This window comes from Netta rufina (assembly GCF_964035555.1).
Source record: "Netta rufina genome assembly, chromosome: 3".
NCBI classification, from domain to species: domain Eukaryota; kingdom Metazoa; phylum Chordata; class Aves; order Anseriformes; family Anatidae; genus Netta; species Netta rufina.
In genome coordinates, this window is record NC_140125.1 from 77,683,977 (window position 1) to 77,972,334 (window position 288,358).

A 288,358-nucleotide genomic window follows, 5' to 3' on the forward strand; every position below is an offset into this window, starting at 1 on the left:
TTTCCAACCTAGATGAATCTATGATTATGATTTACTGTGAAGGTTTGACAAAAAATTTTCCTTCCTAAAAGAGCCATGCGTATTTACTGCATAAGCTCGTCTTTAACTTGCAGAATCTTAAAGGTTGGAAAACAAGATAGTGCAAGTTCGATCTAGAGACAACAGAGTGAATCATCCTCAAGAAGCTGTAGTCTCACAGTACCATCCAGTGAGTACAGTCATTTGTCTTTCTCTATAGTTCAGCCAGTTAGTACAACTCTACATATGCAAACCATTTTTTCCCCAATGAGGTCTGAAGATGTACAGATTAGGTTGTGCCTGGAATATACCATGACAAACACTTGTGACTGAAGGCAAGGTTGCCTGCAAAGATGCCAGTGAGACTTTGGAGCTTCTTGTATCTCATTACCTAATCACTCAAAGTCCTATTTACAACAGTCTTTTTAATCCAGTTCTAGAGTAAACTCTTATTTTCCTTCCATGAGCTTGTAAGGAAGGAACATTGCTAGCTTTTTGTGATCAAACATGAATGGCATTCCCGCTTTTTTCTTGTCAGGTCTCTTTGAGAGGTGGTTGTTCTGGGAGCCGAGGCTAGCTGCAGTGCGGGCCATGCCCTCACTGACAGGCCCCATCCCACAGGGTCTGACCATGGTGGGCAGAGCTGGGGGCTGCAACAGGCTGATGCCCACACAGTCCCTGAACAATATGCCCTCCCTCCCTGGCCAATGCCCCCTATTTTATTGTTCTGCATGATGACACACAATGTGGGACATCCCTTTGGGCAGCCTGGGCCAGCTGTCCTGGCCGTGTCCCCTCCCAGCTCCTGGGGCACCCCCAGCCTCCTCTCTGGCCAGGCAGCACCAGGAGCAGGAGAGGCCTTGGCTCTGTGTGAGCACTGCTCTACACCAACTAAACATCCCTCTGATATCAGCATTGTTCTCATCCTAAATCCAAAACACAGCACATACCAGCCACCATGAAGAAAATTAACTCTGTCCCAGCTGAAACCAGGACATAGTCTAGGCTGAGCAGAAAGTGGGCTCCGAAGCCCATGGGCTGGGATGGGGCAGGCCCCAGGCGAGGCTGATGAAAGCCATTAAGGGCTATGGGTGCCCTCAGAGTCCTGACAATTCTGAGAGAAACATTTTTGAATCACTCTTCCTACCACTCCTAGTCTAGGACTGAGCACTGGCTATGAACAGAGCAGTCAGCGCTCCTACTGCCTGATCAAAAGAAGGTGAGAGGATAATAAAAACAAAACAAAACAAAACAAAACAAAACAAAACAAAACAAAACAAAAATTAATTCCCTTCCCATGGGTTAAGATATGGGACCTGGTCAGATCACTGACTACAAATACATCATCTATCTGCCCCTTGTTTCAATTACAAATTGAATGTTGTACCTTTACTACAGTTGTTTCAGAAAAGCACATAAATAAAGAGCCAGATGTTTTACTGATGAGACAAGTTTGTCTCCTGAGCCCACAGCCACTAAACAATTTCAGGTTTCCTGGAAATGCAGTCTAGAAAAGCACCCTTTAGGCTGTATCTTGGGGCAAATCTTTTCTATGTTCTTCAAGATCACCTTTTTACTAATGTACCCACTAAGCTACTAGGTTCAGATCCATTCAGAAAATCCTCCTCCCCCTCCATTTCCAGGGTTCTGCCTGTGTTAGTCGAATCACAATCCTGATTCAGAAACTACGTTATGAGCCCATCCCTTGGTAGGGTTCATGCACTCTGCCACACCATCTGTCTCCTCTGCGAAGGCAGAAGTGGATTACCTTTCATAGTTTTTTCTCTTTTGCTTTCTCCCTTTCACTGAGCCACCCCTTACATTTGCCATATGTCAGCGTGCAGGTGTTCAGGCTGGACTCGTGGCTGGAACATTTCCTAGCTCCATATTGACTGTCGGCTGTGGCAATAACAGTCCTCAGTGGGTGCCCCTTTTTTATTTTGAATGAAATTATGAGACAAGGACATGCAAGTGTCTCTGTTACCAGACTTCCCCCCTCCCGCTGCTAACTGCAGAACTGCAGGGACTGCTAGAGGGCCTGACAGCGGGCAGGGACAATCTACATCCCATGCTCACTGTCATTTTTTTCTGGGACTCTTGATGCAAGTGATTGGCACCTTCACTTGGAGAGCTGTCATCTCTCATCATCCACTGCCATTTGGATGTTTCTAAAATATCTATCCTGCTTTTTTTTTTTTTTTTTTTTTTTTTTTTTTTTTTTTTTCTGTGAGCTATCCCACCCTCTAATTTATCAGATGTGTTGTCATATTTTTAATACATCTCTCTTTATTTCGAATATGGTGAAACATGCTCTCTTGTCTTTGTATATGGATCAGATTACCTGTGTGAGATCGCAGATATATTTGGGAGTTTGCTGCCATCTGCAGTTGAAACCTAACATTAATCACAGTTTACACGAGTGATCCCTCCTTCCCAGTACCTTCAAAGACTTTCAGATCTCAGACGAGTGACAAGGCGTGCTTCAACGAGACTCACTGCCTCCTGAACTAGGTGCCTGTTCTAGCAGAACGGAGAAGTGGTTACATAACATTATTTAACTTCTTCTGTCTGTGCAGGTCAGATAGCAAACCTTCTCAGTTCTCTCTTCAGCTCTTTTTGGACCGATTATTCTGCTTCCAGTGCTTCATGACTCAACCCCCCTGTTCAAACTTTGAGCCAGAAATGTTTCAGAAACTTCCCAGCTGTAACACAGAGCTTGTGTGGTCTGGGGATGAGAAAAAAGCATCTGCATTTTATGAGCTGGACTATCTCTTTGTTTCATCCCTAAAACAAATTAAAGGGACAGACAGTGATGGCAGTACTCTACAGCCAGCTCTTTCAGTACTACTGTGCTGGGGTTTCTCATTGAGGTACATGGCTTATGGGGCATATATCCCAGTACACAAAAGAAAGGCATTAAATCCTGCAGGTGTCATGCTGGTGTAGAACAGAATAAGAAAAACTTTCTCTAAGTGATTTTAATAAGATTTACCTCTACAGTACTGTAACCATTCTAGGTGCTGAAATACCCAGAAAAATCCTTTTCATCAAAAGATGTTTGGGATAATTTGCAAAAAAATACAGTTAATATTTGTATCTATTTTTATGATTAAGTAGATAAAGCATACAAAAACATAGAAGAGAAATTCATGGTGTAGTTCATCTTATATTCTGCAAATAAATACAGAAATAAGTAAATAAATAAAAGAATGAGACAAGTACAAGGGAGGTGCATACAGATAGTCAAATTGTTGTGACATACATATTCTAAGCATGGCATACTTTGTTATTTCTTTTGAAACAAATCTAGTTAAACAACGTACAGGTGTTACGATAAGAAATTATTTTTGACTGTCTGCATAAGATAGCAAGATATTAGCTTCTATAATGTTTGAAACATTACTCTTGTACTCTCGTAAAGGAAATACATTCCATTACACCTGTATTAGCTCTAGCTCCTCTAATAGAGCACATTTACAAGCTAAAAATCTCTATACTTGATAAGATCTGCCATAAAAATCTCCTTTAATTTTCAGACCTCTGTAAGTCTGATCCTCGAGGACAGTTAGTCATTCTTTCTCCATTGAAGACAAAGGAGCAACACTGATTTGAAGAAACAGAGGGTCTAGACTGAGATTTTAAATGTTTTGTAAACACTTTGCTCAAACTGAGAAACATACAAGATGATTGAAATAATAGTTTGCTTTCTACATATTATAGTTTATGCTCTTTAGCCCAATTTAGAGTACTTAAAGAATCAACAAGTATAATAAAAGTACAATATAACAGTGATCAGATGAAGTGTATCAAATTACTATAGAGTAATCATTCAGTGAGCTGCCAGCTTGTTTTTGCAGTCACACAAAAAGCAATGTCTTAATTTCTTCTGACAAATGGAGATTGTTACTTATGCAGATGGTGCATAGTTGAGTGGTTAAATTTTGAAAGCTTTTTTTTCCCCAAAAAATGCCTAACACAGCAATCCTAAAGTTCACATAATAAGAAACTGTTTCTGTGCTGAGTTCAAGGTCAGAAATTGCAGCCACTATCAATCCAGTTTCAATGATTTGTCTATATTTTGTCATAAGTTGGTGTAGAATTCATTGGTCAAGAATTTGTTGTAAGGCACATCAGGGAATCCAGGAGTGCTTCTGTTCATTAGGGAGCTGTAGGTAATCTTGTTAGCATTTGTTCTCTCCCTTTCCTGTTCAGGAGAAGGGGGAACTTTATAATCCTCAGATACACAACTGTGCACACACTTCTTTTCAGCATCAGGAAGTCATGGAGCTCTATTTTTGGCTATGCTATTATCTACTGTGGGACCTTGAACAAGGCGCTTAACTTCTTTTTAGGATTTAATATTAGGTGTTCAGGCTAGAAGGTCAGTAATACCTGGGTGACAAGTATGTTATGAGGTTTAGTTAATTAAAATGGTCTGAGACTTTTGACTTCATGTCTTTTAAAAGCTCTTATTATGCATTGTGTGATTTGACTAATGATGAACAGATTCAGAATTCATACAAAGATATAGCTATAAAAATGGTCTTCTATAAAACTCCGCTAGTAAGTTAATTTTTATTATTATAGTGCATTTAAATTTTATCTGGAGAAAGGATAGTGCAAACCATTCCCCCCAGGTTGTATTAGTAAAGAATATAACCAAAACAAATACTGAAATAAACTTTACTTTGCTTGTTTCTTAAATTACTGGTACACTTCAGAGTGCACTGTGACAATCTATCAATAGAAGAAAAATATGAGGAAATACCTTATGTACTGTATTACACTTCTTAGTGACTAAAGCTGACCTTTTGAGTTACCTATTTTCTGAGATCAGAAAGTTTTAATTTGTGATTTGGGTCAGTTTCCTACATCTGCCATAAGCCTAACATATGTGTTTTGGAAATTCAGCTTCACTTAGATCAAAGGTTCAGGTTTTGTCTGTGTTCTCTTTTTCCTGAAGGAAAGTTCAGTGAATTTTCTTTCATATAGGAAAAAATACTTAGAGAAGAGTCTATCTGTCAAACACAGGAACATTAATTAACAAGTGTCGTGGTTTAACCCGACCGGCAGCTAAACACCACGCAGCCGTTCGCTCACCCTCCCCCCTCCCTCTCTGGGACGGGGGAGAGAAATGGAAAGTGAAGCCCGTGAGTTGAGATAAGGACAGTTTAATAAGACAGGAAAAAAAAATAACAAAAATAATAATAACAATAATAATAATGATGATACAATGGGGATAATACGAAAGTAATAATAATATGTACAAACAAGTGATGCACAATGCAATTGGTCACCACCCGCTGACCGATGCCCAGCCTAACCCCGAGCAGTCCGGCCCCCTCCCCCCGGCTAGCCACCCCTATATATTGTTTAGCATGACGTCAGATGGTATGGAATACCCCTTTGGCTAGTTTGGGTCACCTGTCCTGGGTCTGTCCCCTCCCAGCTCTTACTGCACCCCCCAGCCTGCCCGTTGGCAGGACAGAGCAAAGGCTGAGATGTCCTTGGCTTAGTATAAGCACTGCTCTGCAACAATTAAAGCATCGGGGTGTTATCAGCACTCTTCTCATTCTAAGCCAAAACACAGCATTCCACCAGCTACTAGGAAGAAAATTAATTCTGTGCTAACTGAAACCAGGACAACAAGTCATCAGCTAAAATAGCATTAGAGTGTGCTGTAGGCCTGAGTGTTAGAGGTGGAAGGTATAAAGGCATCTTAAAGCTGAAGCCTATCAGAATATGTCTGCCACCACTTGCAGCTTAGGATAGAAAGTCTCTAGAAAATATCAGGCTTTGCAGACTTCTGTACTTTCAATTGAAATATTTTCTCTTTGCAAGCAATAGGTGGCAGGACTTTCCCAAAACTGGCACTAGTCTTATTCTGGAGCTGGAAGCTCTTCCTCCGGGGAATCTTAGGCTGGACTAAGGTGCATGGTCTCTCTGGGCTTCTGTTTCACCCCACTTGTTTTTCTTCAGGGAAGCTGTCATTAAAAATTGCCATGGAAATCAAGTAAAATTTTCCTTTATTTCCTTTATGATCAGGTGCCATTTGTTCATGAGAAGTGAGAGACATAGGGAATAAAAGACTATCAGCTCATTTGTGAAAGGTGAGTCTCATGGAAGAGTTAGCTCTTTCCTTTAACATGATAGTACTTGGCAAGGGAAAAGGAGAAAAGGAAGGAGGAAAAAGCCTGAAATGTCATCTGACTTGCAAGTTTAGGAAGGAGAAGTAGTGACAATTATGGTAATACTGGTAACGACAACAGCCTATGTGGCTGTTGGCTTTACAAAATCATACTCCACAAAATGTCTTCATTACTCCTCTCCCAATTCCCTGTGAAGTGCATCTGTTCCTCACACATCTCCCACATAGCTCCCTGTAGTGTCCCATCATGTTGTGTGCAGCCATGTCTTATTCCACTAGAGCCACCTCCAGCCCTGTCCCACCAGCAGCTCCCTGCAACCTCCTTGGGTGGTCTCCTGGCAGCCCTGCTGGCTCTGTGGGCCTCCGAGTGGACTGGGCTTGCATGGCTGATCGTTGCCTCCTTCTGCTTCCTGGCTGGGCCAGTGTGTGCAGCAGACAAGCTGCAAGTGAGCCTGGGAGTCTGAGGCTTGTCCCCGATGAGGAAAGAGCCATCTTGGTTTCTCTGGGTGAAGAGAATTTGCTCATTTGTTGCATGATGGTGGGTTTCATTGCAATTTAGTTCCCGTCTGGGAGCTGTGTTATGAATAAACTAATAACCTTGCAGCTGACATTATAAGACTTCCTACTTTTGATTATAGCTCAGAGCTAACTGCAGAGGGTAAATGGGGCAGAGCCAGCTGAGGGAAAAGCTTTAAAAGCTGAACAGCTGGTGGTTACTGAGGTGACAAAGGAATAGAAAGCAGTAAATAAGGATGTTTAGATGATACTAGTTTCTGCTGAAGAGGTAATTATGTTTTCTAGAGGGTAAACTCATTTATCTATGTGGATTTTGCTTGATTTGGTAATAATTTGCACACTATTTGAGAGTTGTGTTGATGTGAAGATGTAGGCTTTGCAGCTGAGGGTATTTGGAAGTATTTTGTTTGAAAATAGTTGCAGGACATTCTGGGTAAAAAGAAGGGGGCAGAGACGAACTAGGTAAAAGTGATTAAACCTAAACTGTAAACAGCTAATGTTGACAGCTGGTCAACAGTTGCTGTAGCTGACTTGCTTTGAAGAATAAAGAGAATGAGGGGTCATAGAATCACAGAATGGTTTGGGTTGGAAAGGAGCCCACGCAGGAGCAGGGTCTCTGGGGGAGCTGCTGCCCACCTGTGGGGGACACGTGCTGGAGCAGTTTGCTCCTGGGGGATGGATGGACCCCGTGGGATGGAGTCCTGTGGGAGCAGTGCTTGAGGAGCTGCTGCCTGTGGGCAGCCCCCGCAGGCTCAGCTGGGGAAGGACAGCATCCCGTGGGAGGGACCCCACGGGGAGCAGGGGCAGAGAGTGACCGTGAAGGAGCAGTGGAGATGAAGCGTCAGGGACTGACCGCAGCCCCCATTCCCCGTTCCCCTGCTCTGCTAGAGGGGGAGGAGGTGGAAGAAGGTGGATGGGGAGAGGAAGGTGTTTTTAGTTTGCTTCTAGTTTCTCACTGTTCTAATCTGCTAGTGATAGGCAATGCACTTCATTAGTCTCCCTCCACTGAGTCTGTTTTTCCCATGATGATAATTGTTGAATTATCTCCCTGTCCTTATCTCAGCTCTTGAGCCCTTTTCATAGTATTTTCTTCCCCCTTCCCTTTGAGAAGGGGGAGAGAGACAGCAGTTGTGGCAGCCTGGCAGAGTAAAACCATCACACGCCTTTATAACCATTCAGGAGTGGAGAGAATGGAGAGCTGGTTTGCTTGAAAGAACTTGACTTGTTTAGTTTAAGAAGTTGAAGATTGACAAGAAAAATGTTTAGCCATTTTAAGTACATCAAGTCAGTAAACATCAAGACTCTAAGGTACAGGATATGATGCTAGTTCCAAAACAACTTAGTATGAGGTTAGTAAACACTGAAGAAAGTTACAAGCCACCACAGCATTAAAGTTCTGGGATAGCTCGCCAGCAGGAGTAATGGAGCTTAGAAGTCATCTAGGCCTTGGTTGGCTTGATCAGCTGTTAAAATGAGTTATGGCTATGGGGACAGCAGAAGGCAATAGCAGAAAACTTTGGAACATAAGACTGGAAATGGCATTGTATTTCTAGGAATAAGAACAAAGCGCTTTGCTGAAAAACTACAGTAAATCACTCCCATTTTTTTAAAATGCCATTAATATTAAAAGGTTATTATTTCTCCAAAGGTTCTAGGACATCTTGAGACACCGAAAGAGGTGAAAGGTATTTATTATCAGGAAGACGTAGACTCGAGAACTGTTTGCACCAGTCTACATGGCTGTCATGGCCTTCTGCTGCGAGGAGCTGCATAGTAAATGGTTATATTCTGCTTTGGGCTAAGGGAAAGGTTACCTTCAGTTGAAAAATTGCTCTGGTTGCTGGTTTTGACACAAGACAGACTGTCTGCAGGAATCCCTTTATCTGAAGGACAGACTGCATCTGAAATAGAAAAATGGTTTAAATAGTTGAGTCATCCTTGCCCACTTCATGCTAATACAAGAGTCCCGTCCTGCTATTGAGGCAGTGAGATCTGTTGTGTGTTTCTGCATCTAAGGAAAGCAAAGGCATAACTTTGGTTTATTCTGCTGCACCCTGTCAGAGCTTCAGTGCTCTCATCTGAGTACTTTTCCACGTGTCTTTTAAGTCTTAGGATATGAGGCTTCTGAGTAAAACAATGACAGAAGTATTTGGCTTGTTTGCATTTAGTATAAACTCTGGACATCTATAGAAATTATTCTAAATGTTACTTCATTGAAAGTTTTCCTAAGTTTTACCAAACTGCTCTGCAGTACTCATGATGTTATATATATTTCCTAATTGTGAGGATGACCATCACATTTCCTGAAGGAAAATCTCAGTTCTTTTTCTGAACACACAAAGAACTTGTATCTTTATAGAAAAAAAACTAAACCTACATCATGACTGACAATTAAGTAACTGTGCCGGTTCTGAAGCTGCAGTATCAAGGTCAGAAATTAAAAACAATTTTTTATGGAAAATACTACAATAATAGTCCTAAAATAATAATTTACAAAAGCACTGCCTACAAGTTTGCAGCTCCTGCTGTGAAATGCTGTATTTTTTTTTTTCAATATATATGTTATTTTTATCTGAGCCATCTTTAAAAGGAGCAAGCACAGAATACAAATATGTACAAAGTGTTAATCTTACACTAACATCTGAAGTGTCATCTGAATAAAACAGTGTATTACCAAATTTTGGTAAGGGATGTGGTGATTGTATTTAACAGGATTAAATTATATTTATTTTCCTTTCAGAATAAATTATAAATGTCACCGTTCTGCACAGCTGAAAAGACTGAATTAATTAGCCTGTCACCTGAGAGCTTTCGCCCTTTCTGCAAGGGAATGAAGTGCTTTGAAAGAGCACTGGAAAGGGCCCTCATCCCTCTTGACCTTTCCAGAGATGTGGCAGACAGATCAATAAGGAAGTGACTGCAACAAGCCGACACCTTGCAGAGAGGGTGTGCTTCAGGAGTCAAGAGTCCCTAAGTAGGTTATAAAAACAAGGATGTCTACTGCTTTGTTTTATGAAGAGGTCTTCTGTTGTCTTGGTGAAGGCTGAAGTAACTTCCAACCACTTCGCTGGCTTTTTTTTTTTTTTTTTTAATTGACTGTATCTTCATCAAAATCAAATTATTATTATTATTATTTTTTTATTATTTTTTTTCCTCTGAAACATTGGTGGTGTAAATGTATAGTAGCTAATCTTGGGGCAGGGGGACCTGAGGCAACTGGAAATGGTTCTCTGAGGTAGAAATTATGACATGCTGGACTTTCTGTGGTTGTTTCTCTAGAGCATTTGGCTCTTAATTAAAACTGAACACCATTATCTCAGAAACCCCAAAGGTACTGGTGATGGTAAGAATTACAGAATCACAGAATCACAGAATTTTTCTAGGTTGGAAGAGACCTCAAGGTCATCGAGTCCAACCTCTGACCTAACGCTAACAGCCCTCCACTAAACCATATCCCTAAGCTCTACATCTAAACGTCTTTTGAAGACTTCCAGGGATGGTGACTCCACCACTTCCCTGGGCAGCCTGTTCCAGTGCCTCACAGCCCTTTCAGTGAAGAAGTTCTTCCTAACATCTAACCTAAAACTCCCCTGGCTCAACTTAAGCCCATTCCCCCTTGTCCTGTCACCAGGCACGTGGGAGAACAGGCCAACCCCCACCTCGCTACAGCCTCCCTTGAGGTACCTATAGAGAGCAATAAGGTCGCCCCTGAGCCTCCTCTTCTCCAGGCTGAACAAGCCCAGCTCCCTCAGCCGCTCCTCGTAGGACTTGTTCTCCAGGCCCCTCACCAGCTTCGTCGCCCTTCTCTGCACCCGCTCAAGCACCTCGATGTCCTTCTTGTAGCGAGGGGCCCAAAACTGAACACAGGACTCGAGGTGCGGCCTCACCAGAGCTGAGTACAGGGATGTACTCAATTGGTGATGGCTGCTAGCCCTTGTAATCAGAGTGGTTTATATACTGCTGCAAAGCCTGTGCTCTGTATGATAATTCAGATATATATCTGTTGTGATAATAACAAAGTAGTTTGTTCCTGTGATCTTTGGTCAGCTGTTTCCTTGCAGGTAGAGGAGTACGGAAGAGTACAGAGAGAGGAAATAGTTTCAGCTGAAAGTTCGTTTGCTGGATCCCTGCTTTGAGGGTGAATTCCACCAACTAAATCCTCTTTGTGTGACCCATTATGTACCATTTGCCTTTCAATTTTGAAGCCTGATTGTGAAGAATGATACAAAATAGAAAAGAGTGTGTGGGTTGAGTGCTCCTGAATCCCCTCTGACAAGCTTTCACACAGTGTGTGCTTTTCAGTGTTTGGCATGGGCGAGAGGGAATCCCATTTTCAGACCCTGCTCTGTCTTCTTTACACATTTGCCAGCAACCAAATTTAATATAATGTTTGCCTGTAATCTTTTGCTTATATCCAGTAGGCTCTGGATAGCTAACTAACAAAGGGAAAACAAACAAACAAACAAAAAACCATTAAGAGCTGCATGGACAAGCTAAGTAATTATGTTGATGTCTATAGCTGCCAAACCAGGTATATTTCTACTAATCACTCCAAAAAGAGACATAAATACCACAAATGACTCAGTAAGGATCCTTTACAATGTTTTTTTGGGTTGTTGCTCAGCAGTGGAAATAAGTAAAAAAAAATAAGAACTTAGTCTTCCAACAGCTCAGAAGCATGTGTTTGCATGCCTCACTGCAGGTGGTGCTGAATAGCTCAGTGCTGCTTTGTAGCTGAATGGCAGACGATTAAGTGAACAGGATTCATAAATTGTGTCTGTATCAGCAAACTGAATGATGCTTGCAACTTGAATAACTGTGACATTAAATTTTTAATGTGGTTCCTGGCTCCTTGGGTGGGTCCAAATGTGCTCTTCCAGCACAGGCCAGCTGTTCCCAATATGGAGTCTGAACGTGGCACAGCTATTCTGGAGGTAAAGAGGTTTAATGCAAAGGATGAGCTGGCCCATAGCAGTTGGTATCAGGGCCAGAGAAAAGGCTCTGGCACTATTTAGGGGTTTGTGCAGGTTTTGTGCAGGAGTAGGCATCATCCCTGGTCAGAGCACTCTTTTAGAAGACCAGAGACAAGCTGGAGCTGACTGCAGTAATAAACTAGCTGTTGCCTAGTGTGTATAGCCATGACGTGATGCACCTGCAGCGTGGTGCTCTACCCTCTGGCTCTTGCTATGAGGACATTTCTGTCTTGAAACTAAATGATTACTGGAGAAGTTAAAGAGAATGAATTCTTCCCCCAAACAGACTATAAATGTAGCTTATAGTTAATGTAGAATCATATGCTTTCGTACTCTTCTGGCTCAATTAATCTTGCTTTCCCTTTATTATACATTAACGTAGCTTGAACAGGAATAATGGACCATGTCTTTACACGCATCCTCCTACAATGGTGATTAGGTACTTCTGTGGAAAGTGAGAAACAAGGATTTATAATTTTTTCACATTTGTGGATCTAACCCTGACAAATTGCCTTGAGGGGTAAGATGAAGGATGGGACTGAAATTACTGGGTGCTGACTAAGATTGTATTCATCAGTTTAAAAGTTCAGTATTCTGTGACGTGATTTAGGACAGCACACTGGATACAGGCAGCCTACAGACAGATCCATGAGTTATTCGTATAAGCAAGTGCATTGTGGATGCCATTTGTTATGGCAAATCCCCCTTCTAGTGTGATGCTGCCAGGAGTTTGAAGTCTTGTCTGTTGAGAAATGATTGTTTATGGCTGCTGCCTTTTCAGACATCAAGTACTCCAAGGTAAACAGTGCTCATACCCAGAATAATATTGGTACCAAAGGAAAAACTGTACTTGCCTTGCTCCCTCTGTATACCCTCCTTTAGCAACTCACATACAAAACTGCAGCGATGTGTTGCTGTGGTGTTTTTTGTTGTTGTTTGTTTGTTTGTTGTTCTCTTAAATCACAGAAAAGTTTGGGTTGGAAGGGACCTTAAAGACCACCCAGTTCCAACCCCCTGCCATCAGGGATGTCAGGGACACCTCCCACCAGACCAGGTTGCCCAAAACCCCATCCAGGCTGGCCTTGAACACCTCCAGGGATAGGGCATCCACAGCTTCTCTGGGTAACCTGTGCCAGGGCCTCACCACCCTCTGAATGAAGGATTTCTTCCTTATATTTAATCTAAATCTCTCATCTTTTAGTTTAAAGCTACTACTCCTTGTCCTATCCCTACACTCCCTGAGAAAGTGTTCCTCCCCAGCTTTCCTGTAGACCCCTTTAGGTCCTGTAAGGCCTCTCTAAGGTCTCCCCAGAGCCTTCTCTTCTACAGGCTGAACGACCCCAACTTTCTGCCTTCACAGGAGAAGTGCTCCAGCCCCTTGATCATGTCTGTGGCCCTCCTCTGTCCTTCTTGTGCTGGGGACCCCAGAGCTGAATAATCGCTCTAACTTTGAAAGTACCTGGAGGATGTTTTGTGGGTGCTGCTGTCCAGAAAATGTCAAGCTAGATCATTGCTGTGCTTTGTGCTTTACTCTTGCCTTCTTTGAAGTATTGTTCTGCAGATGAGGAGTGAAGTGCTGAATGACTTTTTAATCTTTTGATTCTTGTATCTCTTTAAAAAAAATATGCTGAAAAGAGTTTGCATAATGTGTGCCTTCCTTATCAGCCAATCTTTCTATTTAGAGATCTCTTTGGCTATGTTTTTCTGAGTTCTTATCCACCATTTATTATCTCTTTTGCACTGAAGCTGAATCTTTATGGAGGAATTAACTTTACTCCAGCTCTTATGCCATTGTCTTCTCTTTAAAGATTTGTGGAAATTCCTCTGTGGAAACCAGAGGGGTCCCTGAAGTCCAGGTTATTTCCTGAAAGGAGTCTTGGCAAAGAAGAACATTTGGTCTTCACTAAAGACCATGAAGCTACTGCACAGAAGTACCTGAAAATTTTGCTCTAGAGGTTCTTACCTTGACCAAGCACAGTGCAAAATAATCTGCACGGTTACTTTACATGCAGCACAGCTTGCAGTTCTGTTTAAAATGCAAAGTAAACATGCTAGCAAGGAAAGCATTTTATTTTAATCTTTCTGTTAAAAATTGACACAGTGAAAAACATGGCCCAATACAATATTAATTAGTCCTCCTGGTGAAATCTAATCAGGCTAAACATCCAGAAATATCGAATGGGTACTGTGCAGGTCAGTCACCTGTACTCCAAACTAGGTGCATTTTTAACAGCATCTTCTCTATAGGGTGCTCCAACTTAATTTCCAGGGATAAAACTGAAGTATTGGTAAACAACCAGATTGCAGTTGCTGTGCTAATAGGACTGGTGGGATGTTGCTCAGATAATCCAAGCTGTTCAAGAGCTGCTCTTGCCTCAGTGACACAAAGGAATGGTCAACCTGGAGCTGGATTTCTGAGCTTTCCAGGTAATGCACGGTGGTTAGGTAATTAAGAAAGGGATTGTTGGATACTACTGGAGTCAGAGTCAGATAGGCAGAGCATCAGAAAATGCCAAAGATAAATGGATACCAATTCCCCATATAAATCCCAGCTACAAAATCTTGGAGAGAAGGCTGGCTTGTCTCTCTCAAAGCACAGGAAGAGCGAACGAGGATTCACTGCAGCAAATATGGCAATGGCCAAAGCGTTATCTGATGGTATAGGAGACCTACCAAAGGATTTTCCTAGATCCTGTGAACTCATTCAGCAGATGATAGCTGCCTTCTGCATTTATGGATTTATATGAATGAAGTAAGCAAACTGTATGGCTCAGTACGTATTGCTGAGCTTTATAAAGGAAGAGAATGAGAGAGGGATAAACAGGAGCAACAGGGTGACATTCCCTGTGATGTGAGAGGCTGAGGTCCATATCCCTGCTGCAGAGAAAAGGTATGAACTCAGACTTTTAAGTATTGTAAGTGAATAAGCACAGGCTAGGCTGGCCTGGAGGACAAATACTGGAATGCTAGATCAGAGCTGACTCATGATCTCTCATGCACAGGTCTGAATCGCTATCCCACACAATCTTGCCTTCTCCCCCCCCCCCCCCTTTCTGTTTGTGGCTATTTTAAGTGCTACTGATTATTCCCAGCTTGAGTCTGCCACATGTATTTTCTCACTCAAGTCCCTGCACTAGCACTTCTCATGGTGCAGACAGTGGCTGTGAGACAATGGAGGTCTTGGGAGACTCAGGAAACAACCTTTGTGGGAACATAAATGCTTCTATTAATTTGTGAAAGCCTTTTACCATAAAGAGCCTGCAGTATAAGTGCTCTTTTTATTTTCAGTCTCTTTGTTGGGAGCCAGCTACAGGTGTGATTCCTGTCTCTGAAAACATAGAAGTGCTGTGGACTACATGGCATTGGCCAGAGCTAATGACTCGGTATGGAAAGTATTTCAACCCTGGTGAAAACTCCAAAATAACATCCTTGAATATCTCCAAATTCTATTACAGCTAAAGCTCTGTGACAAACTTAACTTGTCCCTTTAAAAAATTAAAATTGGGAAATACTGGCCAGCACCATGTTAAGATATTTAATGTAACTGCCTGGTAGCATTGTCCAACAAAGCTGGAAGTCAAAGCCATAGACATGTATTTAGGCCTGGGGCTTAGAAAAAATGGATGGCCCACATGCTTCTGTACAAATGATTAAAAAAAAAAACAACAACAAAATGTTGAAATTGGATGCACAGCTCATCTTCAGGTTTATGTACCTGAAGTGAATAACCAATACTAATATAGCTCCATCAATCCCAATCTATCGATATTTTTAAAGAGGTCAAATATTATTACTTTTTCTCTTAGAAGAGAGACCTAAATTTAAAAGCTGTTCTACAAATCAATGTACTAACAAAACAAGAAAAATCTCCAAACTATTTTTCTTGATCTTGTGTGTTCATGAACTGGACTTTAACAGCCTGCAGTGTCAATTCTACTAAGCATTTGATAACAAAGTAGGCAGGGCTCCATATGCGTAAGCTGTTTTCCCAGACAGATAAATTACCAGGCTAAAGTGCAAGTACACTTATTCTGACAGTGAATTTAAATTATTGCCTCTAAAAATGGTGCATCTGTCCGAAGCTGTGAAACATCTGGTTTCTTTCCTGCAAATGTTCATGGGCAAATTTAGTTGTGTATAACTGTAGCATTACCTACATCTATCGTGGTTTGCTGATTTTTACACTGTTCTATAAGAAATTGCCAATAATTCTTCAACTTCATTTCAGTGGCATAAAAGAAAAATATTTAAGCATCCTTTAGATATTTAGCCTCCTTTCGGGGCTAAAAGGAAGCCTAGGCTTGTGGCTAAGACACTGGTCAGAGAGCTGTTCACTTGGCCTAACCTTCCTGTGTCACTACAGACAAATTAAACAGGTTAAACAATTTTTTTTATTATTATTATTATTTTATTTTTTTTCCCCAGTTAGGACTTGTAACATTGCTCCCGTTCTGTCTTTTCCATGTAGGCTCTAACTTGTGTGAGACAGAGACCATCTCTTACAGGTTCCATACAAGATACAATGATGCCAGCTTCCAGGCTGGCTAGAAATTAGCTTTTTTTTTTTTTTTTTTTTTTTTTTTTGCTTCTATTCTTTTTCTTGTGCTTTTATAACTGCTTGGCATTTAAAAATCCTTATGTAAAACATCTCAAGCATAATCCTAGTGTAGCTTGTTGTCACATTGTCATTTCTTTTTCTCCTACCAGTCTCTGCTCTGCATTGCTCCTTTTTCAATGATGACTTGTGTTGCCCAAGCCCAGAGGATAAACCTGTACAAACAGTGAAAAATTACATGTTTTTTTGGTTGATCGGTTGGTTTCCTTGTTTTCCCTGTAGTGGCACGGTCTTTGCCTCTGGGAGAAGTTATTCTCACTAGAGGAACTATTTTCCACTACTTGTACTTTCTCTAGAAATACATGTAATTTCATGTATTATCCCTTCTTCAGAAAGACACTTATTTTTCTATCCTACCTATGTAATTCAGAATAAAGGAAACTATTTTTTTGACTGTAAACTTAAAAACATAAATGATTAATGAATTAAAAATAACGATACGAGTGAGGACCTCTCCATCTCTAGAATTGCAATGTATAGAGCCTTTCTTCTGATTTTATGTGAAATTGCAACGTTTTGATCCGCCAAGCTTTGAGGCCTTGCAAATGGTCTTTTACAAGTTTCATTTTAAGGTCACAGTTTTGGGTACCCAGACTTTTTTTCTTTTCTTGTTATAGTTCTCCTATTTTTCCTGCCTCCTCAATCAAATATACATCAAAAATCAGAACAAAAATCCAGCTGGAACCTTGTTACAAACTGTTCCCATGAGACTGAAATGACAAGGACAGAGTCACCTCTAAGGAGTTGTGTGTTGTTTTTTTTTTTTTTTTCTTTTTTTCTTTTTTCTTTTTTTTTTTTTAAATGAAGAGCGGCAGTGATCTCTGTGAACTGGAGGCGTTGCCCAGTTTGCATCAGTTCTACCTTTTCCTTCAGTCCTCCTTTAGGAAGGGTGTAATCTCAGCTATGGCTTTCCACAGCACACTGCTTTTTCTGAAGCTTGCCTACACCAATTTCCCTGCTGGTTTCTTCAGAAGTAAGAGGAATCTTTAAGAGTATCAGCAGCCATAATTTGCTTCTCTCCATTTAAATTCAGATGTCCTTCTGGGCTTTCCATAGGCTTGAGGGAAAATACCATTACTCTGCTCTGATTCAGATTTGCAGCGTGAAGCCATCACTCCACTTACACACTCCACGCATTGCATTTTACAGCCATTGTCTTGATTACTAAGCTGCAATTGATTCACTAGACAGCAAATTGAAAAATTATCTCTGGGCTTCTCCGTAAAATTACCTCTGATAGCAGGTGCATTAGATGGTGCTTTAGTACTAGCAGAAGGCTGTCAGGCTCTTACCTTCCCTGCCAGCTAGCACTGACTGCTAGGAGAAAATTGAAGTCCTGAAACAGTCTTAGGAGCTACAGCCACTGACAGATACCCTCCAAGCAACAACAAAGTATGGGATGGCAGGTCAAGAGAGAGGGAAACATCACATTTCCAGATTGAAGCCATATGGGTGCTTAATGCCTTGTGAGTACTGGTGATTAAGGGGCTCCCTTAGCCCTTAGTTGGTTAGATAGAGCAATGCCCTTCTTATTACAGCATCTGTGGGCTGTATGTGTATCTCCTGTAGTGAACTGCTCCTCACGCCAATGTGTCTCTGTCACCTTCGTCAGCAGTAAGAGGCACTCCGTAAGACTCAGGCAGTAGCTTTAGGGCAGAGCAGACAGGGATCTTTCACACAGTGCACAGTGCAGATGGAGTGCTTAGTGCTACAGATGTTGCAGATGCTAAAAGTACAAGGTTTGTAAATGTGTGTATTTTTTATATGCTCACAGAAAATACAAGGGCATCATGAACAGATTTTTGAACCACGGGGAGCAATTTATTCAATTGCCTTGACCAGACGTGAAGATTTGTGAATTATGAGATAATTGAATCAAATAATTGAGACAGGACAAAATAAGGTAAAGTACAACAATAGAAGCTTTGCTAAGGATGATGCCATCTGAAATTCAGGAGGGATTTTGGGGCTGAAAAGGCTGAAAGCCCATCTGGAGAAAATTAGATAGCAAATGTGATAGAAAAATGGAGTTAAGATACTGGTTGCATATAGGAGGTAAGCAGGGTGAAATTTCCTTCAGTTTAGTCTCCAGTAAGACATATTCGAGAACAGTAGAGGCTCAGGCAGGCTTGTGTTGAGAGGTGGAGGGGAAGGAGTGTAAGGTCAAGAGGCTGTCTTTATGCTGGTGGTATACTTTTTGGTTTAATTTGGAAAATGAATATATTTGCAAGAAGAAGAAATGAAGGAGCAGCTCTGAGTCAGAGGGTTAGGAAAGTTCTTGTCTTCTGAGAGCTATTTTGAAGCTGCTATTGAGCAACAGGAGAAGAAAAGCAATGCTTGCCTTCTTTCTTAGGGTCAATGAATAGAGGCTATTTTTGCACAAGGGTGCTTTTTTCCTCTAGGAAGAAGGCTGTCATTGATGTAAGTGAAATTGCTGATTCTCTTCTGCAGTAAATTATATGTACCAGTGGGGATTCATGTGAATACACGCATTACTCACATCTCATGGGGGGTTTCTAGGGACAGTGATTCTAAGGTCTCCGAATGGATTCACACCTATTACAGTTTCTGTGGTGTCTCTTCAGCCTCACAAGTCCCCTCACAGCTAGCACACCTTTATTTAGGAGGTCTTACATTTGCCCGCTTACGCAGGTACATGCATGTGTGCACACAACTTCTGCTGCTCTGCCGTGGCTCTTAGAGCTTGTGATAAAGCCACAAGCATCAGCAGAAGTGACCTTCCGAAATTGAAGATGACAGTGTTTTTATCCCTCTGCTTGGCATGTCTGCGAGCTGTAACAGTAAAAAAAGAGGAATGTCTGCTATTCTATCCTTCCCTTCCACTGCTCGCCCAGACAGAGCTGAGCAGCCCGCCGAGGGGTGTTTGGCATTAGCAGTTGTGTAGTGACCCCTGGCATATTTACGAACTCTCCCCTGCCCTGAGAAGGAGGGGCTGACACATGCCCTTGTGTTTTCCTTGTGCTCTTTCTGTGCTTTGTGCTTGCTTTTCTTGCCAGACACTTTGACATCCTGACTTGTTTTACACTTACAGCAACTTTTACTGAGAGCTTAATGAGTGCAAAAGGGCACTTCTGACTTCCAAACAGTGTAAGGCAAAACAGTGCTGTGGGGGAAATGATCTACAAATGAACAGAAACAGCAGAAAGCTGAAGGGTGAGCAAGATGGTGCAAAGCCATCTAGAAATATCCACCTGCCCTGGAATGACTTTGCCTCACCCTGAAGACCCAGCTGTATTTCAAGTGTGCCTAATGGCTTAAAAAAATGTTGTTGTACTGCTAGCACTGTGTGAAATCCTTTCAATGTAAGCTCGCTGCTGTACGGTAGAATATTGTTAATGCTTGGCAACCTCTTGAGAAATAGCCTGCTTTCTCTGAACTCCAGCTCATTTTAGCAGATTAAAGTCTACATTTTCCCCTTCCTGTTGAAAAAGCAAAGAAAGGAAAAGGTGTTACTGCCATTTATCCACATTTTCAGCTTCACATTCTGCTTTGTCTTCCTTTCAGAGTGGACAGAAGTCCTCAAGAACAAAATTGGCAGTTCTTATGGACAGCTGAGAATAACAGACCGAGGACACTTCTGGGCTGTCCATGTTCTGTGCAGGTCTCCCGTGTCATCAGCCCCATGTCTCTTTGCTTCACTGTTGTATAGCTAGGCTAGAAAAATGCGAACTAATTACTGTTCAGTTCATTAAGAGTCCTTCTGTCATAACTCTTGATCTCTTGATGGGACCTGTCTGAATGTGGGCCTGGACCTGTCATTTGCACTGAGGTGAGGGACTATAGCCAGGTTCACTTTGGCCTGTGAGGCTGAAGTTGTTTAGGCAGATGCTGTATTCTACTTGACTGGCCAGGTATCGCTCCTCTGAGGGTCTCTGTCATTCATTATTCTGTGCTCTGGTTACAGTAAGTGCTCTTCCATCTTCGATAAAGTGACAAATGTTCAACTGAAATGTGTAAAGAAGTCCAGCCTTAGAAAAAGATTGTGTGGACAAAATAATTCCAGTTCCTGACTTCAGAGAAAATATCCTGGGCCAGTGAGTGCCTATCAGTAGAAGACTTTGGGCCTCTTTACATAAGCAAGACTTGAAAGGCCCTTTGGGTCTTTTTGGGATGTGCATAGGAAAGCACATTCCTCCAGTTGTTTCAGACATGGGTAATACCGAATTAACGTGCCCTGAAAAGCAGGAAACCTACATATGTAACAATCACAGAATCATACTTTATGTGTTTCTAAAGAGTAAATGCAGACTGATAAATCAGACCTGGTGACCTTTGGGAACAGACCTTTGGGTTTTGCTCCTTTCTCGAGGTGCCATGTGCAGCTGCAGGTACATACAAGCTGCTTCACCGAGACCTTTCCTCCTAGCCAAGACACTTGCCAAGGGCTTCCCTTCCCAAACGGTGCTGTGAGTAACCACCATGCTATGGCTAGCACAGGGTGCTCACAAGGCCTACTCTGCTTGGGAAGCAAGCCAGGATCTCTCTTATGCTCTTATAACTCATTGGCTGCTTGTGTGATGTAGATTTTAACCTTCAGAGATCCCCAGACTGAAGGGAAGTTAATATAGTCCCAGTATTAATTGCTGATGTTTAGGAGAGCTCAGGACAGCGGGTGGCAGTACAGCGCTGCTGGAGCTCACCCGCACAAATTGCAGTGGCTACGGCAGTGCTGAGGGGGTGTAAAACATTTCACACACAATTGCTTCTAATTAAATGTACATATTTTTTGGTTTGTTTCACAACAGGGCAAAATAACTTCTGTTTGCCTGGTGTGATTTGGTATTTTTTTTAACTTTGTCCTATTGTTTGACTTAGGTGGCAAAGTTTGAAATCATGAATCATGGATGCAGTGTACGTGTGCAGAGACAAAACTTGCCTCTAAGACGTCACTCATGGATCTTTGATGTATTAAATGCTATAAAATTGCTGCCTGTTCTGACGAAAAGGCCATTTATTAACATAAGGAAAAGTAAACAAGTGCAGATGGGAGTGAGGCTATACCAGTTCGAACTTGGGGAAGAAGTGATGAATCTCTGGTGCAACACATTGCAGAGAGGAAGTGAGCAGGACTCTGGAAGGAGACGTGTTTCCAGGAGGCCTGTAATGCTTCAGATTTTATTTCCCTCCCATGGAGAAACTGCGATAGCAAATTGCTTGGTGTGCTACTGGAACTGGCCAGAATTTTATGGTGCTGAGGGCAGGACTAAGATTTGTAAAAACAAACAGAAGCTACCAACCTCCGAAACCCTAAAAACAAAGCCAGATCTACTTCTACAGCCAGATTTGGAAAAATGGTAGAATCTTTATATCTCCCTCACCTTCCCAGCTAAGTGAAATGAAGGTACTAGGCTACTGGTAGTGTGCTATAAGGATATGCACGTGTAAAACATTATTCATGAACCCTGTTCTTTCTTCTTGGAGAGAAAAATGGTAAGTAGAATTATTGAAGGACCATCTAGAGTTCTAATTATTAACAAAAGGTTTCCTGAATGAGTGTCAAAAATTGGCTTTTTAAAAGAAGTTAGCTTAGCTATGAAAAGAAGCCTTGCCCATTTCCGACATTAATACAAATAGTCTCCCATGTCTCCTGTGATTGCCTCCTGTGTTTTGAATGAGTTTGGTTTTCAGATGGCACACCGAAGTTTCTGGAGCACATTGATTAAAACCCAAACAAAAAAGTTTTGTGTTTATTAGTTTTATGTTGTTGTAAGTTGGTGACATGATATGGACCTGTGTTATGTATTAGTGGTGTAGCTTGGAAGTTGCTTTAAATCTGAGGTAACAGATATACAAAATGGTGTTTGGTGGAACTGTGTGGAAATATTATTTATTTATGGCTTGTGTTACAACAAAAGCTTAGTTAAAAAGAAAAGAACATACAAACAATGGGCCAGTTTTAAAAATGACTTTTTCCTCATTAATTTTGTTTAGTACTTCTACGCTTCACTTAGATGAGATGTTAGATTTTGCTTCTATGTCAGCTTAATCTTGTCTTGCTGTGCTCTCTTGGCTAATCAGGAAATGAATCACAATCTTTTTATTTGCACAGACGAAATTATTTTATGCCTGATAATCGCAGGAAATATTATTTCAGTTCTGAATTGTCTCCAGAAGGCTAAGTAGCTGATTTGGAAACAGGACCAATGTGTACTCCTATTTCATATCAGTCATGGTTTTAGATAAGAACAATGCAGAAGAACACTCCTGAGCCAAAGATGTAATATTCTGGAAACTTTTAAAGCTTATTAGGTGTGGAAGAATTATTGCCACGCTTAAACAGTAGAAGAGCTTGGTCATCTAACCCCACTGAAGTCCAATACGACCCAGAAGAATGGAGGAAGAAGATTGCCTTTTCTCCTTTTCTACTTGACTCGCACTTCAATTTGATTCCAGTCACCCTTTAGAAGCTGTTTCTAGCATCATCACTTTTTTTTTTTTTTTTTTTTTCCTCAGTGCCTTTTTTCAGCTGACAGTGCTTTTGAGTGTAAAAGAGGAGAGCATCTTCCACCTCAACTCCTTTTGGGTGTCAGCTCTCTTATCTTTTCATAAAGGCATTAAAAATCCTTGAGATGACAAAGGTCAGCTCTGAACAGACTAATTTATGCTATTAAAAAGGAAAGTGGTATTAGACAGGTCAAGACACGACTGACAGAAATCACAGCACACATTTTCATTGGAATGTTACTTTATACTTGTAAAAAGAACCTGAAATATTACTGAGAGAATCTTCTTAGCTACCTCTCTTAACAGCAGTTTGGTAATTGCCGGCAGTTGTGTTAACATTGTTGCTGGAACTTTATATTGTTTATTTCCCTTATATCACATTTCTTAATTACACTCTGATCTTCACAAATTAGACAAGATGTTGAAAGAGAGATGTCTGATGGACCATTTGCTGCAAATGAGGTGTTCTGCCCTGTATGAATAATTGTTTTAGAAAAGTTTCCTTTGCCAGAGGTTGGGCGCAGTGTGTGGGGTGTTTCTCCAAAACATACGGAAAACTGTAAATTGCATTTAATGACACCCACTTCCACCTCTGGGGGAAAGGGCTATAGAAACTAGGAAAATACTTGGCCTTTAGCAGGTTTGCTTTGTAACAATTTGGTAGTGGTAACCTTGCCCTGACTTGAAAGGTGGCATTCCCCCACCTTGTGATGGAAAGGGACGTACGGGACACAGCTGTGGGCTGTGGTGTGATGGCATTGGCTGGGGCTGGGCATGGATATGAATGCAGCAGCAGCCATTTCTTTGCTGCAGATAAGATTAATTCTTAGGTGGGCTCAGTCTGTGCCAGGAGCCAGAGCAGCTCCTCCAGGATTTAGGGAAGTGATTTCCTGAGCCAAGCTCAGGAAGACTCCAAAATTGTGCCCTCAGGTTCTGAAGAGAAAGAAACATTTTGAAATAATTATTCCCAGTGGAGACTGTAATGAGGTTAGGTTAGACACACTGAATAATTCAATTTCCTTATTGTCTAATGACACAATTTAAAATAGCATTTGAGACTTGGACCTCCCAGGTAACTGGGTTAGATCAGCAATCCCCTTCTTGACAGAAAGTCTTCTATTCATCCCGGAGAGCCATCTTTTTGTAACTGACCAAATGTAGGTTTTCTGGGCTTCAGTATAGTAATCTAAAGCTTTCCTTTGTTGCTTTATGTATAGACAAGATTTTTATCTGAGGACAATTTAGAACACAGTTTTCAATATAAAACATTTGGTTGAGAGAGAAAAACCAAATCTTTGGAAATGATTCAAAAAAGGAGGATCTTTATGAGCTGCTGTATCAAAACTAGACAGAATAATTGCAGCATCCTAGCATATTGTCAGTAACGGCCTGGTGGCTGAATCTTTTTTTATTCTTTTCTTACCAGCCATTTGAAATCTTCTTCTTTCAATTAGTCTCTGAAAGGAGATCAATAAAATAGTTTTCCAAGAGTAAAGATGTGTCTAGACTGTACAATGGATAAAGTAATAGTTTCTCTGCAGGAATGATGAAATTTCCACTCTTAACTACCATAATATATCCAATGTGTCTGGATTATCCTCGTGCAAGGTGTTTATATCTACACACACACACACACAAAAAATCTTTTCTCTTAAAACAAAACTAAGGAATTGGGGGAAATGCTATAATACTTTACAATGTCCAATCTCAAGATAAGGGTAAATTTATATATTTGGAAGAGGGCAATGTTTAAAATATTATTTTTTTCCATTTATGTGTATTGTTTTACTTTCACTCAGACCTAAAGTTATGTGAAATTAGACATGAGAGTTAATAAAAACTTGAGTTTTCCAAAGCATTGTTCTGCTGTTTTTTGCAATGAACAGAGAGCCCATTCTCATGTGAGACATCACATTTCAGCTTCCTTCCTGTACTTGCTTAGGCAACAGGTAGGCCTTGATCCTCATTGCTCAGCCAGGAATGGCTTATACACCAGAATAGGAAGACTAAAACTAGAAAGAAAAGCTCAGGTGAAAATCGCACATTCACTGTGGCACTAAGGGTCATGGTTTAGTGATGGGACTTGGTAGGTCAGGTTGATGGTTGGAATTGATGATCTTGAAAGTCTTTTTCTGACCTAGATGATTCTGTGACCTCTCTTCAAAAGAGAGTAACTAAGATATAGTGAAGGCACCTGGAGCACAGACACAGCTGTCTCAGTAGTGAATGCATGGTCATGATGCCCTGACCTGTGCTTGTTAAGTACTTAGGAGGTGAATGATGGCCCTCAAAGCTGAACCTAGCTTTAAGGTAAGCAGGTCTCAATGTAATCCACACTGAAGGAAATTGTGGATCTGCCTCCCTGGAACTTGAAGATAAAGCAGCAGTTGTAAAGAAAAAGAACTCTTTGCATGGACAATGAAAATGACTTTCATGTTGACTGCTGATCCAAATATTCAGGTAAGCATTTGTTGAACTCCTTCATTTCCACTTTCAATTAAAAAAACAAAACAAAAAACCTTGTCAAATAGAAATTACAGGTAAAATTCAGCCAGGTCCTGCATGCCATAGCTCTGTAATAACAGGCAAACCTGGTTTGCAGAGGCTAGTGGTCTGGAGCAGGCTACCAATGAGACCATGACTCTGCTACCTTGGAGGCAAAAGCAGGGTCCTTGATATCTAGTTATCTGCCCAAGGTCAGGCGCCAGTTGCATGGCACAGCAGAGAAGGGCACCTCTTCCACTTGGAAAAGCAATATATTCCCTGGCACGCTCCTCAGAGGGTTGATCCAGATTTGTATCCGTTTGTCATAGCTGCGGTAATCACCTTGTGGTTAAAGCAGATGACTGACTTAGCCTACTTAATGGGGTCAGAGCTGGAAAAATATTTCAGATCTCCTTATTCCTCTCTGTTTGCCTTGGTTTCCTCAGCTTCACAGGGGAGATAACAGCAACACCGAGATAACCAAATATTTGCTCATATGAGCAAATCTCTTAATTAGCAAAGTTCTTTGAAAAAACTGTCTGTGGTAAGTGCTCCAACTGCTAGAGGAAGCCAGAAATTGTTTCCTCCAGCATTTAGTCACCTCTTAGGATGAAGCCACTAATTTCTCCTCCTCCCCATTTAGTACACACATTATGTAAATAATCCTAACAATAAGCTGTCTGGAGTATTTTATTGCTTAATTAATATGGTTTCAATATTATGAATAAATAAGATTGCATTCAGATTCTGGGTATAGTAAAGTTAAGGGGATATGATCCAAGACGGAGTTTCAACTCCCTTCGCATCTGTTCCTCTATTTTGTTGGATTAATTTTATGTTCTAAATTAAATTATTCTTATGAATCTGTTTCCTCTGATGTCTGCCCTCCTCCCCCATCTTCTCATCATCTGTCTGCTCAACACCTTTTGCATGGGGAAATAAAAGCCACTTGACAGCCCAGCTGGCTGAGTAGGTCTGTGCTGCTCCCCTCTGTCCCTTGTGGGGCTACTGAGTGTGAGGGTTTTGGAAAACTCTGGGCTGGTTGCTGTCTGCAGATAAAATGCAGGCTTACTGATTGGCATTCTTTGTTACTTTGATCCATGTTTTAATTAAAAACTTGGGAATTCAAAATCGGTTGAACTGTAGTAGATGTTTTTTATTTATTTATTTGTTTTACTAACAGACCCCTCTCTTCCTCTTATCCCTGCCCTAAAATAAAGCTCAAACCCAAGGCCTTGCTTATTTCTGCTTAGTGAAGGAGAAAATTATTAAATATTTATCTCCTTTACATGGTTCTCAAAAAGATATATGTATATACCTTTAAATATATATACATATAAAGATATATATCTTAATTCTTGGCTACAGAAATGCTGATGTGGCTACAGTTTCCAGCTTACCAGGAAAAAAAAAAAAGCTTACTCTCAGAAAAAGGTCACAATACAGGAAGACAAAACTCTTAAAGACATGCAAAGTGCTTATTTAGTAGTTGAGATTTCATTTTTATTTCCTTAAATTATAAGCCCTTAATGGAAGGAATTGCCCCTCCCTCTGGCTTGGAAAAGGAGCTGGCACACTGTGGGCACTCCCACCAGGTGAAAATATCTAGGTTGCGTGTACAGATGCTAAATAGCTCCTCGTCCCTTCTGTAGCATAAAGAGGAGCATCTCTGCTCAAAGGTGCTGCTTCCCCTCCAGACACAACCTTGCAGAGCACAGCCCTGACCCTCTTCTTGCCACCCCCAAAGAACCAAGCTCCCATGGGGTGCAGCTGCCTCCCCTCTCTGCCCATGTCTATCTTGCTGAGTTCCCAACTGACTTACTTGTTTTTAAATTATTCTTCATTTTTTCTGCTAACTGGAGCATCCTGTCAGCTGGTTTTGGACTCAAGGTTACATTTTTAACCGTGTTGGGTAAATATTTTGCTCAGGGATGTAGTAATTAATGACACCTATTTTATGAATCTTCTACATCCATTTCTTTTTGTCATCACGGTTTTCCTCACATAAAGTACTGGGCAGTGATAGCCTACCTGTTGCATTTGACTATAAAATATTTTTCTGGCAGGATCAATGATTTATAGTTATCTATACATAGCCTCCCCTTTTTGTACCTATGTATTTCTAAGAACTTGGTCATATAATTGTCAGTGGGACTTGAGTGTTCCATCTTTGGGGAAAAAATTGTTGAAATCAGTCTCAGGGTTTAGAAGGCCCTTGGAGAGGGACAAACTAACACAGGCTGACTAAATGGCAGTTTAAAAATGAATTTTAGGTAGAATTTCACACTCCTTCTTCCAGGTGCATTGCCAGGCCATGCTCTTTTTCATGTAGACACGTCTCATGGTGTATGGTAGAGGCAGGTCTGAAATGTTGCAGTGCAGTTGGATGCATTAAAAAAGAAAAGAAAAAAAAAAAGTATTTACAACAAGTGAAGGATGAATAGAAGTATTTCCTGGTATCTCTTTGGGTATTTGTTTGCACCTTTTAAATTATTTAATGTTATTCTTGCATTCTTGTGGTGTAGAATCGATAGCTCCATGGGCAGTTGTGTGCAATCTGTATGGCTTTAGAATTTTCCTGCTTCTCTCAAAATGGGGAGAAAAAGTGAGGATGCAGGAGGCATCCTGAGCCTTCTCTTGAATGCTGAGAAGTGTGCTGTGGCTGTTACCTCATGACAGCATCTCTTTGAGTCTGCCTGCTGAAACTGAAAATATGTTGTGTTTTTTTTTCCCGTTTAAGGAATATTAGCCATAATATCTAAACTTTTAAGATTAATTCCTTTCTTTCTTCTACTACTACTTATGCTTATCTCTTTGCCTGCAGTAAAAGAAACAGCAACTTAACGCAAAGGAAATCACACCTGATTTATTCATGCTTGTATAAACAGCATGTATTTCTTCACGTACAGGTAAATGGAATTATAAAGACAAGATTTGGTGAATAAAATTTTGAGAAATGAGAGTTCACTAGTAACTCATTTACCGTGACAGGAGATGAATAGAGGTAATTTAGTCTCATAAAAGTAAAATTGGCTCATGTCTTACATGGGGGTGGGAGAAAGAATATTGTTTAGTGGCTGGAAAGCCGCAAGAGTTAAGAATTGGCAGCTGTGCTGAGGGGGATTGCCTGCCTGCATAACCCCGGGTGAGTCATTTTGTGTGCCTGGTGTAAATGCTCCCTTTTGTAAATACAGATCTAATTCTCGGCGAGTTCCTCGAGGGTTTTGTTCTTCCCAGTGTGAAGAACCAGAAAATAGGACTCCAGTGTGGTGCTAGTCTATTGCCATGTTTTAATAAGAATTTTCCCTTCCTCTCTTTTCTGCTCCCATGGCTGATACATTTGCTCCGTAAGTGCTTTTCAGCCTTCAGATCTGTCCTGGGCACTGTAAGAGTGGAAAACAGGCTTGAAAGTAATCCTGAAGGAAAAGCAAATATCCCTTGGTTTTAAAGATACATAACAGATAAAACGATTAGGGCAAATAGGACTCGGCATTCTGAGACTCAGATGAAGTACAAGAACCTCTAAGGTACCTCCTTTGGCAAATAAGCTGGACTGAAGGCACAAATGAAGCATGCCTGGGAGGTTCTTTCCCTAAAAACAACAACCCACCATCAACAACAAAGAGGAGACTGAGTAAAACTGCAAGAAGAATTTCCCCTTGTTACTAACAAGTGTTGGCAAAGCCCCTGAGTTAAAGGACGGACCAGGCCGCTCTGTGGTGTGGGCTGGCTAGAGGCTCCATGTCGAGGCCTACACATGGCCTGAAATGGGAGAGACCTGGCGTGCAGGAGATGGATGTGAAAAATGTGTGAAATGAGCTAAGGGTTTTGCATAAATTGGCTTTGGAGCAATTTGTTTCCCACTGTGAAGGATAAAGGCAAGCGTTTTTGTTGTGGTTTTGTGTTTGGTTTTGTTCTGAAGGTGGGGCAGAGCAAGAAAAGAGGAGGTCTGAGGATGGGCTCTGACCCAGCCTCCTCTTTTAGAAGAGTCAAGAGCATGTGCTTTATAAAAGTCAGTGGGATCTAAAATTCAGTGTTTCCACAGTGCAGATGATGCTTGTTCAATGGTGTGAACTGATTAAAAAATAAAAATGTCCACTTTCTGTGTAATTATGTAGCTTTCAGCACTTTTACCCTCTTAAGAATGCTAAACGTTGAGACTGACCTATTTCTATTTTGGTTCATGAGAAGTTGTTACTCTTGGTCTGTTTGGAGCTGGGATATTACAGTCTAATATGGAGTTGCTAAACCTTACATTATCAGTAATTAATCTAATGATGGTTCTATTTTCATTTTTTGTGGGGTTTCTTGTTCCTCTGATTGGTGATTATGTGAAAACTGCACTTTAAAGAAGAATGATTCACACATTATTGCTGGTAGCTGGAGACAGCAAGATGACTTGTGCCTCTTTAAAATGTTCCCCTAAGTTACTCAGAAGATGCTGATGTGGCCATAGTACCCTTCTGCTTCTCTGCTTTTAATCTGCTCATCATGCTGTAAATCTGTAAATAATGTTTACAACAGTTTTTGGCTCGTCACTAAGCACTACAGACAGCTCTGGCCTGGGACTTGCTGAAATCTGCAGTGATCACTCCGGACCAGCACTAATCCTATCACTTTGTGGGCTGGGCTATGCAATACCACTGGGACTGGAAAAGCCTATTCAAACTCAGCTAGCTGTACAAATGCTCAGAGGCTGGTCTGGGAAGGCAGGAAAGAGCCATACGAGCTTAGGGAAATCTCTATCCATCCTAACCTTTAAAAGGTCTGTGTGCATCTCTCTAGGAGATTCACTTGAAGGAAGTCTGTAGCTACCTACCTAACAGCAAAAGGGCAAATCCAGCGAGGGGTTCAAGCAGACTGTGAAGTGTCTGAGGCTCTGCAGAGAGCCAGGGAGATCAGTAAAACCTGCTGAGTGATGTTTGCATTGAAGAGCAATCAACAACCCGTGACTGCCATTGCTGGAGCAGGGAGGGGGGGTGGGGGGGGAATTATTAACTCGTGGGTTTTGCTTGTTTCTTTTGTTTTAACACAGAGTAAGACAGAAAGTGAACACAACATGTGCTGCATTTTAATAAGGCAGGGAAAGAAAGCTATGCAAGAATATTCTTAGCATTCCCAGGCTGCTGGGTCCCTTCATGCTAGCAGCACCCACATGTGCCATGGAGGAGCACACTACAGAGACAGATGTGAATTTTGGCATTGTGAGAGGACAGGAGGCAGCCTGCAATGCCAACTCATATTAGAGTAATGATCTTTCCTTTCCCCCCCCCCTCACGTTTGTTTCTGGCTGTAGTTAGCAAGTCATGTTTTCAACGGTTGACTTCTTGTGGTGGTTTTACCGTGCTGGGCAGCTAAACCCCACAACCGCTCTCTCACCAGTATACTCAGACCCAGTACACTTCTATGTTGCGGGGGGCTCTAGCTTCCTGCTTAGTTTGCCCATCCTCAGGCCCTGAGACAGAGACACCTCTGAGATGGCAGCACCATTCCCACCATAATTCACCTGGTCTGTCTAAGGATGATTTTTAAGTGCACCTTGCCCTGCTTTGTGGCTTCTGCTTGTGGAAGCTACATTGTTGTCTCCTCGCCAACCCAATGCTTTCAGCAACTCATTTTACCTTATTCTTTTCACCATTAATCTCCCTATGCCCTTTTCTTGTTTGAATAATTGCCCAGTGACTTACATTTATCCTATCTTCTATTGTGAAAATTTTCAGGAGGAGAATGTCTGTATAACTTGCTCTCCATTTATGGCATTATAGAGTATAAATGGTTGTTATTAATAATGCATCTCAAAAGGGTCTCTTATTTGACAAGTGTAGTTTTATTTTAATATATAATATTTATGGTGTGCTTATAAGCGTTCTGCAGCATATTTTATAAAATTAATGGAGTCTCACAAAATGGGAACTCGGTGTTGTGCCTGGCTGTTAAATCTTTGCTGAGAAATATAAAGAGGCTGCAGGATTTTGCATGCAAATTGTGGAAGGTGGAGACTCTGCTTTATAGATGTTGGCAGCCAGTGTTGGGAAAGGGTGAAGAAAAGAGATGGAGATGTGGTGATGGATGAAAACATGTGAGAGTGATAGAGAAAAAGTTTCATATTTTTTTGAAGCCCTTCATGTGAAGACATGCACACTTTAATTAAAGAAGCCAAGCATCTGTTGAACTGAAGGCACAGATACGTTTCAACTGGTACAATGTAGCTCTGAATGATGGAAAATGGACAGTTCTCAGAGAGAATAAATTCACACATAGCTATTTTCTGAAATAACCACATTTGAAAAATAGATCATCCATAGGTTATTAAAAAAAAAAAAAAAAGGAGAAAAAAAAAAAAAGACAGGGCACCTACACTTTCATTTCAAGTAGTTTTCTTAGGCTGTATCTGCTTCATAAATCTCCATACAAAATTCTAAGAAATTGTTTAATCTGGGTGAAAAACTGACTTCACTAAAATAAATGGGAGGTTGGCTGTTGATTTAAAAGGGCCTGCATTTCTTGTTGTGTAAGTTAGTTTAAGAAAGAAAAACGCTCACTGGTGCAAGAAAATTTCCACAGCTAGCATACTCTGATAGTAGGTATAAAGAGAGAAGTGCCCCCAAACAAGCTGTGACCATGAGCAAATAACTAACTCCCCAGTCAGAAAATGTCCATCCAGTGTGAGGCTGTTCCTTCCTCCTCCTTTTTGCCTTGGAACAGAAGGAAATGAGAATTATATATTGAGATCTATGTTAAAGTTTATCAAATCTTACTTTGAAAGTGGATAGTTACAAGATTGCTTAGATCTGTAAATATGTCTTGCTATAAAACAATAACAGAGCCTACATGTACTCTCACTTTTTTTTTTTTTAATATTGAGAAATGTTCAGTCTTTGAATTAAAGTAAGATGTGGACAATATAAATTGAATACATTTGTCCAGTAAAACGCTGATATAAGGAAAAACTGAGGAGTGCTTCATTGGTTATTCAGTCAGTGAAGTGTGAGACAAGAATGCCAAGTTGAAAAACAGGATTGTTTTTCCTCTGTACCCTCAATTTCCTGTAACTTAGTGTAGTTTTTCATGTCTTTAGGTGGGGGTACAACGTCAAGTGATTTCATTGGAGAACTTACTATCCCAGTGGAAACTTTACCACAGTAGTCAAGGGCCCTTACAGAAACAGCAAGATGCACTTCTGCATTGCTTGACTTCTTTCTGACTCAGAGACCCTGGGGAGGCCTCCCAGATAATTGCTCATCGTGTAGGTCCTGCCTTATCTTCTCTCCTGTGTTTGCATCTGTGGGTGTCAGAAGAGAGGTGATCAATAAGATGATAAACTCACTTTTTCCTGTATCTGTCCCATTGGACCAAGATGGTGTATTTTAATTGGTTTTCTGTCTATCTGTGTTCTTGCAGTGACACTTAGTGCATAAAGGTGCTTTGTGAGAAAAGGAGGAAATAAGAAATTTCCTTTTCTTTAGAGGCTCCCAGTTTTTTCTAGCATCTTTCGTTGAAGGTCCTGTGCTCTCAGCCTGCTAGTTCTTAACCTCCTTTGCTTTCTTCTCCTGGCATTGGTTACATAGGAACCAAGTCATGTAGACCAGGTATCTGAGTTGTACAAGCAGTGCCTGGGCTGTCTGCCCTCCTGGGAGGGTTGCTCTTGTGCACGCTTTGCTTTGTTTGTATTTGTCATAAGCCCAAACTGTTCTTTGTGTGAATGCACCTTGGCAGTGCTGCTGCGCCCACCTCCTGCCCCCAGTCCAAAAGATGCTCCTGGAAGCAGTCAGTGGGAGCACCACTGACTCACCCTGATGAGCAGCACACCTAGATGCTGGGGCTGAGGGGCTCCTTTACTCTTAGACCTTTCCTTGAATTCCTGACTGCCTTTGTGCCCTGTACTCCTCTGAGCATGTGGCTGTGATGGGTTGATGGTTCCTTCTGTGGGTCTGGGATCAGCCAGGAGGTATACAGGGTGTCTCATCTGCTATTGCCTCTGTGCTCCTTTGTGCTGGTGAACTTTTTAAAATCACATACCCTAATCATAAAATTATATCATAAATTTATAATCATAATATTTTATATCATAAAAATCATAAAATATCCTGAGTTGGAAGCACCCACAAGGATCATCAAGTCCAACTCCTGGCTCAACACACGGAAACACAAAAATCAGACCACATGTCTGAGAGCCTTGTCCAAATGCTTCTTGAACTCTGGCAGGCCTGGGGCCATGACCACAATTCCCGGCGGAGCCTGTCCCAGTACCCGACCACCCTCTGGGTGCAGACCCTTTCCCTAACCCCCAGCCTGACCCTCCCCTGTCCCAGCTCCATGCCGTCCCCTCGGGTCCTGTCGCTGTCCCCAGAGAGCAGAGCTCAGCGCCTGCCCCTCTGCTCCCCTCGTGAGGGAGCTGCAGGCCGCCATGAGGCCTCCCCTCAGCCTGCTCTGCTCAGGGCTCAACAAACCAAGGCACCTCAGATCTCAGGTGCTCCTCATATGTCTTGCCCTTCAGACCTTTCATAATCTTCATAGCCCTTTGGGCACTCTAATAGTTTTAAGTCTCTAATAGTTTTATGCTGCTCTCCAGCCTTTCGCCCACGCCCCCTCCCTGCCCACCCACTCCCAAGTCTGTATGTATAGCCAGGGTTGCTCTGTCCCAGGTGCAGAATCTGGCACTTGTTCTTGTTGAACTTCATTTTGTTGGCAGTTTCCCAGCCCTCTGATTTGACAAGATCTCTTTGCAAAGCCTCTCTATCCTCAAGGGACTCGACTGCTCCTCCCAATTTAATAGTGTCTGCATCTGCAGACTTGGTATATCTTTGAGTTCTGCATCTAGATCATTCAAGAAAGCATTAAGGTGAACTGGCCCTAAAATGGAGTCCTGCAAAATCCCATTGACTGACTGCCAGACTGGTGTAACCCATTACTATAATCCTTTGAGCCCAACCTGTCAGCCAATTGTTCATCCATTTTATTATGTATTTGGCTGACGTACTGCAGGACTACTGTCTGTAGCACCAGAATCCTTTAACTATCCCTGTGGCTGAAATAATAAATAACTTGACTTTTCAGTCATGTGTGCCTCTCTGAGCTTCTGTAGTACCATCAAACACCTGCGCCATAGTGTGAAGCTCCTGGGTAGGCAATTTAATGGCTAGAATATGATAGATACAAAATAAACAATAACTATTAAAATAAAACATCGGTATGAATTATTATTATTATTATTATTATTTTTTTTGGTAAAAGACTAACAGTAGCTCTGTGCTACGTTTAGTGATGGTGTGAAGGCAATGCACAACTGAAATGTGGGGACAAAAGGTCAGTAACAAGGGAACATCCTGCAAATGTCAATGCGGGAACTGTGAACGGCAAAGAACTTTTCATGAATAGGCCACAGAGTGTGCACAGAAAGTTTGGCGAGCATGTGAGTATTTTAGAGAGGGGCTTCCAACGGGAAGGTTGATTACAGTGACTTTAATTAGAATGTAAGTGAGAGCTGGTACAGACAGGGGAGCTGATACCTGAGAAAGAAGGGGAAAAGCACTGGCTTTTAAAGTATGATTGAATGCTGGCAGCGTGTTGGTCACTAACTGGATCTGTTCTGCAGCTGTGTCACTCATGGCAGCCACTGCTGTGTGCACGTTTAACTGCATGAACCCAAGGGGGAGTGAAAAACCTGTGTTTTTATTTCTTCTCTCAGTAGTCAGGCATGAACTCAGTCTGGGGGACTGTTTCCTGGGTTTGGCAGCCTGTTCTTTGATGAATAATTTTTCCTCCTGCATTTGAGATCAACCAGGACAAACTAATCCCAAGATTAAGGCAGATCAACTGAAGGGCTGTTTCCATAGCAGATGGTGTCCTATGGTGCCGGGTTACTCTCATACTAGAGCAAGGCCATAGGGCAACACAGTGGTGCAAATCCTGTTTATCTTGACTAATTGTCTGCTTTCCCCTGGCAGAAAAGAAACCACTCTAACCACCCAATTACTGCTCAAGCAAAAGACTAAATCTGTACATAAGGGTCTAAACTCAAACCCAGACATGTATTTACATCTCTAGTGCTGCGCTAAGCTTTGCATTAGTTCATGTTTAAATTGTTGAGCATTTTGTGTGGCCCTCAAGCCAGCTTCAGGCAGGGACTGCACTCTGACCAGCACAAGGATTGCACTCTACAGCTGCACACCTGCAACTATTCTGGAAAATGAAACACCAGATCTAATAGCTACCCTCAAAAATTACTTAAGCAGGTCTAATGAGTGAGTCCTTTGACAGAAATTGATGCTTCTGAGACTGTTCTGTGAAATCAGCGGTTTATTTTACTATCATCTTTGGGTAATGCTTTCTACTAAACGGAGAAAACAAATAAGCTTATCTGTGAGGCGTGGCTGGTATTCCAAGGTTTAGATCAGAGATCTTAATGACACAGCCTTCTGACACAAAATGTAGTTACAGTTCCTATGACAACTATTCCTCTCTCCTCTGGAGCATGGGCTAACGATAGTATTTCATTACATGATCTTGTAGCACTGGGCCCTGCGACAACCTTGTCATCTCAGCTCCGGTGTTTGTTCCTAAAGGGCATTTAGCTGAAGCCAGCTTGTGCTGTGCAGAACGTGAATTTGAGTGACTTCATCTTCAATTTGCTTACTGCCTGTCACCTCTGACTTCCAAGCTTCCTGATTTTCCTTAGAAAGCTTCCATTCTGCTAAAATACATTTGGGAGAATAAGTTTCTACTAACAACAATTTCTAGGAATTGATTTTTTTGTGATAGCAATTCTGTGCACTAACATTGATTGAGTATTAACAAAAGTATCTTAACAACTACAAAGTACTACTGTGCATCAAACCAATCTCCTGACAAAAAATCATGAGTATAGCAGCCAAAGCAGCAGATTACTGTAGTTACTTCTGTGGCGCACTTAAGAAAAATTATAACAAGTTGAACAGATATATTAAAAGACTTTATTCACAATAGAGAAATTTTTACAAATATAAGTTCTTAAAAATTAAGCATCTTGATCTATTATGTATTCCATAATTTCAGTATTTATATAAAGATGAAAAGACTAAATGGAGTATGTACAAATCAAAAACTATTTAAATGCCTCATAGAAATGGAGAATATGTATGATGAAGTCACCATAGAAACCGTGAGCCATTGGGCATTGCAAAAATCTGTGTACAACCAACACATATGCAATACGTATTTCACGAACTATCAAAACAATTTTTTTTCCATGAAACAGCATGGGTGCCTTTTAAAATGATTTATTTCTTATGACTTAACATATGCAGATTTAAATGCGTTATTTTGCTACAAAGAAATGGAAAAAGTGTAGGCAAGTGTGTTTAGGCAAAGATAATACCCCCCCCATAAAGCAATTTCTTTTGCTCTTATGAATGACTGGGAACATGAAGTGACCATCGGTAGCCACTCCATACAGCTGGCTAAGTGAATGGGAAATAAAATGAATGTTATCTTAGTAATCTAACAACCGCTGGTAAGTACTGGCTGTTTCAAAATGATTGCTCTAGCTTTGGTGTTTTGGGGTTATTTAAAAAAAAAAAAATCAATATATTCTCAGTTTATTAAAAGTTTTTTCTTACATTTGGCAGATCTACACATTGTACAATCTTCTCGTCTACTTACATTTGTTTACAATAAGTACAGTATAGTGCAGTTTGTACATACAACCTGAATACCAATACCAGTCACATCAAATTTGTGCTCTTTCAAATCATCCTAACTCCCAAACAACGAAAAAAATAAAATTCATACTGAATGTCTGTATTACAAGTGAACAGTCATGATGCACATATTTAAGTACATAGGACCCAGTGCATACAAGAGGTTTGTATGCCTGCTTTTTGAAACAAGGAGAAGAGCTATTTGGTTCTCCATTGTTTCCCTTAAGCTCGTTAAATAAACACAAGATCACTAGACACATCTGGGGGAAGCATACTGTGGTTAAGAAAAACATGTAAAAAGAGGCTTACAAAACACATTTCTCGAAGACTTTTGTCTGAGCTATTGCAGTTATTTTACTGATATGAGGCCTATAGTAGCACATGCATAACCATGTGGTGGGCAGCAGCAGGTGACCTAATAAAGATAACTAAGACAAAAATAATTACTATTAGTTGTTAAAGAGGGAAGGGCATTTTTTTTTTTTTTTTGGTAGCTATAATTTTCCTGTGGTAACTGGAGGAAGAAAAAAAAAGTCCATTATAAATATAGCTTCTGAAGAAATACAATGAAATACTGTAGTACTTCAAAGATACAAATTCTGGATTATCACAGTAAATGGGAATTCTGCTTTTCAGCATAGGAGAGCCACGGATTCATCCTCACTTGTTCTGAAGCTGTTACTGTGATGTGAGAGAATCCATACTTTAAAAAAAAAAAAAAAAAAATGCACTAAAACAAAAAGTCTCAAGCCAAGTTGCTGATTCCATCTAAGCAGGCTTCATATTAGGCAGATGTTATTTGTGTCCATTCTCCCTGCTCTGGGATGCACAGGCTTAGCAAGGTCCTTCTGTTAACTTTCATGTATGACTGCAGAGCTCTGCCAGACCTTTGATGGAAGGCTGAGCATCACTGGATCCTTGCCCCCCACAGAAAGGTTTTTGGCAGCTCACGTGGCAGACGCTGTCTTCTGTCTGTGGTGGAACCAGATAGGCAGCCCTGCCTTTACACACTCCAGAGGGTAAAGTTTATGGGTCAGCCTCCAGCTGCTATACATATAAAAAGGTCATCAGGTATCTTTGCTCTTGGCTTCCACGTAAGTAAAGCCGACACTGCAGACCTCTATCAGTGTACAAAAAGGTAGTGAAATGTACTCTGTAATGCCTCAGCAAATGTGCTTCCTCAGCTCCGATCAGCTATGCTGGACATGTGAGATAGCTTACTACGTTTAAAGATGATGACTGTTCAGAACCATATTTGTTTTGCTGCAGTCGATAATGTGCTTTCTCAGAATGGGAAGCCAGGTGTTATACCCTACTCAAAACGTACAAAAGTCATCCTGTCACCGAATGAGAACACTTGTGGACTTAAAAATGATGTAAACCACTCCAAGCTACATTTAAGTAGAAAAAGGAATTAATTGTGCCTGATTTTTTTTCCCTTTGGTGATACCACAAAGTAAAATATTTTTGGCAAAGCTGTTACTTTTCTTAGTAAACTAGGTTTCTAATCTAAGGAATATTTTTCAATACATTGCATTTCTGCCACTTAGGGAAGAGAAAGTAGGTGCTTTCAGAAAGTTTTAGTTCTATGCTGGATAATTTCCTCACTGAAGGAGACAAGTTTTCTTCAAGGCATCTGAACGTCTGACTTTATTCATGCAGGTATGTTAAATTGCTTTGTGACAATAAACTACCAAGGCTGGTGTCAGGTCTGAACCAATCTGAGTGTTTGAGAAAGTCAAAGAAAACCAAACAAATTGCCTCTGGTATAATTCTCAGCTCAGCTTCAAGGAGAAATTCACTGAGCAGCTTTATTTTGTCTCTTTACTACCCAACCAAACGAAAGCTACTGGACTAAATATATAAAGATGGTAGGACTCCCTTTCTTAATAAGTAATTATCTTATTTTGCTCCAAATTAGCCTGACTAAAGACATGAGAATAATACTACTTTGAAAAGGGAAGGAACAATTTATTCTTTCACAATATTCTAAATCAGAAGCTGAAAAACTAAGGTCTGATAACTAATGTGCTAAACCCATAAAAACTAGTTTAGACTAACTTCAACATATATTGCAGTTTCAGAGTTGTGTCTGCATGAGATGAAAATATTCCTATGTAGACTTCATTGACAATGAAATACATCAGATACTTTACCAACTAATGATAGACCCGCATAAGAAGAGGCTGTCACAGTCACAAGATTTGTCTTGGATGACACACAAAACAAATTAACATAGAACAAAATAATAGGGAAAAAAAAAAAGCTCTTCATACTTAATTCAATATGGCTTTTTGCAACATGGCAAAATATTACAGCTTAAAGCAGACATCTCCTCATAGAGGAGAAAAGAATTTTGCAGTCAAATTAAAAGCATAACAGGAAACAAGTAACATGCAGACCCTCTGCTCTTTTTGGCCAAGATGACACGGCAGCTTAACAAAGTCTGGAGAGATGTCGTATTTCTCTTCTAAGAAGTGGTTCAGCTGGGTAAGAGGACTGACGTTTTAAGAGTTTGGATCCATTCATAAATATTTACTGTTAAAGAAAACAGACTGCAAAACACTTGATTTAAAAATCTAACTCAAGAACTTTAAATCAAATCACGTGGCCAAGTCCTGGGAAAAAACATTAAGGAATGAAACAAAGTAAAACTTTATCTTGATCTACTTCTGTTTTTCTTCTTTACTTCCATCCTCTTTATGAAGAATAGGGAGGGGATGAGCCTCTGTGTTGAAGACCCAGTGTTCGAATGGAAGAATATCGTCGTCAGAAAATAACAAATATAAGTACCTGGCAAGATTAAAAAAAGCAGGAAATGTGACTACATTGAAAATGATTGTAGTTTCATTTCCCCAGTCAAACAAATACCTGATTTCTGTAGGTGAATCTATCAACGGAAACAGCTGACCAAAACCAAAAACATTAAGTCCTAACATAATAACGGTTAGCACAAAGCAACAGGGCTACTTTTCAGGTTGGACTCATAGGCAATACCAACTGGAGACCAGTGGAACAACAACTCTATCCTGATAGGAGACAAATAAGTTTAGGTTACCAAGGTTAAGTATGAGTTTGTCTTCTACTTCATCCTTGGTAATTTTATTACATACTGTTTTGATCATATACAACAAAATATTTTTCCTCCTGAATGTCCACATATATCAAGGTGTAGGAATGAAAATACTTTAGTCCAATCCTGTTTTACTTCTGAAAGCAATATCTGGCTGTCAGTATTTTTAAAAAATAAAACGATTGCGTCTATTAAACCCAACAGTAAAAAATTAAAAAAAATAAAAATTCATCATTTTATTTAGTGTCACTGTACATGGTATTAGCTACTGTAGCATGATTACTGAAGACAGCTTAGGGAGGAAAGTCTACTTAGCAAATGAAAGTTTATTCTCAATCACCGTCCTTCCCAACTTCCCTTCACAACTTACTCTTGTACAGAAAAAAAAGTGAAGAGACCAGGACAGCACTTCCTTTATTTAATTAAAACCTTAGGAGATGGTGATAGAGAATGAAGGCTTTTATTTTTTCCTCTTAACATGCTGTGTGAGCTTACCATTCACTTCTTTTTTCTTGGTCTGTAGTTTTAAAATTAAAAGCATGCAATACAAGCCTGGGAAATCTGCTGCCTACATTTTATTTGTTTCCCTAGTGTTGGCATATATAATTAGATCCTATCAAAACTAGGAGATGTAATATCTCACCAAAGACTATCAAGTAGCTTTAACAGAAGTAAAGATAATTTCCAAAAGTTGAAGAATTCACTTTATTGATATAGGAAAAAAAAAAAAGCACCTTAGCTTCCTGTCACCTAAGAAAAGCTGTACTATTTCAGTCAGATTTTTGTTACGTGAATGTCAAGGGTACTACTGATAAATACTTATCTGTAAAGATGATACATAGTACTACTTCATATTAATGAAAATTAACTTTCTTTACTTACTTGAGTGTCTCTGAAAGGAAGAAACTTTGCTGCACGTCATCATGGCTTTCATGATTATTGTAAACATCTCTAATGCCAGAATAGCCACCATCTACTCTGCAGTGTTTTTCCAGTGCCTAAAGAGGGGTGAGGAAGAAAAAAAAAAAAAAAAAAAAGGACTGAGATTAACAAAAGTAATCCTGTCAGGTTTTTCTTTGTTTGACAATAACACTGTAGCTACAACAGATTTCTTACTTTTTTTTTTTTTTTTTTTTCAGATAGTTGAAACTGAGATAGAGATAAACTGAGAAAGAAGTCTCTTTAAAAACATAAGCACACAAAATCTAGTTTCACATTTAGTAAGGCAATGAAAATGACAAATTAATAAAAGAGGTGAACACAAACCAGTTTTCAGAAGGAAAGATAAAGGGATGTAAGGATGTAAAGATAAACAGACTTTAACTTATTTTCTTTTTCCTGTTTTTGATAGGGTACCCTCTCTATCACAGGCTTATACAGGCTTCAGAGATCCTGTCACATACACCTTCCTTGGCCATATCTCTGTGCTTAAAAGTTATTGTGATTGAATTGGAAGCTATGATTAAGATCAGTCTTTTCCTTCTGTCTGGAGTTTCAAAAAAGGGAAGCCATTTTCTGTGTAAGTGACTGAGTTTTCCTTTGCAATCATTTAAATTTTAGTTGGAAAATCTCTGGTACTGGGCTGTGACTGGATTTCTTTTCTGCAGTAGGTCTTTTTTTTGATACCTTTCTGAAAAATCTTTGCTACACATACATAGACAGAAAGCTAGTACCTGGCTCGATTTAATGCTGTGTTTTTGAAGAATGTGTTTTCCTTTAACTGGTTTCCAAACTGTGTATTCAGCTAAAAGGTGTAAAACAATGACCGATTCCTATTTTACAATAACAAAGAGCACACAGATCATTTAAACGTCTCTCTCTTTTTTTTTTTTTCCTACCCACATAAATGTTCTATATGACCAGCTAATTTTGAAAGAGGAAAAAGATCCGTGGGAGAGTGTGTACAGAAGGGCAAAGCCACATATACTTGGTGATGGAAGTGTAGAAAGGTATACTGTTTAACAAACTTTGCTGCTTTTCTTTATTTTCAGCAGGTGTTTGCATTAGAAAGGTCACAGCTATACCTATATAGGAGCTGTAAATTTTTAAGTAGACAGCTATATAATACTTTATTTGAATATTAGTTTTCTTATCACTGCTCTTTTTTAAAAAAATAGTAATTTCTTTTTATTTCTAACTGACGTGTATAATGAGGTCAAAATATTTTTAGCCTCTTCATTTTTCTTACACTGTGCATCTCTGGTATGATGCAGTAAAATAAGGGAGTGAAGAAAATCTTGAAGAGAACCTATGATGATTTTATTTAAAACACAACTCATTATTCAAAAACAAATCCAGAAAATTGTCTGTAGCCCTAAATAGCATCTCACAAGGCAAATGACAGTAAACACAATGGATTACTATGCGTTCTCACACTTCTATAACATGGTGCTCACTCTGGAAATAGGTATTGGAGCAACAACCTTCAGGCAGAAATACCTGAAGCTTTATCAAACCCCTGATGGGGAGATGAAAGGTTCTAACTCCATCTGACAGCTAGTTCCTCTATTTCTGAAGTTATTACAAATATCACTGAAGTGACTACCAGACATAAAGATTTTCTGTAGAGAAAGATGCTGCATTTCAAATGGCGTGTGGCAGAAACCTATGAAAAGGCAGAAGATATGTCCAAAAACAAGCAAACAGGCAGAATAAGTGTTTTCTGATGAAAGATGGGACTAAAAGTCACTAATGATTACAGAGGTATCTATCACCTCCACCTGCTCTAAACGCTGTTAAAGATCTGTGTCTTGCTGTGAGTAGATATCCTCTATTTCCTTGTTTTTGCTGGAGTCCTGGTTAGCTATCTGCATATATTTAGCTTGCATGTCAGGTTCTCCATAGCTTTCACTGGAGAGTAAGCTGCCTATTGTATATTTAAAACAAATTTTTCTCCAGAAGAGATCCTTTAAAAATATAACAGGCCTATTTGTCTTTTCTTGTGTGTGTTTAGGTTCTTTAATTTTCCTGGACAGTTTTACTAAGTGACAAATATACTTAAGTTTAAACAAGTAATTTCCCCTGGCTGGTAGTCCTTTTCTCTCATCTATCTGAATCTGCAATGAATTCAAAATGCTGAATCTGTGTCTGGATTTTCAATGTCAAACACAAGATTATGTTTTCCGAGGCACAACAGAAGGAGAACTTGAATTTGAAGGATAAAGCTATTATTCAAGGAAACATCTGCATTCTAACCAGGACGAGGTAAAATAAAGCAAATTATTTTTTTTTTCTTTCTCTAATGTAGTTTAGAGCTTTCTTCATGAAGATCAACAAAGTTAGTTGTAAGGAGATACCATATGGTATCTCCTTACATATGGGCACTGTTGTGATGTAAGCTAAGAGGTTAACTTGCACCATGTTAGCTCTCTGGTGGTATCTACTTGGGGAAGTATCTTGCCCCTCAAAACTAAAGGAACAGAACATTCACATCTCTCATTAGCACTATAAAAAGTCTATTGGTTGTAACCACCCATTATCTGGCAGTCTTGTCCTTTTGTGCACACACCTTCAGCTTCAGAAAACAGCAACATTCACACTTACTGTGGAGTAGCAATGGGTGGGGAGATACAATGAAACACATTTTAAATTAGTAGTCCTTGGAAAATGAGGGTGGCTAAGATCATTTACGCTAGTAATGGAAAACATCAAGTGAAGTGAACACTGGCTGTCAGTCTCCGAGTATCATAAAGGAAAAAAACAAAGGAAGTGCTGTGAATTCAAAATATGTGCCATATTTATAATGCAGAAGGGGAGACTTTCATGAGCTAAGCTGATAAAATCTTTCTGAGTCAGTAACGGTGGATGTTGCTGTTTGTCATAATTGCATTTTCTCCAGACACTGAAGTATGTACAGAATGATATTGGACTCAAACTGAGGCAGTAAAGCAAACTCCAGAGCAAAAATGGACAGAATAGAGATACAAAAAATATAGTATCAGGTGGAGCTGTAGGGGCTATAAATATCAAGAAAGAAGAGAGAAAAAAACAAGAAAATATTTGAAACCTGCAACCAACTGTATGACTTCTGTGAAGTTGCAAGATTTGTTTTTGTGAAACACTCAGCTGCACATTAGGACAGTGGAGGGATGGGTCTGTACCGTATGGGGCCAGCTGCATCTGCCACAGATGGGCTCTAACCCATTACATTAGAGCCAAACAAGAGCAACCACAAGAATGTTAAACAAGGAACACATGGAGAGCACTGAGAAGGTAAATGAGCGTACAAACTTGAAATAAACACAAGCAAACAGTACCAACAGGGCAAAGAGCAATAACAAGGAAAGCATTTCAATTGTTTATAACAATGTTATCAGTGTAGGCAGCAACAGTGAGTCAGGAAAATCATCTCCTAGAGAAGGAACATCCTACACTTGACACTGCGGAAGCCTGGTGGGATGACTTCCATAAAGAGTCATTTTAAACATTCCTACTGTAATCTTCCTGGGAAGAGTCCAGTAGCAAAATGTGTGCCTATGGGTGGTGTTAGCAAAGAAGGAAGTAAGGGAGCAGCACTCTAAATTAGAGGTTTTTATAAAGAAATTTCATTTGAATCAGTAACTCAAACATATTATTTGAAGACATATACAGCCAATACCTGAGGAAGGCAAATAAATTCTCCTAAATAATCACAGTCTACCAAGCTGAATGCGGTGTTAATGCAGATATGGAATTGCACAGAAAATGCAAACAACGAGGAGTTGGAAAGCAGAAGTACAGTTAGTGCTACTGCATATTCTTTTATGGAAAGCAGATTTTATCATAAATTTCTTTCTTCAAGAATATCTAATTACCAAACCATTTGCACAATATTTGAGATACATTCAGTATCTCAGAGGGTGAATACGGAGTACAATTATAGATTTTTGTTTCTGTAGAGGGATCCAGGTAGCTGGATATAGAGCAACAAAAATAATGTTCTTCAGCCTCCTCTATTTTTCTTGTAAGGGCTCAGTCTGCTTAGAAATCCCCAAGGAAGGCTGAAAGGCAGATAATTTAACAAGTGCAGCATCACTGTGAGGAGAAAATAAGTGAACTCTAGAAGCATAATATGAACCCATGCCTGGAGGACAAAACAAGGTAAATCCAACGGCATTCATATCTAACAGTAAGAGTGATTAAACACTGCAAGAAGGGAAATGATGGATTTGGCAAGACAATTCTTGCAGTATAGACTAGTTGCCCAATTGCAAGGTTCATGTTAGACAAATACAAATAGATTCAGCATAACTGGTTGAAGCTCAAAGGTTGTGGGACACAGAAATTTAAACCTCGATGAAATTGTTATCATTAATGGAGCTCAATCCAGATTACCTATGCTTTTTGGAAATGAAGCAATTTAAAAATGTTTGGTACTATCTAGACACTTATACTTGACCTTAATCACCCTAATTAAAGTCACCTAAGTACATTTACTATAGAAAATAGATTTCATAGAAATTATTTTCATGTCCTACGCTAAAATCTGACACATTTGCACTTTCTATTTAGGTGGAGCAATACTCAGCATCTTGAACAGTACATCCAAATGTGATGCTGATCTGAGAAGTTATTTAGAACAGAGAAATCCCAAGGTATTTTTCTGATATACAATACCAACAGGATTTGGTTTAGTCAAAACTGTCTTATTTGATTTATTCAGTAAATGAAGCTCTGGAAATTTGGGTTGGTATTACTAATTTAAAGTGCATATTTACCCTCCAACTCCTAAACAAAATCCAGATATTGTGCAATAGCTCACTTAACAAGGTACTAGGATTTAATAAGAAAAAACTACTGTAGAACATTACCTCTACAGCTTCCCATGCCCACTGCCTGTACTTTGGGTCGTGGGTGAGCCGCCACATGTACATGTAGGTCTCTATGACTTCAGGTCGCAGGATGTAGTATTTTTCATTTTGTCTTGTAGCAATGGCCTCAACACCACCATCAAATCTGAACGCTTCTGGTCCCAGTTTCATGCCTAGCCAGTATAAAAGTAGATACATTAAAAAAGGTTTCAAATCACATAACCTGCCAAATCAACTATCCTTTCATATGACACAAGGCATACCCAAAAGGTATATGACTTCTGAAAGATACTAAATATTAACAGGAGGTGCTGCAATAAATAATTCATAATACTGAAGAACTATTCTTCATCAATACCTTAAACAGCAGTTCCAGTCTGAAGAGTGATGCTAACATTTGCATTCGGGAAGGCTTCATGGAACTAACAACATAATAGATTTTGCTTAAAAGATGAGGGTACTTACTTTTCTATGTCAAACTTGAAATTAGACTCTGTGACCTGAAATCCTGCCAGTGTTATTTTTGTAAGAAGATGAAAGAACCCAAAGAAATTTCCTGCACAAAAATCCACTTTCTTTGTGCAATTCTTTGTTTGCAGCATTGTACCAACAACTTTGAAAATAAAATATTTTTTGGAGCATAAAGCATAATTAATAGCTATATTGATGCACAGATGATCAGATTCCCTCCTTATTGTTTTTAACTACACAGAAATTGACAAAGTGGAAAAGAAAAAAAAAAAAGCTGTCATTTTAATCACTACAGCGAGCACAGTGAGTAGGCTATGATTCAGATGCACAGCAATTATTTATAAAACAGAGCAGCCATTCTTGGAGTTACTCATGGAGTAAACCAGCATTTAATCAGAAAAGATTAAGAATTTTCACCACAACTCAACTTTCATTCACCATTATGCATATAATACCGATGTCTGTCTTCACAAAGACAAACTGTGAAAATGAACTCTGTGATACTGTACTTACTTGTACGATCATAGGATTCGTGGCAAGTCCTAGCAATTTCAGCACCAAGCTCTATGTGATGGCCTGTCTTGTCACTAGGTGCTCCATCTGCTCCTAGAGCAAACATGCCTCCAGCAAAACAAGTGAGATGTCCCATCTTGTGTTCCAGCAGTCCACCCTTCCACTCAGCGATGTATGTCAGTCCTCCGCTTGATTTTCGTATGAGGTGGGTCTCTATGGCCTGCAGGAAGACATGATTTTATTTTGTTTTTTTACCAAAAGTTACCAAATGGCATACTGTGATGGGCAAAGACAAAAACAGAGCCTCCTGAAAAGTGTCTTGTATGTCAGTTAGCTTTTCTCAGTGTTGCCTTTGCTTATAGAGTAAAATCGATAATACGAGCTAGTATAACCTAAAAGTATAGCCAACCAACACGGATCAGCATACATCAGTAATGATGATTAATTCTGCTACAACTTTCATCAATTTACACAGCACAATTTACAAAAATATTGGGAAAAAAAGAAATTCCATTTTAAAAATCTTTTATTTCTTTCCTCTCCTACATTGAATGATTTCAGATAATTTCAATTTAATGGTGATTAGCCATCACTTCAGTTCCATACTTCCCATTTGAACTCTGACAAATAATTTAGTTATTTGTATAAACTCATGTTTACATCAATATAAACAGTTGCAGGCAGAATTCATGTTCAGAACATCTGACTCAGTGTACTGAATGATGCTAGGCTTTTAGGTCTGTATAGCACACCCAAGACTGACGAGTTTATCCCCAGGGATGAATTCCTCTGTAGTCATCAATCAAGAATGGAGTCTCTTAGAGACTTCTGGAAAAAAATGAGCAGAATAAAAATAGACAAATCTGCTAGAGAGAATTAGAAGTGTGTGCCGTTAGCAATGTATGGTCACTGATTACAGAATCCAGTAAAACAGCCATCCATTATCGGAGGAAGAGAATTAAAACAATGGACCTGATGCACATTAATTAGAAACACATACAGAAAGTAAATTATTACTCTTTAAAGGGTTGTGGAGACTGAATGCTATCATATATTGAATTAACCACCAGTGTTCAGGTTTATTCTATTGAAATCATACAATCCAGAAACACTACTGACCTTGCCTTATACAAGAGAAAAAAAAATAATGTAGTATCAACACAAAGAAATATTAACAAAAAAGCCAGGATTAAAAAAAATATATATTGTTTTATAAGAGAAAGTACTGATGGTAGTTATTTGTTTCCATTTAGACATCTTTAAAGGCTGTTTTTATAAGCAAGAAAAACTCTTCTGTAAACTAGGAACATCAGCAGAACAATTCTATAAGGTTTACTTACCAAGTAGGTTTTTGTGCCAAGAATGTCACATTGAAAAATACATTTTATTTTCCACTAATACTAGTGCAAAGCACTTAGTGAGGATGTTTTCTGCCCACCTCCAGGCCCATTATTGGCTCAGAAAGCTCTTCAATCCTTTTGTTTCGTCCTCAATTATATATTTTTAGCAGCAGGTACCAACTGAAAAACTTACCTAAATCTTAAAGCAGCAGTAAAAAATGAAGGCTTCTTTATTTTAAACAAATACTGCATAATTTAACCTATAAAAAGGGAATTACATATGAAGGGCAAAAGGGTGGGAAAAAAAAAGGTTCCTTAAGCAGCCAAACCACAGACCCTGCTGTGGAAGAAGAAAGCATTACAGAAGCTGAGTTGGTGTTGAGCTCATTTGGTCACGTATTCCAAGCCCATTATCAAAAAGCTTGTCTGTCAGGTTGGGAAGCTGATAGTGGAATACCTAGGTACTGCTTTTGAAAATAATGTTCTTTAAGATATATATTTTTTCAGCTAGCTAATTTGGGTATAAAATATTTTAATTTATAATTAATGAGTTCACAGAACAGGGTTCACAGAACCTGCTACAAAATGTATTGCTGCATGGACAGGTGAAATTTATGACAAAACAGAAATAATTGGAAAACTTCCAGACTCTTTCATCATTGTTTGCATTTTTATTAAGCAATTCATATACTGTAATGGGATACCTTATTATTAAAAACACACAGTAATTTTATGGAAAATACCTTTCAGACTACTTAGGCATTCTTCTCAGAAATGAACTACCTAAAACCAAGTTCAGAAATTAAAAACTTTGGTACTGGAGTACCAAAGGCCTCTATTATCCACCTATTGGATATTGACAAAACTTCAACTCAAATTTTTAATATTTTTGCTGGTTATCGTATAATAGTATGCACTTAGTAGCAGCACAAGAAAATACTTTTCAGTGAGAATTTCACAAAGGTTTTAAATGCCATCAGACTGGACTGAACTTTCTTTTTTAATAAGCTTGTGGTCCAGAACAAGATAAAATTCACTAGCTGGAATATATAGACAACTATTTTAAGTGTAAAAATACTTCAACACAAAGTTAAGAAAGTTGTAGGATGAGGAAGAAATACTATCATTTTAAACAAAAATACAGTAACTGTCTGAACTTGAGGAGTAGGATGAAAAGTTAGTTTCACAATCCCACAGTGAAATGCTAATTGCTATCTGCAGTGCTGTGGGGGAAGCTTTGGCAGTGAAATCAAGTTACTAAAATGAATTATTATAAAAGAAGATTGGGTAGCATGGTGATAAAGATCCACCAAGTGAAAAGTTCTGTTTGGCAGAATTAATTCTGAATTTAATACTTAGAATCAATTTACTTTTATTTTGACATAATAATTATCTACACACTTTAAAAAGGCACACATTTACTTTAATTGCTACTCTAGTATAACCTGTTCCCTACCTACAAATAATTCCTTCTGAGTCCTTGCAGATCAGGTGGTGTCATATTTATCACTATAGGGAATATTATTTAATTTTACTGTAATGAATATGCTCGCTGTAAACCAACATACAACATCTGCAAGGAATCCAAAATGCTAGAAGAATGTGGCCTTTGATTAACTGAAAATACATTATTGATGGATAATTGTTTGGAGCTGGTACAGTTTTCCTTTTAAGTAAACGGAAAATTCATTTTTACCATTTTACAGAATGCATTTCTGCAATTCAATTAGTGACTTTTTTTCTATCAAGGTAATGCAGAGAGAATGTGCAACATAAAAGATTGCAAAGAAGTGGCTGCAAATGGATCCCAAAGGGAGCAATAGCAGATGCTTCTACCTGTCAGTACTAAAAAAAAAAGTTTAGACAACCAGACTTTCGTTGACAAAAAAGGAGAGGAAGGAAGGGAAACTGAAGACAAATAAACAACATTTGCCAGATATTCAAGCAAATAAATTTACTGCATGTAAAAGCAGAACAATACATGGTTTGGAGCGTACCTGTAAGCTTGTTTAGCCAGCCTAACTTTTATGGCTGATACACTGCCTGGAAATAGTTTTTGTGTGTGTACATGCTATTATGTAAGGCTCTGCTTACAGTCCTCACTTCAATAAAGCTTTTAGCTACATTACTTTTTTAAAAAAAAAAAAATCTTGTGGGAAATTATCCTTTCTATACCACTGTAAAAATGCCTGAGAACTCAATTAGAAACATTAACAGTCCCTTTTACTTTTTGAATTGTGACGCAAGTGTACCTTGCATTACTTGCAGCATCTTTCTCAAGAGTTCACGTTAATATTATGCCCTTGCCCATCTGTAACATTGGAAGAGTTGTTGTGAATGAAAAACTAGAATTGTTTTTTTAGGTTATAGGATTCCAAATTGCTCCCTATTAACTCACAGCACAGAAGAGAAACTAACCGTTTTTTCCCAAGCTGATTTCTTTCCCCTCCTGCACTTTTTAATGGGATATGTTTTGTGTTCTCCACTTATCATGTTTCTTGGGCTTGACATTATATTGTAAAATTAAACAGAACTGGTTCCTCCTAACGAACATCCATTTTTCTCCATTCAGTTGTTCACTCAGTTTGTATCAGCCCAGGGATCTGCAGCAGAATGTGTTTCAGGGAGATAGGACCCTCTTAAGCTAGTCAGCTTTTCCTAACCTCCAGGGACCGCAGAGGACAAAGTGAAGCTTAAATACACCTCTCTCTTTCCTCAGCCCCTGACTTGATCCTGTGATTGCAACTTATCCTTTGAGTTATCTGGGACACCAAGTTGAGGAAACAGAACTCAAATCATCTCAGTGTTGAAATGAATTCAGACAAACAAATAAGCAAACAATCAACAAGCTTATTTTTAGTAGAGGGCATTCTCTTGGTGGATTATGCCACAAAAGAATAAAATTATTAACAAAGGTGCTTACAGAGAACAGATGTGGGCTTCTCAGTAAAAGTTGTTCTGCACCTCAGAAAGTTGCTCGATTCAAAATAAATGTATGCCATGAAAAAGTTAATTCTGCTAAAGGACTGGGGATAACCAACTACAAACCTCAAAATACAATGAAAACTGCAGCTCTACATCCTCTGGCATGTATGCATTTTAACTCTCCTTTTACAATAACTGTTTAATTACAATTGATTAATTTCAATGACTACTCCTGTTTTAAGAATAAAAAGCACGCATTTCCTTTCCTACCTCAAGGTGTCACTGTAGCTGGAGATAAAACTTTCTTGCAAACCAGTTACACGTTTCCCTACTGTAATAAATTTAGAACTTCAAAAATATGATCTTAGTTCTAAATTTTCAGGGTTTGTAATGGTTGTTTTGGGGATAATTACAACTCTGCATGCTTCTTTACAATAAAGTACAATAAATGATCTCAGTCCACACCACACTTAATGTGTGTTGCTTCCCCTATGGATCGTCTTCATAAACAGTATTTTGACAATTTGAAGCAACGAACGTGAAAGAATTCTACTGTGTGATATTTCCAATAATTCAAAAATGTCAGTTGCTTACTTTTTTATTTTAATATTTATGGCTTTCACCAATTCAGTTTATTGCTTTGAATCATCACAAAGCAGGCAGATCAGGATTACTGTGGTTTGCATACTTTGAGTTTGTAAACCAACTGCCTGTTCTGTTGACTTTGAATTCCTTTCCTCATCTTTCTCTATTAAGTTGATCTAATGTAGTAGGTACTTTTCTTCAGCACTCTTCACAATTCATCAAATTTATCCTTTGTCCAAAATTCCAGTGTGTTTATTATGGAAAGTTTAAAATTTGCATTTTTCCATTGTTGCAGCTATTTCAGAGATTGCAGAAAAAGCATTGCACAAGTTTTTCCCTAATCTTATATGAATTTATACTTGTAAGTTAATTCTGTTTTTTAAACATCCTTAGATGTTTAAACCATAGAGGTTTTAAATACATATTACAAGACATGAAATCCTGTGAAAGCATAGTATCTGAGAAGCTAGGATGAAACAGGAAGTTCAAGCCTTTGCCACAATTTATTCAAATACTTCTGCTGAGGAGAGGTGGTATCATCTCCCCTTGAAACTGTAACTCCTTATTGAACTCCGCTTTTCAAAGATCAAAACTGGAACACAAACTTTCATTTCTTTAAACACAATATATAAGAAACATTTTGATATAATAAACATTGTAAGGCACTTACTGCTTCTGGACTTAACAGCTTGTTATAAAGACAAGCTTACGTGTGTAACGAAACATGAACGCTTGTAATGGAGATGGCTAAGATTTTAAAATGGAAATATTGGCAAGCATTTAACTACTATGATACCTATCCATCTGATCACTAAAAGATGATTAAGTTCCAAAGGAAAGCTGATAATTTACTTTTGCCTGAAAATCTACTTATGTATTTTTGTCTGTATAGACCTATTAGTGTCTCTAAGAGCACCAATGCTCTTACACTAAATGTAGTTAAGGCTGTCTGCTACCAGAAGGTTAGATTTATTCATATTCTTAAAAGAGTATTAATGGAATAGTACGAATCAAAGCAAGCCTATCAGAAAGTTACATTATGTATTTTCTGAATGTTCTAGAATAAATATAGACCTTTTCTGGCAAGCTGTTTGCTGTATTAGTAGGGATATGGCTGCTCAGACAAGATATTTCTGATGACAAGAGCAAAGCCCCACACTGAATGGTGACAATTTCTCTTACAAGATTTTTCTTGTTTAAATCCTTCTTAAAGCATTCAAACAACTTCACAGCTTGCTGGTTCTCATGACAGTCCATAAACAAGCAAACATTTTATTGAGTCCTTTGTATAGTCCGAAACATTGAGATTGCATACTTGTAAGTAAACCATTAACTTAAGAATCTGCAAAAGCCTTTCTTTAGTCTTGATGCTTTCTCTTGGAGAGAGCCTCAAAACTCCTCTCTTACTTCTGACAACAGAGGAAATCTAGCCAGAAGAAAAAAGAGCAGCAAGTCCTCTGGGTGTTCTTGTCTCTTAAGCATAATGAATCTTGTGTTTCTACATAATACAGCTATACTATCAGGATGTGCAGAACACTAGTGCAGCAGTGTGATAAATATTTTAAACACAACAGCTGACAAACTATGTAAATAAACCACATGTTTATTCATTATTATACGTTTAAGTCATAGACAATACCCAAAATGTATTCAGTGCGAATGCTGAGTCCGCTGCACCAACTGCTTCACTGGGAAGGCCAGCTCCTATCACACCACACTGCCTGCCATGCAGGCTCACCCATTTCCTTGAATGTCAAGAAGTAAAGTTAAAGTAGTGAGTGTCCAATTCATTAACATACTTTTGGCTTTACACAGCATGACAGACTATTCTAATTGAGTTGTTGCCGTTCTGTCATTATTCACATCAGTTACATAGTTTCTAGGATCACTATAATCACAAAGCAAATCACTTTAAGCAACTTAGTGGAAACTGCAGGCAATCCAGACCCACCACCAGCCTGTCACCACAGTTAAATATACCCTCACGAAACCTTGAAGATGGCCAATAACCTGTTTTCATTTTCCTAACACTTTGCTCTCCGCCTCATTTCAATGAGAAAGGAGTCTGCGTGGATCTGTTTTATTTATCTGAAAGGCTGAAACCTTGACAGCTCTGAAGAATGTTCACTACTTAATGCTGACACTTTAATATACCAAAAAATGCCCCAAAACAAAGAATGTCCCACATAGCTTCCCTCAGCCAAGTACAAAGCAAGCATATCAAGGCTACTCCCAACTGTTAGCAATGCGACAAAACAAAGCACCAGCACCACCAAAGAGATCCAATGTATTTTGTCTGAATACTCAGAATTCTGAGGCAAAAAGTGACATTTTTGCCATTTAATACCCAGAAAGGTTTACCACATTCCTTAATGATGCAACCCAGCCTAGCAGTAGGCTGAGTTTCAGCAGTGCTGTTGAAATCTGACAGAGAATGGCTGTGATGTTGCACACCACCTAGTTTTTTTTGCTATTTCCATCATTTCTACTTCCACATACTAGGTTGTCTGGAGATTACTAGCCCCTATGTTACAATCTTCCAAGCAGTTGTTTCCCAGAGAGAAAAATTAGCAAATCTAAATGTCTAAAAGTAAACTACCACTTCTGCAGAATACAGCAGCTTTACCACTCTGATACCACTGTTGGATGAAATGAACCAAACCACTTGGGAACTGCTGGTGAGGGATTCCCCCTTTTTCTGTGAAGTTCTGCTGGGATGAGGTACTTCCCTCTTTAGATACCTCAGATACTCCATTTCTCTAGAAATACACTCGGGGGGGTGAGGGGGGAGAAGGGGAGGGAGGATGGAAGCAGTGTCAGAGAGAAGGGATATTTAAGATGTAGAAAGTTGGCAGCAATGGCCATGAATGAATGTAATGTGAAAATTAGGAAAAGATATAGGAACGACCTATTAACAGAAGGAGTGGGAAAACTGCCTTTCAACTTTTAAGATGAGGGCTGACACATTCAAGAGGGGAGGATTCAGTGCAATTGCTTGTGACACTGCTGTTGCCAGACTGAAGTAAACACATAAGGTCCACTTTTGCTCTGAATTACCATATTCTTTTACTAAACCTGTTCAGTTGTCCCTCAGAGATTAACTGAAAAGAGCACAATGCTTCCTGTACTGGAAGCTGGCAAAGACCGATGGTTTATTCTATAGCCAGTTAAATCCTCCAGATCGGTAACATGACTGAAAGCTCAATACGCATTTGTTCTGTAACTAAATGTTTCATGATATCCATTTAAACTAGTTTAGAAGATTTTTTTACTTCCTGAATTATGCGAAGCAGGACATGATATAAAATACTGCATTGCTTTTCAGAAGAAAAAAATAACTTACATTAAAAATACATTCACTTGTCTTTGCGCAAATTCTAGAATTTATGGATCCCTCTGATGGCCTTATTAAGATTATGCTCTGGTATTCAAAACAAGAATGTCTCTGTCCCTTTTCCCATTAGAAATAAACTCTTCTCTAAAATAGCATCAGCCAAATATACATCTCATTCATGGTAAACAAAAAGTTTTTAAATATAGTTTGGCATCTTAGTTATTGCTTTTCACTTGAGCCATAAAGCAAACTATAGATGCTACAAAAATTCTAATACAAAGAACTTTTTGTTTTTAATATAAGTTACTGAGCAGTGTAAGAAATGACCCTGAAGCTTTACCTAAATAAATTTTAGCTTTACAGAGTGAAGTATAACTCACCATATATTTTCATTTGTGGTTTCTGGATAGTGAAAGACATTGAATTAGGCATCAAACCTTCATGTTGTACTTTCAGAATTTGGTGGTCATATGCAGGACTGAACGGCTAGGAATAATCACACCGTTCCCTTTGGAGTAGTCTTAAAGAGAGTCTGAAAGCATTGAGGGAAATTTATCTAAGAAAATACGAAGCAGTGCCCAAAACGTGTAGGCTTAGTCATAAAGAAAGACTGCAGCTTGTGCAGACACTTAAATTAGCTTTAATTTAGATAAGTAAGGGATCAATAGCAATAAAGTCAATAACAGGATGGATTTCAAAACAGGCTTGTCACTTGGGTGAAGAACCTAGCATGTCAGTGGGCCCCAAACAATCTGCAATTTCTGTGATACTGCAACTTCCCTGCTGCTGTTATCTGAACAAGCTACATTACAACATCAAGCTATGCTGTGTGTATGCTTTCAGTTTGATACAGATGAACCTCAGGACAGAAAATGGAGAATAGGAACATTGCTCAGAAAATAGTAGAAAACATTCAACCATCAGCATAGCTAAACCTAGCACATATTTTGGGATCATTTGACCCTCTCATACACTGATATTTTGGACTAATTTGATGGTTGGACTGCCTAAGAGCTGTTATTACTGCAAAATATTAAGATAATGAGTACTTTAAATCTAGCCATACAGCAGAGCCCAAACCCTGTCAGTGATACTGTTGTGTTCAGTGACTGCTGCCGATACTAAATCCTGGCCGGGAAGTTTGCTTCTGCTGAATGATGCCAATGATGGCTTCTGCTCCCTGCTGAGACCTCGGGACACCTGCAGACATGGTGGCTACAACTTTTGTACACGAGGAGTTTGTTATCGCAGTGTGGGTTTCAGCTGCATGTACACTCCTGTCCCTTTCCCTCGTTGGCCAGGTAAGAGCACACAGCCCCTGCCCCAGCCACACTGCCTTGCTCAGGAGTGACCCAGGCACACATCCACGGTGCAGCTGAGTCCTTACCACCTGCCCAAAAGCTGTGCTGGAGTCAGGAAAAGGCAGACCTTCAGCCTTTGGACAACCATCCAAGACCATCGAGGTGCTTGGCTAACTCTGGTGGTCCCTGGCAGGATGAGGCGTGACACCCTCACGATCCTGCCAAGGGCCACGACTGCACCACGTTAGGGATGATCAGCCTGCAGCAGTTTCCAGAAGAGATGTACGAGCAAACCACATTTTTTACTGCATGTCTACACACTAGCACTTTCCCTGTGTGAGAATGTATTTAATAGAAAGAAATGGCATTATTAAACCAGTGAAAGACTAGAAGCAGCTTTGAGGTGGTTCAAAATGCCTTCCATGATAAGATGAATTGATATCATATTACCAGATGCTTTGTTCTGTCTTTTTGGCTGCCAACCTAGCAGCTGAACTATTACAATATCACTGTTCTTATGTTATATCCTCAAATTTACTCAAACCTAATTTAAAATCCACCTTTTGCTCTGAAGCTGAAACCATGTTATCAGTGCAAATGGGGCTGACCACATCCAAATCTGCACTTACAAAATTAAAGGCAGGATTTTCTTAGCAGAGGATGCTTGGTTGTCAAATGTACAACCAGCAGAGATCACACCCTCCCTCAAATCCTCACATATGACTTTTCTCTCTAATGCAAAAAAATTTCCAGTGAGTCAGGGTTGCATTTTCTAATGCCACCACTTTTGGCTGTGTGGGAAGTAAAAAGATACTTATATTTCTTCTCTAAGGACCATGCATTTCCAAATGTATGAAAGAATAAGGAGATATTGCTTAGCATCTCGAAGCCTTGTCTACAGAGGCACTGTACATACATACAGTTAATAAGAGATAAAAGTCCCAGCCCTAGAGAGCTTACAGTCAAAATAGATGAAAGGATGGAAAAAAGTAGCAGCATTATCCTCTTTTATATATATATATGAAAGCAAAGAACAGAGGAAATAGGTCATTTGCCCAGACTGCAAGGAAAGCATGTAAATATGAATTTAAACTTAATACTTCACAAGTCTCAATCCAGTGTCACAAAGCCATTAGTTCTCCCAAAACTGTACATTATGGAAACACCACCAATAACAAAGAAAATTGCGAACCAGAAGGATCATAAATAAAACAAAACATAAAAATATAAATTGGAACAATTCTGATTTTTGAAAACTTACTCTTGTGTCTAATTTGAATAATTGGCTGTTTCAGAGTCTGACAAATGTATGCCTCTTGTAACAAAGAGTCCCTGTGTAACAAATAATTTTTTTGGGGGTAAATTATCTGCCATAATGTATTGATTCCTGTTTTGACCACAGTCAAAACACTGCAATGGATGAAATACTAGGTTGAAATACAAGAGAGTAACTGCCTTCTGATTATAAGAAAGAAGGCAAAAAGAGTTGATGTAGAGAAAACTGAGGGCAAAATTGAGCTTTCATATGAGAGCTACTTGTAAATGCATTTTTGTGCATATTTTATGCTCTTTCCCTCCAGTATTAGAGAGGATTGACTGTATTTCAGTTGAAAAAAATTAACTGTAATTCAAGACTCTCCCCCTTCTCACAGTATCTGTATTCATTTAGCATTTATATTTGATGAAGGCTTTTTAAAATACAACTAATTCTTTAAAAACAAAAAAGCACTCTGTGGTGGCAAACACATAAATCCCTCATATTGTTAGAATTATTAGAGATTAGATTATTATGGCAAGGAAGATTTAAATATCTCATTTACCTGAACAGCATCATAATACATTTTCTTGCCTTCTTCATCTGTCTTGTCCGACATCAGCCATGCCTTGAGCAAATATTCATAAAAGCTATCCCCAAGCCCTCCAATGGAGACGTGATCTAAAAAAGGAATAAAGAAGTTCAACAGCAATTTCATCTCCAGCATGGACAATAAAATACAATTACAGTATGACACAGTGGTAGATTTAATTTATTTAAACATCTCTCCCTGTAGCAGTCTTGTAATAAATGTAAGCCTGCAACCTCAAAAACATTTCAGCTGGTATATAAAGAAAATTATTTCTTTAATTGCTGGCTTTTTCATCAGGCTAATACACCATACTTATTTAACATCCACACAGTGTCTCAGAAGTTCATAGAAAAGAAACAAGAACTTGTATGTTTAACATCTAATTCATGTTTATAGTCAATGTCATACAAAAACACATTAACCTAAGTTATTTTTTATCTTAAAAACAAGAAAAAAAGTAGAAAGTGCTCTGTAATTAGATAAATGCTTTCCCCTCTTAATATGCAGGTATCGTTTTTATTTGTTCTTTATTCACTAGTGCTCCATTTAAGTGAACTCATAGAAAAATCAAAATGTTTTAAGCTCACTACTACAAAGATGAATTTACTTTATTGTTAATTTTATAGTATTTTTTGAACATCCAGCTGGTCTCAGAAGTCAGCAATAGTTCTAGAGGCAAAGAAAAAAAAAGACTTTGATAGATCTACAGAAGATTATTGCTATTGCATTGATTTATTCTGTCCCGTGCTTACTATATGAAAAAATGTGGTACTACAAATGTTGTGATTATTCAGTTGCACACATCTAGGACTTGGCACTGCAATCAAGTCAATGTCATTGCACCATTCAATGTCATTTAATGTCATTGCACCAGCCACGTAGGAATTACCGATGCTCTTAGCTACTTGCACAAGGTGGCATCAACTTGCTGTCCAGGACCCGAGAAGATACTTGGCCAAATTATAATGGGTTATCGTATGATTTCAGCATTTTATCTCCTAAATGTGTAAAACACTACAACCTCTAAGCTCCGTTAAACTAAGAACTCCAGGTTTTCTTCTTGAAGTTGATCCTGCCTGGTAACATTAAGGGACTTGGCATATATTGAGTCTTCAGTGAAAGGATTTCAAAATGCTTTACCAGGCCTATTCATTTATATCTGTCAATTTTACAGCATGGAAGGGGTTTGACAATACCATCCAAGACATCCAGGACGGAGATGTGGGTACATATATTGCACAGCAAGATGTTGAGTCATACCACAAAGTTCTGGGCGTGAGAAAAGCAGAACTCATTTGGGGTAATCCAGGCTTACAAAGCAAGCAGCAGGAAGGTTAGTGGTGCCAACCTCAAGTTTCTCAGCAACTCACTGATCTTAACTTCAGTTATGCCTCTGTTGGTGGAATTCAGAACACAGAGAATCTATTTATTTTTAAACTCCTTAGTATCTTCTCTTCATGGAATACTTCCTTTTGCCTACTGAATTGGAAAGCCATGTATCTGCAGAAGATAGACTTTTTTCCAATTCAAACTTTATTAACAGTGTTTTTTCCTCCTTGAGCTGGTGACATACAAAAAATAATTTTGTTTTCCAAATGTATCCCATCCTTTTGCCTAACAGATACATTGTGCCATCAAACCTGGATTATCAACAGGTTTTTTTCCCCTTATTCTTTTGAATGAGATATATTAAATTTCTGCAAAGAATATACCATTTATTTAATTAAATGTTCATGATCCAAAACGAAAAGAGGCTTCTTAAAAAAATGAGAACATTTTCTATGATGGAGGGCTGATCTTTGAACAGCAGCATTTAAATGACCTTTACGGTTTCCTAAATAAATTACCATAGAAACCTCTGACATTTGCAAACTAAATAGCAGAAGCACAGTTTCATCAATAATAAGCCCTGTTATTATATACATTATTGCAGTAGACAAATCCAATTGACGCATGCTGCAGCAAATCACTGTCAGTTTACTGTCAAAATAACAAGGGCTAAATGAATTTACAGGAACAGTGGCAGTGATCCAGCAGTGTCCTTCATAGTTACAGCACTGTTAAAGAATAAATGTTCAGAAACTACTTCCCCTTCCCCACTTGACGCTTGAATGGGAATACTTCTGTCTTGAACTAGTTATGGGGCTAGGTGTAATCAACTGAAAACAGACTAGAAAAGCAATCTTGAATAAAACACTATTCAACTTTTATGTTCTGATCTCCTACTATGGAAAAAAAAAATCAATGTCTTCAAACAGAGACAATTGAATTGGAAGACATGCAACAAGTAAAGATTAAATTTGCTTTTACTGTTCAGCATGCTAGGGACTGACCCACATCAACAATTGTGTTCATGATTTGCACATGCAGAAAGCTAATTTCTACATCAATACTACACGGAAAACAAAGGCAGTATACACTGTAATCTTTACTGTTCAAACCAACAGAAACTGGCATTTAGTGTGAAAGATAAGTACATAAGACACAATTACTTTAAAAATATGGAAATGTCAAAGGCCACATGGCAGCATCAGTATTTGACTGCCTTAAAATAAACACGGCAGAGCCACTAATGCTGTCAGCTACTAGCAACATCTACTGTCATTCAGCCCACCACAAGAGTAACTGTGTGACTGTGTAACTAAGCTGAATGCCAGGTGCAGGATATCCCAGTTCAGCCTCGCTCATTTGAGCTTTCAATACTATTGCACTAAAAAAGGGAATTGGATACAAGTTAGGAAAGTTGTTGTCTAGGCTACCACCAAAAAGCTGCGTTTCTGAGGCTGACTGAAGCCAAGGAAGGAAGCCAAGGTAGCTAAAGCTGGCTGAACGCAGGCTCACAAACACTGAGGTGGCCTTCTAAACAAACCTGGTACCTACTGCTTTAGGATCAATGGGAAGCTTTAGTGTTCTACAAAGCCATGCTAAACCAGCATGTGCAACAAGTGGGCACAGACGCCAGAGAGTTTGTACAAACGTGCCAGCTGGAGTCAGGCACTTACACACACTGAGCTCCCACAGGCCAGTGGCAGAATGACCTCAAACAAGCCTCACAGAGTAGCAAACTATGGGGCTTTCCAAAACAAAGGGAATACTTCTAATGCACAAAGGGAAATGGCCTTTGTCTTGATGGAATAATACAAATGAGCATCATAACCTTTCTGTACATCTTTTTAGTTCACAGAGTGACACAAAAACATTCAAAAATATATTTTGTTCAATTAAAAAGCTTGTTCTTTGCCTATGCAAAAATTATCTTTATACAGACAGCAGACAGTCCTATGAAGAATTCAGAACCTCACTTCATCTTAGCTGCATACCAGACAAATTGTTATATTAAAGAATTTCTCCAGTCCTTTCCCTGTCTTCTGTGGTCCAACCACCTCTAACACTGATAATCAAAGAAACCATCTCATCTACCTCTTTCTTGTAAGATTAAGCCAGCTTATCTTGCTTGTTTTCTTAAGAGAACATTGAAACATTGAAAGTGGAAACATGAATGGGATGGTTGTGGACTGCAAGTAAATGGGAAGAGTGGAGAAAGAAGTATGGTCTCCAGACATGTTTTTGCACACTGCTTAGGCTTTGAACCCGGAATAAAAATCAGAGAAGGCATTGTATAACAAGAACAGGCTCGGTCTTGAGCTTGAGCCTGAGTTTCTGAGCTGAGAAGTTCAAATACTTAAAGCATTTTTTTTTTATATACTTTGCCTTCTAATTTTGGTGTCTCCAATAGTGGTTCCAAGAGTATTAATACCATGACAGTTCTGTCTGGTTTGCTTCCTTAATTGTTAGTATTAAACTTCAACAGAAATCACAGCTGGTATTAACTGGAAAAAGTTTTTTAATCTTCAGTGGAGCTGTACCAGGCTAAAAACATGGAATTTGATTCAGATGAGCTAATAATGTTTCCTTAAGCACCTACTTTTGAGGGCATTTTAGACTTTTCAATAAAAGGCTTTTATAATCTACAAATTCCATTCCAAAGCTACATAGTTTGATGTTTCCCCACTTGCATAAGCCATATTGAAAGACCTTAAAAGAGAACATTTCAAAATAATAACTCTACTTACTGCATTTTAATGTGCATTATTTTTTTTGCATTGTATAAGAACTTGGATATAATATGAGGAATGAATAAAACATGTAACAATGACTGAAAGAAGCTAACAACTGCAAACGGCATACTGATAAGACAGTTCATAGTACTGAAGAAGTGATCTACTTACGTTGGCCCCATTGGCCACTGCTGGGATTCAAATAGTTGGGGTAAAGGCCTTCCGGTTTATCCAGTCGATTTAGAACTTTTCGAATATTCATTACCTATTGGAAGGATACAAAACACTGAGCACTCATGCATTTTTCCCCCAAAATAAAACAGCATCAGTAGAAGAGTTTCGAAGTGCAAGTGTCCTGATAAAATAAAAAATAGTATTTTTCAGCACATGTACTATGTATCTGAATGCATCTGTGCAATTATGTTGTTATTAAAAAGATCCTCTAGGCTGACATCATCATGTAAATAAGCTACAAAAAGACTGGAGTTTCTGTGACAAGTGTTGGTAATGAAACAACACAATAGAAGCAAGCTCTAAAGTTAAGGTCTTGCCATACAGAATATTTTGTCCCTCCACAGTATTCTGAAATTTGCAGACGCTAATTGCCTTAACTAAGCTCACCTACTTCAACACTTTATTTCTCGTATACCCAAATCAGTAACGTTATTACCATACTAAACCCATCACCCAGTTGAGAAGCATAAGTGAATTGTAAGGTTGTTTTGCCTAGAAAGGAGAACATTGCTGGAACCGAGCTTCATACAACCAACTTGCCCAGCAGGAACCAATTCAGCCCCGAGCTTTCCACCAGTGTGATTAAGGAGCTTGCCACAAATGAGAGGCCCAGGGAAACGATTACAGTACAGATGCTCTGCAGATGGGGTCATTCAGTAGCACAATTCACTGCAGAGCACATGAAATAATTTAAACTGAAATTTAATTTTCACAAAAAAAGCAAAGGTAGCAACTTGGGAGAATGAAGATCATGACAAACACAGACCAGAAGCAGTAAAAAAATAAAAAAAGGTACTGACAGCTTTATTTTAAACATCTTGTATGCTTAGAGATCAACTGAACTAGCTGCTGGGACACAAGAGAAATAAGCTTACATCAAGCAGTAAAAGAATTTCTGTTGTGGGACACAAACTGCCTTCTGCATCTTGGTGCTACATTACTAGCAGTTACTCTCTAAATACAGACTGAGAAGAGTCCTACACCTAACTTAATTAATAGTTCTGAGTACCTCCATGCAAAGCTTATTCCAGTTTCTTCTTCTTTAACAAGTGTACCAGACCTTGAACAGCTTGTCTTGGGAGGCTGTGGAATCAATGTCTCTAAAGGCTTTTAGGAGCAGCTTACATAAACATATTTCCAGCTCCTTGCAGCTACAGCTTGATTCCACTTTGAAAGAGAAGCATAGGATTTTTAACATGCACACTTTCATCTCGCTTTAGTTGTCTCTCAATAGAAGAAATTTTAATCATCAAATTTTCATAAATTTCAAAAGATAATTAATTTGCTCAGTAAGTTTGTTTCTGGCCCATGCCTCCTCCAAAAATCCAATTGGAAAAATACAATTTTGAAAATCCAAATCTCTCTGTAGAGATATTAGTCTCCTAAAATGTGATTTATCTTTTAGAACATGATTTTAACTGAACAATCTAACCTTTTCAGCAAATACAGGGTTTCCAGACAGGTGGCTCAAGTGTACGAACTCCAGATGCAAAGTTCCAAATTCTGCCAAAATGCTGCTGCCACCAGATGCCCATGGCCAATTTCGACCGATTCCACTAGGCAGGGGAAGGGGAGAGAAAAACAGAAAACATAAGTATCTTATGCAATGCTAATAAAATACAATGTTTAATAGATATACTATTATTAAAAGAAGATAATGATTTTAAAATATATTGAGTATCTGTGTGAGAAACCATGCTTTCAGCAATCTTCTGACTTTACAACGGGATCTCAAAATACTTCAACCCAGGCTCTGCCTAGGCTTGTCAGGTCACTTCTGGGAGCATGCCACTCTTTTAGCTCAAGTATAGCTACATTACACGTCACTGCATCATTATTTCACAGTATGATATCACATTTAAATAAATCATAATGAAAACAATCTCAGACTTCACCTGCTTTCTCCGTATTTAGCACAAGTTCCTGTCCTAACTGCTCTCATCCTTCTACAGTGCAAGTGTTTACTGCCTTAAAATACTGCATGTATGAAAGACAAGTTTTAAATTAAAAGTATATGCAGTATATCTTTCTTAATACCCAAAAAATTAACTGGAGAAGGATATTTAGGCATTGTCTGTCAGGGCAGTCTGAGCAGGATGAGTAACTTCATTTTTAATTAGACCTAAAGACACTTCACAGTAAAATTAATCTTAGGTTTTGTGCTGAGAGTAGATAAAAGCGCATTTGTTGCTAAATCCCCACTAGAACTAATGCTGGTTGAAATTCAGGAGAAAAAGTTTGTTGAAGTTTCATTATAAAAAGTTTTTTTTTTTTTTTTTTTTTTCCTCTTGAAATTTCCAGCAGCAATATTCAGAATGTTAAGAACCCCTCCTGATATTAAAAAAAAAAAAAAAAAAAAAAAAAAAGACTAAAGAAGCAGCTTTCCTGAGCATGTGGACGAATAATGACATATAAGAGAAGCACATTTTTAGCACAAATGTTAGGTACAAATACACTTAGTAGGTGCTGAGTGTCTTCCTTATTTTCAAGGCTGTAAACAGCATTACAGACACTGACATACACACACATATAATTTAATTTTACTTTTGCACATAAGCAGTCACAAGAATCATGTTAGCTCTTACAGAACAATGAAAACTGGGTATTCCTCCAGAGTTAAATTGTTACTTATATTGCCCTTCCCCAACGAACAAAACCAAGAAATCCTACCCTTAGTTCATTACGATGGAAACCCTCAGCGATATTCAAATATCTTTTTCAGAAAGTCAAATACCTCTAATTAAAGTTTTACCAATATAAAGAAATGACAACTCCAGTCATTTCCCACTAGCTATATTAACACACTGTTTTGAAATTTCTGTCGCACACGCACACACAAATGAAAACAAGTCATGAAACTAAAAACAGAATAAAGATGCCAAAAAAAGCACGTTTGTGTTCTACTTAAATGCCGTGGCTGTAGACAGTCCAACACTTTTTGCTGCCTGGCCTTGAGCTGAAGGCACCTTTGAAACTCACTGAGGTCCCACTAAAATGAATCTCAGAATATTACCTCCTGCATTGTCCCATTTCTGAACTACCATAGTGTCTGCCAAATATTCCCCTGCAGGTATGCTGCCGATTTTGTTTTTCCCAGAGCACAAAGAGCATCAAAGTGATTAAGTTTACTTGAGCGCTGCACTGAGGGAGAACTTGGCTGAGCAAAAGGAAAGCAGTCAGGTGGGGCTTCCCTCACTGACCCTAAAGGTACAAGAGGCTGGGACACACGGAAGTCCCCTGACGCAAATGGCTGCCCAAAACTCCAAAGGAGAACAATGCTCCTAATCTGCAGACAAAAGCAATGAGATAATGAAATCAGGGTTCTGCAGACACACACAATCCAACTTTTACATGACAGAAACAGAATACAAGTTTCGTGGGACCTGAATGTCTTGTTTTAGGAGCAATCTTACAATGAATAGAGTGTGTTTTACATTTGATGAAAATGGAAGCAAAGAAAACATAACCCACTGGCTTAGAAGTTGTCTGTGCTTCAATCTGCTGTGGGTCAAAAGTTTTCCAGATGGTGGCATGAAAATATCAAAATATTACAGAAAATAAGATCAAGGGGAGTACTACAGACAAACGGTACGGAAACCTTATCTACAGACCGAAGAACTTACGTCTGCAGGCGTATTCACCCAAGAAGCAGGCACCATTTCTGGGCCATGCTGGCCCAAATTCTGCCTAACTGATGAGTTCTGGAAGACAATATTTTAGCTTGTTTCCAAATTACTCAGATTAAAAGATATGGCATAACACACTACTGGTACACAAAGTTGACCAGAAAAAAAGGCAAACTGTTTCAAGGTTTTGAAAAGTTACCATGTCCTGGTGCAACTTGCAAAAACCCTTTCTTTTTTTCTATTAAATTCCTCAATAAATCTCAAAGTGGAACTGTTGAGTTGCTCCTGCAGCAATGCATCACCTAAACGTGGCAGAAAATGTATTAAGTTCCTACCTGTGCTCCACAAGAACTTCTGCTGATATCAACACCTTCAGTCAGAACATTTTGATGGACTGTGTTTTGTTAATTAGAAAAAGTTCCAAACACAGCTATTGAGACGTTTTATGCATGCAACACTCTGTTCTTAAGCATCACTGCAAGCTTTACTGCGTGTGGAAGATTCTTCTTGCTTAAGATGGTTTGAGAAAGTAAGCTTACATTCTTTATGTTTAATACAATAGAAGTAGAAAGCTCGATGTTGCACTCATGTCAATTTTAATGTAGCTTTTATTGGTTTCATTTGGGAGAGCTAGTTAGAAAAAAAAGCATTAATATATTTCTGGGAAATCTGTAAAATAATGATATCTGCTTGATTTGTCTCAGACGGGCATTCTAAGTCAAAACTGACAAGTTTTCTTCAAGAATGGTAGAACCAAGGATTCAAATGCAGTGTTTTCAGCTAATTTTCATGTACCCCTCAGCTGTGGATATCAAATATTCTTTCATATATTTAATCTTTGCAAGGAACAAAGCAGATAAGCGAATAGGTGAACACAGCAGCCACAGTATTGCTTCTGGCTCCATTTAACTTTATCATCACTTTAAAGCGAGATTCCAGCACGCACGGCTCTGCAGATAATGAGCTCCTGAAAAGACATTACTAGAACCTGGGAGATGCTCAACTAAGCTCTCAGCATACAGACTGAGGGACATTTCGTACTCTTTGATCCGAGAAAGTAGATTGTTTTTTGTTTAAGACTCTTGGCTTTAAAAAAAAGGAAACAGAAGACGGTGCTTGTTTCTGTTATTTTTATTTTATTTTATTTTTTTAAATTGCTCAGGGATTTTCCTAAATTTTGTATATTTTTAAAACAAAACAGACCTTGAGCAATAGAGAAGCTGTTGAGGAAGGCATATGCTGAAATGGAAAAAGACTTCTGTGTCAAAAATTATACAGAATGAGTACATTTATAAAGGACAGGCAAATGACACAAGGTATCCTGGAGAATAAAATGCAGAAAATATGTGGAATAGCTCAGTAAATCTTTATAACTGGGCATATTAAAATACTGACTTCTGCCCATGCATGAGACAACAAATCCTGTGCTTCTGCTAAGACATTTTTCAAGGTCTTCACCAATATTGGGGTGACCAAAAAATTCTCCAAAAGTCGAAAAAGTCAATTGGGGTGACCAAAAAATTCTCCAAAGTCGAAAAAGTCAATACTAGGTATCTATTTACTCTTCAGCCATAAAGTTCATGCTGGTTATTTATTTACTCTTCAGTTATGAATGTACAGTCTTCCTGAAGTCTTAAGATGTAAGCTTGGAGCTATGGTGAAAGATTTTACTTCCGCTCCAAATTTTAGCAAAAACATGTATAACATCACAAGTACCTACAGTTTTTCTTCCAATGTCACCCATTACTCATGTCAGGAAACTACAGTAGGAAGGAGCCTGAATGATCAGGCCATTTGGGGGATTTTCAGATAGCTGCTTAAGGATCTGGGTATAAGTTACACAAATTTACGTGGAGATCACTGGCCTCAACCAAAGCAGTATCTGTTAAAAAATTAATTTTTTCAGCTTCTTTTCACTCCAGAATGGTTGAATGTCCCAGTATTTTTCATTTTTCCTCTGCTGATCTTCACTACAACCTTTACTAAGTATCAGTCACATACTGACATCAGAGACAGAAACAAAATTCCTTCTACACCTCAGGAAGGAAGAAGGAGAAGTCACATTGATGAACCTTGTGGTTTAAAGTTTTAGACCAGTGCTAAAATAGAATCAGTTTGCAGGACACTATTTTAACGTACTTCAATCCATTGTGTCTAGAACCAAATTGTTTATAATACTTAAAACTCAAAAAATGCAAATTTGTCTTTTTCTTTAAAACATTAAAGACATATTTAAGGATTTATTTCTATATTATTATAACTAGTATTATGCAGTTAAGTGAAATGTAAAGTGAGAATCTGGACCAGAACAGCATATTAAAGTAGGACCATCACTATTTTATGGTATTTCCCATTTAGTTTATGAACTTTGTTACTGAAAACCGAGTGCCATAGAATCCAAAACACAGTGTTTGTAATTCTATTGTGATTCCCTCTGTGGAAACACAAGCCTGATTGACCTGGGCTGCTGGTAACTCAACTTGGTATTTTTTCAGTAGACTACTGTTGTTCCTTTTGTATGCAGGAACAGAAAGTATGAGAACAGCAGCTCTTCTAAACATTCAAATCGTCCAAGGAGAGGGAATCACAGAGGAAATAAAAATATCATGAACTTTTTTAATTTAGCAAAAGTCAGAGGCACGAGAATATTTACAAGATTTCTTTTAATGTTACATTATATCCCCAATATATAAAAAGCAGCAGCTAATTCTCACCTGAAAAGAACAGCAAATCCTCAGGGAAACCACACAAAAAATTCAACAGGTCAAAACACATAAAATTCTGGTCATTAGTGAGCACCCCTCTGCAGAAAATTTTTCATCCTCCATCCTTTCCTGAAGGGTGTCAGGACTAGTCCACAAGTTGGAGACACAATAAGACTTCACAATTTCAATATTTAATGCAGGATTCAAAACCACAATCTAAGAGTCAACATCCTTTTGCAGAACCGGCCAATAGAAAAGGTGAAAGGCCAGAATAAGAGAGACCCAGCAATGACAATTTGAAATGTTGAGAATTGATGTTGTTATAAGTTCTAAGATTAAATACGAAAATAACTCCCTATAGTTCCTTCAGGCTCCTTACTAATGCTGATCTTTTCTTTGCATAAAAGCTATTCAAATTATGATAGTGGGTGAAAGTGCAAAACTCTAGAACAGAGAAATTGGAACACAGCACTAAGAAGACTCGATTTAAATTCCCTAGAGTCATGGGACTTGGAGAAAATGTGTTGTGCCTGGTACCTCCAGAAGTGTAAGAGAATCCACCTGGAGAATACAACTGGAATTGGTTGGACCTAATCTTCTCCTAGAGCTTTTGCATCTCTTTTTTCCTTTTTCCCCTCAGAGTTCCCTTAGGAACTCTGCTTTCATGCTTCTCCTGGAGATTCAACCTGAAGAATACACACCTTAAAAATACTAATGAAGTAAAATTATTAGCTGTTTTGGGAACGAAAAAAAATTCCCCTGCTTTTCCTCTGTGAAGGAAGCTGGAATTGCCATTTGGTCATATAGCCATTAAGTAGAAATTTCTCTGACAATTTTGCATGCATAATATGATTGCTTTTCTATGTTTTAGCCTTAAAATTATAATAACATGAGATTCTGCTGTATGGGTCATATCCAAGATGGTGTAATTTAGCTTACTGACACTGTATGTTGACCAAAGAACTGACCATAACTGAGGACCTGAAAATGGGAGACCAGTACAAGCTCAAGGAGGGTATTCGCAGAAATAAATCTCTTCAGGGCTCCCCTGATAATCAGTACAGGGAGATAACAGAATTAAATCACTTCACAGAGGAGATTACTCTAAGGATGGAGTCTCTCCGTTTACAGAGTAAGCTCAGAGAAACCAACCTCACCTACAGTTAGCCCTTGCCAGATGCCCACATCTCCCCAGGATTTCAAATACTTTCTCAGGTATCAGAAGAATTTTATAACTCTCTCCACCTTTATATATACAGCAAGAAGTAGGGCTGGAGGTTAAGACTTGGTAATGTTATATTTTTAATTCTTTAATTCTAAAATAAGATTTTCCTAGCTCACGACTTATTTTTAACGGTCCTTTTTTTGGACAGACCACATTTGCAATGACATTTTAATAAAATATAGCAAGATAATTACTGAGCAGATTAAAAAGAAAAAAAAAAAAAAAAAAAAGAAAAAGAAAACCCTTCTGCAGTACTGTGACACGAAAAGGAGATCCCTCAAAGTCCATGAATCTTCTATCCCCAGCTAAAGCCATAGAGATGATGCCACATGTTGTGAATTAGTAAAAATAAGCAAGTTTACACAATGCATTATGAATATGTCTGACATTTCTACCTTAGATATAATGTATGTCAATTTTATTATATTCTCTCCAATGAGAAAAATCTTCAAGGGCACATCCTATTTTGCCAAATTATTATTATTTTGAGGTAAGGCTCTTTTTTTTTTTTTTCCCCCGTGCAAATAAATGCCTTCCTTATATAAAAAGTCATTATGTAGCTATACTGTCTCATCATGGTATTGCTAATAAATTGTTTATATATTGTAAAAGCCTTCAGTCAATTTCTTATCTGCCACTAGCAGTCCTTCAGAATAATATTTTGATTTAATTAAGTCAACTAAGCCTCCTTCGAACAAATGAAAAGGGGTCAGTAAAGAGTCAGGTTTTCATTTACATGCTCAATATTTATTTCTCATTTTAAACAAAATATATTTAAGAGATTAACTTGAAACAGAGCCAAAGACGGCACAAAATATGTCAAAATGCTAAATAAAACTTAATTGCTTTCAGCATTTACTAGGCAGAGGGATGGCCTCATAACCAAACAATTAATATGTTCTAAATATACTTTGTGACACATGCACCTCAACATAAAAATAAGTTAATATTTTAATTAAAAAAAAATAATCCTCACAATTTCCTTCACCCCTCTCCCCAAAGGTATAAAGTATGGCACCTTGGTGTAAGGGCTTGCCTTTACCAGCAGTGAAATTGATTATTTATTTTCTAACACCCTGAAGATATTAAATATATTTCTGTTTTCCCCATACCATGAATCAGCTGCACCTCTATTTTACAGAAGGAAGACAGGAACAACAAAATCCCGGGTTTGCCTAAGCCACTGGTACTTAACTTGCCCACCCCAGCCCAGTGGCCAAAGCTGCCAGGACAGCACCCTGGCTGCAAAGGTGAAGGGAGAGCCCTGTGACAGAGAGAGCTCTCTAGCTGTGCACTGCAATCCCAGAAGCAAGCAGGAAATAACTTCCAGTCCAACTTCCAAAAAATTGCAATTAACTTTTTGCACTCCTCTGTGGTCCCTATCTCCCCCCTAAGCAGCATAACCCAGGCAGGCAGAATGGCTGGAGCCCTGACTCTTCCACAACAAGAAAGGAAAATTACAATCATCTGGTTAAGCATCTCTCACACAATGTCTCAACAGCTGGAGGCAGCACAAAAAGGATCTTAAATCAGCTAGCTGGGCTATGCAGTAGTTTTTGATGTCTGTTTTATTCCTCGGTGTCAGGAGAATCTTCTAGGCAAGTGCTAACAGCTGGTGAGTTTTTCAGCTGTGACAATGAATGCGTAACCACCGCCCTTGCCTAATCATTGCCCAGCTGGTTGCTTTCTGCTCAGCTGAGCTGCCCTCTCCAAAGACTGACCGATACCAGCAATTACCTGGCGAGGTGATTTCTAGGGATGCTGACTTAGCAGGAGGTGGCAGACAGTGAATTCATACCATCAGCAACTGCAGCGCATAAACTAACAACAAAAGTGGTTACTCAATTTTACAGTACTACAGGGAATATAAAAATTTCGATGCTGTAATGTCAGACAGAACACAAATGGTTTGTATACTGTAACAAGAGAGATAATGAAGAGTTATAGACCCGAGAGCTATTAGTCTGAGAACATTAATTTTGTCTATTTGCCTAGTCATACGCGGTGTCAGCATTAACGTACGCTGATCTCCTGGCTACTTCACTGCTGCCAGTACAGGAGATGCATCCATTTATATGGGAGGCACATGCACATCATCTGGCTGAAGACTGTTCAATACCACCATAAAATCTAATGTCATGACAACAGGATCAGCCCCCTGGTGAAAGCTCATCATTAGGTCAGAGTTGTGATGGCTTCTGGAGAAATGGTGAAGTGAGAGGACACTGAGATGAATAGAAACAATGGCAGCAAGAGAAGCCAAAAGGTAGGTGGAGACCAAAATGCAGAGAGAACCAAGATGAAGAGGAGACAGCCTCATCTGGCTCTGGAGAGCAGCAGAGAATAAGCAGAGGCCAGTGAAATCGCCCACGGGAAGACCATGCTTTACAGTATGCACTGATGTCTGACAGCTGCTATGAATGAAAAACAGGGCACACCTTCAGACACTTCATTCATGATCTGATACACAGTTTTTAAACATCTGGACCTAGTGATACTGGGCCTACTGATGTTTAAAATAATTAAAATGAATGGACTGGTGAGACTAAGATACTCTGATTCTTTGTCTGCTCTGTTTATATCAGATTCCTGTAACATTGCTCCATGGAAATACATTGAATTTCTTCAGGACTTCACTGGCAGGGTTTTTACAACCCTTCCCTCACGGCTGTCTGCCCTGTGGCACTTACATTAATGGTACTCCAAAGGGGAATCAAAGCTTGTGGAACTGGCACTGTGAAGCAGAGCAATTGGGTTTATAAACAGTAAGCTTACGTGTATGCACCCACAACAAGAGGGGTCTGCAAGAGGGAGAGGCAATTATTAGAATGGCCATGCACAGTTTCGAATATTGATATTAGACATGGCAAGTGTTCAAAGGTAATTTCCAGTGTCACTGTTTAAGACTGTACTTGCTAATGTGATCATTTCTGATAAAAGTTATCTATCTGAACACAGCGCAGACCTACATGTCTCTGACGATACAGCAATGAATAAACTAAACAAATCACGTTTCCTATTACTTTATGCACTAAAGGTTTAATTAATCAATTTCCAGGGGCTACAAAAGCAAGAGGGAACACAGCACAACAGACCAGGGCAAGTGATAAGTACCAGCACAGACTAGTTTTAATCAAGGCCCTGAAGAAAAGTGAAAATAACAGGAAATGAAAAGTTATGAATAGAAGCCTACAGTTCTGCCATCCGTGCAAAAATAAGGTGTTAGAATAAAATTTCCTACTACGACTTGTATAATTCAGTATTAGTGGCAGTCAACCTGCTCCAAACCCAAACAAACAAAAATCCCCCACCCCTCAAGAAAAACTCCAAAAGCTGTCTCTGAGAAGCCAGCTGAAAACACCTTTTCTGGCATCTTCACTGGGGGAGAGGATTTTGGAAGAGTTTAGCACAAACACTTTACTTTTAACAGTAAAAGACAAACTACCCTTGTTCAGATTTAAAGCTTATTTCAGAACTTCACATTTCATATTAAAAATGAGTGCTTCCTGCCTTAAACTGCCATGGCAATCAGCATTCTTGATCTACTTTGCTCAGTACATCTCTTTATAAGGGCTCTGCTCCCAGTTTTATATCAGTTTTCCAGCATTCAACATTTAGGCTATTTTTCTTTTCTGCTGCAGATTTGCTATAAATTTCTGTTCCTCCCCTCCCAACTAATTCATTAATTTTTCACTTCTCTTCATTCAGCTTCTAACCCACATCAGAATTCCTTTCCTGAAAGCTGACACTCTAGCTTTGCTGAATTGTTCATGTCTCATCAATTGCATTGTTCAAGTACAAATAAACGTTAATCACTTCTTTTGTCCATAAAATAATTTGTTATGAGGATGACTATTGAGTGTTTTGCATTTGGAAGTGACTAGATAACATAGAAATACTATGGAAAATTGCTGTTAGAAACCCGTCTTCTCTTGCTCTCCCAATTGATTCACATCTTGCTATGATGGAGAACCCACAACAGTGGTCACCTCTAGCTCAGCTTGAAAACACTCACAATCCAATCAAGAATAACAATGGCTTTTCTATCAGAAGAACACAAGCCATTTCTTCACTGAAAGCCATTAATGATCTTCTGGACAGGACAAAATCTGCATATTCATATTCTTCAGTTTGATGGGGACTTTTCAGAGAAGGTAAAGAGCATCAGAGCAATGGATGGCAACTGACAGACTACATGAAAATTCCCAGCCATGAATTCCTAACTTCCCATTCCTAACTAAGTTTAATACTCTAGATCATCCTAATCTCAATCTTGATCATTTTAAATATAGATGTCACATATATATATCATATATATATATAAACAACTTTGTTTATCCAGATTACATTCACTGCTCAATGCCAGATGGTAGCCTTAGAAAGTGTTTTTAATCTTCTAATTTTCTGAACCTAATTAGCTTTCATTAGCTTCATCTTCCAGAAAATATTTTAAGTGTACTCAGAGCCCTTTCAGTTCCAGTCAGACTTCTGTCTTTCGAGGCATTTATTCACATTTATTATTCTTGATATTGTATGTGGCACCATTAAATGTTTCAATGGAGAATCACAATCACTACGCTAACTGCATGGCCTCATTATTACAAATAATTGGCTGACAAGTTGCAAAGGTCTGTTTTAAGTAGTTTTGTAGCTACTGTTCATGTGAAGGATTCTTTGCCAAAGACATTCTGTCTGACAAGCCAATATTACTCCTTTTAATACAGCTATTGTAGCTACAGCAGTTTCAGATGCCAGACAGCAAAACTTGCAGCTGTGATATTCATATGATAAAACATTAACTTACAAATGCCATAGATCACACTTGCACATGCACTTACACATATATATTGGTCTCAGCATGCATAACACAGAGACACCACTGCTGTCGGGGGATACCTCTCTCTTCAGTGTCTGCTTTCACAGATTCTGTGACAGGGGTATGAAACACTACAGAAATGGCATTCTGGTTCACTGAGAGGGACAGCTTTTCCGGATAAAAAACCTGAAGTAGTCTTTTTCAGACTCCGGTTGCTAAGATGTAATCTGTTTTGACAAATGCTTTAAGAAAAGGATAAATGTCCCTTTCTTCCAGTCCGCTTCAATCTTCTCCTTCCTTCTTACCCACACATTGCCGTGTCACATAAATCTATTTGTTCTGGGATCAGATAAACATTTGTTTCTCCTGGTGTCAGTCACTAGGGGCTTGATCCTTACTCACAGCCAACAGAAAAACTCTTGGTGGTTGCAACAGACAACGGTCAAACATTAAAATCCTATAACTGCCGTTAAAATAGGCAGAGAAAACAGGTAACACAAATATACAGGGAATGGAAAGCAGGGGTTGAGAGGGATACAAGAGGATGACAAAATGGATTTCAATAGGAACATTAAACATGGAAATTATTTATCCTATTAGAGAGGTAACCAAGCTAAATACACAGTCCAGACTAAACAGTCTTTAAAAGTAACAAGATGTTTCAGATTGACTGGGCAAAAAAAAGCAGTAAATTTTATAGTTAAGTAGGAATAGCAAACAAGAGCAAACGTTACAGTCCTGCACTGTGAATTCATGCAGTCTGAAACACTGCTATCACCATATAAATCATTTTCATTAAGACCATTCAGATTCTAGAAACCAGAATACAAAGCAAAAAACCTGACTGTCCTGGATCCCCTTTCCAGCACATAGAATCGCAGAATAACAGAATTGTCTAGGTTGGAAGAGACCTCAAGGCCATTGAGTCCCACCTCTGACCTAATACTAACAAGTCCTCCACTAAACCATATCGCTAAGTTCAACATCTAAACGTCTTTTAAAGACCTCCAGGGATGGTGACTCCACCACTTCCCTGGGCAGCCCATTCCAATGCCTCACAACCCTCTCAGTAAAGAAGTTCTTCCTAATATCCAAACTAAAACACCCCTGGCACAACTTTAGCCTGTGAAAGCAGAAAAATGAGAAGTACCAACCGTTTCTTCTGAAAGTACTGCTTTAAAATATAATCACAATCCATGCATTAATACTCGTGACCACACTTAAAATATTTCCTAGAGGATTTTGTAAATGAGATTATCTGATAATAAAGGGGTTGGCATCAAGTAGTGAAATAAGCTTTGCTTAAGAGTAATGGGATTTTAATCAGTACAATGAAAATAAGATAATAAAGGATGAAGTGAAATCAGCATGAAAAGATTACTATTTAAAAGGACAGAACAATCAAAAGCTTAGAAAACAGATTTCTGGAATCCTGCTAGAGATAGTATGTGTATTTTTTTGTTCTTATACACAATGTCATTACCCATGTTGAAAATGTTGCTATAGCTTTATAAACCATTTAAGAAAATCAGGTTTCAGTCCCATTTCCAGCAAAACATTTGGTAAAAGGTTTTAAATGTTGTTTGTCATCTCTCACTGCTTTTAATAGCTTCAGTACAAATATCTTTATTTTTAAGGATTTTTGTTTTGTTTTTTTTTGCTTTCCATCTTTGAAAGGAAATAGTATAGCATGTAGCATCTTGCAACAATTGTCTTGCAAAGAGGTACTACACTTATTCCTCAAACTGAAATGAAGACCTTAGCAGGAACGGAATATATTTTGCTCAGATATGTCATACTGATGAGTCTTTGTGACGCTGTTGAAAGATAATTTCAGACAAAATAAATATTTCGGAAAAGTGCAATATTGTCTTTTTGGGTAACAGAGAACATTTGAGCTTATAAGCCATCAAAAGCAACTATTTTTAATTTTCCTATGAGTACCTTAAAATACAGCCTTTCTCATCCATCAAAGCAATTTATTTATTGACTTTTATTGTATGACAAATTTGGAAGTATGAGAGCAACATCCTGCCCAAATGATCGAAGTAAACTCAGAAAGAGGAGATGGCTCCCCTTTCTCATCTTTGTCTCTTTCCAAAGGGCATCTTTAAGGGCCAGCAACCAGAGTCTGAATTGTCTTTGATGTGTGGATGAATGCAAGGATGGAATATAAAAGGCCAACCTCTTGTCCCTTCTGGAACAAGTGAGCTCAAAGAAATGACCTCTGCTACAGCTGCTGTCTCTGAGGACAGCAATAGATCTTTGTAATCCTCTGAAGTAGGTAAGGCATGTTTACTCAATATATGACTGATTAATGACAAACCAATTTGCCTTCCCCCACCAAAAAAAAAAAAAAAAAAGTTATACAATTACAAAGGATAGTTAAAGGAGAAGAGGAAAAAGCAAAGTGGTTGTTTACTTCAAAGAGGCTCAAAAGATACTGAAATACAAAGACTCCCATATCAGAAGATCAGATATTGACATGGTGCAGAATAGCACCAACTTTATATAGAAAAGATAGTGACACTTTCTGCTTGTCTTGAGTGAGGGAAACAAACCTCAGTGATGCTGAGCCTATACCAGTGGGCTGAATCATCAGTTGCTCTGCGAAGACAAGAGCAACTTGTTTGCTTACTCAAAAAAATGTGTATGAAAAAGAGGTCTGAACAATTCATGAAGCTACTGAGGACTTTGCTGCAGAAGCATCCCCAGAAGCTTGGAGTGGCAGGTGTGGAGAAGGAGGTTTTAGAGAAGTCTGTTAAGTAGAAATGCAAACAAGACATGTTGTGGGGCAAATGAAGTAGCTTAAATATGAACTGAGGAAAGAGGGTTCTGAAGGGCCTGTTTTACTCACCCCAGGAAAGGTCTTTCTTGAACTACATCCAATAGTGGACACCATCCACATTTCAAGAAAGACAGGGACAGATTTTATAAGACAGAGAAGACATAGAAGCACTGGAATAAGCATCCTTGGAAAAGCATGGAATTTCCATGATGGAGATCTTGAAGAAACAGTTAGATAAATATCCAAATGGAAAAACTTGGGTGTAGCTTATGTGTTTGACATCAGAACATACAAAGTAATTACATGATTCTGCCTTACTTTCTGTGATTATTTCATTCCTGAAACCCCTCAAAAAACATGTAATAAAGAACTAGAAATCTAAACTACAAATTCTCAATGAATTAAATTTGTTTAAAAATGGTAGTAAAAAATGCTTAGAGCACCCCATCCCTGTGCATTGGAAGAGGGAAAGAAGTAAAGCCCATACAGTGTCCTTTTCTAAATTTTAAGGTATGTGTTATCAAAGCAGGTGGTGTGTCATTCAGAAGAACTGTTTAGTCTTCATTAAGTGGAGAAAAAGAAGCAATATTGAAGCACTGTCCAAAGTTTAGTTCACTCAAAAGCAAGCTTGTAAACTTTTACCACTCATGAAAACCTTGAAGGCTAGCAAACCAGATTTAATCCTTCAAAAGCATGTCAAAAGCTTTCAAAACAAGCCTGACTAAAATGTAGTTATACAAATTCAACTAATCTACAAAATAATTTCTATATAGAAAACAGAGAAAATGGTTTATATACAACCTCAGTAGAATATCATGAAGTGATGTGAAACAACATTGCTGAACAACAACGCATTCTACTCTCTCTTAGAAAATATTAATTTGAAAATAATTAAAACCCAAATGAAACACTTAAAATCTTCTTTGCCCCAACAGATTTCATTATCTATAAAGCATGCAGTATGACATGAAATGGACAATCTGAAAGGTCAACCAGAAAGACTGTTGTCAGATTTGCAGCAGCAACTGCAACTTGCTGGGATATATTTAAAACACACAAGCCTCACCGAGGCTAAGTATTGAATCAAGACATTTACATTAATGGGCCTTTGACAGACATACTCATTTTTTTTTATACTACACAGAAACCACACAACACGAGCACCATTACAAGATATATAGCATATGGCTACCATTAAAGCTCGATTATAATGAATACTTGCTCATTTATTTCTCTAAGCACTACTGCAAGGAATGTAGCAGCAGTTTCACAGATGTCAGCTGGAAATAGTAGCCTTTCATTTAATTTGCTGAAAGATTGTTCCCTCCTATTAACTTCCTCGTAAAGATGTGTCAGTGTTGTAACAATAAAAATGTAATTTTAACGTGAAATTTAAACCAATGAAAGCAAATTTCTGGAACAAACTGCTTAGCTGGCTCACTAGCCTCTCTTAATTTCCTTCTCAATAGCTCTCAAACTAATCCACAGTTGTACAAGTCTTATTTTGTCTTTACCCTCTGCTATCTTGATTCTTATGATAGCATTCATGTGTCTTTCACATTTACTGCTAGGATTTTATTACAGTTTGTCGGTGGGCAGTGGATTGTTTAATATAGAGCAAACCAACTATTCTGGTATGTCTTTAAAAATGACATTCAATTACACCATTTCTCCAAGTCAGGTCAACTCAGGTCATGGTCTACAAAAGTGAGGAAGGTCTGGTCATCAAAAAGCAGTAAACACAAAGCTGCTCTATTTTTAATGTGAGATTACAGTGAGAACACAGGAGATACCACATATTTTGGATGTCAGCTAGGTTCATCTACCTAAACCAATGCCTTGATGGTACTCCTCATCAGCCCACTGAAATAAAGAGTAGTCTGGTACTCCTGGGCTGGAGTAAAAAGTAAGACTGTTAGTTATCCACAACACAAAGAAACAGTTGTGAGTTCCACAAGTCAGCCCATGCTGAGTTACAGGTCAGAGAAGAACATGAGATGGGAAGTCTTGCTTGTTGGACCACTCATTCTTATGGTTGACTAATGCCAGGCATTAGCTCCCTACTACAGTGATTCCAAATTATATGGCAACATTAGAGACATAAATAGCACAGATTCAGCCTACACAGAACTTGATGATCATCCTAACAGAGGAAGGCTCCTTGCAGCAAGAGGCATGCTCACAAGAGTCTGTCTCACCTACCCACAACACTGATGTGATAATGCCATACGATTAGTATGAATGTGCATGAGATATTTCTAGTAACAACTCAATGTAAAATAGAAGAGAATATCCAGAACAATCTCAGCAGATACAGGTTCTTTAATAATCCTTATTTCTCCGTGCAGAAGAATTCAGCATGTCTTACAGTATCTTTCTCAATATGAGTATCATGATGGTCATCATGTCAGAAACTCAGACATAGAAGAGTATCAACTTTCCAAGTTATTTGTAGGTGAAACTGATCAATAATCAGGAGAAAAAGGAAAAAAAAAGGAGAAAGACAATAAAGGCCAATCTACTGAAATAGAACAGAAAGATTCATGTATCAGGGTTAACACTGCATACCTTTATTATGAGGAAAAAAAAACCACATAGTTACAAAAAACCTGGAGGCATTTATATAGGACTGAATTTGCTTCTGGAGGATCTCCTGGACTTCACTACTAAAGATAAACATTATTGGCAAGATTACAATATTTTGCTCTGCAGCGTATTTTAGGAGATCAAATCTGATAATACCAAAACCAGTCAGACTGCTCTTAAGCATTTGCTCTTAACATTTTCTCTTATCAGTTCCACTGCTCGGGTCCTAGTTCTAGTTTTTGTTCAGTAGCATTTGATTTCCTAATAGAGAAGAGGCACTGAGCATGGGGTGATTCACAATAACCTTCATACCTCATAAGGAAGGCAAGAAGGGCACAAACACTCCCCCACTCAAGTCACCTTGTCATGCTACAATACAGCGAGGTAATTTCTGTTTTCCTTTTGTGTTTTTGAAAAACATGTATGGATAGGTTATGAAAAATGCAAACTAATATAACCATTACAGTAATTGCATCGGTTAGGTTTATTAATTTGTCACAATTAAGTCAATAAGAGTTTCAGCAACATCATTATATTACTTGATTAGTTTTGAAAGTGATTATTCTAAGAACTCTATTTAATTGGAAGCTTCTCAATTTACAAGGTACATTAAATTCTCGGTAGCTTTTTAAGATTATTCAACATATGCAGGTCAATTACCAGTAATCGCTGTCTCATACAACGACTTCACAAGAAACTTCAGTGCAACACTGGAAATGAATAAAAAAGTGTTCTAAAAAATACTGCTCAACTTCACTTCACATTATTATAGTGAAAAGCCATATCTAACATCTAAATTGTGAAAACCAAATTGTGAAAAAAAAAATTGAGCAAAGATTAAAAAACAGTTGTCTACCTTAAAACAGATTATGATAATTTGTCAGGACTGCCAAATCACTGAATTCCACTAACTGCACTCATGCCCAGCTGCACATTAATTACCAGATTAGAAAGTTATAATTAATTTTCTTAATATCACTGTACTGCTTTTCTTCCTTGAGTTAATAAAAACAGATTGCAATCAATCTTTGTTAAATCACGCTGCAGAACAGAACTGCTATAGCTATTTCCATATGTGAAAAGCTCCGCTTGCACAGCTTTTGGTGTAGTACCCCAGCTAGAAGCTGTATCTTCTGACATTTTAATGAAGTGTTGTAATAGGGCAAATAAATTATAAATTATAATTTGACTTAATATAGTAAAGTAAAAAAAACCCTACAGAGCCTTAAAAAATCTTGTAAAGAATTTTCTAATGACAAAATTCAGATGTATTTTCAATTATAAAAGAGGTTTTGTTTGTAGCTGCATTGCTTGAAATAACTCACTGCTGAGACTTTTAATGATTAAAATATAGTTGTAATTAAGGCATTTCTTTATCAGTTAACTTTGTCATTAGAAACCATTAAAAGTGCTCCATACCTTTCTGGCCTTCACAGAGCACAAGCTGCAAGATTTATAAGAACTATGTAGGGAAAGTGACTTTATAGAGATATAGACTATAGTTTTGATCAAGAGTGTTCAGTTAAAAATAACACAAAGCTAATTAATGCAGAGTTCAAACAGCAGACATTTTCCTGTGCCTGTATCCATATTAGTATCAAAAGCTGTTTTTATAAAACATAAGGAGAATTCAAGTGTTCTCTTCTGAAAAAAGGAAGAGTAAAATGGATGTGACTTTTTTCATGTTCCATTTATACCTTAAAGTTTTTTATTTCTCCAACCTCATTGCTGCTTAAAAATTATTTCTTTTCACTTCCTTTCTCCTCAACTTTCTAAAAGACAAGAATAGATGCAGCATTACTGGAATTATAACATCATGGCTGCCCAGGAACATTTGAGGGAATGTGGAGATAAGAAAAGACATTTTTAAGCCTACACAAACTTCAGCAGCAAAGCCAAGTACAAACCTTTTTTTTTTTTTTTCTTTAAAAAATCTTCTTTCTCCCAGATTTTCATAATATATATACAAATACATGACTATATTATATATATATTATATAGGATTGGACAACTGCAGAATCACAGTTCAGTAGAAGAAACCGTTGGAGCAGAAAATCACCACTGGTGTGCTTCTCCTCCAAAATAACAAGGGCTCGGATTAGAAGAAAGCAGCAAGCATGGAAGAGGAACAGCAGGGTTAGAAAATACATAAATTAGAACAGGATTAACAATGGATTGAATTAGTTATTGATTTACTGAAAACATACAACTAAAAGGCATTGGATGATCTCAGAAACTTATAAAAAACTCATGCTACAAACAGCCACTTGCAACTCAGATTCAGGATTCAAAGAAGTTCAGGATGCTAAAGAAGCATTGTAAATAGCAAACAAGAATGGCACCATTACACTGACGAACACTGAGACAACTGAAAGAAGCGCATAATTGCAGTTATCTGTATTTCACAGAATCACAGAATGGCTGAGGTTGGAAGGGACCTCCAGAGATGGACCTCTAGTCAAGCAGAGTCACCTAGAGCATGTTACACAGGATGGCATCCAGGTGGGTTTTGAGTATCTCCAAAGAAGGGGACTCCACGGTCTGTCTAGGCAACCTGTTCCAGTCACCTGAACAGTAAAAAAGTTCTTCCTCATACACTGATGAAACCTCCTGTGGTTCAATTTATACCCATTACCCCTTGTCCTATCACTGGCCATTACTGAGAAGAGTTTGGCCCCATCCTCTAATTTAAAACTCATATTATTATTTAAGAGTAAGGACATGTTCTGTACTCAGCTGGATGTATGAAGCTGGTTATAAAACCTGAGGAAATCCAACTAACAAGCACATAGCTGGAATCACTGGAATAAGAAGCAAAGAAGCCAATAATCCTTCAATCATTGTCATATTCCTGAAAAGAAAGGAAACTCCCTAAACCTCCCCAAATGCTACACCTAACTGAAAAAATAACGAATAATAAACTTTAGTTTCTGTAAATAAAATAAAATTCTAAAGCTCTAAAAATTCTAAAATCTGTCTGCATGAACGTTCTCATTACTGATGCAATTGATTGATTTCTAGAAGAAAAGATATCCTACAGTATGCTGATTTGTTATTGTAAGTTCACTTTAAAGTATTAAATGGAAAACTGAGCTGAAAGAACATCTGATGTATCCATGAAAACAGATATGCCATGAATTTCAGAAGAACAAAAGATATCATAAGCAGTTATGACTAGTCAGCTTAGAAGTAAACATGTTTATAAAAGCGGCATACAAAACACCACATGGGTATAATAAAACTGAAATGATAAAGTCAGCATTGGTATAATAAAACTGAAAAACACAAAATTCAAGTTTTGGAGTGTTAATAGGATTACAAAGTACTAGAAAGAGAAGTTTGAATTTAAGATAAAGATAAGTGAAATAGTTCTGAACTACATCATTTACATAGACCTGCATCAGTAAAAGGTAGGTTTCAGCCATCCACCTGGGAGGTAATAGCTTGGGAGGAGGTCAAGGAGAGATCCTCTTGTATCAGCAGGACTGAGGAACCATATAATCATGAATAAAGATTTAGCTTTATGTATATATGTGCATGTATGTACATATGTATGCATTAAAGATATTTTAAAGGATAATATAAGAAGTATTGAAGTGACTAGTATCTTTGTAATGAGGAAAATGATGTAGCCTTCTGTAAAGAGGGTAGCAGAATCTCTTCTCAGTAATGTTTTCTGAAAAAATGTAGTTAGCAACTCGTCTTCACACTCAACGTTTTAGGACAATTAGAATATTGTAGAGTAACTATAAACATTAGTCACCTATTTAAATTAGTGCTTATTTTAGCATCTAAAACAGTCCTTACATTTGATGCTAGGAAAAAATCTTGTTCCTCCAGTCTTGTAGTGCTGAATAGGTATTATACTCTTATGCATAGTATTGCCAACAATTTAGTCAGACTGTCAAAGTATAAGGCTTGGTAACTCTCAGCTCTCATTATCCACCACATCACAAAGATGCTTAAACCAGAGGAGGAAAAAAAAAGAACATGCAAAACACACAAAAAGAACACACACAAAAAAATATATGAACAACAAAAAAACACAAAACCTTTTCCATTTTGAAACTAATATTTTTAAGAATGACCTGCTCAATTTGAGAATTTGTCCAGGTAGTCGTATTAAAGCAATTCCAGCTAAAAATACAAAACGTACTTCAGCTGGGTCTTGTACTCTGCATTTTCATGTTCAGCTGCAACTTTCAAATACATCTGGCAACTCAGAACTACCACAGAGACTCAAGGACTCCCTTGTTTCTCCTAGACAGCGCAGAAGTACCTCATGCAGGTGACTTCCAATTATCTCGACAGTATCAAGGAGACAGCAGCAGTTATTCAGCTAAAGCAAAAACACAACCAACACCAACATCTTTGTACTGATTTATAAAAAACTGTTTTCAATAAATGCCATTTCAAAGACTTACAAGCAGATTTCTTTGGGGAGCAAAAGCGGTTTTAACTATCAGGAAACAAACTGAGGATCTGATAAATCTTTATCATGCTCTGCACCAATACATCCTTACGCCCCCACGTTTCAACTAGGGCCTGGTTAATTTACAGCTAGACGAGTAGAAAACTTAATGTACCTGGCTGATACATGACATGACACCCCTGGTACACGTCCTAAGTGTTTAGGGTGAACTTCTGACTTCTAATTTCTTCTAAAGCAAAACACAAACCAGTGCAACCTGCTTGTCCTGACTCACATCCCTCTCCCTTTCCAGCACAGAAAACTTCCCTACCCTTTCCACAAATAATAAACAAATAAACAGTTTCCCACTCCTAAAGCACCATGAAGGTAAAAAATTGTGATAGCTGTGGAAGGTTTCGATACCATGAAGGGAGTGTCTGCTGTGGAGGGGGCAAAAACCACCAAGTAAAGACCAATATCCTCCTGTAATGAGCTGGCTTCTGTGGGACTGTCACAAGCTTAGTTCTGCTTTATAAAAATCAACATTATCTCTTATTATTGCCACAGAGATCTCTGAAGTGTTTGCAATCACACATTCAGTGCTGAGGAATCACATTACTAGTACTTGCATAGGGTTTTACACAGATCAGTAGTATGATAATTACAAACCTGTTACTATCCATACTTATTTCACAGTGCCCTAGTAAACTGTAGGGAAAGAGTTAGTGTTTAAACCTAGATTCTGGACAAGACTCTCTTTCCTTTGGCTATAAGAAAGCACTGGAACTGAAAAAGATACTTGCAGTAGCAACAATAGGTCCCAAATCCTTCCTGTGCTATTGCCAGAGGGCAGCCTCCCACACAAATTCAGCGTTACAATATTGAATTGGAACTGCTGTTTGAATAATACAGCTTAACCTTACAGGATATCACCAAAAAGTGTTTTTCTTGGTTCTTTTTTTCCCCTCACAGCTAAGTTGCTTGAAGTCTCATGAATATTTTTATAACTTGATTCTTGTGCTGCTCAGTGGCAAATCAGACACCATCACAGGTCCAAAATATCTACCCCCAAAACTGTACTGATATTCATAAATAATGCAAATTTTAATAACACTCTCAGACCAACTTACTTATTTTCATGTATGATTATGAAAGAATTATCATGGAAACTCAAAGGAAAAGGGGAATTTTTTTATTTTATTTTTTTTCCCCAGTTAATTATGATTTTAGAATAGTTCATTTGATTTTTGCTGAATATAAGGCACAAGCGATTTAATGCAGAACTGGCTACTCATTTCAAATAAGACAAAGACAAGGCAAGCAATTTGCTTACCATGGTATTCAAAGATGTTCTAAAACAATGAAATTGCTAATGAGATGGCTTATAACATGGTGATACCAGAACAGCCCAAATGCAAAACTATTTTTCAGGTTTATAATGCATCCAGAACTGACTCAAGAACTCTGAAGTTGTTTATGAATCAGTACGTTAACCAGCACTTAAAACAGTAGTGCTGAAAAGATGTAGAGTTTGCTGAAGTCATCTTTTCAGTGGTTACTTATGAAATAGAACGGATTTTTTTCCCTTAACTCAAAAAATTATTTTTTAATTATTTGTCTGAGGTCTTCTGTAGCCAATGGAGATTTTAGAGATCAGTATCTCTAGGTAAATCATTCAATCCCCAAACATATTTTTAATGCCACACAAATATTTTTACATAGGTGAAGTTCAGCTAGGATTTATCTTTTTACATTCAGTGCTAATACAAATCCACACTGTGATCCAAATGCCTGAAGGAAAAAGCCTGTTTTCAATCGGTGGGTGTTAACACAGTGGAAATCTCAGTGTTTAACCCAATATCCAAATCATATTTATTACTGTTACCACTTTAATTTATGACATCAATGGAACATTTGCCAAAACCACACACACAAAGTCTTTGTTAAGCATGCAGACTACTACAAGACTACTTTTAGCTTTCTTTTCTAAGACAGCATAGATTCCTTCCTCTAAAATTATGCCCAGGGTAGAAAGAAGAGATAAAATTAAAGATTCTACCTAAATAGTCCCTCTACATAGCCCTGCAATGACAAACTGTGCAGATAATATAAACCTTTCCTAATTACAAACCCTTTAAAACACAGATTTATTTTTTGCCAATGATAGTCAAATTTGAAGAATAACCTTCATTTAGCTCTGTAGCCCCCCTTTTTTTTTAATAATTTAGACACTAGACTTAATAGTGCATGGCAGAAAATTTAAATCAGCCATTCTGACTGAATCTCCTCTCCTCTCCTCTCCTCTCTCCCATCAACAAGCTTGTTGAGTCACTATGACAAGTGAAAGCATGAGTCACTAACTCTGTTAAAGAATATAGTATCATACGGACAACTTGATGTTTAGGAAAATTTTTGCAATATCATGCAACAGTCACATTTTAGGCATTTCTGATAAAGTAAGTGGGGGAATTAGGCTTTCCAAAAAATTTACTGAATTTACATGTTTGGATCCTTTCTTCATATTTCAAGCTTTCTCAATGCATTAAGATTCCTTTATAAACTACAAGGAATCTAACGCTAAGTGCATTGATTATGACATTTTGGAGGAAGTCCCAGAACTCTAAGAGAACCATTCTGTTACACACTAAAATCTGCATCTTCTCTTAAGAAAATTTAAGAGTTTTCCTAATGGGACAGGACACTAAAGAGATTTTGAAGGGCAATTTCTATTCCTGAACTGATTTAGTGTATTGGGTTTACAAGTGGCAAGGTTTTGGTAGCAGGGGGCTGCAAGGGTGGCCTCTAAAACAAGAATCCAGCAGCTGCCCTGTGGACCCAAAGGGACCCACCACTGCCCACCCAGAGCCAAGCCAATAAGTGATGTTGTTTGCACCCTGTGAGAGCAAATTTAAGCATGGGGAAAAAAAACAACAACAACAAAAACTGCTGTGCAACAGCAGCTGGGAATGGGGAGTGAGAAAGTGTGGGAGAACCAGCCCTGCAGATTCCGAGGTCAGTGCAGAAGGAGTTGCTTTAGAAACATAAACTGATACAAAAAACAAAGAGGGTATTTTCTTTTTCTTTAAACAAGGTGGAAGGAAAAAGGAGGATCGTTTGTGAAGCTGTGCCATGGGTACATCTTGCTCAGAACCCTGGAGGAGGCTCCCAGGGGTGTCTGTATCTTCGTGAAACTTTCATTCAGCCATGGAGGCTTGGCCAGGTCTGTGGCTTAATTTAATGTTCTGTACAAAATGTGGTTAAACAAACAAACAAACCTAAAAAAAATCTAGAGCAGCTTGTTTTAAAAACATGAAACATATTGGCCACATCCCAATAGCATAAATACTGTAGTTTTCTCTCTTCCATCCTTGATTACCTGCAACTGAGTTAACTAAATACTTCGTTCGAACAATTTAGCAAGTCCTCTGCTACCTCACTTTGCAAAATATGTAATATTGAATGCAGCTCAGGTCCACTGTTGATGTATAATCAGTGCTAAAGTGTAAAAGGCAAAGAATCCTTGGCTGACATCAGACACAGTAAGCATTTTATGTTTATGTCAAGTACATCTTATCACTTCCTGAGGTTTGACTTCAATACACATTAATGAAATCTATTTCAAACTCCTCCCTTTTGATTTCCATTAAGCATCCCTGCTCTGTACTACTCTATCCATACCTCATGACTACTCTATCCATACCTCATGGTGTTTCCTTCTGGACAGGACTTCTGACAGTCCCTGTACCCATTAGTGCTGAAATCAATCACTGAGTGAGAAGCACAGTATTCCCGCAGCCACAACAACACTTGCAAGCAAGCTGGAGGTCCAAAGATGCAATTCCAGAAGTAATAAATAAATAAGAAATAAAAAAAATAGCCCAGTCAAAAACTTTTTTTCACAAAGGGAAAGCATATCTATTTTTCAAAGTTTCAGATGCACTGGAAGGTTATATAACAGATTAATTCTACATAAAAAGCAAGTCAAGCCAGTGACTAACAGTACTGCTGCATAGTGGCTCACAAGGGATGGACAATTGATAACCTTAAAACAATGATTCAGGCGGTATGCATGGAGAACAAACACTATATGGAAACAATGTTCTTTCATATAAGAATGCTCCTTGGTTGTTTATTATAAAGCAGTAATAGGATCTTATTGGAATTAACAGGGACTGAAAAAAAGATACAGGTTTACTTTCAAAAGGAAAAAAAAAAAGTGATACAGAGAGACAATTTCCATCCAAAAGAGACAAAATATTGTACGGGATCTTATTCTGATAAGTTTTTTCTTGACTGATCCAATAGTCTAACAATAAGCCCAAGTCCCAGTTTCCTTTTTGATAATTTTAGGGGTAAAAATAGGTAGACCTATTAAAAAGGTTACCTAACACTGAGAACATAATGCAAGCTGGGTATTTCTTAAGATTACTTAACTCACTATCTAAGGGAGTTTTAATTCAAGACTTTTATTTCTATAAATCTGAGAGGCATGTGAGAGAAATACCTAAGCAATCTGATTGCTCAGTCATAAATTACTTGAAGCTTAAGAAAAAGAGAAATGAAAATTTTAGCATGAAGAAGCCAGTTTGTCATGGCTCACTGAGAACAAAAATAAAGGACCAAGAAGTAATTGTATTTTAAAAAGCTGTTACAGCTGCTGTTTTAGAAGCTCTGAAGACAAAATAGCTAAATAAAATATTCAGGTGAAGGGAATAAATAAATAAATAAATTTTAAAAACTGGCTTTGCTAGCTTGTCCTCCCTATCCCAAGAAGCACCTATCTATATATTAAGAAAATATAAGAATCCACGTAATAAGAACTGAAATCCCTCTATCAAGCCACCACAGATTTGTATTCATTCTCACTCTGCAGCCTCTGTTTGTACCAGTGCTCTCAGCTCAGAATCATCAAGTATGATGTAACACTAGTTACTGAAAGTAGCATGTGAGCCAAAAAGGGAACTTTAAATTTAGCAGTATTAGCAGAAGTGAAAAACAGATGCTGAAGATACAGAGCAATATCAAGAACATTAAAAACATGGAAATGCAGCTGAAATATATAGAAAGAAAGAAAAGGAAATCCCATTACAAACTACCAATCTCATTACTTAAAAAGTACTTCATAGACAAAAGGAAGTTTTATATAGAAACACACTCAAGAAATTGACTAATAATTTTAGCTGTAGAATAAGTACAATAAACATTTAATATGTTTGAAAATTCAGGTTCCACAAATAAAAAGCATGGCTTTTTTCCCATGGCTTTTAAGTCATGAGGAAAGGAGAAGGATGAAGAAAAACAATGGAAAAGAGAAAGATGGTAAGACTTTGGGTAGATGCCTTTAGTATATGCTAGGACACACATGACAAAAACACATATATATGTTTACACAGAGGCAGTCAAGGAGAGAGCAGGTCTGTCTCTGATACTACAGGATGAGTGGAGAAAATAAACTATTTTGTGAAGAACATTTGCATAGTGAAAGAAATAGCCAGCTCATCTGCTAATCCAAAAATAGTCATTTAAAAATAACCACTGACACCCACAATCTATTGTCAGTGTTCTCCAATTTGAAGCATAAATCAAAATAAAATCAAATAAAATACTAATCAGAAATGAGGCATATTAGGTCCATAATATATTCATGCTTCAATGGCTTAGCACTTCCTAAGCTTGGATGCCAGCATATTTGTTTACGCGTGGTATTATGGAAGAGTCATCTATTGAAGGTCAAATCGAGACAGATGCGCAAGGATTCAGAATGAATAACCAAGAACACAGTACTGAATGTAACACTTGCTGCCATATCACAGGGAAGTTATCTTGGCACACATCCCCTTCCACTTTGGTTACAGATAAGCGAAGAATCCCCCATTATTTTTTTATTTTATTTTTATCACCACCTCACATTGCTTGTGATCAGCTTTTACAATGTGCCACAGCTTTTGTTGTGAGAAGCTAGGAACAAACCCATAAAGACCCTACAAAATCGGAACTGTTTGAGAAAAAAAAAAAAAAAAAAAAAAGATAGATATTTAGTAGGTAAGGGCTACATTTAAGACAAATTTCTAGCCTGAAAACTTTACTATTTAAATACACCATGTAGTGTACGGTACTGTTGTGCTGCAATTAGAAATGTATGCAGGATTTTGTACTCAGAATCTTTTGTAACAGCTTAACAAATAAACAAAAAACCTCAAGCCATTGTACAATTAACTTCTACAGAACTCATTAAAAGCTTTTGAGAATAAATCATTAACATGCATGTAAGTAACTACTCGAAGCACAAGGACCATCACCAGGCACCAGTCAATCAGTCCCTTCAGCGATTTGAAAGTCTGCGAGGAACTAACTCCCTCCTGCACCCCGCACACACACATGATGTTTGTCCACCGCCTCTCGCCTCATTTCTGTTTGAAGGGAGGGTGCAAGATAAGCCTGTCCAAACTCAGATGCCAGGGACTTATGTAGGACTGTCTCTCAGCAGCTTAATGGGAATCCTCAAACATGCACAGCCAACCCAGCAAGCATGCCAACACACGTCCCAGACTGGGAAAAAGGCATATCCATGAATACATATTGAGCAGAGAACGGGGGAAGATGCTGACTGTCAAGGTGAGAATAGCACAGCCAACCACCACCAACAAAAAAGATGACTCCCACACATGCAGAGTGAAATTATCCTTGATTCTCCCCGACAAGCAGTACTTCTCATTCTTGTGATGGGTGATACTGGGGTTTATTTGCAGTATTATGAAAGCTGATGTGTCCTTATGAATATGCAAAAACATGAATATGCACTCTATGCACTCCTTAGGAGAGAAAGCGGACCAATATGTCACTTGTAGCAGATATTACTCTTGCTTCTTGATATACTGCCGAAGGACACACTGACGCTGCATTTGGGTTTAGAGTGGAAGTAGCTGGACACCGTACCCTTTCAGAGTAGCGCGTGTCCTTTTGCAACTACTGTACATATAGCAGCACTAAAACAAATGGAGGACTTTGAGGAAAGCCATGAGTAACATACATGTACTAACTGACAAGTAAGCAGTTAGTTCTGAGGTGAATAAATGTTATTTCTACATGCATTCTTGTGTGCGCAATATATACCTACTTATATTTCTTCATTTAAGCTATAGAAGAAAGGATCTTACATCAGCTTTTACCTAGTTGGAAAGACTAAAACTGTGAGGAAATTGTAATAGTTCTGTGGAAAGGACTTTTCACCACAACTATTTTATATGTTGTAGTCACCAAAAATAAGTTGTTTTACCTCTTAATATTAAGCAATGCCCACGGTATCCCAGTGGGAGTGTTGAAAGCAGGTAGCAATTTCTCTCCAAGCTCCACTGCCTTCTTTCGGAAAATCTGGAAGTTAAGAAGAAACAAAGTGTTGGAAAACGCATTGCAATTCCCACTAAATGACATTTCAGCACAACGAAGCATCTCTGGTGTTTCTTTAGTGCTGTAAAAAGAAACAAATCAGCACAAGCAGTTTTCCATTGCACAAAGTTACAGTGGGTAGGGGGTGCCACGGACTACTGAAGGAAGATGACACGGTGAAGACAGCCAGAGAACCTGCGCCTGGCATGACCAGGAGACGTAAGTCAGAGACACCAGTGAGGTTGGACCTGCTCTGGTTTGCACAGGAATGCTGTGCGCTGGAGAAGGGCTTCAACAGCCAGGTGTGGTGCTGGGTCCATGCTGGGTGACACTTGTTAAGACACTTGCCTGCCCAGGGACACATGTCCTCCCCAAGCTGGATGGCCACATACCTGCCATATGGTGGATGTGCGCTGCACAGACAATCTGACACAATGCAACACTCCCCCAGAACAAGAGAAATGTCAGCATAGTGATATTTTTGCAGCACCACAGCATTTATGGACTCAGCCGGCTTATACCCCAATGGGGATCAATTAACTCAGAAATCAAAATTTACTCCTACAGATAAACGAGAGTTAACTGATCTTTAGCACCTGAAGAGTCTAAACTTCCATCTTTTAAACAAGAAGGAGAAAGACCTTGAATGCTTAACATATGCCCACAAGAACTACAAACAATTTAACATCAGGAACTTTTATGTTCAGAGTGACTGTTATAACACTACAACAAAGAAGATTTTGCTCTCCTTGGACTGCCAGCTCAGCTCAGGTTACATTAGCCTGACTTCTGGAGCACTGAGTGCTTTAGTAAAAGAGTTTCTAATTAGAAGCAAAAGTGTTCCAACTTAAATATAGCAACCTATTTAGTGATCTCAGTATTTGGATGTGCAAGGCCTACTTGCTTGGAATTATGCTGAAATCCCATGCAAAACTGAAAGGCGTTATCCCAGGTGTAATAGCCAGAATAGCAAAGTCACCTTCATCATCCTGACTTTCTAATAATGTCTTCCTTTGGTTCATTTTTCCTCCCTGAAATATATTGATGATGAATTTGTATTTATTTTTAGAAATCAATTTGTACACTTGATGCATCTCACAGTGTAGCCAAGTACAGTACAGAATATTTTCAGAGAAGGAAAACAACGCACAGGAACCCTCTCTATATGTTTAAGTGAATGCATAAATAAAGACATTTACTGGTCAAGACAAGGTAACAGAAGAAATTTATTTCTACAAAAATGAAATACAACTTATAAAATCCCACTTTCTAAAAGCCACTTTGAGTAAAGCTCTTTATTGTTTAAAAATATGTGATCAGGAGAGAATTTAAAGCTCTGTGACAATCATGTTACCAGAAAGAACCTCCAGAATACCCCACTGTCTCTATATGACAGAGGTTTCTGTGAAAGTGGTCTCAGGTTTGGAATTACAATGTAGGAAATTTTGAGGGAAGTTACAGAATTTGAAGCTAAACTCAGGCTGTAGTCAGAAAACATTTTTGAGTAAAGTGCATGTGAGTGCTGGAATAAACCTGAAGCGAGGCAACAGGGAAAATAATTTGCTGGGAAATCCCTTCATAATCCATGTTATTTCTGACTTCCCACATCACTGACTGTAGATTCTGCCAAGAATTAATTATGCATTTGGGATCATCAGGCAGCATATAATTCAGTCTCCCCAAGGGTTAAAACTTTGAGGGACATTCAGAAAGAACAGCTGGTGCAGAAGAAATCTACTAATTCCTTAGTGGATTTACTGGAGAGGAGCAAGTGACCCCACAAGGAGCACACAAGTTTTCCCTTCATTACACTACACAGTTGCATTTGTTCACTTGCTCTATTAAAACCTATGTTTTGCTCTTTCACCACGAGAGGCTTCCTGGCATTTTCACAGTATATGAATCAGAGAATCACAGAATGGCTGAGGTTGGAAGGGACCTCTGGAGATCATCTGGTCCAACCCCCCCCCTTCTCCCCCCGCCAATCAGGCCCACCTAGAGCATGCTGCACAGGACGGCATCCAGGTGGGTTTTGAATACGTCCAGAGAAGGAGACTCCACAACCCCTCCAGGCAACTGTGCCAGGGCTCTGTCACCCTCACAGTAAAGAAGTGCCCCCTCACATTCAGCCAAACTTCCTGTGTTTCGGTTTGTGACCCTTGCCTCTTGTACTATTGTCAGGCACCACTGAAAAGAGTCCAGCCCCATCCTCTTGACACCCTCCCTTCAGATATTTATCTTAGCATCTCTACTCTGAAACACTGAAGCACTCACAGGAGAGCAGTCATGACAAACTTGAGCAATGGGCACACAGCATGCCTGAATCCTTGTAGAAGCATCTGTGTGCTGTGCAACATAAAGCCAGCCCTACATGTAAAGCAGGTAAATATTTTATTTTATGGTATGTGATTGAAGGTGAAGATTGTCAATGTGCCATACACGTTCTTTTTGGACTCATATTTAAGAACAAGAGAAGCTCTCTCTTTCAAAGGCACATACGTGTTTAGCCCTAGCAGTGGCCGCAAGGACAGTAGCTGACCAGGGCTCCGTAACTGCTCCGTCACAGGTTGCATTAATCCTTCACCATTAAAAAAATCACACGCAAACCAGAAGTTTGTTATAACAACTTCTTCTGGACAAAAATGTAACATTCTAGTTTCTCAATTAAATATTTGATATATAGCAATAGTGCTTTAATTTCAAATAGTTCTACCAACTTTCACACATATTTTTTCTATTCTATGTTATAAATTAACAACCTGATTTCGTTCAAAAGAAAATTGCCTCCTCCAGATAAATGTCAAAAATAACAGTTATCCAAAAATAAACACATCCGATGTGAAGCAGTAAGGAAATACTGTTCCACATACAGATAAGCAAGGAAAGTCAAAGCCACTCGTGATAAGGACAGAGCACTGAACAAACTGTTAGTGCTTTGAACAGACAGTGAGGTTGGGCATTCCAACTTCTTTCTTTTCCTAAATGTCTGTCTTCCAGTGTAGTAAGCAACCTGAGAAACAGAAACCAAAAAAGAAAAGCAGCTAGAGAAACAGACTAAAAAAAATGATTTTTAGACCTGCTTACAATTTTGGAACAAGTCCTGAAGTGAAAATGCACTTCTTGTTTGTAAGACAATTTCCACAAGTTATTACTGTTGCAGGGTAGTGATTTTCCTTCTGTTTCCAAAGTTAAAATAAGTCAGCTGCAGACACTATCCAATTTTATCTCTAGGGCTAATTTAACATGGCTGAACAACTGACTGCCAAATCACTATCTATCAAGTACAACAGTATAGGCAAGAACGACAAGAACACAACACTTTGTGAATGACTGAATGCACTATATGGCAACTTCACACAGCAAAATTACACTCTTTCAGTAAGGGTAAGAGGGTGAAGACTAATAAAGGAACCATGTTGTTTTTCAATTTGACGCTCTAACAGCTGAAAAATAATAATAGGGAAAACTAGTGTTCATTTTAATTAATCCAGACCAAAAACTTCTAATATTAGACAAGAAATAGATGTTGTACAGGTCAAGATTATTTTTTTTTTCAGTTTATAAAAATGAATAAACAACAGAAACCTCTTAACATCTCTGTTGCTGACACGAATTTTAAATTTTTGCCAAGCCCTAAACTCTTCCTACTCATACTGAGTAAAGTAATTTTTTAGTAAGCAAAAAGTATGATACCCATTACAGGGATGTACAGAAAGGCAGAAATGACAGAGCACAGAAAAAGATAGGACAATTTATATAATAAAGGAAAAGTCTACTGCAAAATTTCCCATCATAGTGGTTATCTTGAGAGGCTCAGGGACTTTTTCTGGCCTCTCTTCATGGATGCTCAGCCAGCAGAAATGAAGGCTTACTTAGACAAAATAGGCTGTCTGGATCAGACCTGGTGGATGTTGTCACAATCCTATGCCTGCACCAACCCTTCATCCATACCCTCTTATAAAAAACAAACCAAAACAAAACAAGAGTAGTTCTTCTAAAAGTCTACAAATCAATTCCAAGACCAACTTGACTTACTCCACTGCTCTATCATATCTGGAGTGCACACTTTTTGATTAAATGAGACTGTGGTGTTATTTACCTGATGTACCTCTGTCATATCATCAAGTAATAAGAAGAGCAACCTGCACTGACAAATCCCTTCTTTTAAGTGGAGGAGTGAGAGGAAAGTGCTGTGGCTAATGTTAAAAAGGAACCAAACCACTAAAAATTGTACTTATATTGAAGTTGACTACATTCTATACCCTCGTAAAGAAAATCATTCTTCAAATCAGTGAAGCACTGTGATTTAGGGAAAAATAATAACTGAAAAGGGTCAGAAATAGATGACCAGTATGTAACACCGTTAGGATATTAAATGCTTTCTCAAACATTTCTCTCTAACCTCATTTTTTTTTTTTTTGTCAGAAGACAGCTATGGGACACAAGATGGTCCCTCTTTTTAAACTCAATGTCTTAGTAATATATTTTAAAAGTTCGTGTAAGATCTCTGGCATGCTTGTATAACACTGATACTCACTGTATGAAGGTCCTGTGTGAGAATATCTCCTCTGTAGAGTGCACAGACTCCTTCACACTCAGCAATCCTACTCAAAATCAGCACTAAAACAAATTAGATACTTACTGCAGTCATATGATAGATTATACAGAAAATCAAGTTGCTACATTTTCCTGTGAGACCTGTTTATATTATGAAATATTGGTTAAAACAAGCTCAGTGCCCTATAAAATAGCATCTCTGTCTTTGAATTACCAATCTCAAGCGCCTTACACAACCCAAACCCACTCCAAACCCTGCCACCATTTCTCCTAGCCAGCATTTATTTTAACAACATTTTAGCATTCGGTAATACACAAAGAAGAAATCCATGTCACTGCTCTGCACACTCTGCTTTCCTGTTCTTGTCTGCTCATTCTACAGCTAACACACACATCAAGTCATTGAGCTCACTTATCCAGTAAACAAAAGATTTTTTCACTCCATGAATCATTCTTAATTGTTTTTAAGTATATATAAATATTTTTGGCCCTCATTAGAGACAAGAAACTAACATGTTTGGAGCTGAAGCCCTTGTCTGAGCACACTACCACTACACAAGCTGCCAGGAGGTATGCTTTTGCACTGCATACTTATGTGTGTCATGATTCCCAGTGCCACGTCATGCACTTCCTCAGTAGCTCTCATCCACACCTTTCATTCTAGTAGGACTGCTAGCATGAAAAATGTAAGGAAAGTGACCACATTTGCATATACAGTACTTACACCAGCAGTTTTCCTACAGCAATTCTTTTTCTAATAACAATTTCCTTATTTCTCTCAAATATGACCTTAATTATGTGAGGCACTCTTGCTTAGAAAAGCAGTTTGGGCATGGGATTGTTTTGTTCTGCTTTCTTTTTGTCACTGATGCAAATACTAAGGTTTTGGGTGTAAATCAGGACACAAACTTTAGATGAAACAAAGTTATGAATTTAATGAACTACATTTTCCAAGTAACCAGTTAATTTAAATCAGTTATTTGCATTCTTTACACAATCTTGTGGCATGCAGATATCAAAAGTATGTTTTCTGAATTTTTTTAAATGGCTTTAGAGAAAAATGCCTTCTCTTTTAAAAGAAGTCAAATATTCACAACTGCACTGCTTATGTTAGAAGACCCAATCCCACAATCAATGAGATTTTGCAGATTGTTGTGTCCATTACAAAATCTTATTAGGGAAAACTGTTCCCACAGAGAAATAAGGATCTGCCTGCAAAGGTGCAACTGTAGGACTAAGACCAGAGCTGTCATTCGGTGCAATATTGACTTTCATTATAGTGCAGGAAGGTTATCTTCCCTGGATAAACAAAAACATTTCCTCCAGCTAGAATGACAAACTCCTTTGAAAATGTTAGATTACCTCATCATAGATTTAATTGCAGTTGCTAATCAGGAAGAAAAGAAAACACAGGAAACAAAGCAATATCTCAGAATTGTATGATGCACATGAAATTTAAAAAGAGCATTATAAGTTCCATACCAGTGAAGCCAGAAGTTAATTTTTAACTGCAATCAGAGGAAATGATCCTAATTATTATTTTTCTAATTGACAAAGACATTTTCTCTTCATCTCTAATTCTGTCACGTTAAGCATTTTTCATTTTTGTTTTATATTTACAGATAAAAACTGACAAGCCACTAAGTAAGATTTATTGCTTTCTTTCTTGTACCTGACTGCCTCTCCCAGTGGGGTAAGGAATGAATATTTCAGTGCAAAAGCAGCAAACAAGAGCAGAAAAATGAACACAGACAGGCTGCTTTGCTTCTCATCAGAACACTGAATAGAAATCCTTTCAGTCTAACAAATGTTGATTTAGGTTTAAAGTGATCCGCTAACAAAGGAGAGCTCTTTTAGAAGAACTTGCTCTAATACATTGTTCACCGAAAGACAATCCAGGAATTTTGCTATGTTTGTATTTTATTTTTACAATGAAAGATTGGAAATGCTACAAAATTGTTCTGCTCCACCTGAAATACCCCAATAGTATAGATTAATAATATAAGATGTATTATTCTACTATCTTCAAGTGATATGACACTTGTCATATTATGTGAAACAATTTCCTATAAAATATTTTCAGCGTTTATGACACCTTGATAAGATACCTGGTTGCTTACATTAACTCTGCAGCAATTATCTGTTTTACAGCTGCTGACATCTTGACAGTAACAGGTGGTTTGGGGCTTAATTTCAGTCAGCCCTCACTTACTCCTGAGCCAAGTCAGTTATGAATGATCTGTGCTGCAAGTTAACAACATTTCTGGACCCAAGCGCTGTAATGAGTCACATCAGCGTGGAAACCAGTATTGACAGAAGGAGACCAATAGACCATCATCTAGGACCTACGCAGTTGCAATTGTATTTATTATGCACCCAGATCTGGAAGTGCTGGAGAGCCTGTCTTGAGCGTTTCCCCTGTAGCAGCCTGGTTTTGGAAGGCTGCTTGGATGCTGCAGTCTGCTGGCAAATGCACAGGGCCTGGACACGACACCCTCCAGCACTCATGGTACCTGCATCTCCTGCATCACATCTAATGCAGGGGTGCCCATGGCCTACTGAGCCTGGGCAGGGAAGAGCTGACTTTGTGCTGGAAACCTAAATCACCACCGTTTCCTTAAAAGCACAAAGAAAGAAGGAAACAAAGCGTGCCTCAACTTCCTTACAAATTGTGGCTTGCCACATGCACAAATAAGAATATTGACTGGAGAGAGCAGGGTTTTACTTCAGCAAGAATTTCCACAAGCAAGCTGCCCCCTCCCTGGCCACGAGGCAGGTTTCTCATCCCGCAGGGATGCCGGCAGAGGGAGCACACGTGAAGCATAAGCACAGCACAGCTGAGGGGCTTCTTGGGGTCTGGGGACATCAGAAAAAAGCCCAGGAAAAGGGCTATCCTGAAAAGCCTCAGATTGGTAAATAATCTCAGCCGCTCCCTTCTCATTAAAATTCTCACACTAGCAGTGCTAGTTTTCATCCAAATCTCTCTCACACATATAAGAACAATATCAGCTGTATAAAGTAGGAGGAATATTATGTTTAAAAATAATTACACTCTGCAGCCATTCCCAGAATCTTGTTAAGCATCTGCTGTCACACAGTGCTGGGCTGTCACATCACAACAGATAATGTGTATACTGGTTTCCAGATAAGAGAACCTGAAAAATGCAGACCCTGCAATAAAAGGAGAATTCCTATCTCAATTGAGGGCTGAATCAGCCTCAGGGTAGTGTTTTTAACAAGATCTTCCATACGGAAGTCCAAAGTGTATATTTAACACATATATGAGAGCAACAGCTATTAGAGCACTCAAACCTCAGGTGCTTTTGGCACCTGAGGTGACGTGTCAGCTCAGGAAGGGGCACAGCAGCTTCCAGCTTTCAAAAATCTCAAAGTATTTAAAGAATTTTCCTGGACCCTGCAGTCGTGGGAGATTCAGACAGCTTGTGGTTTCAGTGAGCCACAAATCCTTCTCACTTGCAAGTATCAGAGCAGCACGTGTCTTTTTCACAACTTGTGGAAGTAACGGACACAGCTGTGCTTTTACACTCGTACAGCGTACCCCAGTATGCTGGTCCCCAGCTTGTAGAGACCATACCATACAATAAACAGTACACTGTAATATCCAGGAATATTATTTGACAATGAAGAGCACGAAAAGCATCTGTTATCCTACAAAGAAAGCTAAAACATACACCAAGCTAATATATATATATATTTTTTTTTTCTGAAGGAAATCTATTTAAAAGATGCTTATTACAAAAATTTGATTACAGTTTTGAAAAACAAACAAATCTATCTTTTATTCAATTATTATTTTTTGTTATGGCTTAACTGATGGCAAGAAAATTAATTTCCTCTTCTAGCTGATTACTGTACCAAAGAAATCATGTAGCACCATGAAGAATCCCCCCCCGCAGAAAAGACTGTAGAGAACTTAATCAAATGGAAGTAACTGGATTAGGGAGAGATTTCCAGATTTAATCCAAATGTACATAGCAACAAGCACAACACAAAACCCTCAAGTTATCAGCAATAGCTACCACACGTAATTACTTCAGGTTTTTTAACTAAAGAATTTCTAAGTAGATACTTTGTGTTCAAAAATCATATTTTAGGAAAGTCAGTAATAAATGGTAAAAAGTAGCAGAAAGAAGGCAAAACACAAAACAAAGAAATATTACTGTACAGTAATGTATATGTCTGACTGGTACTTTAAAATTTGAATGAAAGAATTGCTAAATAAGCAAAGAATTAAAAAATTATAAAGGAAGAGATTGTTCCAGTTATATTTAGTTATTTCCTTTTGTGCTATTTATGTGTATTTAAGATTGCTTATGCAGCTATAAAGAACAATTTAACAGGAAGAACTCTTAGGCCACAAGTAACTGCTAGTTTATCTGCTAATGTCAAGAAACCATTAACTTTTTTAAAGCTTATGCATACTTGCACAATTAAAAGTTAAACTACATCCTATTAGTACTTGTAAAACTCACAAGCTTTCATTAATATTATTTATCTAGTGATAATTCAAGACAAGGTGGCGATGAATAAATTAAAGAAACTTTAACAATTGTCTGCAATAAAATAAATTATTTCTATATGAGAGCCTTTTAGAATTCCTCCCCCCAAATTCAGGGCGGCTTTAACTTTCCGAAAGGTGTGGTATGCAGCATGACAATGAGTAATGAACAGGATTTGCTGCATATGTGCAGATCAACCGCATGCTGGCAGCTGGCTCTGGAGACTCAAACCACAGGTAGCAAGATTCATGCCTAAAAAAGCTGCTCTGAAAGTTTAAGATTCTAAACTCCCACACAATCCCCAATAAATACATTATAACATAGCTCAGCGTAGGTAAATCTATGTCAAAGATTTGGGATGCCATCCTTATATCCTGCCAGAAATAGAAATGAATTACTGAAAAGGCTGGAATCCCAGATTCCCCATCAAATGATGAATGAGCTTCTAGCAAGCGCAGACGGCAAGCTAGCAGACATTAAAACTATTAGCAGCCCACGAGTGAGGACTAAGCCCAAACATAAGAGCTAGCTTGAGTTTTTAGCTGATACCCGGATAACTGGAATGGGGTTGATACCTAGAGACCCACCTCCCCTCAATCCCAACAAAAGAAAACTGCCAGCAACCTGAGAAATCTGATGTTCAAATGCTTGGATGCTGGTGAGAGACACAAACACCATCAGCCCTAGGAGCAACCAATGGACTAACACAAGGCATGTGTGTTGAGAGGACAAAGTATTGTGTGTTTAGTGCTCAGGTCTTCTCCAGTTAAGGAAGATGATGTATGTATTTGAAAATACATCGGACATAAGTAAACATGAATGGAACTAGAAATAAGGCACATACAATGGAAACTCATTATATTACGAAGCAATACAGAAAACATCTGGATACCATCTTTGAGGTTTGTGTTTTTCCTGATTAAGGAAACAGCTGCCTTAGTAAAATTACTCATATCCACCAGTAATGAGGAGTATCTTTTAGCACAATACGTCTGTTAAGCCACAAGCATCTGCTTCCTAATTTTCTTTTTATTTAATCTTGTGTACCCAGCCCAAGTGCTGTAACAACAAATTTAAATAGCTGCCTCATTTTACATCTTGCAAGCCATGGTATCTAAACAAAGAACAGCACTTTGCATACGCAACACTCCTCCTTTCAAGCAGGTGACCGCTGGGAGGTGATTTGCAGCACCATCTGCGTGAAGGGGGGAGCGGGTGGAGAAGCCTAGTAAACATTGCATGGTGAATCAATAATTACATCCTTAACGTAGCATAAAGTGCTACCAGAAGATTCATTCCTGGCTTTGTTAATTTGACTGTATCTTTTAATTCCAATACTGATGAGTGATTCAGAGCAATGCCTTTACTGTGCACCTAGACCATGGTGGCAGGTACGTAAGAGGCTAACATCGGTCCGGCTAGGTAAAGGAAGTCTGTTTGCTTTTTAATGTTAACTTAATAGCAAATGGAGAACTGCTTGTTTCAGCCAGTGTTCTGTGATACTTGCAGGCTTGTTGCAGTTGCTAATGGAAAAAGTTTTAAATGATGTTTATTAAATATACTAGCGTGACAACATGAACAGGATATCAAGTATTCCAAATTTTATTGTTATTCCACTCATTTTATTTTTTTTTCCTAACTTCGTTTAGTTCATTTCAATGTTTTACTCCAGCATCAGCATAATAGCTTAATGAACTGATTCTCGAGTAGCAGACCTGAGCAGTGAGAAAGCAGCAAGAGTGCAATTTCCTTGCGTGCTTCACTAGATCTGATAGTGGGTTACCTACAAAAGAGTCCAAAGCTCAAGGTCCCCTGTATTCTGCCATCCTCCTTGAGCTGGTTTATAGCAAATGGGTACTTGCACAGAGAAAATCCATCCAGCCTGCTGAGCCAATGGAAAAAAGAAACTACGCCTCTTTGCTCTCCTGCCTCAGCAAGGGAGAATCTTTCTGAATCACCCCATAGTCTGACACCATTACATGTATTTTGAGTAAGTAAGTAAGGTATTGGTGTCACTCAAATGCCAGTCCTCAAATGGTTAAAACTTACTCTGACTATCTTTGTATTGTCTTCTTTATCTATTTTCTCATCCCACTAATCAGGTAGCACAGACTAGATCTTCACCTATCTCAGGGCTTGTTCCCTTGAGAGAGTTATGCTTATTGCTGCAGAGCAATTGTTCTGTTTCTCTGGCTGTAGTTCCATGGTCTCATGGTCTCAAGAAATAAAACTTTTCCTTTTTCTCTCCCCCTTCCCCTCCCTTTTTTTCCCACTCAAAGTGCTCCAGATAGCCAAAGGACTTCCAGGACAAAGGATTTCCAGGAAGTTGTGGGTAAAAGTTATATATAGCTTGCAGCACGGCATAACAGCATGTACAGGACAATGCCACAGGACAGTCCTAAGTGACTTTTGTTCAAGCTACAGCTTTGCTAGACACGGGAATGAGCTATTTACCAACTGTGTCCAGAGCCTCCTCTCATGTATGGTAAATATCGGTAAATATAGTAGCTAGCTCTAGAAAGAAACAAGCTGGAAACTAACACACACGCAAAGCTGCTGATAAAAGGATTGGGGCCCAGGAACCAAGCAGGATGAGAGTCTGAACTAACAAGCTTGAATACTGAAGTTTAAAAACAAGTCATGATGTTGGACACAGAATTATAGGGTTGCAGACTTTTCACAGTCTTCATTAAACAGAACAAAGCTTAAGTACCTTCATTTGCACCAAAGTTTTCTCTAATATCACTTAGACATCCTCTGTTTCTGTTCATGAATTGGCAATTCCACTATTAACTGGATGTGTTTGTGGATACAAGAATAAATTAAGTGACTCTTTTAGAGTATTTCTTCTCCTGTTTAAACATACATCAAGTATAATGAGTATTTAACTTTGTATATTAAGGCTATGCCAAGCTGAAACAATACAGAGGTTCTTTTAATCCTTATACTAAGGCTAAAGCTGATCCAGAAATGTCCAGATTTTTTGATCTCAGATACTGGCAACATCATAAAAAAGTGAAATGATTGCAAGTACAAAGTGCCTACTGTTAGTCTGTTAGATTTACATCACAGATGACATAGGAGCAAGCCATTTGACATAAAACTCTCCAATTGACCCTCCTCTGTGACAAACAGCTACAGCCTGTTTGTCTTTCAGTTTTATATGTATGGAAAAGGAATAAAAAGTTTTTATTTGCTCCAGCCGTAATGTTTCAGTAGCTGAGTAAATTCAACCTGTATTTGCAGCTCTGTGCCAACAGTTTTGCTTTATTCTGTGACAAGTGAGCTCTGTAACACTAGCAGTTGCATCGATTATGCATTTCTGAGAATCTGTTTTTCAGGAGAGAGGAACATGTTACAATTTAGCATCCTTAACATCCTTCTTAGATCCTTTCTCCACAAGACCTCTGACACACCATCTTGCAGGCTTTTTATATAAGTAATAAAACTTGAAAAAATTCTCTTTTATAGTAAGAAAGGAGGATGGTGCTTTCTTAACTCAGTGCTTTCTTATTGTTGAGATTTCTCTGAAAGATAATAGTCTTTGAAATATCTGATGAATAATGTGCAAATCCAAAACAAGCCCAAATAGAGCGCTTGTGTATTTTCCTTAAATATAAGAAATGTGAATTTTCTTGTAGTTCTTTTAATGTAAACCAAAGAAAAGGTTTCAGGAGGGAGAACTGTAATTTAAGAAGCTGCTTTTATGTTGTAAGTTAAATCATCAAGCAGACTAATTCAATTCCTTTGTGTTTACTGTAAGACTATTTCTCTTACTGGACAAGCTATAAAACTAAACAACTAAAATATAAGAAGGCAAGCAGACATTTCCAATTCGTAATGGTCAGAAACAAATGAAACAAATGCTTTTCTGACTGAAAAGCAGTGCTGCCAGCAAGTAGTAAATTTATGAGCAAATCAATCGTTTCTCTGAATTCCCTGCAATTTTTAGTTTTTTTTATTTTTTAACAGTTAAACCTTGAGGTTATTCCTATAATTAAATAGTCAGATGTTCCCTCCAAAGGTAAACATTACGTTGTTTTGAATGCAGCGTATATTTAGAGGAAGTGATGCTTAGAAGTATTCATAAAGATTTGAAGTACACATATTGGTATCATTATGTTGCTTCCCTTCCTTGACTCAATGGAAGGTCAAAAAGAACAAATAAACAAAAGGCATAGCAATCCTGTAAGTTCTTTCTGTTTTTACCAAAACTCATCACATGCCTCTATTGTTTTATTTTACTGTATGACTGAAGACTTCACATGGTAGTTCCTAGACAGAATACTCAGCAGGTTTCACTTATTTTTCTTCCTGATAGTATGCAATTAAAACATTACAGTAACTTAACTGCATTTCAAGTTGGAATTACATATATATATATATATATAAACACATCTTGAAAATATGATCTGAAAAGAGGCATCTTAGAACCACCTACACTCATTTCTTCTATCACCAACTGTCATAGACCATTAAGGAAGAGCTGGTTGAGCAAGGAGTTCTTCTCACTCTCATCTTTTAGCTTTTACTTCTGGCGTTGGGCCAGTTAATAAGCATATTAACACACAACTTTCGAGCAAATCAGAATGTCTGTTGGCATTTAACAACAGAGTGAGTCCGCCCAGATGTACTGACTACCATCCCCTTCGTCTCCTGTAGCAGTCTGGCAATGTTTGCCTACAGCATCTCAGCAGTTATTGATCTTGCCTGGAATCAAGAAGATTATTTGTTCTTCCCTCTTGAATATAAATGGAAATAAAAGCAACTATGGAGAGAAAAGACTGAGCACAGTCTGACTGATGTTTGTAAGAGATACCCTACAAGCAGCACAAGCTGATGAGAAGGTTTGAGTTATTCACTAGTTTTGCATGATAAAAGGAAAAAGATTGAAATTGTCTGTATACTATGAATAGTGTTTTTAAGAACAAGTTGGGGAAAATAACATTCTTTAAGAAATGTCATTGTGAGCTGCTGACTTTGTTCTGCAGCTGTTGGTTTGAAGAAAACAAAAAGTTTTTGTTTTTTTTTTTTTTTAAAAGAAAAATGGAAGAGAATGAACTTCACAGCATATCCTTTTTACAAGGAGATCCTGAGGATCTACTGGACTGTAAAATTATCTAGCAATGCTTGCAAAAAAATTAAGGACAACATGCCCCCCAAGGATACAACACAGCTTTAAATCACTAACAGGATTGAACTAGCTTCCAAAAACAACCAGTGTGATTATTTCGCTTAGCCTGCAAAAGCAGATGACAGCCTAAAGGCTGAAGAAAACAAAGAAACCAGACACATCCAGTTCTTCAGATTAACAGTTAGAGAGCCTTTTTGGTGATTTGATGCATCTGAATTTTAAGAAAAAATGGAACTGGCCCATAGTGCCAGAAGGAAGATTGGTTTTTGTTAATTGAAGGTTGACTTTACTCCAGCAACACTACTGCTGAAATGATCTTCCTTGTTTACTTTAGAGTTTTGTCAGTTTACATAGGGTTGTTTTTTTTTTGGTTGTTAAAACAAGCTTTTGAGCCTTCTTGTAAACTGAATGAGAGAATCCCCACATTGTACGGTACCAAGCACTATCGAAAGAGTTATCAAACTCAGGTGGTTTAACAAGCAATCAAAGGTGTTTGGAGAGTATCACAGATGTACACAAACATAAAAGGCAAGTCCTTCAGAATATCTACCACCCCTTAACCTCTCTTATATCTTATGCATTACTAGAAAATTAAATGGCAAGATAACTGACCAGATAACACCTGTGGAAATACAGAAGTAAAATACTTACTGACAAAAGACTTGCAAGATAAACAGTGAGCTAAGAAATTGAATCTGCTGTATAAATATATCCTATGCTATATTTCTTTGAGGAAAGCAAGTTAGATTTACATGAAACTCTGGTACTACATATTACTCCTCTTTTTCATCCTTTAAGTCTTTACAGAAGTGATTTTGTTCACCCTCCTCTCAGTCTTTGGCTTGAGAAAGGTTTCCCCTTTTCTGTACATTTTGTCCTATACAAATTGAGCGCTTATTTATTTATTGACTTGAGGAAAAAGAGAGATTTGTCTTTCAAATGCTTCATGACAGCTCTGCTTAGGGGCAATCATCTGCCAAATAACCAAATTCCCCTCTGGCATCAGTTGCGCTGGAAGTAGCTCAGGATGTTTCATGTGAACATCTTTTCTAAATTCCTCCTCAATCATTTACACATAGGGCGCAAATACAGTCTGTGTATGGCAGAGACAAGCTTTTGGCACAGAAGAGACAGGAACTGTACTCACTTATCAACCACAGCATTTATCAACTTTATTCAACTGTTGCATTTTTACCAGCAAATGGCACACAAATAGCACGCGGATTCCTGCAATTTCCTGAAAGTCTTTGGTAAAAATTGCCCTTCTTATTTTTTTTCAGGTTTCTGTTTGAAAAGTATGGTCCTAATAATAATAATAATAATAACAACAACAACAACAATAACACAGGCCACTTAGCACTGTCCATGCTAAATTAAAGCCAGTGAGCCTTGTTTGTGTCTGTTTCAGATTTGATCTACTGGACAAGATGTATTGCTAAATCCAAAGGAGGCTAAAAGAATATCTGTCTCTTGTGTAGCAAAGATACTATTATCTGTACTTATTGCTGGAGGCATGAAAGGCATGCAAAACCAGCAATGATGTCTACTTTTGATTTGATACATTCAATTTTCTCAATGATCTTCAGTTAGCTTGTAGCAGCAGGACTTGTATGTGGCACAGAATGTGGTATTTTGTAATGAATCTCTAATCTTTTCCTTCAAACAGCAAATTCGATGAGGTTTAACCTCTTCCTCGAGTTACAGAAAATGAATGTCTGTTGCACACCAGCACCTTTTCCTGACATCTCTCAATGATCGCCATAACATCCCAGGGAAAGGATAAGTCTCCTGGTGCAAAAAACTATCTATTTTCTTAAAGCCCAGCAACAATAGGCTGGGCAATAGTATGACAGGAGTTTCTCCCCAAGACACTCTGAAGGATACTGGTATTTTTTGCTAACACTCCTCATGTGCAATACTGTCAGACAAAAGAAGGAACCATATTCTCTCAGAACACCTCTCCAATGTATATCTATATCCCATGGTCCAAATCCCATGCCCTCATGTAAAAAGAGTGAGGCTGTAACTGAAACATTATTCCATTTAAAAAAACAACTCCTTAATCTTCATGCAGATTGTCTTCCTGTTTTACATTCACATTAAATTGTTTATTATATTATTATTATTGATTGCTTTTATTGGGGAGCATTCCCAATTTTATTGTATACTTCTATTCACTTCCACGAAGTGAATTCTATTCCATGAAGTGAATAGAAGTATATTTAAGATACTTAGAATTAATTAATGCTTACATATTCTTTAACAGAAATAATTTAACTTTTCACAAAAAGATACAGAAGTAGAAGGATTTATTGAGAAAGTTAGATTTGGAAATCTGATGGAACACCTAAGTATTTTCCTACAGAATGAAAACCACAGAAATCTTCTTGTGTTTTTATCTTCTCTAAGCTAATAAGGAAAGGAGCCTATCATCTACTTATCTTCCAACTTAATGAAAAATAACCTCTGAATCAGACTCAATCTATGGAGACAAAGCACGGAATGTGATCCTACAAAAATAGTTAAACATTTTAAAAGATTTAGATAAAGAAATTAAGAGTTAATCCATGTCCAGAGTCAACTGCAGGTACAAAGTATTTTTACCTGTACTTTTTAAAGGGAAAAAAAAAACAGTACAATTATTCAATACAATTTATTACTTTTGAGCCACCTAAGTAAACTTTGTAATACTTCCACAGAGAGAAGAAAATTTTCCAAATATTTCTTATAGCTTAGATTAAAGGAGGGTAAACTAATGTCCCTCTATTCCCCCCATCAGCACCAGTTGATATATTTTGATGTTGCTTTCATTTTCAGAAATAAGTCAGGTGTTTGGTTGTAAAATTATATACAGGCATAATTCCTTAGACATTCAAGAGTATATTTGCAGCTATCTCAATGCTGCTTTCAAATGGCTTCACAGAGCCAGAAATAGTGTATGTATGTTGTACATTTTCTTATAAATTTGCAGCACAGGACAATCTCACTAACTCTTCATGTAATCTGGTTTTACTTTTCTTTTACTCAGCTTTTGAAAATGTATTTGATGCTGCAAAATGAAAGAACTGAATACTGAGATAAATGAAAGAGACAAATGCCTTGGAGATTTAATTTCTATGCAGATGCATGGTATGTCTGGACAGACTGCTAATAGCGTACCATGCAATGAGGTCTTCTTTTGGGACTAGCTAGAACTGCTGCTCAAAAGAAAAGCACCCACACTATTACTACTTGCAGATATGCCCCCTCCAACTGTTCTGTAGAACCACAAACAAGTGAAACTGCAGGAGCTGGTTGAGAGCCAAATCCTCAGAACAAACAAACCAGCTCCCTCTCAGCTGCTTGAATTCTACTTAATAATATAGCTCAGGAGTTCATGTCAAACACACCAGCTGTTACAATCACCATCAGATATTACTTAGCTCTCATTATTTAGCTCATCCATTCTCCCTTCTAACAGTTTACCAGCTATAGCATCAAACTATATTAAGTCTAGAGGTGATCAGGAATTTTTGCTTACATCAATGTATTGAGTAATAAAGCATTTGTTTAGTTATTTCTAAAGTCAATGCATGAATGCAAAGACATGTCAAATAAACGTGCCATGGGACTAACCAAGTGCTTTTTTGTTTTGTTTTTGAAAGAATTCCCTAAGAACACCACTTCCTTTTAGTTATGTAAAAGCAAAACCATTAAAAGCGTAGAATGTGGTTATGTACAGGTCAGTTCTAAACTCATGTTTTTCAGACCAAGATCAGGGCTGTGGCTCCTGGTTTCTTAGTAGGGTAGTAGATACTCAAAATTAATGAAAGCTCAAAGAAAAAATACTCACTGTTGAGCTTCAACAGCTTCCAATTCACTGAATTAATGTGCGTGGCCACTATTTTCACCTTACATTAGCACAGTAGCCTGAGGGTCTTTAATATGAGGTACAAAAACAGTCAGTGATGGCAGTAGATGTTGTTTGCTGGGTATGTAGGTGGCAAAGCCTCCACAATGTCTTAGGTAATTAGAGCTGGGTAGAAGTTTCCAGTCACGGAATGTGTACATGGTATCAGTAACTCCAAAGCAGGGAGGGAAGAGAAGAAAGACTGAGTAGCAAAATTTGAATTAAGTATGAGACTGAAAAATGAACACTTCTGTTACCATTCTTTGAAATGTCCTCAGCATTTTGTGTGCAGCCTGCTTGAGAGGCAGCATTTCACAAAGCAGCTGAGCAAGTGGCATTGTGAGAAATGGGGCAGAATTAGTAGGAATGAGGAAGCTTTTAGAGTGTAGGGAACCTATTCAACAGAAATGGGTTTAATCAGTGGTGACGGTTGTTGACTGCACTGCAGGAACTTGAGACAGAAACAGAAAAGTGAGGGGCAGTCTGCTTGCAACAGCAGAAGAGTAGTTTGAGAGGAGAAAAAACTGTAGGAGTCAAGGTTGTCTGCAGAATGTGAATCCATAGGGATTCTGTAGTAGGTTTTGATGCAGCTAGCACAGAAAGGGAACAGCATTAGGTCTATTACTGTAGTGGTGGTGAAGAGATGGAAATGCTAATAGAGATTATAGACTGGCTGTGGGAAACAGTGGAGTTTAGTATAAATCCTAAAACAAAGTCACTGCAGAAAAGCTTAGTTTGCACCAGTGTTCAGCCTTGAAGAGCCAATGCAAAGCTTCCTGTGCAAAGAGATTTTTAAAAGAAAAACCATAATGCACTGTTGACATTGAACTAGATGACATCTTGAGGTCCCTTCCAAGCTGGATGACTCCAGAATTATATGAAGTATGAAAATTAAAAATTAAAACAAAACAAAACCATAACTCAATAAAAACAAAACAAATCATCAAGATCATTTCAGAGCTTTAAAGGAATTAAAACATGACACCCTGAAGTACTGATGCATCACTTACACTGGTGGCAGATGGATGGGAGGTGGCAAACATGACCTAAATCTTCAAACAGAGCTGTAGAAAATTACAGACAATAGCTGTCTTCTAGTTGCTACTAAGCAGGGAATCCTACTGCCAGTCTGTGTAGATGCTTAAGGAGTAGTGGCATTCATACAGAAGTGATCTAGCTGATAAAGTATGCTTAAAGTTTCAAACAGCATCAGAAATTTCGCTTCGGAGACATAAAAGGAAAAGTCCTCTTGTTAATTAGTGTCAAGTTAAGTGAAAGGAAGCAGAAGATAAACTGTGGTCAATTCTCACACTAGTGAGACAAGATCCCCAAAGGATCTATACTGAAACTTACATTCGCTGATTGGCAGAAACAGGCCAATACCTTTGTTCAGGTGGACATTCTCCTACTATCACGATTGCTAAATAATTAATTACATGCTTTTGTATTTATGGAATTTAAACTTTTGTCATGAAGTTATACATCTACATGAGAAGGAGAGCCACATATAAATAGTTACGGTTAATTGTGGAGAGTGACTAAGTACTGTACCAAGTCAGCAATGTCTTGTGGCCAGCCTGGCAAAAGCAGCTCTAAATCGTTAGAATCTGTATCACTATTTTCATGTCTACCCCTCATTAATAAGAAAGCACTACAATCACTGATGGATGGTTGTTTTAAGTGGGCAATGATTAGGTCTGAAGTCAGACAGGAGGCCAACATCATCAAGTGAGGTTGAATAGTGGCACTGTAACTCCTATTCTATGTATAAATGTTCCTCAGTTCCATCTACTGCTATACCTATTTAGGAAGTCCAACACTCATCATCACGAAGTATTTTTTTCCCTTCATCCTGATCAGGATAAAATTGTGTTCCTTCAAACAGAATATACTGCCAGAGTAAAAAAAAAAAAAAAAAAAAAAAATCTGTCACATTTCTACTTCATTCCATGAAAAGAAACGACAATATGAACATCAAGTTGATTGTTATCAGCTTTATCTTCCTCCTGTGACAATTGTCTTTTAATCCTAGAAAAGTAAAGGTCATATTATGCAGGAAGAACAGCTGCTGGATCCAAAATATTTTAATTAAAAAAACAAACAAACAATTAGTCGTCCCTTTCAGAAAACACAAAAGCTTTGAAGGAATCTGGGATCTTACCAATGGGATCTAAAACTCACAGGCTTCTTATTCACTTCAATGTATGGTGGATTTAAGTTTTGTACTGCTCATATAACCTGGAATTATCATTAAAAGTTCCTTTTATTTCTGCCTATGCAGTGTATTCCCTGACTGTAGAACCAACCTTCAAGTAAAATAGTCTCTTTCTTACATAACAAAAGCAATTTTAACAGCATCCATAAGAACCAGCTACCAATCAAGCTAAAGAGCCAGTCAGATCATAGCCAACATAGCTTCACCAAGGGCAAATTGTGCAAAATGACATTAGTGGCCTTCTACAATGGAGCGACTGCATCAGCAGACAAGGGACGAGCAACTGATGTTATCTCCCTGGACTTCTGTAAAGCCTTTGGTATGTTTCTCCACAGCACTCTTGTCTCTAAATTGGAGAGAGATGGATTTAGTAGATGGACTGTTGGATATAGAATCAGCTGGGTGGCTGCATACAGAGTTACAGTCAATGGCTCAATGTCTGTCTCAGTGTCAAAATTTCCATTTCCAAATGTAAACCAATAACAAGTGGTATCCCTCAAAGGTCCATACTGGGACCAATACTATTTAATATCTTCATTAAGGACATGGACAGTGGGATTGAGTGCACCCTCAGCAAGTTAGCAGATGACACCAAACACGAGTGGTGCAGTTGACATGTTAGTGGAAAGGGATGCCATCCAGAAGGAGACTAGACAGGCTTGAGGAGTGGGCCCATGTGAACCTCATGAAGTTCAACGAGGCCTAGTGCAAGGCCCTGTACCTGGGCAATCACCAGTATCAGTACAGAGTATGCAATGAATTGATACTTGTAGATACTGGTGGATGAAAAATTGGACATGAGCCAGCAATGTGCAGTTGCAGCCCAGAAAGCCAATTGTATCCTGGGCTGCAACTGGGGCCAACAAGTCAAGGAAAGTGATTCTCCCCCTCTACTCTGCTCTCATGAAACCTCACCTGGAGTACCACATTCATCTCTGGGGTCTCCACTACAAGAAGGATATGGACCTGTTGGAGCAAGTCCTAAGGACAGCCACAAAAATTATCAGAGGGCTGGAGTATCTCTCCCATGAAGAAAGGCTGAGAGAGCTGAAGTTGTTTACCCTGGATAAGGCTCCAGGAAGACCTTATTACAGAATTCTATACTTAAAGGGGCTTATAAGAAAGATGGAGAGACTTTTACAAGGGTATGTAGTGAGAGGACAAGAGGTAATGGTTTTAACCTGAAACAGTGTAGATTTAGATTAGATATTAGGATGAAATTCTTCACTATTTGGGTGGTGAGGCACTGGAACAGGTTTCCCAGAGAAGCTGCGTATGCCCCATCCCTCGAGGTGTTCAAGGCCAGGCTGAATGGGGCTTTGGGCAACCTGGTCTGGTGGGAGGTGTTCCTGTCCAAGGCAGGGAAGGGTTGGAACTGGATGGTCTTTAAAGCCCCTTCCAACCCAACCCCAATTTTTCTGGTATTTGTAGCTGTTCACAAATGAAGTTTGGTAATTGACTGGAATTCTTTCTAGCTTAACAATCACAAAATACAAAAGCTGTGACTTAAAGTGTATGACAGTTCTAGCACTTTTAGACATGTCAGATTAATTCTAGCAAGGCAGAAATTCTAGAAAGTTTAATATAATGCATCTTACAGCTCTATTCGCAAGTGAGCACCACACAGTTATCAAGAGGCAAAGTATTCCATTTGTTCATTTTTAAAATTATCCACATTGGTGCTTTTATCTAAATGAACAATTATGTGAGCAGGATGTTTTTAGGAACTACTCAGTATGATAGAATATTCTTTAATCATGATTAGTTAGGCTTACAAATGATTATGAAACATACAATATGTTTCAGCTTTGGATCATTACCCGTGGGAATGTAATTCAGAAGTACAAACAATAACTATTTGTGACTCCTTTTACTGAAACATAGACTTCTTTAATTTGGATATTGATAAGTGAGTTTTAAATAGTTAATCTGACAAAGAACAAAATGAGCTTTTAACTGAGAGTGTTTCATCCTCCAAGCAACCTGTATACAGGTTGTTCCACCTCCTTTGGAATGTCCACTTATATAATACACCAAAGGATGATGTGGGAGCAGCCAGGGTCTGGAAACATCAGTCCTTGCCATACCTGTCAGCAGCACCAGTGGAGGATACACCCACACAACATGGGAAACATCACACTGCTGGACAGCTGCTCTGTCATAGGAATGGATGCATCCAGCTCTTCCCATATGCAGCAGCTAGTTATTGCTTCAGTATCTTAGACTCAGGAGGCAAATCAAGATATTTCCCCACAACTGATGAAGGCAGAGCATTTTTAAGAGATCCACGAGGAAGCATGCTGAGTAACTCTCTAAGACACTATGACAACTCTTAGTTTAGGAACATCATCCTACCTCAGACAGGAGATATCTATCAGAGTAATGAAAACCACTGACTAGTTTGGGCAGCGTCTTTCCCAGCCTGCAGGAATTCAGGACTCTCCTTAAATATTCACGTCACCCTTGTGTTTAGGAGCCCATTCTACTTTTGTTAATGAGTCCAATCATTTTTAGAATAGACATCATCATCCAGAATCACTTTTCCATCACGAAACATTCCACTTAATAATGCATTATGTGAAATACCTTCATTTTTAAAAAATGTTTTCTCATTTCATTTGCACAATAGAGTTTTATTTGAATATCAGCACTACTGTAAATCCAGTCCAAGAGGTGGTGATAAAACTGCCTCTCTAAAGGTGAAGGAATGGTTGAGAAGCAATGACTAGGTGCTATTTGGGAGAAACAGTATGCATTGATTGAAGTGAGACTGTGTATTAACAGACACATGATATAAACCATCAACATATAAATGAAATCAACAGCACTGATGATAAATGGCTCAGGCATTCCTTGGCAGACAATTGCTATTTTATTTGACGGTTCACACACAGTCCTCCACCATCTCTTGTTTGCCAAGAAGTATCTTCTGTTTCTGTCACAACCAGTTAATTAAAATATAGGAATAGGTTATGCTGGAAAATCTCAATATATTTTATGAGAGGGAGATCTACAGGGAAAGATACAACTATTTAATCACACAGGGAAGAGTTTTCAATTCTAAAGACACCCTTAGTTATGCTTATTTCTGGCTCCTGAGTTACTGGATGAGGACGTGATTTCCTTCAAGAGTCAGAGATGAAACATTAGGTAAAGCAATATTTAGTACAGGTGAAGAAGCCAGCTACTAAACACCCCTCAATTTTTTCATTTATATTGAGTGAATACAAAATGTGTCTAAGTATGTTTTTTTTGTTGTTGTTGTTTGTTTGTTTGTTTTTTGTTTGTGTTGTTGTTTGTTTTGCTTGTTTGTTGTTGTTGTTAGTTGTTTTTTTTTCCCCAGAAAATTATAAGAGCTAAAACATGAAAAACTGTATATTTTAGAACATCAGTGTCTTTTCAATGCCATCTACACTCAGAACAGGATTGTGAGGAACAAGCAAGTCTAACAGATAAAACTGTCAGCAAAACACTTTCTCCTCATAACTGCTTTGTCTTAACTACATAATGCAATAGAACCTGCTTGGACAACTTTACCATATTAAGTTTTAGCAAAAAACAAGATATGCATGATAAAATTTAAGATAATTTAAAGGAAAAATTTCAAAATAGAGCTATAGTTTTAGCTTTCTAATAGTTTAGAAATCTACAGATGAAAGAAAGATTTAAAGAAATCCAAAGATAAATTCAACTGATGGTTAAAGAGTTTTAACTTGTGTTGATCCCACAGTAAAACATGACTATAATCCACAGACAGGAACAAGAATCTAAACTAGTATGATTAAAGCCTTTTTATGTGCCAAACAAAAAATTTAAAATGTCATAGTACCTGTGACTTAGCATAGTCTTCTCTAAATGTATTACAGAAATAATTGCATTTGATAAAGTTCTTACACAAAATCATTTCTTTATCCTTTCCAGAAACCATGACAGGTGTTGTCATAGTACCTTTAAAAGTCATTAAGAAGGCAATAGAGATTAATGAGATATTAATGCTTTAACATGTAAACATACATGTACATAAACATACAGTTTTTCTTTCTTTTTTAACTTTTTTTTTCCCCATACGAGCTTAAGGTTTAGAAAGGCCAACAGCTTTGTCAGAGGTGTGGTTCATATAAGTTAAAGGATATACTCCTAAATTATTTGTGAAGCAGATACCAAATGTCCCAAATCTACAAATTCCACAGCCCAGTGGCATAGAGGCTCTGCAACTACACACTCCAACATGAAGCCCTGTAAGAATATCCTGGGTATGGTTTCAACTGAGGAAAAAAGTTCACTGAACACTTACATGAAGTAATAGCTTAAAAACTTTCATACAAATTAACGCTAATAGAAGCAATAAGAGCCATTAGACATCTATGCTGTTCAGGCCATGTTTTCAAAGCCCTATATAAGTTAAATTCTGATAAATAAAATGGGTTGCTAACCTAAATTAACTACTTCTGTAGATGATATTTCAAATAAACCATGTGAAAACATCTTACCTCTTCTCCTGAAAGATAGTAAGCTGAAAGTAGTCCACCAACAAAACGGATGTTCACTTCAAATACTGAAATTTCTGCATTCTGTTGAAATAAAAAACCACAGCATTATTCTCTGACACTTTTCTGTAGGAAGAATACTCTCTACTGCAATTACAGGTTCTGATTATATTTACATAGAGTGATAATTCCAGCTAATGTAGGAAAACATTGGTTTTATTTTTTAAATACACATGCATGCATTAAACTACAACAGCTATATATGGCAAAGCACAAAAGATGTAGGGAAAGCCAACATTAAGTGATCTTAGAAACGTTTTACATTGCTGTTTCTCATTTTAACAAAACATCCCCTTCATTATTCTCATACTGTTTAACTATTCACCTCTTTCGCTTGGACAGGAAGCACTCTATAAATCCATGTACCTGAGCACTTCCCTGCAGGTGATTCAGAGCTCAAATGCACAGGTCATATGCCTCACGCTATCTCACCTCACACCATCTTGACTCAGACACCTTATGAGAAGTTCTAGGTCAGAATGTCATATCAAGAACATTTCTACATCAGTCTAAATGTAGGTTATTCTAAAGTTGGACTTGTAGGTAACATGAGTCAACTAAATGTTAATGATAAAATTGTAATCATGGCATGTATTCACTAGTAAGGAGATGATCTTTCATTATTACAATGACAGACCTTCCCAAGCTGGCCTGGTCTTTACCAACGATGTAGACTGGCTTTGTTGCACTTATCAGTAGAGAGACAGCCACTACCTAACTCAAAGCACATGCTTCACTGTCTTTTTAAGTTCAGATCTAAATGAAGAAGCTCATCTTATGATCACTACTTTCCTCTGTTCTGGAGGATCATTTCTGGTTTTATCCCCAAACACAATCCACTGAAAAGGTAGTTAGTTGAAAAGCTGGTCTAGTGATGTTTCTTAATTTCAGCTTTTGAATGTAGCACCACTTTTTACATTTTTGCATCTCTGTAGAAAACTGGCACTGAGCAGTCAATCTTCTAAACTTTCGTGTACATAAATAAGGTGTTTGACTTTCATGTGTTCTAAGTTGCTTTTGCTTCTATTGAGTTGTTTTTCCTGCTTTCTATTTCCTGACATACACCACAGCTATATTCAATATAAATCAACACATAGTGGGGCTGCAGGATTTGCTTCCAAAGGGCTTGCAGGCTTTTTCTCATTCAGCTAGTTAATGTACTTTTCTCCAGTTTAAAGGTTCAGACATCAATTCACAGAGGAGGGAAGAAGTTGCTCCCTGCTTTATATGGATTTGAAATTCTAGTAAACTACCTGTGCAGACGAGAATAGCACTTGGTTACTTGTTAGAAATGTTACTTCATGGTTTTCAGGTTTGCAAGGCACTCTGATTAAGGAAGGGTGTCTCAACACATTGCAGAGGGTTGTTCAGTATTTCATCAGTTGTAAAAGGCAGACACTTCAAAAAACACTCACAGATTTGCCACAATGATTGTTCATTTACCCATAAGTGTTTAACTTTTCTCCTTTAAAATCAACTGTGCAGCTCCACCTCTAAAAATTGAGGATATAGTTTAATTCACAGAATTGCTCTGATTAATCTGTAATTCATATACTATATATATGTATGCCAATGTAGGTGTTTTTTTGTTGTTGTTTATTTGCTTGGTTGGTTGGTTGGTTTGTTTTTTTTTTTTTTGAATACACAGGCAAAACCTGATGGATCAAAGTCACATGCTTATGCCTATAGAAAGCTCATACCTGGTATCAAATGTTAAGAATGTCAAATTAAAAAGCTTTGCTAGTGTGCAGCACTGCTCAGAGCATGTTTTTTTCCTAGTTCATTTGAAGAGTGCTAAAACTCCACTGTATCTCCTTATTTACTCCTTTCCCAATACTTGTCTAGTCTCATTCTTCCTGAAAGAAACTACAGAGGAAATGAAATAAGACTTAATTTCTGGTTCCAAAATTAATATTTCTGTTTCCAAGCTTCCAGTCCTTATGTCAGTGAATCCAGCAAGATGTAGAATGAAATAACTGGAAACAAATATTCAGTTCAGCTTTAACTAGTGCAATTTCCATGCATTTATTTTATTTTATCAAGGTACATGGTTAACCTGAGGACATGGATACAAAAATAGTTCAGATTTCTAGAGGATTTAAATATCTAGCCAGCATAGCTGTTCACCTACTAAGCAAGCTACCTATGTAAAAACACTGAATTAACTAAAGAAGTCTACATTAACTAAATCCAGAGGAGAAAACAGCTTGCAGAGAACTGATCTGACTTAAAAGCTGATCTGAAGAAAGAATGATTAAAGGCATGATTAGGGATGGCTTCTCTTCCCTGGAAGTTGAGCTAGCCAATATATACCCCTTTAAGGAACTCCTATAATTTGGACTTTACCTGAGAACCGTCTTCAGAAGTTAAGATTCTTTCCACTACAATCCTGAGCCTCATCACAGGCTAAGTAACTTTTCTTTGATGTAGGAAAGTTGAAGTTGTGAAGAGGTAGGGATTGACAAGGGAATTAGTTCATCAGATATCTCAGACACTCGTGTTTCCTATATGGATTGAATGAAATTACTTTTCGATTTGAATTGTTCAAAGTAAATCGAGTGATATATGAGCTGAATATTTTGTTTTCAGAACCTTACATTCTACCTTTCTGGATTCGATATGGCCATTTAAATCACAACCCTTGCTATCTTTCAAGGAATGTAAAAACCCGTTAAGAAAAGCTCAGTATATATGCACTGACATCTATTTATAGAATTCATATATAGACAGAAAGAACACTTTGAAGTAATCACAGAATATCCTGACTACCCAAAAATCAGACCATATGTCTGATGGCATTGTCCAAATGCTTCTTGAACTCTGGCAGGCCTGGTGCCAGTGCCTGACCACCCTCTTGGTGAAGAATTTCTTCCTAATATCCAACATGAACATCCATTGACACAGCATTGTGCATAAAGATTTTACTATTGAACCACAAAGATTAATTGCACTGTAATTTCAAATGTTTTCTGAAGTGGTGATCTTTCAGGACATTTCTTGAAGCTAACCATTGTTTTGATGTTATCAGCTTTCCAATACTTCACTTGCACATGTCTCTGTGCAAACTGGCTGTTTGTCTCTGTGCAAACTGGCTGGATAGCTGGGCCCGAAGAGTTGTGGTGAATGGAGTCAAATCCAGCTGGAGGCCTGTCACTAGTGGTGTCCACCAGGGCTCGGTGCTGGGGCCAGTTCTCTTTAATATCTTTATTGATGATCTGAATGAGGGCATCGACTGCACCCTCAGTAAGTTTGCAGATGACACCAAGTTATGTGCGTGTGTTGATCTGCTCGAGGGCAGGAAGGCTCTGGAGGAGGATCTGGAAAGGCTGGACCGAGGGGCTGAGGTCAACTGCATGAAGTTCAACAAGGCCAAGTGCCGGGTCCTGCACCTGGGGCGCAATAACCCCAAGCAGAGCTACAGACTGGGAGAGGAATGGTTGGAGAGCTGCCAGGCAGAGAAGGACCTGGGAGTGATGGTGGATAGTCGGCTGAATATGAGCCAGCAGTGTGCTCAGGTAGCCAAGAAGGCCAACGGCATCCTGGCTTGTATCAGGAACAGCGTGACCAGCAGGGCTAGGGAGGTGATCGTCCCCCTGTACTCAGCTCTGGTGAGGCCGCACCTCGAGTACTGTGTTCAGTTTTGGGCCCCTCGCTACAAGAAGGACATGGAGGTGCTTGAGCGGGTGCAGAGAAGGGCGACGAAGCTGGTGAGGGGCCTGGAGAACGAGTCCTACGAGGAGCGGCTGAGGGAGCTGGGCTTGTTCAGCCTGGAGAAGAGGAGGCTCAGGGGTGACCTTATCGCTCTTTTTAGGTACCTCAAGGGAGGCTGTAGCGAGGTGGGGATTGGCCTGTTCTCCCACGTGCCTGGTGACAGGACGAGGGGGAATGGGCTTAAGTTGAGCCAGGGGAGTTTTAGGTTAGATGTTAGGAAGAACTTCTTCACTGAAAGGGTTGTTAGACATTGGAACAGGCTGCCCAGGGAAGTGGTGGAGTCACCATCCCTGGAAGTCTTCAAAAGACGTTTAGATGTAGAGCTTAGGGATATGGTTTAGTGGAGGGCTGTTAGCGTTAGGTTGGAGGTTGGACTCGATGACCTTGAGGTCTCTTCCAACCTAGAAATTCTGTGATTCTGTGATTCTGTGAAATATAAAACCAAAAGCAATATATGTATCCATATGTATCCATTAAGTGGTACAAGAGCAAAAAGATGACAACTTTATGGAATTTCATCTGTTTTTCTTCATTAGCTTCTATAAACAACATTTTTTCTTGACAAAGATGCAACATCTTTTACATTGCTGACTAAAATGAAAGCAAACATATTTATATATGGTGGAGTCTGCTCTCTCAAACTCAGGCTAAGCAAGTAACAAGTCTCCATAGTCAAAGAATGAAAAAGCCAAGCATACCATATTTTGTCTTGACAAGGAGAAATGCTGAAGTTTTTTAAGCAAGAGAATAACTGCAGTTCAACGTTCAGAAACACTACAAAAAGCTGCAGAAGCCAACAGTTTTAAGTAATAAGCCTATTAGACTATTAAACTAACTCATTTTAAAGAAAGGGAAACTGGCTGTACCCAGGAAGCTTCAGAAAACAACAAAAATTACCAAACGGGGAAAAAAATGCTACGTGCTACATTAGCTAGTTTGTGTTACTTTGCCTTTGCACTTTATCTGCAAAGCTATGACAGGCCAATCTGATCTCCACTGTACCTCACTACTTCACTTCTATCACTTATGTAAACTGGAAGTTAAGTCCACAACTGCGGAACTGCTGAAGTTTCAGCCAGCTGTGTTTCAGTTTAATGTTGAAAGCACTGTGCATATAAAAAAGCTACTATCAGCTGTGCTCTCCTGAAGCTGTTCTTCTGTCAAACTTGTCCAGCTTCCTAAAAATTAGTATTTTCATCCTCTGGACCATTCCCTTAGCACAGCTCTTTCCTCAAAATCTTTCTCTCCACAAATTCGTAAATGAAGACCAAAACAATTTCTGTCTGTTTTCTCATGGGAAATCACCCTTACTTATAAACACAACATTTGAAGCAAGACATAATTTTATTTATCTAATAACTTCCACCCAGCACTCAGCAGCACTGGTAGTTGCTCTGTCACTCATAATTCCATTGGAGAAACTACCATGTGCTTGTTACGTGGATGAATAAGTATTCACAATAAGCAGGTCGGCTGAATTTATACTTGATAGACTTTACTCTTGGTTTTTGTAAAGATCCAAATGAGGCTTCAGTCCTACCATATAATTTAGTCTTTGTTATTGGGCAGATTCATTTCCAACCTTTTTTCCTTCAGTTCTCCCATTTCCTGTCTCATCAAGAGTATAATAAAGTCCCAGTCACCTCACCCCCATTTCCATCCTACGTACATGGAATGCAGCTACATGTGCACACACACATACCTCACTGATCCATCACAAACAGCCCGTGTCCTGCAGGCTGTACCCAGCTGTGTGAGGTAACTCCAGGGATCCTACACTGAACAATACTGAATAATGTACATAATTCTAGACTAACAAATGGGCACAAAGAGCCACATTTCAAGTGAAATGAGTTGTACTTGTAATTAACAATAATAACATTCTTGTCTTTAAACACAAAGGTTGGGAACAACAACAAACCTTAACATTTTCAAGTAGTCCAGAAAGTACGAAAGAGACATGAAGAGTATTACAATAGCTTACTCTAATCTCCTGTAATTAAATAACGTTTCAACTACTTGCAACTGTAGAAAAAAGTTTCATTCACAGTCCACAAATTAAATTTAATGGCAGTTTGTTAAAACACTTAGTTCCCATTGACAAGGGAAACAATTTTAGCAACCTTTGTTGCAAGTATCAAAGCCTGGTTACTGCACAGCATGCTGTTTAAGCTTACTGATGTCCCCATTTAGCAAACTGTAAGACCTTAAACAGGAACAAAAATAATGTCACTAAAGGCATTAACTAATCCCCAGCAGAAAAAATTGCATTTAATAATAAATTTGCCAAGACTTCCTTTTAGTCCATCAAAATAATGTCTTATTCATAATTGAAACAAAATAAAGTCACTCTGAAGTCTGGTATTTAGAGTGTACGAATAAGTTATTTGGCAAACTTGTAAATGAGAAGTCCCACAAATTGAACCATTTTCAAATGCTGGCTTTCTTAAGCTTCCTCACAGACCCATTATACTTGAAGTCCATTGACTCTCATTTTTTTATTATTATTATTTTAAATAGGAAAGCTATCTTGTTGCAAATTGTTATATCAGGGAACTTTCCAGTTTTCTCACTTAAACCCTCCCCCAACCCCATGAACAGTTTGGTTTCAGAGTGCTGGAGGACACAAGCCTCAACTTATCCTTGCTGTCTTATGCATCCCTTCTCTTTTTGCAGTCCCCAACTCATTTTGTACCTATCTTCAGCAGCAAACAATGGAAAGCCTTTCATCCGTTCCCCAAAGCACAGCATCCACTCTTTTCTGAGTAGATGCATCCTGTGCAGCTAACATGGAAAGATATCTGTGATGAGACATAATGCACAATGAGTCAGTGCTCACACGAAATGTTAATTAAAGTCAATTAAATTATATCCACACAGCTAGAACTACCGCACAGGCTGCTACCACTTTCATCTGACTTCGTAATCATAACTTCCTGCCATCCTCCATTTTAGGCCAAAATGGGGAGCGGCGAGGCAAACAAAGCAAAATCTGCTAAAAAAAAAAAAAATCAGCAGGAAAGTTATTTTAGTCTGAATTCAAATTCAGCTTTGAGAAATCTTCTACTAGATGAAACCGTTTCCCCAGCAAGCTTATTGCTTTCTGCTCCATACCTTGCCTCCCTTCTGGTCCTGCCTGATGACACCCGCATCAGAAGGCTAAGCAGGTCACAGCGTGAATCCAAGCACTGTCCCACATATCCTTTAATTGGCAGCACTTTCTGCTCTGGTTTTGGACCCTGCTGTTCCAGCCAATGCCCAGGCACACTTTAGGACATAGGTCAAGGACTATGTGCTAAGGGCAAGTCTGTCTTTCTTCAGGGGAAGTTCAGCAGGGCTAGAAAAGAGGCCTTTAAGCATTTAATTTAGGAGTGTAGACTCCCTTCCTCAACTTCCTAGACTAATTCCACCTTCTGCTGCAGCTCTGTTCTTTCTACCCCAAAACAGAAAACAAAAGCAAGCCTCCAGCTAGCCCCAAGCCTTCCCTACATCACCCCCTGCCCTTTCCTCTGTCTTGCCATAGCCTGCAATTCCTGCTCTGCTCAGGGCAGGGGGACAGATCACCTAGCCTCTCATCCTAAAGAAGTTGGGGTGTCCAGGTATAGAAGCGAAGCACCATCAGTTCAAGTACTTAACAACTCCGAGTCCTTCACTGTTGTGCCAAATGGCCCAGCTCCTCCACCACTACTTGCCGACTCCTAACACCTCCATGTGTTTCCTTGAGATCCCTCTTCCAATCTGTCTTCCTGAGGATGAACTCATTTTGGTTCACCCCCTTGCACTGCAGTCTGATAGCTTTCCCTCCCTGGCATGAAGCAGAATTTGGGTGGTGGTACAGAAACTCTTTCAGAAAGCTATGAATGCTGTGTGTGTGTGTACATGCCCTAAAGCAAATAAGGAAAAAAATAAAAATAGAGAAGCACACGGTGGTGTGTGGTTATAGCTAGGAAACAGCCAAGTTCCCTAGTGATCCCATAAAATACAGCCTTCTTTTTCCTCAGTTGTAATGCATGCTGAGGTCAGAGCTAATCCTCAGTTACATTAATTGAAGATCAAAGATACACCTCCACACACATGAAGCTATTTAATGAAAAACAGAGCAGACACCCATGATGCAAAGACCATGGACTCTGCCACTACTAAGCATCAACCCTTTCCAGAGCTTGAAGTACATTTAAATTTCTCCAAACATCAGCAGAACAAGAAAATGCAACTTACTTCCTGAAGAATCACTTACTTTCCCTGAAATTTCATCAGTTAGAAGAGAACAGATACTGAACACCACAATGTTGGTATCTCAGCTTCAAAACCAAAGGGCTACCAGCCTCAGTTATAATAAAAGTAGCCAAAGCAAGTTATTCTCCAAAAGAGGAAGCTTTCAAACATGTCCACTCACAAGTTTACCAAGAAGGGTGGCACTAACTTATCTAGAATTTTCTTCCTAAATCAAAACTTGTTTGCCTTTCTGAAGAAAGCAAACTGAAGAACCACACAATTAATTTGCTGAATGGCAGGACTGAAATTTATCAAGTGAAGCAATGATTGCATTTCCCACTACAGCATCTTTATTCTGTAAATCCTTTTATGTTGATATACTTGTGGCTACTTTACAAAGTGAAATTTGGTAACTTTTATGATCACATGATGAGAATAATCTGCTGCTAGCATAGAGTATGTTTCACACACTCTATGTGAAACATTATGAGTTTTTAGAGATGATAACTTGCTTTGTCCAGCTGCATTACAGTAGAATATAAACAGAAAAGACTGTCACAGATCGCACTGTTATTTTTGTAAAGAACATCTTAAAGAAACTTCCAGATTTAGAAGGCATAGTTCTAAGATTAAATGTATACAAAAAATAATCCTATTTATACAAACGAAGGCCAACTGTGCTTCCCCAAAAGCTGATTAAGCAGTCACTGCTCAGGAAATGACCCAAAACATCAACAAGAAATATGCTTTATACTACTTGCAAGAAGGAGCATTTAAGGATATGGTTTTGCATCACTTATTAAAACCTAAATCACTTCCATGGGAAAAGTGTTTCTGAAACATGAGAAGGTAACAACTTACAAAATATTAATTCAGAAAATGTTCCATAATGCTTGATACATGGCTACATTTTGTGTTTAAGCATTTAAAGACGAAAGACTCAGTTGTACTTTCTGTTAAATAATTTCCAGCTTTAAACTATAAGATAGCAGCATTTAAACTTCATTTTTAAAGTGGAAAACTAAACAAGTTTATTATTTTCAAACAATTCATTCATTAAATAGACTCTTTATTTAACCAATATAAAGTTAATAATCATAACAAATTACTAAAGTTGGTGTTGTAGTTACTTGTTTTAATTCCCTCATTCTAGTTTGGGAAAATAAATTTAGTCATTACTGATGCCAATGTAAAGTTCAGTTCTATATTACTATAAAGTATTATAAAAATAGTCATGTGAGGTGTTGAACTCAGGACAGCTATTTCAGATATTGTTTTTATCATACATTATCTATAAAGTAGTTTTGGTAAATCTGTTGGATTACTGCACTGAGCGACTAATGTGAAACAAAATTTAAGATATTTTGACAGAGGTTTAATGTTTAGATCAACAGGTGGAGCTGAAACTGTAGTCAACACCATCTATTAACAGAAGTACAGCAAGACTTATGTAACAATAAAGATTGTAACTTTAGCAACGTAAATCACTTTACAGGCTTTGTAAGATTCCTCCAAGTAGAGCTCTGTTCTTTCTTTAAAGAAGTTTGCTATTTTCTATGGTATTTTGTTCTTACCTTAAGCTTCCTAATACTAAGCTAGCAAGACAGGACTTTCATATTACAAACACTTCTCCATAAAAAAATTCTTATGCTCAAGATAAAGTTAGCATGTTGTTCAGACATCCGACACTACTCAGAAGCACAGTTTAATATTCTGTATTTACATTATTAATATAAACATAAATGCACTTTAAATTGCTGCTTATATAAACTATATAATATCCACTCATTAACTCCTCCTTCTTAAAATGATAATTAATTCTCAAGTATGCAAGAGAAGCTAATTAATGCTGACTTTTTGCATAACATATTAGAAAGAGTACTTTGTTTGCAGAAAGTGTTTCTACCACGACGCACCTAAACTACAAGAGGTTTAAAGTGTTTGGTGTACTGTGCCTACAATGCTTTACTACATTATTGGGACTTCTCTGCTCAACAGAGGTACTACATTAGCTCTCTGTACCCAGCAATTACACTATATATGCTTGACCATTAAAATAAAAAATAAAGACCAAAACCAGGATTTCTTGATTTAACCTAAATTTTACAGATGTTCAAGCTGTTCAGGGCTGGAACAGTTCTAGAATAAAAGTTTCATAAATTAACTTTGTTCTCAACTGCATATTTATCAGTTAATAGTATGATTTGTACATGCAGGTGTGATGCCTCCTATGACTAAAGCAGATCAGTCTGTGCTGAGCTGAGTTCAGTCTAACTCATGGGATTCAACTTCACTGGAATACACAAAGGATCTTAAATGATTACATATGGCATGTGCCTTCTGTAAATGCAAGTCTGACTTATGGAAGATTTAGAAAGCAAAATTGTGAAGCATTTGCAAAACAAAAAATGAATGCTTGCACTGAAGTCCTGATTCTTCCATCCAAAAAGGCTGTAAAGTTTGTTGCTTATTTTATAATGACAAATGCCCTGTTCCTTTCTCTTTGCTTCAGTTCAGGTGGTTGCCTCCTATCTACCTAAAGCTCTCAGACTGAAAAACTGCTCATAAGCAGCACAGTAAGTTCACTACATTTCTGCTTGCTGCCTTGTTTTATCCATCAATAATCTTAGTGCTGTAGTCTTGTACCATGCTTGCAATATTAGAATCCAGTCCTCAGTTGAACCCTGGATGCTAACCAGACCATTAAGTGTTAATCATTAACACTACTTACCACATTGAAATCTAAGTTTTTTTCAACCCAGTCCTTGGCTTCCTTGAATTCTTCTTTCATTTCCATGATGTACAGCGTATCAAGGGCATCCACTATTGTTGCTCCTTGAATGTTACCTGAAATAAATGAAGAACCAGTGATTTACTTTCCAACAGAAGGCTTTTCAGTTAAATCTAATTAATTTAAATTAACTCTATTTTCAAAATTCAGTTTTAATTAATCCAATTAAAAATACAACATATAAGCATTCAAGTGGGCAAACAGTATTTCACAGCCTTAATTTTGATTCCCATGCCACAACACAACATCATAATATTTAAGTATTTCTTCCATTAATGCTGTTTTGAAGAGCAGGTCTAATGCACTGCATTTTCAGCCATGGTATTGTATTTTTTAACACTGATGAAACAATTCACTGTAAAATACAATTCACAAAAGACAATAAATCTCATTGGGAAATTACTAATTCTTCCAGTTCGGAGTGAAAAAAAATAATCAGTTGCATTTTTGTTTTTACATTCTATATTTAGTAACATATGCAAAGCTTTAAGAAGCTAATAAGCAGGGATCACATTTCAGTTAAAACAGCCCTTTAATGAGTAACCTCTGATAAATATTTTTTCCGATAGTGCACATCACACCATGTAGCCTGCATAAGATACCATTATGGGGAACAAAGGCAAACTTGCACGCATCGGAATTTCTCAGCCAGAGAAATTCACCAGACACTGGTTTTCAGAGCAAGTTCCAGTTGTTTGGAAAAGTGGTGTCCTTCTACATCTTTTAAGGGGATGGATAGGAGTCAGCTTACCAGCATTCAACTGAAGTTACAAGATGAAGCATCGTCCATATGTTCACTTTGACATGGATCATGATCCTGCACCAAAAGGCTAATGTGGAGGGTGGGGGAGAAAATACAGCCACCCAAGTGATGATCCCATGTTTCCCTGAATTCTACGATGACTTCTCAAAAGAGCATTTTAGTCCAGGAAGAGTTTCTATTTTGTTAAGAGTTTCTGTTTCTGTTCTACTTACTGAGGAGTGTCAAAAATTCAGTTTTAGCCAATTTATTTGATTTTGTATTTATGAATTTGGCTCCAGCAATCTTCATTATTAATGCAAACTACTGTTGAAATATTCTTTAGAGACAACTCTAGATACAGAAGTAACTGTGTAGAATTGCGAAATAATTTAGGTTGCAAGGAACAGAGGAAGTCATTAGATGCAATCCTTCTCTCCCCAGCAGGGCTAATGACTTGGGTAGATAACTGACTACGCATTCAGGAATGGATTTCACTGGGTAAATAGCAAGACAACAGCTACAAACAACTTTACAGAACTTAACTATAATCCTGAGATGCTTCAGAAAAAAGTACGCCTTTTAGACTTTTATGACATATCATAATTAAATTACTCATATTTAATTACGAAATCCATTGCTTCAGTGAACTCCTTAGTGTTCACTGTCATCATGACATTATTCTGCTTCTTTATGAAATGGAGGAGTGATTAGAGACCTCCACATAGCAGGACTGACATCACTTTCTCAAACTTGAGCTTCCAGATAGAAAATACTTTCCCATTTTTATCATCCTAAAAAAACTAACAACTTGAGATTATCATCACCATTACTACATATATTTGAATCAGACACTTTCTCCTTTTTAGCAACTGCTAATTGCTTATACCATCCTTTTTGGAATGTCTGTTTCCTACTGTAAAGGAGGTCATCTACGTTTTCTCCCAGATATTCCAGTAACAAAACTACAGCATACTTTGGTAACAAGTACATATTGTCTTCCCAGAGCTTACTTAGAGCTTGGCTGCCCTTATGGCATAGTAAAGGAAGAGTATCTCTCTAAACCTGGCCAGGTAACTTGTATTTTTCCTGAGCTCACAAGAGAGTGACAATGACTGTAGAAAACTGATAGAGGGACACACGCTCAAGAACCTTACCACAATGGCTCTACAAATATTTAGTAACTCTGTACAGAAAAAGCAGCTTGTAGTGAACTTTTCAACTGAGCTCTACTTAAAGAAAAATTATCTATAACCTGATTTGCTTCAGTGGATTTTGATAGGCTCAGTGCAATGACAGTCTTTGCGATAATCCTCTTGTAATACAGCTAACACCACCTCTAAACAGTCGAGCTTTCAATTTTAAGGATTAGTACTTGAGTTGCAACTCACTACTGAGTCAGAAGTAAAAGAGAAGCACCCAGCCTTATTCAGAAACCACGCTTGGGCCCTCACACATCCTGTGAACCTTTTTTTCCCTGAATCTGTCCCACACAGAACAGAACATGGCCTGCTTTGAGCATAAACTTCACCCTGCAAGGCAGAGAGAAGAAAATGGGAAAAACTCCAGGGCTTGAGACAATGTTAGCCATTAACTCTGAAGGCTCCAGAAGACAGTTGATGTGAGAATTAAATAGTCAAGCTCGTCTCAAACAATTAGACTTCAAAATTCTTGACAAAAGATAAAAGAAAACAGAGCGTGTTGTTAAAGTGTCAGTCTAGAGGCCAGAGTTATGGCTTGTGACCAACCATAGTTTACAGTAAGTTAGCCAACAGGATAATCCAAAGTTAAGAGCATTAAGGAAATCATGCAGCTGAGCAGTTCATCTGCAACCAGTCACACAAACAAGGGGAAGTGGAGGAAAAAAAAAAAGGAATGTAATGAAGTTAAATGAACATTTCTCATTATGGAATAACAGCAAATATTTCACAAGCATATGCTATGCTTCTCAGAGTACACCAGATAAAGTATGAAATACAGCTATCACTCTTGTTAGCTTCTGTGCAACGTTCTCACGAAGTTACACAGAAATCAAGGTCTGCAACAATTATTGCTAGGCATTTAAAATACATGCTCATTTTCATATGACAGAACACTTGGGCAGGAGAATTGTTCTGTTATATGCCTAAAAAGCGGCTATACATCTGATTAACATCTCGTTTTACAAAAAAGTGCCAGCAAAGCTGTAATCTCCAAGTTAGAGTTTCACAGTTCTCCTAGGCAGGAGGAAGCTATCACAAGTAATAGCCTGAGCAAATTCATACCCCTGCAGTAGTTATGGATTTATTCCATAACTATATAAATATAAATTATTCCATAAACTATATAAATTTATATAATTATGGAATAAATTCCATAAATTCCATATAATTATAGAATAAATTCCACATTTATGGAATATATTATGGAATAAATTCCATAATTATATAAAATTATAAATTGTATACTCAAAGTGCAGAAAATGGACTGAAATTCATCAAATTTGAAGTGAATAATTGATAAGTGATAATCAGCTGTGCAAGCCTACCAAATAGAAACATATTAGTTTCTACCAAAACCTCCAAACCAAGTACTCCTATGTGCTCCATATTACTTCCTATGGTAAATCTGCTTCTGTTTTTATCTCTCCTCTTTACTAACAGCATCACTTGCTCCATGTAAGTGACTAAGAGAGAACATGTAAAATAGCCTACAGGCTGGTTAACTGAAGAGAAAGCAAAGGAAATCAGTCAACATGAATCGACACCGACTATCTAGCAGCAGCTAAAGAACATCCCCTCTCAAGTTTAACAATATGATATCTTTAACAGTGATCTGGAAGAAAAATAAAAGATTCTACTGCTGACAAGATCTGCAGATGATGAACAAAGACGACTGATTATCCAGTGTTTCAGAATAGCTGTATATGTATCACAGAGCAGTTTTAGCAGTTTTGTGTAACAGGTTGACTTAACAACATCCTTTTTATTATCTAACAATGCAAAACTATCCACGCAGAAATAGGAAAATTAGATTACATTAGAAAATGTAATGAAAGCCCCTCAGGGTTAGGTGGGCGAAAAGCAATAATAAAAAAACGTGGTCAGAGGATGAGTAACTTTATATGAGTTTCCAGGGTGACAATGCGGGGAGAACTGCTGTCCTTGGATGACAAGCTTATTAGCAAAGCTCTGTGACTGAGCTTATGTGGCCATATGGTTTAAGAACCACAAATGGATCATAGCCAAACTGCTTGCAGGGTGGGCCAAGAAGCATTTTTTTTTAATTTGTCTGTCCCAGGCTTTTAAACATGGCTTATACTTTTGCCAAGAGAGTCTGAAATAGAATACAGTCAGGATGCCAGAATCAATGCATGTTGGTGCATTTAATAGTTTGTTTACAACTTCCCTCCCATCCCTTGTATACCAAGTTTGTGTTTTCGTTTTCCAGAATATCCATGCTCCTTGCCATCACATATATTTGGATATACACACACACGCACATGTGTACATATATATGAATCAGATAAAGATTTGTGATCTGCAGGCAAATCAAACAGAACACTACTGGGAGAAGTTTCAGAAATCTGTATTAGTGCATTGCCTATAACAGGATGGAGGCCAGGCCGTATTGCTTTCCCCTTATCCTTGAAATCAACTGCTTTTCTTTTTCTGACTCAGTATCATACTCTGAATGGAAGAAAACTGTGGCAAAGTATGCAACAAAATTAGGAAGTGTGGAATGAATTATGAAGTGGCCCCAGGTCATGCTATACATCAGCTCTCCCACCTGTAATAAATCACCAACCAGCAAGCATCATACACCAGGATTTCTTGTTCTTGAATGAACATAAAAGAGGAGTAGAATGTTGCTAGTTATTTTAGAAAAACTTATATTTTTGTGTTTCTGAGATGAAGTAAGAAAATTAGTATGTGACATTTATATTAGCATTTTTTTAATATGATGGAAATTCAGCATATACTAATAAAGTATATCCCCTAAAAATGTGCAAGTGTTCAAAATATTTTTTCTCAATTACTGTCAGAAGTACTGCTTTAATGGCTACTTTGTACTTCCACTATTGTGGGAAAAAAAAAAATAAATATGCATAGTTGTATTGAAATTGCACTCAGCCCCACCCTGATCTTCCAGACCTTTCATTATCCTCACAGCCACCACGGCAAACTTCTGTTTTGTTACCTTCTAGTTATTGTAAGTTGAAGAAACTCAGACAAAGCAGATATTTTCAGTGAAAGCTTCCTTCAATTTGTCATAACAGACTCAAAATTCCAGTCAAAAATGCAGAAATATAATGTCACGTTTGTTTCTTAATCTACCCATTAAGAGCTGTTCAGATTTTCTTAACATGAGAAATAACATATATACTTTGTTATATATAGATACTTTTGATATAGATACTGTTACATAGATACTTGGTAATATTAAATGAGGGGAAAAGATAATCAATAAAACATGTTTTTTTCAGCTGTATACACATACACATTGTACGACAATAACTTTAAACTACATTTCTCTCAGTATATTCAAAAATACATATAGGTTTGCAAAAATTAACTTTTTGACTAGAGCTGTAGGTTTCTTAGAGCACTGTTTCAAAAGCTGACTCAAATTTTTAAACAGTACTTTCTTTTATTTAAAGTTGACTGTAAAGGCTCCTATCCAATATCATTAGCAATTTAAAGTGTCAAGAGTGATTAATTATTAAAATGTACCACGCCAAAACACAAAACTTGCTCAAATACTGGCAATCCCCCAGCAACACTTTCAATTTCAGTCACTGTTACCAGCTGGTAAGAGTGGGGGAAAAAAAACCAAAACAAAACTATATTCTTTTTTTTTTAAACAGATCTAGCTTCTCATTTGTGTAACACAAAACACTGCAGTGGTATTTCTAGAATACTCTTCTAATTTTCAGTATTTTGGAGATCTGTGCATTCTAGTGCCAGCTCTGGTGCCTTTGTATTTAATAGTCCTTGATGAATTTTTCCTCCATTACCTTGTCTACTTGCTTTCCATGGAAATCATTAGCATCCACCATGACTTTGGCACTTGTACAGCTCAGCTACACATTTTGTAATGAACCACCTTCTTTTGCTTGTTCTGAACATGCTTCTTCTGTAGATCTGATATTTCAACCCTATCCAGAGGGTGTTGTCCCCAACAAGGGACCATAAATCCTTATTCACACCATCTATGCCACTATTTATGGACATCCATATATTACAACAAGAAGTTTTCAATCTTTACTACCTATTTTGCGTTTCACTAGATTCATATCTCCCATGCCACTATGTGCCAGTTTAAATTTAGGTATATTAGAACCCATTTGCTATTTTAAAGTGCAATTATCATCTATCAGGGAAATCCCTCTGGGTTCACAGAATTGCTTGCAGTTTCCTATTGCTTTAACTGCCTTGGGTAACTTGTTATCCTTGCCAAGCTGTCACTCTGTTCATTTGATTTTCCAGCGCTGTGATAAGTAACTTGAGAGCATGGACTCAGCATTACTGGAATAGTACTGGAAGAGGCCATTATTAATAACCCTGAAAAACTCTTTTGGAAATCTTAAAAGGCAATAAACTTCCTTGCCTTCATATTGACCTGCTTAGTTGAAAAAACAGTAGTTTTGAAGCAGAGCCTCCTTCCACAAATACTGTGCTGAGCCATTCATCCACATATCTGCTGATGCTATTCTTCCGACAAGTTTCTATTAATTTATTGGGGAAAGAATTCAGGCTCACTTCCAAAATTAAGACTGCATACTGAAATCTGTAATTCCAGGGACTTAAGCAGCAACAGCGAAAATAAACAAGGGTGGGGATGGAAAATATTGAAACTTTTTAATTTTAATTCATATGTTATTTAAATACATGTAAAATTAATTTTTGTGAACTATATTAATAAACTACCAGTTTAAAAATCACACATTGGTGATCAATGGAAGACAGTTTTGAGTATGAATATTAGCAGCCTTTAAAACTCTTCACACACCTCAATACTCTATTCAATAAACTTCAAAAATCAGTTCCAAGTGGGAAGAGCAGGATCTTGCTAAACCATAACACTTCAGCCTTGCAGCTTGTGAGTATTAAAAGCCTCCCCTTATCCCTCTGGAAAAGGTCCCTTTTCACTGGCAGAGACTAATTATACTATACCCACAAGTTACATTATTATTAAACTTGCAACGCTGTACATGAAATACAGTTACAGAAAATTACACAAGCCCTTTAGTAACACTTGCTTAAGCGCAGAAATCACTTCTAGAGAAAGGTATCCACCAGCAGTGCTCATTAGTTTTAAGATCAGTACAGAAGGCTTAGAGAAGAATAGCTCCAGGGCCGGGATGAGGGTGGGGGAGATGAATGGGAGATTAAAAAATAATAATAATAAATTAGAGTTACAAAATTGTGATTTTACCATTCTACCTTTCTTTCTACCATTCTACTTTTTTTTTTTTTTTTTTTTAATAAACTTAACACTTACACAGGGGCTATATTCTACCAGGCAGGAACAATTAGGACTTATAAAGAAGAATGAGTACACAGCAAAAGTCATACCATTATAGACGACACACACAGGTAGGATAAAAAAAAAAAAAAAAAAAAGTTTAGCAATTCCGAATTACTAGATTAGTCTAGGAGCAGTTGTACACTTAACCTCGTGGAACTAAAATATTAAGAATACTACCAAGACAACAACTGATGTATTTTAAGTTCTGCCTTTTCAAATAGTTGTTACTGTAACTGAATTATTTGCATTTGGTGTAAACAATTACAAAAAAAAAAAAAAAATGTTAGTTACCTGCTAAGGTAACATGGTAAAATCTGAAGTGACAAAAGAAAAATCTAAACATTACATGGATAAGCTGACAAGACTTAGCAATGGTCACAGCCAAGTATTAGGCTTTGGCTTCATCCTGACACAAAAATATTTCAGCTCACTGTATGCTTAAGCCTTTCCCTAAAAGATCACAGAGTGTGCACACATGAGAGGAAGTAAGTTCTGCAAAAAACAGAGCAGGATGTCTAGTCATATACATCTACAGTCCACCTTTCTAAAGATTTCCTCAAGCTTATCAATACACCTCCCATTGCTCACATATGCTGCTCACAGAATATCTGCAAGACCAAGGTAGGTCCTTGTCTTCAAAAGTCTGCTTCACAGGCTTAAGAAAAATAAAATGGCACTTCAAAGCTCCTCAAGAAGTCCTCGTCTCCAGAAGAGCTCTACTACTCTTAATTTGTGTGAGTTGCTAGATCAGGATGCTTTTCCTCCCCAAAGATCAGAACCATCTGGGCTTCTAAGCAGCTTTCTCCTGTCATCATCCTGCTGGCAATATTCCTCTTCCCCCTAGCCTAACAACAGCATCACGTTGCATTAAATGCGTTGTCAAATCCACAATGGTATTGCCGAAGTCACATCAATGTGTAATTGAGCTTGTTAAATGCCTGCGTTATTTTTGTGTCTCAGAGCCTTCAAGACAACAATCATGATAATCTACCTACAAAATGCCTCACCATTCTAGTAAGGAGTGAAGCATTTATACTTCCAAAATTAAGCTTAGAAGCAATATAATTTGAAAATTCTCCTCCTGTGCCCGAAGTACTATACTGTCTATAACCCATACAACATTAAGCACCAGTGAGCCACAGTATTGGAACCTGCTAATCCCCACATGATACTTTGAGATACTGTGAGATACTCAGAGTCTCCAACCAAGCCTTAACAGACATTCCCAATATATTTCAAGTACTGCAGAGGCACCAATTAATTAACAGGAGGGGACGAGTTCAAAATTAACCACCTAGCTAATGAAGTATGCTATATATTACTGCTGTTAAAACCAGAAACGTTTGAAAAAAAATTTTTTTGAAGTTTTTGAAAAATGAGACCTAAAAGCAAGAAGAAAAGACAACCATGGCAAATTAGAGATTGTTATAATGGCTGTCGGCAAACTGAAGGTCTTACTTGACTTCTGAGGGTTGCGAGGAAATTCAAGGCATTGAGAGCTGGAGGTAACCTATTGTCAATAATTTAATTCAGAAAAGAAACCTTGTTTGGCATTCCATGAGTTAAAAGAAGTTCAACTGTTTTTTTTTCCTTTTGGTCAAAAAAGTCAAAACCAGTTCATCCTTTCATTCCTTTACGAAAAAGAAAAAAGCGTTTGAGGAATTTAAACATGAAGGTACTGACCAGATCTGGTGATCTGAGGACGCTATTACAGAAACAATGATTTGTTTCTAAAAAACAAGAGGAGATTAAAGATTCAGGAAAGGGTAGTTCATGAGACAGCATGGCTGGTAGATATGCTGCTCTTCAGTATTTTGTAAAGAATTACAGTGGAAGAGAAACAATATTTATTTTGATTTGCCACCAAGATCAGCAAGAGTGGAGATGTTTCTAATCTCCTCAGCAATAAGATCTTATGCTAGATACCACAATGATGAAATGGTCTGCATTTAAACTGACTCTTGGCTCTTATTCTTTGAAATGCAGTTTTATTTTCAAATTCAAGACTTTTCCTGTTGCACACTAAACAGTACCTTCAGTAACTTATTCTTATGCTGTATCTGCAGTGTTTCTACTTAAGAATTTCACAAGTCAATACACCTACTTCTTTTTCTGCAAATCCATGCAGTACCATTAGGAACTCAAATCACTTAAATTTTTATACCACTTCTGATGCCAATGAAACTAGATTAAGCATTTTAATTTTCAAGACATCATGCAACATTTTGTTGTCCTCTAAGAAAACAAAACAGGCTTGCATTAAACAGTTACTTATATCTGATATTAAACTGCAAAACTATCAATAATCTGAAAGATGATAATCAAACAATTTTAGTTTTACACATGAAAACAGAAGCCCAAGTTAACCCTGAAGTTCACCCAAACTGCTTTGGTTTCAAACACCCAATTCATATTTTAAAGTCCAATATCTAACTCTATAATTACCTAGTAAAACCTTTTTTTATGTCACCTTAGCAGTGCAGCAACATCAATGTAGATGTTGTATTTTCACAATTATTTTTGTAATCACAACTGCTGTCTCTTAGCAACTTCCAAATATAGTTGAGAATTTGATAAGTGCTCTATTTAAGCTGTTTTAGGAACTGTTCCCACTTGAAAATGTCTTTTCCACACAGTCAACAAAATAATTTCCTGTTAAAACCAAAATAATATATTGACTTTTTCCCCAGCTTTAGAAATTAGTTAATTTTTTCAGCTTTCTGTTTGGAAAACAGAATTTATTTGAATACAAAGATTGCTGTTAAACTGCTTAATTGATCATTTCTCTGCAAAACTGAAGATGACGACTCATAGGACTGCTTTCTCACACTTTGGAATTCTGGTGCCCTTCAGCTGCTGTTTATCTAAGCTCTGTCCCACTAGCACATTAAAAAGCCTTGCCTCATTACACTGGATTTCTGCAGTGTGCCTCTCCTACTGGAGCTTTTCAGCTCCATATTTGTCCTAAACTGATAACAACTTGGGTGTTATTTAAACATCTCCTGTGTAACATTTAGAGGTGCAAATAATGTTTATATTCATGAAAGAAAAAGCCTGTTAAGGGAGCCTGAGTGATAGGGATTAACAAATTTCTTCAAGGAATGGGCATAAATTGCAGACAGCTTCAGCTGCCTTCATGGCAGTAGAGATTACCAAGTAACGATGCTTGTTTCTTGTACCAGACTTTTCTGGAGCCCCTTCCACCTCCCCCCTTACAGATTTTGTTTCATGCTTACTGAATCTGGTGTCGAAAAGTTCCACTTTATATGAAAAATTTTAAGGTAGGGCAGTGTTTAATGCAACAAAACTATTTCTTTATCATGCAGCAAAACATTTCATTTATTCTCATTCAGAAAGGAATCTATAAGAGTTGTAGACAGCATGACCTTCATTAATTGTTATTTTCAATACATAAGTAAGAAATACCACACTGCATCACAAAGGCTAGAAAGAACACGTGTTTATCACCTATAATCTTTTCAGCTGATTTACTGTTTTATGCTAACGTCACTAAGCACAAAAATACACTCTACTCACCAAATAAATTGCTTGAATGTCCTTGCTTAGATATGGGTTTCAGTTCATTTAATCCCCATGCGTAACGCTTATAATTATCCCAGGCATGTTTCATCATCTGCGGGGAAACAAGAGCAGGATTAAAATGTTTATTTTGCAAGAAGCCACAGCAAATACTGTCTTAAGAATACTCTCAATATTAAATATATTTAATACAATGCTTAATTATATTTGTGTTCTGTGCATCAGAACTATGAAATATTTTACACAAGAATAGCAGTAGCACTGTTTTCCGGATGGTAGCAGCATGGTTACCCTAAGAGCTCTACATCTGTCAGATCTGCCTCTACTGCTATCTGTACACTTATGATCAACATAGAAACAAAAATGAAATTTATTAAATGACTTTATCGCGTTATACATTAATTCAAATATTGTTTTCTTTCCCTTAAGAATACACCTCTTAAACTGATGAAAGCAAACTTTTTTTTTTTTTTTTTTTTAAGTTTTTGTTTATCCTAGAGCAGGAAGTTTTGTAGTCACAATTAAGAGCAGCCTACAGGAATTTTCGGTCTGGCAGAGATTTTCTTGCATAAAACTAAGGTGGTTCAAACTCAGTACAGCTAATAGAAAAATGAAGTTAGAATAGACAGGGAAGGCATCTAGGAAAGGTTTTGAGTTTGTTATGATATAATCTTGTGCGACTATAAGTGCTACTGTATGCCTCTGTAGCTATTCTGCATATAATTTTGCACAAACAGCCAAGAACTTTTTCAGCTAACTAAGCTTGATTATGAAGATGCTTCTTCCATACAGAGATGCACCACAAATAAATACTGCTCTGGAAAACACCCTTGGGGAACCCAGCACAGCAGCTCTGCGATACGAGCAGAGGGCATTCTCGTCAGAAGCGGGCAGCAGACTCACCAAGGACACTTCACACCCTCTCCCTACCACAATCAGCCAAGAGCACCAAAGGGTGCCTTTTGGCAGTGTTTTGGGTGAACCTGTCCCTCTGTCCTGGTTTCAGTTAGAACAGAGCTAATTTTCTTCCTAGTAGCTGGTAGAATGCTACGTTTTGGCTTAGGATGAGAAGAGTGCTGATAACACCCCGATGTTTTAATTGTTGCAGAGCAGTGCTTATACCCAGGAATGCAGCTAGGACAACGGCACAGCTCTCTGGGCCTGGTGGAGAACCACTGCCACTCCAGCAGGACCAACATCTCCCTTTTCCAGCAGCATCTTTAACGGGAAGAGCCTTCTCCAAGGACCACTACCAGCAGCCTGGCGTTACGTAAGAGGAGGAGAGGCTTTGGCTCCTGTTGTTTCCCCTCCCTCCTTCCACAAAGCAGAGCAGAGCTAGGAATGCCAGAGGTCATCTGCCAGACAAGAAGTGATGGTTTCAGACCTTTTCAAAGACACTGCTTCAGGCTGTCAGCTGACACCACTGCACTGCCCTTGCTTTCAGACCTCTTCTTCAGGCCACGTATGTCAAGGATAATTCTGTTAAACAGCGGTTATAATCTTATGTTTAAAAGCAACGGCCCTAGGACATGTTGATAACAGTAATCCTAAACTTTCTTCCTTCCTCTCCTTTGCTCAAATTACATAGAGAAATTATGTCAATTAAAAATCTGCATTAAACCAGACAATAATAAACGACAACAGATTTTCTAGAGTACTGCTGTGCCCCCGAGAAAAAATGTTTCTTCTTCATTTATAGAAGCATAAATGTGCATCAATCCTGCAGGAAAATTCAGGAATGTTAATTTATTCTACAGTCCTTAGAGGGCCAACTTCACAAGTTTAAAAAAAAAAAAAAAAAGTATCTGCATTTAAAATATGAGCACTTTCAACCAGGAAGTTAGCATGGTGTTAGATCTCAGCTGAAAGGCAGTAAGAGGCTGTGTGGAAACATCCTCCAGCCACGGGTGGCACTGATACATTGCCTGGCAGGAGCCAAATCCCTAGCTCAGCTTCACTCAGGGATGGCTTAGGAGCTCTCCAGGGATAGGGTCATCTTGTCCCAGCGCAGACCTGGCAGCAGGCAGCCAAGCAGCAGCCTTTATCTCTATGTGACATTCCCAACCCCTGGCAAGAGGATCAGGATCATATGAAACTGATCATTTAGCCACAGCATAAGGCTATTTTCTAATTTACCAATTAAGTTCTCCAGTAATTTTGCATATTATACAAGAAAGATTTATTTTGCCCGGCAGTCATGTGCCAGATCTGCAAGCTCAGCTTTAGGTATTAGAATGCAAATTCTCTGAGATTTCAGCAGGCTAAATCCTGACCTGCACTGAACCTGACATTTTCTCTGCTTTATCAAAGCACAGGAAAACATGCTTATTTTCTTATAAAATCACATCAGAATTCTTTTAATTTGTTTAATCTTAATCTAGGAACACCACAAGGAAGGGGTTATTTATTTATTTAAATCAAGGCTGTAATTAAGTGATCTGAATCAAAGTGTCTGAAGATGCCATATTATAACAAAATTAACTGTTCAAGCCAGTACTGACATGATTGCAACTGGAACTTTGGTTTTTAGGATCATTTCTGTCCTGTTTCATTCTCCAAAATCAGTTTGCCAGGATTATCAGAGTTACCAAGCAGAAAAGACAGGAACAGCTCCAAAACCAGTTCAGTTCAGCCAAAACAGTCCCAATGTACATGACACTACAAGACATCTCCTGAGTTGCTTTTGTTTTTTTCCAGCTGATGTACATTTTGATTGTATTGCATTGTAAATGCAGATGTGTGCTCCTAACAGGAGCCACCCGGATTACCTTCTAATCAGCCAACTCACAGAGAGTAAGGCAGGAAGGTAACCCACACAAAAGACCCTAAAAGACTTCTAACAATAATTATTATTAGATATTAATGAACATCAACTTTTATTTCTCAAAATGTCCTCCCATTTTGCTGGGTATTAACTACTCAGCAAACTAGACAAGTGTAACTACTAGCACTACTAGCAACCAAATACAAATGTCAAATGTGTCTATGCAGCAAAGAGTGACTAGGACTCAGTGTTACTCTACTTACTGTGCAAATAACCCATAGATAAATATCCTTAAAAACACACCAACTTTACATTGCCAGACAACAGATTCATGGTTTGTGCTTCTAACTTACTAGGAAATCTCAATTTCTAGAGTGCAGTGCATCAGCAGTGTTCTATATGCTTTTCCCCCTGCAGGGATTTAAGTTTCCCACTAAAAGAATTTCCTACCTGTTAACGGCTTTATTTTTTTACACATGAATGAAAAAGTTCTAAAATAGCGAGTAGCAACCTGAATAGACTCAAGACAAAGATAATTACGCCTTTGCTTAAGCCAAACTCCTAGCACTGGAAGTTCAGCAATGAAATTTAAGAATTGCTTACAGAAATCCATCTATCCTTACAGTTTTCACCTGTTTGCATGAGACATCTCCAGACATTTTTTTTTTAATTCATCAAGCCTTTTGATCACCTCTCTGACCCCTTGCACAAGTATCATTGATCACTTGAAATTTCTAAATAAATCTCACTTTCACTGAGAACATCCAGGTAACAACAAGTTCCTAATGATGAAGAATCTGACAGCTTTTGGTCAGATGATTCCAGATACTCTCAAACTTCTCTACAGTGTAACTAATGAAATGATTTCACCTGAGTGCTTTCAAATAATTTCTTATTATTCCTCCAGGATGTCAGTAGGCAGAAGTATATTTGCAAAGATGCATTCCTCAGTTCTTCTACTTTTGCTAAGATATGTTCATTGAACCTGAAAATCCAGAAGAGCCTGACAGCTCACTGAGAGGCCCTGCACCTTCATCAGCCAAGTCCATTTCTGATCAAGCTCTACCACAGGGCATTCAGAATTAAAAGCCACAGCCAAATGCTTGACTATCTAGCACTTTTTCACTAGTAAGCTGGCTGCTTTTACACCTTCAGAAAAGAAACAAAGCAATGATTTTGACTTATAAATTCAGAAAATATCAAAATGCCACCCCACCTTTGTTGGGGAATAACTAAGTGTGCTGTTAAAATCGGCATCAGCAAAGACTGAAGAAAAAATTGAGGGTCTGATGCTATTCATGGAAGAACCTCTGATTACTTTTTTTTTTGCTTCCTTTATAGCAAGAGAAAGATAATTTTATCAAACACATCAATATAATAATAAATAAAAATAATTAAACCCAAAAAGGTTTGTTCTCCAGAAGCAGAAATAAAGACCTTTACTAGAGCTACAATGCTGACCAACCAAAGGATGATGACCACACATTCCCATTTGTTGGTATTACAGCTACTGCCGTCTTCTAAGCACTCTAACACAATGTCTGCAAAGGACACATAAACCACTTGAAATGTGCAAAATACAGTTTTATTCAAACAGGAGTACCCAAGAGTTCAGGCATGAAACGTTGCCAGAAAACGAGTGATGCTGAATCAGCTCAGTAATGGTATTTAGATGCAAACTACTGCAGTACCAGGTGAAGTGAAAATAAGAACTTAATAAGATCTATTTTCAGCTGTTAAGATGTAAGCTGGGGAGATGTCAGAAAGGATGTCAGGAAAAAAATTCAAGCACCTTTTAGAACTGTGATATTAAAGAAAAAAAAATCTCACAGCATGAAATAGTACCATCTTGACCTTCAACAGAGTCTTTTAAACCATGTCAAGATGAGAGGGAAGCAGAAGACTAAAATGGTACTGGACACCCAAGGGAGGAAGACCCTTGAGAAACTCTAACAGGAAAAAAAATAAGAAAACATAACACTTTGCTTGTCTGTTCTATTAAACTCTAATTGCTAGATTAAAGAGATTTTCTCAGTCTATGCTGAGCCTTTTACATGTTTTTCTCACCTTTTAAATTGTTCCTTAACAGAGAGAGCTATGTGTTCACTCAGCCTAGCCTGCCTGAATCTTTTCTCCTTCCTATTGCTGTAACTAAAGCTTCTCCATTCGTTTAGAGTATCAGTTAAGGGAAATGAAGGAAATCCCTCCTAACATTACTAAGAAATTTCTAAACATGTTCCACTTAAGCTTTCTTCTTGTTCAAATGGACTCGCATGGTTGATACCTCCATTGGGTCAGAATCACAGAATCATCTAGGTTGGAAGAGACCTCCAAGATCACCTAGTCCAACTTTTGACCTAACGCTAACAGGTCCTCCACTAAACCATATCACTAAGATCCACATCTGTCTGGTGTTAGCATTCTTCATAGCAGGCTGTGTGGTGCTGTGTTTTGAATTTGTGGCTATAATAGATTGAGAGCACACCAATGTTTCGGCTATTGATGATCAGTGCTTATGTAACATCAAGGCTTTCTCATTTTCTCCCACTCTCGTCCTTCTTCCCTCCCCACCAGACATAGGCTGGGGTGGGTGAGGGATTGGGAGGGGACACAGCTGACCCAGGCTAGCCAAAGGCATGTTCCACACCAGGTAAGGTCACACTCATGTCCGCATGCAGGTAGTGGCCTTTGTATCTCTCATCCCTGCCCCACCTCCCTTCCTTCACCTAATAAACCTTGATCTTGACCCATCAGTTTTCTCACTGGGTGAGTAAGCAACTCCGTGGTGCTTGGCTGGTAACAGTAAACCCACCACCAGGCCTCCAGTGAATGATGTTTGTGACCACAACACAACCTGCAGAGCAAAGCTGATTGCTTTGCTCTGCAGGCAGTATTATATTAACCACTAGCAAAAACTCAAGCTTCAGGAAGCCTTACTTTCTTATTTTCCATTCCCATTACTGTTAGGCAACTGCATCTAAATAAGGCAGATGTATTCTCAGCTGTTTTCACTGTCCTTGCAATACAGCTGAAAAACTTCAGTCATTCTGGAAATTTTATTATTAGTAAGCATAACGGTACCTTTGAAGGTATTACAAGGTCACTAATCAGGATTTCTCTGTGAAAAAAATGGCATGTTCTTAAGCTGATTCACCATCAGCTTTCATAAAATGATGCAGCATATATGAGCTCCTTTTCATATGCTTTTACAGAATTTGCTGTTTATCATAGTGAGTAATTTTTGGCAACACATAGCCTGTGTTTTTGGAAGTTACTGGAAGCACTACATCTGTGTTTCACCATCTTCATAACGGTCTTTAGTGTACTATTAAGACTTCTAAAGAAACACAAGTTATTTGCTGAGTTTATTGACCTTGTCTTGAATGATCTACATCTTGGAAACATGAAGTAATAGGATTTTTCTGAAGATCTCAGTACAGAATGCTTTTTTTTTTTTTTTCCCTAGGATTAGGAAGCACAACTACATTGTGAAATCACTTGGCAGTTACTTTTGTTTCAGAGCATGATCTTTGTTACTTTTGTCATTATTCACTATTATTACTTAGAAATAAAAGGTTTAGAATTACTACCAATCTTTTCTTGCAGTTCTGCAGGTAATCGTAACACATTGTCTTTTCCATCTGGAAGTGTTTCAGTTACTAATAACTGTCTTGAATTTCCTCAGAAAAAAAAAAAAATGGATTTTGAAGTATTTTATATCTGTATTTTCAGCTTTTTACCCTGCTCATACTTGCTCCAGAGTGGATACTCTAGAATGTAGGGTGCTCAGCTGTAGTTAATTCTTTGCTAAGTGGTTCATAACCTAATCTCAGAAGACATGTAGGTATGACTAAGGAGTGATATGTCTTTTTTTTTTTTTTTTTTTAAGTTACACTATGTCTACCTTTATGCTAAACTGCTAAGAATGTTACTTTATAAGCAGCTGTTCACAAAACATAATCTCAGAGTTAGCTTCCTGACTGAAGGCCAAGATTCATTAGAAAACTAGACAGAGAAATCAACTAATCAGTTAGTATTCAGATCTTGTTTTCTGTAGGTAGAATCATTTCCAGTTTGATTTGAAATTAAAAAATAGCACTCACAGTCAACAGAATTTTATTCTAAGTTCTTCATTTTCAGTTGCTATTTCTTATTCCAGAAACTAAGCTGCAAAAAAAAATCTCACATATCCAAAGAAAGGTAATCTCACTGGATATTGTTTACATTTTTCTTTGAATCTGACAAAACAAGACACAAATGACAATATACTCCCTTTCTCCACTAGCAACAGAAATTTGTTTTTCTCCTTCAAGACATGTAAAGTAAATCCTGTCGCTATGAAACTTTACATATATATATTTATATATATATCACCACTTCTTATCTGTCAGCAGGAAGATTATTGCAAATCAGGAGCTTGACAGGTTCCTGGTGTTTATAACCTCATTACCTAATGGCATCATCCCAAGTTAAAAGCAAGCTACACACTGTCATCGTGCGTTTAACAGTCCCTGCAAAGTGTGCCTACTCCTCATTTAGCAGGTGGATGACAAGCATGCTCTGAAGTGCATTCAGGCTGGAGCTCCTACTAGTACTTCGTGACAGGACTCTCACTCCAGCCAAGTAAACCCCAAAGGAGATTTCTCTGTTAGCTAATGGGCCAGTAACAACAATTCCAGGCTCCTGTTTTCCAAAAAGAAGCAGCTAGAGATTTTGGGAACATTTAGGTGAAGGCTGTTTAACTCACGTCTTCATTTGCCTTGTCACAGGAGCGAGGGACTGAGAACTCTGAAGTACTTCTGAAACCACTCAAAGTCTCCAAAGTACTTCTGAAACCACTACCCACAGCACAGGGCATGCAGCACAGTCCCCGGGTGGAAATACCTAGAGCTCTCACAGCACCAACAGGATAAGGCTAGCCAAACTGATTTACAGGATTCTCTGTTAATATTAAATATGCACATCATATCATGAAATATTTTATAGGCTTCTGTACTTACTGCTCTGCATTAAAAGGATATGTGAGCAAACTGCTGCTATGCCTCAGCATTTCAGGATCTTAAAAATAATTCATTCCTTGCCCACACACAAAAAATTTGAAACAAAAATCTAGGTTCTGCATATAAAAGAGAACTAAGAGGGAAAATAAAAACATTAAGGACTATTCTGAGGATTAATTCATCATTTGTATTGCAAAGCACTTCAAAATCCTCAAATGGAAAGTTTGACAGAAATGCTAAGTATTATTCCCACATGGGTTATGTTAAGTTACAGATAAGCTTCTATCCTTCTACTTTCTACACCTCACACTAGCTTGTAAGCCTCTTTAGTAGCATATTAAACTACTCAACTAATATTCATCATATGCTGCTGTGGGCATCATTTGTTAACCAGGGACAGACACTGCACAGTGCTTCATTATGTTACACATTTTAAAAGGAATAAATTATTCTATTAATTCCGTAACAAGAATTCTAATTAAAAGCTAACTAAAGAGAACAGGAAATCTGCAGGTAAGGTTATTTTCTACACTTATTTTTATTATTGCATATTTTATTTAATGCACAAGCATGCAGAAAAACTAGACTATTTTGTACAAGAAATAATTAATAAGAACAGCAGCCCTGATGCTTTGGTGTCTTAATTAAAAAAAGAAAAAAAGAGTTCATTTGAAAATTATTGTATGACTTACCACATTACTCAGTGGTAATCATTTTACTCATTTGCTAGCATATCTTTCCTTACTGAACAGTAAAGCACATCTAAAAGTATGAATTTCCTGAAGAAATGGATGCAATAACAAACCACAGTGCTTTACAGTTAGGTTACAAGTCAGAGCTGGGCTATGTTGCTTTAACTATTGCACAGTTCATTTCAGCAAAAGTCACAGGGTGAGGGTGATAAGGCAGAAAAAGTTGAAGGAAGATGAAAGTTTGCCTCCATACTCCAAATACTAGTATCATTCAGAACAAGCTGATATCTATGGTCTGCTTCTTCCCTAGCCATCCCAAAACCAGAGATAAGAAAAAACAAACTATTTGGTCCAGCACAGAACATAGCTGAGACCCTGTGTTTGACTAAACAAAAACTAGGAAGCCATGAACAACACACAACCCTCCCCATGAAGAACTGTCCTTGCATTTTCTGAAGCCTAACATCTGGCTAATTTCAGCCAAATGAAGCTATAAATTTCAGAGAAAGAAAAGAAGTGTGGTTCATATAGTTAACCAAGTCTTTTATGACAGCATTCATCCTACATTGAATGATCCAAAGCTGGTCATGCTCTAGCTCAATTTTAGATAAATTCACTCAACTTCAGCTTTCTCTTGCCTGATACATAGCAAGCAAAATAGATATAAAACAAACAAACAAACAAACAAACCAAACAAACAAACAAACAAAAAGAACAGAATGGCTTGGGTTGGAAGGGACCTCAAAGGGACCTAACTCCAACCCCCTGCCACAGACAGGGGTGCCACCCACTAGATCAGGTTGGCCAAGGCCCCATCCAGCCTGGCCTTAAAATCACTATTTCCTTTTAAAGCTGAGGGATTTGTATGATATATTTGCTTGTTTCTTCCCCAAGTAAGCTATGACTTGAATGTGTTCTGTAGGCATTTTAAGAGTTTTTCCTGAAAATATCTGCCTTGACAGCAGATACACGATGAAAGCATCAAGGCAGATGCTGCCAAACTGCTTTGGTGTCCAACACTGAATTACTAGCGGAGGAACCAATAGCATGTTCTTAGTAACTAAACTAGTGGATAAAGAAATGCAGATGTAGTATTGAAGTGTAGCATTATGAAATTGAACACAGCTGACATTAATGTTGAAGATGCTCTATTTTCAGATCACTTCATCTTCCATTGACATCTGTGTACGTATACAGGACGGAAATCGACATAACAGCATTCTAAGTCATATGGAAATGGATCCCATACAGCCCCTATCTTACAATTCAGCAACTGTTACCAAGATCTGCATTTCAGAACAAAAAAATGAAGCCTAAAGCTTGCCACTCAAGATGTCTATATTTCTCCAAAGGTACATCTTCTTCAAACACCTAACAAAGAAGTCAGATGGACTCTAGTAGATAGAAAGAAAAATTATTTCCTTATTGCTAGCATGAAAGCTAGGTGTTGTTTCTTCAGACAATTTGTGATCCTAGGTGATATTAGCAGTTTGGATTTAATCTCCATGAGGGACAAATCAGTGACTCTCCAATGTGTTTTTCTAAGGAGAGTCACTAATTGCTACTTCTTAAAGAAAATAATCACATATGTTTTGTGTTAGTGAAATATCCTTTTAAGATGAAACATGTTACATCACAAGGTAATGTGGAAGAACTCAAGAAAGATGTGGATCTGTTAGAGCAGGTCCAGTGGAGGGCCACGAGGATGATCAGAGGGCTAGAGCACCTCTCCTATGAAGAAAGGCTGAGAGAGCCAGGGCTGTTCAGCCTGGGGAAGAAAAAGCATAGGGGTGACCTTATTGCAGCTTTTCAATACTTAAAGGGGACTTATAAAAAAGATGGAGAGCAACGTTTTACTTGGGCAGATAACGATAGGACAAGGGGTACGGTTTTAAACTAATAGAGGGGAAATTTAGATTAGAGGTTAGGAGGAAATTTATTCAGAGGGCAGTGAGGCACATGAACAGGCTGCCCAGAGAAGCTGTGGATGTCCCATACCTGGAAGTGTTCAAGGCCAGGTTAGATGGGGCTTTGGGCAACCTGGTCTAGCGGAGGGGTTGGAAATGGAAGGTCTTTAATATCCCTTTCAACCCAAACCGTCCTGTGATTGTTCATTACTGACAATAGCCAGAAAGAAAGCTGAAGTATTTTCACTTAGAAAAGCATTGCAGAGCTATACCAAAAAATATAATGTATTTCTTTGATCTTATGCAGAATTAGTAGCAGCCTCTGAAGTTCATGCATAATTTGCCTAATGTCATAAAAGGGAAAGGAAAAAAAAAAGAAAGCAATTTGTGGAAATACTACTCTTACAAAGAATACTGTTATATAGCAACTCATCCCACTCAGTGTCAATTTTTTTCTTCCTAGTCTACTTATTACTTGTTACAGCTTCCAAGAACTCCTAAGCCAAACAGGGCGAACAACGAGGCTCCCGCAACTGCATGATACAATCACGCTTTTGTTCTTCACTTCTTCCTGTGGTTCTTTAAACAGCTATTTGATAAGGTTTGCTTCTAATTAGATTATAAATTATTCATGGTAAGGACTGTGTCTCCTACGTGTTTGTTACGTACCTGGCACTACTTAGTGGTGCTGCCACTGAAGTTCCCAATCTCAGCAGGAGTAATGCAAATAAAGAATAAGCACAGTGCTATGCAGCACAGCACATCCATATGAAGTGATTAATATCAAGGTGACTCAAGTCACTGTTTCAGCACGATTTCTTCTCCCTTCTTTAATACAAACAACTTTATGAAGTATATTATTGCATATCAGAAGACACTAAGCTTGCTGGGGCTCCTACACATCTCCAGGCACACATTTGTTTACAAAACTGTCTGTGATGTCTCTTAGCATGTCACTTGAGACCGACCTGTGCAGCTGGCATGCACCATGCTGACACTCCTATCCCAACTAACTGGAGCTGGACTTCTTCCTTGTACCTCTTTACAATCTTCCCTTTACTCAAGGCTGCAAGATTTCAGCCCCCTTCTGCCTCTCACACTAGCTATCCATTGGAAGAAGATCAGGAAAACTCAGCTGACACAGGTTGAGGTGGCACTAGAGATGGCTCTGTGACTGCAACCTGATTTCTCACATTTCTAGGGCAGCGTCCTCATTAAACTACTTAGAAGAACATGGTATGAGGTACAGCCATTATTATTTTATTTTATTTTTTTATTATTTTTTCCCCACATTTTGGACTTGCAATCTCCACTCCAATTCTTTTAAGTTTTATTCTGCAGTTGAAGTCAGTAAGGACCAAACATTTATCCACACCACCACAAGTGTTGAGGCATTTAGTTCTGACCAAGCAGGCAGACTTATCCAGGATGTTTTTCAATAAACAAAGAAACAAAACAAACAAACAAAAAATGACAGCAATACAACAGCAGTTTTTCCCCTCTGCAGAATGATTCTACATTCATTCCACAATGTTGCATCTTTACTAGAGCACATTTCAGAAATTAGGAGGCAAAGGGGAATATATCCTTACTGGTAAGAAAAGTTGAATTTCAGAAGTATTTTCAAAGTGAATTGCTTTCCTTAATTGCATTTTTTTTTTCTTTAACTGCATTCTTTTGAAGCAATTTTTTTTAATTCCCCTCTCCAGGTATTGTTTTTTCTTAAAAAAAGACAGTGAGGTACGGAGGTACGCAGTATCAGTGGATTTGTGACCATTACTGACCTGGTTAAGTAGTTGGTAACTGAAGCTTGAAACTAGTCACAGCATGCAAAACCACAAAATAAATCGATTATAAAAACTACTCAATATCAGTCGATGAGAGACTTAGTAAGCTAGATGTTGTAACAATTCATGAAGTGCAGGGCACTGAGCTTTCCAAAATACTGGGCACTGCCAATAAACGCCTTTCCCATCCCCTCAAGCCATCAGCTCTTGACAAAAGGTCAGACCAGAGAAGTCCATAACAAATCCTCATCCACATGCCACTAACTCTCAGCTGTAACCTTCTCCTCTTCCCTTGCCCCAAATTAGACCTTCCCTTCTGTTCCCCTCTTGTCTCTCCAGCATTTAGTTAAATAAACTGCAGTGCTCTGCTGTTTTAGGCCATTATTGTGACTGTGGTGAAACTGCACTACCAGAAGTCAAAGCACCGACTCACTGAAGAGTATTTACATAGATTAATCCAGTACACAGTTGCTGCATGGATCAAGGGCTAAGTCTGCATCATTATCATGACGCACAGAAAAGTATCTGCAGCCTAATAGCCTGAAATTAGAGCAAAAGGATTGGACTGTTTCCCAACAGCTGAAAAACAGTTACATGGAAATCAAAAGCAGACAATAGTAATTCATTTCTTTTTCTTTTCTTTTTTTTTTTTTTTTTTTTTTTTTAAGAAACAAACAAACAAACAAACAAACAAAAAGCCCTTTATCAATAATTTGGAGGATGTGATGCAGTGCAACCTCACCAGGCTTGCAGGTGACACTAAGCGTGTGTGTGTGTGGTGGATGGACATCCTATCTGGGAGTGTCAGGGCTGCCACTCTGAGACCAAGACAGGCTGAAGGAACTGGCCAACAGGAATTTTGTGACATGCTGCAGGGACAAATGCAAAGTCCATAACCCCTTGCAACAGTAGCCAGCACGGCCAGGCTGGGGAGCAGCTCATGAGAGCCTGGTGCACCGGGAGCCATGCATGAGCCAGCAGCTGGGCTGCAGGAGCACAGCCTGGAAGATGGGATTATCTCCCAAAACACAGAACTCATGAGACCATGTCTAGACACCAGGACTTTTTTTGGGCCTCCCAGTATAGCAAAGACATAGATAAACTGGGGCAAGCTCAGTGTGAGCTCAGCTCCCCCACCATGATGGGGGATGGAGCAGTTGCCCTGCAAGGAGAGGCTGGGGACTGGGGCTGGCCCAGCCGGCTCCAGGGGTGACAGCACCCTGGTACCTGTGGGACACGGTGAAGAGGAGGGAGTCAGAGACACGAGGAGGCTCAGCTGCACTAAGGGAGGTTCAGAGTGGATATGGGAGAAACTTTCTCCCCAGGGGCCTTTGGGGCAGTGGGGATAGCTGCCTGGTGAGGCAGGATAGCTGCCTTGGGGCTTCCAGCCTCAGACCCACACAGCCTTGTTTGGCCTCAGTGCCCAGCCAGGCCGTACTGTCCTGGGATGCCATCAACTCCAGTACAGACCTCACATATGTACCTAAATTTTACAGAACAGGTACACCAACCTGCTTCTCCCCATCAGCAACGAGAGTACAACTCTCTATCCAGCCCAAGATTTTCACAGAATCACAGAATTTCTAGGTTGGAAGAGACCTCAAGATCATCGAGTCCAACCTCTGACCTAACACTAACAGTCCCCACTAAACCATATCCCTAAGCTCTACATCTAAACGTTTTGGCTGAGTTTAAAATATTCAAGATGAGAATTATGAGTTGTTACCAGCTTTCAGAAACATTTCTACTGTTTTTTTTTGTTTGTTTGTTTTTTCTATATTGCATAAACTGCTTCAGCTATGTGAAACACCATCAGCTTATTTCAGGGAGCAATTTAAGAGCTATATACTTACTGCCTTAGTACAGAAAGATTCAAGAACAATTAAGATAATCAGACCTTATCAAAACATGATGAATATAATGTCACGTATGAATTCATGACTTCTGCCCATTTCACATTTGTATCTACCTATCTTGGTTAAGACACATGAAACAGTTTACCTACAGCTGCATTTGATATTAAAAGAGAAATATTTTTATAAAGATTTATTTATTTAGCACTCAAACTATCTCTGGGGAACATGGGCTGTATTATAACAATTTTTCTGAGGTGAAAATTAGTTGTTGTAAATTAGTCATCACTGTCTGTACGACCACTGAAAGAGCCACCACAACAAAAAATATATATCACTTGTTCACCTTTAGCAGTATTACCTTAGCACTTGAAATCGATATTGCAAACATAGACATTATCACTTTTTGTGTAGCATTTATTTTCCTCTTGAAACATTCATCTAATTATCTGGCCTGTGGATCCTCACACAACCAGACCTAGTGAAGTTCCCAAAATACATGACACTCAGACCTTAGGCTTTTTATTTAATTTCACTGCCATGGTACCCACATTACACAACCATTACCAAACTTGTAAATCAACTTAGCATTCCAGTTCACACATGCTCATCCACAAAAAAAAAGTAGTAAGGCACTTGCCCCTCATGCACAACAGATGAAATGTACCTACTGGTATCTGTAATTCCCTTCATTCGAACTGGAGTTAAGAAATAGCTTGAAAATGACATGTTTATACTGAAAGGTATACATGTATATATGCAGTGAAGCCTTTTGTAGAGCACTGCAATTTAAAAACAACCTTAAAATGCATACAGATCTGCACTTAAGTACTATAAGCAATTTAACCCTTAGGTAGCATCTCTCCCAGTGCTACAACTAGCATATTATTGCTTCACATAACATTTTCCTTATAAATCCAAATGTTCCTCTGCGAGAAGCTTTCCAATGCAGATAACAAATTATGGGACTGTTAGTATTTCATCAGATGTACATGGAATAAGAGATAACTTGATAAGAGCTGCCACAGTCTTGTGGAGAATGTCTATGCTCATGCTTTCAAGACAAGCAGAAGAAATCAGATGCTCAGTTGTACAAGGAAATGAATAGAAAAATGTGAAACTGATACATAATTAACACCAAACAAGATGAATACCAACATTCTGTTTGAGTCATCTCCTGGAAGCAAAGAATACAGAGAAAATAGAGAAAATCCTATTAAGAGGCATGGAGAGATTTTCCTCAATGGAAAGGCTGAAAAATTAACTGCTTATTTGTAAGTGGATACAAATGAGAATAAGAACAAAGTAAAGGCATGCAGAAAGCAGAGGCTGCTCCTGAACATCTTCGTACAAAAGGAAACAAGAAAATGAAACGTTAAGTTCATTATTGAAAAGGCAAACACTCAGGAATCATTGCCGTAAGACAGAGGAGAATGACAACTTACTGGGATGCTGAAGGAAGGGTATGAGAGCAGACTTCATATTGCAGTTCCTAGGTTCTAAACAAAAAATTACTTCAAATGCTTTTTAGCATTCAAAGCACAAATGAATCACAATTCCAGTCTGGACTATCTGTAATACAACTAATACCATGATTATCTGCTGCACAGCTAGTACTGTGACATGTTCTGACACACTCTCATGTTACTATGGGGAAACAGCTTCTACTCCATCTGGTAGAGACTTACTCCCTTAATGGGCAAACGTTAGCTCTGTACTGCTGTTTGAACTGACCAGTTTCTCAGCATATAAGGTACCTTACACAAATATATAAGGTACCATAGAAAATACAGAAGGCAGGCTACTCCTCCATCATACAAGCCATTCAACCAACCTTCTGAAAGTTCTGCTTCTTGATAAGCAGAAGGGGAAAAGGGGAAACAAGCAGTTAATAGCTCCATGATATTGGGAAAAGAGAGGCATGGATAGAATTTGTCTTCCAGTACACATTATTCCTTTCCTCTTAATTCCCTTGCTTTTTTTCAGGCAGGCGTGTAAAACCATGAAAGTTCCCCTGATCAGTTCTGTTGTCTCCATTTTATTTCAAGTTGCTCAAAGGAGATCAAAGTATTTATTCTATTTATAAGCACAATACAGAGCAGTCTTTTCCCTTACTCAAACTTTTTTTTGGATAGTTTGGGCCAAGACAAGCCCAATTACATAGCAAAAGTGAAAATAAAGCATCCAAATTGTCACGGTAATTTCCTAAAATGAGCTATGTCAAGTCACTGAGCTACAACATGTCTGGTAGTCTAGCATTTGAGAAGTTCCTTGTTGAAAATCCAACTGTCCACGCCTAAAAAACAACTGCCTCTTGACCATTACCAAAACAAAAACAGCAACAAAAGACCCCCAGATGCATTAATTTCACTTTCTTCTTTTGTGGATGGAAAGCTGAATTTGACAGGTCCCTTCCAGGAAGGCTAAAGGGAGAGGAACAGAGCAGACACAGAGCTGCGCTTCCTTAGCAGCCTGCTTGACAGGCTCTGTCAATTCTAATTTCTGTTTTACTTACTGCCTGTGAGCAAATTTTGTAAATTCTGGAGATTCTGCTTTGGGTGAAGCACTTTTGGAAAATATTTTTTCCAAAATATTTTTTCACATTTTTTTTATGTTTGTTTCACATTTGTTCCCTAAAACTACATTGCCCCCCCAGGAAGTCTACTCTGTTTCAGCTACCAAGTCCCTTTACCTCCAAAGCAAACATCTGGGGCTATTCTGAAATGAAGACTAAGAACTCTCTAGCAATATTTATAGTTATGTAAACATTGAAGTATATGTAAACTATATTATTCTAGAACCTTTTCTGGGGTCCCAACACAAACAGCTATAAACTAAAAGACTTTTTGTATGTTAGGCTGGTGAGCAGGGGGCCCACCCAGGCTCGTGGTGCCTCTAACAAGATAGCAGGAACAAGTGCAAGATGCTACAGATAACACAGGAGGAGTAGCACATACACAGATGGCTCGCCCTGTCCTGTGGCACCGCTAAGAAGATAGCAACACAAGAAAGGGCAGGCACTATAGATAACAGACAGAGAACAGCACTTTAACAGAATTTACCAGGGCAACTCTATCACTGACATCAAATAAAGGTATAAAGTCAACAGAACTGAGGTCAGTTGGGAAAGGGAAACAGGACTGGGCTGTTTATTTGGGAAGAGATGAGGACGGTAAATAGAAAGAACTTGGAAAGGGAAAAATAGGAGAAGGAAATACAAGGCAAAGCAAACCATGTGTCTGGGGCTGCTTGGGCTCTCCCCCCTGCCAGCAAGAGAACTTCCTGATGTCCTAACCCTGTATAGGACAGAACAGATCTTACCCCATGTTTACAGCTCGGTATCTGAGCTTTTGGGTAACACTAATGTAATTACACTTATGACAGTTAGCAATTCTCTTTGTGCCCTTATGAAATAGTCCCAGCGTCTATCTTCAGGGTCTGTTGCTGTTTCTCTCTCAAAAATAGATTTCTCAGAGTACAAGCCAGGTAACAACTCCTACAGTTCTCAGAACAAATTCCCAGCACAGAAAGATGACTGCTGGATGACTAACTGGCTTATCCACCACATTTTCCTGTCCCTAACAGGAGTTTAGAACAGTAAAAGTTTAATAACAGGACAAGCAAACAGAAATACTTCCTATTAGTAATGTAGAGTTTGAGCCAGATGGGATGTCTGTATGATTAATAAACCCCAGGAGAGTCTTCTTTCATGAAATTACCAACTGTTTTCTAACTCATGTAAATTCTTGACATTCGCACAGCCTGGAGAAAGGGCTCGACAGCTCAACAACATAATGTGTTAAAAACAGGTTTGTTCAGGTTTTGTCACCTAGTGGTTGTATTTGATGTGCCTGGTATTGGACAGACAGGAATATTTCTCAGTATAGGCTTAAACAACACCACTATATCCAACATAAAAACTGATTTCTTATTATTACCTCCTCTTACCTTCAATTACATTACATATCCTGGAGGATCCTAAATCTATTTAGTCTGAGAATTTTGAAACAAAATGTTTTTGTAATGATTTTTGTACTGGAGAACAGGCTGTCAGAGATGTGCAAATTAAGTTCCTTCTGATTATCTATTTGTGTATAGGAGCTAGAGTGCTTTAAATCTGCCTCAGCTCCTGCATTCTGAACTCTGCAATGCTTCGTAAGATCCATCAATAAAAGCCCTACATAAAATAGTTGTGTGTTATCATAGCACGCAGTCCCACACCACATGGATGACCAGCACCCCTTTGGTCATACTGACATGCAGGTTAGCTGCCTATGATCTCACCATCCCCATGCACTTACTGATCTCAGAATCAAATCACAGAAAGCCAGAGCTTTTAGCTTTTAAGGATACAAATACAACACTTAGCACATTAAACTAATATGCCTCAGAATGACAGTTTAGGACAATAGAGGTTTCAGTCCTTCTAAGGATATTACATTTCTCCACTAAGAGCCTCTTTTTTTTTTTTGAACAGACAGAAGGTGAACCTACAAGCTATTTCGACAGCTTCTAATGGACTTCTCAAAACTGCAATATGTTTAATTTCCAGAATTTACTCTTTCATAACTTCTCCCTTCAGAAATGAAAAAGGAAGATGCAGTTATTTTAATACAACATTTTCATTAAAAAGTGAAATGTTCCACTCTGATATCAAAAAATTTGATGTTTCATTTCTTCCAAATACTCCTTGATGCTGTGCTCGATACTGAAGTAGAAAAGATACGTTGGTTTCTAATTCCATAAACTAAGATTTCCATTTCAAAATGGCCACTTGAAACAAACACGCACACAACTCCTAACACATCCACACATCTATCTTGTCTGCCTATTTTCATGAAATGCTGAAGTATATTTTCCACACACACAGAAGATGATTGTCTGCACATACAAAGTTCAACTGCACGTGACTTGAATCTGTGATAGTTATTATTTGTTTTTAAAACAGGATGCTTTGGAAGGTCCCGGCATCACTGCTCCTAATTTTGGACAGTGCGCTATTGCCTGGACATAAAGACGTGTACTATTTTAGAGATGTAGAATGAAGCATTTTTTTAAAAAGGTGAGGTAGTAATTTTGAACCCAATCAGACTACTATCTGCTATGGACAGACAGTAGAAGACTGTCTGTCAGTCCACTGACTTGTTTTTCTACCTTTTTCATACACTTACCTGATAATTATCTTGTGAAATAGCAAACCTGTATGCATTTGAAATATGAACTGAGGATTAGTACAAAGAAATGTGTGTCAAAAAATCAAATTTAGACTTCTATGTACAATTAAGATGCCACTCTCTAAGAGGGAAGTGGAACTTGTTCTAACAAGTAAATTACCTTCCAAAATAGTAATCAAAACACAGGATGTTGCGTGGCCAGGAGATTCAGACTTGATAAGAGTTAGCTTGTCACTTGAATAAAAAGATACTGGTCTGAAGCTACACTTAAATTAAAAGATCAGCTCTCTGAGGTTTATCTTAATGCATCTATCATTAAACATGCGAACTCTTTGTTAAGCTGGAGCACAGAACAGGAAGATTTGTTAAACAGCTTTTAACTTTGTTAAACAGTTGCAGAACTCCATAACCCAAACCTCAACACTATGTCCACACCAGTGATTTTGCTGCCACAGTAACAGCTAAGCCCAAAACTACTTATATGTAGTTACAACCAGGCCAGGATAAGCCTATTTATAAACTTTTAGGTGACAGGGTTAACTGGAAGTTAAAAATTTACCTTCAGTAGATAAGGAAGGTAATAACCTGCTGATCTACATATGTACAGCGAAATCTTACTGTCTCACCTATCTGTCATAAAAACAAACAAGCCAACTCTGCCACTGCCCTACCCCGCTGAGCAAAACGGACTCACTTCTGTGTATTCTACCTGTACCCATCCACAGAATATATTTTTTTAAGACTGTCATCCCGTTGAAGAGAAATCTGCTTTTAGTCTAGTCCTTTTACATGACCTAGCACAGCAGGTTTGACTAAAGGTGCTAGGCAGCGTGTTCACCTGCTTCTGACTTTGAAACAGGTCACTAATGATTGCCCCAGCTACACTGAAGTGCATTTCTCTAGAAGCATCGCATTAGTCGGAGCCCACAGCTGAAGTGCTAAAGACTGGAGCTGTTCCCATCCCCCCTAAGGGCAGAGAGATGCAACAGGGAAGACTTTGGGTGGTGCAGTACAGGAGGACAGATGTCCTCTGGTGCTTAGTGCTTCTGCAGCCTGTCTCCCTCATATTAGGCCAATGACTGAAAGCCAGAAACACATCAGTTCAATTAAAACATACAGCAGATTAGGCTTTGAATTCCTCTGACTCCATGCCTACCTTATCTATGATGCTACTACTACTTCCTAAGTAGTACTTAATAATAGGCAATAATTAGAATCCACAGCATGAATCTATCAAAGTTAAAACACTGAGCAAGTACATTCTACACCTTCAAAGGAAGTTTCAAAGTCAACATCAAATATACACAGTGACTACTAAAAGTCAATACAGGCTGCTAGTGCGAGGCAGTGCTGAAATGGGACTGTGAACTGAACTCAAGGGGTGTCAAGCGGAATAGACAAAGAATGGCCTGCAAATGGCAACCCACCAGAAATACATCTGCATCTGAAGTTTCCTGACAGCACTAACTAAACTCAAGTTCAAGAATTACACTCATTCAAAACACACACACTGAAAAACTTTAATATTTGCAGTCTGGTGTTTCTTTCATTGATTTTAACTGAAGTTGCTTACTGCTTTCCTCTTCTAGAAGAAAATGGCAGTCCCCAGGGAGTATCATTTGCCTTGTTTGAAACTGACAGATACGGCCATAAAGAAAAGAAGCACTCATCCATTGCAATGCCCAAATTTTCATCACTTTCCATTCTCAGTATGGAGAAAGGGATATCGGAATGCTTTAAGAAAACAAGTGAAAAGCCAGTTATTCTATCAGCAACACGTATTTTCAAAAGAAAGGCACTGGAAAATTTAATCCCCTGCCTTAGTTGGAAGGATCTACTGGTGATCCCACACGTACACACCAGTATTCTAGGGAGCAAACTACTGCAATCAATTTGCTCTACAAAGCACCATTTTTACACATCACTTAAAGTGCACCACTGTTTAGTCAGCCTGGATTTTGTTCAAGTTATAAAGCAAATAAATGAACATATGTACAGCACATGACCAAAGCTTCATGAAAAAGTACAGGTGTTCCACAACTTGCACTTATTTCCAGTTACACTGCCACGTGCAGTCTAAAAGGCTCAGCACCAAATGCACATCTCTTCAGTGATCAACAGTACCACATGCACTCCAGCTACAGCACAGACAAAATTTTCACTTTGCTAAATAAAACTTTGTTGTTGTTGTTCTTGGTTAATTAAAGAAGATAAAAGTCTTCTGCTTTTATCTGGCAGAACTCAAACTAGTTAGATTTAAAATTGTACTGCTGAAGCCCAAGGGAAGAAAAAGGAATATGGGTCTGTGCTGATCTGGGGAAAGTGGCTAACAGAAAAGGTCTTAGAAGTTTATGAAGATTTAAAATTTATGTTTTTCCTCATGGTATGTATTTTCAGTATTTGTCAGTAAAAAATCAATCAAGTACATTTAGGGATAGATGCTAAAAGACACTCTAAAAAGCTTTACTAGAAAGCACAAATATTTCTAAATTAAGCCAGAGGTATTACTGAGATCATAGCTACTTCAAAAACACCAATGATATCACAAAAGCTGAAGAGCATGAATCAAACTGAGTGAAGTCCCCAAATGGGAGGGATTAACTATGTGGATTAACTGTACAAATTAATTGTTATCAAATTCCCTCTATGAAAAGCTGATTGAGAACTGCTGATTAGGATTTTCATCAAATGATCAAATACTGAATAAAATATAGACATTTTAAATCTTCCTCTACTTCACTCCAAACAGTCTTTTATATGCTGGTTCTTTGGTAAAACTGGGTACATCTGCAACATTCCCAGTCATTAGCTTTCAAATGAAGGACTACGAAGTTTTACTTCACATACTTCTGCTGTTCTGTGCCCCATCACAAAACCCGCTACGTTTCTGTCCTCCTCCTATATGACATCTTTTGAGTATTGAGATAATTTATACAATTTTTTGACTATTTTAAGGAAGTTGAAATTTGGATGTTGTAATTTTTTTGTTGTTTTTGAGGGAGGTTAGGGTAAGTGGTAGAAAAGGCAACTTAAATTTCCAGTTGTTTTGATTACAACATTTCCAATGCCTCCCAGGACGTGTCCTATAAACAGTATATTTGAAACTGTACAGCAATAATAGTCAAGAGAAATTATGATTTTTTCCCCAATTATTGCACATTCACAGCTTATTTTACTGCCTGCAGAAGCTCCCCACATAGCACAGGACTAATAGCAACACGAAGTTTTAAGTACAAGAGAATCATTGTTGGTGTGGCTGCAGCAAAACCAGCCACCAAGTTATTAGGAAAATTTCTGCCTGTGTGCAGAGGAGGTGTGGCCAGTCAAACAGACACTAGGTATGTTTGACTTCAAGGTACCAGATCACATCCCCATTTATTTGCACTGAGCGTTCATGCAAACACGTGGACTTTTTTTTCATCTCTTTTTGAGACGTGTCCTTGGCATCAGCTGCTGGGCTTGTTCCTCCCCCAGGGAAAAAAAAAAAAAAAAAAAAAAGTATATATGCATTTTTCAAACTGCATGAAATGGAAAAGGTTCCCAGTAGCAAATAAAGAATAAAATAGGCATCACAAAAATATTGTCTTCGAGCAAAATGGAATAAAAAGCTCTACAGAATGCTCACACCACATAATGTGGTAATAGGTAATTAGCACATGAAGAAGATATTATAAAGTCACTCTGAAATGAACACGTGCCATCTTACAGTGCACTCCTAAGCGTTTAAAACAACTTAGTAATATCTGTGCCCCTCTAAGTTCCCATGATCAAGACTATAGCTAACAAAAAGTCCTTTTTTTTTGAATGCCCAGAACGTACAGATCAGAAGACTGTACATCTAAAGTTTCTTTTCACATGCAAGAAACCCAAGTGATATGACTTCATTAGCTTATCCCAGAGGACCTGATTTGCATAGGAAAATCAAATGCTGAACTTTTACTTCAAACCACAGATAAAAAATAGAGAAGTGGAGACACAGCCACTGGTCAAGCTTTGGATTGCTAAAAAGATTCAAAGTAATTTTATTGATGAAATGAAACCTTCATACACAGACACTGTAGAAAAATTCACCAAAAAATGTCTGATCAAAGATAAAAACAAGCTCAACTGCTTTCCAAAACTCAGAGGACTTTTCCTTAAACTTAATTAGTTCCTACCATAAGTACTTGTATAGGTTTTGCAAATGCTTTTTCACACTTTTAAGTAGCAGATAAAAAATATGGGCAAACATTGTTCTCCTAACAAAGGATCACAACGTTAGGGCACAAGTGAGGTTACATAGTCCCTGCTATAGCTGGAAAGAACTTTGCTTCCCATACCACTAAATCATAACATTCGCGTCAAATTGAAGGGATGCTCATGCACCACTATGATGCTGGCAGCCTACACTTTTAGAAATGACCAGTGAATTTGGACACTGAACATAACGCAGTATAAAGAAAGACTTCATTTTCAAAACCAAGCTTCTGGAAAGCAAGACCACTTCATGATGTCAAAAGTGACGGGGCATTTAATTCTATACGGTTGGACTTCCATGAATTGGTAGTGTAGTGCAATAGTTGACCCTACTGTAAAAAATAAGCACAATGTCTGCTGTAAACCATACAGTAAGTCATGTGAAATAGATTAAAATGTAATTAAAATCAAGTTTGTAAGCTAGTGATAAGTATTTGCTAATTCTAAGTGCTTACAAAGAAATCAAAACAGAACTGTGCTTTACATCTAATTCAATGGTATCAACTTCAGTCACAATACAAACTTCAAACTTATCAACTTTGAACTTATGTTATATTAGCTTTCACATCCCTAGTGTCGTAGGTGTAATGTACAAACATCAGATGACTTATATTTTAATCACAGGTACCCAGAGAAAAGAAGCTTCAGAACAGCACCCAGTTCTTTGATGGCGTTTCTCCCAGGCTGTGTCAGTATGCTAGTAATCCATTCACACCCACACAAGTGCCCAGAGCTGCAACTAAGAGTTTTGTTTTCTATCCACAGCTCATATTTCAAAAATTCAATTTGGAATTCCCTGTTAACCATATTTGTTTGGCCAGTAAACATTTCCTCATTTTTAAGATTTCAAAATACCAACGAAGCCAACGCACAGCACCTACTACACTTACCTAACAAAACCGAGAAAGGCAGCACAAATGAAAATTAGTTAGAAAAGGCCACGTCATTTCCCTACAGCGCCCCACCTCTCCTAATAACAGCTCACTTCAAAACAATTTATGCATGAAAGAGAAGTGTCTAAACCATAAGCCAATGTAAATGCTAGAAAGGAGAGTTTAAGATCATGAAGGAACTGAGGAAGAGAAATAAAACAGAGCCCAGAGTTCAGAGAAACAAGCTCAAGTTGTTCACGGACCTGACCTGCAGGATCCCACGGGAGAGATCCCTGTAGGCTGGAGGTGCCCAGGAGACCTCGCCAACTTCCAAGCACAAGAATGGCCCATGCAGGAGATCACCAGAGTTGAACATGGATTGCCTGGCTGAGACCAAACCCCCAGGGATGCCCATGGAGGGGGATCGCACAGGAGCTGCCCCACAGCAGTGCAAAAGGCCAAAGCTCAGATGGCAAACTGCTATGGTTTTCATGGCATGGCAGACAGAAGGTGCCTCTACAAGTACATCAGTAGCAAAAGAAGGACCGAGGAAAACAGGGACATGCTACTAAACAGGCTGGGAAAAATAGTGATAAAGGACATGGAAAGGCTCAAGCAATTCATGCCCTTTTGGCTCTGTCTTATTGGCAACACGTACTCCTGGGGCTTAGTGGCAAGAGCTTATCAGGGAGAGACGTTAGTTAAATGAAGATGAAATTAGGGACAGAGCACTTAAGCAAAATGGACACTTTAAGTGGGTATGATAAAAAGGGTCTTCAGACACTGGAATACATTTGTCCATGGTAGCTGCAGAATCTCCCTCCTCAGAGATTTTCCAAATTTGGCTGCAACAAGACTGAGTAATCTGATTTAATTTTGAAGACATCCCTGCAGATTGACCACATGCTTCCAGAGGTGCAGTGGCAAGTCTGAATCTCCCTCTCTCTCTTTCTGAATGAGAAAATTATATGGTAAGCAGAAGACTTGGAAAAATAACAAACAAAAACTAAAGCACACATAAATGCAGATCAGCCATGCCTCCAGGACACTTTCAGATGACCAGACTGCATAAAATAACAATTTCCAGTAAGTTTGAAAATTTTCTCACCATGTATCTACTGTCTGCAATGACTTGTCCAAATCTGGTTACTGAAATTCAGGAAATTCTTTGCTCGATTCCAATGTTTTTTATCATTTAATTTATCATTTACCAACTGCCCAGAGTATTTGGCTGTACTGTAAAACGTACATATGGAGATAGATCCGAATATATCTTTGTCTCTCTCTAAATATGAATACAGTGAATTTTTAGCGTAACTGAATGAAGAGGCTTAAGGGCTTTTCTTCAAAAAGGTCATTTTTTGAAATGACCTTTTTGATCTGTGATGTCACTTTAGCCCTTGACAGGATCGCACACACTTCTACGAAGAGTCGGTTCAGGTTCAGTGCCACACATACCCTAGAGCTTTACAGAATAAGACATAAAAATATCAGTCAGCTTGCAGTTTATCGTTACATAGCACAGTTGTTTTTTTTTCCTGTGGCAGTTCCTCAGACAATCTCACCAGAACAAAAAAAAAGCAACACACAGCTTTGAAATAGCACGATTTTTTAAATGCATAACAAGTCCAACTCTCCCACTCTCTAAATGGCGATTAGGTTTTCCGTTGCATGATTGGGTGGGAGATGAGGGGGGTGACTCCACCACTGAAAGTTATTAACATCTTTTTCTCTTCTTTAAGCTTCAGTTTAAAGAATTTACTATTACTGTCTAGGTCCAACACAAAATTTGAAGTGCAATTCTCAGAATCACAGATGGGTGGAGAACTATAACCACAGTAACAAGCAGCACATTTCCCTGCAGACAGCAGTACGGGCAAAGCTTTATCATTAGTATCGCCATTCAGTGCAACAACAGATGTCAGTGCTCAAAGGCAGTGAGAAAACTGACAGTGGAGTTAAAGACTGGGTCTGCATCTGTGTGTGTCTATCAGGGAATAGTAAAATTACTACCTCCTTGAGTGCTACACTTTGAAACCAAAATGTTTTGTTGGTTTTTTTAAGCTTGGGATTCTTTTACACGAGCTACTTTCTATTTCCTTGGAAGAAAGCAGCCCCTGAACAAAAGAAATTTCAAAAGGCACAAAGATGTTTATTATGCAGTGAACCAAGCGAAAGAAAATATGCAGATACTTTTTTAAAAAAATAGCCTCGCAGTGGTTGGAATACTAATTAAAGAAGCAATCCACACTGATCGAATGCAATTTTATTGCAATGTTTTAAAAGCACAGACTGGCTTTGAATAAATAATGGAAAAAAGAGCTTTTATGTTGCCAAGCAATAAGATTACCTCTACACAAGTCAGATGATGCAAAATCCTGGAAGAAAGTATCAGATGTTCTTTCCTTCCAACTTTATTCTTATAGATGATACACAGAACTGCCTCTAACCTAAGTGGAAGCAATATATACCTTAACACGAGAACTGCAAAGCTGCATGCTTTTACACTGAAATTGTAGCTCCTGTTTCTGCCCAGCATCAGAGAAAAGAGTTGATTCTTCTGAAAGAATTTTTGAAGAGCACACAGGAAGTCTTGGAAAAGCCAGATGCTCCACAGCTACTAGCTCTTTCCTCGCACTGCATCATTTTGGTCCTTCGCTCAAAATTGCCTACTGTCTCTTTCCATCTTCATGTTTTTTCTTACCTTACTAGATATCTGCATTAAAAAGGGTCCAAGTTTCTTAGAAGTCAGACTTACAATCCACTTTATTTCTAAGCCAAGGTACATATAGGTTCCAAGAGAGAGCAGGAGGACAAATGAAAGTAGATTTTACACTTGCAGTTACCTTTGTGTAAGAAACTACACACCTCAGTGTTCCCACAAAGGCTTGCAATGTTTACCAGTTGTAAGAATGTAACAGCAGGTTATATGCTCATCCAATCTGTTTGAAAAGCCTTTAAAATTAGAGGCATCAGAATGAGCAATACCTCTATGTTCATAAACACCAGCTATAAAATCCAATCAGCTTACTGCATGAAGTTACAGCCAATTGTCACCGTATTTCATGCAAGTATTTCTAGGTTACTACAGAGTTCAAACTGACGATTTCAAGATGCAAGAGAGGCAAACCTGGAGTTTTACTACCCTACCTGCCTTCCGTCAAAAAAAAAAAAAAAAAAAAAAAAAAGGACCCCTCCCACCCCTGCAGAGCAAGCTCCTCTCTCACAGTGGTGGAGGCTCCTGGACTCTGGCGGCGAGGCTGCCAAGCCTTCTGTTGCAAGAGGGATTAACCACAGTTCTGAAAAAGGTTTCACTTAATCTGTTTTGGGCAAGCATGTGCTTTATTACTTGCCAATTATGTTTTCATGACAGGCTTGATTATAGAAAGTGATGGAAAATAGGAAGATGCTTCTTATGAGTCTCCACACATTCTTTTATCACATGCTTAAAAAAAAGAAATTTCTTGGATAAAGGAGGTTTTCACACAAAAGAAAGAACGGTACATTGACTATCTGGTACACTGCCCATATTGCTTAATTCCTAGGCCCATCTAAACAATTATTTTCTCCATTTTATAAGCTTAGTTTTAGAAATAACTTAAAAATAGACTACTAAATTCTTCAAACCTCAGTGTCTAAAGCATACTTTATATATAGATGCTTCTGAAAAGAGGAGTTTGTTACCAGAAAAGCACACAACCAGAATGTTTTAGCATCACTGTACCATTTCAGACTGCAGTTTATTGCCAGAGAAGTGCTGTACTCTTAGATAGCAGCAAACACTGAATCAAACACTGAATACTTTCCTGAAGTAGTAGACCCTTATTCTGCCAAATAAGTTAGGAAGACAAATAGGAAGACAAATTTATTGTTTAATGAGTAAATAAAGGAACTACTTGTTAAGGCATTCTATTTGAGAATAAAACCACAGGAATTCACACCTACTCTGGCTCCCTAAACTAGGAAAAAAATAAAACAGAAAAAGTGACTACACTACAGAATTGTTACAGCAGTACATTTAAGACAGCTTTAACAACAAGGTGTCTGTCCAACAGTCACAAGTGCCTACAAAATGCAGTTAATTGCAAGAAGTGCTGTCTTCTGTCTGTCCATGATTCTCTTTTCATAGATCTGTGCTTTAATTAACATCCAAGGAAGCTATCAAAGCCTGACTGTCTACTACCCTTAGAATTTTTTTTCTGCTTGAATGAGATAGACATTTTTCAGCCTTAATAGTCGATTTTAATAAACAGGTGGAGTTTTTCTGCTTCATTTTGCCCACAGCACAGAATTACAGCCTTAAGCAATTGTACTCACCAACATTATGATTTACTTCATTTCTCTATGCTAAATGGCTGCCATAGGTTTTCTGTACTAATGTAAAATACAAAATTATCACCAGGAGAATATAACTTCTGCCAAAATGCAGGAGACATTCCATTTTAAGCTTTACCTCACCCCTTTTCATCACCTTATTTAGCTTTCATAAAAGGAGTCCTGTGCATCTGGAATTCAGGTTTTGCCTTTGCATAAAACGTGCACATGGTTTTCAGTTAAAGAATTAATCATGTGGTTGATTTTTTTTTTGAAAGCCAGATGTTTTCCACTGCATGTTTAAAGCCTTTTCATTTTCCCAGAATTCTAAGAATCCACTCTAAGGATACATAGAACAACCAGTAAGCTTTGTTAAATTTACCTGCTGAGAACGTAGACCAAGGCTGAACAGGAAAGCTTAATATTCCTCTTGGTTAGTTGACATAAAGCATGTATGGGTAAGGCTGAAAAACATGAACTGCCCATGGAGACACACCCTACCCTGGTCAAGTGTGCACACTGTCATGCACCAGAATACCCCTCTATCTCATAACTGATAAAAAAGCAGCCAAAAAGGACTCACCTGAAACAACATCCCCTAAAAAGACCTTAAGGGATCCCAACAGAAAGGATGTTAATTTGGCAAAGGCATACCTTACTTCACGTCTTGTAAACAAAAAGATGCCTCTACAGCCTCCACTTTGTTCCCCACCTCTTCCCAGTTTCAAACTCATTGCCTTAGCAGTGGTCCACTGCTTTTCTCCTCCATGCTCAGACCACTGATAGGCCATTTCAGCTCCCTATCCCCTCCAGCAACAAACTCAACAAATGCGTGGGTAGATTTCTGCCTGGTTGGCAGGTCCAACTAGCTCTGCACAGGGTGTGAAGAAATTGCTGAAGAGTCACTGAATCATGCCCTCAGTGATTCAGATGAAGCTTCTCTTTGTCTACAGTGAGTCCAAAGAACGGACCCAAAGATGATAATCAAGGAGCTGGAGCACCTCTCTTATGAAGAGGGGATGAGGGAGTTTTGGTTGTTCAGCCTGGAGAAGATACAGCTCCAGGGAGACCTTACAACGGCCTTACAGTGCCTAAAGGGGGCCTAAAGGAAAGCTGGGGAGGGACTCATTTTCAGGGAGTGTAGTGATAAAACAAGGGGTAGTGGTTTTAAACTAAGATAGAGGAGATTTAGATTAGATATAAGGAAAAAATTCATTACTGTGATGGTGGTGAGGCACTGGTTGCTCAGAAAAGCTGTGGATGCCCCATCCCTGGAGGTGTTCAAGGCCAGGCTGGATAGGGCTTTGGGAAGCCTGGTCTGGTGGGAGGTGTCCCTGCCTATGGCAGGGGTTGGGACTGGATGGTCTTTAAGGTCCCTTCCAACCCAAGCCATTCTGTGATCTTGTAGTGTCATTACATCCCTAAGTAAACTGCTTAGCTTACCATTTCGTGATGTTATATGCCCTAAAATAATCCCTGCCCCTTCACAAGAGCAAAGATCTCCCAACAAACCCAGTGAGAATACCCTTAACTTAGGGAGTAAGACACCTACACACCGTATTGGACTCCCTGCATTTAGGTAGTCAACTCACCTCCTCAGTGTCTTTTATAAAACCATTACAAAAAAAACAAAAAGCAATATTTGTTAGTAAGGAAGGCACTGTAAAACGTGGAAAAAACTAACAGATATAAAACTACTGAAATATTAAAGGTAAGTAAATAAATTAATTTTAAACTCCTTTGAGAAACTGAATGACAGCTGCAAGATGTCAGCATTAAGGTCAAAATTTAAGAAAGCTTCTTTAGAAATACATTGCATCATCGGCATGTTGCCAGAAATCACCACCTTGCTTACTCACTATATGCCAAGGCCCCTTGCTCATAACTGCATCTTGTTCTTAAGGAACTGTACCATCAGGAAATGTGGCTTTTTGTGTTCGAAACCCAAACCATTCCACACTCGAACAGCACTAGTTTACTTCTTCCCCACCCACGCCCTAGGAAGGCCCCCACAACCTTCTTTTCCTAGTACAAGCACCTGGAATTTCAGCCTGCAGGACTTAGAGGGCTCAGTAATTACTGCTCTTGTATTTCTTTTCCTTTTTTCTGTTCTGAGAAAAGAGGTCGAGAGGCAACACCCTACTGAAGTGCAGCACTTCCGCCTGCTACAGGAGGTTGAACCTCTGCTCTGCAAATGTCACGTTACAGATTCACATTTAACAGAGAAGCCAGTCCCTTAAGATAACTGAAAGGAGAAGTTTCATACCTCCTTCATCCACCTAGCACTGTTCCCTTACCACAGCCCAAGCTGCCATTGAGTGGACCCTTCCCTGATTGCCTTCAACTCAGCAACATGGCATAAAACTTATCCACCTTTTTTTGCTCTGTCACTTTTCTACCAGCTTAGTGAGCTGAAGCTGTTTTCAGAGGGCTCCAGAGGAGTCAGTGCAAAGGAGACAAGGGGAGAAGGCAGGCATGAATAAGCAGCAAGAAGGGATTTCCCCTCTTCTTTTGACAGCCAGAAGTATTAGTGAACTCTCCTTGCCTCACAGAAGTCAATAAAAAGCAAAAACCTCTCAAAACATTCACCAGCCCCCCAGAGCAACAGCAGAACAGCAGCCAGCAAGAAAGCTGCAAGTGTGCAGGAGGGAGCACGGGGCTGAGCACCCCTCGTCAGCAGCAAGATACTCCCTGGCATTTCACCACCAGTCCTCCTTGTTACTGGAGAGTTACAAGTTACAATTATACCCAAGTGCTGCTATGACAAGTGCATATTAGACCTCTGATTATTTCCATGCTCAAAAGTATCCTTTCCTCCAGATATTTCTGAACTTCCTTGCAATGCCGCTGAGACTTCTTGCCTAATATGATGAAGCTACCACAAAATTAATATTTACGACTTAGGAAGCTCCAGAATCACACTGTCAACACAACTTTAAAGGAGTTCTTTCTATAAAGACAGCATGAAGTAATCTCCAGCTGCCGAGTCTGTTTTGCTGCCTTGTGACAACATCTAGCACAAAGGACTGATGCTCAGGAATGACCATAGGCCCAGTGAATAAAACTCCCCTCTTCAGCACTTCTACTCAATGACTGCAACAGCTGAGAGCTGTGCAAGCATTGGGAATACTGTGAGGAACAGATAGCATAACCATGGATTACAGACATCAGGCCCCAGTTTTCCAAGAAGGCTTTTACCCTGAACACATGTCTGAACAGCACCATACAATAATGTGTGCAGGCTCCAAGCTAGCTGTCTTGTGCAGGAACAGCACAGCTGCATTAGTATGATGCGCTACCAACACCAATAGCTTGCTGCTCAGCAGGATTAATTAGCCCTAATATGATTATATCGCTTCTAGTACCTGAGCAAGCTCACTCATTGTTTTCTATTCCTTTTCTCTGAAATAAAAGAGTTCAGTTTGTTATTATCCTAATGCCTAAATAATTCAATTGTCTTTTTTCTTCTGAAAAGCAAGGAAAAAGACTTAAAAAAGATTCAAAGTCAGATTTCCCCAATTGATACAGTGCATCTCCTGCCTTCATAGTCTGTCTCCACTACTTGTCCTCTGCTAAACACTGCTTTTGTTCACATCAAGCTGCTGCTGTCCCAAACTGATGTTGCACCTGCAAGTCTTTGATGTTATTCTCCCTGTTATTTCTGATCTCCAGGCACAACCAACAGGACAATAGCACAGATTGCAAAAATTTCTGCTTGTTTGAATGGAAGTCATCACCACCTTCCACTCCCCTTTCCTTACAGATGGGGAACAGGTATCACAGGAAGGACTTGCTCAAAGGAGGGGCCACCTCTCAGATCAGAAGTGGAGAAGCAAGAACAAACCACAACCTCCTCACTTGCAACCCAGGGCTCCTATCGTGACACCAAAAGAGAAACCAGAGTGGGGCGTAACATGTACCCAGACCCTGCTCTGAGTCATGGAGACACCACAACATCAGTGAAACTGTGTGAAGAACGCAAGTGCCAGCAAAACACAACTTCACTGATAGCCTCAAAAGCAGCCGGGCCTCCATGCTCAAGCCTTCCCAAAACACAGCCTGACAAAGATGCGCAGCGCAGGCAACGTCAGGTCAGCCAGTAGAAGACGCAGCAGTCACAAGTGACTGACAGAGGTTTTACAACAGGAAGTATTGGGCAAACCCTGCTGCAGGCAGCACCGCCAGACCCTCTTCCAATGTCTGCCTGCAGTTCATCATCAGAAGGGGAACATGAGGGGCATCGCAGCACACAGCAGGGTCTCAGGCCCAGGCCCCATGCCATAGGGGCAGTCCTGCAGGCAGGCAGGCCTCGCAGGTGCAACTCCACGGGGTGGCTGCCACATGCGGACACTGAGGACAGCAGGGTTGTTCTCTCTGAGCAGAAGGCAGCAACAAAACAAGATCTCTACTTCTGCTTTGTTTTTCTTTAACGAGACCTTTGCTCACTCGATAAGCTAGTAGAAACTTTTATGTTTTTCTAGCTCTCCGTCATACCGTGTTTGTTTCAATACTAAATAAAGCTCATGAATCTTTATATTCCCACCTCTTTCAAGTTTCACTTTTTGTTTTTTAAATGTGCCACAGAAAAAGAAAAAAAAAGGTTGAAGTTTCTATAACAAAACTTTGTTAAGAAATGCTACACGCTCCCTTTCAGCTCTCTCCGCCCTCACCTTTACATTGCCCTGTTGACAATGCAGAGCTCTTTGAGGACGGAAACACGGGGAAGCACAGCCTTACTCATTCACATTCATTTCTTACAAAGTAGCCTGCTTCCTTCTGCCAGAAGCATCCTCATAACTAGTTTCAAGTTTTGAGTCCTAACTCTACGACATACATCATGCCATGGCAGGTGTAAATTCCAGGCTCAAAAGGGTGTGAAGGCAGAAAGATTTGTCCAGTTTACACCTCCAGCAGGCAACAACCAGGCACAAGGAGAGGAGCTTTAACGGGTAGGTTCCACCCTTTCTGTGCACATACAGTGCAGTAGGTAGTGCACCCTTCTGAAAGTTACAATTTAAAACAATTTCTAAGAAGCCCGCTGACCAGAATTCCAGCTTAACAGTAAAGCATGTACACAAAAAGGTGAACAAGACAGGGAAAAGAGCAACCTTAAGTCCAACATATGAAACAAGTTAACAGAAAATAGGAAACGCTGTTCTAAGGCCAGGAAAAAAAAAAAGTATTCTTCAAAGAAAGAAAAATCAGATAGGTCAAGGTACTGCAGAAACGCAAAAGCAATTGAGTAAACAACACGATAAGTTCACACACTGGATCGGGAGGAAAGAAAACTCCCAGAAACAACACACAATGTTAAGGAATGATACTGAGATAAAAAGGAAAAATAAAGATCTGGAAACTAAATGCAGTCTCTCTGTCATCATTTCCTACGCTTACAATTGCCAAACATCTGGTCCGGGGGGTTATTGTACTGTCGGTGGTTCCCGGGTAGAAGCGGAGGAGAAAGAAGAGCGATAGGATGGAAAGAGAGAAAGAAAAGGAAGAGGTCCCAGGGCACATATGTATGCGTGTGCACACTTACATCTAACATGCACAAGGGTGCAAGTGTGTGCACGCTTACACACTTGCGTACAAATAGAATAGAAGATCGCTGGGCTTGTTGGCATGGTGCTAGACCAGCAAAACAAGAAGTATACTCAAGTTTTATCTTCCTCCTCCTGCTTATTTACTTGTTGCACTCCTCTGTACTACAGACTGTCATACATCAGGTCTGAAGCTTCATTATGCTACTCTCAAATACTCGTACATGGCAATTCAAGATAACCAGAAACACAGTTTGTTGGTATTTCTAATTGTTCTGGATGCCTCAGGGAGGCTGAGAGGCTGCAAGCAGTGAGAACACCGTCTCTGCACACTTCAAGATGTGATCTGTACTGTGCATTCGTGAGAGCTTCCCTCTTCTGAACACCTTTGTGTCGGCATCTACTGCTTATGACTGGTGCACAGTTTGCTAAAATAGTTAAACTGATGCTAGGACTTCAGAGCACGGCACACAATTTGAGATTTGTGAGAGCTTATTATTTGGTGCTCCGCGTGATGCCAATGCCGATTTTCCAGCCCGCTCTGTGCAAACATGCAATAAAAATAAATCAGCCTAAACAGGGCTAACGATGTTTCACGGAAACACTCCGTGCTTGGGAGGCTCGTTCCCATCCCCGCAGAAGGGGCAACACACGCTACTTATTAATTTACGAACTAATCCCCGCGGGCAGCAGGAATTTTCAACTCGATAAATACGGGCTGCCAGCAACGACAGGAAGTTGAACGGCAAGAAGAATTAATAAAGAAAGAAAGAAACGAGCCTCGTTGTGCCGCGGGGGACCCCAGCGAGCCCTGCTCACGGCAGGCACGGCCGGGAGAGCCCCGCCACTGCCCCGGGAGGCACGGGCAAAGCCCGGCGAGCTCCGCGGAGCCGTGCGAAGGCGTCGCGGGGCCGGGAGCTGCCAGCTCCTGCCGGGGGGACCCGGCGGCTGCGAGGAGGAGGAGAAGGAGAAGGAGGAAGGGAGGAGGAGGATGCGGAGCCGGCACGCAGCTCCGGCCGGGGCATCCCGCAGCGGGGCGAAGCGGGGGCGCTCCCCGGGCTCCCCACCGCCGCCGGCGACCTGTTGCCGTGCTCGGGGCCGCCCCGGGCCGGTCCCCGGGAGCGGCGGCTGCCACCCACCTCTTTGATCTTGGCCCTCCGCTGGCGCACGGCGGGGTCGGCGGGCTCCTGCCCCGCGGCGCCCACGGGCGGGCGGAAAGGGCGCTGGGGCAGCCCGGAGGCGGCCGGCTCCTTCCTGCCGCGGGCGTCCTGCGCGACTTTCTCCTTGTCCCGGCGGATGTCCCCGCGGATCTCCTCGGGCAGCTTCTGCAGCGTCTCCTTGGCCTCCCGCAGAGCCCGCTCGTGGTCGGCGCGGATCCGCGCCAGGCTGCCCCTGCCCGCCGCCGCCGGGCCCCCCCCGGGCTGCGGCGGGGCTCGGGGCTGCCCGCCGGGCGGCGGCGGCGGCGGCTGCAGGGCGGCCGAGTGGAAGAAGACGCCGCTGAGCAGCTTGGAGGAGTCGGGCAGGAAGAAGATGGCCCCGAAGCAGAGGGTGATGAAGGCGCTGAACACCAGCAGCAGCACGAACTTCTCCGTCAGGCGGAACGCGCCGGGGCCCGCCGCCTTCCGGACCCCGCCGCCCGCTCCGCCGCCGCCGCCGCCGCCTCCCGCGGGGCCGCCCAGCGCCCCCGGCCCCGCCGCGCTACCGAACAGCGGCAGCAGGCTGGCGGCGGGCATGGCCCCCGCGCCGCCTCAGCGCGCCCCGCTCCGCTCCTCTCCTCTCCGCTCCTCTCCGCTCCGCACCGCCCCGCTCCGCTCCTCTCCTCTCCGCTCCTCTCCGCTCCGCACCGCTCCGCTCCTCTCCTCTCCGCCGGCGGAAAGTTTCCCCGGGCGGCCGCGGCGCGAACTTCCCGCCCCGCTCAGCCCCTGCCCCTGCCCCTGCCTCTCGCTCGCTCCCTCCCCGGGCCCGCCGGCGGCGCTCGGCGTCTGCGGGGCGGGCGCCGTCCGTCAGCCCCGGCCCATGCTGCCGGGACGGCGCCGCCGCGGGTGCCGCTCCCCGCTCCGCCCGCGCCCGACTGCCGGGCGGCGGGGGGGCGGGGCCAGGCGGGGCGGGGCCGCCGGCCGGCCAATGGCGGCGGGGGCGGGGCGAGGAGGGGCGGGGCGTGGCGGAGGGGGGCGGGGCTCCGCGGCCACCGCCCCGCGGCTGGCGGTGGGGCGCGGGGGCGCGCCGGGGGGGACGCGCGGGGGCGCGCTCGGGGGTGGCCGGGAGAGGGGCAGCGTTTGGCAGCGCGAAGTGTTTTGGGGCCCTGCCCGGGCAGTGCAGCAGCGGAGGTGCTGTGGTGCCGCCTCCGGACAGGCAGGGCACGGGGTCGGAGGTGTGCTGCTCCCTGAAGGGGCTTTGGAAAAAGGGCGAATAACACGCAGCGGCAGGGGGAAGGCTGGGCTTTGACCCAGGGCAGGGAGAAGGCATCGCACGGGCTGCAAAGGCACGGCTGGAAAAGGGCTGGGCGCGGGCCTCGCTCCGCTCCCAGCAGAGTTTAAGGGGAGGTTCACCGCTGGCTTAACGGGAATAAAGGCAGGCTGCGTCCCAAAACCCCGCTCTTTAGAAGTTAGAGCCTGAGATAGATTAATTGGAAACAGGCTTAGGAGAGCCAGTTACATGCAAACGTTGGACCGAGTCCTGCAAAACTCCCTCCAGTCTACGAGCAAACGCTTCTGTTAAACTTCAGGATTACATCTGAAACGGAAGGATCAGCAGCCTACAATTTGCATACACCAAAATCAATCATTTCCTTTATTTTTTTTCCTTTAGTTTTTGCTCTGATTTTCCTCTAAATCCTTCTTCTTTTTTTTTTTTTTTTTTTTTTTTCCTCTCCTGGGTTGCGTATCCCCACAGCTAGATACGAAGGTCTTGCTTAAACGCTTGTGATTTTGACATGCCTTTCCCAGAAATGTGTAACGCTGCCTGGAGAGCTGTGCCAAGATCAAACTGCTTCGGATTGAAGAGTTCAGCCTGCTTGGAAAAAGGGATAAGAATCTGTGCCTTTTTTTTGTTGTTGCGTTGCTTTAAAGGAACGTTTCAGGTGGCAAACATGGAGTTTAGCTACTGAAAGGCAGTTGACTAATGAAAAAGCTTCCTAAATGGTGAAATACCACTCAGCTCCAGCGAGCATATTCTGTTTCAATCGCTGCATATGTGGGCGTACAATATTTTTCACAGATTGCCCGCAAAACTCATCACTACTTATATGATAATATTTGGGGGCTGAATTTACTGCTGGCTGGAATAAGTGCCTTTCTTCAGCCCTCTGAAGTAATTCCTTAGGTTGCCACGTTGCCACAGCAATACAGGAGCAGATACAGGAGTTGAAAATCCCATCACCCAGGTTCTGCTCCTGTGTCTCAGCTGCCTAAAGGGAAGCCCTCTGAACTCACCAGCCTGCTGTGTTTTTGGTGCCTGAGGTAAGTGCCAGGGGTTAAGTGTAAATGAATGCCAGGAGGTTCATCGCCACCCTCATTGTTCTCTTTGGGACATCCTCCTGTTTTCCTGAGCGCGTGGGAAGCAACAAGCATTTTCAATGCAAAGGCAGAACCTGTTAACTGCTCCAGCCTCTGCGATGAGATGATCTTTCGAAGGACAACAATAACCTCCTCCTCAGAACAGAAGCCGAAATTCTGTATGCAGAGCTTTCCTGTTGTGAACACCTGATGTTACAAACAGTTACGAGCAGAGTCATGTGGGAGCCATTCAGTGGGACCGGTCATGCATGGAAAGCTACTGGCACACAAAGCTGTTCACAAGATGAGGGCAATGGAGACTGTGAGGAAAAAAAAAAGCCTCAGCCCAATAGTGCCTTACAAGTCCCTTTTCTTAAGTCAATAATTTACTTTAGGCCCAAGACAGAACCATATAAGATATTGCAAAGAATATGAACATACAGGGAGTATTTGAGGAAAAAAAAATCAAATATGAGTAGAAGAATCAAGACTTGTACATGCTCAGTTTTGTCTGTCTCTATCTGACAGAAAATGCAGCTGTAAAGTTAAGCACCATTGATAGGTCACCACGTCAAATAGTGTCAAATAATCCAAGTGAAGCATGAACAAATGAATCCTAGTGTTTGCAATAATCTCCTGAGGATGGCAGTGGAAAGCCTGCCCGCTTGCACCAGGACTTGCAGTGGAGGAGCTCCTTGCAACATAGCTCTGTCAGCACATCCACCTAGAGGGAACTCCAAGCTGAGCTGGCTGACACTTCTCACCCCCTCCTTTTTTATTTTTTTGTCCTAAATGAGCTGCATTACTTCCTGGATGACATCAGCTAAATGGGGAAAGAAAAAAAAACAAGTCTTCAGGCAGTTGTTTTGCTATGCTGAGTAAGGTTGGGTCCTATCCAGTGGTTATGCCAACAAAATGCTGGTCTGCAGAGTAAAATGCCTCTGCTCTAGGTTCAGCTGCAGGATTAGGAATCATTTCCCAGCTATTGTGCACAAATCAGGCACTAATAGAAAGGTAGAACTGATACATGAGAGGCAATGAGAGAGAGGTTTGCGTAAGCAAGGAACAAGGCACTTTTCTATAATAAATGTTCTGAATGGGCAAATTTGGTGCATATTAACTGAAAGACATGGAAAAAATGTGTCAACTGTTTCTTTTCCTATATATATACATATATTAACCAGCTGCACTTATTTCACCCTGGTTGTAGCCTTACATCTTGCCTAGTGACAGAGAATTAGCCTGCATGTTCTAACAGATATGTGGGACAGATAAGGGGGCCATTAACAGCTGGCCCATCTTACATCACATTCAGCTGAGACTGATTCAGCCCTTTACACCGCGAGTTTGTGCCAGTGCCCCTGCCTTACAAGGGCTTCACAGTACGATGTTCTGGTGCTGACCACTTTTATTCATTACTTGACAGCTTCCTTTTGAAACACAGTACTTTCATCCAGATCTTCAGAGACACATTTAACAAGCTTGCCTTTGGGAATGCAATTCATAAACCCAAGTTAGATGTTCTTTCTAGAGTAAGTAGCATGACGAAGACATAGAGGTCCCAGGGCTCACAAGCAGGCTTCGTAACACCCAGAGTGTTGCTTGGAAAGAGGCTTTGGCCATTTGAAGACTACATGAGTATGAAATACTCTCTGTCTCTCCGATTTTGGCACTTGGCTGCAGTTCTGAGTTCAGTATGTGAGGAAAGTGTGACTCACAGCTGCAAAAACTTTGCTTGGTCTTCAGTGCTTTAAGGGACTGTCTTATGCTTTACTTTCAGAGCTCAGAAGGAAATAATGACCATTTATTTAGGAGCCCTGTGGTTAGAGCATTTGCTCAGGAAGTTGTAGAGCTGTGTTCAACACACTTTTGTAGTCTCAGGTGATTCAAATTCACCTCTTCTGTCTTGCTGTAGTGTGTCCTAGAGAAGGTACACTTTTCCTACTCTTTCTTTTGAAGTTGTGCTGCAACTCAGAGAGGAGTGCAGGACTCTGACAGCAAAGAGGAGAGGAGTTTTCCTCAAGGAGCATTGCTCAACAGCCCTGAAGTGAGAGCGCTTGACTCCCAGAGAAGCCTACAGCCAGGGTACTGGCACTAATCTGGGAGGTGGGAGGTGCCAGCTTTTTGTCTTCACGATGAGCTTAGTGTTGAAGACTGGTCTCCTATTTGAGGATGCAAAGTAGAAGAAAGGAAGTGAGATTGTGTGACAGCCTTTCTCAAACGTTTTCTCTAAACACAAGAGATGAATGTGGCTAATACCCCACACTTTATCCAAGCTTTGGCTAATATCCAATTTATTTTTATATATTTTTTTAATATAAATACTATATGTAGAAATGTATCAGGAGTATATCAGGAATGTGAAGCTCTAAGCTTGCAGAATTCATTGCTCCACTCCTTCCACCCTTTTCTGCCATGGCTGATGAATGGTATGTTAGGTCTCTTTCCTACCAGTATCTTTGGAATTACCCTTTATAACTCCTTCCATCTTCACCTGAGGGAAGGGATCATTCATTTCTCATAATGAAGGCTCTCTAATGCACACAGCTGGCAGTGCTTATTCAGAGGGTTCACTAAAAGTGTCCAGCTAACACACAGCTAAGGGCAGAAAGGCTCTGCCCTTTCTCTCTTCCCCATGATTTCAAATGGCACAGAAAATGACCTGCAAGAAATGCTGCCAGAAGAAAGTATTTGACTCTTGTTCAGTAAAAATATGAAATTTTTAAACGCATTTTCTTTGATATCGCAGGAAGTCTGAGTCTAGAATTTGATCTCTGACCCTTTGCGGGATCGTGTCCCGTACTGGCATGAAGCTGTCATACTCAACTTTAGATGGCATCTTTGAGACCATCACACTTAAGTTATTCCTCACTTTTCATCATTTTTTATTTTTTTTTAATTGCTTCTGTTAAAGACTCTCTGCAGTCCCTCAGAACAAGCAAATGAGGTCATGGAATTACATGTACAAGAGAGAGGCAGGAAAATAAAAGAAAGGAAAAGTGCTACAATATTTTACCATTGCTGACATCCTTTAATCAAATTTTAGCCATGAAGCTAAGAATTGGAAGTTAGCTTTTATTGTATTTCACCATTCAGATAGGCATCTCATAATTATTCTCGTAGCAATTAAGGCTGAAGATGTTTTGAGAGGTCCCATGAAATTCCATCTGTATCTTAGATTTTTGAGATGTTATTAAAAGTTGTGACAGACCCCTCTGTCTTCTTCCCTTGCCCCTCAGAACTGAAGAGGTTCATATTATGTGAAGTTGATATGCTCTTTTACTTCCATTCTTGCATTTCTGTACCCAGAATCCCCTGCAAAGGTAAACCCCACTAGATATGGCATATTTAAGGGGCAAAGCTCATTGGATTGCAAGTGACTGAAAACTATTTATTACTGTACTTTAGTCTTAATTACCTCTAATAGCACCAAAGCATCTTATGCCAACATTATGACTGTAACCATTATGTTCTCCCAGCAGCACTTTCTTGGCTATCATCAAGTTTGTATATTACATTTAAAGGTATGAAATTAGAGTTTATTCTGACAAGATGAAATCACGACAGGGAATGAGGCAAAATTTCCTTTCCAAGGTGGCATCATTTTCCCGAACCAGAGGAGCGAAGTGCTGGCAGAGAACAAGACATGACCATTGGAGATGGATTTTGCAGTCATTCAACAGCTGTGTTTAGCAACCAAATGATGGGAATATCTGGACATCTTGGTTGCAAACTAGAGCTTGCTGTTTGAATATATAAACCCAAGGGAAAGTGATTGAAGTGTAGGTTACTAACCTGATGACTCTGTCAAGGAAGAAAAGTACACAGTAACATGATTGAAAGTATTACCGATAGATCTTGAAAACAAAAGACACTGCAGATTTATTTATGTTTATTTATATTTTATTTATTATTTAATCATTTATTATATTTATTTATATTAGGAGTGCTTGGTTAGCATAAGATTTTAAGTCGGTGGGCAAGGGTTCCTTGGCTATTTCATTAAAAAAAATAAAAAAAAAAAAGCAAAGCTGAAAATATTCCCCAGCTCTTCTTATCATCCCAACCACGTGTGATACCATGTGGGTTGTGTAAATTGCCCTCATGTAATAGTTGAAGTGGTGTCCTTGTGCTTCTTTCTTCCCAGTGGCTCTTTCCCTAACTGGATGAGTTAATGCTGCTCAACAGCACATTTTAATAGTACGAGTACAGATATGGCTTACTGACTATACCCTGATTGAGACATTGCTGCAGATTTATTTTTGAGTCTATTTTAAAAGTCACTCTCTCTTCTGGAGGTCTTAACAGCTTTGGAGTTACAAGGAGCAGAGCTTATGTATTTAGTTATTTTCTTAATTAGTCTTATTGAAAATACTTTGCTATTTACTGGTTCTGTCCTCTGGGAAAAAAAAAAAAAAGTGATTTTTTTTTTTTTTTTCCAGTGGATCTCTTAAGGCCCACTACATGTTTCTTCTTCACAGACTTTTGTTAAAAATTGTTGTGGCCAGTTCCATCAGTCCTCAGCAGATTCTCTTACCCCAAACCCCTTTGGTGACTGGGAATTTCTTTTATCTATCTATCTATCTATCTATCTATCTATCTATATTTATTTTTTTTTTTTCTTATCTGTGCCATTCATGATCTGACTCACCTTGGCACATAATGAGTCAGATGTGTCCCACTACTACCTGACTGGCTGATTTTTATTTTTTTTTCTTGTCAGATCACTCAGAGTAGTGGCTCTTAGCTGCAGAATGCCAGCTGGCTTGTGCATACGTGGTGCACATGTGTCTGCTCAGATCTTCCACACTTGTGAATTATTTGTCTTCTTTAAATGAAATCCAGGATTTTCAGCCTCAGTTCAAATCTGATATTTTATCCTATTGAAACTCCCTTGTTTGATTTACTGCTTGGGCTACATGATGCAGAAAAAATCACAGCTAATCTGACCTTTGCTCTTGCTGTTTGGCTAAACTAGGATCTTACTGAAAACCTAGACAAGAGAAATGGCGTTACCATTTTATATATTTTTTTTTGTGTCTGTATGACGGTGAGCCTTATTTTTCTCAGCTAAAAAAAAAAAAAAAAAGCTGACCTATTTCACAGTAAGACATAATGTATATAATGTATGAAGTGTGCTTTAAAATCCTTAAATGAAATGGTGTTTTGGGGTGCAAATTTTTTCTTTGTTTTCCTTAGAAATTAAATCCTTCTCTTAGTTTTCAGTGCTCAGTTACTAGACCAAGGACTTGTAGTACACCACTAACAATCTGTCCTAGACCAGTTCTGGTTCATTTCATTTGTTTGGCTGTCTTCCTGAAACACAGGTGTCCTTTCTTCTCTGCATATGTCCAGTTGTCCCCGAGCTTTCTGCTTTATTGATAGATGTATTGCCTCAATATCATCTGATGCTCTGGTCCATTGTTGCAACCCTGATCTAGCAGCATCTAATGCTTTCCTGAGTTTAAGGCATCTCTGAATGCTTTATGTACTCCAAACACACCAGGCAGTATGCAATCCTAGGCAGACTTGAGGATGGCAACAATGAATTAGCAGCAAGCAGCATTCAGAGAGGCAGATTTCTGTTTAAGATGAGATGCATGAAAATATCCAAGGCTGAAAAGGGAAGATAATTGATTCAGAAGCAAATGTTTCTTAGGGAAACCTTCAGGACTCGAAGCTGGCAAAGACCATAGAATTTTTTTCCTTTCAGCTTGGTACTTTTGGCATGAAGGTCTTAGTGTAAGTGGGGTATTTATAGTATAAAGAGGAAATAAACATGAGTATCGTCTTGAGAAAAGGGTAAATATTTGCATGCAAATCAAGTCTCCAAGTTGGGGTACAAGTGGGGGAAGGTTCCCTAAGCATTGCGTAGTTTCATGTCTCTTTCTATGCTTCTGTAGTTCTCTTTCAGTCTGTTTAATTTAACATCCCTGTCAACAGGATAGGAACATGCCTTTGTCCTGAATAAACCTACAAGGTAATTGCAAATGTGGAAAGTGAATAGTTGCTTTTTGTAATGGTGGTTGAACATCAATATATTTATATAATAAATCTACTGTAAGAGATAATATCTAATATTTTCTCAGGTTAACCAGTAACTGACTAGTTTTGCAAAATATTCGTCTGTTCCTTATTATCAAAACTTGGTTTTGATTCATCATTGGCACCAGCTATTTTGCTCAAATTAAAGCAACTTGGCATGTCTTTCTCCTTATGTATTTGAGTCAACAGATGAGAGACAGCAAAGTAAGTTAATTGTTAACTTATGTATGTGAACACAGAGGACAAATTCCAAACAGAGCAGAATGAGGCATCTGGGTAAGGTCATCATGCTCCTAGAATCACCCATTAAATTAAATTTTTATCTTGTTGTTCCACTTTTTTCCCCATAAGGTTAGCACAGAGATAGTTTCTTTCAGTGCGCACACAGCTTAGTATTCAATCTATATTAGGAAAATATTGATTTGCAAATTGACCTTTAACAGATCTTTAAAATTAGGATTTATTTATTTATTTATTTATTTATTTATTTTTAAATGAGTGTTTCCTGATAGACAAAAAAAATTACCACACAGCATTCAAGAAGCTGCACGTAATTTGTTTCTCTCTACTTGGAATGGAACAAACAATAAATCCCTCCTACCAGGCATGCAGGGAAAAGCCATGTTACTGTAAAGGTTTGGGCTGGCATGACTTATGCCATGCTTTCTGTGAGAGCTGGAACACACTGCTTTTGAAAAAAAAAAACACAAGGTGTTATCTTTAAAGATCTTTATCAGAAACGGCTTGGTATCATGCTGCCTTTTCCTACAACCTCACCATATCTCTTCAAATAAAGATTTTTTGTCTTCTGTAGCCTCATGCTTACTCCTCTGTTTCAGTTTTTAGTGACAATTGATAGTTCAGAACTCAGGTGGTCAGAAAATTTAATATGAGGCTAATGTTTGCGTCAGAATTTTAATGGAATTTTTATACAACACTACTAAAAAGTAACTCCCTATTTGCCAAAGTTGTATCAGAACGTTTGTGTAATTGCAAAGGGCTCTGAATATAGTGGAGGAAAGCTAAGTGACTTTGTTACCAAGGCTGTGCTGCTTTGGTGTCTCAAAAGGGCTGTTGTGTGGGAGAAGCCTTGTGCATGTGCTACTTGTCATCACCAGGCCTGTCCTGTTCACAGCCCTGCTGTGGCTCTGGAGAGGCCTCCACCAGTCTACTTGGGAACTACTGTACTGGGTCTGGCTGGAATGTTAACTTTCCCGGCAGCAGCCCATACAGTGCCGTACTCTGTACTTGTAGCTGGAACAGCAGTGTTATCACACCAGTGTTGTGTCTACTGCTGAGCAGCAGTGGCACAGCATTGGGCCTTTCTCTAACCCTCCTAGGGGATGGGCAAAAAAGTGAGGAGAGAAACATCACTAGGGCAGCTGACCTAAACCAATCAAAGGGATATTCCATACCATGTGGTGTCACACTCAGCAATAAAAGGTGGAAACAGGAAGAAGAGGGGAGGGGTGGGCTCTCGTTGAGAAGACGTCGGTCCTCCTCTCGAACACCGGCTGCGTGCGTTGAGGCCTTGCTTCAAGGACGTGGTCAATCATCGCTCATTTGTGGGAAGTAGAGAGTAATTTCTTTCCTCTGCACTTCCATATAGCTTTCATTTATTTTGTTTGTTTGTTTTCCTCCCTTTTTCCCCTTTCCCTTTTATTTCCCCTTAGTTAAATTGTTTAGTTCATGGTAGTCTTTATTTAATTATTATAATTATTTCCCTTTAATTAAATTATCCTTATCTCAACCCGTGAGTTGTTCTTTGCTTTACTTCTCCCCCTCCTCATCTAAAGGAGGGGGAATGAGAGAGCGGTTGTGGGGTTTAGCTGCCCAGCACGGTAAAACCACCACAACTACACCTTTAACTACAAAGGTCCTTTTGCATGTCTGGCTATTTACTCCATCACTGATGTGTTTGTGCCACATGTAGCTATCCCCTTGTCATCTGGAAAGACAATAACTTCATTTAAGCCATTGCCCATCAGCACCTCATAGCAAAAGTGGGAGATCAGGAACATGGACTGGAGGCAGGCTTTCAGGCTACAGACTTACTTACAGTGTGCCCCCATAGAATCATAGAATTGTTAGGGTTGGAAAAGATCTCCAAGATCATCTGGTCCAGCCATCACCCTACTACCAGTATCACCCACTAAACCATGTCCCTAAGCTCCATGTCCAACCTTTCTTTAAACACCTTCAGGGACGGTGACTCCACCACCTCAATGGGCAACCCATTCCAATGCCTGACTACTCTTTCTGAGAAGAAATGTCTCCTAATTTCCAACCAAAACTTCCCAGCCTTTTATAGCCTGCACAGGTGATGTAGACTTTGCCCCCAGCCTGGAACTAGCCTTGCTGGAACATCCTGCAGGAGGTCATCGGTCCAACTGCTCAATTCCATGAGGGGAAAGTACATGCCTGACCCAGAATGGTTCAAGACTGACAACACAAGTATGGATTGCTTGTCCATGGAGTATGGACCATATGGCATATAGTCTGCTGGAAGGATGAAATTAGAGAGCAGTTCTTAGGGCAATATTTATGTGGAAGAAAAAGTAGGGAGAAGAAAGCAGACACTTGTGAACTAAAGTCTGTCTCTGAGGCACTGTCAGGAAACCAGACATCACCATTAGATATTATTTATTGGCAGCTTGATTCCCAACTTGGGAATCCCAGCTTGTTGGCCAGGATGAGATATCTTTTGCACTAGCCAGAGGCAAGAAGGAGGCCTAAAAACATCACTTCCCCTACACACTGGCATTTCTTTGTTTTACTGACCCAGGACATCTAGATGCTGACCAGGATGGTGCCCAGTGACCAGGGAAAGTACAGAAAAGCAGACAGGTCACTTCATCTGGGTAACTTTCTTCCTGTTCTTGTGGGAGTGAAGCAGTCTTCTCTTCCTTCTTTTGCCGTGGTTGGAAGTGTAACACCTATTGACAATCCTCCCTGAAGAAAACTGGTGTCTACGTGTGTAGAGCAGGAAGTGGGATTAGGAACCCTTCTCCCTGAGCTGGTGCTGCTGGATCGCCAGTTTATAAAGACAAGGTAGACATGAGGTGCCTTGATGACTTTCTACTGAAGTTCTGATGCCCTCCAAGGCTAAGACAGAGCAAGTGGTCTGTCTTAGTTACTATTTAATTCAGTCAGGTTACTTAATGTGATGTGGAACTAAACTGTGTAATGGAGAGTCAGACGTGCTCTGCAGCCTTGACCAACATTTTCTGCACACAAGCAGTGTTGTTCCCTGCAGCTGAATCTTTTTATAAGCATGACTTGGAGGTTAAACCACCAACCAGGGCAGCAGCATTGCTAATAATCTTGTCTGTGAAGTGGCTCATGAATGGTTAATGCAGTGAACTAAATACTGAGATAAATGTCTAAATGCATAAGTCAAACAGACATAGATAATATTATGAAATAGGAAGTCTGAATGAGTTGTTTTGGTTTAAAACATTAACCAAAAATGAGTTATTTCACTGTCCTTCCCAAAACAGGATGGGTGGATATGGAAAGTGGATCCATAAATAGAAATTGCAGAGTTATGTCCTGTGTCAGGCCTGTCTAATACTCCTTATCCTTTGCTTTTCTTCAATTTTTAATGGAGGAGATATAATCTGAGCTGCCTATCATTGAGATGGAGAACTAGACGGATACCAAAAAGAGTCCAAGCATTTGGGAATACAGAAAGTATCCAGCTTTAAAATAAGAAAATACAAGCCAGAGGTTATTGTAATAGTAATGAAATAATATATAAATACTCTTATAATGTGCAAAGATAAATTTCACTTGAAGGGCTACTAATAACCCATTCATACGATATTTCCAATGTTTAAAACTCCACTGCCAGTGCTTTTCATTGACTGGGTTAGTATTGAAAGACTTATGTGGTGGCAACTGGCCAGTACTAAAATTTCTCTCTCATACTATCTGTACAAGCCTGACAGAGATAATATGTCCTACCTAAGCATTTCCCACAGGAACAAAACAAAAGTATCAGGAAAGAACACAGTTCCCTGAATGAACTATTTGCTCAGCAAAGAATCGCTAAAGTGATTTGAATGGGTTTTGGTTCACTTTAAGCTTTTTCTTAAAGCAGGTTTTTAGGATTAAATAAGCAAGCCTAGCATGACTGTACGTACTGCCTTGTCTCCAAGAACGGGATGGGCCTCTCATAAGATGTCCTTTTTACTCACTTTTCTACTTTCTCCCTCTACTTGTTCAACAAATTATTTTTTCATAAAACAATATACTGAAAAAATCAATTTTCATTTGTGTATTTTTTAATGAAAAAAATGAATAAAGTAAGCTATACTATACTATACTGAAATTATTAATTATAACGTGTCACCAAAAACTCTGCTGTTGACATTATTCAAAGGCATAAAACTGTAATGAATGGACAAGCAAATATGCTTGTATGTTTGTTTTTCTTAAAGTGCAGAACTCAGATATTTTCGAACATAAATCTAATGCTGCAATCAATTATGCCCCGGTTGATTGTAGTCATCAAATTGGATCATGAGGTCAGGCTGTAGTGTTCTGTAGGCTGACAAAATGTGTCTCAGTTTCTCTTAGTCTCAAGAACTGAGTCAGAGGGGTCTGAATGTGTCTGGGCCTTGATGAAGATTGATGTGGTGCAATACAGAGTTGAAATAATGCTGATAAGTGAAGGCACATATCAAGATGAGGAAAATTTATGCTTGATCCTTTTTTAAGTAGTTTTTTTTTTGTTGTTTGTTTGTTTTTTGTTTTTAACTGAATTCTGATCTGTGATCCCACTAAATCTCCAGCTTCTTCTTTATGACCAGGTAGTGGTAGCCAGAACACTGCTCACTCTTTATTTTTACCCTTTTATACTAAAAATTATTACCCTTTTTATACTAAAATACACTAAAATTCCACTGAGAAACTTCAGTTAAACTTCTTAGATGAAATGTAAGCTACGAATATAGACCCTTGATTTCCTAAATGGCCTGAATCATATCACCTTAGGAAAATCTGTCCCCTAAGGTAATACTACCAGTTCTTAATATGCATATTTAAATCAGTGTATGATTTTTTTGTTTTGTTTTTAATCTGTTTTGAGGCTATAGTTTAGGAGTTCAAAACATTAAATAGTCCAGCAAATGCATGTAAAAAAAAAATCTAACCTTGTCAAGATAAGTTGTTATTTAACATTACCAAAAAGGCCTGCAAAGCAAGATAAACTATAGGTAGACAAGTTTTTTGTTTTTTTTTTTTTTTTTTTTTAATAATAATTAAAGGAATGGAAAAAGATACACTCTGGGGGAAGAAGGGGAGTATCCTGCAAGCCTAACATTAGTTTAGTAGGGGCCATTTCTATGGAATCCTTTGTAGACACTGGAGAAAGATAAGCTCCTTCAGATGTGATAAAGAACATCTGTCTTGGGCTTTTGTTCTGAATCACTTCTGGAAGAAATGATCACTCTCCATCTGCAGCAAAGATGTATCAGCCTCTCTCGAGCCTGAAGTGGCCAATACCCCCTGAGCTTGCAGAGTACTGCCTGCGATGATCACACAGCAGCAGCAGACAAGCACCAGTGGCTTCTTCCAGAGGTGTAAGAAAGCACTGGAGATTTTATTTTCTGAATCAGATGGGGAAACAGGCAAGTGAATGAGCTGATGCATAATACCAAGAGAAAGACTATTCTTGCCTGACAGCAGTGACTGTTCTAGTAGCTCTGCATCCTTGTTCACAAAGCGTGAACTATGAGTGAAAACAGGCTTCCTTCTCTCACAGCCCTCTCACAAGCACTGAGGAAAGCATTTGGTCTTGTATGCAGTTTCCAGTCACTGCATTAATGAAAAGTAGCTGAATTGCTCTCTGACAGGTTCCCGTCACAGAGCTGTTTCAAAAGCTCTGGTGAGATGCACAGTTCATTACCAGTGTTTTTGAATGTAATGCTAATGGGTGACCTATTTTTCCCCCCAAGAATGTACACCTGTCCCTTACTGGGGATGAATCCAATAGTCCTGACCATCCTTTGATTTTCACCTTTGCAAGGACTTTTTACTCTGCGATAAGGTAATAGAAAATCCATCATCTGATCTGGTAGTGTTCATGTGCTCTGAAATGATTACACTAGGTACTGGACACCTGCAGTTATGTGTTTTTTTAGTTATGTGTGTTTTTTTTTTTTTTAACTGATGTAGAAAAGAATAGAGTCAAAACCCCTGCTACCTTTGATTTTTCCTTTCCCCTCAAGCCAATGCTTGTTATATTACCCTGGCAAAATAATTTCCCTCTTGTAAAAGCCATCTCCATGAAAGCCACTCCTGTGCAGTGACTCAGTCACACAGAAGCATTGTATGCGGGGAAGCTCCCTCCACGTGGATCGTTGCAAAGAACTGAGACAATTTAACACAATCAAAGAGAAAAACTTCCCAACTTAGTCAATTGTGATATTGTTATAGCTTTCCCATTAGTGTGGGGGAAAATATTGATGTGTTGTGACTGATGTTAACACAAGTGTCTTTTCTTTTAAATTACTGGATTCGCAATCAAAGGACTCCCTCTGTCCTTGGGCTTTCTGTAAGGCTACCTTTAAACACACTCTTTTTGCTTGTTCAGGAAGCTGTCATTAAACAGCAATAACCTTTTATTACTGAATTTAGCTGTTTTTGAATGGGTGACCTAGAGATTAAAATTTCAGACTCTGTTACTAATTAACAGAGTCATTTGAACCCTGATGGATGTATTATTTAGTACCTGGACTTAGATATTTTCTCATTTCATTTTACAAAGGTGAATTTCACATCTTTTGTGATTTGAAAGCTAACATTTATGGCAGAGTACATTTAGAATGCTTATTCATCACTTCACGGTGATGAGCACTTGTCTTCTTGGCCCTGATTCATCAAAACTTTCAGTCATGCTCTTCTTGTTAAGCACAGCGTTGAGTGTGTTCCTAAAGGCTTTGCTGAGGTAGGGGAAGCCTTTTTCCTTTGAGAAGTGCTATATGGTCTATTTGCATTGGATATGGAAAGGTAAAGTATATATTAGTAAAATATGTCTTTGCTTATTTGTAATTATAATGGCTTTATATGAATCACAAAGCATAGAATTTCATCGGAAGAAGTTATTTTTATAATACATGGGACATTAGGAAAAAAAAAACAAAACATAAGAAACTGTTAATTGATAAAATATCTGACACTATTTCACTGGAAACCAGTGAACAGCTAAGCAGTTTTGAGAAGAAAACTGGAATTAAGTCCAAATAACCTGCACTATAGACCTATACTATAACCAGGAAGCTTAGGCATCCAAATTAAGTTAAGGCCTAAGTTATTAGAGAATGCTGTTTGAAGGTAAAAAGTTGATTACTAGAGCTATGCAATTCTTTCTTCTGTGTATCAATGGTGACTGAAAGAACCTGAGAGCTAAATCTCCAAGGACTGAATTGTAATCGCATGTAAACATTTAATTCACAAAGTTCAGCACAATTACACTTCTTAAAAGTATCTTTATTTTACAGAGTAATATTTAGTTGATTATTGTTATTATTAGGCATGCAATGCTTCTGAAACAATGTGTTTAAAAACACAATTTAAAAATAAGACTTAAATTCAGAAAATCTTTAGAAATAAGCTTTGGGACTTTTGTGAAGTTCCTTGTCATTGTATTAATGAAAAGTAGCTCTTATCCTGAAAGGTACTTATCAGAAGGCAACTTCGCAGTGCTGGTTCAGAAGCTGGGGTAATGCACCAGGATTAAAACTTAAGGGAAGTATCAGCATCAGTTTTTAAATTCGTGACTAATTGGCCAGACTGTTTTTCTCTTCTATTATAGGTTTGTGGGAAGAAAATATACGGTTTTTGAAAGGCTTTCAATGAATGTTTTAGTTTGAGTTGAACGGCTCGGTCTTTGGTTTAATTTGTGGTTCATTACATTATCACCCTGAATTCTAAGGAAGCTTTTTGTTATCCAAGTATTGTACTAAGACTTAGGTCACAGCTAAAGAAAGCAGTTTAAGTTAGATCTTCTGCTGTTAAGACATCTACGATTACAGGGAACAAATATTTCACTGTCAGGTTAAATGTAGTCTGAACAATACTGCAGTCTCACACAGGTTAAAAAACTCCTTTGCCTAAGGAATTGTTTATTTTTCCTTGCTATCCTAAATAACTGTGAAACAAGTGGAAAGAGCAAGCTCTGTGCCACCCAGGAGCTCTTCCCAACTAAGTGGTTCAGGTAAATGCTGCAGGGACAAGAGACTCACGCTGTACCCCTCTTGACTGTACTGTAGTTTCCAAGCAAATTGCTCAAACATGTCTGTATTGTTAAGGAAATGGGACTGGAGCATGTACCAAAGAACCCTGCCATACTGTGTAGGTAGAGCCAAGACATACCATGGTATCTTTAAGGTAGTCAGTTACATCACCAAATTAAGATCTGGGAGAAAATGAACTGTCACAGAGAGAAGCAGGAGATCTGAACACCTTTTATAGCACTGGGGATTTCATGGCCCAAGTGAATAGGATTTGTCGTTAAAGTATTTGGGGTTAAGCACAGGAATGAAGAAAGTGTTGGTGTTTATTTATTTATTTTTTTCCCTTTATATATATATATATTTTTCTACAATATTGTTTTCTTGTCTTTCTGCTTTTCAGGAAGGAGTACACAGGCACCTGTGTCTGATGCCATATCTACCAAGAGGCAGCACCACTAGCAGAGCTATTATCTGTCTTTGACTACATATCTGTCAGCATATAGAGAGATATAATTTTAAATACAGCCTTTCAGAAAGCAGAACTTCTGTTTGAGTCAAGTCATTTTTTTTTAAATTTGGAGTGGGCTCCTGAGAGTTCTTCAGCTGTTGTGTGACAATGTAATTAAGAGTAGAGCATTGTTTAGGGCACACAAGACTGTCTTCATGAATAACTTATACTCATACTCTATAACAACCAACTTTGTGTCAGCATATACATGTATAGAATAGCCAGAAAATAAAGTTATGGATGCCTCATTAGCACAGTTTAAAATCAGTGGGCACTTATTTTTTTCACACAGGTTCCTTAATTGGAAAAAAAGATACTTGGCCAGATGGCTAAAAAAGAGATACTTCAAAGAAGCAGAACACCAGGGAAACAAAATGGCATGAGGAGAGTTGGAACAAGATAGCACTTCCTGATCAAGAAACAGTAGCATGGAATTGTCTTCTGCATTTCATACACATGAAGTATAGGCCTGCTTGGGTATATTTCTAGGAGAGGAATAAGCCAAAGTGATTCACTGAATATCTCATGAGATTTCATCTTTTTATTAGTCAACATCTTTTATCTGAGACCACAATTCTAGTCCCAACAATGGATATATATAGATGCATTTTTTATTTTTTTATGTAAGTGAAATCTGCTGCCAGATTAATTTCTCAGGCTTTCCAATTTGCTGTAAAAAAATCCTAGAGAACAATGGAAGATGGTGGAATGACTTTCTAACCCCTTTTTTGGAAGGAGACAGAAATTGGAATATATAGCATTAATTAAACAGACCTGAGTAAGACTATACAATGCTCTCTGGATTTTTTATCTACATTTTAACTGAAACTTTGGAACAATTTAAGAGAGATTTTCGTTCAAAGCAACTTTTATTCTTGTTACTTTGACATGCATTGACAACAATGCATGATGGGGCACTATCTGGAGAGTCTTGCAAGTGCTATGCTTACATCCAGTATGGGCATGTTCCATAAAAGCATAGCCATGTTCCTTATTCCAGAGTCACAAGGTCTGAATATAAGAAGGTCTTAATAATTGAGACTACCAAGTTATTTTATTTTTTTATTTTATTTTATTTTATTTTATTTTATTTTATTTTATTTTATTTTATTTTATTTTATTTTATTTATTAATTTATTTTTTGCAGGTTGAAGAGACACGTTTTCTTGCATTGAAAAAGAAAAAAAAAATACAAAACAAACAAGCAAACAAAAAAACATTTGCTTTTAGCTATATACCCTAAGTCAACTTTCCAATAGATGCTTTATTTCCAGCAGCAGCAGTGGGAAGAACAGAATTCCCTTTCCTAAATTAAGTTAGGATGTTGTTGTGTTTTTTTTTTTTTTTTTCTTATAGCCACAGATCAGAAAACAAGGCAGAAAGCCATTCCTTTTTTGCTGTCAGCCCACAAGCCAGCAGCAGCACCTGAAGTGAATGCTCTTGTCTGTGTGCTACAGCATAACTACCCTGTGGTTAGCCTGTGTGCTTGCGTGCTGGTGGAAGAAAGGGGAAGGTGCGATGGGAAGAGATCCCCTTCACACGAGTTCTCAGGGCACCTGGCACAGCACTATGCCCTCTGCTCCTATCTTTGTGGCCTCCTCCTTGAAAGGCTGGTGCAGAAGCTTGCTGTCCTCTGCCAGGATGGTATTCCCTCTCTGCTCTCTGGGTCAGCAGGACCCAGGCTGAGAAGAAAAGCTCTTTCCTGTCTGTGTAAAGGGAATTTTTCTGTGTCTTTAGCCCATAGCTGGGTTAGTGACAGGGTAAAAGTGACAAATTAAATGGATAGTACAGGGAGACTAATCTTAACAAGAAACTTCAGAGATCACCTATAATTTTAACTGAGCAAAACACATGCTATTTTATCACTTTCCAGTAATGGCTCAAACTAATCTCAGTTTCTCCCTGGGAGAAGGAGACTTAGATGAAATGATATTTGGGTGGCGGTGCATTTAATAATGTTTAATAGTATATTATTTTTTACAACAAGCATAAAGCTTGTTATTTTTGCTCCTCTACCATAACAAAAATGGCACTCTGATCACTGGAAGTCTACAATTTTGGCACAGTGTTTTTGCCTCTGTCTGCATCTGCAAAACAGTAGTGAGGTGAGGGAAGCAGCCAACTTGAAGTGAAATGACAGTGTACCATTTCACTACTGAGGAAGTCACAGCTAAAATTAGAGGGCAATTCCAAATCTCCCATAATAATACTGTGCCCTGCTGATGTGCTTCATTGTCCCTTTGTTCCCCCCATGTGGATCACCTATACCCTGCTGTATTCTGAGTCAGTCCAAGGAGAAATGTTGGTGATTCAGGACTACAGGTCCCTCTAGGATGGGTGTCGTCCTTTTCTGGATTGAAAACAGGATGCAGGATGTCTGCTTGCACACATGTTCCTGACACCTGGGGTCTGTGTGCATATTCCTGATCATGGTCACCTTGGCTTGCAGTGCTCAGCATAAGCTAGCTCAGGTCTGCCTTGTACTGCCTCAAGTTATGGCTGGATCACAGTTTGGCACAGACATAGATGTATGAAAACAGGATGGGATGTGGGAAAAACCTGCAGCTGAAGGGAGATAAGCATGCAGAGAGGAGAAAGCCAAAATATTTCTGTGTTCCCATTGATCTTTGAAGTTGTCCCCAGACATTTTTAGGTTAAAGAACTGACAATTACTTGGCAGATAACCCATGGAGACACCAAACTTGACAGAATTAAGAATTGTTTGTTCCAAGGGTGACATGTCCTTGAACAAGTTTCGGGAAACAGTACATACACAAGTGCCATCCGTAAGCATCATTCATGCATACCTGCTTGCTCGACTGTCAGAGCACTAAGACAAATATGTTGCTGTGGTCAACACAGGAGAGCACTGACACTCAATTTACAGCTGAGTTCTTCCATACCATTTTTAAAGCAGAGCATACTGTTGAATGAGTGTAGTGGTGTGTTGCATAAATGTGTTATTTTTTTTTCTTCAGGTTTCTCCCTCGAGGGTCAAGTAACAGAAGCAAGTAGTTTACTGAACCCCTCACCAATCTCTCCAGCTTTTAAACACTGAAAACTTGTTGCAGACAGCATTGTTTAAATAAAGCTGGGATTCTATGGCTTAACTGAGCAAGTTTCCATATCTCTATCACACTCAGTTTATTCTGTCAGGAAAGTGTTTATGCTAACTCTAAATTAGCCACTTGTCAGAAATGTAATTTTTAAGTTATTTAGAGAGACAATTATTTATGGAGACTGTATAAACTTTCTTGAATTATGGGCTTGCCCACACAAGAAAATACACATGAAACAATTTAGGCTGCACCTGTTGTAATGTAATAGCCATTTTGCCTAAATAGCTTGTGTGGACCCAGAGGGGATCTTATCAATATGCATAAATACCTGAAGGGAGGGTGCAAAGAAGACAGAGCCAGGCTGTTTTCGGTGTTGTCCTGTTACAGAACAAGAGACAGCGGGCACATACAGGAACGCAGATTCTGTCTGACCATCAAGAAGCACTTACTGCGCAGGTGATGAAGCACTGGAATAGGTTGCCCAGAGAGGTAGTGGAGTTTCCCACATCGGAGGTCCTGAAAAGCTTTCTGGACAACCTGATTTAGGTGTCTCTGCTTGAGCAGGGGGGTTGGAGCAGGTGACCTCCAGAGGTCCCCTCCAACCTCAGCCATTCTGTGATTATTCTGTGACATGTAGCACTATTTTTAGGAAGGAGAAAAAGAAAGTTGGAGTAGGCCACTAGGTATCTGCTGTAGAATATCTTCATTCTCTAAAAGGATGGAAAATTCTTAGTAACATGTGGCAAGGTTATAGACAGACATTTTGGTGGGGCTCAGTAAGAAGCAGGTAAGAAAGAAAAAGACTGTGGACCTTCATCTGCATTGGAAATCTCAGAGGAAATTCCTATACCAGGTGTGGATCTCTGGGATTTCCAACAGCGAGTTTGTTTGTCTTTTAATGTTTCCTTTACTTTTTAGGACATTTCATACTAGTTTATGAATATAGTGCAACTTTATGAAGAAAGATTAACAGAAACATCACAGGAAGTCCATTTTTTGGGTACATTCCAGTTCTGTATTTTTAGTCATTCTGGATGATTCTGGGGGCCCAATTCACAAAGTACTTATGCTGGTGTCCACTGGTGGGTGAATGCTGGTAGCAGTTTGCTCATTGTTAGGTGAGGCACAGCCCAGCACAAGTACTCTGCGTGCCATGGTAGATTGGCCAGCAGAGCCCTAAAATTGGGAGGTGCTGAGCCAAGGCTTCCAGTCACAGTGATTTAATGTATCTATCATCAGCAAACATAAGTTGAAACCAACCTGTTGTAAAAAAAAATCCCTGACCAAGGAATTAATGCCAACTTTTTTTATTCTTTCTGGTCTCCCTTAGGCACACCAACCTGTAGTAGGCATTAAGATTTTTCAGTTTCCGCCTCTCATGCCAGTGTGTGTGAATTACAGCACTGTAATTTAAAATAACAATAATATGAAGCTTAAAATAATTTTTTTTTTAAAAAAATCTAGAACAACTGTACAGCGAGATAGTTTTACAGTCCAGCATTTAAAAGAAGATATAACGCTCTTCAGTCTTGAATTAAAAAGACAGTGATCCTCTGAAATTGTCCAGCCATTGGGCATTCTCATTACCAACAATGAATTTTGGATCTTTGCCAAAGAATTAATGTCCTTCGTCAGAAGGAATAAAATTAAATCAACACAGAGATCTTAGGTGTTTTGAAGAGAACTATTTCCACAGAACCATACAGCAGAATTGATGCTAAGAAAGTGACTAGATCTCATTTGTGAAAACCAAAAATATTTTTGACTGTATCATGTAAAATTTTGCTGTAGCCAGACCTTTGTTCCCTAGAATAATTGTAGTATGGTGTGTAGCATATGATTAGTTCCAAGAGAGTTCATTTTTTCTTTATAATTTCAGAAGAGTGACCAGCCAGCAGTAGTCCCTAGTTTAGTAGTTCCTAGTATCCTGTCCTTAACAGGATACCAGGAACTGGGAAACAAGAAGCACTTAGAAATCAGAAATCATCCTTAGCATTCCTAATAAGCCTTAACCTTTCCAGTGATGCAGAGGGCAATTATTGAACTTTTTACTCTCTGAGGAGTGCAGGTAAGTCATAGCACTAAAGAACTTGTATATTTTTCTGCATTTTATTCTTCCAGGTCTGAGCTCTTGATTCACAATACCATCACCATCAGGCCTTTGGCTGGAGACAGAGGAAAAATGGTGATTAAAACATACCTTTCCTAGGACAGATTGCCTGGCTTGCGTAACTGATTATTTGTCAAAATTTGGTTCCTGTTATGTTTTTGTGATAATAGCAAGGTAGTGAGAAAAGTGTGGTCTCTGTGTTATGGTACTGAATGCTGGCTGGGGAGATGTGGGTTTGTTTCTCAGTTCTGTTCCAGATTTTCCTCTGACCTAGTAGTGCTTTACTGCTTTGTCTGAGAAACCTGGAGAGTAAGCAGCCCCTAGCTCATAACTCAGCCAGAAAAATTCCTGGCAGTTCTGGATACTCTGAAAGCTGAGGCCAAACAGAAAATGATGGAGCTGAAGGGACAAACTAAGCTTCTTTAATTCCATTGATCTGGAAAGCAGAAAAAGGTGAATGGTAGAGGAAGAAGGAGGTAATTGGATGTATTTTTTAAATGACAGAAATAGTTTTACACCTTCAGTATACTGCTTTCCTTTTCTGTAGTCACATATAGCCCACCTTTTCTCAAATTACTGTCTTGCTTTTTAATTGACCATTACAAATTGTCCAGCTCTTTTAGACATTGATCTAAGGAAAACTCTGAGAAGAAATCAACCTATTTGGTCTGACCTCTTCGTATTTGCAGTGCTATCTATCCATTCCTCCTAATGTATTTCTCATGCTGAATATGTTTTCTTTTCCTTTTACCTTGAAAACTAAATTTAAAAATCTCCATTGACGGGAAATACAGGTTTATTTGCCAGTATGCACAGCAATCAAAGAATATAACTTCTCTTCCAGTAACAATTTGCTCTATTGCCCAAATGTAGCACATTCCTACCAGCCTTGGCACTGTCTGGACCCTTGGTGAGGTAGGTCATTACAACATCGTGAGGGGCATTGTGGTGATAAATTGCTGAATTCCTTTCATAGATCTTAATCATGCCAAGAAAAGTAGAAGCACTTTTTCCTAAATACACTTTCTCTCAGGATTTCCCTCCTACTGGATATATTCCTACTGCCTTATGGCCTGATCTGTAGTCTGCTGGGAGTTAGACTCAATGGGAGTTTTTCCATTGATTTCATTATTTACTTTGTTTCACTTGGCATTATTGATTCATATTCACTTTAGCTCAGACCCTTAGGCTAAACACTTCTAAAATGTGAAACTCCTTCTGTCAGGAGAACCTCATTTTCAAAAAGAGATAAGATTTCTGAGACCAGAAATATTAATGTGAACCTGAATCAAGGAGAAAAATCTATACATTTCTGATTATTCTGCACATTTTATACCTTCCAGAAACATATGAACACAGACTTTCATTTTTATTTAACCATCCCTTAATTGAATCCCTCCATCCTTCAATAAGTGAAGCACCAAATCTTTCCTCTTTTTTTTTTTTTTTTTCCCTCCTTGAGCCTTCCATCTCCTGTTTTTCCTCAATCTCTGCAGCAAGCTAATAAACACAGGCATCTGCTGCTCCAGGAAATATTTTGTGGTTTCCTACTATCTGCAGGTGGCTGCACTTGGCTGCATCTCCCAGCTCTATTACTTCCATGATTCTCTGATGGAAAGATACAGCACCAACAGTATGTAGAAGTAGCATGGTTTGTCAAAAGAAATACCTGTTTGGGAATTCATACTTCCTTTGAATATAGTTCCCTGGATCTTTTCCCTCCCATGAAATATTTTATGATTTCTTTTTTAATTTCCTTGTTTATATAGAGAGGAAAACAGGAGCTTTTCAGTGTTAATTTTGTTTATTTATTCATTTGGAGTGAAGGCAGTAGCAGTGAGTAGTAGCTGAGTATCTGGGACATTCATACTACATACAGAAAGAATCTGCTTTAGCACAGGGCCAACACCCCATCCTTCCCACACCTGAGTACAGAACTGCTTGGCTACTCTGGAGTACAGCTCTCTTCTAGAAAACAAGCAAAGAAACAAACAAAGAAACTGCAATAATTAAAAAAAAAATCAACTCCCCCCTGCTCCATGCCTACACTGGAAGAACTTTCCTGATAAGTTACTACCACAATTATGCTGTTTTAATTAGTTGAGATTTTATGCTTTATTTTCTACCCCAATTAGGTCTATGCCTGAGTTTGGTTTCTGCCTCCAACACTGGTTTATTGAGTTCCTTCAGGCTGTTATTTGACACACTTTTGTCTCTGCTGCCCAGCTGCCTATAAAACAAGGATGAGACATCCTTGGTTTCCTTGGGATGTTTTCCAATGATTGTAACAACTGAATTTTGATGCTAACATGTAAATAGATGGAAGAATGCTAAATATTACTCAAATGAAGAGTAATATTCATATAGCTACACCAAGAAGTTCTGGGTTGAACAGAACTCCATTTAAATAAGCATGTATTACTACTTTTCATTGCTTTGTTTTCTATAGTGCAATAAAAATGGTTTTGCAGCTCTTGTGACAGTGAATGCAAAGAACAATGTCACATATGTTAAAATACATCATATATCATATAGCTACAGTTAGATAAATTCATATATGCATTTGTGTGTATGTTAAACTTACTTGCTATGCAAGCTTGCATACCATGGTTGTTTGCAAGGTTTGTTTCAGCAGCTGCATTTTCACAAAAAAAAAAAAAAAATGCAATGAGTTATTTCAGACTATGAAAAAATAATCATTTACTGTCATTTGGGCTTATTTCCCAGATGGCATAATGTGAAGCTGTTACCAGGTAAAGTCTTAATATTCTTGCAGCAGTTTATAATTCTTACATATTAAGATTATTTTTTTTCACATTTTGTTTACAATGCACCTTATAGATATTCATGGTATTTATTAATAGTTATCAATCTACTTGTGACTTTACAATGTAATTCTAAGATAGGGTTGTACAAAAATTAAAATAGAACAAACTGTGTAAATTACAATGCATCTGTATAAAATGATATGAACATTAGATATTCCTCTGGTCAGGGGGTTTTGTTGCATTTGGAGATTTTACACTGTACATTGCTCTACAAGCAGAGAGAAAGCTAAGGAAGTCCCTGGCTGCTGTGTGGAGCTTTTACAGATGTACCATTAATACATTTTGCAGTTCAGGTTCCTGAGAGAGAAAATGATTTTGTTTCATGAGTCTGTGCATCACCTGTTGCATTACACCTAACAAGGGTGGCCAGATCCCCAGATGACATTGTGAACACCTTCCTTCTGATACTGCACCATTAGAGCTGGCAGTTTTGCCTTTGATAAAGTATAGGCATGGAGATCGAGGTAAATGCCGACTGTGCTCTGCTGATCTGCTGGCCAGTTTAGGCACACTGGTGCATACTGTGTCTTCAACAAGTTGCTGCAGTGGGGTTGGTCCTGGAGGTACCATGAATTACAGTGTTTGGTTCTGCTTGGCAAGACAAAGATGGCCAAGGGTTTGGATTACAAATTCCATAAAAATTCCATAATCAAATAAGCTAAACTTTTGGTTTTCTTCTTAACACCTGACAGTCTGTTTGCCCTTTTCATTTTTTTTTTTTTTTTTTTTTCTGACACACTCCTAACCTCCTTTCAACACCCACTTTGGCTTCTCAAATACTTATGGAAGAAGAAGGTAATAAATACAACAAGGCTCTTTAGTATTAGAATTTTTAGTATTTAGTATTAGTATTTTTTAATTCATAAAAAAATCCCGTGGTTAGTTCAGGTAGTTAGGAGTTTACATTGTTCCCATTAAAAGTCAAAAGCACGTCTTTAACACCTCCAATGATTTTAATGGAGGCAGCTTCAAGACTTAATAAAATACTGTATCATTTGAAAATGTAAGAGTATCTGGTTCTGATTATGAAAGGTTAATAACATTTTAAATTGGAACTACAAAATATTAATCATGCTTCCTTCTTAAGTCAAATGCATGTTATGTCTGTTTCTATGGTGATGATAATTAATGCACATGGAACAGTAAAAAACTCAAATGGACTGGATCCTGCAGTGTGCAGAGCAACTCCTGGAATTGAGGGTCCACTGCTCCCAGCAGTGAGGAGAGTGATAGAGAGGAGCATGTCAAGAGAAAAACACTGTATTTGGCACAAGAAGGTCCCATAACTTTTGCCAATTAGGAGCAGAGTCTTTCATACTGCACCACATAATCCTATTGAAGGCAACCAGATGTGACTCCAGAAAGTGGCCGCACCGAACATAAAACATCAGTCCTGTGAGGTTCAACAGAGTCTTGTCTCCTACTGAAGTTTGCATGGGTAGTTCTTGTCAGCTTAGATGCTCACCTGTAAGGCAACAAAATTGCTATTCAAAGCACTACTAAATGATTCCCACAAAATAATTCCAGCTCCTGTGGCAGGGAAGTGAAAAATGAACAGTACAGGAAATATGGCTAATGTGCCATTTGGGAAGTCAAGAAGGAGAATTTGATTTTATTTCCATTTTCAAACAACTGCTAAGTGAAGCGAAGATCACAAATTCGTTCTCTATGCCATTCCCTCCCTTCTCCTCCGTCTACTTCCAATCATCTCTAGAACTTGTTTTCAATCAAGTATAGACAAAATTAAGTTTTAAAAGATCAAATGGGAAACAATATTTCCTAATAGTATAATTTGTATTTGTCGTATTTTTGAGAAATCATTGATATATATGTCTTTCAGTCATAAATGGACCAAAGGTCAAATTTAATGAAAACTGAACTGTGATTTGTTTAAGAAAAATCTGCATAGATAAATATTCATCCTAGATTTCAATCCTTCTGTGACTGAAGGGTTCCTCTGATTCATGAGAGAAGCCTTACACCCCCCTGTACTCCAGACTTGTATGAATGTGAGTTAGGGTTTTTAAGGTCAAAGATGAGACATCTTACATGAATCCATTGATGGGATAGATTTGAATCTGTGGCATAAGGTGCAGTTTTGGAAAAGCCACATTTCTCTCCTGTGCCTCTGCTATAGGGTGAAAGCAGTGGGAAGTGTCACTGCTATTCACAAGGGCAGGTTAAGCCTCAGTCACCAAAACTTGTGAAAATCATTGGAAATATTGAGATAGCATATTTCTTATCAAAAAGAAAAAGTCTCAGCTTTACTTGTTGTTTTAAAAGCTGGCATAAAAATACATATGTAAAGAAGTGTGAAGGTTGGACAGTTTTTTTTTTTTTGTTTTTTTTTTTTTCTTAAGCAGGCATTTTAGGAGAAAGCAGGACTGGCATTTAAAAGCCTTAAAGCAGAGTATTTATCACAGGCAGTGAAACAAAAGCCTGCTAAATTCTAAATTACAAACCTGGTCAGAAATCGACTATCTGACTGTGCCTTTTAACTCTCCTTAAAGACATACAGTATGCCTTTGTGACTATCGGTGTCTTAGAGAAAAAGAAATGGCATAGACAACTCTGCAAGATTCTTGGATATGAGAGACAAATACGCAGTTAAAACCTTTTAAATGTGGGAACTTTGCTAGCTGGGAACCTGTGTCACCTCTACTACCCAGTTGTGCAGAACTACTCAGCTTTGTTTCTGTAATTGTTTGAACCTACTGTTTCCTAATGGAAAGATGGAAAGATTCGGAAAGCGAGCCTGCACTTCCACATTTTGTTTGGAGACAAGGCTTGTGCACCAGCGGTGCTCGCAATAATTGAGCTATGGCATTATTCTGCCAAGTGACAGGTAAGGGAGACAGCAGCATACCAGTGTGACTCGTTTTTACAAGCCTCTAAACTCCACATGTAATTAAAGAGACTTTTCATATTTAATAGTATTTATCTTGTGTGTCAGATAACACTTGTTAAAAGTCATCAGCTTTTCATTACCAAGATCATTAATACCATTGGTGATACCGTGACTTGAATAGCTCTTCACTTGTTTGTCACAGCTGCAAATTGACTTTCTAATGACTGATTCAGTTGTAAATTTGCCTTTTCAAGAACAAACCTAGAAGTATCAGACCTGTTGCTTACCTCAAATTCTTTTACTGACATTTACTTTCATTGTAAAGTGATGCTAAGGTAGTGATTTTAGCGGAAAGCACTCCTCTGGAAGGTCATCTTTGCAAATAGGTAACATGCTGCTGATGGAGCAGTGGTTTTGTGCATCCAAATTTTGCTGATTTTGCCATCTGTTCCCCCTGCTGTGGTAGGACACCTGGCAAAAAGAGCAGATCCTGTTTGTTTTCCTGCATGTGCACACTTTGGCCTGTTAACCTTTGCGTTGCTACTGCTGTGCATCACAGAAAAGACAAAATTGTGCTGGGCCGGCAGGCAGGAAACCCGTCTGCTCTGTGCTTTCACTTTGTTTTGCAGACTGTGCCAATAAGTTAGTGGGAGGCATCAAAGTGCATTGCACTGCTTTTTCAGAGCACAAGGGCAGCTTAAGGAGGTTGCCTTTTTTTTTTTTTTTTTTTTTTTTAACATCTTTATACAAGAAAAGCCCTCCATATGAATTTGCTTTTATGCAAGATTTTAGATGGACATGCGGTCTTAGATCTTAAGGCCAACAGTAAGCCAGTAGGTCATTTAGTCTTGCTTCTAATGAAAATAACTTCCAGGAGACATCCAGGAATGAAGAACACAGTGCTTTCATTTTTGGTTTATTGCAATTACTCAGTGCCTTACTGCTGTTTATTTATTTATTTATTTTCTGGCATAAATACTGCTGTACAGTTACTTGGCTTGAGACACTACCTGTGCATTGAGAGACTGATGCTGTCACTATGCTTATGTGTGCAAAGTAAGTGTAATATGGCTCAAAGAAATACTTTGACTTGCAGGCTTGCTTCATCAGAATTCTTATATTGCTTCTACTTTCTTAAACTGCAATTTTCTTGTGATTGGCTTGTCTAGGCTTCATTTGGCAAATCAAAGTAAACAGGAAATTAAGAACCCACATTATAATACAAGATGTTAAAGATGTTTTTTGCAGTGAGTGCCCAGGTTGGGCAGTGCAGACAGAAGAATTGCTACCTGAGTCTTGACATGAAGAATTAAGTATTATGAGGAGCCTCTGGCTGGTATGGATAAGCCATTATGTTGTAGTTACAAATAGTGCACCATCAGATTAGGCTATGCTAAATGGCAATTTAATGACAGTACCAACCCAGCTCTAATTGTTTGTTGTGTTGTTAGTAGGCACAAGGTTATATACTAGCAGAAAACTACATTTGAGGTTGGAGGGTCAAATCAGAAAAAGCAGAACTGTAGCAGTACTGTAGTCAGAAAGCAATTGTTAGAGGCAAAATAATTCAGCATGGTTGCTCAGCTGATTTCCTTGGTGAGAGTGTGAACTGGAGCTGAAACTTCCTGGAGCTGTCCTTGCTCAAGGTGAGAGACAACCCAGAGAGATTAGCCAGGCTTGCAGCTGAATCCAGTGCAGTACAAAACATGACAGTCCTGACCCAATAAAACTGTCAGGCCAGACTTAATTTTATGGACCTCAGTAGTCCTCTGCTTGAGTGGCAGGGGCTGTGAGCTTTGGCTTCCTCAGTGTTTGCTTTTGTGGTTGCTCCCATCTCTTTCATCTTGCACAGAGCTTCTAGGAAGGGAGGGGACCAAGGGAACCTTGCCCCTAGCATACCAAGGGAAAGTCAGTTTGGTGGAAAGCCCTTGGGGAACAAAGTCTGTTACTTAGTTTGCTCACCAAGAGGGCTGGAGGTTTGGATTATGCAGTTTTAATCTTAGTAGTAACAGAGAAATTCCTTCTCTCTTTGTTGCCAAGACTTAAACTAACTCATTCAAGAGAACTTTTCCATTCAAAGAACTTTGCAAAGTCAGACAAGCATTTGGACATTGATTGCATTGGATGATCAGGTAAACTTTGATCTTCCATTGTTGCTTAATTGTCTTATTTGTTTTTGTTTGTGTTTAAACCAGTCTCTGTAGTGAACTCAGGTAGACTTCATGTATCTCTGCATGCACTTCTTGATGATAAAATGAGATATGAAGGGAATTCCATGAAGATCTGCATGTAGCTAAGGTTTTATTTATATAGTTAAATGAAACTACAGGCATCCCTGGAGGGTATAAAAGCTTGAGAGTAAGGTGTGAGTAGGAAAAAGGACTGTTGTGGTTTAACCTGGCCAGCAGCCAAGCACCACACAGCCGTTCGCTCACCTTCCCCCCACTCTCTCTGGGATGGGAGAGAGAATCAGGAAAACGAAGCTTGAGATAAAGTGTTTATTAGGACACAAAATAAAGGAAAATAATAATAATAATGATAAAAGTACTACTACCAATAATGTTTACAAAACAAGTGATGCACAATGCAATTGCTCACCACCCACTGACTGATGCCCAGCCTACCCCTGAGCAGCTGGTCCCCTCACCCCAGCCAGCCACCCCATATTGATTGCTCAGCATGACGTCAGATGGTATGAGATATCCCTTTGGCCAGTTGGGGTCAGCTGTCCTGGTCCTGTCCCCTTCCAGCTCCTGCTGCACCCCCAGCCTGCCTGCTGGTTGGACAGAGTGAGAAGCTGAAAAGTCCTTGGCTTGGTGTAAGCACTGCTCTGCAACAATTAAAACATCAGTGTGGCATCAACTTTATTCTCATCCTAAATCCAAGACACAGCACCCTACCAGTGACTAGAAGGAAAATTAACTCTATCCTAGCTAAAACCAGGACAGCTGTGCAATCCAGTGTGCCCTGACAGACCTCTCCTGTGGGAGGACTGAGTGTTCAGTGTAGGGAAATGGAGGTGCATTGGTGGGTTTTCAGTTAAGGAACATCTTGTGTGGGAAGGTTATCTGCTTTGTCACATTGAGTTACTAGTCACTGAGGTAATTGCCCCTCAGAAAATGATAAATCAATATGGAAACCGTGGTCTGTGCAGTGGGAGCTGCAAATGTTCCCTTTTACAGGCAGCAATTACTCTATATTGGGAAAGAGAGTGCAATGTTTTCCCTTAACAATACAAAATAAGATGTGAAAAAGTTACATGACCCTGGTAATTTTCTCTTGTAAAACCACAAATGATCTCCTTAGTATCAAATAGTAAACATGTAAATAGTTCTGTAATCAGAAAAGTGCTTTAATAATAAGTCATTTTGGATACCGTGAAATAAAATACATCTGACAGTGATAAATCAACCTGTTACAGCCTTGCTTCTGGTGGTGCCAGTGTTTGTGTTTGTTTTTGTGAGAGAGAGAGCAACAAACATCCATGACAAGGATAAAACAGCACAGAGAGAACCAAAGAGAAAAAGCTGTAATACCATAGCAAATGTATCTACTCCTATCATTTGCTGTTATGGTTTAAAATAAAAGAAACACTTGTGCAAGCTCAATTTGTACAGGGAACAGAACTGATAACCTCTAGGGTGCCTAGATACTTACACATAATCAACATGTGCCCTATACACACTTGTGTACAATTGCCTTCTCTTAGAAAAGAAAAGAATTGCTGAAATTTGCCATATATACTGTTGAAATGTTAACATGTCCCATGTAATGCCACTGGTGAGAGTTCAGTGTGGTATTCAGCTCTAACTGAAGTTATTTACTTGTGAACTTGGTCAGTAAATACCTACTTCTTAGTGTCATAACCTGAACATGTCCTACTACTACAGCTCTGGATCAAGGCAATCAAAGCTTAACCCTCAGTGTTAGTAAGAAGCTCCAAGAAGCAGCGGTGATATTACAGAAAGCAGCTATTGTTGCATGGTTCTTTGTTACTAAACTGATGAGAATTGTGAAGGATGATGATGGGGCAGCTTCAAAACATAGCAGCTAATAAAAAAAAAAAAATAAAAATTAACAGTAATGAAATGGAGCTTTTGTCGCTAACTCATTTACTAGCATGAAAAAAGTGTTATGTTGATGATGGGGAGAATTTGCTCTGTATTATAGTCTTAACTAATAAAATGCTACAATAATGCTGGGAAATTGAAGATTTTAGCTCCTGTTTTATGAGTCTGAGCTTTCAAACTAATGAGTGTATATTAACATCTACATTGCTTAAGGCTGGATGGAAGTTTAGATAAGTGACCTTCATATCTCATACTTCAATACTTACTGCAGCATCTGTAAGAAGATGTAAAGCTCTTTTTGTCTATATCCCTGCTTTTCGTTGGTTTTGAGGCAACTCATTTTCCTCTTTGACTTGTTACCTTTGTGTTCTTCATAGGCAGGGTAGGTCTAGTTTCTTTCTGTGCTTCAGTATTCTTGTTTTCATTATGTTATCCTAGATGCCAATGTCTCCTTCTTTTATAAATCACCTATGACTGCCTCATTCTTCTCTGCCTTCCACCTTGCATACTAATTTACCTTTGTGTGACCAGAGTAAGAAAAACAGCAGGAAAAAATAAGGATGAGATGGAAGGGCATTTCCAGTGGAACAGCTCATGCCTAACACTGTGATGAAAGTAAGACACCCTCTCTTGATGGAGTATGAAAAATCAATAAATCCTTTGGTATTTGTAGGGTGGCCTTACTTCCCCTATTGGAAGGAAGGAAACTCCCCCTGAGCTGCCTCCAAGAGCTCTCTGAGGATAGTATATCTTTGCTCTTTATTGGAGGGATGAGCCTCAGGGCTTGTGGCAGAAAGCCTATGGGGATCCTGCTGCCTGTTCCTATCTATGCATGTGCACAGTCCCCAGCCTCGGCCACACTCACAGCTACCCACTTGCCCCTCCTGGGAACAAGGCATCACCCCTACGAGTGGCAGGGTCTTGCTGCTCCTGATGAGTTTCTGAGCCAGGGTTTTTCATTCTAACTTGTGAAAATGTAACCAAACTCTTGCTTGAGTGGTGCCATACTCTGCTCCCTTTCCTTTACTTTCCTCCATTTCAGGGAGCAATTACACCCAGACTGCTGTGAGCATGCTGGTGTTAGTGACTGTGCAAAGAGCACTGCACTAGTGTGGTGCTTCTGCAAATCATAGCCACATCCAACAAAAGCCTTTTGATCATTCTGTCTTCTCTGGAGGATGTTGCAGTCTTCCCTTTTCCATATTTTTTCATATTACAGCATACATAGAATGGTATATCCCTTTGCACATATGCATGATGCTCATGACCTCCCCTGCATGATCAGATAGATGATCTTTTTAAATAGTTCACTTATTAAATGTTAAAATTATTCTTTTTTCCTTGAAAAACTCTCAGTTTCACAGATCCATACTCTCTTCCTCTTGTGCTCTTTTCTTCTTTCCCCTATTTTTTTTTCCCTGTTGGTAAGGGACTGTCAACACGTACAAAATGACCAGCGTGCATGAATAATAAAACAAGTTATTCAAAAAACTTCCTGCATGAATGGTCTTTCAGAGTGCTACAGAGTAATTGTCCTTTTTCCAAAGCTACAAGCTATTTTCTCAAATCCTGAAGAAAATTCTTGGGCTGGGTTCTCCTCTATATGTCTCTAGCTTAATGACACGGAAACCCAGAATATCTCTGCTGGATGACAAGCATTGCTTATCCTGATGTAAAGCTGGTGCAACACTATAGAGAATTAATTCCCTGTTTCTCTCTGTAAAAACGATCATCCTAGTTATTTCAGATTTTATCTACTCCTGGTCTGAAAGTATTGATTCTTATCTCTTCTTGCTATCATTTAATTTTGCCATTAAAAACATAATAACCTCCATAAATTTGGAGGTGTTTAATCTCTCATAAAAATAGCTGTATCATAACTGCTACAACTCCATGAAAACAATAACATTTTTTATACTATCATTACTGCATCCTTAAATGATCATAAATTGACTTGGAATTAGCATAATAATTCAATAAAACAAATAAGAATTTATAAAATGAATGTGAAAAGGGATTAAGTTTAGCATAAAGCAGGAAATAGATCCTAGAGCAGAAATAGAAAGCGTTTGATGGTGTGTTAAACAGTAGAAGATAGAGTACTGACTAGAAAATCCAAGATGTGTTAATATAGGGAATGACTGCTGGTTGAAATCTTAATACTATGTGAAGGATTAATGGAAGCAGTCCTATCACACCAAGAACATATTAAACACACTATTTTCTTTAGAATTATTGGGATGCTTTTGAAAGAAACAGTTGGTTAAGGAGTATATATCAAAAGTCACACAGAGTCCCTTTTAGAAGCCATCACGCTTTTCCTTCTTGGTGCTAATTCCTGTGTGATCCATGCTGCCTTGCTGGGCTCTCTCTGTGGAGCTCCTTTGGTACCGTCCCTAAGGGAATATGTGTGGAGACACTGCAAAGGAGAATACACGTCTGTAGTAAATGCGAATGTGCTCTGTTTTTGTGGCCCACCACTGTATCTCCACTAGCTCAGACACCAGATTTACAGCCACATGAAGCAGTGTTTTGCTTTAACATCTGCGAATATCAGTAGTTGAGGCCTTCTCTGGGGTCACCACCCACCCTTTCAGTGAAACTGCAAGCTGGCTGGGGAAGAGGAGTAGTAATATATGAACAGAAAAGGGGGAAGGAAAAGCAAGAGACAAAGGAGCATAGAAATAGGGGTTCCTCACTGACCTCCATTTTCCTGCCAAAGCAAAGGGTATGGACTCTGTCCTGAAGAGATTCCTCATCTTCCATCAGCTCCCTTCCACATGGCTCTTCCTTCCTTGCCTCTTTCCTAAACATAGTTTAATTTTTGACTTATAAAATCTCATTCTCCTCAGCACTGTTGTCATTATCTGCAATACCTTTTTTTGACTAAGCTGGCACTTAGTACATGGGCAGAGGTCTCCTATGGTAAAAGTTGTCTGACACCTCTGACATCTTTCTGAGGCAGAAAGACAGCTGAGGAGTAGGGCAGGAGAGGGAGAATTCAGAAGAGGGTAGGGAAAGCAGAAAGAGGACTATAAGGATATGAAAACACCAGGTATCTTTTTCTTTTTTTGCCACAGTAACTCAGGTCTCTGAGCCTGACCCTTTCAGAAAGTTCTCCTGAGATTGCCGTGGCTGCAGGGCAAGCTTCCAGGTGGCCATTCAGAAATTACCCTCGTGTGCAGGCAACACATGGATGGTCCTGCAGGTGACCCCACCAGCCCACCGGGACATCAGTCCTATAGGCAAAGCATACCCCTCCTGGGGCAGTAGGGACAGTTCTTCTTCCAGGGCTGTTTTTTACTGGTTTGCCTACTGAGCCTGCTGGCAAAGACATTGATTCCAAGAAAAAGATCTGGGTTTTCATTTTATTAAAAAAAAATAATAATAATTAGAAAATAAATTAAGACTCTCTGTTTTCAGGCCAGTTGCTGGTGTTGCATTGCACTGCTCTGAAAAAAACAGCAGGTGCACTGCTTGCTGTGCACCTGCATTTGGGTTAGAAACTGGCTGGATAGCCGGGCCCAAAGAGTCGTGGTGAATGGAGCCAAGTCCAGTTGGAGGTGAATGGAGCCAAGTCCAGTTGGAGGCCAGTCACTAGTGGCGTCCCCCAGGGCTCGGTGCTGGGGCCGGTCCTCTTTAATATCTTCATTGATGATCTGGACGAGGGCATTGAGTGCACCCTCAGTAAGTTCGCAGATGACACCAAGTTAGGTGCGTGTGTCGATCTGCTCGAGGGTAGGAAAGCTCTGCAGGAGGATCTGGATAGGCTGCACCGATGGGCTGAGGTCAACTGCATGAAGTTCAACAAAGCCAAGTGCCGGGTCCTGCACCTGGGGCGCAATAACCCCAAGCAGAGCTACAGACTGGGAGAGGAATGGTTGGAGAGCTGCCAGGCAGAGAAGGACCTGGGAGTGATGGTGGATAGTCAGCTGAATATGAGCCAGCAGTGTGCTCAGGTGGCCAAGAAGGCCAACGGCATCCTGGCTTGTATCAGGAACAGCGTGACCAGCAGGGCGAGGGAGGTGATCGTCCCCCTGTACTCAGCTCTGGTGAGGCCGCACCTCGAGTACTGTGTTCAGTTTTGGGCCCCTCGCTACAAGAAGGACATCGAGGTGCTTGAGCGGGTGCAGAGAAGGGCGACGAAGCTGGTGAGGGGCCTGGAGAACAAGTCCTACGAGGAGCGGCTGAGGGAGCTGGGCTTGTTCAGCCTGGAGAAGAGGAGGCTCAGGGGTGACCTTATCGCTCTCTATAGGTACCTCAAGGGAGGCTGTAGCGAGGTGGGGGTTGGCCTGTTCTCCCACGTGCCTGGTGACAGGACGAGGGGGAATGGGCTTAAGTTGAGCCAGGGGAGTTTTAGGTTAGATGTTAGGAAGAATTTCTTCACTGAAAGGGTTGTTAGACATTGGAACAGGCTGCCCAGGGAAGTGGTGGAGTCACCATCCCTGGAAGTCTTCAAAAGACGTTTAGATGTAGAGCTTAGGGATATGGTTTAGTGGAGGGCTGTCAGCGTTAGGTTGGAGGTTGGACTCGATGACCTTGAGGTCTCTTCCAACCTAGAAATTCTGTGATTCTGTGATTCTGTAAGCACATCTGGAAACAGGGGCTGCATGCTTTAACCAGAAAATTCCCTAAAGGAAACTCAAAGATTAAAGTATTCTTATTTTTGTTTTCTTTTAGTATTACTTTGCTTAAAACAGCTGCTGTTTTAAGGCGAATGATTTTGTAGCTTATATTTGAGTGCACACTGTGCTAAAGTTTGTTGCCAGTGACACTAGATTTAATCTAAGCATCATCTGGAATGTTCTAAAGCAGCCAGCTTTATGATACAGTTAAATATGCTTTGTTTCAAGAGTTGTGAGAGTTGTCAAATACAGGAATATTTTACAAATAAGTATGGGTAGGAAAGGAGATGTAGTTATTGCACTGTTCTCTTTGTAATTAAAATGGAAATGGAAATTATAGCTAGGGTGCTTCTGACATACTTTTTGGACTCCATTGTTATCTTGACAAGCAAAGATTGGAATACAACTTTTCTCTGTATGGAGATAAACATATACACTAATCACAGCCCATTGAGATGAAGACAAAGGCTGCATTTGGGATCAGAAAACTAAATTTGTTAGTTGGCTGTGCTTTCTTTTATATCAGAGAATACTGATTTTGCTTTCCAAAACTTGATTTTTCAAAATTGTGCCTTAGTTTTAGCAAATCTAGTCTTGTAAGGAATGTTTCAGCAGTTCAAGTCAATAGAGGGCTTGAAGGGTAAACTAAAGGTAAACTAAGGTCTTTGATATATGGGGGGGGCTGTTCAGAATAACTGCTAACTATTGTGACTATTGCATGGGACACTACGCAAGTCTCTGATATCTGGCCAAGAGACTAAGGAGAAGGGGAAAGCTGAAGGATGACTAAAAGACAAAGTTTGCATGGGACGCTGTGTAAGTCTCTGATATCCAGCCAAGATGGACAAAGGAGAAAGACAAGGAAAAAGCCTGGGAGGAAGACTACGAGCCTTCAGCACAAGAGACCCCCAGAGGGACCACCGGAGACTGATTGTGCATACACCAGTGGGAGGGTTCGGATTCCGGGAACTAATTATAATAACCCTGCCTTTTCTAGAAGTAGTAATGAATATGTGTTAGCCTAGGAGCATAAAAACCAGCTGCCTGATGTAACGTGTGTGTGTGTTGGAGGAGCCCAGACTCCCTGTGCACCCAGCACTGTTTACTTGCCTTTTATTGACCGCATAAATAAATCTTATAAAGCTAAATTGACTCAGAATTTATAACAGTCTTAAATTTTGTAGGAAAAAGAAAAAGAAAAAAAAAAAAACCACAGATCCAGCAGAGGTGACAATGTTTCTGATACTTGACTTGATGCCTGCAGAACTGATACAGCTTTACAAAAGGGAAAGCCACAGTAGCTCCTGGCTCCATGTGTCTTTTTTGGAGCTTCTTACCCCTCCTGTTGGATGGCTCAGCTGTGTGTTTGGCTCCCAGAGCTTGTAGGCTGCAGCATGAAATGTCTCTCCTCAACCATACAGTGAGAGGATGGAGGTGGAGCAGACAGATGGAGGTGGGAACCACAGTCAGTGTCCCAAGGCAGACAGTCCTCTTTTCTCGATCCCTGAATCCTTAGTAGCTGTCACAGCAGTGGATCGTCAGTGCTGGATGATAGGGACATGCTGATCGCTATCATAATGAGGACAGATCAGCTACATGATGTATATGAAAGGAAAGCATTTCAGTGCCTGGGGAGGAAGAATCTCAGTGGCAGAAAGCAGGTTATGCTTCCTCTGACAAGTGCCCCTGCTAGCATTCAGCAAGCCATTTAAGTAGAGAGCAAACTGGAAAGAGGTGCTTGGTACCTGTGGCTATGTACTCTTCTCACCATCCATGGGGCTGCTCCTCCCAGAATTTCACTGTGCTCCCAGTGTGGGTTTGCACTCCCTAGGCATGATTTAACGTGGGTACAGAACTGAGTCAGATTTAATTTGAGAGTTTGCTGCCAAACCTGAACCAATTTTTAAGCCAGCTGTACACCACTGATTTAACAAGAAATGGAAACCATTCAAAGCTCTGTGAGTTTGGCAGAAATTAACAATTTTGGCTGAGTATCACTGTGGGGTTTGGACTAATTCAAACCTAAAGCTCGCAGTGAAATTCAAGATACTTGAATCCATGCCAAGGGAAAGGTTCGCATTGATCTCTGCAAATTGGAAGTGTCAAGGTTTCAACAGCTCAGCTTGATAAGTGAGTAAGGAGAGATTTCCCTCTGAAGACTTCATCCCTTCTGGAATCCAGGATGAGTGTGTCATGGCCACATACCACACCTGATAACGTGTCTTTGTTAAGCAGCCCCATCTGGATGTTAATGACATAAACAATAGCCATTATCAGTACTGATATTATAATGACAGGCTGTGAAAAGGTTTGGTGATTCGTTCTCCTAAATTATCTATTTTCTGCTATCCAGTGTGAATACTGCTATTGCTGATAGCAAATCAAAAATAGCTTAAGGAACAAAAGGAAAAACTATCTTGGGAAACTATATTTGGGCAAAAAAGTGTGTGGATTGGAGCTGGGTATTGTACTCCTTGGAAATACGTTACGGTGGAAACTGTCTTTTTTTTTTTTTTTTTTGTATAAGATTTGTACATTCTGTGAAAGTACTCGTTACTTATAAATAGTTGCCAAACTGGCCAAATATTTGTTATGGTTGTTTGCAGCTTTTCACAATGAATATTTACAATGTGCAAAAATTTCTATCGTATGGTACTGTATTTGGCCTTTAATTGGGTAACTGAAACACTGTAAGTAGAGAGGAAAATAAACAACAAAAAACAGATCACAAAATTATGAGACATACAACACAAATATTATTCACATACTGATAGTCATGCATGCAGACAGCCATGAGTTTGTGTGTAAAGCACTAACTTTCCAAACATTTAGGTCTAACATGAATTACTTCCTTTTTTTTTTTTCCTGCCCCCCCCTTTTTTTTTTCCCAGTGAAAATGGTACAGTAGGTAACATGAGTCACTTATAAAAACTGTTCAAAACACAAGGAGATTAAGACAAATGTAAAATCTGAGTTATCCAGGCTGTGCTTGCACTGAAGAATTAAAGTTTTGGGTTTTCACGCTAATACTGAAAGGTCAACATTTTAAAAAATGAGATTCCAGAACTTAACTGTAGATTCTCACTTTTTTTTTTAATTAAGATTTCCACTTCATCTGCAAAGAACTCTATTCTGCAGCTACTAATGTCTACCACTGGAAAAATGCTTAGCCATGGAAGAGAGGATATAAGAAGGAGAAGAATTTATCTTCAGTGAGATTAATGGTGTACAGCTCAGTACCATTTTAGTATTCTGTAACCCTGGGCTTTAACACCTGGCCTGTGCAACAGTCACAAATGGCTGGTTGTCTTAACTTAAATCAGAGTAATTTGTGATGTTGTTTTAATGTTGAACTCAGTCGTGTAATCCTTGTTACCAGGGCCCCATCTTTTCCTTTGTTATTGCAACATGCAGTGCCTCGGAGTAGGCACTCTGTCAGTCTGTGGTGGTACCTTGTCAGAGCACAGGTAAGTGCCATGTGTTGTCTTTGTGACCCAGGCCTCACATGTGCACATTTGTCTTGGTTACACTTCAGAGACATTAATAATCACAATTTAAATAGCTTAAAAGAGAGTAATGAGCTCACCTGAACATCTCTGTAAGAATATTTATTAATCATTAGAGAAAGACTCAAAAAAGTGAAAAATTAGCATACCAGAAGCTGTGTAATAAAACCTGTAACACTAGATATTAGAAAGATTAAGCTGTTTTTTTTTTTTTTTTTTTTTTTTTTTTGTTTTTTTTCACTACAGCAATATATATCCATAATGAGATGCAGTTACTTCTTACAAATGCACTGCAGATTAATTAGTTTCAGATTACTGCAGCTTGGTCACACCACCTTAAAGGCTCTTGCAAAAAATCATCCATGACAGGGGAAACAAAGTGACTGTACAGGAGGGACACTGTCAAAAGCGAATAATCTTGGTTCTTCACATTGTCATATTCTGATAGAATATTACAGATGTGACCTTCACCTGAAAATTTTGAACTCGAGTAAGTAAGTTAAGGTGAAACTAGCTGGCGGAATAGGCAGTTTAAAAAAAAAAAATTAAAAAAAAGGAAAAAAAGAAGCATACAGTGTTTGAGGACCCCTGAGTAAATACTGCTTTCAATTCTCCCCCTCCTGCTTTAGGTATATATTTTTAAAGTGTTTCCCGTGTTTTAAACCAGATGTGCTGGACCAGAATTATTCAACTGTTGCACAATTTAAGTTAATGGGAACATGTGCTGTGTGTGCTCACATAATTAAGTGATGTGCTGTGCCAACACTTTCTCTTTTCTCTTCGTGTATTTTCTTCCATCTATCTCCATCAGAAAACAGAAGTGCATGGGACTGTGTGTAAAACATATGACAAAAAACAAAGTCATGCACAATGCATTATGTAATGGGAAGACATGGTGGTGTGATATAAAGAATTTATCAGCATGAGTATGAGATGCCTGCATTACTTAAGAGAAGCAAAAGTCAAAGCTAAATTATGTAGGTCTTCCCAACAAACACCACAAAAACCTTATGCAGAGACCATCCCCTTCTGCTGTGCAGAAATCGTTTATATTCATTATTGAAACTTTTTGTTTCTACTTCTACTTAAAGGTTGATATTTTATTTATAATAAGGTTTGTCTCTAGATGCAACCTGTCAGTATTTATAAATCCACCTAAGCAATTACATAGATCTAAACAAACCATATGCCATGACATGGGAGAACCAGCTTTTTGGTTCTGACAAACCAGTCTTCTGACAAAGCAGTCAGAAGAATTCACTGGGGGTCAGGTGGAAAAACGATACCGAGCAGAACCACTAGACTTCTGAATCAGTAGATTAGAAGTCTAGTGGTTCTGAATCATTAAATATCTGTATATCTCAGAAACTTGTAACTGATCCAGAACTGAGTGATTCTGTCCTGGGAGACACCCATTCTTTAACAGAAGAAGATGGATGTTTTTCACCATCAGATCATTTTTTAAAATTATTATTTTTTATATATATGTATATATTTAAATATAGGTGTTTTAACATATTCAGAGCTTTTTTTCTGATGGTGTTAAATTGTTTGCTAAAACAATTAGCAAAAAGGGTGTGGGTGGTATATCACAGGCACAAAGTGAAATTATTGCCTGACAATAATTTATAAATAACTTCTATACATGCTTACATTATTGTTCAAATTCTTATGTTCTACAAACAATCCTGAATAACTACAAGCTTGTTTTCCTTTTCCTTCAACCATGATATTTATTGAGCTATAAATTACTCCTATTTTATTTTTCTCTAGTTATGCTGTTGTGACATCACTTTTGGTTACAATAATCTCATTAATATCTGACAGTAATGTGTACCAGAGACAAAAGTAACTACTTACATCAGGAGTGATGACATATTAATTTATGGAAAAAATCATTGGGTAATTCCATACTCTTTTCCTCATAATGCTTTCTCGGTACTTTGTTGGGATCGGTTGAGATGTGGATTACTTGTTCCACCCTTGGAAAAGAGTTTCACAAAGAGACATACTGATGGCTGTGGCGATCTAGTGGCTGCTCCAGATTCTAAACAGGGAGATATTCCTTTAACTGTTATGCACACAGATACACATAACCAGGGAAACAAGCAGGAGGATCATGAGCACAGTGTGCTGTCACAAAACTATGTCACTGGACTATCTGGGACGTGGTGGGACAATTAACACAACTGAAAGCTAGTGGTTAATAGACTGTACTCTGCTTGGAGCCTGGTAGCAAGTTGGATACTGCAAGAGTCTATCCTGGGACCTGTCCTTTGTAATAATTTTGTCAGTGATCTGGAGATGAGGGACTGCTCTCTCATCAGGTCTGTGAGTGACTGCAAAGCTGGGGAGAGGTTGATGGGCTTGAGGGCAGGGCTGCCATTCACAGAGGCTAAGATGGGCTGGAGAAACAGGCCTGCAGGAACTTTATGGATCTGATCAGAGACAAATGCATAGTCAATAGCCCCTGGCAATGGGTCACCCAGGAAGGAGAGGCTGAGGGACCTCCTGAGTTTCTGTCCAGTCTGAATTATTCCATGACAATTTACTGAGCAGAGAGGTTGTGGTGTTTCCCACCTTGGAAATACTCTAAAGCTATCTGGTTGTGTTCCTGGGCAACCAGCTGTATGTGGCTCTGCTTGGGCTGGGTGTTGGACTAGATCTGCAGAGGTCCCTGCCAACCTCAGCGTGGTGGTTTTACCTTGGTGGGCAGCTGAGCTCCACCATATCCACAGCTCACCTTCCCCCTCCCCAAAGGGAAAAGGGGAGAAAATACAATGAAAATGGCTCAAGGGTCGAGATAAGGACAGGGAGATCATTCAACAATTATCGTCATAGGCAAAACAGACTCAGCATAGGGAGATTAATAGAATTTATTACCTATCGGTAACAAGCTAGAGCAGTGAGAAACTAAAAACAAACCAACCAAACAAACAAAACCCACCTTCCCTCTATCCACACTCTTCTACCTCTTTCAACCAAGTGGTGCAGGGAAATGGGGAATGGGGGCTGCAGTCAGCCCCTAACGCTTCATCTCTGCCACTCTTTCAGAGTCACTCTCTGCCCCTGCTCCACACGGGGTCCCTCCCACAGGAAGCTGTCCTTCCTGAACTGAAGCTGTGGGGGCTGTCCACAGGCAGCAGCTCTTCAAGAGCTGCTCCCACATGGCTCCGTGCCATGGGGTCCATCCCCCAGGAGCAAACTGCTCCAGCACAGGTCTCCCATGGGCGGCAGCTCCCCCCAGACCCCCTGCTCCTGCGTGGGCTTCTCTCCACGGGCTGCAGCTCCAGCTCGGGGCCTGATCCTGTGGGGGCTCTCCGTGGGCCGCAGCTTCCTCCAGGCCACATCCATCTGCTCCACTGGGGGCTCCTCCATGGGCTGCAGCGTGGAGATCTGCTCTGTGTGGGACCCATGGGCTGCAGGGGGACAGCCTGCTCCACCAGGGGCCCCTCCACAGGCTGCAGGGGAACTGCTGCTGCATGCCTGGAGCCCCTCGTGCCCTCCTGCAGCACTGACCTGGGGGTCTGCAGGGCTGTCTCTCCCAGCTGCTGTAGCACAGCGGTTTTTTTCCCACCCTTTCTTAAATTTGCTCTCCCAGAGGTGTAAACAACATTGCTTATTGGCTGGGCTCTGGGCAGAGGTGGATCCCTTTGGAGGCATCTGAAACTGGCCCTTATCTAAAATGGGGCAACTTCTGGATTCTTGTTAGAGAGGCAAGTCCTGCAACCCTCTGCTACCAAAACCTTGCTAAGTAAACCCAATACACTCAGCCATTCTGTGATTCTGTTGTCCTATGATCCTATCTTGGATGTTGCTTTAGGAAAAAAATGTAGTATAGAGGCTTTTATTCTGTCTGTCCTAGATCCTCTAACATATCCAATATATCCTCTCCCCAAAACTTCAAAATTTGTTCCCTAATAATTACAGTGGAAGACTAAAACTTGTGTTTTCCACCTCTTATTTTATGAATGATGCAATTACAGTCTTATCAGCTCTTGCTTACTTGCAAGTAACACATTGCTGACTGCACTCTTGTTGGATGAACTGAGTAAGATTTCAGCTCTGTTCTGCCTGACACTATGTGTACTTTCAGGTTTAGACCCAGGTCTAAACACTGAAGACAGGGCCATGGCTCAGCTGTATCCTTGATATTTTGGAGCTTGTAACCTGGCATTGCTGAAGAACCCACTCCTGGGTTTCTGCTAGTTAGATAGCTTCTCGATTAACCAAGAAACCTATCGTGTCTATGTGTATGCATGTATATGTATCACATAATTAATGAGTGGTAATTTTATTTTATAAGCACATTAACAATCTACTTACATGTATGTCTGATGTTAGAACATATTAGATTCAGGTGACAGATCTTCCAATTGATTTGAGCTATCAAATCTGAAGTCATGGCTAAAACTCTTGTTTGGGTTTGAAATTCTCAGATGTTTACTCTCGAGTGTTCTTCCCTATTGATATTTCTGTGTTTTAGTGAATGCTCTTGTCATAAACTGGGAGCTCAGTAAAACATAATGCTCCATAAGAATGCAGATTATATGAAAGAAAACTTTATTCCATAAGCCCAAGGGGATAATTTGCTTTTCATCTCTTTCGTCTGTGTCACAATACAGAGCCACCAAAATGGTATGTAAAGGAGACCAGAGCAAGCAGAATAGTAAAAGTTTGCAATTTATTAGCTCAAGCATGAAAGTACAGAAAATAGGCAGGAGCTCAAGTTAGTTGGGAAAGAAGTCTGAACCTATCGCATTGAAACATGGTTTGTACTAGTCTAATGAGTTTTCTACCAAATGAGGCATGAAACATACTGCCAGAATATAAAGTCAGTAAAATATCCAAATTACTGTATAATGCCATTATATGTTTTATCTTATTGGGGAGCTGGTGCAGAATACATTATCTTTAAATTTACACAACCTGCAAAAACAGTAGAAAAATACTTTTAAAATGCCTTTTTTTTTTTTTTTTCTTTTTTTAATGTGCCATTCTGATAAGTTGCGAATAAAAGGAGACCAAAAGCTACTGAAATCCATAAGAAAAATACACATCTACAATGTTCACAGGAACTGAAGGAAAGGAATTGTTCAATAAAGATGTCGGTTCAGTGTTCTATTTACAGTCCTTACTTATTCAGACGTATAGAATACACAAACAAAAGCGGGAAGCATAGCATTGCACAGAAAATACTTTTCACTGAAATAGTTCCAAATAATTAAGAACTGCAATATAATGGATTTGATGTCAGCATGTATCAAAAATATGGTAAGATTTGCTTCAAATCTTGAGTATTTTAGAATACTATGTTTTGTAAACAAGGACTACTTTCTCTAGTAAGGAATTGTAAGCTGCAAGTGGAATTTTTTCATGACTGAAGGAGTTATTTTATAAAATAAAATAATAAAAATTAAAAAAAAAAAAAAAAAGAAGAAAGAAAAACGATCTCAAGTTGTTTGTTCAAAGTGTTATTTCTATTTCTGTCCCTATGGGACCTTTTTGCAACTATAAGACAATCGGATGCTTTCAAAATTAATGCAATTTCTATTACATCTCATGAGGCTGGAATTTGTCTACTTCAATCTCCTCAGATACAAGAGCAGAATGTCTGCTCAGGCATTCTCCCTTTGACTACTTTTGAATTCCATTTTTAGTGGTTTCATTACAAACTACACCCAGAAGCTTCCTAGAATTGACTACAAGTCAGTGTATTGCATCAATTACGGCAGCATGATGAATTAAATCTTCACTAATCCTAAATGCCAATAGGTAGTTCTGAATCTCCTGCATGGCCAAACATTGTTTTAAGCACAGGCAGAGTTGTGCCAGTGTTGCCTAGTCTGGTTCACTCTTTTACATCCTTTTGCTGTTATCTGCTATTAAAACAGTTGCATGCGTTTCTTCCCAGTGTGCTGTTTAACAGACAACTGCCCATCCACATCCACCTCCTTAACATCCCTTTATCTGCTCAATGATACACTGACACTGATAGACTCTACTTTCATTTTTAACATGTCCCAGGTGTTTTCCTTCTAGATAAATACCTTTGGAAATAGAGTGCTGTTGAACTCTGTGGCTAGCTATAACATTCATTAAAAATTCATTTCCTACTTGCCTGGTATGCTCCTGATTTATGTGCTTCTGAAGGCATTTTGATGACTTCTTGTGTATGGGTAGATTTCCAGCTTCACATCAGTATGTTAACATAAAATTAGTACACTAGCAGTTTGGCCTTCCCTGTGTGGAGAAAAAATCCTGTCACTTGGAGAGTATGTAACCTGATTTCTTCTTTACATAGGTTTGTCTTAATGGAGAATTTTATCTTGCAAGAAGATGCCAGACTAGAAGAGCTGGGCAAGGATGAGGACCTCTCTTCCATGTGACTGGACCTCAGAAAGCAAGGGCAAGCTGCTCTGTTCCAGGCTAGGAGGAAGGAGGACGTTTATTTAGGTTAAACAACTAGGACTACAGCAAACTTTCTGTTCAGGAAGAGGAGAGTGGAAAATGTGTCCTTCTGAATCTTTGTGGACTTTTTAAATTAAATTATATTATATCATAGCTTTAATCTTACTGGTTTTGGTTGTAGCTTGCAAATCAGTTCCTCTGTTGCGGGGAAGAGTAATGTTGCTATGTAAAATCTGGTACTTATAATGTATAGTTAAGATAGGTACTGTCAGTGCTGTATCTGCCCGCAGTATGTCTATGCTTGTTCTAACAGTGCGGGTAGTGTCATCAGCAAACAGGAACACACCCTCATTTGACACCATTTAAAAAAATGTTTTCCAGCATTTGCTTTGACTACACAAACACAACCTTGGTGTAAAACCCTGATGATGGCAATTGTTTTTATTGGCATGCTTGCTCTTTTACTTTAAGGTGGTCCAGATTCAATCAGAGCATAGGTTGCCAAATATTTCTTAAAATCTTTGACATTTGTGGCATGGGGTTTTTGTGATTGGACATTCTCTTCCGTATTTATTTTTAGAGCAAAAATGTGACTGACATTTACTCATTTGGGTCTGAAATCAGTCTGCTCATCCCCTTGACCTTCCTCAGCTACTTCCTTTGTTCTGTTCATGAGCTAACTGTAATAGTTTTGTTTATCACTGAAAAGAGAGTAATACCTCATTGGACTTAGGCATCTCTTAACTCATGTTTCTTTGGCCTTCCTTTTCCATCTTCCCTCACATAAATTGCTCTCTCCTCTGTGTCAAAGATGACACATGTCCATGCAATGCACAAAAGATCAGTGTGGATCTAGGCAAAACAACAATGGAAACAGTAAGCAACTTCTTCGATACCTTGGTGCGTCTGCAAGGATGAACCAGTGCTCTCTGAACACGCTGATTTCCATGCCCCATTGGTTTTGATCCCAGACTTTCCATAAAAACCCTCACTACTGAGTATATGGTGAAGAATATTGTCAGTAACGGTTTACCACAAACTTTCAGTTTTGATGATGCTGTCATAACTGACTGCTGATATTTAATACCATAGATTCATCTTTTTTTTTTTTCTTTTTTCTTTTTTTTTGTGTGTGTGTTTGAAACATAACTAAGAGCAACTGATTGTTTCCCAGTATGAATAACGTCTCTGCTTTGGAAAGCCAAATATCATGTCATAGCATCTCAGTTCCTTGGATACAGGCTATTTTTATCTGTGATCTGTTGACGTTTTTCACCGAACCTAAAGAATTCTGAAATTTGATCCACTTGGCTCTTCCATCACCTGTACAGCAGCCATTGTTTCCAAGACATAGAAAGCTCTTTCTATTTTTTTTATTTTTTTATTTTTTACTTTTTAAATTTAAACTTCCGTAGACCTTTGGTTTCCTCAGAGCCTTCTCCAGCTTTTATTATTCCTATTAGGTCAAAGTTCATTGATTTTACATGTGATATGCAAGGATGGGGAATTTGCTCTTTCTTTTATGGAAATCTTATGATGCTGAGCTCTCAACCTACAACCCTGTCTATGTAACTGCAGACTCCTTCAGACAGGAATATATGCTGGAAAAGAAGCTGGGATCAGTCGATCAGTGTGCATGTAGGAAAAATAGCTCAGAAAGCTGCTCCTGTTGGGTAATTGGGACTAAATCTCCTGTCCTGCAGCCCTCTTCTGTACTCTCCCCAGGGAGATTAAAAAAAAAAAAAAAAAAAAAAAAAAAAAAGGGTTAAGCAACTGTTTACCAGAAGTTAATTTCCTTGGTTACAAAGTGTTGTGCTAGTGAAAGAAGGTATCCCCTCATTTTGCCAAGTAGGGGTAAGGTGGTTCAGTGAAAGTTAGAGAACATTACACTGCATGAAGCTTCTTCACTTCTGTTTGCTGGAGCAGGGCTTCCTTCTCTACTAGCCAAAATCCTAAGGGGACTACTCCAATTAGGCCCTTCTACAGCTTTTTGTTCCCTCAGAAGGAGCTCAGCAGCCATTTAGGAGGGAGATGATTCATTTGTCTTTTGAATCCTTACAGCTATTAAAATATGGCAAGCAAGATGAAAACTCTATTAACAGCATCCTTTGTCCACCCACTAAAAAAATGAAGTTCAAAGTGTGGGAAGATTGTTTTTGGAAATTAGCTTCTTTAGCATAGGAAATCCATTTAGTTTTGTATACAGGTGTCTTAGGAGGCGCTTTTCTTTCAAAATTGTTCAAGATTAGTTAAGTTGGACATGGTGCAGGTTAGTAGACTTCAAATATGAAGTTACAAATCCATATAGCCTTCAGGCTTTTTCTACACTGTGGTTTAGAATCAAACTCTTTTTTTTTTTTTTCCAAAGGTTTAATTTTAAAATATTTATTTATTTATTTATTTATTTATTTATTTTGCTATTCAGCAAAATGTAAATTGCATTAGGTAATAACAATAATTATCTGTGAAAAAATGCTTCTTCATTTGGCACTGTTTAGCCCATTCTAATGAATGTGGTAATAAAGGCATCTTTCTTGTGCTTTATAGTATATGAAATTAATGCCTTGAAGGGATAATACAGAGAGATACAAAGCTGGTTGTAAGCAGTATCTTCTGTAAACATTTTTAAGGTAATTATGTGGTAAACCATAATGAATACCAATCAGAAAGACAGATACTGTTTCTCTTCTTAGGTAAGACTAAGACATGTTTAGGTTCTAAATAACCATAAATATTTTAAAGGAAATATTTTTTATTGGTAGAAGGTTAAAGCTGAACAACTAATGGTACTGAGCTTTTCCCCTCTAAAGGATTAAACTTAATCATAAGTCAAATTTTGTAGTTAACAGCTAATAGGGACACAGTACAAATTACAAATACATTGGTTGTAATATTTTTCGCTCCCCTGCTGTATATTGTAGTGGGAAATGGTAATTGGTGGGGAGCAGCACACATGACCTAGAAATCAACATTTGTCTCTGCAGGATGAAAGGGCATAAAAAGCATAATGGGAGAGGAGAAGCAAATGGATGGGGGCAGGATCTCACTCTGTATTTCTATACTATTATTTTATCAGCAGACAGTTTTCCATCGGGTACTGAAAGATATCTAGAGACAAAACCGTGGGAGTATGAAAGTTATTTGCTTATAAATTTCAGTGCATTGTGCAGTTAACAAATTATTGCATGTATTCTGAGTGTCTTGAGGTTGTTTACAGTGATTTTAACAATGTAAGGACTTTAAAGAATTTATAATCTCAAGAGTATGCTCAATGGATATGTATGTTCATAATACGTTGTTGATAGGATATTGTTCAGTGGACAAAATAGAATAACATCATTCTTTTCCAAATGATAAAACAGAAATTAGGAAATTGCCTTAGGGGATCAGACTATCAGTCCAGGATTTTGTCTATGAGTTGTCAGTAGTTGCTGATTAAATGCCTAATCATCTCTCAGCCAACAGCAATGCAACAAAACCTCAAAAAAAAACCAACCAACCAACAACAGCATTACTATACATATATATATATATATATATATATATATATATATATATATATATATGCATAACTACTATTATGTAGAAATTGCTTTGAAGTACAAGTAAAATTGTAAAATTGGCATTATATACATGACCCTGTCATGAAATCCTGTAGAGATGTTAAGAGAAGATCTTTTGGAGACCCAGTGGTGAAGCAGAAGCAAGGAGTTGAGCAGCTGTGGATAGTGGAACTGCCTGCAGCTGTGGGATGGGTTGTGTGGCCTCTCTTCAGGAGGAGAGGTAGGATCAATTAGTGTGAGATAAAAGTCTGCATTAACCCCAGGTTACTCCTGTATCATGCTTGATTTGTTTTGTTCCGATGTACCTGGAAGCTGTTCTGAGAAATAATGCATGCATAATAACCACTGATTCATTATTTCTCATTCAACAGTGGGCTTTAAACCAATGAAGACCTAGAAAAGTGTGAACTATTTTGAATTAGAATGTGAAATCTACACTACAGTGATATTACTCATCTTTACAGAAGTTTCTAGCAACCCTGAAGTATATTCCTATACATTAAGAAGGTAGCAAAGAAGTAGAATTAATAAACATCACACTTCCCTGGATTTGAACTTTTTTTTTCTTTTCTTTTCTCAAGGTCATTTCCATTACTGACATTTTAGTTTAATACAAAATTGACTGTGTCCCACCAAAAATTCTATATTTTATAATTAAATAACCAGCAGGCACAATGGTGGTTGGATATATTTGGCAAGGGATATCGATGTGGATTTCTTACTGTAACAACATGCATGTGTATAAAGTTCAGCAACATGAGTTCTTTGTCTCTGAACATTGTACAATCAATATTCTATTACTGCAGTGTGAGCTCTGCTGCACTGTAGCTAAATTAGTGTGTAAGATTCAGGAATGCAACAATGGAAGGAATTTTGATTTCTCTATATATAAAGCATGTAAACTGTTTATTTTAGCTGCAGCAACTCTGTTCTGGTACCTGTTGCTTCAGGTAGTATTTATGTAATTTCATTAAACAGCAGTTTGGGAAGTTTTAATTTATTTTCATTGGCATTTTCTTCAGTATCAATTTCAAAGCATTGTCATTTTCTTCTTGATGACTTTGTCCAGATTCTTTGTGTTTGCTTTGCTTTGTATGATGAAGATATCTACAGCATCGAGAGGTCCATTATGCAAGCTTTGCTACAGACAGAAACTGTTTTCTAGTTAAAAAAAAAAAAGCCAGCCCAAACCAAAATGGCCATTTTGGGAAATGACATCTCTCTGAGAGTGGGATGAGATGCTCCTTGAGAGCAAAGGCAAGGGTGCAAAACTATTACAACACAAATTATTTAGGCAGCAGGCACTGTTGTGAGTTGCCTCCAGGGATGAGCAAGGACAGGCTGTCTATAAATGCATCGTAGACAGCTGCCTGCAGGAGCATAGTGCTGGAGGTAGCAGCTTCTTTCCTCATTTCTTTTCTTTATCTATAGAGACCTCTGCTGCTGCCATTGCTGCTGCTGGTGGTAGGGGCCTGTGGAGAGCAGGGGTTGTCCTGCACCCCACTCACTTCCTTGCCTCACATTTCCAGCAAGGGCAATGACAGACCCCTCCCAGCCCTGGGGCAGGAGCAGACTGCATCGCAGCCTCCAACCCTTCCTCTACCCCCAGAGAGGGGACCCATTTCAAAAGCTGGGGCTGGAGCAGCAGGGGTGCTCCTGGGGGATGAGGGTAATGGCAAGTTAATTGTTTGGGGATGACTGCGTGTTGGAGGGTGTCTGACGTGTAGGTAGTACCGGAGTTCAGCCTCTGCTGAGGGAAGGAAGAGAGGGGTCAGCTGGGGTGGGGTCAGCTAGGGGAGGCGAAGACAGAAAGAGAAAAAACCTTTACTTACTGCACCCTTGGACATCCTACAACTCCCATGACCTCTTTTGTCCAGGGTTCCTAAAATCTCTTATCCACTCGACTCACTCTGCCACGTTCATTGAATTGAATTTTGAATTTATTTTGTTTCCTTTGGGGGATGAAAGTGAAGTTTGTCCACACAGCCTACAAGTCCTGATTTGACTCTTGCTTTAACTACTTCATTTGTGCAAGTATTTCATTGGTGCCTCAGAATGGAAAGCATGTTGCTCTGCTTTGCTCCCTCTTCCCTCCCAAATCCTGAGAGAGAACACAGGAGAAGAATGTTTTTAGGGAAATCAGTGTACATAGTCCTCTCTCACAGTTTCAGTGTCAAAGCACCACACCACATGTTCAATATTTGAGTGGAGTTTCCTTCTAGGACCAGAGCCTGCAGAGAGAGGGAAGAAAAGATCACTGCATCGTGTGTGCCGCTTGGAGGACAGCACTGAGTTCTTAGTGCTGCCCTCCTAACTCCAGGAAAGCACTGGTAAGATCAGAGCTATGCTGTAATATGATATTATACTGGAGGGTTTCATTCATCACAGAACTCATAGGCAGCAACATGGAGGGGACCTTGAAAAGCCATTGCCTCCCCAAAGGCAGGATCAGCTAGAGGTATACAGCACCCTACAGGTGCTTCTCTGATTGTTCTTGGAGCCTCCGACGGGAGGATTTGTCAAGGCCCTCACTCATGCTGCTTTACTGTCCTACTACGGCTTAACAAAAGAATTCCTTTATGCTGATGGCTAATGCTCATATTTACAGAAACTATTTGCCTTTAGATTGTACATGCTATTTGCCTTTTTTGCAACTTCATGACATTGTTGACTCAAGTTCAGATGGTAATTCATAATGCCAAATCCTCTTCTCCATGGTGATTGCTGAAGTGGTTCACTCTGTATTTATGTAGTGGATTTTTCCTACTTAAGCACAGACCTTTATTTATTTGTCTTGACTGCAGTGCCTCTTTTTCCTCCCTGACTATTTTTCATATTTGGTAAGAGGTTTTAGAATCCTAATCCTGTCCTCTGGTGTGTTTGCAACCCTTCCTGCTGCACATCTACCAAATATCCCTTCATCCAAACGATCAGTGCAAGCATTAAGTTGTGCAAGCATAAGACCCAGGGCAGACCCCTAGGGAATCCATTAGATGCACCATCTAATCCATGCTTACTTAGGAGAGCCATGTGAGGCAGTGTCAAAAGCCTTGATGAAATCAAGGTATTTCAAAGGTAGTGCTTCTCCCCTGCTTATGAGAACCATTACTGTGTCATAGGAAGAGAGCAGATTAGCCTGACTTGATTTGTTCTTGACTGCTATTTATCTCGGTGTTATTTTCTAGGGGCTTGCACACTGATTATTTCCTTCTTTTTTATTTTATTTTATTTTTTATTTTATTTTTATTTTTATTTTTATTTTTATTTTTATTTTTATTTTTTCCTAAGAAAAAGCTGTTTCTTCTCTTCTGCCTTCTTTCCCTCCCTCTTTGACTGTCAGCACCACATTTGCCTTATTTTCTGGAATCTCTCTCCATCCTCCATGAGCTCTCAGTGACACCTGCTAACGCTTCTGAGGTTGTTCAGATAATTCTTTTTCACACAAGAGTAGAATTCATTAGGCCCAACTGATGTGAAAACAGATAATTTATCAAAGTGTTGTCTAGTCTGTTCTTCCTCTGCTGCATTTGATGTCTTATTCCTTTCTCTAGATGCTAGTTATATTAACTGCCTGACATGAGAATGCCATTTTTCCTTTCTTGGCAACACTGGACCATGAGTGCCTACTTTCAGCAAGGCAGGAAACCTTTCTCTGGGTTTCCATTTCAATCTGCCTGTTTTAACTTGCTAGTGATATCACATTTTTAGACCCTGGTCTTTGAAGTTTTTCTTTTATCTGTGTATGTTCTTTTTTAAAAACTCACTTGTGTCTTTTCTGCCTGATTTACAATTTCTATGTGATTTGATGTTAAGATCACTGAAGGACTGATCGCTTAGCCACCTACCCTTGTTCAGTTCATTCTATCCACCACACCGAGGTTGTTTCCTCTTCTTTAAGGAGCTTTAGATTTATTGGATCTTAGTCGTTAGTTCTTAGGATTTTTTAAATTTTGCCTTCTTCAGATCTGTTGTCCTTAACTGCCTGGACAGTTCTGCTTGTCTGTTATTTCATATATGCTGTCACCCAACTTGCATCTCACATGCCAGGTAACATCTGCTGTTCTTTTTTCCCTGTGTACCTCTCCTTTAAAAATGCTACTCATCCATGCTTATCTTCTAGCCAAGTGAACTTACTCACCAGGTCTTGTGCAGTAATTAAATCTGAAGTGCAATCATTTTATGTCTTCCTTTTCCTGGTTATTCACTACATTCCTTGTGTTACTGTATGGACATCAAAACTCACTCCTCATAACTTCATTATCAGTAAATATGCTCCCTGAATTATGAGCCCTTCCCAGGATAACTTATGAGGTATCTTTTCTTAAACTTTGTTGCACCTATGAAGTCTTTTCCTTTTGCTTACTCTTCTTTGGAAAGGAGCATGGTACATTATTTCTATGCTCTTTACAAACATAAATCCTAGAGCCTTTTTCCTAATGCAAGTTGAGGTTTCCATGCAAGGACATGGCCAAGGCTTTAAGAAACCTGATACCCTTGTGAGAACTGCATTGAACTCATGGATTTCACAGCTTCAGCGGCCTTCGAAGGCTGCAATGACAGTACCTAGGTTTACAAGTATAGAAAATTGAGAAATAGATTGTCAAGGGATACTGAAAACCATGAATATATTTTTAAAATACTGGGATTTTCTTGTATGCCAGAACATAATCACTAATATTTAAAGAGGTAGGAGAGGTATTAAAAGATTTGTTAGACTTGTTTGAAGTGATCTAAATAAGCTTATTTCACCCCTTCCATACTCAGTCTACAACTTCCTCGTAACAGTCTACAACTTCCTCGTAAGGGGGTGTCGAGAGGCAGGAGACCTTTTCTCCATTAACACTAGTGACAGGACCCGCGGGAACGGGGTTAAGCTGAGGCAGGGGAAATTTAGGCTGGACGTCAGGAGGGGGTTCTTCACAGAGAGGGTGGTTGCACACTGGAACAGGCTCCCCAGGGAAGTGGTCACTGCACCGAGCCTGTCTGAATTTAAGAAGAGATTGGACTGTGAACTTAGGCACATGGTCTGAACTTTTGGGTAGACCTGTGCGGTGTCAAGAGTTGGACTTGATGATCCTTAAGGGTCCCTTCCAACTCAGGATATTCTATGATTCTATGATTCATGCCTCTCAGCCACATCGTTTATTTATTTTTATTGACTCACTCACTTCACAGAATTACTGGGTGAGAGAAAAACACCTATTTGCAATCTAATCAAGCAAACAATTATAATTATATCTATCTGGTGTTTTCTTACTTGCAGCTGTCTTATCTATCTTTGCCTTGATTGTTTTCTTGTTTGTTAATCACAAGTTCAGGAAAGTGAACTTTAGTTGGGCCCCACTTCCCCAGCAACCTTTATTAGACTAAATGCTTGAAACAAAGAGATTATAACAACAAGATCAAGACCAAAAAACATCATTTTTGGATGGAGACCATCTTCATATTATATGTCTGCACTGTCACAAGGCACAGGCACTGACTAATTTGGCCACCATAGTGAAGTTATTTATATAGGTTTCAAACAGTTTCCACTTAGCAGACTGGCAGTTAAATTATATGTAAGTATACATATGGCCACTTCTGAACACTTTAATAAAATAACCCAATGACTGTTTTATGTCCCTCATGGTGTGGTTCCTTTCTCCATATCTAACCTCACTTCATCTCCAGAATGGGTTAGTCATGTTCGAAGTACCTGTGTGGACTAGTTCCAAGCAGTTCTGTATATTAACCGTGAGACTAATAGCAGGCATGGAGCAAAACGATGCTGGGACATTCAAACAGTTAAAACAAAACAAAACAACAACAACAACAACAACAAAAACCAGACATTAATTGAAAAGGAAACAAATTCCACCCTCACTGTTTTTTGTATGTTTGCTTGTTTGTTTTCAAATACATATCCAAGAAAATATCTCAAAGTTGCTGTTAGCTATGCAGTGATATCTTGGGAAAGCTGTTTTACTTGTTAAAAATTAAACTTTTAAATCTCAGGTTTTCCAAATGTTTTACCCAACACATAATTGGAAGACAGTGATTTTCCTACCAGAGTGAAAAAAATTAATGACAAGTTGCTATTTTTCAGTAAAATTCAACAGCAACAACTGTGGATTTCATCACAGCACACACATAAGTGTTCAAAGAACAATGTCAACAACTGAATGTCAGGAGAAAACTGAAAGTTCTCTCAGCTTCTCCCTAGGCTGTGTTTTAAATTAAAATGGACAAAAATATATGTTGTGCTGTTTATGCAGGGCAGTGAAAAAAATAACCTTTAGATTTTGCATTTCTATCTCTTTAATATGAATAATTCTACCCTGAGAGTTTGGATTAAAAAAAGCCTATGTGTAGAATTAAATGAACAGACCAAATATTTATATTGGTCATTTAAAAAATAGCATTTCATATTTTTAGTTTCAACAAATTTATGTTTTTGTCATGTTACCATTGAGAATGACAAATTTTTGTGGCAAAGGAGCTTGGGAGATACAGACCAGAGCTACACATTGCCTGGTGCAGCCTGCCGTTCCCAGCAGTTGTTTTGATTCTTTGGTACTTGTCTAAAGCTTAACAATATTGGTGGAAAAAAGGGTAAGCCTATAATGAAGCACGGCAATTAGCACAACTTCTTCCCCTGCCTTGACTCTTTCTTTTATGGTATATCAAGCCAACCTATTTGCATAGATCAAGAAAATCTGCCCAGTTTGGTCCTGCTCGGCTCTTTCCTCTTGTCAATATGACGTGGAGACCTGTCCTGTTCTGCTACTGTTGTCAGCCTTGGTCATCTGCTCTCTTGCATCTCCCTGCATGTGAATACCTGGGTAGGTTGTGCTGCAATGTCCCTGAACTTAAAGAACAAACCTCTGATTGTGACTTTATTTATCCAATGCCATCTTCTCTTTTGCCCATGACTGAGTATCTCATTTTTACCACCTGTTCGTGCCTAGGTGTGTTATGAATTATGACGGTTGCTAAGAGTAAAGCTATGAGACAGGGCTTGAACCAGTCTAGAGGTTTAGTGATGCCTCCAGAGCAGTTCCACTCCCTCACTCTGCCCCATTTTTCTCCTTTTTCCCTACTGCTCCTGGCATTGCAATCCTGACCTCTCTGTTGAGCTGGCTCTGTGCTTTCTCTGATCTTGCTCCAAGCCAATGTGAACTTGCTCAACTATTAGAAAATCAATACAGTAAAACAGAAAAAAAGCGTTTATTTTTTCTGTGTTAGTGAGTTGGTTACTGTTTGTGCTCTAGAGGTAGCATAGTAGGGACAGAAAAGATGACTTAGGCAGGAAAATGTGTCTATGTGGGGACTTGGCCTTCCTTTCTGACCACAGCAAATATTAAATGGCCTCATCTGTATGATGTAACCCCATACTTGGAGCTGATTCAGACACACAGACACTTTACTCAAGTGTAAGGCATTACAGTGGATCAGCTGAGTGGCAGTAAGATACAATAAACTCAGCCATGGATGAGACCTTTGTACTGGCTCCAGTTATTTGAATAATAACTCTCTGGCAAGTTAAACACTTGAACTTTGATCAGATTTCCTTCATTCAAGAGGTTATTTGGATTTGTAGCCTTTGGTTAGCAGAAAAATCAATGGATAAATTCCAGTCTATGTAATTCAGTTAACAACCTTGTGCTTTAACTTAGATGCCCCTAATGCTTAAGCAGATAAAATTTGTCACTGGAGACATTAGCCTCTTTCCTATTGATTAGAGAAGGAACTTTGACCTTTACATCTGGAGGACTGAAGGAAGTGCAAATTGGGTGCCTAAGGCTGGGTGATTGGATTCTACTCATCGAGCATTCAAATAAAGGTAGTTCACAGGAGAAAAAAAGAAAAAAAAAAAGAAAAAAAAAAAGAAAAAAAAAAGAAAAAAAAAAAAAGTCGAGTTTGGAAGGTTCCTCTGGAGGTCACTTAGTCCAAAATTGCTGCTCAGGGCAGGGTCACCTAGAGAAGGTCATGACTCTGCTAAGTCGGGTTTTCAATATGCCCAAAGATGATGACTCTACAACTTCTCTGTGTAACCTGTTCCATTGTTCAATCACCTTTACAAAGTTTTGTGTTTTTTTTTTTTTTTTTTTGCTTAAGTTTAAATAAACTTTATTGCACTTCAGTGTGTGAAGTACAAGAAGTCTCTCTTCTGTGTTAGGAAGTTATCACTGAAGAACCCCAGAAACCCTCTGGATTGTTTGTGCCCTCCTGTAACCTGCCTCCATCAGATGTTGGTGTGATTCAAGTCCCTCATGAGGACAAGGACCTGTAAGTGTGTGACCCAGGTTTCTGAAGAAGGTCTCATCTAATTCTTCATCCTGTTCTGGTGGTCTGAACCACATCAATAACTTTGTTTAGATAATAATTTAGATAATCATTTTAAAATACATAATGATATTGTAGTATGGAAACATTTTACATGTTTTCAGAAAGAATCATTATTTTCCTATTCATCGAGAACTTTATAAAATAAAAGTTTAAGAATGAAATATGAGTGGCACAACTAGGCAAGAGATACCTAAGAAACCTTCAGATTTGAGTGCAAGTTTATTACTATATGTCATTATAATATATCCTTAGTATATCCTAACTACATTGTCAATTAGTAATTTAAAAGAAAACTTTCCAGGTCAAGGGATACATCTTCGTTTGTGTCTTGTATGGGAAGTAAATTGTTACTGTGAAGTATTAATAACTACTTAGTTGCCTCAGCAAAAATGACTGAATCTGTATATCTGTAACTGAGTATACTTGTCCTTGAATATTTTTCTCATTTAAATGTTCTATGTATGCAAGATACTCTACAGAGGACAATGCAAATACATTCACAGTGCATAAACAGTGTGACATAATAGAAGCTAAAGGCAAGGAACTAGGATAAAAACTGTAAAATCTGATGGAAAAAGGTAAACAATATAGCATCAGACAATAGAATTAGGATGATGAAATACTGTACTGGGAAAGTAAAATGATCTGATAGGTTTCTACCTATCAAATCATTTAACCTGTGGTTAATGAGGCAAAGCTTTATAATTGTAAAGCTAAAATATTAGGACAGGGCAATGGGTAGGAAGGAAGTAGAACAGTAGTGATTGAGAAGTTTAGCAGGAAGGCTTTTAAATCTTCACTGTGGCACTGATAAGCCTGGATAGATGTTGCATTGAGATGAGATTCATGCAGATGTAAAAACTTTAGCTGTAGTTTCTTGGTTTGTGTGACTTTCTTTCATATTACTCTTCAAAACAGTGGTACTCTGTCAAACTGAGAGCTCAAGCTGGCACTGGCAGGCCAGGCTTAGCTGCAGCCAGCAGGGCAGGCTCAGGGCTTCTGTGTGCCTGGCCGCGGGCAGGGGCATACTGCAGGCAGTGCAGAGGAAGGAGTACCCGAGTGTTTTCCAGTGCCACTGGCTTCTTCAGAGCATGTGATTCTGTGTCCCCAACAGAAATGAACTGGGTTAGCACAAGGACAGCATGTGCTGGTGAATCTTCTGTCTAAAACTAACAGATTCAAAACTAGCCTCCCCGAGTGCAGCAGATCATGAAAGGGGTTGTCATTGAAAATGAAATTGCATGGGTGACATCCTGGTGCTGCAAAAGGTAATGATAAATGACCATCTCCTTATCTATAACATCAAAGAGGAGCATATGCTAGCATTTGGTTAAAAACTTGGTTCTGAAAACCTGTGGGTAAAAGTTCCTAAGTACCTGAGTTCTCCATATAGTTAAGGAAAACTGGTTTTCTTAGATATATAAGTTTGTGGGATTGAAGTCCAACAGTTAATCATATAGGGCATATGTTAGATGGGTATATGGGTAGAACAGGACATTTAGTTTTACACTTGCATCAATATCCATTACAGATGTGTAGGAGGACTGTGTGTTTCTAAAGACAAAAGCTGATGTGAATACCACAATATGAGATAATGATGAAAAAAGCCACATGTGAGTTGATTAGCGATCAGTTAAATGTAAAGGGTAATTTTTGGTAAAGCATGAATATCGAAAACATTGAAAGTTCAGTTTGGAAAAATACCTACAGAATAAGAATATATTTTCCAACCACCTAAGATGACTGCAAACCCTAATTATTGGGACTGCCTGTTTCCAAAAACACTGAGCATACCATTTAGACAGACTTACTTTATTTTGGCTCTGATCTTGGGTGTTTTTCCAACACCAGAAAACACCGGAAATCAAATGGAAATTAAAAGTTGAAGGTGGGATCTTTGTGGAGAATAAAACCCAAAACAACAGCTGACTTAGTTTTGGGTGATGAATTAAGTTTGGCATTATTCAGGCTCCTTTTCTAGCTCCCTTTCCTATTCTATCACACTGTATTGCTATAATTACAAAATTAGGGAAGACTTACAAGGAAGTGGTTTGTGGGTTTTGGGGCTGGGAGACATTTTCTCACACGAGGAGAAAAATGGAGAAGAACTGAAGAAGTGGATCACGAAAAGAAACACTGCTTCTGCTAGCAATTAGAAAGAGATATTAGTGGACATGGGGAAATTCGCTAGGAATGAAATGATAAAAAAACAATTTATGGTAATGATTTGCATAATAATTATATGCTTATTTGGAAATAAATGGTAGTAATTATGCAAATCATTTACATGTATTTCTGTTTTGATAATACCTCTCAGCGAGAGTATGGGGAATGACATGATTTATGAAAATAAGCACCTAGTTTTGATTTAGGCATCCTTCCATGCCTTGCTCAGGAAATGTCAGTCAATCAAGGTCTTGGTAGCATAAGGACATTCCTGTTTGCAATTTTGTGACATTGATATTGTTGTACCTACAGCCTCATGTCCACAGCAGATGGGCACCAACGTGGCCAGCTCATTTGTCTTGGCTTTGCTGGCCAGTTCATAAGTTGTAGCCATGCTTTTGTCCATCACAGACTACGGACACCTATACAATTATCAGATTCCATCTCACTATAAACCTACAGAGCAGCAGATAAAATTCCGAGCTGCACAGCCTGGCCCTTGGTGTCTGCCTGAGCACTGGACTGTCCTTGAATTTAGAGACTGGGGCTATAGGCAAAAAGGCAGAGGGTGTGTGCTAACATACATAAATAATGATTGCATATATAGTTTGTCTAAGGGCTGAACACTTTTTAAATGAAAGGAATCGACATAAGTGTTGTATCTGTCCTTTCTTTGGCAAATAAATAAGGATTTCTCTGTCCTCTGATTTCTAAACTAGGTCTTACTCAATGCTTGGAAAGGTTTGTTGTTGTAACTATACTGGCAAAATGTTCAAATGTAGGCACAGCTTTATCAGCAAAGAGAGATTGCTTATATGAATTCCCTGAAGAAAATAACACTGGCAACCTATCCTCTATCCATGTTTTTGTTACTATAATTAAGCTTGTGCTTGGATTTTTTTTATTTTATTTTATTTTATTTTATTTTTTTTTTGGCATAGAAGTGAACACAAAATAACACAGCTTTAACTGATAATCTATACTGACATTTAAGTTTTGCCTTGGAGGAAAGTACCTCCTTGCCTTTCCCACCTTGACTTCTTAATCTGAATTTCATGCAAATGCAGAGAGCTTCCACTGTTTTCTTGACACTTGTTTTTTTTTTTTTTTTTTTTTTTTTTTCGTTTTAGTGATGGGTGTTGACTTTTCTTATTTTAACTTTCAGCAAATGTGAAGAGAACAGAAGTTAGCTCTATAGGAGCAAGAGCAGGAAGAAGGCATCATGTTGCCTTATTCCTCTGTATTACCAGTCCTAATATTCTCTCTCTCTCTCTCTCTATTTTTTTTTTTTCCTGTTGCTTATATCAGTTATGATCAGGAGCAGGAACAAAATTACTTTAACGTCTGAGAGACAAGAGCAGAGGAGGCATATTTAGAGGTGGAAATATTTCAGAATAAAGATAAAGAAACATAACGGTTACTTGCTTTAACCTCACTAACTTTTATTAGAGTAAATAACTGTTCAGCCTTTTGTTACCAAGTTTATATTTAGCCCAGGGTACAGCTAATGCTTTGAAACATACTGTTCATTTATCTTTCAAATAACGTTTATTATGCTGCTTCTAGGATTTCACAATAAGGACACCTAGAGAAAGTAGGACTCCATCTAGTAAAACCAGGACAGCATGTACGCCTGTACTTTAAGATCAAACAGATTAGTCTCCTGCATTTGCTTCTACCCTCTATGTAAATATGTAAAAACAGACTGGATTATTAGGTTTACCTTGTGCAGTCACTCTGGTGACACCGATCCACGTCAGCCTCCTAGAGTTCTGTAAAAGATAAGATTAGTAAGGAAATAAAGTTCAAGGGTCAAGCTTTGGTAAACACCCAAAGTTGAAGGAAGCCCATCGAGGTGCAGTTGATTAATACAGACGTGTCAAGTAGCCATTTAAATTTCAGATCTTGGATTTGCAGTGCAAATAGTCACAGAGGAAGAAACAAGCAAGGCAATGTGCCCCTAATTCAGATATCACAGCGATTAAGAAGAACTTTTGTCAGACTTCTCTCAAGCTTTCCAGCCACTGTGCTCTTGAGAGCTTGGTCTGTTCTGATAGTGTTCTGCCTCTGGGCTTTTTATCACACAGACACTAGTTTTACCTCACACAGTGCTGGCTTGGGATGCATCACACAGATGCTGCAGGGATGATGCCCATGATTGCAACAGCTGCAGGAGCTATATGAGCTGTAGCTGCATCTCTGGAAGTAAAGGGAGTCACAGGGCTTGGGAGAGGCAAAAGCATATCCGGCATCCTGACTAGGACTTTGTTTAGCAGCTGTTATGCTTCACTGTTCAACTCACTCCCTGTTACTTACCTTTTGTGAGTTGCTTTTCTCTTGAGTAGCTGAGAAAAGTACTTTGCCTGTTGAGTAGGTTTAACTTTAAGAACATGTTGAATATATAGATTTCTAAGGAGTTTGTAGAATTTGAACTTTGAGCTTTCTTTTTGAAGATTGGGAGCACAGGCAGAATCAGCTCTTGTTGCTGCCAAGAGTCTTCTACAATTCCTACTGATATAAAATGACTGGGGGATCACAGGATGCAAAGAGGAGAGAAATCCAGTTTTCCTTTCAGAGCTATACATCTCTAATTCCCTTTGATCATTTGTTCAGCATTTGATTAAATGTTTGGATGTAGACTGGACTACCTAATCAGAGACAGTTTGCAATAACTCTGTATTGGTGCTATGTGTTATATGTTTAGTCTACCTCTGTAATCTTGCAAACCAGGATACAAGGACTCAATCGTGTAATCATCCATAAGCAATAGGCTGTATAAGATCAGTTTCATGCTTCTTTTAAGATTTTCAGAGGCAGTTCTTAAGGTACAATAAATTCTGTATCAGTTCATTGTACCAAAACAACACTGTAAAAATAATGTTTTAGCATTAATATTTACAGTTGTGGTTACAGGGAGAGTACCTTATACTCATTAGCCAAGACTGATGCCAGCAGAGTGTTTCAGTTAGAAATGTACTTCAGTACAGCCTCAGACCCAGATAACCTTGATCTGAACAGCTCTCAAATGTCAGGATTTTGAATCCTGCTGTGACTTTCACAATGTTTCTCTTTTGCATAATGAGTCAGACACTCACTCTAAAGATATTCCTGTATATAATGGTCCCAGATCTACCTCCCTGCCTTGCTGCTGCTTCTTCAGATTTAAAATCTAGCTCTGATAACTGAGATTTAGGCAGCACCTATGCTGCAGAATTAAGCAATGGCAAAACATTTCCAGGCATTTGCTGGAATAGTCTTTGGCACTCTTTTCATCCAGAATAGCTAGTATTTTCTGAAACAGTGTCCAGGCACAATGAGAGGCTTAGCACAAGCCAGGAACCATACTCGCTGTGGCAGTTTGGATGACCTTGTTTTGGAAGCTAAGGGAACTCAGTAGGGACATGGCCATGTTGTGCCAGCTGGTCTCAGAGACAGAAAACAGGTCCTGGCATGTTTCCTTTGCTAGCATAGATACAGCCTTCAGGTTTTTTGTCTTTGGCTTTGTGATTCGTTAGGAAACATTTCCTTCAGATGAGACAAAAAAGATGAATCATTCTATTTGTTCATTTATAACTTGGAACTAGGTAGATGCTAAAGATCTCATGATCCTTTTCAATAGAAAAACCAGGAACAGCCCATGTGTCCCATGTTACGCTTTCTGGTGTGGTTGGTAGTATTTGGAATGTGAACTATTTTTCTTTAATCATAGTCCCATTATTATTTGGTTCTTTCTATACATTTCAGGGTGATTTGTCCCATTAGAAGAATGGAAGGCCAATTAATAAAAATCTACTTGATTCTCTTTTGTTCAATTTTGTGCCAGCTATTTGGTGTTTTAATAGGAAATTTACCTCCAAAATGAGTATAACATTTTTTTCCGAATGATATCACAAAAGAACTCTTCTTAATGCCCAATACCCTCCTATGTTAATCTAGAGATGAAGATTATTTCTTTCTCATAAAGAGATACTGGTGAGTTACTGGAAGTGATATCTGTATTTGAACCTTGAAGGAATCACAGGGCCAAGTAGAAATTTGTAGTATGTATGATGCTGAAGTGGGGATGGCCAACTGAAATTCATCTGTGATATTTAACTTCAAATTGGGATTATTTTATGTAACGGTGTGTGGATATTTGGAGAGTTACATCAGTCTCACTGGTCTGTGGGGAGTACAGGGCCTGGAGGCACTGGAGCGATTTGTCCCTACTACTTGAAGTTGGTGAAGGATATGCCAGGGGGTTGATGCTTCAGCGTAGCTCATTCTGCCTAGAGGTGACCAAGGTGCCCTAGGGAGCCCAAGGTGCGACTCCTGTCTGGGGAAATCTCATCTGATTACATTACAGGGCCTTCTTATTCTCAGTTGCAACAGAGTCAATGTGAAATTTCAGGACATATGTACTAGAGCTTGGAGTAGAAAAAATGGCCCGTAGCAAACAGAAAATCTTCGTGTCATGTTCTGCCAATGCAAGATTATAACTCTGTAAACAGATTAACTGGTTTAAGTAATAGGGCTTCTATCCCTCCCCTTTGGAGGATTTTCGATTGTCAGAAGAATTTTTCTGGTAACTTTTTTTTCTTTAATATTAACTTTTTTTTTTTTTTTTTTTTTTTTTTTTTTTTTTTAATTTTAAACTTATTTAACCTCCTGTTATCCTCCATAACTGTTTGTGCTCCACACCCTCCAAAAGAGAGACAATGGATCCCAAACTAGTCACAATACAAAAATCTGATTTCACATGTTAGTTTGAAACGCTGGGATGCACTTGCATTCTAATTATGTAATCACATAGCTTGACAACAGATAGTTATCTCTTTCTCATCTTCATAATCTTTTTCAGTTCTCTGTTATGTACAAGAAGGTAGAACACATGGGATGTTAGACCTGCTCAAGCAAGTTTAGTGGTATTTTAATTCACCTTTGTTTGTGGGGGAAGTAAATATATTGGTTTAAATAATGAGATTAATGGGAATATATATACAAATTTTCAAATTTGGACTGCACACATTCTCCCTTTCTCTGGTGTGCTACATTTTCTTTCTTCTTTGTAATGCCTAATTCTGAATAGCAAAGATAATAATAGATAAATCCATCCTCAGCTGGCCAGGTAAGCAGGATATCATCAGGGAAATGATCATTTTAATCTAATATGCAAGGATATAGTGAGAAGAAAGAGGTCTGTACTGCAGGTTAGCCAGTCATCCACTTTGGTATCAAGGCAGCCTTGTACTGAGCACCACCAATACCACTGCAGAGCTCAAAGCTTCAGTTTTCAACTGTGCTATGATGACAGAGGATGGGGCTGGAACAGTCAAAGCTCTTAACACTTCTTTTATGAGAAAAAGTCATTCTCTCTAAGTGTCATGCCTAATTTGTTCAGTCTGTATTATGGTATTTGCAGTCTCCCAGTGCAAGTTTTTAACTATTAATTATGCAGTAGCAAGCCATGACTGCCCCACATTGAGCTGCGTATTGATGAAAGTATGCAATGAGCTAAGGGTATTTTTTATTTTTATTTCTATTTTTATTTTTATTTATTTATTTTTATTTTTATTTTTATTTTTTATATCTAACAGGTGTTGTGAAGCAATCTTGTATTAAATGTTACATTCACATTAAAATATAAAAAAGACAGTGGTTACAGTGGACACCAAGTCTCTAGAGTTTGGCATATGTGGCTCTCACTGCCTGTCATATATTTATGTGTACCAAGAGATGACTGATTTACCACTGTTCTCATTGCTGTGAATGATCTCTTAGACATGGTTGTGATTTCAGTGTTAGTTATACCTCTTTTGTCCTTTTATGGGCTTGTCTGACAGCTGAAAAGGTGTTTGCTTGTGTTTTTTTTAGCCTGCGGGGAATAATGCACTCAAGTTACGTTAAGGTAAAAATCCAATCCAAACCAGAATTTGCTTTCTTCTCTAGGGAAAGCATGTGAGGTTAATGCTGTACCTTGGTTAGTTCCTCACACCCTTCCTCCCCAACCAGGCTTCAGTCACTTTCCTCACTTCTGGAAACTTGTGATTTTTGACCCACATCCTCTTTCGTACAAAGCCAATATGATCTAACAATAGGGAAAAGAAGTACAGAAAGGGTCTTTGAAATAGCCATGTGAATATTTTGTCTAATCTAATCTCATGCTTCACAGTGAGTGAAGCTAGTTGAGCTTCCCTCAAAGCATCAGAGCAGCACCAGCTGAGGGTGTCTGCCACAGGTGCCATTGCCTGATGGACCCCCCTGGGCTTCTTTGAAAGGCTCCCTGTCCCTTCATATTTTGTCCTCCCACTATTTCTAGATATTGTCTTGCTCAGTTTACCTATGTGCTGGCTGCCTGGTGACACTAACGCCATAATGAACTGTACAAAAGGGGCACCCTCTTTTTGCAGGAGGCTCTGATGCCCAAGTAACGCCTCTGCACAGCTCAGGTGTCTGATGTTGTGAGACTGACAGCTCTGAAAACTGTATGGCTAGTGATTAACTTCTCAAAACATTAGTTCTTCATCTCTGATTGAGCTGTCTCCCAGTGCTGAAGCTTTTGGGTGTCTACGGAGTGGGTTTAGATATTTAGGAAAGTGTCCAATGTGAGGCACAAAACATTGGTTTCAGTCTTGTGCAAGATATATGTACAGTTTTCAAAAAGCTTCTCAAAGCATTTGGTAAGCCATACTTTGCCAGGGCAGGTGGCTCTGGACTTCACTAACCTTATGATATGAAGCCCGATGCTGACAGTCTCTCCTAGGTCATGCCACTGGGTGAAAAGAGAAAGCAATTTGTTCTTCCTTTCATCTGTCTTCTTTTGTTTGTTTGCTTTGCTTCCTATTCTCTTCAGTGACAAAAATTGATGGTCTCTAGCAGAAAGGTAATAGCATCAGGTAGTAGTAGTATCATTTGATGCTCCCAAAGCCTTTGATTATCTGGCAGCAGCTTAAAGTGCAGCTCTACACTGAAAAATGATCCTAAAAATGGCATAGTGGGGTTCCATGCTTTTCCTCCCTAAATCATCTCCATATCAAGTGCCTCCAGTGTGCAGTGAAAAAGGTGCTTAATTTTTTTCCTGCATGTCATCCCCTATGAACTCAACCTGGACTTGAAGTTCACACCAGATTTCTGTCTTCTCCCATGTAATTGTTAGGAATAGAGCACACCAAAGGCCAAATTAAGCCTTCAGTTACACCACGGCAAGTCTACTGTCTTTGGACTGGACCTGCACTGCCACCTGTAAAGCCCTGTATTTTCTGCAGTTTTGCTCAGGTGACTGGAACCTATTAAATGGTTCTGTTGATGCATGACAATAGGAAATATAAATCAGCTCCATCTTTGCTGCTTTTGGTATATGAACAAGGGTGGAAAGCAGATATTTTATTTATTATTATTATTATTTAATCTCTAAAGAAGAATGCATGTGCTAAAGGTCTTTGTGGAGAAATGTCATATTTTATTTTTTTTTTACATTGTATTTTTCAGATCAAAATTATACTCTAAAGAAAAAGCCTACTTCCCATATGACACAGTCTTAACTAATTTGCTTTGCTTTCTTTCATGTTTTGCGTATGTCATTCTTGCCCAGCAGGAGCTAGTCAGTCTTGTTATTCTTGTTCTCTTGTATTTTTTTTTTTTTGTACTCTTTTGTAGTTTCCTTTAATCTTGCCACATAACATACATCCCACTTGACGACTACACCCTCCTATCTCTCTGCCAGTTGAAGAGCATTTGCTGTTCAAACTATCCTACACTTCAGTTCATACAATCATAGAACCTTAGAACATAGATCAAATCATGTTTTGTACATAGAGCAGCATATGTTATGTGTTGTGAACGTGTTGCAACACCTCTTTGAAGATAGTTGTTTTCACAGACCAAAGTCTCAATATTCAGCAAGAGCAAAATTGGCAGCAGATCCTAGCAGTATAACTTTTAAGGCACAAGGGACATTGAAGCATTAGAAATCGCAAAAGTGCCCATTAATGGTCACGCAGGATTTAGGGCATCTGTTATAGACTGCCTAACCAGGCCAAAGAGGCAGATAAAATATTCTACAAGCAGCTGGGAAAAGACACAATTGCTAGCCCTTGTTCTTGTAGGGGCCTTCAACTTAGTAGATGTCTACTATATCAGGGGAGGTCCCAGTAAACTGGTGGCTAGCAAATGTGATGCCCATCCACAAGAAGGGCCAGAAGGAGGAGCAGTGCCAGGGAAACTCACAGAGCAGATTATCTTTTGTGCCTTCATGGAGCACTTACAGGACAACCAGATGATAAGGCCCAGTAAGCATGGGTTTATCAAAGGCAGGTTCTGCTTGATGAACCTGATCTCCTTCTACAACAAGGTGACATACTCAGTGGACAAAGAAAAGGCTGTGGATGTGGTCTACCTAGACTTCAGTAAGGCTTTTGACACCATTTCTCACATCATTCTTCTGAAGATGGAGGTCAAGGCTTGAACAGGCTCCAGTGGGTTAAAAACTGTCTGGATGGCCAGGCACAAAAAATCATGGTAAATGAGTTAAATCCAACTGGAGGCTGGTCACTAGTGGTGTTCCCAAGGGCTCATTACTGGGGCCAGTTCTCTTCAATATCTTCATCGATGATCTGGATGAGGGGATCGAGTGCACCCTCAGTAAGTTTGCAGACGACACCAAGTTAGGTGCATGTGTTGATCTGCTTGAGGGTAGGAAGGCTCTGCAGACGGATCTGTATAGGCTGGACTGATGGGCTGAGGCCAGCTGTATGAAGTTCAACAAGGCTAAATGCCAGGTCCTGCACTTGGGGCACAACAACCTCATACAATGCTACAGGCTGGGGAAAAAGTGTCTGGAAAGCTGCCCAGCAGAAAGTTACCTGGGGGTACTGGTCAATTTCTGTCTGAGTATGAGCCATCAGTGTGCTTAGGTGGCCAAGAAGGCCAAGAGCATCCTGGTTTATATCAGAAATAGAGTGGTCAGCATGACTAGGCTGGATATTAGGATAAATTTCTTTACATAAAGTATTGTGTGACATTGGAATAGGCTGCCCAGGGAAGTGGTTGAGTCACTATCCATGGAGGTCTTCAGGAAACATGTAGATGTAAAACAGTAGCATGACTTAGTGGTGGAATTGTTAATATAAGGTTAATGATGATTCAACAGTTGAAGAGAGTGATAGGGCAGGAATTGTACGCAATTCAAAACAGTCTTTCTATATTGGCCAACAGTTTGACCAGTTTGTAGGAAAGAGAAAATAAAAACTCTTAAAAATGAAATGAGCCCTCACCCTGCCCCCTCACCCCCCACTCCCCATTTCCTTTTTTAATAAAAGGCTTCAGTAGACCTTGTCTGGCTGCTGACTTACAAAATGGTCACCTAGATAAATATGATGGCTAGTTCTCTGTCAAATTGTGCATATGGAAGAATGAATGGAAGAAAGAGCAAAATACACCCTGAATTGTAGCCCCAGAGAAACCCACTTGTATGATTGCATACAAAGCTAACACAACATACAAGCATAAAAGACAAAATGAAACAATTCCATAAAGTCATGCTTGCTTTAAATTCTAATGGTTTACTTTAGCTTGATTCAAATAATCAACTGCAGCCCCTCCATGGTGGCCTCCAGTCTGGCTAGCTTCCCAAGCTGTTCTTTGAAGGTGGGTCCAGACTCCCTTTGAACATGTGAGATTAATTCCTGGGTATATTTAGTAACACTTCTTTCAAGTAGTTCTCTGAGGAAGTGCCTGTTGGATAACATTGCCCAGTGTAAGATGGGGAAGGGGATAGAGATTAATTGGCCGCTGTTAATGTCACTGGATAGCTATGGGACCCAAATTTGTAGAGGGGCAATTTTATCGTAAAGACTGTGCTATATACTGCCTGGTAACTTGATATACAGAAAATCCACAAAGCACAGAGCTTGTCAAAAGGAATGCAGAGGGATGGTTTAGACTTCATTTTGCAATGTTCTGTGTGCCACTGTTATTTTCCATACTTCTCCTGAGCACATGTCCATCACATCTGTGGTGATGGCAATTGCACAGGCACCTGTAAGTCCAATTTCAACTGTAGAAATGGAATTGACAGAACCTCATCGTGTAAACAGCTGCTGAAAGGCACTGTTGTTGGAAATTAGTTCTGCCATTCCTCATACAACATGGCTCCTAATCACTGCTCTTCCAACAGGGACAGAAAGAAAAACAAACAAACAAACAAACAAAAACATTAAAAGGGAAACTGACTAGGTCAATTCCCAATTGTTAGATGGTGTGTAATGCTATAAAAATGTTTATGTTCTGTGCCACTTCTCTGGCAAAGACTTGCATAACTCACTTGTGGCTTCACCACTCGTGAGCAAAGCACTCATCCCAAATGCATAGATATAAAAACTTTATAGTACACCATAGTTTGCAAGGCACTATAAAGACTTTATGGCCATGCATTTGGGATGGACACATTACATCATCACATATTTTCCCCATAAAGATTTTGGCTTACTGCTGCTGTAAGCCAACTAACCTTTATAGACAGTTCCTGGAATAGTTAAAGGGTCCCCTTTTTTTTTTTTTTTTTTTTTTCTTTTTGTCAGCACAAGTTTAATGTACTCCTTTTGTTTCATTAAGTCCCAGAGTTAGGCTGCAGGGGAAGTGGAATAGTGCAGTCAATACACGACTGGATTTGCTTTCAAGTTATATCAATCACATTGTCTTACTCTATTATTAAACATTTATGCTGTGGTAATGTTTGCACAGTACGGCTGATATACAAGCCCAGACACAGCGGTAATGTGCATAGAGTGTGTATCATGGGATCTCGTTTGTGTGCTCTCACCCCGTGGGGAATCTATATCTATAAGAGATTTCATTGTGCTAAGCATCAATATATACTAAAAAAGACAATTCCTGTCTCAATCTTTGTTTATGCTCAGTTCTTTTTTTTGGTAGTTTTCAGCCAGATGAGTTAGCTATTCTGTCCTGCTGTGACTCTGTGGGCTCTCACACATGAGGAATATGCAGCCTGGAGTAAAGAAGAAATGAAGGAGCCCTCTATACATGAGTATCATGAATTTACTTTTTGTTATAACACTGCACACTCTGACCATGTTTCACCATCCATAGAAGAGGAATATCACTGATGAGTCATTGGAAATATTGAGTCAAGACAAGTAGCAAAAGGGCTTTTTGGTATGTTGAATTCAGGGGTGCATATACAATTTTAAGATCAACCATGGCTTTTGGACAACAAGACAGTGTAAAATATAAAGAAAGGTTAAGGATTATGCGAAGAAGTGTGCCTAATTGGATAAGCATGGTATACTTGAAAGTTTTCAGAGTGTCTGAAGCACTTTGAAAAATATGAACTTGGTGTGCTGAACATGACAAATTTTAAATTGGTAGCTTGAGTTAAAATATGATACTTTGAATTATTAGCACTTTTAAAAAATATCACTGTGTTTAAGCTTAAAATGATTTGAAAAGTAAACTGGGTTCAATATTTTTTAAAGTAAATGATACAGTTCTCAAATAAGAATAGCTACAATGATGAAGTAAAGAGGACAGCCCAGAATTAGAACAAAACTGATGAAAAAACTGTTTCCAGATTCAAGGTAGGCTATGTCAGGGGACAAAAAAATCTCTGTATGAAAAATATTTGGGCCAGTCACCTGAAATAATAAGCATTCCTCAGTTTTTACCTATAGTTTCATGAGATATATTGGTTAGGTTATTAGTGATGACTGAGTTGATGGGTCTCTTTAGTGCCAATATGCATTATTTAGACAAGGTAGAATGAAGTTATAATCCAGAGTTTTATTATTATTATTATTAATCTTTGTTTATAGCACATTTTCTTGTTTATTTATCCTCAGTTTTGGTCCCGTTTCATTAGGAAATTGGGTCCACCAGTTGGGTATTCTTTGACTCTTTAAATCTCATTTAAAGCTAAATTCAGCAGACTTTTACAAGCCCTTGTGGAGTTTTACTCTGCTGGGCAGCTGAACTCCACCACAATCACTCTTTCACTCCCCCTCCTCAAATGGAAAGAGGAAGAAAATACTATGAAAAGGGCTCAAAGGTTGAGATAAGGAGATCACTTAACAATTATCATCATGGGCAAAACAGATCCAGAGCAGGAAGATCAATAAAATTTATTGCCTATTACTTACAAGTTAGAGAAGTGAGAAACAAAGGAAAGAAACAAAAACCACCTTCCCTCCATCTACCCTCTTCCTCCTCCAACCCCTGAGTGGCGCAGAGGAATGGGGAATGGGGGCTGCAGACTGTCCCTAACACTTTGTCTCCACAGCTCCTTCACGGTCACTCTGCCCCTGCTCCATGTGGGGTCCCTCCCACGGGATGCCGTCCTTCCCAAACTGAGCCTGCAGGGGCTGCCAACATGCAGCAGCTCTTCAAGAGCTGCTCCCACATTGCTCTGTACAACGGGGTCCATCCCCCAGGAGCAAACTGCTTCAGCATGGGTCCCCCATGGGCCGCAGCCTCCTCCAGGCCACATCCACCTGTTCCACCAGGGGCTCCTCCATGGTCTGCAGCATGGAGATCTGCTCCATGTGGGACCCATGGGCTGCAGGGGGACAGCCTGCTCCACCAGGGGCTCCTCCACAGGTCACAGGGGAACTGTTGCTGCATGCCTGGAGCCCCTCCTGCCCTCCTGCTGCACTGACTTGGGGGTCTGCAGAGCTGCTTGTCACTTTTCCCTCCCCAGGATGCTGTTGAACAGCAGGCATTTTTTCCCTTTCTTAAATCTGTTCTCACAGAGACACAAACAACATTGCTTATTGGCTTGTCTCTGGGCAGCAGTAGGTCCCTTTGGAGCCTGCTGAAATTGGCTCTTATCTAACATGGGGCAGCTTCTGGATTCTTCTTACAAAAGCCACCCCTATAGCCCGCCGCTACCAAAACCTTGCCACATAAACCCACTACAGTGCCAGATTAAACAAAAGTTGTGATTTTATGCTTGATAATCATCAGTATGCAAAGAATGGAAAATAATGTCACTCACTGTCACCCGTTCATTTGTTGTGATCTGTTTCTGACAGCAGGCAGAATCTAAATTTCTGCCATATGTTTTCAGCAGCTGAATGAATGGAAAAACTTTGACACTGCAGTGCTAAGTTAGATATGGAAATGGTGTCAGTCTAGTCCACCAGGCAGAATGCAGAGTGCAATGTATTTCTGCATGAGATAGTAAATGAACATTACTTTCTTGGGAAGACTTCATCCAGTCATCAAGTAAGTAACATTTGGTTGAACAAATTATAGAGGAAAAAAAATGAGACTTAACTGATTGCAGACAGGAGATTTACAAACTTCCACAAAATTAATAAAAGGGATGAGAAAGTCATTATTTGCTCTACATCTAGTGATGTCTGGTGCTGAGGACTTTCTCTATTTGACTTTGGGTCTTAATGAGTAGCCCCTCTGTATGGTTTATTTATGCTTTCAAGCTACTGGTTATATGTCTAGTAATGGTGAAAAATGTCTTCCAGGTGCAGCATAATGTAAATGTGAAAGGCAAAGCTCTAAGGGACAGAACTGAGTTTTGCAGCTGACAGCTGTACATGTGATGTCTCCTGCTGGAGTAGTTTAATACAGCCCACAATCAATTAATTACATTTATAGTTTGTAGAGAGCACCACAAAAGCTGTCAGGTACAGTAAAGTAGTTTTGGAAAGACATAGATGGAAATGTGTATATTCCCTTCTTGAAATAGCTGCTACCTATATCTGCAGCATCTTTGATTATGAAAATGAAAATAAATTTACATGACCTCCTGTGCTATTTTACATCTTCCTTCCCTTGGCATTTATATTGGTCCAAACTGAAAATAATTTGAGTGCAGTTCTTCTCTGAACAATGGATGTAAAGAGCATTTTAAAAGTTTACTGCTTGTGTCAGTGAATTTCAGATCAAATCTGATCCATTTTACACAGAAAATTTAAAGACCACGTAATCTGATGTAGGTTTATATTATTTATTTTGAGATGGACATATCATTATGTACCACTGTGAGTGAAAGACTCTGAATCCTGAGCCAGGAAAGGAAACATTCCTATATGGAGTAATACACTTCCTTTCCACACTATCTTTTTTTTTTTTTCTTTTTTTCTTATCCATCAACATCTTTTAATAATGGATTTTACAGACAAAATGACCTGATTATTCTACTGTTTTTTCTTTGCTAACCATGCTGGTCCTGCTGAAAGGAAAAAGACCATAGAGCACTAGTTCTAATGTATTAAACGAGGTTTAAATCAGTGCAAACAATGCCCATTTTGCAGGTTTTGCAAGAATCCAGCTGAACAACTAAATCCCCGAACACTTACACCTCATTTGAAAACAATTTCCAGATATACAGCTCAGTCTAACAGTGAAAGTTCTCTCTCAAATCATTCAAATGTCAACCTATATGTAACAATTATGGACCTGAGATTCACTCTAGGACTTACCTATACACCAAAACCAACCCCAGGATGCTATATTTCCAATATTGGCTGATTTGTGTGCTGGGAGTACAGGGATGCAGCGATTCATCACTGCAGAGGGATCTGGGATTTCTCCATTTGAACTCCAGCAAGGCAGAAAACAGGGTATGCCAGGGGCTGGCTCAAGCAGCTGATTTGGGTATTGGTTGCTTTGTCAACAGTTGTTTTGGCCAAACTGTCTCCAGAAGAGATCTGGCCTTGAACAGCTATTGTGGAATTGCTTCTTTCAATTAGCTCTCCAAAGGGATGCTTCATCTCACACTGAGAGCCCATTTGTATGGTTTTAGAGCAGTCTAAACTGTCACTCCCCCAAAGCTCACAGTGTAAGAAAAGCCCAGAAGTAGCCTAGAGAAGCTGATGTGCCTATAATTCAAACCCAAACTTATTTCACACTAACTTTGAACCTTGACAGTCTTTCAGCTTAATCAGACAGAAGACAGGACAAGGTAAATCCACTGTTGAAGTGTTTATGCAGTTCTTATTGATTTAGAAGGCTCCATATGAAATACAGTTTAAATCAGTACCAAAACAATAAATACATAAATAAATTAATAAATCTCCACATCTACAGACTTATCTGAATCTCTGGTTTGTACTAACCTGTGGTCAGTCTTCAGGCTTCTTGTGGGCTGCAGGGTCTAAGTCCTCCTGGTTTAAATCAGTCTAGCACTTTCCTGAAATTTCCCCATTCACAATCTTTCCTGTACCATAGATTCTACTTCTGTATTTTAAGGTATTATCCTTGTTGCTCAGCTATAGTCAGTGAAATACCAACATTTTTCATCCACCCTGAGCTATGGCAAACAGGAATGAAAAAAATGCCCACTAGCAGCTAGCTGTAATTTCCCATTCACTGTGCACTGCAATGCTGCATTTCTGCCACTGTGCAGCATTATGGTGAGACTCTAAATTAAACTAATTAATGTGATTTAGGGTGATGTCTGCTTAGCAAGCAGCAGTCACAGTTTGCTTCTCTCATCAATCTCCAGGAGTCTTTCTTCCAGGTAAGAGTCTCTGCTGCACTGCACTGGAGAACTGAGGGCTCTTCCCTTTGGTCTTTGTAGCTGTGATTTGGCAAGAAGAAGGCAGTTCATTGTTTTTAGTATGTCTGACGTAAACCTGCCTCAAGAATCTGGAAGGCCCTGGGCACAAAAGCAGTATGTGAACAAAGACCCACTCTTAGTTGTTTCTGGTTGCCAGGTCCCCATAAAAACTAGTTTATTGGGAATAATAGTCTAATAAATTAGATGGGTAAATTCACTTTCTTGAGAGCTATTGAACTGAGAGGGCTCCAGGTACACATTTTATTTGCACTTGTTTAGCTGTGTACCCCGCCACCCTCAGTACCCAACCCCCGAAGTATTTTGGAAGAACTAGGAGCTAAAAGTTCCTGTTCAGTTTTTTCTCTTCCCCACAAATGAAAGTTGTTTCCACTAACAGTTGTTTCCTTGACCCAACTCTTTTTATAACAATTGTTACTTCTGATTCTTCCTTGAAAATCTTTGTTAACTTTCTTGGGGTGCTTTAGAGAGCCTTGAAGACTCTTTTTATTTAACCTTTTCACATCCTCACCAATTTTGTTATCCTTTAGTTAGCTTCCATAAGAGTTCATTTCATTTATATCTGCAGTTAGGGTTATACAACAAAAATGTTCTGGGAAGTCACAAGGCACTAGGCACTAGGTTTTTCTGCTTTGTGTAACCTGTCTTCCTTGTCTATGTCCTGTTTTGAAGATCTGCAGGATGAAGAACTAGTCTGTCTGCAAAGTGCTGTGTTCACCAGTGCTTCCCGATAAACACTACCAGCCTGATTAATCCATTTGGTTTTGTGAAGTTCTTGCATTAAGCAGAAATTTGTTATACTTGAATAACTGAGCAAATGAATCTTTCTGTTGGAAACTACTCTGAGCTTACTACACAGGTGACAAACCAAGAAACTTTCTGTAACCATGTAAGAATGAAAATGAATACAAGAACAGCCTTAGTTTGAGCAGCAAGCCAAAAAAAAGTGTATAAGAATGGAGAGCAATCACAAAGTGATAATTCCCTAGATTACACTCTAACAGGTTCCAGATCACAAACTTCTTGAGCTATTTTTTGTCTTTGGTATTCTCTTCTTTGTCTAATCTTTCTTTGAACCAGCACGAACTTTTTGCTTTTGTGCATTCTGCTGCAAAGTGTTTCCAGCTTTCCTCCTCTTTAATGGGGAGTATGTCTGACATGCTCACTTTTAACCTACCACTGGCTAGTTTCAGCTGGTGACCTCTAAACATTTAGTCCTTGTTCACTTTTTCACAGTTTTGTAGCTCTCTGTTGCAATCCTTCCTCAACTGGACTCTGGAAATAAGACCGGTAATTTCACTTGTTCTTTATAATAGGAGCCATTGTGAAACTGTCTTTGGGCAACTTCTGTAATCGGCTTCATCACTATTTTCCTTCTCTGGTATCATTTCCCAACTCCTCTTTGTTTTGGGAGGGAAGAAAGACCAGCAGTTTTCCATAAGACATATAACAGTGATGTAACAGTGTTTTGCTTTGGTTGTTTATTACTTTTCTCATAATTCTTCCTAACCACCCTTTCCATGAATAAACTCTTCCTAATATCCTAGTAGAATGTGAGATTAAGGCAGGAGAATATGTGGAGGAGTAGAATATAGGTACAAGAGTCAGTACAGGAGAAGTGTGATGCTATGAATATGGATGTCCCATAGGAGGATGGCAGTGCAATACTCTGGAGACTTGGATGGCTTCTACTTTACTAGAAGAAAATGTAACACTGGTTTTGTGTTGTTTTTCTGTCTTATTAAATCCTGTCTGTTCATACTCCTTCGCTCTGTGACTCAATGCAAGACACGAGGGTGTCTCGGTGCCAGTAGATGGGAACTACTGCCATGTAATGTTGAGGTTCTGCGACTAGCACATGTGAATGCATTCAGGCACATTTTTAGGCTCTGGTAGTTAAGTCTAATGAAGAACTATGTTCACCTAGGGGGTTAATGGTCTCCCACTTTGTTGGACAATAGCTCCTATTAAACTAAACTAAACTAAGCTAATCTTAAAGCTGTGGCTGTGTGGTTCAGCTTTCCAGTATGCCTGAGAATATCTCTGATCATAGCAGAGTGGCATTTGGCCCTGGAAACATGCACAATAAATCGAAGTTTGTGTTACTGACATGGTAACAGCTTGACACTATACAGACTGACATGATTTGTTGGTAAGTTCTCAGAAGTAGCTGCTGCAGACATTGTGCTCAGACCTTCTTATTAACCTGTGTCTCTTGGTGACATGATACACAGTAAGCAGTTACAGCATCTCTTCTTGGCGCCTCTGATACCATACTGTCTTTCCATCTCAGTCCACAGTGCTGTGGTTTGGGAGTGCATGCAGATGAAGTGAAATCTGTAGTGCTGTGGTGGTTCTTCAAGAACAACAGTATACATTTAGAGCAGTGAGTCTGAACAAAAGGGGGAATATGGTGATAGGACATGTGTCTGGCTTGTGTGCAGTGCTGCAGACATGCCTGCTTTCATATAACTATACAGATAAAAATGTTAAAGCATTTGGTTTTAAAATGCCTTAGACTGCCTTAAACTGTCAGAGGAAAAAACAGTTACAGCTACCAGGAGAGTCTAATATTCTCATGTCTAGCCCACTAGTGACTAGTGGCAAAAGAAAAATAATGAAATTATGATTATATATTAAAAAGAATAAAACTCGCCACCTGTGGGTGCCATCTGGTGGTGAATACTCTGATCCTGATCCAACATTGCTTTTGTATGTGTGCTTATCTCGAAAGCATGAACATCCCTCTGAAGTGTGTAAATGCATTGCTATATCATGCATGACCTGGTAGGCGTGTTGGAAGAATGAATCCTACTGCAGGTTCTCCCATGGAAATTCTCTGAATATTTGCTCTTTAAATGAACTAAGGGTTGTAATAACCCTGAGGAGGATAAAGAACTTTTTGCTCATGGAAAACAGGTGAACGAGGTAAGGTGCCCTACTGTAAACTCCCAGGACACACAGAAAGGCAAGGAAATGTTGGGAATATTGCTCAACTGTTTTCATTCTGGTACTTTTGCCACAGATGTGTCTCTCTGTTCTTGTGGAAACTAAAAAAAAAAAAAAAAAAAAGATTTGAATGTGTTTGGATTGTAATTACACAGATGTTTGCAGAGGGACTATGCTCTGAGTTACATTAGCACAGCTCTGTGCCTGAGCTCCTGTATCCTTCTGCAGCCCCTGAGCTCAGGCACTCCTAGTTTCAGTCATTGGTAGCGGAGCTCTGGGCTCACTGCACCTGCCTGTGGAGATCTGAAAGTTTAAACAAATACCTAAATGCCTGGTCCTCTCTCAGTTGTGCTCAGTTCCTAAAGGACAGAGTGGGTGGGGGATGCTGCTCATGGAAAGGACAAGACACTTTTATTAGCTGCTTAAGATAATTTGTTGACTTTGCCTGCTGTTCCCATACCATCCCTTCTGATGTGATATATTAGGGACAGCAGTTTCATGCAGAGGGATGGGCACCCAGAGGCTGGGGGAGGAGGGAAGGGCAGGGACCATGTCCCCAGTGCCACCACAGAGGCTTTACAGCAAGGCATGAATATAGTTACCATGCATAAACCAGGCAGAAAATGATGCAATCACATTAAAGCTGAGGAAAAGGCTCAGAATTTCTTTTTTTTTTTTTTTTTTTTTTTTTTTATTCAACAATAAAATAAAGTTTTATCTTAATTTCAGTCCTACATATATGAGTTTAATATTCAAGTGAACGGTTCTGCTGAACTATATTATCTTGGTGCTGTTCAAAATCCTGTAAACCAGAAAGTACTAGATATCGTTCTCCCACAGAAAGCACAGTGGGGAATAAGCAAATAAAGTTTGAAACAGATAAAGATCTAAGTATTGATTTCTGCTTGTGTTGCCTAATAGAGCGTAACACTAAAGAATATTGTAGTCACCGATGGAGAAGAAATCGAAATAATCTGGCTATCACTTCATGTGTCTCAGTATCAGAAAGGTCATGTAGGCTAAAGAGTGCCAAGGATTTACCCAAAGTAACAACAGATTTTCATGAGACATATAGATTTGCTACAGCCCCCAGGAACAAGTTGTGAGAAGCACTTCAGTCCTCTTGGCAGAGACTTCAAAGGAGTGAGCATGGCTGTGGTTTTGTGGTAAACTCAAGGCAGCTCCCTGTGCTGCACACCTGAGGTGCGTTGTGTCTCAGCTGCATATCCACCCACTGAATGACTGCACTGAAGGTAACACCAGGATTTTGCCCCAGTTTTGCCTGAGATTTTCTGCCCAGAGAAACTGTGGATGCCCCATCCCTGGGAGTGTTCAAGCCAGGCTGGATGGGGCATTGGGCAACCTGGTCTGGTGGGAGGTGTCCCTGCCCATGGCAGGGGGTTGGGACTGGATGGTGTTTAAGGTCCCTCCTAATCCAAACCATTCTGTGATCCTATGATTTTTATGTTTATTCATAGTGTGACACTAGTATAAGAGAGCACAAGTAATAGGCAGCATTTTTATAATGTGTTCATTTCACTGTCTTTTAAAAAGTTTATTTGAAATTGCTCAGGAAGACTATTTTCATTATGCAATTAATTCGTGGTAGTCCCTGAAGTTGTAGCTGCATTTGAGAAATAAGAGTGGAAATGACACTTTCTGACTCAGCAGTGATGGTTATCCCTCTAACAGATAAAGGGGTTTTATTACAGCTTTACTTCTGCTCAAATCACAGAACCTGTAGTTATAGGAAGGCAAAATGGATTCCATCTGGCTCATACATTATCAACAATTGTTAACGGAGCTTCAGTTACAAGGACAAATTGCCAAGGCAGAAATGAAGACCTTGAGGACAAATGCAGTTTCACACCTGTAATTTAGAGTGCAGTTTGGCTCACAAAATCTTTGCAATGTGCAATAAAAGGGAGCCTTGCCTGACTTTCAGACCAACTTTCAGTTGAAGTTTTCAGAGCTAGCAGCTAGGAGAAAAATCATTTTGTGCTTGTAAACTGAGAAAATTCTTATCTGAAAGCCCTCTGGACACTTTGACTACACAGGAACACTATGCAGTTACTTTTCAGTGGGCACAAACATCACCCTCATGGTTTGCATTATTCATGCAAACAAGATGCTGTAAATGCTGACTCCTCCAGAGCCTCTTAGAGAGGAGGCTTCAGTTGTGCCTTGGAAACCCTGCAGGCTCTCCTCTTGGGTTTGATTTGCAAGGAAATACTAAGCGGCTGCCTCAGCGTTTTGATGAGTGAAGACGTGTTCCTACAGGCACTGGTGGGAGCCTTGCTGAAGGCTAAGGAAATCTGCGTGGGCATGAAGTACTACTACCTAATTGTACTAGAATAGCTTTTCAGGACCTAAAAATATGTTTAACCTTATGGCCACAGAAGCTGCCTGAAGAATAGTCATGAGTGCCTTCCTAGCTTGAGAGGCTTGTGAGAAAAGCTCATGGATTTTATAAACTAAAATCTTTAACAAATGCAGCAGGTTGAAGGTGTGTGTGGTCAGTATGCTACAAACTGACCATACTGAATTTCTGTAACTTTATTAATTTGCATTCACTTAGAGCAGTGGAGAGACATGCCCATTCTGAAACCCATATTTTCTGAGTTGTCTGTGGTGACATGGCAGCTGGGGAAGGAACTGGATCAAACAGTCGAAGGGTGATCAAGTCAGAATGTGGGAATAAATTCCAAAAACAAATCTCAGGCAAAGATCTTTATTGGGAAAATCCTTCTTTCTTGTCCTTTCACTTCTTATTTATTCATTTATCTATGCCAATAGCGTCAATACTATAACCCTGTCACTTCCTGCAGACCTTAGTAGTCCTATTACCCCTGAAACAACTTCATATCAAGAACTGTGCTTGTAGTACCTCCCTTTTAGTGTTCTGGATAGGAGAAAGTACTGAGCCTTAAAGATGAAGTGATTACTGAAAAATGATTAGTGATACTGCCTTGCCAGGGCCCACAGGAAACACTTTACTGAAAACTTAACTACAATTTCTGCTCATACCCCATTGTTTTACCATGTTTTAAGTAGGACTATATTAATATTTCCTTGGTTCTGGCCCTATAGGGGCCTATTGCTCCAGTGGTCTTCTCTCTTCTCCCAGATGACATGGAGTGCAAAAAAAATGAAGTTTATTTTTTTCCTAACCGATATTGAAACATAGTTTATGGAATAACCAACTTTTAAATTGTATTTCATACACCATTGACTAGGAATTCTCATGGCTTCATTGCAATCCAGATCTCTTTTATTAAAAGGCATTCTTTCAGTCCCAGTGTGATATCCTTCTGTATTGTGAGTTATTATACACTAAATATGTGTGCTAATCCAAATGAAACTAACTTCCCTTGAGTATTTTTATAGCCTACAGTCAGCTGAATCTGGGCAGAAGCTACAGAACCATGGAGCAATGTACCACTCTGTTTTGACTGACATAAATAATTTACTTATTCTGCATCAAAACAGAAATATTTAAATGTAAAGAAGGGCTGAAAAGGATCCCTTTCAATGAAGCTGCTTTTTTTTTTTTTTTTTTTTTTTTTTTCTAATTAACAAAATAATGATAGAATTTCGTACACATTCACTTACATTCTGTGAAGTTATGGTATACTTTGTCCCTTACACAGTGCAGCAATACATGGGTACCTAATCTAAACCTCTAAAATGTTATGGGAACTAAATTTGTGTTAATGAGGTGTTCATGAATGCAAGGAAGAACAATAGCCTGTCACTTCTTCATGAACTGATTTGACAATTTTGCTGTGCTTGGGGTATGAAACAAAAAGGCTTTAGAGATGTTGTCATTAGTAAGATTTATAGCAGCAAAGGCTATGTTGACATAGACCTGTTAGGATTACAATTAGATGTAAAAGATCATCTGAAAGAGTACAATTGCAGGCAATTTATCTAATTAAATATTTGGGGGTGACATTTTCAGAGATACACTGGGGAAAAGAAATCCTGTCCTCTTGTGGTATCATTTACACATGGTGCTAGTGGTTTTGATGTTGCTTCCATAAATATGCATAAATATATATATCCTTTTTTTTTCTTCTTTTTTTCCTCAGTAACATATAATTTCTCCATCGTATTTTTTTCTTGTTTAGCCTGCAAATAAAATGACTGTGTATGTGTTAAGTGTGTGAGATTTAGTTTATGCTGTTACTCACATTTCAAGATGTTTTAGTATCATGCTTGACTAGAGTCCTTGACAAAATAAGAGGGTTCTTATTCAAAAAAGTATTTTTAGAGTAGTTCTGCAGAGTGTTTCTTATCTTGCTTTTGTTCATAAAGGACGTTCTATGACCAAAATGATGTATTCTAGCATGCTGAGTGACAGTTCACTTCCCTGAGAGCTTTTCAGAAAGGAAACACATTTTACATCCAAAATGTAGCCCAGTCTGGGGGTCTAATCTAAGTGTTGCTGAATATCAAATATTGAAACAGTTATTGTAATCCTAGAAGATTACTTGCTTCTGTGAGTAAACAACTAAAACAACTAAGTTAGTATTAGAAAAAATTGCAAGTTTTTTTTTTTTTGTTTGTTTGTTTGTTTGTTTCTTTGCAGGTGTTGTGGTTTAATACAAACCAAGGACATAAAACCCAGCACAGCAGTGCATGGACTAATCACTTGTGGGAAAAAAATATAAGCCATATCGATTCATAATTAGTCTTACTTTGGGTAGTTTATTTTTTTTTTTCCTTGGAAACAATAATGGCCAATGATGGAAACAACAGTTCAGTTCTGGTGTGTTTATGTTTTTATATGAACCCTATTTAAGAGGACACATTTCTATCGTGATGATGTTGCATGAAGGCTGTCTTTGTGTCCTCATGGTTAGGGAATGCATACTCTTCACTGCATATGAAAGCCATGGATTTACAAATATTGTTTTTGATATTTGCCTTTCTAATAATAAATATTTGCCTTTCTAATAAACAGTTATAAGGATTTATGTTTACTTTAGATTAAATTAGGAAAAGATTAAAAAAAAATGGCATTTTCTACAGAAACCCAAATACTGTGTAGTAAATGACTGGAAATAATACTGAACCATAATCTAATTCAGTTTTTACTGTAGTGATTTTTTTTTTTATATATATATTTTACTGTTATATTGCCATTTCCTTCTGTGGTAGAGAACGGATAAGCAGGTAATGAAGATATTTCTAAGTGAAGTACTGCAGCCTGTGTTAAACAGGCCACCAGACTCCATTTCCATTTATAAAGTATGAGAGTGTCAAAATTTAATTTAAATTCCACTCAGAACTTGGAAAATGAAGACATGCAGGTCTTTTTTCTCACCTAGCAATAAAACTTTGGAGGCATCATCTATATCCTTTAGTCAAAGTGCTGCATAAGAGTGTGTAAAAGACTGCCTCCCTTGAGGGAATAGATTACCTATAATGAAGAAGCCTCTTGAGGCATCTACCAGGAGTTTTAGTCTTTGAAAGCTTAAAGTTATCTTAGAAAATGAATGCAAATATGATAAACTGTCATTTATCTCCTCTAAGTTGCTCTGTAATTCCTCCAATCTTTTCTTCAGACTTTTTTTTTTCTTTTTTCTTTTTTTCCTTTTTATTCCCCCCCCCCCCAAAAAAAGTAATGCCAATAGCTTTTGATTCCTCGATGCTCATGCTTTTTTATAAGATTATTCTCTCTCTCTCTGTTTCATTTAAACCACTTTCCAAGTTGTATAAATTGTGAATAAAATAAATTGGTTCTATTTTGAAAAACAGTCTATAAGATGTCACACTGCTATAACTGCTTGGCTCAAATTCACCTCTTAGTTCTTCTGGTTTATGAACAAGCTTGCCAAAATAAGAAAAATATTGGAAACTTTGGCTGCTGGGAAATCTTTAAATCATATAGCATAATATTTCAGAATTAAACTTATACCTGTAACTCTGTGGATGCCACCGACAATGAGGGTATGTTTGTTTTTTTGTTTTTTTTTTTTCTCCTCTGTCGTCATTAGCCATTTAAATGTTGGCGCAGAATGACACTTTTTAAATATTCATTGTGCAGAGGTTGGGTGTGTCTTCTTTAAGGTTGTCTTGGGCTTTTCTTTGTAGGTGGTGGAGAAAGACTGGCACTTCTAAAGGGATATTTATCCCACTTATTTTCTGATAAATTGAATCACTCTTGGGAACAGACCACCTCAATCCTTTCCAAATTGTAAAGGGACTATTAATGTCAACCAGAAACCCACATTTTAGATTGCAAAAGCTAGCTGAGGGGAATCTCATCCACATAGTCTATGTACTTCCTAAGGCATTCAGTAGGCATGCTGACTAGGAAGACTTATTTCGCCCAGGGTTAAGACTGCTTCAAGGCAGCAATTTTAAACCAGAGTTTTCGATTGACAAAAAGCAAAGTGAAAGCAGTTAAAATCATTCTTTTTAGGTATAACCTGTTTTCAGTGGAAATATATGAGAATTATAGGCAACATAAATTAATTCAAATCCCAGTGTTTCATCTCAACAACTGACTTGAACATCTTGCTTTTATGACTTGTGCAGTAATATATTCTTGAAAAATCTTTATATTGTGTGCAAGTACCTTTTTTTGAAAGTGATTGTAGAGAGTGACCACCAAGCAAAAAATCTTTCTTTTGCCTACACTATTTTATTCTTCACGTTGCTACATATAATATGTAACACTTCTGCCATGACATGAGGGGAAGGATCCTCCCTTGCTTCATGGCATTCCCTCTCTTTTTTTTTGTTCTTAAGTCCATATTTCGATTGCCTACATTATGCCTGTTATCATGGTTATTTATATCCCAAATCTCTGGTGAGCTCCCTGAAGGCCTAAGGGTTTCCTTTGCAAAGATCTGTTTACAAGATAGGAAGTTTAGGGTTCAGACTGATGGGTTTTGTTTGATTTAGAGTGTAATACCTGAAACCACTGTTATTAAATGTGACAAGACCTGACAGAGCCTTAATCAGTTTCCTCCCATTGTCTTTTTCTACAGTGATCAGTGAAAGAGAAAAAAAATTAATTGAAAACTGTGGTCATAGGACTCAAGGAAAGTGGTGAAATGCAATATGACTATGTGTAGTACATTACATTTATTTTAATTCCTGTTTTTATGAGTAGGAATGATCAAACTTTAGGTCAATGATGGTTCATTCACATTATTTCCACTGCACAGGTAAAAATGTTATTAAAATTATGGCCTTTTCATATAATAATAATAATTCAATAAATAATATGTTCACATTAAAATGTTGTGCTTTGTAATGCAGTGCTTCATCTGCCCAAGTAGTTTATTCAAGTTATTTAGCTTATGAAACAAAGTGTTTGAATGTGGCAATAAATATATTCTTTAAGACAGTTATCAACATTTTCCAGCCTGACTACACTGATTAGGCACATGTGAGAGCTATAACCAGTAGGTAGACTTTTATTTATTTTTTTTTTTACTTATATATGCAAGGAACAAAGGCTGTGTATTTGCAAAGTGCCTTGGCTTTTGACCAAGTGATGGAGCAACATCTTATGTAGAGCTTGTATGAGAGTCAGTATGGGACAGTTTTCTTACTTTAGGTTGCCATGCAAGGTCAGGGTTGCTTCCTGATAGAGTAACTCACAGACTGGTACACTTTTCTTCTAGGGGGGCACTCAGCAATCCTTAACTGTCTGTAGGAGGAGGAAACTTATAGCTCTCATAAAAGCTTCCTGGCTTTCCCTGATTGCCTTTTGTGCATGAATTTGTTCCAGACATGGGCACAGGTTGTTCTTTTCCTATCTAGAGTATCCTAATTTATGTTCTTATTTTCATTATTGGTTACAGTTCCTTCTGGGACTGCTTAAATTGTAGACAAAGTATGGCCTTCAGAAATGACCTTATTGTCTCAATGGCATTCTGTTGTACCTACAGTATATAAATGGGATAGTAATATTTGTATGTTAAACCTTAATTCTCATACTGTATCTGACATGTGCTTGTCTGGCTGCAAATGCTTTTCTGACAGATTTATTTACATTTTCCTCAGACAGCTTTCAGCACCCATCATAGGACAAGACCAATAAAAATGCTCTGGGATCTTTGTTTCTGAGTTGGCAATCCTGCACTGGAAGAATGAACTGAACTGCAAGAAAACTGCTTAAAATGGGCAGTAACACATGTCACCAGAAGGGATGATTTTAAGAGTGACATAAACTCACTTTTTCCAAGTTGTCCAAACTTATCTGTGTCAGAATATTGTTAGGTAGGTGAGATTCCCAAAGGGGTTACTTCCAGAACTTAATGGTGTTTGGTTTGAGTTAGGTTTTGTTTTAGAGGCTTCTGAGTCTCTGTTTGACCTGTAGCACTAAGAAAATGCAGCAATACAGGTGGAGAGATGCAAAAAGTATTGGTGTCTTGGGGCAGGGCTGTCTAATTGACACAAGGGTGACCTGTAAAGTTTTCTTGAAATTTTGTCACTCGTGAGTAATGTAAACCATTTTGAAACCAAACCTAACAATTCTTTTAAATGTAGCATGGGTCTTTATTTTTTATGATTATCTTCCCTCATCTCAATGAGCAATTAACCTCTTCTTCTCCTAGAATGATTTTGATGGTGCTCATTGAACAACCATTTATAAGAGAAATGAAAGTAAGTATTTATAATAAAAAATGGGTCTTAGTTGTCTGTGCTCATTCTAAGTTGACAAAATTTTATGAATAACAAAATATCAAAATCTATTCTTTTTTTTTTTTTTTTCTTTTTTTGAAGTATAGAAAGTATAACCTATTTCTGTAGCTGGAGTATTTGAATCTCTTTCCCAAGTATAACTCAGATATTTACTGTCCTTTGAATGTTTCTATCAGGTTGTCTTAGCAGCAGCATCTCATCTCACTTCAAATTAGAAAGGCTTCTTGGTGGAAACGTGAAATGGCTGGAAGGCTGGTACATAAAATAAAGAACATAGAAAAATCTTTTGGTGGTCACAGTGATCATCAGTGCCATATGAATGAGAGCAGCATTACTAACACCAGCAGTGAGGGCTGGCTGGAAGGACCAGTATATGGTAGTCAGGTGAGCAACTCTGTGGATGGGTAATGCAAGGTTTGGCACACTTGTTGAGTGCCTCTTTTTCTCCTCCTCCCTGCTCTTTTTCTTTTCTTTCTTTTCTTTTCTTTCTTTCTTTTCTTTTCTTTTCTTTTCTTTTCTTTTCTTTTCTTTTCTTTTCTTTTCTTTTCTTTTCTTTTCTTTTCTTTCCTTTCCTTTCCTTTCCTTTCCTTTCCTTTCCTTTCCTTTCCTTTCCTTTCCTTTCCTTTCCTTTCCTTTCCTTCCTTTCCTTTCCTTTCCTTTCCTTTCCTTTCCTTTCCTTTCCTTTCTCTTTCCTTTCCTTCCTTTCCTTTCCTTTCTTTCCTTTCCTTTCCTTTCCTTTCCTTTCCTTTCCTTTCCTTTCCTTTCCTTCCTTTCCTTTCCTTTCCTTTCCTTTTCCATAACATGGATACTGTTTTCCACAGCTTTCCCTGAGAATAATTTGGTTGAACTGAAATGCCTGAGGCAAAAGGGAGATCCAGTAAAGCATATATACTGCAAAGGTGAAATTAATTTCTCTTTTATGCAACAATAAAAGTCAAGTAATTAGTCAGCAAACAGGAAAAGAAACCTTACTGGTAACTATGGTTATTTTTCCCAGTTTTAATTCTGGAGAGGGGGGTTGGCTGATGTTACAAGTTAGCAATTGAAACATTCCTGTGTGTACCAACAATAGCTACTAACTATAACACAAGCAGCAGGCTGGTGCCCCTCTGTCTGCAGTACTTCAGCAAACTTGCTCATCTGTAGCGTGAGTTATAATATAAAGCATTAGTGTCAGCTCTCAAAAAGAGGATGTCTCTCATCTCCTTTGGAAAGTCTTTTGTTTTCATTGTTTGAAGAAGATGATCACGGAGTTGCATGTCAGCATTTTGGCTTTTGTGTAAAGCCCAGCTGTGCAAAACTAAGCTTTGACAGGTACAGCCTCAGTGACAGAAGAAGATGATGATGTCCCTGATTACTCTTTATAAATATTAGCCTTAAAAGACTTAGCAATAATAATGTCCCCATCTAACCTCAAAAACAAAACCCATGTCTGTATATTTTCAAATGACAGAGTAATATGACTAAGCTATTTAAGCAATTGCATAAAGAAAAACAAAGACAAAGTCTGAAATGGTCTTTTTTTATGACTCATACTTTATTAACTTACTTTTTTTTTTTTATTATTAATCAGATAATACTTTAGTCAGTGGTAAAAGGAGAATGAAAATCAACTAGAAATTGGAGAGTGGTAAAACACATACATGTGATTAAAACAACCTCTGCCACAACAGCCTGATATGTAAGTATTTCAGGATCCAGGAACATGGTGAATGTATGGTCTGTACTGCTCAGATGTCCTTGATAAGGCAGGAGTCCTCAAAATTTGTTATCAGCTTACCTTGTGGACCTGGTTTCTGGGCAGATGTACCCCTGAGCCCCTGGGGGTACATTCCTCCAGTGCCAGGGCATGACAAGCTCAGCAGGGACATGAGCAAGGTGAACTGTCACAGCAGCCAGAAGGATGTTGGTGATGAGATGCATCCTGAGCATCAGTCTGCCAACTGATTTTTGATACTATGAGTTTTTGAACCTCATTGTGGTGAGGATAATATTTTATCAAGGCAACTGTCTCTTGGTCTACATATTCTTCTCTGCCCAACCGCATAGATCATACCCCTTTTGTATTTACATAATATTTTGTGATAGTTATGCTAATTGCTTAAAAGGAAAACAAACATTAGGAGGAAAAGAGTGATGATTCATGCTATCTATACTCACATACTTGTGTGCCTACAAAAAAAACAGAAAGAATAAGAAACAGTCCAGGATTTAGAATTCTAGTCCTTAAATTTAATGAGCATAGCTTTTAAGAATACAGTTAATAATACCACGTATGCAAGCAATGTGAACATTGTTTTGGCTGATCACATTTGTCACATTAGGTAATGAAATTTCCTGTTCTTCTAAAAAACTTATTATCTGCATCAACATTAAGCATGTGTAACATTATTACTTAATGCTTGTAATGTTTGTTGCCCAGGGGCCCCACTAAAGATTGGGACCCCCACTGTGCTAAGTGCTGTATTAACATGCACAGTTTAAGGAAAGATGTGACCTGAAAAGAGAGACAAAGGAGAGATGCAACAAAATACATCTATTTTGAAATCATACACATTTGCTCTATTTAACTGTTGTCAGAAGTTGGTAGATGGCCTCATTTATGCCTCAAGGCATCATTAATTATCTGCCTCTTCTTATTACAGGCAAAACACCAAAGATGGATTTTGAGCAGTGATTTGGATTAAAAAAGGATATGAGGGTTTGTCTTGATTAGGGAATTCAGTGTTGAGGCAGGTTCTGGATGGGAATTTCATAGTCTTCTGGAGCATCTGGGAGCATGGTGTGCCACTTCTGGCAGAGCAGGAAAGCAAGGGAGAAACATGGCAAGACACAAGAGTCAGGCATCCAGTGGAAATACTGATTTTAATGTAATGAAACTCTGGGAGTCAGTGGAATATTTCAGGGATAAATTCCAATGTGTTGGAATTAGGACTGTGAGTTGCAAAAATGACTTTGAAAGATGGTATTTTCCCTTGGTCAGAGAGCAAAACACATACAGATACTTTCCAGAGGAGTGGATAAGAGAGAAATGCTCAAATCTTCTATCAGCTGTGTTACCCAGTGTGTATCTGTATAGAGTGAAGATGCAGTGATGTGGTCAGTAGAAGCAGTAGTGAGAGTGGCAGGGATTGTTGCTTTGAATTTGTAGCAGTGCTGGGTAATGCAGAGAGCACTGAGGTTTCTGCACTGACTGGAGTGAATGTTGAGTCATCCAAAGGAAATTATGGAGTAGGTAGGTAGATGCAAAATGGCAGGGAATGGAGATGGGTAGAAACACAGCCATGCCAGTACTGAACAGCTGGTATTGTTGAAAAGAATAACAAAAGTTGCTGACAGCTGAACTACAGACAAAAACACAAGATTATTGATATCATTTAAGAAGAATTCTGTTTCTCTTTCTAATACTCGAAGTGTAGGCAACCTCATTAAATTTACAAGTTTATTATGTTCCTTGACTTCAAAACTTTTAAATGCTTTATTTGGTGAGATTCTGGGTATGAAAGTACTTGCAGGCTCATATCAACTGAGAAAGGGGCTAAACATTTGAGTACAGAATTTGGAAAAAAATTGCAAGACTGTCTGTCACTGCTGTAACTGTACTATCAGAAAAAGACAGTGGATGTTTTGTCAGGGTGACTTGATTTTCAGTGCTAACACACCCCACAATTTAATTTCTCTGTTTTTCTCCAGCAATAGAGGCTACTTAATTTTTTATTTTATCCCGTCTTTCCTTTTGGCTACAAATGGATCTTAGAAGGACTGCCAAAGTTTAAATGATCATGGTGTTGATCAGTGATACCTTACTTATGGATGTTTTTTCTCTTCCATTTGTCTATTCATTTAATTTAACAAATTTGTTTTTGTGACTCATTTGTTCATTTGTCTCAGAGACAGGAACATAAATTAGGGGAGAAAACAAAACTCAGCTCTTTGAAACAAATCTATGGATTGCCTTTCTGGAAATGTGTGTTTGGGGGGGGGTGGGGTGGAGGCCAAGATACAAAGACAGAGATCTGTCAGTCCCTTTAACCTGTTAAGAACTAACTACTACTACAACTAAAGAAATACAGCTGTCAGAACTTATAAGAGAAGACACTCTTCCATGCATTTTAATAGTTAATAAGGGTGCATAAGACTGAGAAGAATATTTTTTTCCCCTGTAAAATCCATAATATTGCTGAAAAATGAGACTGGATATGGAATGGAGATGCAGAGAGCCACAGGTGATACAAGAGTTCTGCTATGATTAAACTACTAATTCTTCCTTTATCTGATCTGTGGCACCTGGCAGAGTAGATAATTGGTGTTCTGCACAGAAATAATAACTTTTCCTAGAAAATACTAGGAATGTCATCTGCTGTTATTTTAGATGAGGAAGTAAAGAACATTTCTCTCAGAGTGACAATGTGTGAAGAGACAACAGTATGCTTGAAATATTAATAATGAAAAAGGTACAAGTGTAGTACTGTAGTACAGTGTCAGTTCTGATATGAGACACTTTCTGGAATTCCATGTTTGGGAATGGTCTGGAAAATACAATGATTTTTGATATTTTTAAGACATTATCTGAAGTGTTATCTGAAATTTTTTCATGAAAATTAGACCTGTAAAGAATTGCATTCACTTTTTAAAATGTTGATAAGATTTAACTCCTCCTGAGCCCTGGAGATTAATATAAAGAACTTATCTGGACCTTCAAAGGCCTTTGACACAGTCTGTCATAAAGTTATTAAAAAACTACTCACCTGAAGTGCCATCATGGACCGTAAATTAAAGACAAAAGAGGATTAAAAGATTGATTTTCAACATGACAAAATGTTTTCACTTGTTCCCTTGGGTGTCTCAGAGGACAAAAGAGAAGTGGCCAAACAAACAAACAAAAACATAATTTTGTGAAAGGAATAATCCAGAGAATACAAATGATGCTGCTGTGTTATCTTTCATAGTTGCCAATACTGTGTGTGGTTGTGGTAGCCTCATTTTTATAGAGAAATAGGAATGTGAGTAGGTAAGGAGATCTAGTGGTAGGTGAAAAATTTTATGAGAGGATAAGATTGTATTTTCTTCTTATAAGTAAGACATCTAAAACAAGTAAGAGATGTTCTTCTCTTCTTTTAGTTTAGAAAGAAAACAAATAGTGTGGTAGAAATAGCATGGTGGAAGTGTATCCAGTAATTGATGCTACAGGGAAGATAACCTTGTAGCTCAAAATGAAAATCTGGGTGGGATTCACTGCTGTAAATCAGCACCAAACAAAATGAACAAAAGCCTTCTCTTCCAGGATATGACTGGAAGCCTTTTTCTTTTATTTCCTCCACAAGGAAGAAGCTCTTTCCAATCCCCGATGTTGTTGAAATATATCTCAGGCTAAGGTCAGATTTTGGACCTTGTTTCCAACAGAGCCATTTCATCTTTTATCTGTAGGTTTTGTCCATCTGATTAGAGCAAATTCTGGCATATTTATCCATACAGGGTGTCTTGTTTCTCTGAAGCATCTGGTATTGGCCACAGTTGGAGGTAAGATCAATGTTTCTCAGACTTGGCTGTGGTGCTTTTGAGCTCAAAGGAGTGCTGAAGAGGAGAACTTGTGGTACCTTAGATGTCGATAGTCAGCAAGAAGTCAGCTGTCCCTTGCTTGGCAGTAGTTTGGCTCCTCTAGGATACAGGACCAGCTGCAGTAACTAACTGCATGTGTGCACAGCAGCCAGCAACTGCAAAATATATGACAAGCACTTGTGGACATGAACCACAGGGCTGACCTATTTTTATAGAGGGACAAAATACAGGGATTCAAGCAGAGAGCTGAAGAAAAGCATGTTGAGGAGGTAGGGAAAAAGGAGTGGATGGAGTAAGATGTAGGGGAACAAGTTTTGCAGAAAGTATAAAAAGAACCAGAGAACAGAGGGATAAGCAGTCATGAGGGAAGCAGCGCAGGAGGAGAGGACAAGCAAGCAGAACATCAACCACTCTCGTAGTGTCAATTCACTTTCAATAAACCCCTTGTTCGCCCAAACTCTCCGATTTCCTGGGACTCCGACTGAGTGCTTTAAACATATGTTTATGTAAAGTAAGGAGATGAAACATGACCTAAGCTTCTGTTCAGTTGTATTTTAAAAATGTTTAAAGCACTCAGTCAGCTGGGTCTTAATTGATTGATCAATAGCTTGTGGCTCATGCTTAGTTCAGTAACAATGTCTAAATTTCAAATGGACTGTTCCTGAGATGAGTTCATGAACTGTTGTGTGGTATTTTGTCTATTACTCAATAGTCCCAGTTTTTCTGAAGAGTCCTCAGGGTCATATGCCTGTTATGAAATGATGTAGAAATGCCTTATTTGCTCACATGCATGGTGGGATTACAGACATTTGTTTATCTTGTAGGTGTGATTGAATCAAGTGAATAGCTGAACTGGTATATACTGTCTCTGAGAAGTACATCTTGCAATATTATTCACTTTACAGGGCTGGCAATTGACCTTCAGATTGCTGCATCACACACACCTTCTCAGTTGGCGAGGAAGATAACAGCAACATCTAATACATATGGATGGCATAGGGAGCAATTAGACTGTAATGCTCATTCTGTTTCTCATATTGACAAGTCAGTCATAATTTTGAGAGAATGCTTCCTGACTAGTTTGGTGCCTGCAAGCACTTAAGATATAGTTGTTGACATATATTTCAGCCTTGGTTTGTAGGCATATTTGCATAGGAAAATCCATAGCCAAGCGGAAGTAGTAGGACAAAGAACAGACTTTCTAAAAAGCTGAAGTGAAGTAATGATGGGTGAATAGCTGCTCAGTGTCTTCTTTCCACTTCTTCAGCATAATGCCTTACCTTCCTGTAAGCGAAATGTAGGACAAGAACCCACTAGGACATCATCACAAAATAATAGTTTACACTTGCAGAAACATAGGAGGGTATTAAATTTGGGAGAGACTGGAAACTTTTTCCATTTACATTAAACTTTGTAATCCTCAATTACCTGAGCAAGGTTTTCATTTCTTTGATTGGGCCTTTGTTTTACAAAATAAATAAATAAATAAATAAATAAATAAAAATACAGAAAAGTGATTGCAATGGTATAAAACCCACAAAAATACAAGCAATGCTTTAAGGTACATATGCTGACTCTTGCAGTTGGAATGGGATGATAGCACAAGCTGGTTTCCCTACGTGAGAAGGAATAGAAAAGGATATTAACTGTCTGCCTCATTAAGTGCAGCATGTCCCTTGCGGCATCTACAGCTCACAAACAGTTCATTCATTGCCCTCTCAGTGCTAGCTCAATTTTAAAGCTAATGTGGATTATGTGTTGTAATCATAGTTCTGATTGTAGGGTAGACCATCTAGTTTACTGAGAAGACATCTAAATCACATAATTGCTCTTGAAAATCATTCCTTTCACATTGACGTCCTTCCAAATGATCAACCTCATTTTGTAGTTTTTTTTTTTTTTTTTTTTTTTTTTTTGTGTGGCTTAATGAACTAATTCAAATATTTTCCTCATAAACTCTACATTGTATATTGATACTTATCCTTTGATATATTAAAATGTACCCTTTTCACTGTACCCTTTTTACTCACAAAGAATAGCTTTACATTATTTTATGTTATAATAAAGTATGTGAATGTTTAGGGAATTTTCAGTATTTCTGGAAAGTTAGCCAAAAGAATGTCTAGAAAATGTTTTCATCAACAAACTCTGACAAAGTGCAGTCTGCTCATATGTCCTCATCAGTTCTGAGTGTTTGAGTGACCAACAGTTTACTCATGGGGAATTTTGTGTTTTCACCTGTGTGAGCTTTGTACCTGAAAGAATGTTTTCTGTTGACTATTGAGTAGTATTCATTAAGTTATTGTTTCTCCTGGCAGCAGAAATGATATGAAATATAGGCCACCAATCACAGCTTTAAACAAACTGTAGGCTACAGTGAATAGTTTTCTCACTTGTCATAGGTTGAAATCCGTATTTGAATTTGTCAAAAGACTCACCAACAGATCTACAGAATTCATGACCAATTTGCAAATGGTTTGTGAGCAAAAACTGAGCTTACTTCATCAGATACATTAGTCATAGCAAATAAGCCAATGAGTTCTAATATCGTGAGGGAAATTATACTGATTCTTGTGTGTGTAAGAAAGAAATTCTCACTGGTTTGAATGACTTTTTGCCTGTTGAAATCTGTGTGAGAGAATACTGTGTATGTAACTAAGTTAGATTCATGCTTTGCAAGAACAGCTTAAAAGAGTAGAGTGAGAAGCTTAAACAGGCTAAAAGTAGGCAAAAGAAAACCAAAGATGAATGTTTAAGTAGTTCTTAACAGTAATTTTTGAATAGATAGCACCAGGAGAAGTAGCAGTAGCAGCTCTACCTACGACTTGAATTAGACTGAACAAGTAATTCTTGAAAAGCAAAACTGTACTATGAGAAGAATAGGCAAGACAGACCATTCTCATCTTTATTTTGGGCAATCTTAACCATAAATTGCTGGACCAAACATCAAATGCATTTTCTGGTTTTGAAGAAACTTTTCTATTATTGGCATTGTTTTCTTCATTGTGTAAATTAATAAAAGGTAAAAGTTAGAAATGCTATATATTGTAAGAAGGCAAAAACAAGTATCTAGATGCTAGAACAGTTCAAAGAGGTTATCTGTTATTATGATGTTGTATAGGAATAGTTCTTCAAATTTTTATTTCTTAGAAGTAGGTGATAATTTGTGCATTTTATTACTAATTGTTTGCTGTCATAGCACTTAGGTGAAATGCCATTCTTTGAACTAATGAGTTACCACAGGAAGTGGTAAAATCATTTTAAAGAATATTAGACCCCTTAACAAGAAAAAAGTGTTTGGAATATTTTTATGGGTCATTACTAGAATTTTTAATGCAAAAGGCAATGTGACTGCTTTTGAAAAGAAAGTGTTTCTTCAGAAGTTAAAACTATATTGACAGCTTCTATGGTTCAATATGATTTTTTTTTTTTTTTCTTAAGATAGGGCCTGTGTCATTTCAGATATTGTATGATTTCTTCTGGATAAATGAATGTCAGAAAATAGAAAAGACTCAATTTCTAAACCTGAGTGGCAATTTTATTATTATGTTATATGGATAAAGTACTTGCCATTCTGAGTTGTACTGGTTCTTAGGAAGCAAAATTTGGTCCAAGATTAATAAAATCAACAAAAATAATTTTTTTTTTCTTGGACATTCTATTGACATTCCTAAATGGCCTGTCAGATCTCTTTCCTAAGATTACTAGCTTGCTGATATAGTTAGATCTCTCATTTGAAGAGTCCAACCTTCAGAGGTACTCTCCTGCTAGCAGCATCTGTCAGCACTCTATGAAGAATGAGAGCATTTGCACAGGGCCCACACTCTCGGTAGCAGTCCTTTCTAATGGTGAACAGATGAACAGCCCCAGACACCTTAAAACATTTTGGGAGAAGTCAGCAAACTGCATTCATAGCTCCAGGAGCTGTAGTAGATCTGAAGACTTGGCTGCTCAGGTCGGGGCTCTAAACCAGGGAGAAGTTAAAGGAGTGTGAGAAATTAGTCCATTTTGTCAGCAGGATGCTGAATGCAGACATGACCCAGGAAAGAGGACCAGCCCCACTGCACCGGCCAGATACATTGAATAACAGGAACTGTATTCAGGAACTGTATTCAGAATGCATCAGTGTCTACTGTGTGACTGAAAAACAGTAAAGCTAAGAGGAATTAATATTTTAAAGTAAAGAGTGAGTTGCCCTAATTGTTGGCTCTGCAGGGACCTGAGAAATGCTGTGGTTTGCCTAGTTTAAATAATGAGAAATAGCTGAGATGAAATCAACTCAGACTGCCCAGATTTCATTGTATAGCTTCAATCTGCCTGTGAAAGTAACACTGGTGTTTTTAGAATAGAATAGTTCAGTTGGAAGGGACCTTCAAAGACCATGTAGTCCAACAGCCTGACCACTTCACAGCTAACCAAAAGTTACAGCATACTATTAAGGGCATTGTCCAAACCCGTCTTGAACACTGACAGGCATGGGGCGTCAACGACCTCTCCAAGAAGCCTATTGCAGTGTTTGACTACCCTCACGGTACAGAGCTTTTCCCTAATGCCCAGTCTGACCCTCCCCCGGTGCAGCTTTGTGCCATTCCCTCATTATGTACATGTATTTATCTACAAGGGCGTGCATTGTGCATGATGCATCCAGGACAAACTAATGAGACATATGGACTGTAAACCCAGTATTATACAAATTCTTGCTTGTATTGTCAAGAAAGTTTCTGAGGTCAAGACAGGTTTGGGAATGGAAGTAAACTGCACGCTGAAAAACTAAAGTGTGTGTGACTGTAATTTGAAATAAGAACTCTTAAGATGAAATTAACCCTTTGACTTTGTTATTTAACACCTTTACAACATGTATTTTTAAAAAGGTATGTCATACTTGTCTTACTGTAGTTCCCCTGTAGTTTTATGGCATAATGAGATATGGATTTTTTAGTGTCTGTATCTAAGCAGACTGTGATCCAGTATAGCCAGGCATCTTCAGATGGAAAAGCATATGTGCTGGTATAACAATCATAGAATCACAGAATAATCTAGGTTGGAAGAGACCTCTAAGGTCATGGAGTCCAACCTCTGACCTAACACTAATAAGCCCTCCACCAAACCACGTGACTAATAGAAAATGAGGCACAGTATAAAAAAGGTGAATCCAGTCATTTCTACTTTTTCATTAAAACCTAATAGAGAACTTTAATTTTTGTCACTTTTTTGTTCACATTTCTGTGTTGAGAGACACAGGAAACTGTGCATCTCCTTGTGTTGGCACTAGCCTAAAGGCTTCTGTGATAGTCTAGTAAAGGCAAAGTGCAGGTTCTATCACAGTGCAGATTATTAGAAAAGTTCATATATTTTTTTTCTTTAAACAAAAATACTTTTCAGATATCCAAACGCAAGCTTACAAGCATATACAAGCATATTTCCTTCTCTGTGCTTTTATTCTTTGCACTTTTTGGATCCTCTGAACTTTTTGATAGGTATTGAAATTTCTCCAGAGTCTGGCTAGCCTTCCAGCAGCAGATATAAGTCCAGTGCTGCTATAGTATCAAAACTAAGGACATAATTCCATAATTCTACAAATAAAATGCATAAGTTCAGACAAGTAACATCTTAACTCCCAAAGAAGATTTTTATTTTATTTTTTTCCTCCCAGCAACTCAGAGGAACACAAAAGTTTAAGCCTCTTTCAAGTGCTGCAAAACAGGCATCTAGGGTAAGAGGAACAAAGGGAAGAGACTATATGGGATGTTTGGGATACTTGTTTTCTCCTAATAAGTTGCATTTGCAGGTGAAGCCTAGGCATTTGTATTAAAAAACGTTGATATCTTTGCAGGAGGAGAAAGCTCATCTATCTTTGTGTCACATTACTGTGTCTATGCCAGCCATACATGACACAGGTCCAAAGGGGGAATAAGTGCATTTGTGGCAGATATACATGACTGTTTCATGAGAAGTAAATTGGAAACTAGAGACCGCCAGGTTGTATGGTATTTCTCTACAGAAGGCATCAGAGTGGCAGGCAAACCAAACTTTAAGTCTGTTTGAAACCACAAAGCTGTATGTCCACACAGCTCCCCAGTGACGCGATGACCTTCTGTAATGTAATGCAGAGCCTGCCTTGTTACAGATGAGTTTAGTAAATAAAGAGTTGTGGTCTCACTTTTTTTGCTAGGCTTCCTGGTGACCTTCCAGGCATCCCCTCCTGCTTTAAAATGTTTTTTTTGTTTTGTTTTGTTTTGTTTTGGTTTGTTTTGGTTTGGTTTTGGTTTTGTTTTGTTTTGTTTTGTTTTATAAAGCTTTTTTGTTGTACCAATAACTGGAATGTATTTGGGCAACCTGGCTGTAGTGCAAATAATACAACAATCAAAACCAAGCTCGTCCAGTAAGAGCTGATGCTTGGTAAATAGTTAACTATGGCCCACGCAAGTCTTCCTACTGTCAGGTCTTATGAGGTGTTTGCTGTGCCTTAGAGGAGTGGTACTGGGTATAAGCAAGCATCCACCTAGCCTGGTAGCCTGACTCCAGCACTGTCTGGAAGAAGATCTGTTGGGAAGTGTATGAGCACAGAGAAAAATTATTTCCTCTAGTATTCTTCTCATTTTATTGAGCCAGAGATTGTATCCTTGTGTATAACAACCTATACTGGATCTTCCATGACTTTTTCTAATTACCTTAAATAAGCTTTATGAATAAAGTAGATAAGTATCCCATTATTTCTGAATTTTTGAGGTATATTTTATTTCCATCAAATCAAAGCTTTAAATTTCGGAGCATTAAAAAAATACATAAGAGAAAAAAATAAAAGAAAAAAGGAAAAAGAAAGAAATAAAAAGAGAGACCTTCATTCCCCATTTAAAAAATTTTGGCTAAAAGTCTCTAACCTAGATATATGTAAATAATATGGTTAGACTGCCTTTTTAAAATTATTATTTTACATATATTTCTGATCTCAATAATATATATATATATGCCTTCTAGAAAGCTATTTCTTGTAGCTTTCTCTAGTTCTCAGTGCCCTAAGAACTAGGCATAACATCAGTCCTTTGATTTATCTGGCTTCCTGTGCTGCCTCTGCAGCAGTTTCCAGCACTACCCATTACTATTGCTTCATGGTGACTAGAGAGTAGTTACCTTGTGGAAAAGCAAAATGATAGAGATAAAAATATGTGCTTTGAAACTTCCTCTTCTTACAATGTCTCTAGGATGGGTCCTAGTTTCTCTGAAGAGTGAGAGCCTTCCAATATACTTCAAAAAGTATGAAACCATTTTGTGGAGCAAATGAATACAAAAATGAACTGTTAGCCAAGAAAAGCAGTGAGAAAATGTGAAAAAGTAAAAACAATGAGTAACTTCTGACTTCACTGTCATCTGGTATTTTCATTGGAAGAAATAATTATTCTCTTTCCCAATTCATTTGCTGAAATACAGGAGGGACAGGGACAGACTCAAGCATGGCTGATGCATTTCCTGAGGGCAACCTGGTGCTCCTCCTGGTGCTGACAACTTGTCCAGCTCTTGCACTACTAATTTTTGGCCTTTACCCTTTTTTCTTGCTTTTCCTTTCTCCCTACATAGGTGTCCATCTTCCCTTTGGCACCTTAATTTACCCTCCTCAATAGGCTTGTGCATCTTACTTGAATTTACACCTCTGCCCTCAGCCAGAATTGCAAAGATGGTTTGAAGTGTGGCAGGAGATGATGTGTACCAAAGCACTAGGCAATCTGGTGGGAGGAGAGCTTCTGGCTCTGTATTCATCACTGCACGTGTACCATGACATCTCCTACCTGTCCTATCCCCCCTTAGGCATTACATTTGTCACTGTGTACTGTTATCAGTAATTTAAATTGTTGTTTTATTCAACCCAGTCTTTGACTAATGAAGAGTATGGAGGAAAATTAAGATGCATTACATTTTTTTGAAGTGTTCAGGTGTTAATATGGTGAATGTCACTGAAGAGCCTCAGATGAGTATTTGATGTTCAGTTAAACAAAAAACAGTCTGTATTACTCCACACTGGAGAATTTCTCAAGTTCCTCATCTGGCTGCAACCCCCAGGCATGTTAATTTTTATTAAGATGAGGGTGTTTGTCTAACATGCTTCCTCTCTATATTCCTCCTTTTCCTTATCTTCTCTCCTTTTTTGCTTCTTGGCTTCACATGCAGAAAACTCAGTGTGTGCCCTTGATGGGAGCTCTTGTATGCTCAAGGCAGTCGTCAGCCATAGCGACTGGGAAAACAGAGCTGCTGGATGTGCCAGACTTCAAAAGAAGTGTCTGAATGCATGAAAAAGCAACTTGCTATAAAGCCCACCAAGGTTAATGCATTTTCTTCCAGCAATTGCAAATTCATTTTGTTCTCCTCTTCCCCCTCCTCCCAAACTGTGTCATTTTAATCAAGTTTCTGTAAAATACCATTCTAAATAGTTATATGCCGCAAGACTGATTACTGGTTACATGTAGAACGTGAGACAGGAGAAGGGAAGCTGATTTTTGCTATTGCCACAGGAGACTGTATCCACTTTGTCTTAATACTTAGCACATAAGGTCACCAAGCAGAGCATTATCTTTTGATAAGCAAAGTAGGTACAATATTACCTTTGAAATAGCTAAGTGATTTGGAAGCTAAAGCACAGTCATCTCATAACTGGACTGGCCCCAAAGATGCGGTGTTTAAGGGGAGGGGTCAAGCCCTGTTTTGAACTGGTCTGGACATAAATTTTGTTATTACTTAAAATGTGCCATTTTGAATGCCAAAATGTCTTGCTGAGTACATTCATTAAAGCTGTGTTGCTGCCTCAGTCAGCCTCTAAATATCCTCATACATTCTAGCAATCATACCACTGCCTCTTCTTGCTGATGTGCTAATATATGAGTTTAGCTGTCATTTTGGTGTTTTAATGTTAGTCACTACACAGTTCACAAATATTTAGAAAAAGAAAATCCTTAATGTCAAACCTTCCTCCCACATAACAAAGATAATTTAATATTTCTGATTATGTATTTGTTGTTCACTGCTTTAGGTCTCTATAAATCTTTATCCTGATTGTAAAATCATCTGATCATGCATTTACAACACATTTCTATTGATCTCACTTTTGAGTAATTTCTTTTACAATTGCAAGGGTAATAATCATATTTATTTTGGCACATGCATTCCGTATTTACCCTCCCTGCTGTGTAAATGCAGAGAGAGCTGGTATTAGGGAGATCCCATTTTGCCTGTGTATATGCCTGAAAAATATCAGGTTGTAACCAGTTAAAACACCATTAACAGTGTTTACTGAAGTAATTGACAGGGACAGAAATTGTCCCTGCAGGGTGTGAGCATTCAAGTCTGGTACAACACATGTACAAAATGAGAGAAAACACCAGCAGCTTGCCTCCCAGGTTTTCTTGCCCCTGTGCAGAGAAAGGTTGTGAAAAACTGTGACCCACAACCTGGTAGGGCACACAGCCCCTCCAAACTCCCTAATGAGCAGATCGCATGACCAAAGGTCTCTCCTCTTTAGCCCATGAGGGTTTGGCATGGGGCTGCCTGATGACCCTGTACATCAGACACTTTGGTCCTCTTGAATCTTAATTAAGAGGACTCAAGCCTCAAGTGAGATGTTTAGGAGACTGGACTTGCTAAGGCAGCAAAGCTCAGGAGGTTTTAATTTACACTGTTTGGTAGGGAAATACATGTATTGATGGCATGACAGTCTAGGTTTTTAAGAACTGGGCATGGAGCCAAAGAAGTCCTGTCTGTGAATTCAGTCTCTGGCACTTTCTCTGCAGATAGAGACAGCCCATTTCACCTTTTCTATGTTAGGCACCCACCTTACCTGCAGCATGGGGATAATACCTGGTTGGTATTGCTATGGGGTTACTCAGTGAGTTAACACTGAAGTTAAAGAAAAAACAAATAACAGGAAGTTAATTTTATTAAGCTGTCGTGATTCCTTCTCTATCCAGCTGAGATTTGTTTCACCTGCACCTATGTTGATACCTTTTCATGCACACAAACAATTTACACAAAAGAAATTTACAGTCTGTTAAAGAAAATTTACAGTCTATTAAAGAACAAAGAGCAACATGTTGGTGTGAATTTTACATGCTCTTGTAGCAATATATTTTTTGCACAGATATACTTCAGAAAAAAATATGGGTATTTGTATAATGTTCTAAGACACTAAGCTTTCCAGCACCCTTAACAACTGCTGCTTTGCTGGTTTTGTTCCTACCATACAACTAGTTCTGAAGACACTTTATTTTCAGCCTAATTTCAGAGAATCATAGAATCATAGAATTATTCAGGTTGGAAAAACCTCGAAGATCATGTAGTCCAACTTTTATCTTAGTACTGACAAGTCCACCACTAAACCATGGTACTAAGTTCTACATCTGCATTTTTTTTTTTTTAAAGAGAAATGATGGTATTAAGGAGAAATGATGTTATTGTTGAGATGTAATGGGAAGAGAGGAACCTCCATAGTAGAATTTCTAGCTTAACATTAATAACACGTGGCTAAAGTAAAATATTCTCAGATTTGCCGTGTATTCATGCTCTTGCAAGGCTAATACACGGGTCAGTAAGACTTAAGTCCTGGTTTCACTGAGTAGTTGCAGACTGAATACAGGTTTTAGAAAAGAGATTGCAAAGCATTGCCACGTGATATTTTCAAAAGAAGAATTTTTTATGGGTTTCCACAGTTTAACAACACTGTGACATTTTTGCTTGTGTTTGTTTGGCTTTCAGTGACTGTTGACTATACAGATGAAAGCATGATAGTAGTAGTAAATTATTTTTAAGTCTGTTTTTGTTTGTAATCATCTTGGATGAGTTTTACTATAGTTTTCTCTTTTTGTATATGTAGATTGTAAAATGTAGATGAAAGATGACATAACTTATTGAAAGTCTTTCTATCTCAGCCAAAATTTACCAAAATTTACAGTTACTTAACATCTTTCCTCTGGTATTACCTCTGAAACTGGATACAGTGTTCAAGTCAGGGCTTTATCAACATTAAACAGGGAAACACAACTACTTTATGTCTTCCAACCTATGTTTATATTATTTCATTCCAGCATGATATTTGTTTCTTTCACAGTAACGTGATATTGTTGGCTCATTTTTGATCTGTCATTCAAAATTATTAAGGCTAAAAAAAAAAAAAAAAGAGTTAGAGAAGATAGCAAAAGATAGCAATAGTACCATTTATACAGAGAGCACGAACTATCTGGAGTGCCACAACTGAAGCACAGTTTTCTGAGATCCAAAGCTAGGTGTGTGGGCAGTCTGGGTCCAAGTAGAGAAGGAAAAACATGCATTTCTAAATGGAGATTCACAAATGCATTTTCTGGAAGGAAATTACTCCTTCCAGCAGCTGAAAAAGAGACCTGTGACAAAGAGACAAGTGACACCTGATGATGTATCAGAAGCCCAAATCCAAGTGTTAATAAAATTTTACTCAGAATGAGCTGTTTCAGTAATGAAATCTTGCTGTTGTTTTCTCACAGGCTGCAAACTTAGCTATTAGATGAGCTGCTATGGTGACACCTGTGCTTTGTACCAAGGGGCCGTGTGAGCCATGCTCAGGGTGTAATGAGTCCAGGCCAAGCAAGCAATCAGGGCATTGTTCTTCAGGTCTGTCTCTCCCAAATCCTCACCCTATTCACGAGCATGGCTTTGAGCCGTAAGAAATTAATAGCACATTCAAATGTACCAGTAGCATTTCTTACTGTGTGTGATCATTTGTTTTGTAGATGTTCTGTTCTGCAAGTTATTCTTCTCTAAGCAGGCTAAGGGAGCTGCTGTTTCATGATGCTCACTTAGTTCCCTCTTTAACTCACCAGATTCAGTGCTTCTGAGATAGACCAGTCCAGCTGTAAGACAGGCATTGACTTAACACTTCGCTCTGAAAAAGAACATGGAAGCTCAGAGCAGTCCATAGCCACATAGACACTGATAAAGATGAAATGCCAAAGTTAGATTTTGACTGCTGCTGTTTCAGATTATTCCCTCGGGTGAAGTTTGGGCAACTGTCCTTCAGACAAGACTTGGGTTATCTTTAAGCTAGCATTAGCAGTGTCACTCTGGCAGTGTAAAACCTAGAGCAGGCTGCTAAACCTCTTCAAATATATGCTAGGTTTCCCAGACAGGTTTTATAACCAGCATTGAGAAACACAGAGCTGTATTTCTGCTGCTGGCCATTGTCTGAGCAAGTGATGTAGGATATTCTGGTTACACTGCATGCTACCTGTAGTATAGACATATCCTCAGTTCCAATAGGAAAGTGAAGTCTTCTACTATACATCTCTAGCTATGGGCAGAAGTATTTCTTTTTTCTTTACATGTCTTAGATAGGAACCTTGGTTTGAAAATATCCAGTAAATCTCTCTGTTCCTCCATGAAGGAGTGAGTGGTGAGGAACTGTTTTTAAGCTCTGTTAAATTCATTGGTGCTGGTGCCTGGAGATGATAACATCTTAGTTGACATCTCAACAGAGAGAGTTTACCTAGGCAGGACTAATATCTGCCAACCTGCTTGGGCCACTAAATGCTGTCCCATAGTTTTGTTTCTTTCTATGAAAATGCTGATTAATGCTGTAAGAAAGGCTTAGGCTGTCCTCAAGGAACTTCTCCATAACTGATGTCATTGTTGCTGATTACATTAGTGCAGAGAGCTGCAGGCTGCAGCATGCTCAATGGTAAGGTTCCACCTCTCCAGCACAGTAATTTGCAATTAGTTTCTGAACATGCCAGGTAAGGTGGCTGGCCCTTGAGGGCTGTTTCTCCTGGACAGCAAAAAGTTATTCAGAAAATTAGTGCAATACATTGATTTTTTTTTTTTTTTTTTTTTCCAGTGAGGTGTTAAGCATGAAATAAATGTCTTTCATTTCACCTATGTAGGATGGTCATTACAGCTCTAGATAAAAACAATATTAATAAAAAGGGACAGTTATTGCCGGTCCAAATGCCAAAAGCAAGAAGCGGTCAATATGGTCCTTTTTATATTACCATAGGCTGCTTTCTCAAGGGTGTCGGTACAAAGAAAAATGTAATTCTAAATACAATTTCAACCAGTTTTTCCCTTCTTTATTGTATATGATGTCATACATTATCAATGAAAGGCCACTGTGTATCATTGAACATCTATCTGTGCAATCTTTTAACCCAAATTCTCTAAGGTATTGTAACCTACACTGTGTATATAAAAAGTCCTGCACTATGTTAGTTTTCTCTCTTGTTTACATTGGTTGGTCTGTACCAGCTGCTCAGGTAATATGTATGCTTTGTTCTCTTGCAGTTGTGCTGTTAAGGGTGCTAAAAAGCACCATGTGGTGAGCTTCACAGAGTTGGACAAACAAGTATCAATATCATCTGAACATGATAGTAATTTTGCTATGATTATCACTGTCAAGTTTCAAGATAAAAGAACCAAAGAAAAGTGAAGTACAACTTCTAAACTGCTGAGGTGGCCACTCATGTTGTGTGGAATAAAAAATAAAAACACCTATAAACCTGCCAGTAGTGGCTACCTTCTCCTTATATCCAGCTTTTGCAGTTTTCTCAAGTGTTCAGAACTACAGGAAATTCTCTTAGAGGAACAGATGCGCTAGAGAGCAAAATAATGAAAAACATAGGGTTTCACTTTAGGTTATTGGGCTGAGTATGTTTCATCTGGATAGTCACAATAGGTTATCATCTGATGAATCTGTCTGCCTCTTTCAAAACAGATGGGAGATATAGCCCTGTTCCTAGGAGAATGATGTTCCCACTTCAGAAATTTCGGTTGGCTCTTTGCAAGGAAATAAAGGAGTCACTCTAGATGATATCAGAAAAATATGCTACAGCACTGGCCTGGTGAGACTAGGGGAGCCAAGCCAGAGGAAGACTAAAGAAAACCTTGAAGGGTGAAAGTCAGAAAGATTTGCTTGTTTTCATTTGTTAACAATAATCAAAAGCTTTGCCCAATTCATCATGCTTGTGAGAGGATAGGAAGTATCCGCATTTCTCATCACCTCATCCTCTTGGTGGGTGCCACCAGAACTTGTGTGACCCATCCATGCTCACAAGGATGGGGCTCTTCTGGAAGGACAGAAAGGGACAGGAGCTCTTGAAAGCCAAAACCTACTGGTATCTGGTATGGGCTTATGAGTGTTTTTTATGTCTGTATTAGCAGGGGACAAGACACAGTGACGCTGGTAAGCTATTCTTAAGAATAAAGTTCATTTTGGCACAGTTAGTATAGCTTTGGATTTCTTTATTTTTTTCTTAAAGATAACCAAAAAATCTTGCTTTCAGAAAATTTGCCTTGTGTTCTGGGATCATTGCCACAGTGTAAATTCTCATGCAGATTGCTGTTTGTCAATAGGGTGGCTGAGAGCCTCAAGCATTTTATTAGTAAAGTTAAAGTTTTCACAATAACCTCTAGCCCCAGTTTTATTCCCTTTGTTCTTATTTTGCTGCAGATCTTTTAGAATCATTGGGCAGAGTAGAGATTTTTACACAATACCTAACAATTCTTGTTCTCTCATGAAGCCCTATCATGGCAGAGTTCAAACCATTTATGATATAACCAATGAGCAATGCTTCTACAGGACTGTGCAGGACTACTTTGCTATCTTTTTCTGTAGGAAATTATAACAGCACTACAAAGATTATTCCTCTATTGAGAGCACCTCTACTCTGTCCAATACAGCAACTAATTTTATCTTCAGTTGTTTTCCGCATGCATGCAGAGATCTAGTTATAAGCTGTATATATAACTCTTTATGAGTTTTTTGTTCCATAGCTCCTGAAATTATTCTTCTAAATGGTGACTGTCATGGGAGATTTAGAAAGAATGGGAGTTACTGTGTTATACAAACCAGTCTATTGCTTTGTGAAATATCAGATCTCCTAATCTTTCTCATATGTGTGGTAAAATCCATGTTAAAGTTTTCAGGTTTACTTCTCCTTAGTTCCTATGGGAAAACTGCTCCTGAGCCTGAACTTCATCTCTTTAATGAATGAGAAACCTTCATCTAACTTCCAGCTTAAACCTATACCTAGCTATTTTTTATTAGTTGATGGCCCTCATCTCATGCAGCCATTTTGCACTTGTCCCCTTATGATAGCTCTGAGATTTTGTAGAACACAGTTTTTGAGAGAGTGAATCAAACCCATGGAAAGTATTTTCAGTTATTTCTTACATGGCACCAGAATCAAGTGTTCGCTTTTTGTTTGTTTGTTTTTGTTGTTTGTTTGTTTTATTTTTGTTTCAGTTAAAACTATTTTAACAACAATGACAAAAAAAACTCGTTTATTTGTTTATTTATTGATTGATTAAGTATAGCAGTATAACATTTTATAGCAAAGCTGCAGAATTGTGGTAGTGGTGGTTCTGAAAATAGTTTTTTGAACTTTTCAGGAAGAATTCATTTTAAAAGTCCTTTTTTTTTTTTTTTTTTTTTTTTTTAAGGAGAGGTCAACTATATCAGTCACTAATTTAGTATAAGTTATGTAATGTCCGTCCATGTGTTTAGAAGGCTACCATAGCCAGAAACTGCTTCTTCTCTGTGTAGTGCCAGTGAATCTGAAAATTCACTGACCGATGTTTCACAAGACATTTGTAGATATTTCACTATCTACAAATGGTACAATAGCAGTTGAGAAATTCCATCTGCCCCAGCCTATTTGGAAAATAAGGACTTAGGGAGTTTCCTGTCTTCCTTTGGAAATGCTTGTTACTGAGACATGTATAGAGACTACATGACAATTAACTTTGCTTGGGTCAAGTGCAATCTGCACAAGTGATGTGATCACTGCCGAATGTTTGCTGACAATTGGTTTCATTGGTATGTGCTATATTGTAGGGGCACTGGGGAAACCTGGTTGTGATTATAAGACTCTCCAGCCCAGTGCAGGCAAGACCTTGGCCCCTGGTGCACTGCTGGGTGACTTGCTTCTGCTTCCTGAGCTGAAGAAAATAGGACTGGGTACAAGATATGAATATGCATCTAGCACATGACGGGATCCACTTCTCAGCTGTTAGAAGCCGGACTTCTATATCGCATAATACTTATGACAGTGGAAAGATCAAAGTTACAGAACAGATATTTGTTGGAGCTAGTGAGAAGCAGCCACTTTGCACTGACTGAAAGGCAGTACAGATAAAGACGCTGAATTTGAAAAACTGATAAAAAACGCACTGAACAGTAGGAAGTGTTTAACAATCACTGTGCTTAACTGCCCTGTCATCATTTACATAGAGAGCTGTTCAAAGAGAGGATAAAATTACAACAGGGAAACCTGGCAAGATCCTGAAAGCTGCTCTTCTTTTAGCCTCCAAGCAGGAATGCATCTGGAATATATATTTCCACATTGTTCTCTATAAGACTTTAATTCTGAATTCACATATGGTATTTAATTTGCATTTTTCATACAGTCATTAATGCTTGATGAACTTGAAAGGTCTAGAAAAGTATTCAAAGCCTTGGATACTTCCCAGAAATGTGCTCATGCTGTACTGGCCTGGAAATCTGGCATGAAATCTACAGCTCAGATGCTGACCTGGGATTTTGGTTCTTTCTTTGTGAGGTATTTTAAAATCAGAAGTTTTTTTCTTGGGCTTATTGTACGTTTTGGGCTAGTTTTATGCCTCTGAATCATTTTTCTGTTGGTATCTTTTTAATCAGATTTCTAGCAGAGGCCAAATACAAAGGCAATGTCAGAAGGAAATGCAGGGAAACAGATATCAATGTACCCTGAAGGAAAAGCAACAGATTTAGGGCTTGGAACTACCCTGGGAAAAAGCTAATGTCTTGTTTCTTAATCTAGGGCAGGAGAAGCAGGTCCTGGCCATGGTAAGATTGACAGTAGGCTGCCATCCACATGCAGGAACCCCAGTGGTGACCACAAGACTTGCAAGTAAGAAGATACACCAGGTACAATACTTGAAAGATGTTAGCTCATTTTTAGGGGAGAGCACAAGATCAATGGGACTTACTTTCTTACTGTGAAATTAATTTTCAGCCGTACAGCCGTACAGCCATGTAGGCACAGGACAACAACTTTCACCAGCAGCAGGGAACTGCAAGATAGTGAGGCAAGCTGCCTCTGCCACGGGGGGTAAGCGGGTAGTCATCTGGTAGGAAGATGTGACTGGCTGAAGGCAAGTCTTACAGCATGTATCTCTTACAGAGAGGCTGTAATCTTTCTCAGTTCCTGAAACCAAAGCAAATCACAAAATATCATGAGAAAATTCCTTTTTTTTTTTTTTTTTTTTTCCTCCCGTTTCTGAAACAATAAATGTTTTCAAATGAAAGAGGAGCAGCAAGATAGCTGACAGGCGATACAGTAAGACTTCTTTCCCTCCCCCCCCATCATACCCCCTACCCAGGGTAGTGCAGAGAGCCTATTATTCTGCTTCTGCTCTTCCCTTGTATCTGTGCAGCTGTGTTCCACATCAAATATCATCATGTTGCCAGAGCTACTCTACTGAGTGGAGGTAGGTAATTTGTTAACTGCTTGTCTTGGGGTAAACTACTTGGTCATGCAAGTTAGTCTGAGAAAAGAACAAAAGAAATAAAGTAATTGGTAATTACTCCCTCTACGCCTTCCCACCTCTCAATTAAAAAAAAACTTTTACAGCAGTGTTGTGTACCTATTTAGTCACTTACACCAGCTGATGAAATAAAAGCCCTTGTCCCTTGGCCCCTTGCAAATTATTCTTGTTAATTATTTCTTAATTATCCTTCCATCATTGCTCTTGGTGCCACTTTCATAATTTCTACATCAGTGGGTGCAGACATGACAAACCTAACAACTTATCACAGAGAAGTATTGCTGCTGCTGTGCTGGATCCAGTGGAGGAACAAAACATGGCTTGTGACCCGTGGGGCTCCCAGCTGCCCTGGGGGTGGCTCCTCTGCTTTCCCACAGGTGAAAATCCCTCCTTGGTACCTGTGCACATACATGCATACCGACTGCTGCATACAAACACGCTTGCACAAGTGTGTGCATGCACTCATTAATTAGCTTAAGTTTCACATTAGTTAGTTAATATGCAAATGTTTTCAGGATGGCTGACAGCATGTTAATCAGAAGCACGTTTAAACAGATGGGTATGTCGTATCTCTCCATAATCCAAGCAGGGAGGAAAAGATCCCTAGTGTGGAAGAAAAGACTGCAGACTGCAATCCTTTGCAGTTGGTTTCTAGGGGATAAAAGGAATTAATTCATTTTTGCTGTTGGAGTGGTGTGGTGAAGATGTCAACATCTTGCTGTTATATACCTACAAGTTTACAGAACCTGTGTTCATAGAATATATGTCCTGGCACACCTTCTCTGACCCCCACATTTCCTAATTTTAAAAAATAGTGACAGAACTTTCTGGAAGATGAAGAAGAAGCAGAAGTGAAACCCTAAATATGGATGTGTGATTGAGAGAAAGGAAAGGAAATGGAAAATAGTAAGTGTCTTTCCCCAGGGGCTAGAGATATTAAAAACAAAGCATTTTCGGCATGTGTGACAAAAGTAAGTCACGAGGCAAAGAAATAACTAGGCACAGTATTTGCATCAGAGTACTTATTTATTCCCTAAACAGCATTTTTCTCTCCCCTAGGCAAATTATTTACAAACAGATGTTTTATTTTACTGATATTCCTCAAATTTGTTGGCAGGTGGCTTACACAAGGAAGTTCAACCTCTGGTCTTCCTGCAGTGATTCACCACCACTGTTTACCTGAGGACTGGGCTAGCTATACAAGAGACATCCTTAAACAAAATTTGATGTTTTTTCTCTTTGATAAGAATTTCCACAAGACAGCTATTGATAATCACATGCTGCTACCCCATTTTTATTTATATGGGGACTGCTGAAAGAAAGAAAGAAAGAAAGAAAGAAAGAAAGAAAGAAAGAAAGAAAGAAAGAAAGAAAGAAAGAAAGAAAGAAAGAAAGAAAGAAAGAAAAAGAAAAGGAGGGAGGGAGGGAGGGAGGAAGGGGAGGAAGGGAGGAAGGGAGGAAGGGAGGAAGGGAGGAAGGGAGGAAGGGAGGAAGGAAGGGAGGAAGGAAAGGGAGGAAGGAAGGAAGGAAGGAAGGAAGGAAGGAAGGAAGGAAGGAAGGAAGGAAGGGAAGGGAGGGAGGGAGGGAGGGAGGGAGGGAGGAAGGAAGGAAGGAAGGAAGGAAGGAAGGAAGGAAGGAAGGAAGGAAGGAAGGAAGGAAGGAAGGAAGGAAGGAAGGAAGGAAGGAAGGAAGGAAGGAAGGAAGGAAGGAAGGAAAGGAGGAAGGAAGGAAGGAAGGAAGGAAGGAAGGAAGGAAGGAAGGAAGAAGGAAGGAAGGAAGGAAGGAAGGAAGGAAGGAAGGAAGGAAGGAAGGAAGGAAGGAAGGAAGGAAGGAAAGGAGGAAGGAAGGAAGGAAGGAAGGAAGGAAGGAAGGAAGGAAGGAAGGAAGGAAGGAAGGAAGGGAGGGAGGGAGGGAGGGAGGGAGGGAGGGAGGAGGAAGGAAGGAAGGAAGGAAGGAAGGAAGGAAGGAAGGAAGGAAGGAAGGAAGGAAGGAAGGAAGGAAGGAAGGAAGGAAGGAAGGAAGGAAGGAAGGAAGGAAGGAAGGAAGGAAAGGAGGAAGGAAGGAAGGAAGGAAGGAAGGAAGGAAGGAAGGAAGGAAGGAAGGAAGGAAGGAAGGAAGGAAGGAAGGAGGGAGGAGGGAGGGAGGGAGGGAGGGAGGGAGGGAGGGAGGGAGGGAGGGAGGGAGGGAGGGAGGGAGGGAGAAAGGGAGAACTTCTTTACAGAGCCCTGGCACAGGTTGCCCAGAGAGGCTGTGGAGTCTCCTTCCCTGGAGATATTCAAAACCTGTCTGGATGCCATGCTGCACAATGAGCTCTAGGTGATCCTGCTCAGCAGGAGGTTGGACTAGGTGGTCTTCAGAGGTCCCTTCCAACCTTGGCCATTCTGTGATTCTACATTATCTCCAAGTGCCTATCTGTACCTAGATCTACCTATTAAATGCATAAAATATTTTTTAAACATTGGCAACCAGGCAGAGTGTAAAACTGCCTGGTCTTTTTTTGCTGCTAGGAAGGATAGAGTTCCCTTTGTCCTTTCTGCTTTGTCTTTCCACAGCTCACATTTGTCAAAAAACTTAGTCACAGAGTTTTCTCATATCTCTCATGAAAATCCCAGGGGCCAATCCTAGCATTAAGTAATACAAAGAAGAGGAATTGGCAACGTTAAACTTTCAGGTGGAAACCAGTTTGAAGATTCCAAGCTGGGCAGATTCATGGCTAGTTTCCAGAAAGAAAATGAGAATAGTAATTATGAAGAGCAGACAGGAGAGAATGAAAAGGTGAGGAGGTGAACACAACACATGAGTAAAAGGAAATCCCATTACTTAATTCTGAAACGGTGTAATAATCTAACCTCTCATGGGGTGGAGGTAGGGGGAGGTGGTTAGAGTGCATGCAGTACAAAAGAAAAAGAAAGGGTGAAATGTGTGATAAGACAGGCATAGGAAGAAAGACTGTAATTATAAGCGACTTCAGACTCTACCTTATGATTTGTATTGCTTTTGTAACAAAAGATAATGAATGAAATGTAGATGGGGAATTTAGCTAGCAAATATTTTTTGCATAACTACTATGCCAGCAATTCAGCCTACCTGTGATTCAAAACTAGGTCTGATCCAGATTCACAATCAGAATATTTTAAATCCAATTAACTACCTCACAGGTCTTAATGCAATTACTGCTGATATCTCCTGATACTAAAGGATGTGTACAAGACCAAGATGCATGGCTCAATATAGACCTTAACTCTCTGAAGGAGAAACAAGAGATACAGAAAGAACTGAGTAATTTTGGCATTCATTATTTATTCTACTTTATTCTATTATTGTACATTTATTCTAAATGTACAGAGTCTTTTTTTTTTTTTTTTTTTTTTTTTTTTTCTTCTGGGATAAAGTTATTGCTGTCAGTTTAATTTTATTGGGAGTAAATGTGATCCCCCCTCAAGCCTTCTGTAAGTGAACAGTTTCTAATAAAGTTGTACCAGATCAATCATGAAAAGGTCTTGGCAGAAAAATCGGTAGGTAATAAAAAAGATAAAGGACACTGAAATGACTAGAGTGACATGTTGCGGGATATTAGCTTTATGAAGACAACTTTGTCCAATAAGAAAAGTTAGATAGTAGTATCGGACAGAAACAAGTGGAGGCCTCATTATTTGCCTATGTAATAACTTGCAGGCTGAAGCTTCACAAAAATAAGTGGAGAGTAAGATTCTAAAAACCCTGCATATGGTAAGTTTAAGATTTCGTCAATGGTAGTTATATGTATAATGTTTTGGACATAATAATATTTTACTTTTCCTGTATCATTTTATTTTACTGTATTGGGTCTGTCTTGCCAAGGTGTTTAGACTTATTATTACTGTAATCTGAAATAAAGCCTGGTTACTATGATGGAGGTGTTTTT

At 38.9% G+C, this 288,358-nt stretch overlaps 1 protein-coding gene across 1 annotated transcript; it reads right to left on the reverse strand.

Moving 5' to 3' along the window:
• Positions 1-39,555: 39,555 nt before the first annotated feature.
• Positions 39,556-174,150, reverse strand: MAN1A1 (mannosidase alpha class 1A member 1; the record flags this gene model as incomplete). The annotated part of the gene is made up of 12 exons (XM_084285202.1): positions 39,556-39,690; positions 40,853-40,968; positions 45,760-45,932; positions 46,744-46,963; positions 58,049-58,164; positions 62,305-62,398; positions 63,800-63,923; positions 91,801-91,895; positions 116,716-116,796; positions 127,430-127,545; positions 138,276-138,372; positions 173,557-174,150. 12 exons carry the CDS (start codon positions 174,148-174,150, stop codon positions 39,564-39,566), a joined length of 1,953 nt encoding a protein of 650 aa, XP_084141328.1. The 3' UTR covers positions 39,556-39,563.
• Between the last annotated feature and the right edge of the window lie 114,208 nt (positions 174,151-288,358).